Source organism: Sebastes fasciatus, chromosome 13 (assembly GCF_043250625.1).
Source record: "Sebastes fasciatus isolate fSebFas1 chromosome 13, fSebFas1.pri, whole genome shotgun sequence".
In the NCBI taxonomy this organism is placed as follows: Eukaryota; Metazoa; Chordata; class Actinopteri; order Perciformes; family Sebastidae; genus Sebastes; species Sebastes fasciatus.
The window spans coordinates 13,780,867-14,041,436 of record NC_133807.1 but is presented as its reverse complement, the minus strand read 5'-3'; the positions used below and the strand labels follow the sequence as shown (position 1 = coordinate 14,041,436).

The 260,570-nt window shown below is 42.1% G+C and overlaps 11 protein-coding genes and 1 non-coding gene across 27 annotated transcripts in view; 8 read left to right on the top strand and 4 right to left on the bottom strand.

Moving 5' to 3' along the window:
* Positions 1-38,271: 38,271 nt before the first annotated feature.
* Positions 38,272-38,436, top strand: LOC141781652 (U1 spliceosomal RNA). Its single transcript, XR_012596913.1, has one exon. It is a non-coding gene; the product is annotated as a U1 spliceosomal RNA (small nuclear RNA).
* Positions 38,437-39,465: 1,029 nt separating this feature from the next.
* On the bottom strand, positions 39,466-69,123 carry wizb (WIZ zinc finger b). Of its 4 annotated transcripts, none has more exons than XM_074655636.1 (17): positions 68,707-69,123; positions 67,390-67,590; positions 66,389-66,596; positions 66,069-66,144; positions 63,107-63,255; positions 61,404-63,026; positions 58,565-59,005; positions 56,428-56,850; positions 52,273-52,416; positions 50,302-50,859; positions 49,779-50,225; positions 49,173-49,667; positions 48,066-48,638; positions 47,568-47,779; positions 44,430-44,733; positions 42,658-42,814; positions 39,466-42,291 (listed from the first exon to the last, which is right to left on the bottom strand). In XM_074655636.1, exons 2-17 carry the CDS (start codon positions 67,495-67,497, stop codon positions 41,937-41,939), a joined length of 6,273 nt encoding a protein of 2,090 aa, XP_074511737.1. In that variant the 5' UTR covers positions 67,498-67,590; positions 68,707-69,123; the 3' UTR covers positions 39,466-41,936. The 4 variants fall into 4 exon arrangements, with proteins under 4 accessions (XP_074511737.1, XP_074511735.1, XP_074511736.1 ...); XM_074655634.1 differs by having other exon boundaries at positions 67,390-67,570; XM_074655635.1 differs by having other exon boundaries at positions 67,390-67,567.
* A 1,830-nt stretch (positions 69,124-70,953) lies between these two features.
* Positions 70,954-75,485, bottom strand: pglyrp6 (peptidoglycan recognition protein 6). The gene is made up of 5 exons (XM_074655638.1): positions 75,343-75,485; positions 73,336-74,148; positions 72,457-72,667; positions 72,087-72,381; positions 70,954-71,026 (listed from the first exon to the last, which is right to left on the bottom strand). Exons 1-5 carry the CDS (start codon positions 75,407-75,409, stop codon positions 71,012-71,014), a joined length of 1,401 nt encoding a protein of 466 aa, XP_074511739.1. The 5' UTR covers positions 75,410-75,485; the 3' UTR covers positions 70,954-71,011.
* A 1,944-nt stretch (positions 75,486-77,429) lies between these two features.
* Positions 77,430-80,721, top strand: trappc5 (trafficking protein particle complex subunit 5). Of its 3 annotated transcripts, none has more exons than XM_074655631.1 (3): positions 77,430-77,570; positions 79,450-79,722; positions 79,794-80,721. In XM_074655631.1, exons 2-3 carry the CDS (start codon positions 79,453-79,455, stop codon positions 80,088-80,090), a joined length of 567 nt encoding a protein of 188 aa, XP_074511732.1. In that variant the 5' UTR covers positions 77,430-77,570; positions 79,450-79,452; the 3' UTR covers positions 80,091-80,721. The 3 variants fall into 3 exon arrangements, with proteins under 3 accessions (XP_074511732.1, XP_074511733.1, XP_074511734.1); XM_074655632.1 differs by having other exon boundaries at positions 77,444-77,570; positions 79,410-79,722; XM_074655633.1 differs by having other exon boundaries at positions 77,516-77,828.
* A 2,352-nt stretch (positions 80,722-83,073) lies between these two features.
* On the top strand, positions 83,074-95,840 carry mcoln1b (mucolipin TRP cation channel 1b). Of its 3 annotated transcripts, none has more exons than XR_012596649.1 (13): positions 83,074-83,328; positions 84,446-84,687; positions 84,821-84,982; positions 86,792-86,942; positions 87,460-87,541; positions 88,351-88,447; positions 88,675-88,774; positions 88,860-88,966; positions 89,896-90,045; positions 90,157-90,525; positions 91,424-91,630; positions 92,430-92,636; positions 95,188-95,840. XR_012596649.1 is itself a non-coding variant. In XM_074655630.1 (13 exons), the coding sequence occupies exons 1-13, from the start codon at positions 83,286-83,288 to the stop codon at positions 92,562-92,564; spliced, it is 1,701 nt and encodes a 566-aa protein (XP_074511731.1). In that variant the 5' UTR covers positions 83,076-83,285; the 3' UTR covers positions 92,565-95,840. The 3 variants fall into 3 exon arrangements, 2 of the variants coding, with proteins under 2 accessions (XP_074511730.1, XP_074511731.1); XM_074655630.1 differs by having other exon boundaries at positions 83,076-83,328; positions 90,157-90,258; positions 90,403-90,525; positions 92,430-95,840; XM_074655629.1 differs by having other exon boundaries at positions 92,430-95,840.
* Positions 95,841-104,433: 8,593 nt separating this feature from the next.
* Positions 104,434-142,775, top strand: prr36b (proline rich 36b). Its single transcript, XM_074655628.1, has 5 exons — positions 104,434-104,721; positions 124,135-124,853; positions 125,535-125,613; positions 138,268-138,491; positions 138,628-142,775. Exons 2-5 carry the CDS (start codon positions 124,238-124,240, stop codon positions 141,684-141,686), a joined length of 3,978 nt encoding a protein of 1,325 aa, XP_074511729.1. The 5' UTR covers positions 104,434-104,721; positions 124,135-124,237; the 3' UTR covers positions 141,687-142,775.
* A 12,220-nt stretch (positions 142,776-154,995) lies between these two features.
* pkn1b (protein kinase N1b) lies at positions 154,996-194,393 on the top strand. 4 transcript variants are annotated; one of them, XM_074655608.1, is made up of 23 exons: positions 154,996-155,311; positions 155,458-155,629; positions 176,875-177,175; positions 177,598-177,743; positions 177,872-177,992; positions 179,697-179,842; positions 180,356-180,569; positions 180,752-180,946; positions 181,032-181,141; positions 181,257-181,400; positions 182,450-182,525; positions 183,184-183,313; positions 184,991-185,081; positions 187,612-187,703; positions 188,125-188,197; positions 189,516-189,607; positions 189,763-189,939; positions 190,115-190,177; positions 190,253-190,329; positions 190,586-190,728; positions 192,180-192,287; positions 192,507-192,587; positions 193,230-194,393. In XM_074655608.1, the coding sequence occupies exons 2-23, from the start codon at positions 155,603-155,605 to the stop codon at positions 193,431-193,433; spliced, it is 2,811 nt and encodes a 936-aa protein (XP_074511709.1). In that variant the 5' UTR covers positions 154,996-155,311; positions 155,458-155,602; the 3' UTR covers positions 193,434-194,393. The 4 variants fall into 4 exon arrangements, with proteins under 4 accessions (XP_074511709.1, XP_074511708.1, XP_074511707.1 ...); XM_074655607.1 differs by lacking the exons at positions 154,996-155,311; positions 155,458-155,629 and adding an exon at positions 171,451-171,658; XM_074655606.1 differs by lacking the exons at positions 154,996-155,311; positions 155,458-155,629 and adding an exon at positions 172,804-173,128.
* A 3,380-nt stretch (positions 194,394-197,773) lies between these two features.
* Positions 197,774-213,110, top strand: engl (endoglin, like). The gene is made up of 17 exons (XM_074655596.1): positions 197,774-198,585; positions 199,941-200,061; positions 201,386-201,555; positions 202,273-202,410; positions 202,596-202,770; positions 203,854-204,025; positions 204,122-204,266; positions 205,190-205,382; positions 205,659-205,828; positions 206,649-206,804; positions 207,573-207,656; positions 207,761-208,015; positions 208,831-209,355; positions 209,582-209,726; positions 209,818-209,919; positions 211,491-211,605; positions 212,567-213,110. Exons 2-16 carry the CDS (start codon positions 199,992-199,994, stop codon positions 211,601-211,603), a joined length of 2,613 nt encoding a protein of 870 aa, XP_074511697.1. The 5' UTR covers positions 197,774-198,585; positions 199,941-199,991; the 3' UTR covers positions 211,604-211,605; positions 212,567-213,110.
* A 2,884-nt stretch (positions 213,111-215,994) lies between these two features.
* Positions 215,995-220,826, bottom strand: LOC141780387 (uncharacterized). Of its 3 annotated transcripts, XM_074655589.1 has the most exons (7): positions 220,442-220,530; positions 219,746-219,825; positions 219,371-219,658; positions 218,398-218,567; positions 216,649-216,792; positions 216,395-216,560; positions 215,995-216,317 (listed from the first exon to the last, which is right to left on the bottom strand). In XM_074655589.1, the coding sequence occupies exons 3-7, from the start codon at positions 219,636-219,638 to the stop codon at positions 216,121-216,123; spliced, it is 945 nt and encodes a 314-aa protein (XP_074511690.1). In that variant the 5' UTR covers positions 219,639-219,658; positions 219,746-219,825; positions 220,442-220,530; the 3' UTR covers positions 215,995-216,120. The 3 variants fall into 3 exon arrangements, with proteins under 3 accessions (XP_074511690.1, XP_074511689.1, XP_074511688.1); XM_074655588.1 differs by lacking the exon at positions 219,746-219,825 and having other exon boundaries at positions 220,442-220,826; XM_074655587.1 differs by having other exon boundaries at positions 219,746-220,447.
* A 10,783-nt stretch (positions 220,827-231,609) lies between these two features.
* LOC141780388 (volume-regulated anion channel subunit LRRC8D) lies at positions 231,610-240,201 on the top strand. Of its 2 annotated transcripts, XM_074655590.1 has the most exons (6): positions 231,610-231,827; positions 232,403-232,777; positions 233,768-234,352; positions 234,480-234,730; positions 236,362-236,739; positions 237,305-240,201. In XM_074655590.1, exons 2-6 carry the CDS (start codon positions 232,430-232,432, stop codon positions 238,425-238,427), a joined length of 2,685 nt encoding a protein of 894 aa, XP_074511691.1. In that variant the 5' UTR covers positions 231,610-231,827; positions 232,403-232,429; the 3' UTR covers positions 238,428-240,201. The 2 variants fall into 2 exon arrangements, with proteins under 2 accessions (XP_074511691.1, XP_074511692.1); XM_074655591.1 differs by lacking the exon at positions 232,403-232,777 and having other exon boundaries at positions 231,615-231,827.
* A 453-nt stretch (positions 240,202-240,654) lies between these two features.
* On the top strand, positions 240,655-250,373 carry ddx39ab (DEAD (Asp-Glu-Ala-Asp) box polypeptide 39Ab). Of its 2 annotated transcripts, none has more exons than XM_074655592.1 (10): positions 240,655-240,807; positions 241,931-242,147; positions 243,562-243,689; positions 246,735-247,011; positions 247,118-247,236; positions 247,412-247,543; positions 247,919-248,028; positions 248,232-248,376; positions 249,212-249,359; positions 249,742-250,373. In XM_074655592.1, the coding sequence occupies exons 2-10, from the start codon at positions 241,940-241,942 to the stop codon at positions 249,756-249,758; spliced, it is 1,284 nt and encodes a 427-aa protein (XP_074511693.1). In that variant the 5' UTR covers positions 240,655-240,807; positions 241,931-241,939; the 3' UTR covers positions 249,759-250,373. The 2 variants fall into 2 exon arrangements, with proteins under 2 accessions (XP_074511693.1, XP_074511694.1); XM_074655593.1 differs by having other exon boundaries at positions 240,671-240,807; positions 241,935-242,147.
* Positions 250,374-252,973: 2,600 nt separating this feature from the next.
* The window catches only part of LOC141780390 (CCN family member 1), a 9,793-nt gene continuing 2,196 nt past the window's right edge, over positions 252,974-260,570 (bottom strand). For both annotated transcript variants that reach the window (XM_074655595.1, XM_074655594.1), the window contains exons 2-5: positions 259,060-259,273; positions 257,977-258,417; positions 257,320-257,498; positions 252,974-254,199 (exon numbers count right to left, since the gene is read on the bottom strand). In XM_074655595.1, coding sequence (XP_074511696.1) covers positions 253,894-254,199; positions 257,320-257,498; positions 257,977-258,417; positions 259,060-259,273 — 1,140 coding nt within the window. In that variant the 3' untranslated portion in view covers positions 252,974-253,893. The remainder of the gene's footprint in view (positions 254,200-257,319; positions 257,499-257,976; positions 258,418-259,059; positions 259,274-260,570) is intronic.

The following is a 260,570-nucleotide window of genomic DNA, read 5'->3' as shown; positions in this document are numbered from 1 at the left end:
TGGAAGTCACTGAGGTAGTCAAACAACTCCACAGTGGCAAAGCCCCGGGGGTTGATGAGATCCGCCCAGAAATGCTGAAGGCTCTGGGTGGGGAGGGGCTGTCTTGGATGACACGTCTCTTCAACACCGCGTGGAAGTCGGTGACAGTGCCTAAGGAGTGGCAGACCGGGGTGGTGGTTCCCCTTTTCAAAAAGGGGGACCAGAGAGTGTGTGCCAATTACAGGGGTATCACACTGCTCAGCCTCCCTGGTAAAGTCTACTCCAAGGTGCTGGAAAGGAGGGTTCGGCCGATAGTCGAACCTCAGATCGAAGAGGAACAATGCGGATTCCGTCCTGGCCGTGGAACAACGGACCAGCTTTTCACTCTCGCAAGGATCCTGGAGGGGGCCTGGGAGTATGCCCATCCAGTCTACATGTGTTTTGTGGACTTGGAGAAGGCATATGACCGGGTCCCCCGGGAGATACTGTGGGGGGTGCTGCGGGAGTATGGGGTGAGGGGGGCACTTCTCAGGGCCATCCAATCCCTGTACGCCCAAAGCGAGAGCTGTGTTCGGATCCTCGGCAATAAGTCGGACTCGTTTCCGGTGGGGGTTGGCCTCCGCCAGGGCTGCGCTTTGTCACCAATCCTGTTCGTGATATTCATGGACAGGATATCGAGGCGTAGTCGGGTGGAGGAGGGTTTGCAGATCGGTGTGCTGAGGATCTCATCGCTGCTTTTTGCAGATGATGTGGTCCTGTTGGCATCATCGGTCTGCGACCTCCAGCACTCACTGGATCGGTTCGCAGCCGAGTGTGACGCAGTCGGGATGAGAATCAGCACCTCTAAATCTGAGGCCATGGTTCTCAGCAGGAAACCGGTGGTTTGCCTACTCCGGGTAGGGAATGAGTCCTTACCCCAAGTGAAGGAGTTTAAGTATCTCGGGGTCTTGTTCGCGAGTGAGGGGACGATGGAACGTGAGATTGGTCGGAGAATCGGAGCAGCAGGGGCGGTATTGCATTCGCTTTACCGCACCGTTGTGACGAAAAGAGAGCTGAGCCGGAAGGCAAAGCTCTCGATCTACCGTTCAATCTTCGTTCCTACTCTCACCTATGGTCATGAGGGTTGGGTCATGACCGAAAGAACGAGGTCGCGGGTGCAAGCGGCCGAAATGGGTTTCCTCAGGAGGGTGGCTGGCGTCTCCCTTAGAGATAGGGTAAGAAGCTCAGTCATCCGTGAGGGACTCGGAGTAGAGTCCTTGCTCCTTTGCGTCGAAAGGAGCCAGTTGAGGTGGTTCGGGCATCTAGCACGGATGCCTCCTGGGCGCCTCCCTTGGGAGGTGTTCCAGGCACGACCAGCTGGGAGGAGACCACGGGGAAGACCCAGGACTAGATGGAGAGATTATATCTCTACTCTGGCCTGGGAACGCCTCGGGATCCCCCAGTCAGAGCTGGTTAATGTGGCCCGGGAAAGGGAAGTTTGGGGTCCCCTGCTGGAGCTGTTGCCCCCGCGACCCGATCCCGGATAAGCGGTTGAAGATGGATGGAAGATGGATGGATGGATTCCTGCTAATTTCATTGAAACGCATTTGTGCACGTACAAAAATAACATACACAAGAGGGTCCCTGTGAAATACAACCTTTCTGAAGAAGAGACGACACATGGGATATTCAAGACGCCCTCGACAAGGGACTATGAACCGCAGCTGCCTTGCTACTGTTTGTCTGTCACGTACTCTGCGCACGATATGTTGATAATGTTGACAAAAGCTTTTTCGATCTTGTCAGTGTGAAATGATTGTGTGAAGATGATTTTTTTACCTTAAAGCTGCACTAATCAGTGTTTTTATATCAACAACGGATTCAATGACTATGTCTTCTATGAAAGGGGGCTGCTTGTAGTGATGAATCCACAGAGAATTATCTCCAGACTCAGCAGTTCCCTCAGCTCTATACAGAGATTTATAGCATCTTATTGCACATTAGGCATTTTTGGACCGGAGGAACAGTTTCATATAGCTCTAAGAACCCCCCGTTTCATTGTGTGCGCACCACAAGAAGGAACAATCGTTGTTCTTTTCTTTGACGCAAACGTACATCATCATTATCCAATTTAGGACATTAATCTCTGTCCAGTCAGTGATTGGTCAAAAAAGTGCAGCCATTATTTTGGTGAGGCTATGGCATAGATTTGGTTTGCTTGTTTCTTATCTCACCAAAAGATGCAAAGTGCCTCAGCTGACCTCTCTCTAGGCTCATCAGGATGCCACCCCAAGCTTAAACCAAATTAAAAATTAAACCAAACCGCAGTTCTTTGAATGGCCACTTGAGGCTGGCTACAAGTGAGTCAATCCCCATAGACCCCCAACTTTATGCCAGAAATAAACACGTTTCCAAAAAACAGTTTTTGGTCTCTATAGCTAATGGGATTTTTTATATAACTCACCCGTTTAAATCATATTAAGGTTTAAAATGTGTCATAATTGAGGCCGTGGCAGCTTTGAGTGACATGTGGGTGCCGTACCAGGTCGCTAGCTGCTAGCTGTCTGCCCTGATGCGTCACCCGGGCCCGCCTCAGCTCCACCGACGATCCACCTCTTTGCCCATTTTTGGTTTAGCCGGGATTTCGTCACTGCCAAGATGGCGACGGATGGAGCCACTTTGAGCTTCACAACCGCGCTTCAGAAACCTATGGGTGACATCACAGAGATTCCGTCCATATTTTATGCTATCACACATACGGGCATTTGGGGTCGGGCGCCATTGTTGTTGGAGGTGCAAGCACTGGAGGTCAGGGCCTATGGAAAGGAGGCTGGGTCACGCGTCATCAACGCGTCATGTCTTTGAGGGTATAACACATGCACAGTGAAATCTGGCCTGCACTCGCCGAAATTGAGCAAATCGCAACGCACGACCGCAGCTTCAGTTACACTGCGCATGTGTTATACCCTATACCCCAAGACCCATGTCCGCCCGTGACCCAGCCTCCTTTCCATAAGCCTTGCTGGAGGTGCGGAGGAGCATGATATGCATTCTAGCGGGCAGCGGCGTGGGTCTCTGTGTGTAAAACAATACAGTGTATGGGTGCTGCACGTCATCGCTGCCATTGCAGAGTTAAACCTCCATTAATCATTGCATGGTGACGCACTTACAATGTAAATATTGGCATATTTGACTTGTTGTCAAAGCACTCTCAAACATGTCAAACACACTCATGTGACATCTGTTCTGCTTCCCATCCATCATGTATGCCTGGCTATGCCTATATAACCTCCGCTGCTTGAATGAACAGTTCACTGAGCCGCTCACATTATCATTCCTGTCTTTCACCAAGCGTATGTAATTAATGGCCGCTTCCTTGACTCACCGAAGTGTGAAATAGCTGCAGCACAAGAGCAGAGGCCGCTTATCATTCAGTTACTGTATAAATCAAATCAAAACTCCATTACTGGATATGAATGTGAAAAAAAAATGATCGCTCTCTCTCTCCAGTGTGTGAGAGAGACTGCATCTGAAATAGAGAAGTCGCCATTGCAGGAGCATAAGACGGTCTAATTTGAGCCTCAACGTTCTGCAGTCATGACAGTGAGAAATAATGTTGGTTTAGGGAGGCTGGTAATGTGACATGTGTGATTATGTAATGGTTAGCCTGACGGATATGTGCAATATCAAGGGAATAAATGCTCTGACAAACAGAGTTCAAGCTCAATGAGAACCGGTCAGTTTTCTTAAAATAGTTCCTTAATGTGTGTTTTTTTATTTATTTAAGTCATTGTTATTATCATTACATGCTATTACAAAGTTTCAAAATGCATGAACTTCGGTGGAAAGTGAGCCATTATTTAACGGTATTTTCACTCTTACAGACCATTGTTCCTTAGGGAAACGCTGGGTTTTTCTCACAGCTACTTTTCCCATTCTAAAACACACTGACATGTGGTGAGTCTGAGCTATTTTAATCTTCACTGCTGGTCTCAGCTCGAGGCTGTAACATTAATCTTGTTCCTACTTGTCCTTGCCCTTAACTGTCTTCACATTGTGCTGAATGGTAGGCGCTGGATGGTTATTCACTTAGCTCTCTGTCTCCTCTGGTATGAATGGATGTCGACTACAGAAGGAAAGCACATTTTAATAACCAGAGCTTTTTCCTAATAAATGAAGTCATAGGACATTATGACTTAGTAGGTTAATTACCAATGTGTAATACATTTAACTGGCTGTTTTATTAGGGCCCGAGCACCAACAACGTCGGGCAGCGAAGGCCCTATTGAAACTGAAGGAATTATTATTATTATTATTAAAATAAATCGCATTTTTGAGGGTCTTGATGTGAGGTGAGGTTGAACTTTGCACACTCATCACATGTGGTGGAAAATTTGATATTTTTGGGGTCTCGGGCTTGGGTGTGGTAACATGTCTCGCTGGTGACCCCTACAAAGTTGGGAATATTAAGCCCCTCGTTCGGGTTTCACCTACATGTATGAAATTTGGTAGGCAGATGTAACATGTGTAGACGCACAAAAAAGCCTCTTGGAGGTATCCCAAAACCCAACAGGAAGTCAGCCATTTTGAATTGAATGTGCCATTTTTGCCCATTTTCAGCGTTTTACAGGTTTTGTGCTTTAACAAACTCCTCCTAGAAAATTCATTCGATCAATTTCAAATTTGAGGGAGGCATCATTGCACTCAGCAGAGTTCCGGTTTCACTGTTCCTGGCCGCGACGACTGGCGGCCCATCGATGTGCGTGAATGTGCAATGGCCCGTTCACCGCTGCTTGCAGATTTAATTTATTATGTTTTTCTTGTTTTATCATCTCAATAATGCAACTGGATTGAAGTAAAAGATACAGTAAATCAAACTGATTTACCTACAATCCTACAAATCATTAAAGCTGCATTGATTGATTTCTTTTAGCTACTAGGGAGCAGTGCAAAACAAGTTGACATATTATCATCTCATTATCATGAAGTTTATATGACAAACATGTTAGCAAACAGTTTACACATCCAGCAGACACGGAGCAACTTCAACATTAATTTGGATTTGGGTCTTTGTTCACCAAATGAATATAAATCCAATATTCTCTCTACTTGTAGCTCTGGTTTGGTCACCACCAATTCTTGATGGAAATATCTGACTTTATAGCTGCTAAATTTGCTACTATGTTCACCAGTTGGTCGCTAACTGTGTCTGTTCTGCCGTTTGGTGTTGGGCAGGTAGCATGTAATTGGTGTATCAGAGAGTTTCAGCTGGAAACGATTCTGATGATAGCGATGAGAACCAAAACAGGAAAGTTGTAGGTCCGAAAACCAAAACAATGAGCTGAAAGATGCTAAAACACTACGTAGAGCTGAGGGGAACTCCAGAGACAGTTGATAATTGTTGCAACCCCTTTAACATTACACGTAACATTTGATCCATTGAGCAGCTTTAAAGTTTTGACAACTCGTAATCAAGTTAAACTGTTTGAAAGAAACATTTGGATTTTAATAGACAAAGGTCATGTTTAGCCCCAAAGCTGCTTCCAAAACAATTGACTTTTTCCAGTTTGGAAATTTTTTTTTTTGCCCTCATTCCTAATGTTATGTAAAATGGGGGGAAACAGATTACAAAACAACAAGCAATATAAAGTATTAGCCTCCATCCTCTGATTATGCTGGCATTTGTCATCAGGCTTACCATCACAGCTGAAAAGAGACCTTTAGGAAATCATGGCAAGACTTTCACTCAAGTGTGAAATCCAAATTGTCTGTCCTGTGCAATTATAGTTTTTTCTCTGCCATCAGTTTTTCCACAAAGGAATCCAGTCACTTGCTGGACTCCTGTGTGCAGAGCCCCAAACCTTGTCAACACAAGTCAAACATAACAGCAATGCATGCTAGCAGAGGAAAGACTGCTAAGAGCCGCTAAGGGGAAAGTTTAGTCATCAGTTCTTTTTGGACCAGGTGTTACATTATGTAAGACCCAATTATCTTCTGTGGTACCCATACATCAGTGGTGGTTCAAGACCATTTCAAATGGGGAGGCCAGGCTGAGGCCTCATGTGATTTTAGGGGCAGCAAATACATTAAAACAGAATATTTTTGGCGTCATCGGGCGAAAATTCCATAATAACCTTTCAGCATATTGTAATTCAAGTGTTCTGAGAGAAAACTAGACTTCTGCACCTCCTCATGGCTCTGTTTACAGGCTTTAGAAAAACTAGCCCATGACGGGAGACTTTGGCCAATCACAGGTCATTTCAGAGAGAGAGAGAGCGTTCCTATTGGCCGTTCATTCAACAGAGGCAGCTGTCAATCACTCGCGAACTCCGATGAAACGGTCAAACTAGGCAGCGCTGAGAAAGTGTGCTCCGGCTGGTGGGCGGTGTTTGGTATTTCCTCAACTGATCTCAACATGGCTGCCCCGTCACAAACGTTAACATTTTACAGCTAAACAGTACACTACAAGATGTTTCTGAAAACATTTGAGGAGAGAAATAGACATTACAGTAACAGAATATTGATTCATATTTGATCAGCGCTGCCTAGTTTGACTGTTCGATCGGAGTTTGTGAGTGATTGACAGCTGCTCAGAGAAGGCAAGGCTCCAGCTCGGCTCTGAGTGGTTGTTTTTGGATTTAGTGAAATCTTGCAGATGCCATTAGGTCACCTGAGGACACAGAGGCACATGATTTTTTTTCAGATTTCCTGTCTCATGCACTACTGTCAGAATATAGTGACCATTTCATAAAAATAACATATTTGCTACAATCTGCCTACTCCAGCTTTAAGCACAACTTACATACACCACCCCCCTTAGAACCACTACACATAAATCCTGTTTCAGAAAAGTCATTCTGTTTACATTTTTCTCATATTTTGGTATCTTTGACCTTGTGTTACTGTAAACGTGTGTAATAGTGTGAGCCCCTGTTTTGTGCACACCTTACAAACTTGTGCAGTTGCAAAATCTGTACATAACTCCTTCACAAATATTCAGTGACCTGGACAACATGTTCTCAGTGCAGTGAGCTAAATGTCCCATTGTTGGAATCTGGCCTAGACATCAATCTGGTCTTTCATAAGTTGACGGAAACACACTTAGCTTGTCCCGTACAGTAAACCTCGCCCAGTGAGGGGGCACACTGGGGCTCACAGACTTGTTAAATGCTAGAGTTTTTGCACAGAGCTGCTATCAACTCTTAAACTGTTTGTTTTGACTAAACATCAGAACTGCTTGGAAACTGCAAAATGAGAACATGCCTCCTCTTCGCCCCACATCATTACACTTAATGGGCAAATGTACAATTTTACAACAACACATCTGTAATATTTTTTCCAGTGTTCTTGCATGTTTATAGACCACGATCTTTGAAAAGCCTGCTGAAGGTTGGACAGACCGAAACGTTGTAATTAAATAAATATTTCGCAGCGAGCGAGACAGTGTGCGGGATTTCTTCTCATTGTTTTCATGTTTATATGCCACAAATACTTAAATCCTGCCAGCCGTTTTCCAAACTTATCCGTGTTTTGGATTTTTTAAAAATATTCCTGCTGTACCTCCTAGGTCGGCTTTGGTTTCTATTCATTTACAAGTGGATTTTCATACCGCAATTGCTGCTTGGAAGTCAAGAGGAACACAATATATAAATGTGCAGCGTGATTTGGACAACAGGCAGCAGTAACATAATGTATATGTGGTTTGGAAACAGGGAAGCGGCTGCTCATTTCTCCAGAGTAAACCCCTACAGTGCACCATAAATCAGGCTAATGAAGTCAATTCTGTGTAATTATCCAGTTTACAGTTAGTCTATGAAATCCATATTATTAGCTAATGCTGCCCCTTCCATTATATGTGAAATATCCAGTGAATTTCATGCGTACACACACCCCCCAGGCAGCAACGTGATTTCATTTTACACAGGTATTGTGTGGTGCTGGTGTCGTCATTGAAATGATGTATGGTTATATAGAGTTTTCAAATTGTGAGCAATTTACAGTATTCACCCTGAGGGATTTTCCTCACAATATTCTCACAACACAGGAACTCAGACACCACACCTCAAAAAACCCACTAATCAAGAACACACACACACCCAGAGACGTGCATGATTTACTGGAACAATTTTGGTTGCGTTGTTACAGAGCAGAGCTACCGGTAAAATCTCTTCAACAGACAGAGCCTCTAGTGAATCATTTAATCATTTATGAGATCATATGACAGCACCACCTGTATGGAAGGCCATTTCAGCCTGGAACAGAAAATAATAGATAAAATATATGATGAGTCAACATGAGATAGTGTGTCACTAAGTCAAAACGATTGATTGAGTTAGTGAATAAATCATAATGTTGAAATCAGGAAGTACATAATTCTGACCTTGAAAATAATTTTGTAACCTAAAAAGTCCAAATTTTTAATATTATTTCATATTATTACACGGCTGTGTCGAATACTCGATTCTGATTTGTTAATCATGGCGTTCTGTGGTCTGTGATTTCTGTGTAACAGACCGTTGCTATGGGTGCAGCTCTGATGTCGGACTCTGGCGGACCGTTTTTGTGTCAAATTAAGGATTTCTGATAAGTAAGAAGCTGTGTAATAAGCGGAAAATGTACAGCTAGCGGGTCATTGTTGTGAAAGAATGACCGGCTCGCTGTACATTATCCCTTACATAACGACCTAGTATTAAATCATTTCAACCTAATAACTCAAAATTCTGACTTAATTTCTCATAATTATGACCTAAAAAGTCAAAATTTTCAATTATTCTCATATTGACTTAAAAAAAAAAAACATTTGGAATTATTTTCTCACATCATTATCTACCACATAATAATTTTGACCTAAAATTCAAAGGTTTGACCTTATTTCTCATATTTTATGACATCAAAGTCACTTAATTTCTTATAATTATGACCTAAAAAGTAATTTATCATCTTATAATTATAATATAGCATCGTTTATTTTAAAATATCTCACAGTTATGATTAGAAAATAGGACTTTCAATCGACTAAAATATTTAATCGCTATTAATCACACGATTGTCCATAATTAATCATGATTGATCACAAATTAATAACACATTTTTTATTTGCTCAAAATATACCTTAAAGGGAGATTTGTCAAGTATTTAATACTCAACATGGGAGTTGACAAATATGCTGCTTTATATAAATGTATGCTAATATTTATTATTGGAAATCAATTAACAACACAAAACAATGACAAATATTGTCCAGAAACCCTCACAGGTACTGCATTTAGCATAGCAAATATATGGTCAAATCATAACATGGCAAACTGCAGCCCAACAGGCAACAACAGCTGACAGTGTGTCAGTGTGCTGACTTGACTATGACTTGACCCAAACGGCATGTGATTATCATAAAGTGGGCATGTCTGTAAAGGGGAGACTCGTGGGTACCCATAGAACTCATTTTAATTCACATATCTTGAGGTCAGAGGTCAAGGGACCCCTTTGAAAATTGCCATGCAAGTTTTTCCTCACCAAAATTTAGTGTAAGTTTGGAGCGTTAATTAATCTCCTTCGCAACAAGCCAGTATGACATGGTTGGTACCAATAGATTCCTCAGGTTTTTTAGTTTGATGCCTGTATCTTCACTCTAGCTTTTGTAACTTTATTATTTTTATTTCATTTTATATTTATCATTCCTAACTTTTCATAATTTATTTTTCTTTTCCTAGCATACATGTATTTTATCTGTGATATTCTCTTTGACATAACTATTTTCAAAGTCTCAAAAGTGAACATTTAGCCGATAGTCTTTGCTGACGCAGCAACAGGTGTGAAAAGAAAACAGGAAGGCTGGTACTTAAATGCATCACACATATTTCAGGAGGGTTTCAGTGCCAGGCTGATCAAAAAGAATCACATTCTCAGCTAAATTGTAAAGCAAAACAGCAGCATCCTGTGCTGATTTAGCATGTTTACCGATGGGAGGTTCATTTTACAGGGACGACCATCTGAGGCAAGAATGGTAAGTTCTTCACTAAATACACACTGGAATGTTATGTGAGCCACACTCACCCACTTACCAAAAATGTTCGTGTGGCAGCGTGACATGTTCATGGCCAAAAACTAATTTAAATGTCAGCGTGTGGCTTGAACTGGCTGTTTTTGGTTCACAGAGTCGTGTCCAAACCTCTCATAAAGGCCTCATTCACAAAGTGCCAGCCGGAGAGCAATGGTCCTGCCTGTGGCCTCCTAGATTGAGACCAGATGCTGCAGATTCTTCCCTCTGCAGCACATCGGCCCAACGCAGACCTCTATCTCTTCTATCACTTCCTGTTCCTGGACTAATATTTGCATTTCACCTTTCTTGGGTTAAATAATCATTGTAAACCAATCCAGATACTGCATGAAAACAAGATTTATGTGAGCAATTAAAATGTTGCAACTTGTAAAGGTTTAAAGTCCAACAGGCCCTTTTCACAGCAGCCATTCTGATACTGTATGTCATTGCAGGGTAAACACAGGTGTAATAAATAACATTAATTATGGCCCTGTTCCTTTTAGGTGTGCCAGGGACCTGGTATTGTGCATGCTGGCTCACAAAAGGGCCTATAGCTGGAACAAAAGGCTAATACTAGTGCCTTGATGAGTTGCTCCACTCGTGAAACTCACCGTTCGCTAAGCCACGCTCCTCTTTCGCTATACTCCTGTCAAGCTTTCCGTTCTTGCACGTCACGTATAGGCTTCATTTTACAGTAACGAGCAGATGTAAAGCCGTTTCTCACCAGTGCAATGCGAAAATGCAGGAACATTCACATGAGTGTCCAGTGCGAATAATCCGCCTCGGTAATTATTATGCGGAATGACGGCGATCAGTTGGAACAAAGGATTTCATTCCGCTGAAATCGAGGTCCATCCAAATATTTTTTCTCCGCATGAATTAAATATAATATTGAAGGATTTAACTTACCCTCAACACATGTTCGTGAAATTGTCACGAAATGTAATGTATTGATTCGTGTACATAGACATGAATTTCAATTTTTTTTCATGATGGTCAGCATGAAATCAATTCGTAACTAATCCACGTAATTGTGAACCAAGAAGTATAAAGAGCGGCGAACGCCGCGTAAGGAGGAGATCGCGGTGGATGTGTGTGGTCAAAAAACACAGGACTTTCACCCAGGAGACTGATGTTCGTGTCCCGTGTGAAACCACAAGCCAAGGTTGATTTATTCGTCACGTAATTTCCGTACTTAAGTTGCAGCATTTCCGGTATTATTGTAACCCAAACCACGATCTTTTCCTTAAGCTAACTAAGCAGTTTTTGTCACATAACTTCAGTACTTAAGTTACACCACTTCTGGCATTATTTAAAACCAAACCGCGATCTTTTCCTAAACCTAACTAAGTAGTTTTGTTGCCTAAACTTAACCAACTCGATCTGTTCCTAAGCCTAACGCTCGAACAATACGTTGTTGAAAGTAACACAGGCCTGTGGTCATAGATCATCAAGTGTTGCAATGCATATATTTGTGCATGACAGCTGATGTAAGCAGGAAAAGGCCCTTTTCACAGCATCCTTTTTGACATGTCATTGCAGGGTAAAATTACCTGTTTTTTAGGTTGGCAGGGTAATTAATTTGATCAATTACACCTGTTCAACCTGCTATGACATGTCAAAATGGCTGCTGGGAAAAGAGCCTATTTGTCAAATGTATGATGGTATACATTGGGTGAATTATGAAGGCCAGTTTGTGTAGAAACTCACATGACAAATAGCTGCAGTCCCCTGTGACGTGAGGTCATTGTTTGTCCATATCTGGCTCAGAATCCCTGCTGGCACAAAATAATACAATAACACCACTGAGAGATACTATCTCTCCTTGTTTCTATCCCTCTCCTTGAAAAGTCAAAGACTTGATTTACAGTCATTCTCATTTCTATAGCATTCATCCAATCACCTGCTGCCACTTCCTCTTGACCTCCAAATATAATGCGCCCTCCTCAGGGGAGTGCTCTTTTATTTGAGCACCGTGGTCCACACAACAATTCGGGACACTTCCTGAATGTCCTATAGTTTTATTTACAGAACACCAAGAGCTAAACTTCCTTACCAACATGGAGGAGCGTAAAGACAGAAAAGCCTGGCTCTGCTGTCGCTGTTAGCCTCTGTTGAGCAGCTTTTAGTGTAGCTCAGAGCTCACTGACTGATTCACTGACTGAGTACTTGTAGTTCCAGTTTAGGATGCTTTTGCAAACAAGGTTGTCAGCAGCTGCAGGGACTTGTTACTCATGATGTTTTAAGTTTTTGAACCTTGCAGCGCAGATGTGAATAACAAAATGGAGCAGCGTTGTATGCGTGAGGATGAAAATAAACGGTACAGTACATCACCGCCCTTGTATATATAGGATAGATAATTGCATTCCATCCACTGATAATATCTCCTATTTGTTTCCTTTTGGCAGCTAGTGCTGTCTCTGCACTTCACACAGATACCCTTTAAACTCTGGTCCCTTCAGCCCGTTAGCACAGCAACAGTACATAGTGTGTATCAGAATATGTACCCTTGCCTCACTAAAGGCAATTTTTGACCTAGATAAAGATAATTAAAAACCATTTAACAAATGTGCTCTTATAAGTGAATTAGGGCTTCAATCGATTAAAATATCTAATCGCGATTAATCGCATGATTGTCCATAGTTAATGGCGATTAATCGCAAATTAATCACACATTTTTTATCTGTTCAAAATGTACCATAAGGGTAGTATTAAAGTATTTAATACTTCTATCAACATGGGAGTGGTCAAATATGCTGCTTTATGCAAAGTATGTATATATTTATTAGAACACAAAACAATGACAAATACTGTCCAGAAACCCTCACAGGTACTGCATTTAGCATAACAAATATGCTCATATCATAACATGGCAAACTGCAGCCCAACAGGCAACAACAGCTGTCAGTGTGTCAGTGCGCTGACTTGACTATGACTTGCCCCAGATTGCATGATTTGTGTCCTTGCTCTGTTGACATCGCCGGGTCGTCTGTGCGTGTTTTTAGTGCAGGTTCGTGCATGTGAGCGTGCCCCACTGGCTCGCTCACGGCCGCTGCTCTGCACTGCGCTCATACGGCGGTTACAGCTGATAATGCCGTCCCAACCAATGGCGCTGTTGCGGAAGTGTAGCACCCACACTCCGGTTCTACCCCAGGTAAACACTGTTATCTCTGTCAGCACTTTCGCTATTGTTTGCACCGTTAGCTGCAAGCCTCCGGCTCGCTGTCTCTCGTTGCCATTAAGAGGCAATAGAAATGCTCCCTATCCTGTATTTAGCACCTTTAAGTGATAACCAAGGGTGTTACATTCATCCTGAGGGGAACATGAATGTCTGAACCAAATGTTATGAAAATTCATCCAATATTTGTTGAGACATTTCACAAAAAAATGGAAATGTCAACATGCTGGTGGCAATCAGGGGTCACAAAGTCATGAGGATTCATCCTCTGGGGACCATGAATGTACAAAATGTCATGGCAATGCATAGTTTTTTATATTTAGTTGTATAGACTAGTTGAGATATTGCAGTCTGGACCAAAGTGGTGGACCGACGTTGCAATCCATAGAGCCACACCACTAGCTTGGCTAATAACATGATATCCCTTTAAAAATCCAATTTGTATATCCACTAGTGACTCTTTTGAGACAATGGGGTGTAATTTAGCTTTCCGGATGTTGGTCAAATTGGCTCCCCCATTTAAAACACGTTTAGTGTATTTTCAGCAGAAAATGTGGACCTTTAGTGAACCGCGACAAACTCAATCTGAAAAACACGTGCCGTGGTACTAGCTGCTTCCAGTCCCAAAGGAGAATCGGTTGTAGCCTCCAGATGTTTTGGCATCCACTGACAAATAAGCACATCCACTCATAGACACCAACTGGCAAAGAGGCTATCAGGGTGTGAATGAGCTCATTTGCCCGATGAGGTAATGGTTACTGTCACCAGCATGATCGTTTATTGATCAAGGAAATGGCTTTCAGACAGGATTGTCATGATTACGCTACCCAAAAGATGGGAAGAAAAAGAGCTGAGTCAAGTATGAGGAAACAATTTTCAGGTAATGATTTTAAACACCAGGGTGTTTTCCTATCTATGGGCCTTTATCTAGGAACCAGACAGAGAGAAATCTGAAAGACTGTAACGGGAAATAACACAATCAACGAACCATTAAATCACAGTCCGATTGGGAGCATAAACAGAACTTGACTTGAAGAACACACTCCAGACTCAGAGGTTGTGGAAGGGAGATTTCTATCCATCGAGGTCTTCACACAGTGGAATCTAAACAAAGTCAAATGCTGAGCTTTTTCCTGCAGGATTAAGCCCAACCAGAAGCCGGAAATATGGATGTATTTTGCATTCTTCAGTCGTACCAGTCCGGGTTTTTTAGCCAGACATCTCCGTCATGATTCTAAATTGAGAAAGCCAGCGCTCCCTCATGGGCTTTTCATACAGACATAAGAAACAGAACAATAACCATGAAAAAGAGCTGCACATTCTCAAGTGGTATAACCTCGTTGTATGACGCAAGGGGAAGCAGATAACAGAGCAAAAGAGCAGGCTACTCACAATGGTCATTATGTGAGGACGACCACTTCAGGTACACACTGAATAGTCCACACTGCCAGCTCACTCAAGCACAATAACTCAGAGTTAATAACAGGACTTCAAGTGGGAGCCTCGCTCACAGATATGAAGAGATAAACAAGGGAGGGTCTGAGTTGTCACTCAACTCCTCTTTTGTGTACTATGGAGCATGATGAGGGATAGCCTACATGCTCCAGAGCCTCAAGCCAAGGATCATAGCGAGGTTGGACGTGTGTCAAGAAAGAATATTTTTGAGGGGGAAAATGAAGTTCAAATACAATGGTGACTAACCGAACGCTAAATAAGACATTTTCAGGCGACCAGAGTGTTACAATTAACTTTCATGAACTGAAAACACAATGTAAAGTTCTGAAACGAAAACACGGACAACTACCTGTCAATCACAACGTAGCCACGCCTTAAAGCATCCCCTGCTTTATGGTCTATTTGACTCTAAATGGGACCGTAATTTACTAGGTGAACATCATGCTGTATTGAAGAAGACTTGAAACTAGCGATTGAGACCATAAACTCATGTTTACAATGTTTACTGAGGTAATAAATCAAGTGAGAAGTAGAGTCATTTTCTCATAGACTTCTATACAATCAGACTTCTTTTTGCAACCAGAGGAGTCGCCCCCTGCTGGCTGTTAGAAAGAATGCAAGTTGGAGGCACTTCCGCATTGGCTTCACATCTCAGTCCAAGAGGTTGCCCACTGCCCACCTCTTGTATGAAAAATATCTAAAAATCGCGAGTGGTAAATCTGCCACCATTATCATTGTATACTACACATTTGCCTTTTGAACGAACAGAAAGCGTGACAGGCGTACTGTAGGAGAAACTTAAAGAAAAGTAAATTCTCTGTTGGTTTATCAGTACAAGTGACTTCTTTCACATTACATGCAGTCATTTCATTCATTGATCATTTAGAAAAATTCTGATTAGTGCAGCTTTAACTTACAAATGCATGCCATGTCGTTTTTAGTCCTAGAATGATGAAAAATTAAAATGACTCCTACTAAGGTCAGAGGCTTTGCTGTGGTATCAATGGCTAAATGTCTCATTTTTCTGCATTTGAGGGAAGGAAAAGGTCAAATAAATAAGGCATAGATATGCTAACGTTTTTTGATGCACCTGAGCTCAGTGTGAGGTGCTTAAGAACACATGTTGTGTGTAATACATAAACATTGTTAAGAATATGATTACCGAAACCCAACAAGACTAGTTGTACAGCTCACACGTTACAGTGTTGATTACAGAGGTTTAACTTCATTCTGCCGTGATAATCTTCTCTCTCGCTCTCTTGAATTTACTGTGCGACTGCGTGAGTCGCTGCTGTATTTCTCCTTTTGTGGTCAGGCTTCGGACCCCCTGTTAATCCACACAGCTGTGAAGCCTCACTGAAGAAAGCCTCCTCTGCTCCGTGAACACATTAAAACTGTCATGAAGTGAAGGACAAAGGGTTCTGCATCTAATGAAACCAGACTCTTGTAGTGTGGAGGAATGAGGAAAGAAGAATTACTGGATCTTGGCGTCTCGTATTTCCTGTTCTGCCCTTTTTTAGAAGGTATCTTGTCATCGCACTGTAATAGTTTGGGTCAGATCTGGATCAGGAATGACAGGATGATTACAAGTAATTAGGGGCCGCAAACGATCCGTACGTCGTGTGCTTTGTTAAATTACAGAAGTCTAAAACAGTCTAGCATACCTGGAGGCCGAATGACCCCTGACCTTCTCTTTCCACCATGTATGTAAAAAACAGAACGAACACCAGCGCCATGAGTGCAACTTGGGAAATTCTAACAATGCGGAGTTGGTATACAGATAAGCAACCAAAGTGGACTAACCATATAGCCTCACATGGTTGAGTGTCCATAGTTAATCGTGATTAATCACAAATTAATCGCACATTTTTTATCTGTTCAAAATGTACCTTAAAGGGAGATTTTTCAAGTATTTAATACTCTTATCAACATGGGAGTGGGCAAATATGCTGCTTTATGCAAATGTATGTATATATTTATTATTGTAAATCAATTAACAACACAAAACAATGACAAATATTGTCCAGAAACCCTCACAGGTACTGCGTTTAGCATAGAAAATATACTCAAATCATAACATGGCAAACTCAAACCCAACAGGCAACAACAGCTGTCAGTGTGTCAGTGTGCTGACTTGACTATGACTTGCCCCAAACTGCATGTGATTATTATCATAAAGTGGGCATGTCTGTAAAGGGAAGACTCAGAACCCATTTACATTCACATATCTTGAGGTCAGAGGTCAAGGGACCCCTTTGAAAATGGCCATGCCAGTTTTTCCTCGCCAAAATTTAGCACAAGTTTGAAGCGTTATTTAACAAAGCTATGACATGGTTGGTACCAATGGACACATTTTCTAGTATATGATACTAGTACCTTCATTCTAGACTTAAAACTGAGCCCGCTACAATCTAAAAATCGCAAGTTGTGTTAATGCGTTAAAGAAATTAGCGGTGTTAAAATAAATTTACGTTAACGCGTAATCGCCCTACTTTGATGTAGAATAATCAAATAATTGCAATGAGAAATTATGAATATGAGATGTGCTAACTGAGATATGAGGTGTGCTTTAACTGCTAGCTCATGTGGCACCATCACCCAAGTCATTTGGGTGGAGATATGTCCAGTGTAAGACTTAGCAACAGTGGGTACATACAGTTTTCTAACCAATGTTTGCTTATATTGTTGTACTTTTCCATTTGGCTTTTAAATGTATATGCTACTAAAGACTCATATTTATTAGTTCTTTTGAATTAAAATATTGAATCACTGACCACAAGCTCAGTTTCCTATTCATTATGTTGGATTAGTGGGTTTTCGTTTTGGGGACATAATCCTACATGGCAACACACTGTCCTTGAGTTGAGCTGTATTTGAAGTGGGTTTGCTTGTTGATAAGTTTATGAATATTCCTAATGAATGTCCATATAATTGATTGCCTCACACCTATAATTGATGGCAATGTACTCCAGCTCTGTTATATTGTCATACTGAATGGACAATATTTGTTTTAAGATCTTATCAGGATCTGAAGAATTCTCAAGCTTATCTCTCAACCTTGTGACAACAACTGAACAATAATCACAACGGTAGATCTCTATGTGAAGCTTTTCTTCTGCTACAGTATTAAGCCCAAAGTTATGTATATTTATGTATTATATATATATATCTTTAGTCTGATCTTAATAGTTTTTTTCTCTTGTGTTTATGACTTAAGAACAGGTGAAAAAAAGGTTTTGCCAGGATAAATCATTCAAAGTTCGTTAAAATATCTGTGAAACAGGTGAAAAACGTTTTGGCAGGTGAATTTCTTTTTTTGTGAGGATCTCACATTTTTACTTGCTAACACACAATACTATGTTTAGAGTGCATGGAGAAACTAAAATTCACCTACAAAAACAAACACTTCGAAAAATGATCCTGCCAATACAATTGCCAAAACTTCTTTTTCCACCTGTTTTCACAGATCAAAATATATTTTTTCCTCCTGTTCTTAAAGGAACAGTGTGTAACATTTTGGGGGATCTATTAGCAGAAAATGAATATAATATTCTTAACTATGTTTTCATTAGCGTATAATCACCTGAAACTAAGAATTGTTGTGTTTTTGTTAGCTTAGATTGAGCCCTTAATATCTACATAGGGAGAGACTAGAGAAAGACTTTAGAGATTTTACATTACCTGAAGGCCACCATAGTTCTCTGACATGCATGTGCAATCTGCAACCACACCACATAGGTGCCACGAAATCCTACACACTGTACCAAAATCATTTAGATCAGACTTTGATGGAAGATGGATCACAAGAATGTTTTTTCTCACTTGCCTCTCAGGGCTTCCGTACAAATTATGGTTAAGTGTTAGTCATAAATGTTTAATGAGCCACTGCATTTAACTTTGAGCAACTTTCACTGATGCTAAGCAACCGTTATAAGAACAGAGTATGGGTGTGATAGATGTTTGTGTCATTTTACAGCCGCAAAAAAATATAAACAACCCCGAAATATACTCTCAATTGCAACATCACCACTTCGGTTGTTATTTTTACCTCCCTCTATGTTTAAAATTGAACAGTCCTGTTCAAAGTCACATCTATGGCATTCGCTACGTCTCTCATTGCGACGTAGAGAGGATCCATTACGGAGCCATTAGTTTACGTAATTTGTTATTCCCAGCAATCCTCACAATCTCGCCTCTGTTCAGCCCTTCCGCTCTGAGAGGAGAAGGTCAGGCAAGGATAACAGGCGGGCTAAACACAGCACATGCTGAAAATATTGTGTCTAAACTAGTCATTAAATAAAAAAACAAAGAAGCTTATTTTAATTCTGTGTCTACCATATTACTTTGTTTACCATATTACATCCCAGGAACAGTCAAAGTTGCCCCAAATTCCTTTTGTGATTAAAATTAAAGTTGTTTAGGTAAAGCACTGATTATATCCTCCCTTCCAATCTGAAGGTTGGCTGAGGTGTCGGGAGCGGATAACATGTTATTTCCTTAAGAGGGCTAACTGCTCACAGGTCTTTGAAGGGGGCTGGAGGGAGCCGCAGTGCGGGAAGGGGAGTTGAGAAACCCTGGGAGCATTACTCACTACTCTCACTGACAAAACACACAAACATGTGGAAGCTGGAATCACATCTAAATAAAGTTAGATCAAACAACGCTAAATCAGACGTGATGAAAGATGGTGTGGAATTTGGCATTGAAAGAAAACAATTTCAAACTCAAAAGTGTCCAGCGTGATGACTAAACAGTCTAGCGCACTCCAGAATGACTAAACTACACGTTAATTGATCAGGTACATGTGAGTCAAAGAGTGGAAAGCATATGTTGCTCCAACAGATTTACTGTGGTTAGACTGTGTTGCGATCAAAGAATAAAAATTCGGACAGACACTCAACAGTTTCGGGGGTTACGGCATTACATAATACAACACTTACCAATGTCCATGAGTACTGCCAGTATACTTTTCCTTTGGAACTGTTTAACCAGCCTCCATCTTATTTCCAACACCTGGCCTTTCATTTGGCAAAGAAACACTTCAATAATTGCCCCCACGGAGCACATGCTTGACCCCATTTAAAACAAACACCTTTTTCTCTAACCGTGGGCATCGGTGACCTTAAAAATCCAATCCAAAAAGTTTGTGCGTGGAAATAAATATGCAGTAAAAGAAATGAAGCCTGTGAGGCGAGGAAAGGAACGCAGCAGGGAATTTATTTCCTTTTTCTTTCAAACAGAAGAGGACAAACACTTACAGCTAGCACATTCACTAGACATTGTTTTGGGTTGAAATGCACTTTCAATTAACATTATAATAATACCCTTTCAGGGAAGAATATACACAGAATAAACCATTCAGAGAACAGTGACTGGAAATACATTTAAAGTCATTTTTATGTAGACGAATATATATATAGTATATATATATATATATACTATATATATACACATCCACAGAGTTTTTAGAAAGTTGCCAAATATGTCTGTGGAAGATATCTGAGGTTGGTATCACGTGGTATCTCTGGGTCGTCAGTTAGTGTGGAAAAAACAGATAAATGGCTGAGATTGACGGTCAGTGCCTGGCAACAACTTGTTGTGAAGTGAATGCTATGAAACGGGGGAGGCAGAATGTAACATCTGGCTGAATGTTATCAATAACACTTTTAAGATATCATAGTATTTGTGTAGAGATGAGCTCATCAACCCTATTGGTGCTAAAATATATTTTTTTTAGCTCACTGGATTAAAGGCGTTGATGAAATACTGTGAATAAAATCTCAACTAAGTGTGAATGATGTTATGCGGACTGACTCCTAATCACAGAAAAGTGGGTTCTCATAAAGTAGAATAAACAGGAAAGCAGCGGAGGAGGACGCACGACTGGGCAAGTAATGAAACATATCGGGTCTCAGGCTTTCCCAGAATAAGAAATCAGCAGGGCGATTTGTTGTTTTTCAGATATAATCGGACCATGTTTGGTGTCTGGGTACATATTCACTGTACAGAAAGATCTCTGGAGCTGGATCAAATCAGAGGGAATGCGAAGCAGGTGAGTGATTGGGAAGGAAGGACAGGCAGAGCTGAGTATAGGGAAGTGGGAACAGGTGTATAGATGGGTGTGGCAGTCAGGTGACGGGGAAAGCAAATAAAGAGACAGCATTGTTCTTCTATTGCAGTGTAGTTAGTCATGTATTATTATAAGGAACCACGTAAGATCATCACAAGATAGACAGGTGTTAGATTTATGCTTTATTGTTCGTATTTTCAATCAAAATCATGTTTCACTTTTGATGTTACAAGAGAAAAGGCTTTTAGGAAACTTAAAACCAACCAGTGCGTTCAGCGAATGTAACACTACCTCGGATGTACGTGTTCGGCTGGCTGCTTCCAAGATCTTCAACAGAGCATGATGGTATCATCTTTGTCCCCAGAGTCCTATATGTTTCACACTCAATATCCTCTCAATATGACACATTAAGGAGAATGGGTTTCAATGGGTTTTATGTTCTCAGCAATGCTTTTTTTCCCTACATCAAATGTTCAACGTATATTTCCCTGGGTCAGTTATATTAAAATCACCCACCTATAGCTTATAGAGTGGTGCAGGGATGATGTATTTTTGTAGGCCAACCTCAAAATATTTTTTATCTACAAAAAGGGGCCCCTGCAGAACAGTTTTGGGAATCACTACTTTAGTGTGTTATATAGTTTTTATGTATGTAAGGTCTGCAAAGTCTTACAAAGTCCACACCAAAGGGAGTTCCTCTCCCCCACAGAAACACTGCTCCTGAACTGCCTGAAACGCCTTGATTGAAGTGTCGCCTTTTCTTCCGTAACGTGGTGATGTCACTAGGTAACACATTTACAAAGCTAGTTAGAGCGGAGCTGGAGTGGAGTCCAAAGAGTTTGGTCCGGTTGACCAATCATAACAGTGGGCCAGCGAGCTAGAGCTGCTACGTGTGGAGAAATCCAACACAGTGTATGTGCTCGTCGTGAACGTATATATATATTTTTTAACACAACCTATACCCCACAAAATAATGTGGTATGTAATGCCGCTAGCCTTGGTTAAGTTGCTGCTGTCAAGACAGTAGAGAGTAGATTTACTACTAGTCTCAGCTTACATTAGAGTAGATAAAACGCACGGTTTTATCCATTCCTTTCACTTATGCCATTGTTTCTGAAATTTTCTACAAAGCTTGACTCAGCTAACTTTTTGTAAGGAAAGTGAAAGTAGTTGCTTGTTAGTAGTCTCATTTCTAACCATTTGTTGGTTCTATGATGGTAGCCATACAATAACCATTTAAATATTAATCAGAGGCCAACAGGAAAATTCACACCACAAAGTTCATAAGTGAACCAAACTGAGTGTTTCAAGAGAGTATCACTTATATCATTATGCACTCTATTCGTCTGAAATTGATGAGCCGATTATTTTGTTTCCTCCTTATAGCCGGGTGCCTAATTAACATTTCACCATATTTGCTTTTTCATCTGTGAAGTGGTTCTGGGAGCGCTCCTCTTCTTAATGCATCCCCAGACTTCTGAGAGCATTGGCATGGATCAATATTGGCTCGCAGAGCTGAAAGCTTGTTGTTAGATACTGTTCTGTAAACAACACGGAAATGACTTTCATCCCACACATTTCGCCCACGTTGTTGAAACTGGACGGGCTCCAGTTTATCAGTGTAAAATGGCTTTCATAGTGTCTGATAAAGCATTTGCTCCACCGACTGTTTCGCAGAAAATAAAGGCCTGTGTATAACAGACTTCCAGTATGAAGAATAGCAGACGAGATATGTACACTGTAAATAATTGCTGTTCATTTTCAGCAGGATTTCAACAGTATTAACCTGTTATTGCTAAAAACAGTGCTTTACTGTTAATACAAAAGAATACCTGTTAAATTACGCTCATAGGCCGTTTTTTAACTGAACTATAATACATTCCTAAAAAACAGCACTTTACTGCTGATCAACTGTCTAAAGTATCATCAGTAACAGTTTCATGCAGTATTGTTTAATCCTGGGACCTGATCTGCACATGTGAGGCTTGTACATTGTACATGATTGTAAAATCAGTGAATTAGCTCTGTTCTTCACTCACATGTTCTTATGGTTTGCATTCTGTGCTTGTATGTAAAAAATACAACCTAAATAGTGCATTAAAACAAATCAGTAAGATAATGTAAAAGAAAGGTGAAAAGCAGCTATATAATGTATCTTTAAACAGTAAATTAACTGTAAAATACTGTGAAATTAATTAAAGAAAACAGTTCAAACTGTATTTTTCATTAACAGTACAAAGCTGTAAATTTCAGCAACAGTATAATAATGTTAATTTTACAGTAACACATAGACAACCCTGCTGCCAGTTCTTTACTGTTATTTTACTGGGAAATTCTTAACAGTGTTGGAACCTTCCAGAGAATTTCTCTATTTTTAGGAGATGAGGATGGTGGGCCGTCAGTATCTCTTTTTGTGGATAAGTAATAATAAGATTACTTAGAAGTGTGTGTGCTTCTAAATAATTTTGAGGCCTGCCAGTAATATGATCCACTACCTCATTACCTCATCATTATTGAACCAGTGCTACAGCAGTTATGGCGTGACATTTTGACCTTTAATTACAGCGTCCAGTAAGCACAATTTATAAAATGTCACAGCCCAGTGCTAATGATCCCTATGGTTTGTATGATTTGAGTTTAAAATTCTGCCCATTTTTTATAATAGATCTTCTATTAAATATCATATGTTAATCAGCTCAGCAGACACACTGTCACAATAACACAGACGAAACAATGAAACTTAACAACAACGTGAGTGAAACCCAGCTGGGCAAAGAGGCATCCGAGGACATAATGACTGAAAATTTCCAATCCTGAATCCAGAAAGTGGTCTGGTGCTTGAAATAGAGCTGTCATTGACGGGACATCTCCACCTGACAATCCATGGGAGCAAATAGGGCCACATGGTGAGTCAGAGTTACGAGAAAACCGCGCACCTCTTGATGCTCTCTGTGGAACAAGTGACATTAACGGAGCCATTAAAAAGCAGGCAATGAGATGCTAATGTGTTTCCTCGTCATCCTGCTCCGGAGATCACAGACGTTTGGATCTTTATGGGCTGCGGTCAATCAGCATTCACCTCTCCAGATGGTAGTTATTACCTCAGCAACCTGGCAGAGACCCGCTGAGCTTAACTAAAGGGGAACATCATTCCTCGATGTGCCGGCTATAACCTAATCGGTGACCCAGGCAAGATGTGACAGTGCTGCGGTGATGTTGATGATTTACATTCCAGGAGAGCTGCATCGAAAAACATGTTCCCATTATTACTGCCTGTTGACTGCACTTTTGTTTTAAGAAGTTAATTTAAAAGACAAATTTGTAGTGTAGGCCTCAACCAACAAGATATGAAAATTGCTCGCTAGGTGGTCTGAGCAGACGGAAATCCACATTTACATAAACCATTGACAAAATTTAGGGCATGTATGCCTCCATAATTGGCTGTCATGTGCACTTTGCTATACTGACTGTGCAGCCTTGCTGAGTGCTGAAGAAAAATACAGCCCAGTTACACAGCAGTTTGTGAAATAGTAACAAAATTGAATGTCTTGTAATCCACGTAGTGGACAAGTGCTTTTAACACCATTCAACCTGTACGCGTGAGAGACAAACTACGAACAATGCAAGTGGATGCTCCACTGGTTACCTGGGTTACTGATTACCTGACTGGCCAACCACAGTATGTGAGGCTGCAGGGCTGTGTGTCAGACACGGTGGTCAGTAATACAGAGGCCCCCCAGGGGACTGTCCTGGCTCCCTTCTTGTTCACTCTATACACATCCGACTTTAGATACAACTCAGAATCATGCCACCTACAGAAATTTGCGGATGACTCTGCAATCGTCGGATGTGTTATGGGGGTTGCAGGAGGAAGAGTACAGAGGACTAATCCGTGACTTTGTGGTGTGGTGAAACCAAAACCACATGCAGCTAAATGTGGAAAAAACAAAGGAGATGGTGGTGGATTTTAAGAGGACTGAGACACCGATCAGCCCTGTTTCCATGGGGGGGTGGAGGTGTAACAGGTGCAGTCCTAAAAGTACCTAGGAGTGCACCTGGACAGCAAGCTGGACTGGAGTGTGAACACTGAGGCAATATACAAGAAGGGCCAGAGCCGACTCCACTTCCTCAGGAGGCTCAGGTCCTTCGGTGTATTCAGGACAATGCTGAGTGTGTTCCATCAGTCAGTGGTGGGAAGTGTCCTCTTCTCTGCTGTTGTATGCTGGGGCAGCGGCATTAAAGCTACAGATGCTGGCAGAATAGACAAGCTGTTTGGAGCCAACCTGGACCCAAGAGAGTGCTGGCTAAGCTGCTGGCTATTATGGACAACACCACCCACCCACTTCACCACACTTTGGCCAGACAGAGAAGCACATTCAGCAAAAGACTTATCCTACCTAAATTTCCTTTGGGATCAATAAAGTATCTATCTATCTATCTATCTATCTATCTATCTATCTATCTATCTATCTATCTATCTATCTATCTATCTATCTATCTATCTATCTACCTCGGTGTACCACGGAGCGGCACAGAAGGTCCTTCCTTCCTACCCACTGCCATCAGACTGTACAACTCATCTCTGGACTAACTGAACAACACCTCCCTTCACACACACACACACACACACACACACACACACGCACGCACGCACACACACACACACACACACACACACACACACACACACACACACACACGCACGCACACGCACACACACACACACACACACACACACACTGTTACTCATCCATTCACCAGGGCAGTCAGACATGCATCACAATTGGACATTAGTACTGGCACTTTCTAACCAGCTTTTAAGAGTATTTATTGCTAATGCCTATTTACTCTTATTCTATTCTTATTCTTGTTGTGTACTTGATCTATCATTTGCTGAAAGTACCTACCTACCTACCTACCTACCTACCTAACTAAGTGGTTTTATTTTGAAAAGACTGGAGCATTGTTCCTGGACTGAAAAAGCACGAAAAATACGTTGATGAAAGTTGTGCTGAGCGTCACGAAAAAAAGGGAAATTGGTGTCTATGTACACGAATCAAATTGATTAAATTTCGTGACTATTTCACGAATTGCCGTGAGACTGTGTTGAAAAATCAGATGCTCTGCAGTCATTTCTAACATTGAGCAATTTTTTTCAAAATTTGTTAGAACTTACAGTATGTGTCTCATATAGTATATGTCTAGGTTTCATATGTCAGTCCCTTATTTGAGTCATCCAGTGCATTTCCTTCCAGCTATGCTTGTTTATTCTGTTAATCCTCAGAAATAGAATTCAGCGGAAGTTCACTGTCAAATGTTTGGACAATTTCTTATGGTACAAATTAATTTCCGCAAAATACATCTCCCGGGAGCCTACACAACAAAATCAAGGCACCTGCACCCGGAGACTCGTCCCTTACTGCACTCTGTTCTGTTTACATGAGACTCTGGACAAAGCGAGGAAGCTGAGTGCGTAAATTTAGGGCTATTTTCTCGGTCAAGTCTGTTTAATACTCCAAAATATCTACTATAAACACATCTACTCCCAAGGGACGTCAAAGACAAACATTTCACAGTAGCGTGTTTCTCTGTGAGCAAAAGCGGTGTTTTCAGCAGCAGTCACGGATGCGGCATGGTGACAGAATAAACAGCGCCAAACACAGACAGATAGAGAGGAGACAGTGTATGATATAAACTTGTAGATAAGAAATAACAGCTCACAGCCTGGTTATGACTGAGGTGTTCTTTCTTTAGTGGTTTTAGAAGAAGACTTATTCGCTTTGTGTACATATAAACAGGGATATTACAAGAAGTGGTGATGTAAATGGGACTGTGAATGTGGGAGAAAGTGGCCTCAGGGAGCTATCAGTCTTCAGCCGGTCAGGTTGGACGGACAGAGAAGCTGAGGGTTACAGCTCGATGGATGCTGGCCGGCCCACTTACATAGCCCGGGATGATGAATGTTATCCTGGAGGCGCCATGAGGAGGAACGGTGCCAGACTGTTAAGTCTTTTCTGCTCAGTGTCTCACTGTCCTCTGAGTCCGTAAATTTAAAATATGACAGATCAAGTCATAGCATGGGGCTAAAAAGACTAATAATAGCTATCCTGTCTCTTCCCGAATTACGGTTTATCTGAAATAGCTTCACTCAGTGTGAGGCAGGCAGCTGGTGAACTCTTTGACCCCCCCTTGACCTGCTAGCAGTAAGTGCATCTCCATGATGATGATGATGACATTTTGGAAAATACAAAGTAAGTGAAACTCAGGGGATCACACTCAGGGAAAGGTTCATTGGGGACCATGAATGTCTGTACAAAATTTCATGGCAGTCCATCCAATAATTTTGAAGCCTCGTGTTCGGCATTTTTGCCGCCTCCATCTTGGTTTTCTGCAACCAGAAGTGACACGAGAGGGTGGAGCTAAGTACAACCAAATGCTGAATAAAACATTTTCAGGTGACCAAGTAAGGGATAATGTACAGCGAGCCGGTCATTGTTGTGAAAGAAACCCCGACATCGCCCTGAAGGGGTTTCTTTCACAACAATCACCCACAAGCTGTACATTTTCCCGTTTATTACACGGCTACTACAAAAGAAATCAATAATTTGACACAAAACGGTCCGCCGGAGTCCGACACCAGAACTGCGACCATAGCAACGGTCTTTTATACATAGCAACGGTCTGCTATAAAGAAATAGCAGATTGTAAAAATGCAGTGGTTGACCAATCAGAAACAAGTATTCAGCAATGCCATGTAATAAATGGTTATAATTATTTTTTTATGAATTTAAAACACACTTTGAAAGGGTTAAAGTCCTAAGACAAAAACACGGAAAACTCCCAGACCGGACAACGCCATGTTAGCGACCTGTCAATCACAAGGTAGCCACGACCCAAAGTATACCCTGCTTTATGGTCTATGTAATATTTGTTAGATGTTGCTAGACCACCTTGTTAATACAGGTGCCGGTTCTAGTTTTGTGTGCGGCAAGCGGGAGAGCAAATCGTTTTTTTAGCAGAGTGAAAAAAAATTATGTTTTTGAAAGGCTAAACGCCAACAAATATGGATTGAAGCAGAATATTTTGTTAGTTAAAAAATGTTGTGAATTTTTGGAATGATTACATCTAACCTTTTTCAATAAATTTGGACTTTTGGACTTAACACCGCTTTGGGGTTATTGGAAATGTTTGGATAACATGAGTCAAAAATAAACCTACACAGCCACCACTGGAATATAATTCTACAAATTAAAGTATAATGCTAATACTACTTTATCTGCAACTGTGCAAAATACCAGGCTCAAACAGAATACAACCTACTAAGTAGAGAAAAAAAATATAACTACTAAAATAGTGTTATGTACAGACTTTTGTTTAAATTATCCAGTAAGTAACCTCTATATCACATTCAACATTCCCACACAGGCACACAATAACCTGCTGGGCTTCAACGCATTAAACATGGGTGAATGTCTGTTGAACTATATCCCAAAACAGCACACAGAGAGATGGAATAACTGAAGAAAAAAAACTGGAAATGTCTATTTCTTTTCCTCCATCAAGCCCACAATATCTTCCATGTAGACTAAACTACCATGCATATGGTGCCCAAATGTTGAGATATTAATAAAAACAAGTTTTCCTGGCACACAATCAACTCAAGCACTGTTTTTATATGTGGATTAAATAAGTCAAGAAAGGGGCACAGCCACAACATTTTCTCTTCATCATCACTTCATCAAAACTGTGTTAACACACCACCGAAATGAACCGTGCAATACAAATGTTCTGTGTGAAGAAATGCACCATAACATGTATCTGTTTGGAAATGTTCAGCTGCGGTGTGAGGCAGACTTAGCATGAGGGAAAAACTAAAACTACATTATAAGTGTAAGAAAGAAAATCAGACACCAGTGAGCAGACGGTAAATATGATGGAGGTTGACCACATGTAAAAACTCCCTCCAACGCCTTTTGATATTACTTCCAAAATGTGTATGTATTTTACGCTACCTGTTGTGTTTTTGGAAAGCAGTACACATACAGTATGAAACCAATAATGTATGTTCCAATACAGACCATCTCCTTCTAGAGGCTCTGGATGGTGGAGCACGAAGTGTTACAGCATAATTTTAATGATCTAGAGTTTTGGTGCAACATAATAACCCAAAGGGTGTTTTATAGGCTTTTCCACCCAACCGAGAATAAAATGAGTGATGCAATGAATATGTTCAAGTTCTCTGCAATTAAAATGGTAAAACAAAATAAAGGTAGGCTTACTGTACTTCACCAAGACTTTGGCTGTGACCAAAATCATTCACTCATTCACTACTCACCACAGTAGCCTCTATAATATACACTTAGTAGTTACCTTGATAAGAGAAGGAAGGAAAAAAGTATGAATCCGTCACCACTATTACTATAGTACTATAGGTCCATAAAATGCGACGTACAGCATTGTGGGATTGTTAACAGTGAGCACTTTTTTTTGTTTCATTATGGGAATTTATTAGGACACTATATAGGGTACAAACTCTGATATTCAAATAAATCGGTGGATGGTAAATGGCTACAGCCATGCTCAATGATCTGTGGGGCTGTAATTATAGACACGGTGGTGTCAGCATGCTCACAGTGACGATGCTAACATGCTGATATTTAGCAGGTATAATGTTAAGCATGTTCACCATCTTAGTTTGGCTGATGGGAATGTCATTAGTTTTGCATGTATTTGGTCATAAAAGTTATATAGAAGGTAACAATTCATCTTGAGGGGGACATGAATGTTTGTCACATTTTGTACCAAAGCATCCAGTAGTTGTTAAGATATTTCAGTTTGGACCAAAGTGGATGTGTCCTGGTCCTTCCTCCGTGACACCTGCCTGCCTGGTGTGAGTGTGTTTTTATTATTTTTCAGCCTTTTAGTAAATGAGTGACGTGTGTTTGGTGTGTTTTGGTTTTGTCTGTCTGTTTGCTTGTTACCCTCTCCCCCCCTCTTGTCCTCTCTCTCCTCACTACTCACCTGGACATAATCAGCACTCCTCCCAATCTCCTGCAATCAGTACACCTGCCCACCAATCACTTCATAAACCCTGCTCCAACAGCTGAGCTTCCAGCTCCTGCTAGTGGTCTTGCCAGTTTGTTTCTTGTTTGCTTGCTTGCCTGCTGCCTGCCTGTTTGTGTCAACTAGCTGCAGCTCTCCAGGAAAGATTTACCTGCCTCGTAGCTCATCCGGCCCGCCGGTCAGCTCTCTTCCTGTCCATCTGCCAGCTCACATTCCTGGAACCCCCCTTTCCCCTCACCACCATCAACGCCAGCCTGCAATAGGAAAAACTCCTGTACTAAAACGCTTACCTTTTCACCTACCTGTTATCCAGCAATTGGATCCAGCCACAGAAACCCTGACAGAATGAGTGGCAGACCCTCATCTGTTGACCTCTAAACCAGTGGTGCCCAAGCTACTTTCCTTGAATTCCCCCCTGCTTGTATCAAAGAAAATCTATTAATAGTTTTATAAACAGACTTTAGTATAAATTATCCAGTAAATGTGTTATTATTAGGGCTGTCAAAGTTAACGCAAATTAGATTTAACGCAACTCATTTCTTTAACGCATTAATGCAACTTACAATTTTGCCCACATGCCCACTTTATGATAATCACATGCAGTTTGGGGCAAGTCATAGTCAAGTCAGCACACTGATACACTGACAGCTGTTGTTGCCTGTTGGGCTGCAGTTTGCCATGTTATGATTTGAGCATATTTATTTATGCTAAATGCAGTACCTGTGAGGGTTTCTGGATAATATTTATCATTTGTTTTGTGTTAAATGATTTCCAATAATAAATATATACATAATTTGCATAAAGCAGCATATTTGCCCACTCCCATGTTGATAAGAGTATTAAATACTTGACAAATCTCCCTTTAAAGGGACTATTTGTAACTTTCAGAATTGCCTGTCAACAGCGACACCTGTGGCCGTTAAGTCAACGAAAGTCAGCGTCGGGCTTGCGCGCTCCAAATATACATGAACGAGCATCGCTCAAAACAGTGAGGCGACACACGTCAGCTAAAACCACAATATCACTCTATATTTCACCTGCTTGGCAGTAATGTTAGCTAACCAGACGGAGGTCTCTCCATGAATCACTGCTGGCTTTTCCTGCTCAGCCTCCGGTGTCTCCCTCTCCGGAGGCTAAGCAGGAAAAGCGGGTCGGTGACGGAGCTCCGCAGCCGGTGTCTCCCGACTGCACCTGCAGGGAGACACCGGCACCCGGTCGGAGGTGATAACGTGTCTCGTTGCGGAGTTCCGTCACTTCACAAGACACGGAAAACCTCTGTTGGTCTGGAGGAGCTGCAGCAGTTATTTCTGCACAAACGTCCCCTGTGCATTCACTAGATATTCTCAGAGCTAAACTAACTCTCCTGCAGTGTGTAGTGAGCGCGCGTTCACGTCTAGAGGTGGAGCGAGACAGCGAGGACACGTGCGCGCTGTCTGAGTGAAGGCAAGCAGGCAGAGGAGACGAGGCTCCGGCCACACGCGAGCGCGCATATGCGAGCGAGCGTGCATGTGTCCCGACCCAGTACATTTATACGCTTAAAAAGTTACAAACAGTCCCTTTAATGTACATTTTGTGTGCAACAAATGTGTGCTTAATTTGCGACTAATCGCGATTAAATATTTTATTCTATTGACCGCCCTAGTTAATATAATTTTAGTTACACATGTGCAAATCTAATTTTGACTTCAAAGCAGACAAATCCTGGCGCGCCCCCTTTGATCTTTAACCCCAGGTTGGGAACCACTGCTCTTTGAGTTATGTCTCGTAAATCAAGTCAATAATGCATTTTGCAGGCAAAAGTCTTGACCGCCCTGACCTAAGCAGGGAGAGGAGATTCTGGCGTGAATGATGGAACTCAGATTCCAGGGTGTGTTCTAGCATGGCGGTCTGAGCAGCTCTGAGACAGTACTGTTCCTCCACCATCGTCCATCACCTTCATCTGTCAACAGGCCCCTCATAAATTTGTGGAAGAGGTTTCAACGGACATGTCAGACTGATGGATCCCCAACAACTGGGGCAGATCATGTTAAACAAGTGTTCTTTTATGTTTTCTGTATTTTGCAAAGAAAGAGGAAACTGCTCGGAGCGTATAAATCAATTGTATTTGTGATTGTGTGACCAGTAAAGTATTGTTCTGCTATTCCCAGTCTGTTTACTTTGAAACTGTTTAGCAAACTGTCTGAAATCCTGTTGTTTCCTGCCCTTTGCTCAACTTGGTGTGGTTTGTGGGTTGTTCGTGTGAATTTGAAGGCTAACAATGGGTCCCGTTGGACATTCATGTGGCACCTCAGGGGTCCGAGGATGTAATCTCCACAGAGATATCTGAACTTTTCCTGTTTCCTCGTTTCCCAGTGTTCCCCTCTGAATTAGCGTCTGAAGATTCAAAACAAATGTCAAGCAGAAAATACTGAAGTATCCAAATGAAAGAGGCCCAGAGGGGCCAGAGTGTATCCTGATACAGATTAACTTGTTAAAATATTTAGATCCATCAGTCCAGACGCTTAATCCCCTCGACGTGGCTCACTGGATGCGTGCGAAAGGAAAACAGTTTAAAGGTGGGATTATCTCTCACTCGCACCAAAAATGGATGTGAAATGAAAAGAGTTAATCACAGTAGATTGACTTACGAAGGACTGCCCACTACTTTTTTTCCTCAGCATTTGACATTTGATGCAACTTTTATAGCCTTAAATGCAGTTTGACCTGGAAAAATATTCTGCATCCTATCAAAACACTGTATGTTTTACATTATCATTATTATTAATGTGTGATTCAAAGACTTTGAAAATACAGGGATGTGGTTGAAATATGATTATATTCAGTATAACAAGCTCAAAATCACATCACCGAAACTCTCAAAATAGAAACTTCCTCTAGGGCCAGTGGTTCTCAAGGTACTCAAACTTTTTCTGTCATCTCCCCCTTTGGAGGGAGGATTCCCTCCCTGGTTTGGAGCCTGGTTTTGATTAGTGCTTTTTAAAAAGACCAATTTATTGGGGTCCAGGGGGGATCCCAGTCAAATGCACCCAATTACAACCTATGTAGTTCTGTCAGTCATTTTGAAGGAGACAGACACAGATCGGGTCTATTTTCATATGACTGTATAGCCTTTCCTAAAATAAAAATAATCTGTTTTTCTTCAGATGACATTCATATATAACTAATAATGTTTTGTGAAGAAATATGTTAACATTTTCCTATGATGGTTGTAACTTAGTATGTTAAATAGGTTGGTAGGGTGAGGGTTAAACCTTATCAAACATCCGGTTTTATTGACGTGACTGGGATGTGATGTTTCTAAATGTTTTCTTAATTTGTTGGGTCTCATTCTGTCGGCTGCCACAGTTTTCAGACATAAAATACACACTGGTCTCTCCTAACGCCTTCATTACTATTTATATTTATATAAATGTAATTTATTATGCTGTACGATTGCTGCTTGACCGCCCCGTTACAGGTGTGAGAAACAGTTTTGAATGTATAGATAAAGAGATAGATACAGAGTTTGTTTATTGTTGTCCATGTCATGCCTCTGCACCCCACAGTTTGAGAACCACTGCTCTAGGTCTACATAGTGTTAGACTAGTAGGCTCACTTTTTCAGCTTCCTTCTTTCTGTCTGGTTGAATGCAGTCTCACAGCAGTTCGTGAAATAGTCACAAAGTTTAATCTATTTAGTTTGTGTACATAGACACAATTTTTTCCCCCTTTTTTTTGTGACGCTCGGCACAACTTTCAACAACACGTGTCAATTTCCAATCCAGTCTTTTCAAAATAAATCTACTTAGCTAGGTTTAGGAAAATATCAACTTGGTTAGGCTTAGGCAACAAAACTACTTAGTTAGGTTTAGGAAAAGATCGCAGTTTGGTTTAAAGTGCCGTCACTTAAATACGGAAGTTTCGTGTCAATAAGAACTTAGTTAGCTTTACAAGAAGATTGTGGTTTGCGTTAAAATAACTCTGGAAGTGCCGTAATGTAAGTACGGAAGTTACGTGCCAAATAAATCAACTTTGACTAGGTTTCACACGGGACACGAACACCAGTCTCCTGGAAAAAGTCCTGTGTTTTTTGGCTCACCCATCCATCCCGACATCCTTCCTACGCGGCGTTCGCCACTTTATATACCTCCCGGTTCACAGTTACGTGGATTACATATGAATTGATTTTATGCTGATCATCAGGGCAGAGCTCAGCAATTAACTAAGTGGCCAACATATGTTAAATGCTCTTGTGTTGAGCTACTGTTGAACAGAGAGAGAGCTTGTTTGCCTATTTGTCTTCAGCTGAGAACTGTTAAACTACATCTGGATTTTTTTCTTCGTAGACCAACCACAAACAACAAAACAAGAACAAAACTTCTTTGATGAACATTGTTTGGGCTGGCTGCTATTGAGGCTGCTGCTAAGCTAGCCACTGATGCCCCCTCCAGTTAAACCCCAAACAAACAACCCACAATTTCTTTCCTTTAGTCATTACTTTTTCTTTCACAACCGTAGGCTAGACACTAATACCAACGGCCAATTAGTCTCGTAACAATATGGGGGCTCCTCCGGGATGTAATAGCTAATTTTGGTTATCAACTCTGGGGATTTTTGGTTTGTGTTGTTGGTGTAGCTGATTAGCTAGTGACACACAGACAGACAAGGATACTTGAAGTTCACGTGCTGTGAGGCAAGTGACCAGCATCCGGCACCAACACATAAAATATGCTGGTCTATACTGGTTTTTCCAGCAGGGTTGACTATGACCGTCATGCAACAAAGGTCCCATGGCCAAAATACGGGGCTACGGGAGACCAGTATTCGTGTCCTGTGCGTTAAGCCCAACCATGACGTTTTTTTCCTAAACCTAATTAAGTGGGTTTGTTGCCTAAACCTTACTGTTTTTGTTTGAATTCATAACATTAAGCACATGTTTACTGCAACCATAACGTGACGCCAAGGGGTCTGTAGAGACCGTAGTAATTATGACAGGAGCAGAAGTGGAAGTCAGGTGCTGCAGTATAGACAGTGTGAAACTCCATAAGTGGTGGAGATCAGTTGGAGGTCGGGGAAGAAGGATGTGACACAAAACAAAGGATTTTCACACAGGAGAACAGAGTTCACATCCTGTGTGAAACCAACAATGTGTAGTTGTCTTTGTGTTCGTAGTTATTTTAACCCAAAACACAATGTTTTTCCCTAAACTTAACTGTTTTGTTTTTTTTGCCTAAATCTAAAGAAGTTGTTGTTTCATTGCTTACACCTGAAGAAGCCTTATTGTTTGTTCAAACGTGACGTTTCATTCAGTTTTACAACATAGAACATGTTACTTTTAAGCTTCACTTTCACGTTTAATGTAGTAAGCGTAGTAGGCCCCTAATGACCCACATCTATGGTGCTTATAGCAACCAATAACGCCTATTTAATGGCCTGATAACAGTCGAATCGGGTGTGTCTAAACAGAGACCACGTGTTTTCAGTAGCTCGGTACTTTGAGGTAGAGTTGGATCCTCAGCTAAAAAAGTGTGTTGAGATTGTTGGTGTCCTTGTAAAAGCCTTGCGACTGCCACATGTTGAAACATTGTGTAAAAGAAGAAGAAGGAGAAGAAGAAGAAGAAGAAGAGAAAGAAAGATTTGATACCATAGATGAATGATATCAGGAAAAGGGTAGAGTCAAGTGCAGTTTATTTTGGCATCAATGCGCTGTGTGTTATCAATCTTACAAGCGTATTAGACAGCAGATGAGAGCGCTGCAAATCCTCTGCAGGGATTTTTAGAGAGCAGAGCCAAGAAAGTAAACACCGGGGTGGGTTAGGGACCAAAGGAAAACACCTGGGTGGCAGACAGAAAGAGGAAGAGAAGGTGGCAGAAGGAAAAAAAAGGTGATAACACAGCGCAATATATAAATATATAAATGTAGTCGTGTTAGGAAGAAGCAAGAAAGATATTCTCCTAAGACTGTGACGCATTTCACAGGTTCTGCTTCATTTTTAGCCTTTTTACCAGTCAGATCTAATACTGGCTTTGTGTATCCAAACGCTGCCTGCTGGGTACGCGATAAGAGACTGAAGTATCTGGGAAAACAGCTGGAGCGATTTATTCTGTCGCACTTTGATTAACATCATGATAGTCAGGAAGCTGTAGACCATCAAAAGATCCCCAGCAGAACATCTTCTGATAAGACTTCAAGCAGCTTTTTTCTTGTTTTTTACAAGTTCTGCTTTCATCTAAATTCGTGTGTGCAATCTTATTTTTTATCCATTACAAACAAAAATATGGCTGGAGCCGTGAACTGGTGACCATACAGTGATAAAATTCCCCAAAAGAGTTGCTGCTCTGCTTAGGGATTGAGTTGTTTATGCATTATGTTGCTGCTGTTTACAGCATGTGTCATCAGATAAATGTTTCACTAAAATGCGTCCTCACATTCCATTTTTGACGCATTACATAAAACTGTCCTCTTATCGGAATACAAGAGAGTTATTTATTTACTTAACAAATAACTGTTCTCCTATTAATGCCATCTGCGTCTCAGTGGTTAAATATTATATTTAATTGTATTAAACTTTCTTTTATTGCAGCATTGTTTCTCATTTGGACTCAGAGCGCAGCCCCTTGATATTTGTGATCTCAAAGTGTTTGTGTATTGGCAGGCGGTCTGGGGGTGTAACATCTGCAGCTGCACCAGCATGGTGCGATCCTTCTCTTTTTGTTGAAGTCCAAACTAAACATCTAATTACAGTATGAATGACCCCTTTTATAATTTGAATATGAAACATTTCCAAGCTGTGTCAGTAGTTCAGGTCTCTTCGCTCTTCCCCACACTGTTATCTCAGTGAGTTTCCCATCACTGAATGAACTAAAGGGAATAAAAACAATGTGATCCACGCACATGGTTCCAGGACCAAAAGACACCATTGTCCTTTCGGATGTGTGTGGGAAGTAAAACATAGAGGTCCCATCGTCTACACACTGCACACCAGATTCAAGGGTATTTTGACAGAAGATATAAGCCACTTTGTTCATGCACTATATTGTTTGTCCGGTGACATCAGTCAATAAGGACTGAAAGTTTCAAGGTCTTGGAATTTACTGCTAATGCATACAAACTTACAACGCTGTGCAGCCAATTTAGTAGAACTCATTAACTTCATCATTGATTAGAATTATTGCTTTTTCTTGAAGACACAAGTGAGGTTAATAAGAATTGATCTAGGAAGTGGCATCCTGGGTTTCAGGTCGAGAGAATTGCTGTCATAAAACATGAATGTCATTAAAGTCATTCTGTTTATTTGTCTCCTCTCTGAGCTTATGAGGAAACACTCTTACAGGAGGCTTGCTTCGCCACATTAAATCTGTACTTAAAGCAGCTATAATCAATATTCTTATATTGACAATTGATCGCATGACTACTTATACTAATATAATTATTACCCAAGTCTGCAGTTTCCATCAGCCTTGCAGCACTGTTTGGCATCTTTCAGCTCATTTGTTGTGGTTTTCCGTCCCACAGCTTTACTGTTGAGAGACAGACACAATAAGCAACTAGCTGGTGAACATAGTGGAGCATTTAGCAGCTAAAGAGACAGATATTTTATAGTTTAGCTGAGATCAAAAGACAAGTGAATACTGCGTAGCCAACATAGATATTCTTCTGCTCTGCCTGAGATTAAATCAGCAGCTTTCCAGCTTTTTTTCTGAGGCATGTGGGTGGACCCAATTTTGAATGTTATTAGGCCATTAAAGTGTGTGTTATTGGCTGCTATAAGCACCATAGTTGTGGGTCATTAGGGGCCTACTACGCCTACTACGTTGTAAAAGTGACAGGGAAACTTAAAAGCAACACCTTCTAACACAAAAAACTGAATGAAACGTTACATTTTGAACACAAAGAAAACGGCTTCTTTAGGTTTAGGCAACAAAAACACTAAGTTTAGCGAAAAAAATCATGTATTGGCTTAAACGAACCCCAGCCTCCTGGGTGAAAGCCCTATGTTTTGTGTTCATCCATCAACCCCAACCTTCACCCCACATCAAGTTTCACACTGTCTATACATTTTTAGATCGTAGCGGGCTCAGTTTTGAAGCTAGAGTGAAGATACTGGTATCATATGAAACTAGAAAAAACCTAATGAATCCATTTTACCAACCAGGTCATACTAGCTTGTCGTGAAGGAAATTTTGCAGAGGAAAAACTGGCATGGCCATTTTCAAAGGGGTCCCTTGACCTCTGACCTCAAGATATGTGAATGAAAATGGGTTATTTGGGTACCCACGAGTCTCCCCTTCACATTTACATACAATGTAAAAATATTGTTTATTGCAATTTTAAATAATTTTGGAGTTATTAAGCATAGTTAGATGATGATATATAAGAATCTGGTGAAAAATGTTTTAGTGGTCATATGGTGAGTAAACCTGAATGTTAGGAATAAAGAAAAACAGAAGAATGAATAGTACATAGCTGGTAAAAAAATATATAAGCATGACATAGGTGCAACTAAGTGAGAAATATGAATGCTTTTCACATCTTACCTAGCAGGGGAGATACCATGATCATGAAGGTGGTTCACCCATGTCGAGGCTTAGCCGTTGCACTGAGGCTTGAGCTGACCTGTTTAAATTCCTGAAATGTGGAAATCTCGACTGCATGATTTGTGGTAGTGAGGGACTGCATCTGCGCTCTCCCCTGATTTCTTTGCACAATTTGTATTGTCTACACTTGAAGAACTTAACTCATATATAAAGATGTTTTTATTCTATTTTTTAAATTTGATTGTTGGTCATTGTTGCTTTATATATATATATTTATAGAAAGTGTATACACCCATTTTTTTCGCTACTTGTGTACATAACAGTCCTGACTATTCTTTATTTGTCCAGCTTTGTTGTCCTTGTCCCTAGCTGTTCTTTTTCTATTTCTGTGTAAGTACGTTTAGAGGGATGCATAAAAGCCGGAGTCAAATTCCTTGTATTTATGTACTTTGCAAATAAAACTGATCCTGATTGTAAGTGATCCTCGTTTATAAACAAGTTAGAGCTACCAAAAATGTGTCTTATACTAACTCAAATTTGAATTAAGACCTTCTCTGTAATCTATTAACGGTTTCTTATAACTACATTTATAGAAACAATCTCTTCACAATGTCTATTTAGTAGCTGTTCCGGAGCTTTCAGTCATATCACATCATCTTTATCAGCAAATTGAGTTTAGTTGTAATCGTAAAGGTTTAAATTTCCGGGGGTTTTTCTGAGCACTTTACAGTAAGGACATCTCATCCATGTTGGGATAGTGTTAGATTGTTTTGTCAACCTCTGTTTCCAGCGGCAAAAGTGACGTTTAAAACTCTGTATCTATGCCTTTTACAGTTATAATGTGTTGTTTTGTTCTAGATGACGTCACTCAATTAACTGTATTTTTCTGTGTTTATATGTATGCCATGTTGTGAAGCCAAAGCCTATTTCCACATTGTGGACAATTAAGTTCCTGACTAGCTTCTGTTTTCCCCATCCATCTAAGGGTGTATTCAAGTCTGTCTGGAATTAACCATGTAACCATCACTAAGCTGACACTGTACCTCCCCCTAGTGGCCAAAGAACATTACAACTGAAGAGTTTCCACACAACATTGAACATCACATCCAACTCCAACTCCAACAATCGTACCAAAAGATGGGTGATGTGCTGCGATGTTACAACAAAGGCGACGATTCAGAGTCTGAAATTGAAATCACATTTATTGTTTGTTCTGGAGTTGATTCACTTAAAACTTAACCCTTTGTGTACAGTACGGTTCTTTCTTCAACTGCATCTTTTTCTTCTTAATCATCAGTCTTTTTACACACTCGTACGCACAAACACACACACATACGCACAAAAACAGCCGGTTACACCAGCTGAGGCTTGTTCAGGTAATCTTAAAGGGGAACTCTAATGCACCAGCCTGCGTCTCACACAGTAACACCGCCACAACACCTGCAAGAGGCCACGGCATCTATTTACTCTGTGAACGCAGGAGAGGATCAAATCTCGCCGTGCACAGTGGTCCCCTTTAAAGCCTGCCTATTAGAGTCCTTTGATACCAGGACGTGACAATCACATTAAAACGTCTTCAGTCACTCGCCGGCTCCCGACCCGCGACATTCTCACCAGCACCAAAAAGTTTCAGCTTGGAGAGACTAACGGATAAAAATAAAAAATACTCTAAAGATTCACCTTGCAGGACTGCAAATACAGAAATGCACAGAGCAATAAAAAATTACATAGCATCAAAGGTTGAAATCAAATCACGATAGAGGAATTAAGATCACTTATTTTTTTTAACTACCTCGCTAATAGAACTGCTGATAGCTCTACTAGCATCAACAGTTTCTTAAGTACATGTAGTTATATAGTATGTTATCTATACTCCATAAAAGGGTTTGGGTGTCGATTGGATCGAACAGTCATGTTTCAAACATGGGCAACACTGGAACTTTGAAAAGGTCGCCAGCCTACGTGGACCCTTTAGTTATTGCTTCAGTCGTGGGTTGAACGCACTCTGAAGCAACGTAGGAAGAAACAGACCGCAGATGTGTTTCTGTGTTTGGATTGAGGGGGCTGGCAGTTCTCAAGAGCCCTGCTCAAAATCAAGTTTGGTTCGTGTTTAATTGGAATAATCTAACCCTACAGTAACAACACGAGTCCCACGAAGCCGCTCCGAAGTCTTCTTCTTCTCTGCCGTGCATGTAGTGGATGCATATCGCCGCCGGTTCAGTCCATTGTTCAGCGCGGAGGAACTTGAATTGATAGCTGTGCAGAGTTTCCTCCACCAATCAGGTCCAATGTAAACAGCTTTTACAGAGGCAAGACAAGGAAGTAAACAGACTCTTTGGCACATCCCAACACGATGACGGATGCATTTAAGTCCTGATAAGACTGCACGCAGACAGGCTCCCACGTTTAGTCCACTTCCTAACAGCAGGTTCTCTTTAAATTGGGAAACAAATGCACATTTGCTATGTATGTACACAAACATACAAACTAACACTCACACACACACACACATTGTGCACTAGTGTAAAAGTGCACCGCTGACCTATTTTCAAACATTCCAGAGTTCTACTTTAGCTTTAAAATGACCTAGCTTACCACATTCAGATGCATAAGAATAAATAAATAATAACTTGGGTTGAATGGGGAAAAAAAGGCAGGAAGAAAATGGCAACACTGTGAACGGAAAAAACTTGTAACCTTGAACATTTTCTATGGCCCTGCTTCTCCGATGCAGATTAAAAAGGCGATCGTGCCTCCAACACAACAGCAGACTGTGGAGTAATAACATCATGAAAACTATCAATGGCGTAGTAACATGGGGCATATGTTTGATTGTGTGCATATAAAAAGGTATTAATAGGTGCTTTAAGCTACATTCAAGCAAAATGTATATTTTGGGGGAAAAGCATTACATTATAAAGTTAACAAGGGGGATTTTTCCCTTTTTTGGGTGTGCTTCCACTTCTTGCTCCTTTAACCATTTCGAATTAAGTCAAATTTCGCCCATTTAAATGGGCGTTTCAGTTAAGTGCTAAGTGACAATGTCACCGTTAAAAGTGCCTGTTTTAACACCAAGTGTTACCACATGTTTGAAGTCTCAACCACGAGACTATAGCATGATTACAAATGTCATTCAATCTCAGTCAGGACCTTCGGGTGAGAGGCTGAGGCCAGCGCTACCAGCGTGCCGATAGACACGGTCAAAGTCTCACCGGTCTTAGTAACGCACAGTTCATAAAGGGAAAAAGGGGCGGTGGAAAAACGGTGGAATCGAAGTTTGATAAAGGGCTACATTAACCCCTAAATCGCCCGTGAATGGGAGGAGAGGTACAGCAACGGTCCACGTCAACAACCTGGACATTCAATATAAACAAGGCAAACACAAAACATTAGTTCATCTCTCCGACACTTCCCACAATCGCCCGTTCCCGGTGCGCAGATAAGCCAGGAGAGCTTGGTTCCCCTGGTAACGGGACTTAGTAACAGTCTAGAAAGCTGCATCAAAAGGTGCATGGGGCTCAGAGGGCTCTTTGGAGGGGAAACACTCCTCCTCAACAACACTTTGTGAAGGCCAAAGGAAAGAAACGGATGGACGAAAAGATATATAAAAAGGCAGGAGAAAACAAAAGGGGTTAAATGACAGTGATGAATGTGAGTTTACACTGTCTGGGTGGGGAGGGGAAGAGATGTTGGAGATAGGGTGGGCTGCTGCTCCTCCGAGACCTTTACAATCTCTGTGGCAGTGACGGGCTGAGCGCGCTCGGCCACCGGAGGCGTAGGGGAGCGGCTGCTGGGAGCTGTGGCGCAGGTTACGGTGGAGGTGAGGGCAGGCGTGGTGGAGGTGGTACTGGAGGTAGAGGTGGAGGCCGGGGCCGGGTCATCAACTGGGGCAGTTGAGGCTGCTTTGGGTGCAGCGGCCTTGTTGTAGTTCATCTTGAGGATGTGCTGCTGGAGGTGTCTGATCCAGTCCTCCTGCACCGACAGTGGGCCGTGAAACTCCACCTCGCAGAACCTGACGCAGACAGAAAAACATATTAAAGATGGAATTATGCAAAACAACACAACATCAGTAATCTACATATTCCGTGGCTGCGGCACAAAGAAATGAAATACAAACTGACGGTGTTAAATTCAGTGCCTCCCCAGGGAGCAGCCGATTCTGTTCAAACTTTTGTACTGCAGTCACATCAGAACTTAAGCACTCATTCGTGTTGGCTGAAAATCCCAAATGATTCAGTATTCTCAATATAGTGCACCAGCCACTAAAAGTGGAGTAGTGCTCAGCAGGGGGTGGGGGTGGGGATTGCTGCTGAGGGATTATGGGACTATTTAAAACATAGCCAGACAGTTCTATTAATGCTGCCGCCTCAAAACTCACCGGCACTTCAGGGTGTAGAACTTGCCCACCAGTTTGACCAGTGGGTAGGAGGGTGGTTTGGGCACCAGGGCGGGGACGGTGCCTGTGCGGGGGGGTTTCGGAGGGCTCTCTGTTCCATCTGGGCAAGACGGGTGCTTCAAGGGCCGACGCTCGAAACCTTAGCGAGATGAGACAAACGGGGTTGGTGCAAAGTGGAGCTGAGCCACTTGTATATCAGTGCAGTATTGCTCTTTTAGTTAATTTTGGACTTCCAAGGTTAATTTTGTACAAATATTCTTCAATACACCTGATGTAAAAATGTAGCCCTTTTGCTACTCTTCAAAAATAAATACAAAATAAATAATGCAAGTCAATTCACCTGTCAAAAAATAAAGATTAAAGGCACTGTCACTGAAAACAAAGGCTAGCGCAGTTCTGTGGCAAACATTTCATTTATTTCCCCTGATGAAACACCTCGCTTTCAGTGTTTTTCTTGTAGCATAACAGACTCTTTTTTATCTGTCTTACATCTAATGTATCCCACATTTAACCCTGTTATTGTGCAGCCACAGTCAGCCACCTGTTTTCTTTAAAGAAACAGTCATGCTAGCTGCTCTGCGAGGTTGCACTAGCTAAATGATAATGTCAGTATGCTAACAGACTGATGTTTAGCATGCACAATGTTTGCCATGTTTACCGTGGTCACCGTCTTAGTGTAGTGTGTTAGCATGCCAACATTTGCTAATTAGAACTAAACACAAAGTACAGCTGAGGTTGATGGGAGTCATTCGTTTTACTGGTATTAGCGCGGCTAACAACAGCCAACCAAGCTCAGACAATTTACAGTATTTCGATAGTAGAAACGTTTTTAGAGTCGAATGGTTGAAAAGTTTTTCTTAGAAGCTTAGCAAGCTTAGCACTACCAACTCAACAAGATTAAATTCAATAGGGAATGGGACGTCACCGAAGTGGAAGTCGTTTATTTTTGGAGGATAAATGGTAAGACTGCCATCTGCTGGCTGTTTAGTGAGTGTCAAAAACTAACACAAAACACTGCACAGTAGGGGTGTGACGAAATATTGTGTAACGAAATACCGCGATATAAAAACGTGACGTTGGCTCGGCGGCTAACAGCGCGTTATAATATCGTATCGCATCGAGATCGTGAACCCAATATCGTGTATCGTATCGTATCGTGAGCTGAGTGAATCGTCACACCCCTACTGCACAGTGAATAAGATTCAAAAGCTGAATTGTAGTATATTATACAGTCAAAGACAAATGTAAACTATTTTTAAGGGTTTCATTTTGCCAGATACCGGTATATTAAATATGCAGTATTAGCCGAAAGTTTTGTTGGTATTCCGTTAGCATAACACTAGCTTGCTTATCTTAGTCCGGATGATTGTGTAGTTGGCATTTGGCTTGTAGATTTTGATGTCATATACCTACACGTTTGTAAATTGGACAACGGTCTCGAAAGATTTACATATTTTGAGCTGCTGACAGGTGTTTGCTAACGCCAAAACGTATCAGTGAAAGTGATGGTGAAAGGTTGTGAAAGGTTGTCCTAGTTTGTAACGATCGATATAGACTAACTTCGGTTTGTAATATATCGCCACTTTGCCTCTGTCAGCTTCTCTTTATATGGGCATTTGTCTTTCCCATTGCTACATTCCTTGTTCCCTGCAGACAATTTACAAAATGTACAGAAGTGGGTATATGATACATGCAGGCATATGTGCCTGACTGAGCGCATGGGAGCAAAAAACATATGCTGCATCCTGACGTACCTCTGGGCAGGCGGACGTTAAGCTCACTGCGTGCCACCTGTGCTTGAAGCGGGAGGCCGTCGGCGAGTCGCGAGAGGCTGGGACTGCCGCGGCCCGGCCTGAACGGAGCGTGTAGGTTGGTACCGGATTCCCCCTCGGCGGTCTTGGAGGAGCTCTGGCTGACGTCGCGGCTCAGCGGCCGCACCAGGCTTACAGCCAAAGAAGAAGACCACTGGGAGGAGGAGGAGGAAGAGGAGGCCTTCCGCGATGAGATGGGGAGGATATGATCAGAATCCGTCAGCGCAGTGAGAGGTGAGCTGCTCTTCTGGAAGAAGGACAGAGAGAGAGAGTTTTCTAATCAGCATTTCATCAACAGGAGACACGTGGTCTGCCGTGTCCTGGTGTTAATATCATAATACTATATTAAACAGAACTAGTTGTACTGTCATTATAAGGACAAATAATGCGTAAAATAGTAAATCTGTATCAACTATACTCTTCTTCATATAACATTGATAGCATTATTCAACATTTTGGGACATGCTCTTATGAGCAGATTGATACCACTCTCATTTCTGCCATAAATATGAAGCAACTGCCAGCAGCTGGTTAGCTTAGTTTAACATAAAGACTGGAAAGCGTGGAAGTTCCATGTTGTGGTTTCACAGGGATTATGTGCTGGACTATTTCTTGGCTGGCGCGATGACTTACTTGCTAAGCTAAGCTAACCGGCTGAGAGTGGTATCAATCGTCCCGTCTAACGGGGTCGTGTTTACCGTGTTCACGAGAAGAGTCCATATGAACGCCCCCCTCATGTCGTATTCACGACCTCGTAAGTGGAAAGTTTCTGAAAGCTCAGAGTTCACGAGTTGTGACGTGTTTGTTGATGTTGTGAGAAATGGCGGAGGCCTTGGAAGTTAATTTTCGGCGCATAATAAGTTAATATATTGTAATTTTTAGTCGTATATTGTTTTTCTTTGTAATTTTATCATATGTCTGAATATATGTTGATATTCCCAACGGCCTCATTACTTCCTCTGTCATTATTCCTTTGCATTTCCTGCATTATGTTACCCACTTGCTAGCTTGCTAAATTGTTAGCCTCTGTGGCTTCTAGACGCCGACAGTAAATGTAATATTGCCGTTGCTTAGCAGCGGTGTTCTCACGACTTAACCACTTGAACTCCGCGCATATCAAGTACACGACTTCCCATGCTGTAAACACGAGCTCACGAGTTTCATTTGAAGGCACTAACTCTTTCGAAAAGAAAGCAAGTAAATGGCAGTAAATGTCAAAATATTCCTTTAATTTGATGTAGAAAAGATTTTGACTGCCAATATTAGCGAGGGAATTTATAAAAAGGAACTTTTAGAAATATTTAGTAGGGGTGCATACTTGTTTAATTGGTATTTTTTTATTAACTATTTTATTATCTACATTTTGCACATATGAGGTTGAAAGCTCCACAGAAAGCTAACAAGTTGACCTTGAGTTAAGATCATTTTTATTAATGAAAAGGCAGGGAATTGTAATTCTGAGGACTAAAAGATAGTTTTACAGAGAAACCTCTGTAAAGACCCTACACACATACAGTCAAACCACACAGGTGTTTCCTGATTACGTGTCTCCTTTCCTGTTTATTTTATTCATCCTTTCTATTGGTCGTTACAGTTTGGTGACATCACACAGTTCCCACCATGGCTCCACCCAATATCAGCCTGACCTAAGGTCTCATCAGCTGCAATTAAAAACACCTGTGAGGGTGAGTACTGTGACTTATACAATCATTATGCATATAAATTAAATGAACATTTTTCATTGTTCAGTTCACTTATTCATCATTTCTTATTTTTACTTTCCAGTATTTGGGTATTAATACACATGCTAATTGCCTGAGATGTAATTATGAATGCTAAACTATACACAGCTCAAATACCTTTGACTGGCAGTGTTGCTCACTAGAGCCGTAAAATTAACTGTCAACTATTTTAATAATTAATTAATCCTTTATCGGGCAAAAATGCCAAACATTATCTGGCTTCAGCTGTAATATCTTTGGATTGTTGGTCACCAATGAACTCTGGGAAATTATGATGGGCATTTTTCACATTTTTCTGACATTTAATTGCAGCCCTATAACTAACGGTTATATTCTCAATTAATTGTTTGGTCTATTAAATGTCAGAAAATGGTGAAAAAATGCCCATCACGATTTCCTGACGCCCAATATAATGTCTTCAGTTTAATTGTTCTGTTCAAACCCACAAAATATTGAGTTTACTATCACAAAGAAAAGCAGCGTATCCTTTCCACTGAGACGCTGTAACTAGGGGATGTTCAGCTTTTTTTTGCCTGAAAAATGTATTAATGATTAATCAATTAAAATATAAATCAAAATAATTGCTAATTAATTTTCGGTCAATTGACTATCAATTCATGATCTATATGATAAGTCTTTTTCAAATCATGCTATCAACAGTACGTTACAATATGTGCAGCTTAGGTGGGTTCATTTCTCCCTTGATTACAAGGACATTTAAAAGGTGATCCGTTCTGTATGTGTGTCACATCACAGCTCAGGGAAAAGGTGTGACAGTGACGCAAATGCACCAGAAACTAATTCAGGAGGCGAAGAAAGAAAAGAGAAAAAAAAGCGTACGTTTTCTCCTATCAACAGCATGCCATAATTTATCTGAGGATGAAACATAAGCTGCCAGGCACCCTGGTTACTATGGCAACTATCAAGTCAATAGCTGAGTTGTTCTGGCATCTGTCCCCACAGTGATTTTTTTTTTGCTGGGTGTAAAGACACAGGATCTACAGTAAGGCTCAAAGCTGTTAGACAACACGTCTCTGAAGCTTTCCAAGACACAAAATGTCTGTCGAGCCACCAGCTGAGGAATGTTAGATCTCCAGGCATGACGCCTATTCAAAGACGCTGGGAGGAAAGAGAGCGTGTCAGAAACAGTAGCACAGTAGGTTATGATCTTGTATTGTATGGCTGCTGAGCTTTGTGGGAGGCACAAGTTCTTCTGCTGATATATATAAAAAAACAGTGTTCACACTCACAACAAAAGACTTCGCTGAAGTGTAGCAAAGCCAATAAAAACACCTGTATTGACCGGAGTTACCGCGCTAAAATGAACCTTCCTCCTCACCTTCTTGAGGGTGGAGCGGTTACCCTGCATGTAGCTGCGATGCATCTCCAACACCTTCTGCGGCCTGCTGCGTATCCAGGCGCTTAGCGTCTCGATGGGGGATCCATTTACACACCACTCAGTCACGCCGAACTGCCTCAGGTGGGCTCGCGCGTGGCTGGCAAGAGCCTTACGGTTCTCAAAGTAGAAGCCACACAGCTCGCAACTGGGATCTGAAAAACACAGGAAAGTGATGAGAGATCTCCTTTTTTTAAGATTATTTTTTGGGCTTTTTAATGCCTTTATTGATAGTAAGAGAGAATTAGTTATGAAAGGGGGAGAGAGAGGATGACATGCAGCAAAGAGCCACAGGTCAGATTCAAACCCTGGGCCGTTGCAGTAAGGACTCAGCCTTGGTACATGGGGCGCCCGCTCTACCAGGTGAGCTACAGCAACGCCCCAAGAGACCTCCTTTTAAAGAATAAGATTAGTACAAGATGGGGGAAAAAACCTACTCACCCTGGTGTCCGTGCTTGTCTGGGGAGGGTTTTCTTTTGAAGGAGAAATCCTGTGGCAGAGGTGAGAAAGTCTTAAGTTGATGTGACGGCGAGTTGGCGGTCTCCGCTGACTGGGCCTCCGCAGACAGAGGCCTCTTCCCCAGAGGGGACAGCCTGAAAAACTTCCCCGCGGGTGGGGTAGCAGATGTGGCCCCCAGGCCTTGCTTGTGGAGCCTCGACCCCGACTGCAGCAAACTGAGCGGAGATTTGCGGTATTTGGAGGTATGGTAGCCTGAAATGCCCAAACCCTCTGAGGTGCCGGTGCCCCCCGTGTTCTCCCACAGGGGGCTGTTGGCTCCGTGGCTCGACTCCTTCTTCACTCCCTGGTCCGAGCGAGAGGAGGAGGTGCCCACCCCTCTCTTGTGCATAACCTCCCTCAGGGTGTCGATGGGCGAGCCGTTGACGGTCCACTCGGTGATGCCCATCTGGCGCAGGTGGGAGCGGGCGTGGCTGGAGAGGCCTTTGCGGTTCTCAAAATATTCCCCGCAAAACTCGCAGCGGATATCTCGCGTAGGCTCCACTTCATGGGCCATGGCTACGGAAAGACCAGAGGGAGAAAGTCAATGACAGAGAATGTAATTATCATAGGAAGAGTATGATCAAAGGAAGAGTATGAGTGTGCAAGCAAGCATTACTGATTTCATGCAGGAATATACTGTGTCTGATGCATTTGCAAGTATGTTGCAAATTTCCCACAGGAAACTTTCAACATTTGGGAAACGGCCAGCTGCTGTTGGTGGCTTCATATCTTACATACAGACATAGAGTGGTATCAATCTCATCTAAAGGTTTTTACACACCGGGGGCATGGCGAATAAACAACACGAAAATGCGAAATACTCGCCTGTGAGTACTATATATCTAGGGCTTTTATTGTGAAAGGTAAGAACGGAAGGAGTAGATCTGGTCTGTGCTGCCTTTGTCAAAGTTGAAAGGAGTAATAAAAGCCCCCAGTGTGTAAAGGCCTTAACTCTCAACAAGATGGTAGATAAGTGTATTTCCCAAAATGTATAACGATTCCTTTAAATTGCTAAATAAACCCTGGAGCCAAACACAGGATCCAAGTTACCCAGGTTGAGGGGGAACACGCTGTCAGAGCTGCTCCAACTACAGTTGAGAGCTTCACCGGAGAAGCCAGCAGATCTCCCCACGGCTCCAGGCGTGGTGACCTCCAGCTGCACCGGTTCTGGTTTCAGCTTGAGGATCAGCCCACTAGAAGACGAGCTTGATTTAGACGCCGCGGACTGAGGAGGACTGGAGGGGCGGGCGAAGGCGAAGGGCAGACGGCTGAGGAGGGTTGCTGAAGGAGAGGAGGAGGTCGGCAGAGGCGAGCGAGGGGGTCCCGGAGAGGACGGAGGCGGAGTTTTGAGAGGTTTTAGAGGAAGAGCGCAAGGCAGGCCCCGTCGGTTGATGATCTCCCTCAGGGTGTCGATCGGGGAACCGTTGACGGTCCACTCGGTGATGCCCATCTGGCGCAGGTGGGAGCGGGCGTGGCTGGAGAGGCCTTTACGGTTCTCAAAATATTCCCCACAGAACTCGCAGCCTATTTCCTTTGGAGGTTCACCTAAAAGATGTGTTGAAAAAGCGTTATCAGAACAGATGTAATTATGACAGATAAAGCCCACTTCACGTGAAGGCCAGGAATGTACCATCAATCCTGTGAAACAGCACTCACTGTGTGGAAGGGCCATGAGCTCGCCACTACTCAGGCGGAAGACCCTCATGGAAGAGGACTTGTGACGCTTGGCGGGTGGGCCGAGTAAAGACGAGGCAGATGAAGAGGTAGCTTTGGATGTGGACCCGCCCCCTGCCGTGGTCACCTTATAGAGGAGGGATGAAGAGGAAGAGAGGCTCAGCAGGGACTGCTTCGGGGAGGAGAGCGTGGTCCCGAGGCCTCGCGGCTCCGCGTGGCTGTTGAGCTGCAGCGCACTGGCTTTGTGCTTGAAGTCGTCGGAGTCGATGAGCTGGTTCAGGAGGTCGATGGGGGAGCCCTTGGATTCGGAGTACTCCACCCCAAAGTGCCGCAGGTGGGCTCGCGCGTGACTGGATAAGCCTTTCCGAGTCTCGAACCAGGCGCCACACAGCTGGCAAACGATGTCCTTGTTGGGGTCCACCTCCAGCGCTGCACATGAAGAAGAAATTAAACTAAGATTCATAAGAATAATGTAACTTTTTACAGTGTTATCAGAGGCACTTACTGAGGTTGAGAGGAGCGTCATTCTCCTGCGGCGCCCAGAGGGGTTTGGTTGTGACGGTGGCAGAGAGGTTAGAGGTCAAGCCTTTCATTCCCCCGGCCTTGTGCTCCGGGGAGCGCAAGGGGGAAGACACGGGCAGCAGGGAGGAAATGGGGGCTTTCCTCACTACTGAGGAGGGGGAGGCAGAATGAGGCGGAGCCGGAGAGGCACCGGGAGAAGGCGTAGTAGGCGTGGAGGAGGACGAGGGCGGCGCCACTTTCGCTGCTTTGGCCAGGACGGAGAGAGGGATGGGTTTCTCGTCTAAGTCCATGTCTTCTAACTCCTCATCTTTCCGAGGAACAGACGGCGAGGATTTCTTGGCTGGAAGGGGCTGGAGAGGGGATGAGCTTATTTGGCCGTCTATGTCGCGCTCTTTGGCGATTTGGTAGAGGAGGTCGATGGGCGCCCCGCTGCTCTCCGAAACGCTGATGCCCAGCTGGCGCAGGTGAGAGCGGGCGTGACTGGACAGTCCGCGCCTCGTCTCAAACTGAGCTCCGCACACCTCACACTTCAAGTTGTGGACTGCAGAGGCAAAAAAAAAGGCGAGAACAGCTGGTGAGACATTATAAATATGCCTTATCTTATACATTTCATAAAGATTTAAAAGTTACAACATTAACTTAAAGGGCAGGTCCATCTGCGTTCTGTCGCGTTTCTTCAAATGGAAACGCACAAAGCAAAAAGCAGTGACGTAGGTTACCAAAGTAAGCTAATTGAAGTTAGCTGAGCACTAGTTGAGTCAAAGTTAGCTGTGCTAAGTTTGGAAATAATTCAAGGGGTTAGTTTGAATTTTTTGAAGTGGGGTTGTATGTATACTCCCGCGTTCTGTGAGGTAAAATGACTGTTTTTGTGAATGGAGTCTGGTGGCTTTGAAGAGAGTGATATGACAGTTTCAGTTCCCCGACGGAAAGAGCGGTCTGACAGCGAGGCAAAGCGGCTGTGGACGGGAGCAGCAGAAAATATATTTAAAAAAAAAAAATCAGTATCAGTTTAAGTATACATTATGTTTAGAATATTTTCACCGCTTTACCTCGCCATCAGCCAGCCCTTTCTGACGGGGAACTGAAGCTGTTATGTCGCTGTCTTCAAAGCCACCAGACTACATTCATAAAAACAGTCATTTTACCTCGCAGAACAGGGAAGTTACTGGTCTACCGCTGCATCAATCGGTTAGTTTGTTTGTGTTATTTTGTAACTTTGGGATCCGAACTAACGTGGCGTCCTCAGCAGTATATTGCTTTGCTTCCGTGCCGGTACTCCTGTCTGCTTCTCCCAACTGGGAGCGTGCCGACTGTCATCTAAGTTACTGTATGTAACATTAAACTGTAAGGATGTATATATACTGTACATGTAGCAGCGTTATCATGCAGTAACCTATGTACGGTCACGTGGGAAAAAGGTTTTAGAAGGGCTTGGGAAAATAGCATTTTGATGCTAAAATATACATACTTTGACCAACATTTGAATGTTCAGAATTGAATACATAAGAAACTAAGAAACACCACTAGAAAGCTACATACTGGTTTAAAAACCTAAAAATAAATAAAATAATGGATCCCCACTTTAACCAAGTACAGCATTAACACCAAGTTTGCAAAGCAACAGCAGGTGGCTGGGGTCCTTTCAGAGGCCACCGATATCCCAGAGGACACGTCACCTCACTTACCCTCCCTGTCTACATCTTCACCCAGTCTGCACGAACACTAGCCAAGTGTTAAGAGGTGCTCTCATTAGCTCCTAAACACATTTGTCTACCTCTGACGATTCCTCCCGGGGACAACCCTCTCTGATGTACTGTCGCCACTCCTCAACGCCGACCTAAGGTCAGTTTTACAATTTCCCCCACTGACAGCCCTGATAAGGCTCCGCTGTAGCAAATCCAATCCCCTGTCAACACTCTGGGGGTCAGCATTCCCATTTTTCTCCTCCCCTCACCCTTGGAGTCTGCATCCTCCCCGGGAGAGAGACCGTCTGAGTCCACGCTGCACAGCCCTGCTTTCTGTGTCGAGCTCAGACCGTCCGGAGCTGGAAGCTGGAGCTCCTCCTCATCCTCTTCCTCGGCTGCTTCCTCCTCCTCACCTAAAAACATAACAGACGAAACCCATATAAGAGTAGAAACGCCATGTTAATTAGGCCTATTAAAGCTGCACGGGGTAGAAATGGAGCAAATATGATTAAAAAACGTATTTTTATAAAACGGTCACTATATCCTGACAGTACTTCATGAGACAGGTAATCTGAAAAATAATTCATGTGTCTCTGTGTCCTCCGGTGCTCCTAATGGCATCTGCAAGATTTCACAGACCGGAGGAAAACAACCAATCAGAGCCGAGCTGGAGCCTTGCCGTCTCTGAGCATCTGTCAATCACTCGCAAACTCCGATCAAACGGTCAAACTAGGCAACGCTGAAACTAGGCAGCTCTCTATAAAAAAATGTTTTCATGCGTATACAAATTAGTAAAGAACAATATTCAGATTTTCTCTGTCCTTATGCAGTCCACAAACTGATCAGGAGTGGGGCCTGCTACATTCTTTTCCGATGTATTGATTTCCAGAGGCAGACATGTGCAGGACATTCCTGAGGCTGAAGCTGTTCTCTGCAGGTCAGTCAGGGCTGTAATGCCTATTTCTCTCCTCAGATGTTTACAGAAACATCTTGTAGTGCACTGTTTAGCTGTAAAATGAGAAAGTTTGTGACCCGGCAGCCATGTTGAGATCAGTTGAGGAAATACCAAGCTGGAGCACAGCCAATAGGAACGCTCTCTCTTAATGAAATGACCTTTGATTGGCCAAAGTCTCCCGTCACAGATTTTTTAAAGCCTAAAAACAGAGCTATGAGGAGGTGCAGAAGTCTAGTTTTCTCTCAGAACACTTGAATTACAATATGATGAAAGGTTATTATGGATTTTTTGCCCAATGATGCCAAAAATATTCTGCCTACTGCAGGTTTAAGTAACTGTGGTATTAATCAGGCAAGTAGCTCAGTCCGTAGGAACTTGGCTTGGGAAGTGGAGGGTTGTCGGTTCAAGTCCCTGCACGCTGTAGAGGTGCCAATTCACCTCCTGGATACACTGCTGAGGTGCCCTCGAGTAACTACTACTACTACTAGGATGGGTTAAATGCAGAGAATGATTTTCACTTCTGTGTGCTGTGCTGTGCACAATACAATGTGTGACAATAAAAGCTGATTTACATTTAAAAATGTCTAACAAATCAATCTGATTTTAATTTCCATAATTCTAAAATAAGTCAGTCTTTGAAAGCATAAGAATGCATCTCTGAGAATAATAAATAAAAAGCCGCAGGCTGACAAGCAGAATCAGTCTTGTGAGCTCATTGTCTATATAATTTATCACTCCTTATAATAACAGGCGCATTAATATAACGTCTCCAAATAATCCAAGTAATGAATCCCTGTCATAAAAATAAAAAAAGTAATAATTGCACTATACTGTATGTATGAAACAAACATGGCAGTCTTTGGTTTCCCCCGCAGTCAGGCATTTCCTGGGACAAAAGTGCCATTTTCTGCGACAAATCGCGTAAATCAAAAGAGACGTGGAGACAGACAATGCTTTCTGTCTGGTGGGCGGCTCTGCGCTTGTCAGTTCATCTCTTGACTGTAAAAGAGCGATGTGACACCTCGGGAGCGCAGCGTTATAACACCGTCTATTATAAGGAAACACAATGGCAACATCACAATCAGCCGGCTTATTTATTATTATAATAAACGGGACTAAAAGTAGCAAAGCGCTACTTCCATTCCATATTCCATATTCCATTCCATTCCATTCAGTGCGGAGTGACACTAAAAAAAAGCAGCAACCCGACACTTCCAAGTAAAAAGTGATACTTCGATTATACTTCTATAAGTTGTAATAACATCACTGCTGTTCAGTGCACAAAGTTACAATGTTTCCTGAGCATCTTTTTACTTTAATATCGCCTCTAAACATGCACAAATGCGTGCACTTGAAAGCACAGCGTGTCCTCTATCCAAAAAAATCAAAGCAAAAGTAAAATGGCGAGGATTGGGCAACTGTAGGTAATTTTATAGAGAGATCCTGCAGCATTGAAAATACTGGACGTCATCCCATTCGTGCACAATAAAAAAAACACTAATAAAGAAAACTATAATAACAAAAAACGCCTTAAATCAGCACTATTTATCCGTGCGTAAAAACCACCCGAAACAATAACAATGACCCTCTTTGTGAGCTTTTTGACACGCGTGTCACTGCTGGGCTATACCTGCATGCATGGCGACATTGATTTTCTATACATAGTCTCACATGATGAGGAGTTTTTTAATGGCTGAACGTCTTGTCTGGATGTACGATGATGATGATGGTGACCGGAGAGACGCGGCGGTGTGATCCGAGGATGGGACGCGGTGCACGGGGTGAGAATGATTCCAGCGCGCGGTTACTCACCGGTCCGCAACCGCAGTGCATCGGACTCCCCGGCAGCTGAAAGCCCAGACAGTTTTTTCCCTGCTATTGTTTGGGTCTACGGGGAGGTGGAAGCAGCCATTTTGCCCCCATATGCACCGCTAAGCTAAGGCGTGACCAATCGAGTGGAGGCGGAGGAGGTTGGAGGATAAATGCACCGAGTGCCACATCAACCGCGGGCATCGGTGACTCTCTCTCTCTCTCTCTCTCTCTCTCTGTGTGTCTCACTCACTCTCTCTTTCTTTCACACACTCTCTCTTTGCTTTTCTCCACAGTCAGACATCACTGATTCAAACACTTCACACACTGTAGCCTACAGCGGTGTCGCACAGGTCAGACAGTCCCATTTTTTATTCAGAGTAAAAAAAAAGCACTTAAAACAACAGTAACAGCATCTAAACTCATATTTCACACTGCTTGTACACATCTGTAACAATCTTCTCCATTCCTCCATCAGTACTCACTTCTATATAACCTGTGCCAGGTTCAAAGTGCCAGATCACCAGGTAATAACTATCAGCATCAAACACAATAACAACCAATACTACTTTTAAGGATTTTTATTCAGAGTAAAAAAAGCAAAAAGCACTTAAAACAACAGTAGCAGCATCTAAACTCATATTTCACCCTGCTTTATCCATCTGTAACAATCTCCTCCATCCCTCCAGGCATCATTACTCACTTCTTTATAACCTGTGCAAAGTTCAAAGTGCCAGATCACCAGGTAATAACTATCAGCATCAAACACAATAACAACCAATACTACTTTTAAGGATTTTTATTCAGAGTAAAAAAGCAAAAAGCACTTAAAACAACAGTAAACTCATATTTCACACTGCTTTATCCATCTGTAACAATCTTCTCCATCCCTCCAGGCATTCTTTACTCACTTCTATATAACCTGTGCCAATAAGTTCAAAGTGCCAGATCACCAGGTAATAACTATGAGCATCAAACACAATAACAAACCAATACTACTTTTTTTTTATTCAGAGTAAAAAAAAGCAAACAGCACTTAAAACAACAGTGAACTCATACTTCACACTGCTTTTATGCATCTGTAACAATCTTCTCCATCCCTCCATCATTACTCACTTATATATAACCTGTGCCAATAAGTTCCAAGTGCCAGATCACCAGGTAAAAACTATCAAACACAATAACAACCAATACCACTTTTAAGGATTTTTATTCAGAGTAAAAAAGCAAAAAGCACTTCAAACAACAGCAACAGCATCTAAACTCATATTTCACCCTGCTTTATCCATCTGTAACAATCTCCTCCATCCCTCCAGGCATCATTACTCACTTCTATATAACCTGTGCCAAGTTCAAAGTGCCAGATCACCAGGTAATAACTGTCAGCATCAAACACAATAACAACCAATACTACTTTTAAGGATTTTTATTCAGAGTAAAAAAGCAAAAAGCACTTAAAACAACAGTAACAGCATCTACACTCATATTTCACACTGCTTTATGCATCTGTTACAATCTTCTCCATCCCTCCATCATTACTCACTACTATATAACCTGTGCCAAGTTCAAAGTGCCAGATCACCAGGTAATAACTGTCAGCATCAAACACAATAACAACCAATACTACCTTTAAAGGATGGATCAATAATGCAAAACTGACCTTCACACTCTTCCCCACCGTCCTCCTTCTTGCAGCGTTGAGGAGATGCTGAAGGCAGCGCGTCAGAAACAGCAGCGCTCGGCGTCCTTTCACTTGTCTCCCTCTCTAGCTTTACCTCGATGATTCCCTCCCCTTCCTCCTCCCCTTCCTTTTCCTCTTCCTCTTCCTCTTCCTCTTCCTCCTCTCCCTCCTCCGGTGAGGAACCGGGGCTCCGGGGGGGAGCCGTGGGGATCACGAGGTCGGGCCTGCTGGAGAACAGCTCCCTCAGGATGTGGATGGGCGAGATGGTGACGTCCCAGTTGGTGATGCCGAAGTCGCGGAGGTGGGCCCTGGCGTGGCTGGACAGGCCGGCCCGGGTGTCGAAGCCGGCGCTGCAGAACTCGCAGTGCATCACGCTGAATGTGTCGGGGTCAAAGTTGGCAACTGCGGGAGAGGACAGGCAATACAAGTGGAAGTTTAGACATGTGACTGAATGTGATACTGATACTGTTTATACTTTACAGCTGTGAACAACAGCTGTGCTGTGGTCCCAACCTGTTTGGCCTATGACCCCTTGAATCACAGCCATGTCTTTGATCACCACTTTGGTCCACACTGAATTATCTCAACAACTATTGCAGACAATCATGGCCCCCTGAGGGTGAATCCTACTGTCTTTGGTGATCGCCTGACTTTACCTCTAGCTCCACCAGGAGGTTAACATTTTTGATTTTAAGTGAAATGTCTCGACAAATATTGGATGGATTGCCATTAACTTTGGTGCATACATTCATGTTCCCCTCCGGATTAATTGTAATCACTTTGATGACCACTTAAAGAGGACCTATTATGCTCATTTTCAGGTTCATACTTGTATTTTGGCTTTGTACTAGAACATGTTTACATGCTTTAATGTTCAAAAAACGCTTTATTTTTCTCATACCAGCTGTGCTGCAGCACCTCTTTTCACTGTCTGTCTGACACGCTCTGTTTGAGCTTCCCCCTCCCGAAAGGCCCAGTCTGCTCTGATTGGTCAGCTGGCCCACTCTGTTGTGTTGTTTTGTCAACCAAACCAAACTCTGCTCCAGCTCCACTCTAACTAGCTTTGTTTGAGGGCGTACCAAACTAGCTGCTAGGCAGGTATTATGCAAATGTGTTACATGGTGACATCACCATGTTACGGAAGAAAAGGCGGGGCATGAAGTAGGGTGTTTCAGGCAGTTCAGGAGCAGTGTTTCTGTCGGGGAGAGTAACTCCCTTTGGTGTGGACTTTAGGCTATATAAGAACTGTATGACACACTAAAGGAAAGGGGAAAAGCATAAAAAGGTCCCCTTTAACTCTTGATCTAGGCTAGATAACTGTGGTTTATGACCTAATAGCAAAATTAAAGACATTCCCATCACCCGCTGTACTTTGTGTTTAATGCTAATTAGCAAATGTTAGCATGCTCAGCTAAAATGATGAACATGGTAAACATTTTTTTTATTTTCTTATTCTGCTAATCATCTTGCTGTCCCTCAGAGTTATGACCCTTGCTTCCCCAGGGATGGAACCACTGCTTTATGTTATAGTAACCACCTCTAAAAGCAGTTCACATCAAGTGTTCCCAGCTGGTCACCAGAAATTTGAAGAGGACCTATCATGCTTTTGTGCTTTTTCCCTTTCCTTTAGTTTGTTATTTAGTTTTAGTTTAGTTTGTTCGTTTTTTTTGTGCCTGTTAAAGGTCTGCAAAGTTACAAAGTCCACACCAAAGGGAGTTACTCTCCACCACAGAAACACTGCTCCTGTACTGCCTGAAACACCTTGCTTGAAGCCCCGGCTTTTCTTCAGTAACTGGTATGAGAAAAATAAAGTGTTTTTTTTAACATTAAAGCATGTAAACATGTTCTAGTAGAAACCCAAAATACAAGTATGAACCTCAGAGTTAGTCCACAAAGCAAAGACAATCTAAATTTACAGAATGTGTTCTACTGTGGCTGAAACAGGCATTCATTATTAGTATTATGGTATAGCTAATATACCCTCTGGCTCATGTCAGGGTGATTATGTCAAGCATATATTAAAAACAAAGACAACAAAAACAGTCTGTCTGGGCTTTAGAATCTGCTCAGACAAGATCTACACAGCCTAAAGAAATACATGCAACAAGCGGCTGACCTTTTTTCTTCTTCTTCTGATAGGAAAACTTCTTCTCAATCGCATTGACTTCCTCAGGGGATATGAAGTGACGCACATTGTAGCTGACGCCCACTCGGTTCAGGTGGCCTCTCACGTGATTGGCAAGCCCAATGCCATTATGAAATCGATCAGGGCAGTAGGGGCATTTCCTCTCCACACTCTTGAGCGCCTCCGAGTCCTCATCAATCTCATCCGGGTCTTCATCCAAGATGCCCTCTGACAGGAAACGTCGCACGCTTTCCTCGTCAATGTCCTCGTCATCATCATCACTGTCATTTTCTGCGGTAGCAGCAGTAACCCGGTTGCTCCTCCTCAAAAAGAAAACCTTTCCATCTTTCTCCACTTCCAGCTTGTCTTCGTCCTTCAGACACTTCTCAGAGGGGAGCGATAATGTAGCACTACGCTGTGCCGAGCAGTCCTCTATAAAGAAAAAAAAATCAATTCTGAATAAACAGACAAATCCTATTTAAACTGAAACAGTATGCGTACCTGAACTACTACATGTGCATATTGGGTTTGGGGTGAGAGCTCCGGTAGGGCTCCTTTGAGAAGTTCTTATTGTCTTTCTGACCTAAATCAATTCTTAAAATGTGTCAAAAATATTTAGTTTGACCTCAACAATGTCTCAACACTTTAAAGTAAAAATAATAAGTAATAAGTTAAATAATTCTGGTTTATTACAACTTGGGTTTTAATTTCATAGATTTGACCATTAACCACATCATTCCTATTTATAATAATCACATTTCAATCATAAAGTTAATCGCTGACATCTTGGAAAGCAACAACATCACTACAAAGACGTGCAATACGGCAAGAACTAATATAAATTTGTTTACATGCAGTGTAGTAATCTGATTATTGCCCTGTTTTTGCATTAATTTAATTTATCTTTCAGGTAAAGGGATTAAAAATGACAATGCCAACACGGCTAGATTTTTGCTACAGAAATTTGATAACTCATACAAACCCTTATAAAGGTGCTAAATGTGAGCTTGGCAGTGTTTATATTGCCTCCGCACAGCTCTCAACATGGCGACAGCTGAGCCGGCGGGTAGTGTCTGGAAGGGAACCCGCAAGTTTAGGAAACTCTCGTGAGATGGTTTAGGTTAGGCATTGATCTTGAATAGTCAAGGTTACGATAGGTCGTCGGGCAGCGAGTTTTGCAAGAGTTTTTACAAGTTTTTGCAGATCTCAGATCAGTATTCGCAGTTTACGGGTTACCTTCTAGACATGACCGAGTCGGAACAGCGCTAACAGTGAAAACAAGGGGCAACAGTGCTGACAGAGCTAACAGTGTTAACCGTAAGGGGAACTGGAAGGTGGGTGTTATGCTTCCACAACGGCGCCATCGGTCAGGACGCCGTTATCAGCTGTAACCGCCGTATGAGCGCAGTAATCAAATGCTCTTAATATCGTATAGAGCACCTTTAACCAGTTTTCTTAAAGGGTTTAAATACATGAAAACCCTGCCGAATGAAAGTTTTGAACCATTGGACTGTAATGTTGCTGAAGGAATGCATTATACTGGCATACTTTTGCCTTTTAAGTTGTTAATGGCTAAAGTGTTAGCAAACAGTTGCCTGTTTACACATCCAGCTGTCACAGAGCAACATTAGCATTCATATATAGTCGTGTTCAGTCCACCTAGCGAATGTACAGTAAGTCCAATATTCACTCTACTTTTAGCTCTGTTTTTGGTCTCCACCAGACCAAAGATCCTGAAGAAAAATATCTGGCTTTTTAGCTGCTAAATGCTGCGTTATGTTCACCAGCTAGTTGCTAGCTTTTACTGTTAGCTGTTTGTTACTGGGCAGGTAGCGCACAGTAAGTTTTCATAGCTTTTTCGCTGAAAATAGAAACAACACTAAGTGAGCCTAAACAGTAAAGTTCAGGGCCATTAAGTGAAAACAATTCGCTTAAAGATGCTAAAATACTACTTAGAGCTGAGGGGAACTGCGGAGTCAGGTGATAATTCTCTGTGGTTTTGTCATTTCTAGCAAAACCTTTCACATTACTCATAGTCATTTGATCCATTTTTTATAAATAGGGTTTCAAAGTTAAAGTGATAATGCGTTAACGCATATTCGTTTTAACGCCACTAATTTCTTTAACGCATTAATGCAACCTGCGATTTTTAGGTTGTAGCGTCCTCAGTTTTAAAACTAGAGTGAAGAAACTGGCATCATATGAAATTGATACCAACCACGTCATACTAGCTTGCCGCGAAGGAGGCTAAATAACGCTCCAAAAACTAGCATGGCCATTTTCAAAGGGGTCCCTTGACCTCTGACCTCAAGAACACTGACACACTGACAGCTGTTGTTGCCTGTTGGGCCTGAGTTTGCCATGTTATGATTTGAGCATATTTTTTACTCTAAATGCAGTACCTGTGAAGGTCCCTGGACAATATTTTTAATTATTTTGTTAATTGATTTCCAATAACAAATATATACATACATTTGCATAAAGCAGCATATTAGTACATGTATTAAATACTTGACGAATCTCCCTGTAACATACCTTTTGAACAGATAAAAAATGTGTGATTAATTTGCGATTAAATATTTTAATCGATTGACAGCCCTATTTATAATAAAAAATATTGATGAGTGCAGCTTTAATATTTTTTGTATGATCAGGTTTTCAGTACAATTACAAAAAAAAGCTATGAGCAAGCAGAAATCAGACTGATGTCTTATCCAAATGCTCAAACCTGATACTCTCACGATAATCTGGTCTTGGGTGACATAATAACTTGTGTAAAGTGTCTTAGTCTAACTTGAGCACTAGTCCTTAGTCATACATTGGGTCTTACCTGTGTTGGATCGTGCTCTGGTGTGCGGTTTCAGCCCAACAGGAGAGTTGGCGTGTTGTTGGGAACGCTCGGTGTCGAGCTCTGTGCTCTGATCTTTGTCCTGCTCTTCTTCTTCACTCCCGGTCAGCTTGCCATCATCCAGAAACTTGGCCGGATCAGTCCATGTCTTCACTCTTCTGCTGAATCTCCTGTTCCCAACACGCTTGAAGACCGCCTGGCTTGTGGGCCGAGCTGCAGCGCTGTCTGGCGTTGTGCAGTCCTCAGAGGCAGTGACTCCCTGCTGGCTTTCGCCTCGAGTTGCATCCGGCGAGGATCCAGACCCAGAGAGATGGTCAGAATCTAAAGTGGGTTTTGAAATTCGAGCGCCCACTTTAGACCTTGAATGCCGGCCAGTCTCATCAGCCTTCGCCCCGCTGATGGTGGCCTGTCCTGGGTGAACAAGTTTCTGGTGTTCTCTCATTACAGTTTGACTGGAGGTCAGGAAGGCACAGTGACCACAGGCCAGGGAACATGATGGTGAGCCAGGGGACGGGGAGTCAGCCTGGAGGGCGGGTTTCTTTCTATTGTGGGTCTTGGTATGATTAGCCAGTGCCTGGGAGGTTCTTGTGCTGAAGTTACACTTGGTGCAGATGAAGCGGCGGCGGCAGGCGGAAACAGCTCGGGCCTGAGCTGGAGTTCGAACTGAATTCGGAGGAGTTGAGCAGAGAACTGCTGAGTCTGGTGTTGAAACTGGGGCTGGGGAAAGAGGTGGAGATGCGACTATTTCTGGGTCTGACATTTTGCCTGGAATCGAGGTTGGGCTTGCATCTTGCATAATAGCCGAGTCTGAGCTTATCTCCTTCACTGTCTTACTGTCCAGCTTCTGGATCTCTCTAGCATTCCCGTTTTCATTCAGTTTCTCAATCTCCTCCAAGATCTTTAGACGGGACTCCTGGTGCCTCCTGTGGTGGTCTGTCAACGCGAGCCGATTCGACAGGTTCCAGCCACACTCAATGCACCGAAAACGGCTGCCCTTTCCTAAACGCCTGCCCCCACTCTGACAGTGCTCGACTATGTGCTCCTGCAGGTGGACCTGCTTTTTGAAGTAAATGCTACATTCCACGCAGGTGAAGATTTCTTTACCTGGCTCTCCCCCCCTTTCTTCTTCTTCTTCTCCTTTATCTCTTTTCCCTCCTGTCTCTCCGAACTTCATCTGTTCCTCCACTGCTGCCTCTTCGAAGCCGACTTCCTCAAAATCATACACCCGTCCGCCTTGATTCAGCTGTGCCGTCTCAGTGCTTTTGGATTTTTGAGGACTCCCTCTCGCCCGCTTGCCAGTCTCAGGCGATGTGCGCTTCAAGGTGCCAAGTCCGGAGAAGGGCCTGAGCAGCACCCTCTTCTTTCTGCACCGCTGAATGAATGTGCAATGAGCCCAAGGGGCAGGAGGGGGACTCTCGGGGTCTGAGTCTCCAGGGAAGGTGTACACATCCCTCTCAGGCTCCTTGGTTTCTTTTCCCTTGGGCCTCTTCTCTCCCTCGCTGTGGTCCGCCTCCTCCTCCTCCATTTGGCAGCCTTCCTTTGGTTTTACTTTGGACAGAAACAGCTCAGCTCCCTCAGATACATTCCACACGTTGCTGTCTGCCACTGTGAAGAGAAAACAGAGGAATTATGAATGGATAGATAACGAGTGCAGGCAGATTTGGTGTCTTCCTTATGGTACTCACAGTCTGTTGGGCCAAGCTGAGACGTATTTGGCTCTCCTGTCTTTGTGCTCTCATTGTTGTCATCATGCCCCTCCACAGCGGGAGACGAGTCAGTCTTGCTATGCAAGTGCTGCAGTTTTTCAGGTTCTCGGTCATCTTCGCTATCAAGTCTGGAGAGCATCGGAAAGAAAAGGCATCACATGACATTTGTAACAAGTGAAAGCAGCATCTCTGCCTGAAACAAGTCAAAATTACAGACGAAGTGCGAGCTCTTATTTCTTATTCTTACATTGAGGTTGTGTCCATTTTTCTGAAAATGATGTGGGTTTTAGCAAACTGGGGGTGTTCAGTCAAAATCAAACACATAGTGAGGATTTGTCATGCTGATTCCAGTATTTGTAGACTCTGTATATTTAAATTTGATGACTTTTAAAGCTGCAGTTGATAAAAAATAAACTCGGAAAATAAAGTTTGGAAACTTGTGTTTGGTGGATTATTTCTCTGTTGTTACAATGCTAATTGTCATTGTATTTTACATCGTTGGGAAGCCTGTTTATTTACCTTCACAATGATGTCCAACTTGTAAGGATCATGCATTTGTGGGATGAGCAGCACAGCTGATTATGTGGGTAGCGCCCAAGAAAAATTTGTCAAAATGCTCTACCAATGGTAAACAGTGTATTCTCCTGTTGGTATTGACTCTTGTTTTGAGTTGTTTGGTGGATTGGATGGTTGAACTCTCTATCAGTAACAAGGAACAAACAAGACATATTGGCTATTTTACACTTTATTCATTTAATACACCGTCAGGAGCCTCAGTAGCGGTGAAAGATCCATACGCAGCCACAACAGCCTGGCACCTCCTCCTCATGTCACCAACCTGGTCACACGTTGCTGTGAGATGGCGTTCCATTCCTCAACCAGGATTCATTGCAGGTCAGCCAGCATGGTTGTGTGTTCCCTAAATGATGTCACTGGCAAAACAAGGCTTGTCATCATTGAAGGCCATCTCAATGCAGTGCGATATCAGGATGAGATTCTGCAGCTAGTGGCGATCCCATATCTCCACAATCTGGCACCTAACTTCCTCCTCCAAGATGACAACGCTCGCCCCCACAGAGCCAGGGTTATCACAGACTACCTCCACAATGTGGGAGTAGAGAGAATGGAACGGCCTGCCAAGAGTCCAGACCTCAACCCAATTCAACACTTGTGGGATCAGCTTGGGCGTGCTGTACGTGTTAGAGTGACCAACACAACCACGCTGGCTGACCGAATCCTGGTTGAGGAATGGAACGCCATCCCACAGCAATGTGTGACCAGGTTGGTGACCAGCATGAGGAGGAGGTGCCAGGCTGTTGTGGCTGCGTATGGATCTTCCACCGCTACTGAGGCTCCTGACGGTGTATTAAATGAATAAAGTGTAAAATAGCCAATATGTCTTGTTTGTTCCTTGTTACTGATAGAGAGTTCAATCATCCAATCCACCAAACAACTCAAAACAAGAGTCAACACCAACAGGAGAATACACTGTTTACCATTGGCAGAGCATTTTTGCAAATTTTTCTTGGGCGCTACCCACATAATCAGCTGTGCTGCCCATCCCACAAATGCATGATCCTTACATGTTGGACATCATTGTGAAGGTAAATAAAAAGGCTTTCCAACGATGTAAAATACAATGACAATTAGCAACAGAGAAATAAAAAATCCATCAAACACAAATTTCCAAACTTTTTTTCCCGAGTTTATATATATTACTGAAAGTTTACTCCGACTGGTGGGCGGTGCTTGGTTTTGGCTCGACTGTTTTCAATATGGCGGCCGGGTCACAAACTTTCTCATTTTACAGCTAAACAGCACACTAAAATATGTTTCTGGCAAGGAAACGGCAACAAATAGGCATTACAGTAACCGAATCTTGATTCATATTTGATCAGTGCTGCCTAGGTTGACAGTTTGATCAGAGTTCACGAGTTTCGCGAGCAGTGATTGACAGCTGCAATGAAATCTTGCAAATGCCACACACACACAGAGGAACATGATTTTTTTCACAGATTACTTGTCTCATGCACTACTGTCAGGATATAGTGACCATTTTATAAAAATAACTCTTTATCATATTTGCTCAAAGTTACCGACTGCAGCTTTAAGCCAACTAAATAAAAAAACAAACATAGGATGAAGTATTTCTCCCCCCTTATTACAATCACTGCAGTGAGGAAAAGGCCTCAATGCAGCATTTAGACCTTCAAGTTGGGAAGTAAAACAGTAACGATATATTTTATGGGTCTGAATACAAGAGTACATTGGATGTTTCCTGGAAATAACTATATAGTTTGGACTTTAGCAGTACTAATAGTGTTATGTTAGTAAAGCAGTAACTTGACATTTTGGGAATTATGTTTATTCACTTTCTTGCTGAGAGTCAGTAAAGAAGCGTTAAGGAGGACCTATTATGCTCATTTTCAGGTTCATATTGTATTTTCGGTTTCTACTATAACATGTTTACATGCTTTAATGTTCAAAACCCCCAAGAAAAGCCCAGCCTGCTCTGCTCTTTGTTTGAGGGCGTGCCAAACTAGCTGCTAGGCAGGTATTATGCAAATGTGCTAGTTGGTGACATCACCACGTTACGGAGAAAACGTGGGACTTCAAGCAAGGTGTTTCAGGCAGTTCAAGAGCAGTGTTTCTGTGGGGGAGAGTAACTCCCTTGGCGTGTATTTTGTAACTTTGCAGACCTTTTACATGCATAAAAAACGATATAACACACTAAAGGAAAGGGAAAAAGCACAAAAGCATAATAGGTCCTCTTTAATTCTTGCTGGCTGTCTCACAGGTAGCTTAGCTTAGCTTGGCACAGCGGCTGGAAACAAGAGACACTATGACTCATGACCTCAATACTTCTCAAATCCTGATGATCTGCCTTTCTGACATCACCACCAAACAACTCGCTAGCCTTCCTCCTGCACCTCCTCCTCACCTGAGTCCAGAAGAAGGAGATCCTGGGCTGTGAGCAGCCAGACCATGAGGGTTAGAAAAGTGCTGTAGCTCCTCCTCTGACACGCAACAGCACACAAAACACACAGGAACCACAGGAACATCACTTCACAGCTCAATGGTTACAAAGATACAGTGCATACTGAGAGACTTCTGACTACATGCAGACTGAATAACATTGAGAACAATAAGGGGGACAACAATGATAGGTACACTGATGGCATCATGTATTAGCTAGATTCACTACTAGTTCTAACCACTACTGAGCAGCAGGTTTCCAGTGGATATTAAGCCGTGTGTTACCATCTAGAGTTTCTTTCTCAGAGTCAGAGTCCCAGCTTAGGGAGGAAGGAAAGGCTGAGGACCTGAATCTCCTCTGTGCGCTCCTCCCTGGCTCTGCACTGGGTGGCTGAGTGCCTTCAGTCTGCTCTGGGCCCTCCTCATCTCCAGCGTGGCCCCACGAGCGTTTGGCAGACATCAGGTCGTCTCTCACATTTGGAGAGCATGAGGACTAGAGGCGATAATAAAAAAAAAACACACACATCTTATTGTCAGATAGGGAGACCAGATCCAACCAAACCAAATGTGGGACAAAGAGTATGTTTGTGTGGGACACGTTACCAAGGCTGAGAGGCAGTCTACAATTTTGATTTAATGCTTATCTAACTTAAATAATAAACATTTCTACTCTGCCCCTTATCTTGTAACATCTCTATGCTTTCCCGAATGCATCCATAGATCACATCTCTTTTTGAAACGCATGTTTCTTGTGAGACTCACGTGTCGCTTCATGTCCCGGAGTCTCGTGTGAAATTGAAAAATAACTGGCATATTTCCACCGGCTTATAAGTACTTAAAAGTAGTTTCACAGTCTTTGTTGTCTCACAGTCTCTTCCTTTTTCTTTGTGGTAGTTTCAATCATATTCCACCTAAATCTGCATAGATTGTGACTTTACGGTGACTCGCAATTTTCTCCGTTGGGCGTAGCGTAGCAAAGACGGTGAAAGGTCAACCTGCACTTGACCCACATTTGTGAAGTTTGTGAGCAAACAGCGCCGTGACGACAGCCTTCCCTGCTTTCTTCACAGCCATTGGATAAAAGCCAGATTTTTAAAAAAGCGTCTGTCCTCCAGTGGTTTGACTTTTGAAAACTAGAAATGTGGGACATCGTCTCAATTTGTTGGAAGTGGGACAAGGGATAAAAAATGCTGAGCAGTCCCAAGTAAAGTGGGACACCTGGTCGCCTTATTGTCAGATGATGGAAATGACAGCGACGAACGATGACTAGTTTGATGATGTCTTACCTGTAAGGTGCAGTTGAGGGAGGTGGGGGTGACGGGGTTTTGTGCTGAGTTGAAGGGTGAGGGCCCATAGCTGGTCCCTGGGGTTAGGGGTCGCCCTTCTGGCTCCATGGTGCCCCCCCAGAGAGCAGTATGGAGTCCCACTGGTGACCAGCCGTCCTACATTGTGCAGCCTCCTCTTCTTCTGGAAAACATGAACACACACTAACCAAAAATAAAAAGTTTCTCACAGCTTCAAACTTATACTGTTGTAACTTACACATTGCATATTGTAAGGAAGAATCACAAAGCATATTAGACTATATGAAAGTGTCAGATATAACCAAAATAAAAGTTTCTCACAGCTTCAAACTTATACTGTAGTAACTTATATATTACACATTGTAAGGAAGAATCACAAAGCATATTAGACTATATGAAAGTGTCAGATCTGCAGAATCTGTGTGTTTCTGGCTGTATCTTTCTTTTTTTGCCAGCTGCAGGTTTTTGGCCTATTTTCTCAGCATGTAGTGGTGTTAAAGGTCCCATATTGTGTTCATTTTCAAGTTCATACTTATATTTTGTGTTTCTACTAGAACATGTTTAGATGCTGTAATGTTAAAAAAAAAACTTAATTTTTCTCATACTGTCGGCCTGAATACGCCTGTATTCACACTCTGTCTGAAACGCTCCGTTTTAGCGCATTTTGACGGAATTGCAACGGAATTGCAACAGAATTGCGTTGCTAGGCAACAGCTTGGGTCCATGTGTACTTCCTGTCAGCTGATGACATTCACATACACTGCAACCAGGAATAAACTGGGAAACATTTAGAATGTTTACATTAAAATCGGTGTAAAGTGTCTAGTATTGTATATTTGTGACATCACAAATGGGCAGAAATCCTGACAGCTTGTTTCAAATGCATAGTTTCTGAATACGGGCTGTGTGTGTTTCCCTGTGGATTGAGTGTTTCAATACTTTCACAGTATTTATATAGGACTTAAGCCTGCTTTATAATAAAAAAACATGAAAATCTCACTTTTTTAGAATATGGGACCTTTAAAGAATGAAATAGGGAGCCCAAATGGTTCCATAAATAAGTGGCCTTTCCACTCAGGCCCATGTCCTCTCCTGCTGGCCCCTCTAAACAGCAGGAAAATGCCCGGGTACATCAAGGTGTCCCACGGAGCTGGCCTCTCTTTTACCTCAGAGGACGTGTGCTGGTATCGATCCAGTCGCTGTCAGGTGACTAGAACAACAATGCATCCGTGCACGATGCATTTCATCCCCCCCACAAAACGCCCCAGAAAGCTGCAGGTTTAGTGCATAAATACTCACTGAATTCGGCCTGGTTTTGGTGTGCTGGTCGCAGTCAGGGGAAGGCTGAGCTGCTGCTGCTGCTGCTGCTGGTTAAGCACCGCTCATTCTCATAGTTTGAGGCCGGGGGAGCTGAAGCTTTTTACGCATCTCGACGATGCTCTCCGGCGGCTCGGACTGCTCCCATGTTGGAGGAGGAGGTCGCTCCGTGTCGTCGCTGCTCAGGTTCAGGTCCGTTTCATGGATCTCTGGAAGATGCCAGACTAGAGGACTCCATGTTATTTGGCTTGCGGGCACGCCACGGCTGCGTACGTAAGAAACGTCGACGAGGGAGGGCGACGAGAAGAGTTTACCGAGTAGAAAACACACCAGAGTCAAGTTGAATAAGTTCAACTTTTACCTTTGCTTTGCTTTTATTCTCATTTCATCACCTTTACACTAATGCATGCTCTCTTGTGCGTCTGTTCTGACGCGTTTTAATCATGAATACACTTTATTCTAACGAGACTGAACTAACATGTCACACTGGTGACCTTTATTCATGTCAGACATCATTTTTTCTAATAACAGGTAAAATATTAATTATAAATTGTGCCAATTTAGTGTCAGTTAATAGTTAGTTTGGTCCACCACTGTAGTAATACACATGTTTATAAACCTTATTACAGATGTTTCCCTCGCTATGAGGTAATAGCACAGCTGGAATGAGTTTGTCAATTAGTTTGTGTAATAAAATGTCCCTAAATGTTGGAAATCAATAAACGCCTTATTACTGGTTATTACATGGTCATGTGGCGCCCTCTACTGGTCATCAATGACATTTTACAAGTACTCTGATTATTTCTTTAAAAAGTAAAAGCAGTAATATAATAGTGTAGAAATACTATGTTGCAAGTAAATGCCCTGCATTGCAATTTTTACTGAAGTAAAAGTACAAAGTATTAGCGTCAATATATATACATGCTGTATATAAAGTCATTATGATCAATAAAGTTTTTATGATCATTTAACTTGTGTAAAGTGTCTTTGAGTATTATGAAAAGCGTTCTATAAATATATTATTATTATTATTATTATTATTATTATTATAATGCATTGCTATATGTAATTGGATTTGAATTATTGATGCATTAATGTTGATTAACAACAGTGTAGAAATACTATGTTGCAAAGTAAATGCCCTGCATTGCAATTTTTTCTTAAATAAAAGTACAAAGTATTAGTGTCAATATATATATATATATATAAAGTCATTATGCAGACTGGCCCATTTCAGAATAATAATGTTGTGTGTTGTATGTTATTAGTGTGTTGTTTTATATTATCATTTAACTTGTGTAAAGTGTCTTTGAGTATTATGAAAAGTGCTCTATACATATATTATTATTATTATTATTATTATAATGCATTGCTATATGTAATTGGATTTGAATTATTGATGCATTAATGTGTAAACATCACCAATGTTGCAGCTAGTAAAGGTGGAGCTAATTTTAATTACTTTATATACTGCTGGGTAGCTTTTGAATTATCCCACAGGGATCAATAAAGTATCTTAACCTATACGTATATACATATAATAATACATCAGAATTAATTTGTTGATTACATTTTTTTATATATAAATAGCCTGAATCTGCAAAGTAATTAAAGTTATCAAATAAATGTAGCAGAGTAAAAAGTGCAATATTCCCCCCCTGAATTGTAAAGGAGTAAAAGTATAAAGTACCTCAAAATTGTACTTAAGTACAGAGGAGTAAATGTATTTAGTTACTTTCCACCACTGGGAAGGAGTATTCCGATCCTTTACTGAAGTAAAAGTTGATATACCACACTATAAAGGCACTTCATTACAAGTAAAAGTACATTATTATTATCAGCAAAGTGTACTTAAAGTATCAAAAGTGAAACTACTGGAACAGTAGTGCATTACACTGAACATCAATTTCATTATTGCATATGTGCTTTTGCATATATTTGCTATATTGTGACATATACAGTATCATTACTGTAAAAAAACAGTAATATAAATCATAATATTTATTTGAATCATGTCAACTGGTCCTACTGATGCATTAACATTTAAGCAGCATTTTAAAGCTGCTTGAATTGGAGCTATTTTATATATTGCTGTGTTGTTTCTAACAAATCATCATATTTTAGATGCAGATGTGCTTTGTATGTAAAATCATACAAGATTTCATGCAACACAAATCATAGTGTTAACAAGAAAATAGCAACAATCAGAACACAAGAATAAGACAAATATTTATTGTGTTGACTTTTGGTTTATTCAAGGCTCTTCCTCTCGTCATGCAGATCGTTTTCATTTCTCGACCTCCTAAAAGGAAGGGAATATGAAATATGAGATAAGATAAGTGAAACAGTTATGCAGTGGTGGAAGAAGTATTCAGATCTTTTACAAAAGTAAAAGTAACAATACATCAAAGTAATGTAAAAATCCAGTTAAAGTACAGTTTTTATCAGCAAAAGTAACTTAAAGTATCAAACTTCCTTATTCTGCAGCAAGATAGCCCCTTTGATATTATTATACAATGTGTAAACAGCCTTTTATTGTATAGCTGCTCGAGGTGGAGCTAGTTTGAACTACTTTATATACAGTTATTGGTAGTTTAGTCCAGTGGTTCTCAACCTAGGGGTCAGGCCCCTCCAAAAGGGTCTCAAGATAAATCTGGGGGGTCATGAAACGATGGTATTAGAAAGAAGAAAAACAACGTTTGGGTAGGCAAATTTATATTTTCCCTTTTTTTAATCAATAATGGAGAATTTGACCTCTGACCCTCAAACAGTTATATAAATGAATCTATCTGAGAGGTTGCGAGGGGAAATGTCTCTTTGGTGAAACTACTAACAACTCACAGACATCTGAAACGAGACAAGGAGCCCCAACCACACAAAAAAAGGTTGAGAAAATCACTAACTATAGTTGTCAGATAAATATAGTGAAGTAAAAAGTACAATATTTCCATCTGAATTGTGGTGGAGTAGAAGTAGAAAGTAACACCAAAATGAAATGCTCAAATAAGGTACAAGTACCTCAACATCATACGTAAGAACATTACTTAAAAGTAAGGTACTATCCACCTGAACTGTACACCAAAAATACAGTAGGAACTATCAGTTGTGGTAATTTGGAAAACAGAAAAGAGTGCAACTACAAACACTCCAAATACCAAGGTGTCACAATCATCAGACATGCCCTGTCTGTCCTGACATGTCTTAAGGCTTAAGAGACATAATGAGGGACGGCGCGCCCTGATGGAAAAAGGTCGCAGAGATTTGCATCATTGGAGCAGGCTACGCCTGTTCTAGTCTGGATATTCAAGCTTTGTTTACTATCAGAAATCAGCTCACCCATGTCTTCTTCTCTATGTACGTACCCCATAGTGTTCCCAGCCTCGGATCTCATTATAGAGAGCGTCACCAGGACAGGAAGTGTTCACCACCTGTCTGTGCCCCTGCAGGGTGAAGTTGGCTACCAGTCTCCCACCGCCGATGGCGCAGGATGCCAGCTGATCTCTCACCAACCCCATGGAATGCTGGGAAGGCAGGCTGGCGGCGTAGTTTCCGATGAAGGAAACCCCGAAGCCTACGGAGTTGTGTCCGAGGGTGTGGGCCCCTTGCCAGTGCCAGCCTCGGCCCTCGTAGATGTTACCGTCGGAGCCTGCGACGAAGCTTTGGGAACACAGAGTCATTTGTAAGTTGGGTGCCACATATGTGCAGTATATCTGACAAGAGATCTGCCTGTACCTGTATCCTATGTCGTTCCAGCCTCTGTCCTCCTGGTGGAAGCGCTGCATGGAGCGCATGTCTGCAGAGCACTGCTGGAAGGTCAGACAGGGCTTGCCCGGCGAGTGAGTGTGATGGATGAACATGAAGGAGAGAGGGAGAGACAGGTTGGTGGGGGTCCCTCTGTACGGCTCTGCACCCCACATACAGCGAGGTATGAAGGGAGGGCAATCTGAAACAGATTAATAATGGATGATCGGAGCTGGTCTGTGTATGTTATTGGAATTAAAGGGGACCTATTATGCTTTTGTTATTTTCCCCTTTCCTGTAGTGTGTTATATAGTTTTTGTGCATGTAAAAGGTCTGCAAAGTTACAAAGCCCAAAATCATCGCCAAAGAGAGTTACTCCCCTCCACAGAAACACTGCTCCTGAACTGCTTAAAAAGCCTTGCTTGAAGTCCCGCCTTTTCTTCTGTAACATGGTGATGTCACCAAGTAACACATTTGCATAATACCTGCCTAGAAGCTAGTTTGGCACGCCCTCAAACAAATTTAGTTAGAGCGGAGCTGGAGCGGAGTCCGAAGAGTTTGGTTCGGTTGATCAATCACAACAGTGGGCCAGCTGACCAATCAGAGCAGACTGGGCTTTTCGAGAGGGCGGGGCAGGAGCTCAAACAGAGCGTTTCAGACAGAGGGTGAAAAGAGGTGCTGCAGCACGGCCGGTATGAGAAAAAAAATAAGCGTTTTTTAAACATTAAAGCATGTAAACATGTTCTATTAGAAACCCCAAATACAGGTATGCACCTGAAAATAAGCATAATATGTCCTCTTTAAGTCAAGGGATCCTTTATTATTCTAAATTTGAAAGACCACAATTGCTTTTAGAATTCTTTCACTTACCCATGTACTTATGGGTGAACTCTTTCATTCCCTTTTTCACCACCGCCATCAGCTGCTTCCTCTTTTTCACGTCCATCTTTGAGCGTCCCTTCAGTGATCGCCACAGCTCTACTGACTTCACCACCTGTCTGGCCAGCACCGGAGGGGCGACCAGCCCTCTGAAGTTCTCCCTGCGACGTCGGCTGATGAGGCGCGGGGCAGCGTCCAGTCCTTTGCTCTCCAGCTGGTGGCAGTAATACTCCATCAGCAGGTCGCTGAGCTTGACAGGACGTCTGGATTTGGCAGAGACCTCCATACCTAGAACCACGCCGTCCATGACCCCGTTGACCTGAGCGGTGGTGAGCATAGAGGGGCTGTCCAGGAGGGTGAAGACTTGAGGGGAGGTGACGCTGTCCCAGCAGCCGTCCGGTCCCAGATGCTGGGTGAGAGGAGAGCTGTGCAGGTCTTTGGCCAGGGTGAGCTGGTACAGGCCCCGCACACGGCCTGTCGTCTTGGAGAGGAGACCAGCCTCGATGCCCAGGAGGAGGGGCGCCAGGGCAATGGTGGTGCCATCAGGAGTGAGAACCACACCTTCTTCTTTGGCATCTTCAGTCACCCTGTGATGCACAGCCCTGTTAATGTAAACTGAGAGGTTCGAGTTCATTTCAGGACCACTGGAGTCGGCATTACCGAGGAAGTGCTGAATGAATGCATCATTAAGGCCAGCTGCCCGGCGCAGCCTCCTCAACACGGCTACTGGCTCTGACCCAGGATCCCCATCCTCCACCTGCTTCACCGCCTTGATGAAGTCATCCATGTGCCAGGAAGATGAAGCTGGAGACGACAACAGAAAACACATGATAAATGTCTTCATCTTTCAGATAAAAACTCTCCAAAAAAAATCAAAACTCTTCAGCCCTGCACAACCTTACATTTAAACTCAGGGTATAATAAAAACTGTGACAGAAATAATGTGCAGAAGAAGAAGAAAAAGAAGAAAGGCACTTTATTTTTCCCCACGGGGAAATTCAATTTTTTCACTCTGTTATTTTATACACACAGTATTTTTTTTACACAGGCCCGAAATACACACACTTGCACAAACAGGACCTATATACGGATCATATTTGCCGAAGCAACCAGACTCCAATGAAAAAAACAGTAATTTTACCACACAGAACACGGGAATTTCTGGGTTACCGTTGCCTTGATCGGTTAGTTTGTTTGTGTTACTGTGTGACTTTGGTGAATCCGAACTAACCCTTTAAAAACACCAAAGTCACACAAAGAAACTAATCGATCAAGGCAAAGGTAGACCAGCAATTCCCGTGTTCTGTGTGGTAAAATTCCTTTTTTTTTCAATGGAGTCTGGTTGCTTTGGCAACTATGATCCGTTGGAAACATAGACTGAATAGCTGTCTCATGGCAAAGTAAACCAGCGAAAATATTCTAAATATAGTGTACACTTAAACTGATATTGATTTTTTTTAGGTGGGCCTTTCTTTTAGGTGTCTAAAATGTGTTTTGCTGCTGCTCCCATCCACAGCAGCTTAGCTCCCGTGCTGGTGCTCCTGTCTGCTCCTCCAAACTGGGGGCGTGCCGACCGCATTCTACTGTAGGTAATACACTGACTATGGATAAGTACCTCATACAACCCCACTTCAAAACACCTGAACTATCCCTTTAAAAGGGGAAGGGGCTCACAGAGGCTGGTTGTCACTACGCTGATAAGAGGAATGACTAGATGCATACAGGCTGACCTTTCAGCTGTGGACGAAGTATGCGGCTCTATGAGGTCATACATAGACAAAAAGTAAATATTTTAGCTATTGCTCATGCTTGAATAACAATAAGTGAGTAAAATTTGTCAAGTAGGTACACAATCTCAGCTGAATATTTATCTGAAGAAAGAAACAGAAAAAATGTACTATAGTCAATACAGTTTCTGTCACTCCAAATAATCAGAATACATGTACTAACATTACATCCAGTGCATCTCACAAAACTGGTGAAAACAAATGTCATTACCTTCTGCATACGTGCTGACCAGCACCACAACAAGGGCCAGGGTCCCTTTCCAGCAGCCTTTATCCATCCTGAGGCGTGAACAGCTCCAAATGTCTGCTACCTTGTTGTCTCTCTCTCATTTATACAAGTTCACGTGCAGAGTAAGTGGGTGATTATGCAACTGTTGTGGACATACTGTAGATACGCCTGCGTGCGTTCAGTCTGTTGGTCTGGCCCACTAAGCAATGTGGGAAACTGGCACCTGCAGTGTGGTAAGTGTAAAGTCGTTTGTCCTTACCGCTCAAGGTCAAACTATGTACAACACTCACCGTAGATGTGACGGACATGGGCATTTTCAAGGAATTCACAAGTTCCCTAATAAATCATAGTCATCTTGTTAATGTGGCTGGTGCTTGTGAAACAAACCTACTGGGAATAAAATCAGCCAGTAGCAAACTGTTCGCTACTGTGCAAATCCTTGGCAGTCCTCTCTGAGGCAATAAGTACCAGAGAACACAAAGCCATGATGCAAAACTGAGGAACTCCCAGAACCGTGAATCACATGTGTGCTGCTGGGTAACAGTGAAAAAATATATCTGCTCACTGGTTTATTCATCACTGATTTTATGTCAGGTTTATATTGGAAATGCAGCTCTGTAGAGGAGCACAAACTGTTGAGACCAAAAGACACAGATCAGTGCTTTAGGCTGCAGCGGTCATGCGAGGACAGGAACAGGAAGTGGATGTAGTGTGCTGCCGAACTGGAAAACACATTGCAGAAGGTCTGGGATGCAAATAACAAAGGTCAAAGATATCAATCTGTAATAATACAGACCTTTAGAGAGAGGAACAAGAAAGATAAGGTTATGTTGACAACAGGACTAAAATGGCCTGTCAAGCACTGGTGTGACTAATAACATTAATAACTGCTGCGTTGTACTGTTTCCTGGAACTGAGCCATCGTTAATATTGGAAGTTTCATCTGGGATTTTCCTTCCGTGACAAGTCACAATACCTGCTGTGAAAATGGTCTGTTAATCTGATTCTTTTGGAAACAGCATAGACACAAGGATGCTCTGATACTAGCATTACCAAGTCTCGTGTTAGCAAGATTTATTCGAAGTCAAACAGCATGTTAAGTGTAAAAATGAAGACAGATTTTTACTCAGGAACCACAAGTGATGCTCATCAAGCAACACACATCAGTATGATGCGGCCAAAATATGATGAAGCTTTTCAGTGGCAGATTCAGGCCACTTTGGGGTTTTGTATGTGACAACTCTAGCAGTTTTGGTACTGGACTATTTTTGCGACTGTTTCCCCAACATTGCTACCAGTTCATAAAAATGCAATCAGTTTACATGTTGAGGGGGCATGACCTTTTTTTCATCTTCCAAAGGGGGGAAATAAAAGGAAATTTGGAGAACACATACTTTGGCATCATTTAATAGTGAATTTACACTTTTTGTGCATATTTATTATGTTGTTTATATCATTCATTCTATTTTAGGGTGACATTTTGCCAGGTACAAGAGATAAAGGTGACCCAGTAGGCTAACTCTGGCTCATTTGCAGTTCTTTTCCCATGCTAATCAATAGACATCCTCTCAAATACACAACAAAATAAATACAAATAAATAAAATGTAGGTGTATGGGTTAGTAAAAACAGTATATGTACTTATTTATATAAGTACAATACACAACAAAATAAATAATAAATAAATAAAATGTAGGTGTATGGATTAGTTAAAAACTGGATATGTACTTATTTATATAAGTACAATACACAACAAAATAAATAAAAAATAAATAAAATCTAGGTGTATGGGTTAGTTAAAAACAGTATATGTACTTATTTATATAAGTACAATACACAACAAAATAAATAAAAAATAAATAAAATCTAGGTGTATGGGTTAGTAAAAACAGTATATATACTTATTTATATAAGTACAATACACAACAAAATAAATAAGTACAATACACAATAAAATGTAGGTGTATGGGTTAGTAAAAACAGTATATGTACTTATTTATATAGTGTTTCTAGCCTGTATAGACCATACATACTCTATACAGTCTATTGTCTTTGTTTACACGTTGACTATAATTCTGTTGCTATGACAATGACGCTCCGGTACGGTAGGTGGCGGTGGGCAGTTTAAACCAAACGTAAAGCAGGAGGAAGAAGACGTAAAGCAGGAGGAAGAAGATTAGCTGGACAGTCGCTCGTTTATTCTCCAACAAGGTTCGTTTATCTTCAACGAAATACGTATAATATATCACAAGTTATTGACTTTGTAATTGCAGTTTTAAAACGTAAATGTTTCCACTCCTGGGAGCGCTCGAGGGCAGTTTACTTAACAGGAAGTAGCAGCTAGCATGTTTGGCTAGGTAGCTAGCTGCTAGCTGGTATCTGGAGGTGCTCAGCTGTTTGTTGTGTTTGAGAGGCTCAAACTGAGCTTCAGTAGCGGCACAGAGGAGTTCAGCACGCCTCGGTGTATTGGTTAAAGCTCATGTAATATGTGTTTGTTATGAAAACAACCCGTGTATGTGATGGAGAACTGTCGATAAGAAGTTTTTTTTATTGAACAAATTAAAATTTACAAACAACATGGCTCATAGATCATGCATTAGAGTAAAAGGTGCATACAGAACAAGAACAGATACAATATGTAAAATTATACATGAAAATAATAATAAATTAAATTAAGGGCTATAGGGCTGTATACCTGTAATTCATTATTATGCTAAGTTATGCTTAGAAGTTTCAATGCATTTTTGTTTTTCATGTCTTTAAGGGCTTTTATGTAAGAAAGAAACTCAGAATGAAACACCTAGGTTTCTCTTTCATATACTTGGATTTGTGCAAATAAAATTTTCTAAGAATGAGAATGTTATTCACGAGAAAGTCATCTTTGTTATTGTCCATGACAAGTCCATAAACAGTGTCCTTTAGAGAGAAGTTTACCAGATGAGAAACTTTTGGGAAAAGCCAGTCATGTATATCCAGCCATAAAGCTCCAGCTACCAGCCAAATGCTGCTGGATTTTCCTTCACTCACCAGCCAAAAAAAGTAGTGGTAATCTATTAAGTGGCTGGTAAAATGTGGAATCCACCAGCCACAGTGACAGGTAGACAAAAAAGTAAAAAAAATAAAAACTGGTTGCAGCCCTATGTTAGTTTAGATAGCCTACAAAAGACCTCATAATCTTACAACTGCAGATCTGATATTTGTATGAAACAGTTCAATGTGATGCTTGTGGGGTTAAATGTGATGCCTGGAAGCCAGAGGATCACTGACTGCTTCAATTTATATTTTGACTAGTGTGGCAAAGGTAAACCCTTAAATTGTATTTTTTTAACATTACATAGCAGAGATCACCGTGTCCACGGGTAACTTACAGGTTCTTGTAGTTATGGTGGGAGGTCCGTTAGCATCATTATATCAGGACTCCGGGTTGGGAGTCACTGCCAATGGTCATATACATGAATTGTGCAGATATTTGTGCCAATACATGTATTTGTGCAGTTGGTCTGACCCGAATGCTTCAAAGCTTCGACCGTTGCCATGGTATTCAACCTCCAAACTGCCATTCAAATGCTTTGTTTTAATTTTTTTATATATTCGTATATATATATATATATATATATATATATATATAAAAATGTTAAAATCTCAAAATAGCCCATGAAATAAGGAATAATCCCACAACAATATTCATTATTTATATTCAACATTCATTATTATTGGTTATTCTCAGACGGATATCTCTGTTTGTTGTGTACAGAGGTGCGTGTGCTTACAGTAGTGCAGCAGGACTGAAACAGGGGATATGGAGACAGACAGTCAGAAGAACATGTCAGCTGCGCTGCTCCACTAAGCTTCGAATACATTCGAGTTTTTCTCACCGAAGCTTCAAAGGCCAAAAAATGGTATTCTAGACAGCCCTAATGTGCAGAAATATGTGCTAGAGATCATATTTTAAAACTCTCAGCTCGTTTAAAAAAGAACATGTATCTAGTTTTCCCCTGCTAGATAACAACACTAACTAGTTCTGAATGATATGCAAATGTGTGTCAGTAGATATTAACCTGTGCTGTGGACTATCATCACCTTCCAACAGAAAATGGACACGCGGTTCACTCGAGGGAAATCCAACATTCTGGAGCGCCCCCTGACCCGACCCAAGACTGAGGTCAGCGTGAGCGCTTTTGCCCTCCTGTTCTCCGAGATGGTCCAGTACTGTCAGAGCCGCGTGTACTCTGTGTCTGAGCTGCAGACTCGCCTGGCAGACATGGGCCAGAGCGTGGGAGCCAGCCTGCTGGACGTGCTGGTGCTGCGGGAGAAGAACGGGAAGAGGGAGACCAAAGTGCTGAATATGCTGCTCTTCATCAAGGTATGCAAAGGTAAAACACAGCTGATGATTTTAAAGTGGCTTTTGAACTCTAACAGTTTTCTTTCCTTTAGGTTAATGTCTGGAAGTCTTTGTTTGGGAAGGAGGCTGACAAGCTGGAGCAGGCCAACGATGACGACAAGACGTATTACATCATAGAGAAGGAGCCACTTATCAATGCGTACATCTCCGTGCCCAAGGAGAACAGCAGCTTGAACTGCGCCGCCTTCACCGCAGGCATCGTGGAGGCCATCCTCACACACAGCGGCTTCCCCGCCAAGGTCACCGCCCACTGGCACAAAGGCACCACGCTCATGATAAAGTTCAACGAGTCAGTCATAGCCAGGGACAAGGCTTTGGATGGCAGATAAGGAGGACTGGAGGGAGAGGGTGGTTTATGTTAATCAATACAGGATGAAGTTAAATCATCCAGGTCCAGGCTGGTGTTTGTTGCTGACTGAATTTCTTTGTGGTAACTTATGAGACTTTATGGATGGACGGATGAATGGATGACTGCACCACACTGAGCCACGTCTAGAGCAGAAAACATGCAGCTAGTTGGTTCATTCCTCCATGTTTTTGTGGATCATCTCACTCCTGTTATACCTCATGAAGTGCGCACGAAATTGTTTACTGAAGATCACTTTTAATTTGTAGTTTCACGTCACATTTTTACGCCACAGATATTCATAAAAGATTGAACATATTGGACAATACTTTCACCACATCATGTTGGTATTTTCATTAGTAACGCTCTGATTTTTAAATCCAACAGGTCAACATATTGTAATTAAATAATGTCACCTTGGGTTCTGGGAAATCGTGATGGCCCATTTACACTTTTTATAGACTAAACAATGAATCGGAAACATACTCAACAGATTATTTGATAATGAAAGTAATTGGGACGTGCAGCCATAGGATGAAAGTGAAACTGAAGAAAAACAACCCACTAAATGGTGGCCAACTAAATAGATGTTAATAAAAATTAGTTTCACAACACCTCTTTTAATGCTACAAAATGTTTTATTTAACAGACAGAGGACCAGACTCAAGGTTTTCTTTTCCTGTGTCATTCCAGTTCAACTCCAGCTGCATGTTTCATCACTGTAACATAGATTCATAATCAGGGCCGTAGCTACCGTTGAGGACACTGAGGTCATTTTATTTTATTATGTTATTTTTAATTTGTGTGTGTGACTTTGGGGGTATTGGTAACACGGGAGTTTACATTCTAAAATAAAAACAAAACTTATACATGGTCTTTTATTAGATGACTCCAATATCTGTAGACTGTATCTTGACCAATTTGAATACTTTTAAGCCAACAAAATAATAAATGAAGAAAGGTTTCAGCACATCTCCCCCCAGGATTTTATTCCTGACAGCATGATGAAGGCATTGAAACACAGTTTAGACCTGCAGGTTGGGAAATTTAAAGAGAATATCAATGAATAAAATCCAAAAAATCCAATTGGATATTAAAATACACAACTTTTTGGTTTCTGATAAAAAACTATGTGAGGGTGGGGGCATCCTGCTGACCAAGTGGTTAAGATGCATTACCATGTAAATGCAATGTGTCCAGTTTAATTCCAGCTGGGGGATTTTTGTTGCATGACATACCCCTCTCTCTCTCTCCTCATTTCCTGTCTGTCTCTATACTGTCCCCCAAAAAAGAATAGTTTGACATTTTGGGAAATATGCTCATTTGCATTTTCCAAAATGTGGTCAATGTTAGATGAGAAGATTGACACCACTGTCTGTACAGTAAGAAGCTGCAGTCAGTTAGCTTAGCACAAAGACTGGAAACAAGGGGAAACAGCTAGCCCGACTCTGTCCAAAGGTAACAAAATCTGCCTACCAACAGCTCCCAAGCTCACTAATTAAAATGTAATATATAGTGTGTTTATCTGTGTAAAAACAACATGTGCTTTTAGATTCATATTTACCTTACAGACATGAGAGTGGTATCAATATCCTCATCTAAAGGTACAGTGTCAGGACACTACAGGATTTGGTGGCCTCTAGTGGTGTGGCTGCAGTTTGCAACCAACTGAGTTCCCCTCTGCTCACTCCTCCCTTTCCAAGACTGCAGTAACGGGAGGCACAGATTGCAAAACTGGGGTAACACTGTTCTCCTCGCTCAGAGACCATCCTTACCATAATAACACTACTTTAGGGGCAACGGAAGTCAGACGGCAGCTGGCGGTACCACAGTTTTGCACTCTGCGGCTCACTTTAACACAGTTTCACAAGCGTGTTGGAGAACTACCGTGGCCTTCAGGTAACGTAAAAATGTGAAAGGCTCTCTAGAGCCAGGGTTTGGGCTACTGTAGAAACATGGCGGAGCAAAATGATGGACTCCGTGAAGAGGACCCGCTCCCTATGTAGATATGAATGGCTCATTCTAAGCTAACGATTCTTACGCTGCCCTCAAATGAAACTTGTGAGCTTGTGTTCACAACATGAGAAGTCGTGTACACGATATGCTTGGCGTTCAAGTGGTTAAGCCGTGTGAACACCGCTGCTGACAAACGGCAATATTAATGTTACTGTCGGCGTCTAGAAGCCATAAAGGCTAACAATTTAGCAAGCGGGTAACATAATGCAGGAAATGGAAAGGCATAATGACAGAGGAAAAAAATGAGGCCGTTGGGAATATCAACAATAAACAATATAATATAAAACAATATACGACTAAAATTACAATATATTCACTTATGCACCGAAAAATTAACTTCCATGGCCAAAACCTCGTGAAATCAGTCGTGAATACCAGAAGAGGGGGGGCATTCATACGGACTCTTCTCGTAAAAACACGGTAAACACGACCCCATTTGAAGGCACCATTAGTTTCAGGTGATTATACACTAATGAAAACATAGTAAGGAATATTCCATTTCTGCTTATAGATCCCCTGAAATGTTACACACACTGCTCCTTTAACTCTCTTCAAAGCAAATAGGCGTATTTCCCAAAAATGTTGAACTATTCCTTTAGTTTGGGGTTGTGTTGGGATGACTTCATGATGACCTCAGTTGATCTCCAACCCTGGCTGCTACGGCCCTGCTCATAATGCTTTCTTGTGCTTAATGATATCATCGATGGCACTGTTTAGCCTCCATATAAATTGAATGATGAACTGCTGTGGTCTTATCTTGTATGTTTTTTGTTTCTTCTTTTCTTTTCCTTTATTGCTATGGACCCTCCTGTGTGTCTGAAATAAAGTTTGAATTGTTTATTTGTGTTGAATAAAACTGTAATAATAGAAAAAGTGGCACGTGAGTCTGAGTCATTACCACACCTCATATTAAACTTATGATGTCATGGTACCACTCATGTTTTCCAAGGAGCGACCAGAGCAACAGCAACAAACACTAGTCACGTGGTGGTGGAGTCACGTGGCTATCAGGAAGCTGAGATCTGTTTACCTAGAGGTGTCATCCATTCACTGCGACACCGAGCATCCTTTATATATGTGATGAATTCACTAACTACTCGATATCCGTGCTGATAATGTCCTCCTCCATCACCCCCTTGTGACCGTCACCATCACCATCACCATGGCAGCTTCTAGTTACACTTGCATCCACGACAGCGCCACAGGTTCGTCTCTTCTCTTTAATATCTCTCTGGCGTCAATTGATCTGTGTTTCTCTGCTTCATGGTTGCTCCAAATACACCGCAAACTCTCACCTGCTCAGGTCGAATCACGTCTGTTCATGTCTCGATTGATGTGATTGATATCTATCTGTCTTATGAAAGGAAAATACTTAATATCAATGTTAAATTGATGCTCCTGCTGTATCTCTCTGTTTACTCAGTTAAAGCAACAATCCTCAATCTCAGGTAATTTATACAATGAGTGATTTAAAAACACAGGTGCGTCAAAGCTTAAAGGGACACTCCACTGATTTTACACATTTGTGTTGTCATGAGTTTATAGGCTACTTCCCAGCCGGTGAAAATGGTTGTACTGTTTTATGAGGCTCCGAAAGGAGGAAGTAACCCTGATGATGTCATCAGGTGTTATCTCGGATTGGATTTGAAACCTAAAATTTTAAAAGACCTGTTCACACCTGGCATTAACATGCGTCCTCAGTGATCGGAAGGAAAATACTTAAAATCAACGTTAAATTGATGCTCCTGCTGCATCTCTCCGTTTACCCAGTTAAAGCAACAATCCTAAGTCTCATGTCATTTATTCAATGAGTGATTTAAAGACACAGGTGGCGTCAAAGCTTAAAGGGACACTCACACTGATTTTACACATTTGTGTTGTCATGAGTTTATAGGCTACTTCCCAGCCTGTGAAAATGGTTGTACGGTTTTATGAGGCTCTGGAAGGAGGAAGTAACCCTGATGATGTCATCAAATACAATCCGAGATAACCCTGATGATGTCAAAATAGTTACAGATACATTTTCTGTCGATCAACAAACCGATTATTCAACTACCTGTTGCAGCTCTGAATGAAAGATGATATCCAGTTATTAGCATTATAGGAAGTGTTTTTTGAACTTGATTCATACAGGGACAAAAAGTCCTGATATGTCTTCCTCTTCTGCTTCAGTGTTGACTGATTTAGTCTCTTGTGAGTCCCCCAACGTAATAAAAAGTTCTATACTAGATCTCTTGAGTGCCTCTTTAAATATTTGATTAATGCGCATGATGTTTAAGGTTAATTATCTGAAACCGTGGATTTCTTTGTATTTGCCACCAGAGAAGGACCGGCTCCTCTCCCCCGTGACCAGCTATGGGAGACCTCGACCCACTGCTCTGGTGGACTGTGAGCCCCCTGAGAAGCAGGAGGAAGAGAAGGAAGAGGAGGAAGAAGAGGAGGAGGCCCTGAGGAGGCAGCTCAAGTACTTCTTCATGAGCCCTTGTGACAAGTATCACGCCAAGGGACGCAAGCCTTTCAAACTGGGCCTGCAGCTGCTCAAAATCATCATCGTGACCGTGCAGGTGGATGAAGCTTTAAGCTATGAGTTGATTACTTCAGAACACAATGAATGCTGCTGTCTGTCTGTTTGTGTAGATCTGTGCCAGTTTGTTGTTTGAAGCTGATTTGTTTCATCCCCTGCCTCTGCTGTCTTAGCTGGTGCTGTTTGGACTGAGCAACCAGATGGTGGTGACATTTAAAGAGGAGAACACGGCTGCATTCAAACACCTTTTCCTGAAAGGTTATCAGGACAGCGTTCCTCAGGCCGTCCACACGCAGAAGGAACTGTACAGCCGCATCGACTTCGCCATAGAGCAGGTAGCCGAATAATAACTACGAGGAGTCATTTCAGAGTTTTATAGTACTGCCTTAAAGGGCGGATTTACCCAGACTATAAAAAAAACACATTTTCTCTCTTACCTGACACACACTTTTAACCACATACTTCACTCTGGACAGTTTTTATTTATGCAAACTTGACCTACACTGAGCAGTGCCTGAATTGGACCAAAAAAGGTGCCAGTAGCCTATTTCAGCAGTTGCAAGACATGATCATCACATGTGTCTTGGATATATTTATACGTATATCTTGGTAATATATCTCCACTTCAAATGTATTTTTGTATGCATTACATTACATACATTAGACCTATACGACAGACGTTAACACAGTTTGTACATAAATGTATATTTGGTTAATAAACATTTTTTATGTAGCTATTGATACCAATTGTACACATATATAATAATGCATGTATGCTACAATAAAACCATATTAACATTTGCTAACTAGCACTAAACACAAAATACAGCTGAGACTGATGGGAATGTTATTAGTTTTAGTTATAAACCAAAATATTCGGACACATTTAAACATTGACCTGATGATGTAGTGGATGTTTAGATGTTTCATGTCAGACAGAAAACTTTGGATAATCCACAGAAGTGGATCCCAGAGTAACAGGGACACAGTTCTGGAAAGAGTCATTGCTGTTAGTTTAAAGGAGCAGTGTGTAGGATTTCGGGGGATCTATTAGCAGAAATGGAATATAATATTCATAACTATGTTTTCATTAGTGTATAATCACCTGAAACTAAGAATCGTTAGCCTAGAATGAGCCCTTCATATCTACATAGGGAGCGGGTCCTCTTCACGGAGTCCGCCATGTTTCTACAGTAGCCCAGAGCAGACAAACCAAACACTGGCTCTAGACAGAGACTTTTGCGTTTTTACGTTACCTGAAGGCCACCGTAGTTCTCCGATACGCTTGTGAAACTGCGGTAACGTGAGCCGCAGAGTGCAAAACCGTGGTACCGCCAGCTGCCGTCTGACCGTTGCTCCTAAAGTAGTATATTATGGTAAAGTGGGTTACGACGCAGTCTTGGAAAGAGAGGAGTGAGTGGAGGGGGTACTTGGTTGGTTGCAATCTGCAACCACACCACTAGATGCCGCCAAATCCTACACACTGCACCATGAATTCTCAACTTTCTGTAGCAGAAATCTAGCTGTGTTACCATAGTTGTTTTTAATCCCTTTACCTGAAAGTAATCAGAATAATGCAAAAACTGGGCAATACATTACTACACTGCATGTAAACAAATTGATAGTATTTTTGCTATTGCATCTTCTTCTATTGTAGTGATTTGGCTTTCCAAGATGTCAGCGATTAACTTGATGAGTATAATGCGATTATTATTAATAAATACAGGCTCTAGAGAGAGCCTTTCACGTTTTTACATTACCTGAAGGCCACTGTAGGTTCTCCGATACGCTTGGAAAGGGACTGGTGAGCGGTGGCGTATTCGGTTGCAACCTCACCGCCAGATGCCACTAAATCCTACACACTGTACCTTTAAATGAATTTTGAAAGGCTGAGGGCACCATAGAAGAAATTCACCTCCATTATATTGAGGTGGACGCAGAAACATCCCAAAATCTGGAGGATATAAAATCAAAACTACTACTACAAGGTACCTTTTAAAGAGAGAGTTTCAGTGTCACATGTTTTTTTCACCTTGAAAAGAAGATATGATACCCAAGAAGAGCACCATTATTAAGCTTCTGTTCTTTTTTGTTAACATGTCTCAAATTCAGGTTTAATTCTCTGCTTCTCTTGTCCGCTTCAGTACTTGGCTCTACCTCAGATCTCACTGGGGCTGTATGCATACGGGTTGGGTGAAAACGGAAGTGCGCTCTCCCTCTGCCAGAGGTACTACAGGAAGGGCACCATCGACCCCGTCAACGACACCTTTGACATTGATCCCCATGTTCGCACCGGTAGGATGACCTTTATCTTCCAGCTTTTCTCTCTTTAGTGTTCGTTGAATGTGTCCCCGGGTATTTGACATTAAAACCAGGCAGCCTTGTTATTTACTCAGTGCCAGTATTTTCTCGGCCCTTGAGGAAATGACTGTGTGAGTGAGTCATTGTGTTGCTGCTCCACATATGTCAAGAGTTGCCCTGCAACTCTGCCCTACTTTAAAAGGCTTGAAATAGTTCCTATCACCAAAAACGCAACACAAAAGCTTTTTCCATAGACTTTAGTAGCCTTGGGAAAGGAGTTATTTGCATACAGCTGCTGATTTGGCAGAGATGACTTCTGGCATTTCATGATAAATCTTGTGACAAAAATAAAGTAAGACAAATAAAAGATCTCCAAAGAGACGATTCTGCTTTTAAATGCCATGAGGAAGTGCGGTTTGTGTTTCATGTGATGAGGAAAAAGGTGGTTTTAAAAATTCCCCATTTGTTTTATTAGTTCCTCTAATGCTATTTCCTGATATTTGTTTTCCAGAATGCGTTGGAGTGAATCCACTGACTTACATTCCTGCTCCAGGAAACAGTGACTACAAGAATTTCACTCTCAAATTTTACAAGTCAGATGATATTATGTTTGTTTTTTTGTTTACATGGAAATTACAAAAATAGGGCTGTCAATTGATTAAAATATTTAATTGCAGTTAATCGCATGACTGTCCATAGTTAATCGTGATTAATTGCAAATTAATCACACTTTTTTGTATCTGTTCAAAATGTACCTTAAGGGAGATTTGTCAAGTATTTAATACTCTTATCAACATGGGAGTGGAAAAATATGCTGCTTTATGCAAATGTATGTATATATTTATAATTGGAAATCAATTAACAACACAAAACAATGACAAATATTGTCCAGAAACCCTCACAGGTACTGCATTTAGCATAAAGAATATGCTCAAATCATAACATGGCAAACTCAAGCCCAACAGCTGTCAGTGTGTCAGTGTGCTGACTTGACTATGACTTGCCCCAAACTGCATGTGATTATCATAAAGTGGGCATGTCTGTAAAGGGGAGACTCGTGGGTACCCATAGAACCCATTTTAATTCACATATCTTGAGGTCAGAGGTCAAGGAACCCCTTTGAGAATGGCCACGCCATTTAGCCTCCTTTATTGTCAAGCTAGTATGACATGGTTTGTACCAATTGATTCTTTAGGTTTTCTAGTTTCATATGATGCCTCTTCACTCTAGCTTTAAAACTGAGCCCGCTACAACCTAAAAATTGCAAGTTGCGTTAATGCATTAAAGAAATCAGTTGCGTTAAAACATTTTTGCAGCCCTAAAAAAAAAAGGGTGTTATTTTTCTTTACGGTGTTAACTATTCACATTGAATTTTATCTCTCTTTCCCATATTTGTTTCCAGGCTGATCAATGTAACAATTGACTTCCAGCTGAAGGCCATCAACATTCAGACGATTATAAACAATGAAATCCCTGACTGCTACACCTTTGCTATCACGGTGAGCTATCTCTTCTGTTATTTCTATTTAAATAAACACCCTGCTTTACAGTAAAATCTGTATCAGTAAATCTGGCCTAGTTAATCTCAACTGTGTATTTGCAAGTTGTATGTTAAAATGACAAAGAACTTTTGAGATGAGAGTTGAGATAAACTGATGGAGATGTGTGAACATTTCCAAGCCCAGAGGTTGTATATTAACTCTGGTTCTTATCTGGTTGTAATCAGATCGTCATGGATAACAAGGCGCATAGTGGCAAAGTTAAGATCAGTCTGCAGAACCAGGCCTCCATAAAGGAGTGTAAACACCCCAACGTGTCTGGACATGGTGAGTTGCAATGAACACATGATTTGTGCAGATATTCACTCTCTGTCTCTGTGATTTTCTAATTCCACTCCTCTTTTTCTGTCAGCGGAGAGCTACGCTCGGGAGTTCTTCGATGTGCTGGTGGCGTTCGTCTGCCTGCTGTCCCTGCTGCTGTGTGGGCGCTCCATCCTCAGAGGCATCCTCCTGCAACACGTAAGAAAGCAACATTTATGTGTTTATGTTGTGAAAACACTGTTTTACTTGGTCGTTGGTACCCATCTACTGAGCATCAGTGATATCAGTGAGGTGAGGCACCTGCGCAGAGCCCGAAGTATATTAAAAGACAACACCCACCCCTGCTGCCGTCTGGCAAACGATACAGAAGTATCCGCTGTCGTACCACCGCACAGAGCGGCTTCTGTCCTCAGGCTGTGAGACTCATCAACTCATCCTCCTTACTCCACCATAAAAAATAGTTTTTTTTTTGTTTTTTTCTTGTGTATTATAAAGGAACTACAACTCCATTTCTTTGTGCAAACCTGTGTTGTACACTTACAATAAATTAACCTTGACAGGAACATTTAGATCTTGTACGTACCATTTACATGCACTTTTCTAAGTTCAATCAGACTGTGCACAATATATTTTGTTGATTTAAATACACAGAAATTAAAGGTGATCCGTGGAGTTTTCTTTTAGAAAAAAATTAATGAGTTTCCTTCCTCATAAAAGATTTTTGACTCTATGTTTTGGGGTTGTACGTCTGTCCATCCGTACGTTTTTGGTCATACCTCAAGAATTCATATGCTAATTATGACAATTTCACAATTTCACAATTTCAACAATGTCTAATACGAGAAAAAGATGAAGTGCTGACATTTTGGACAGACATCCGGGATATTTTGGCTTCACTTCTGTACAGTGGGAGGAAGTGGAGACGCGTCGTCCGTCTTTATATACAGTCTATGCTCCAGCTCTTAAACCCCTGGTAAAACCACAGCTTCTCCTTTTTACACTGCCATTTTTTATGAACTAAAAAAAACAGGAAATAGCATTAAATTGTTTGTATCCATTACATATTCAGGTAGATTTAAGCAAAACAGCTTCTCATCTTATTGATCATCTTCCATCTCCCTAACCAGGAGTACGTGCAGTTTTTCAAACACAAACTTGGCCGCCGTGTGAGCTGGGGAGAGAGAATGGAGTTCATCAACGGCTGGTACATTCTGCTCATCGTCAGCGACATGTTCACCATCATCGGCAGCTTCATCAAAATCGGGATCGAGTCCAAGGTAAAGTGTGACGCATGCTGTCACAGAAAAATTATTATCTTAATTAATTAAAATGTTCAGCTTTGCAGTACAGTGCTCGGTTTCTGGTAATTAATGACGTCGCTGTTGCAGAATTTGTCATCATATGACATATGCGGGATCCTGCTGGGAACCTCCACTCTGCTGGTGTGGGTGGGAGTCATCCGCTACCTCAGCTTCTTTCAGAAATACAATGTAGGTGAACAACACACACACACAAACAAACATAAAGATAATCTTTTTATCCTCTTTGTCTTGTGTGTCTGCATCACTGCTCTTTGTCTGAATATATTTTGGTCATTCCCTCCCTCCCTCCCTCCCTCTCTCTTTGTCTCACAGATCTTGATCGTGACTCTAAGAGCTGCTTTTCCTAACGTAATCCGCTTCTGCCTCTGTGCAGCTGCCATTTATTTGGGATATTGCTTCTGTGGATGGATCGTGCTGGGGCCCTATCATACCAAGGTACTGTACACACACACACACTGACTCTAACCAGGAATGAGCAAGCATGAGTCATTCAGACAGTCAGTCACAACAGCCTAATTATCTTCAACTGCCCTCCAGCATATCATCTTTTTTGCTGTGTATTATTAATGAGAGAAAGAAAAATTGACATTTATTAAATATGAATCATGACAACATTTTGTGGATAGATTGGTTTTGCTTGGTGTAATGTGTTCTGGCGGAAAGACAGCAATCAAACAACCTTACAAAACTAATGAAACTTCACGTGAGATGATACAAGACTGTGATTGAAAATGTGCAGTTAAACAAATTCACAAAAAAAAGTTAAATTCCATAAAGAATCATGCTAAAATTGGCAGTTTGTGGCGTTTCTACAAATTAAAGGGGTGCTTGAGGTGAACGGCGGACGAGTCGGGGTGATGACGTTTAGTAGTCTCATTTAGCCACTTGTTAGCAACAGCTTTTTTTTAAAAACGTAAAAGCTTCAAAATTCATGAGTGTGATATTTACTGATGTATTTTATATCGTAGAACAAAACATTAAAATCTCTTAAGCTTGCGTTAAACAAAGATCTTATTTCTGGTCTCTAACTAAAAACCCATTGACTTCCAGACGAGGGAACTGGAAGTGCTAAAATGCTAACTCATTTCCGGGTTTTAGGACTCATTCCTGCAGCACTCTATATTTCTATTGTATTTCTATGAAAGTGGTATCGATCTTCTCATCCAACTTTTGGCAAGAATGTGAATAAGCGTATTCCCAAAATGTACAACTGTTCCTATAACATACTGAAAAAGCTTTGTCCTCTCACCTCAGTGTAATATCCTCATTTAAACACTGTATTAATATAACTTGCCTTAATTCCACCAATGTGTGTTGTGTTGCTTGCGTACAGTTCCGCTCCCTGTCCAAGGTGTCAGAGTGCCTGTTTTCTCTGATTAACGGGGACGACATGTTTGTGACGTTCGCTGAGATGGAGAGCAGCGGCACGCTGGTGTGGATCTTCAGCCAGGTTTACCTTTACACCTTCATCTCCCTCTTCATCTACATGGTGCTGTCCCTCTTCATCGCGCTCATCACAGGAGCCTACGACACCATTATGGTACAGTTTCATTTGGTTGCACTCTCGTTTCTGAGCATTTTTTGTGGGGCTGACAATCAATTAAAATATTTAATCGCAAATTAATCACACGTTTTTTTATTTGTTCAAAATGCACCGTAAAGGGAGATTTGTCAAGTATTTAATGCACTTATAAACATGGGAGTGGGCAAATATGCTTGTTATATGCAAATGTATGTATATATTTATTATTAGAAATCAATTTACAACAGAAAACAATGGCATATATTGTCCAGAAACCCTCACAGGTACTGCATTTAGCAAAAAAATATGCTCAAATCATAACATGACAAACTCGCACTCACACACTGTCAGTGTTTTAGTGTGCTGAATTGACTATAACTTGCCCAAAACTGCATGTGATTATCATAAAGTGGGCATGTCTGTAAAGGGGAGACTCGTGGGTACCCATAGAACCCATTTTCATTCACATATCTTGAGGTCAGAGGTCAAGGGACCCCTTTGAAAATGGACATGACTTATTTGTCCTCGCCAAAATTTAGCGAAAGTTATTTAATCGCCTTCCCGACAAGCTAGTATGACATGGTTGGTAGCAATGGATTCCTTAGGTTTTGTAGTTTCATATGACAACCTAAAAATCACAAGTGTTAAAGAAATTAGTGGCGTTAAAACAAATTTGAGTTATTATGGCGTTTACTTTGACGGCCTTAATTTTCAGCCGTTATGCCAGCAGCCGTCATCAGTCCAAATTAAACTCAGCAACATGGTTGTGAATCATTAGTTTGTAGAAAATGTTCATCTTTACGTTATTTTCCTACAGGCTCAAACACAGGAGCAGGTACGAGTCTCCGATCTGCACGCGTTCATTGCGGAGTGCGCGGACACGCCCAGCTCTGGCAAGTTCCGCGGGCCCGAAGGGTCATCGTGCTCCTTCCTCTGCTGCTGTGAGTGGTGAGGAGGAGGAGGAGAAGGAGGACGAGGAGGAGGAGGAAGAAGAAGAAGAAGAAGAAGTGGATGCACAGAGGGAGTAAGCAGTGGGATTTCTGTCTCTCTTTAAAGCACTATATTTCCACTCTAGTGACAGCTGTCTGCAATTGCGCTTCTTTTTCCAAATACCCAGCAGGGACGATAAATGCCTTGAGGGTGAACAGACTGACCTTGGACCAGGTTGTCCTCTGTTTGAATTTTGCATTTAGATTTGTAGTGGAACGGCCGAGCGCACCGCACAGTCTCAAGCCCAATTACCTGCTTCGGCTTTTTGTACTGTATGAATAATTTATCGTCTCTTCCTGAGATGTCAGTTTGTTAGAGCTTTGATGACGAGTAGATGCCAGTAAACGTATTCATTGCTTTAGACTGGACACAAGGTCCACTAAGTAAAATGGATGCGCATTTTCACTAGAATGATCCACTATACACACCGGGTATTTATTATCATTTTAGTGTCCACATGGCTACCTAGGTTACAGGATTTTTGTTGCCTCTTGATTATGTAAATATGTGTACGTCCTCTGAATCTTCATAGCAGAAGTAGAATAGACACGAGATGACTCAAAAAAAAAAAAGAGGGATCATTAACCGCCGTGCGTATGCATTAGCTTCGTTTTCAGACAAGGCTGTTCCTCCACTCCAGTTTTCATTCTTTGCTTTGTTCACATCCTCCTCTGACCTGAGGAAGAGGATGGCTGCACGAGGAAGGACGAGCCCCTCAGCCAACCAGTTAGTCATCAATATGTATGAACTGTTTCAGAGCCAGGTGACTAATGCACATCAAGACAGAGACTCTTTACTGTTTGGTTTTAAGTGCTGCAAAGGCTGCAAAATAATATTCCTATAGAAAATGTAGGATTCAAGCAATGAGCTGAACAATGTGCTAGACTATATCCAGCCTTCTAAAGGCAGAGAGCAGTAACTACAGAAACAGTGAAGCTGAGAAAAGAGGGTGAAAGATATATATATAAATGATAAAACTTTTAATTTTATGCTGATTATTAGTCATCATCACACCCTTTGAGAGGGCGCAGGGAAAACACATCTACAAACAAGATATATTCTTGATTCTTCTTCAGCTGTCTTGTCCATTTGAACCAATGAGCTACTTTAAAGGTGCTCTATATAATATCCAGAGCATTGATATAGCATCAAACAACTATTTGGTACATTAAGATATGGAGAAGTGAAGTCCCTCCTCTTCCGGTGGACCCCAGGGGACCTCATTTCGGAAAGAATATGAACTGTAGTCAACGGCGAGAGACAAATATTTTTTTTGATCCCGTTTGAATTGCGCCATGAATCACACATACGATGTTTGTCAATTTAAAAGATAATTTTGCAAGTCAAGAAAGTCACAGTTTGTCGTAGTACCATTTAGCTTTGTGTGAAACCGCTCAGTGAACTACATCTCTCGTCTCAAACAATATACGTCACCAACACTAGCTAGCTAGCTAACTTAGCGATGTTTCATGCACAGATGAAACGTTATCTTACCTGATGTTTTTTATCCAGCGACTCCTGGTATTTTTATCAGCCGGGAAGAGAAAGAACGAGTAAGACCTGTTGCTGGTGTGAGTACATCCCAGTACGAAACACACAGACATCGTAGCTTCAGAGAGAGAGACGACACTTACACACGACTTTTGGGTGTGTAGTCTTATTCTAATTATGTAATTTCACAGTCTGACACTTAAACAGTTTTACAACAAACTGCGTCTTTCACGACTTGCAAAATAATCTGTTAAATTGACAAACATCGTATGTCTGATTCATGGCACAATTCAGGTTAAAAAATGTACTTGTCTCTCGTTGTTGACTACCGTTCATATTTCTTCCGTATAATAAGGTCCCATGGGGTCCACCGGAAGGGGCGAGACTTTGCCTCTCTATAGAGGAGTAATGTCTACCTGAGAAGAGAATGAAGTCTCTCTCTCTCTGAGTGTGTTATAATCAGAGCTTCTCTGTGCTTTGTTGACATAGCCGGGCCGGCTGTTGCCTTTGTTTTCACTGTTAGCTCTGTTAGCTACGAGCCACTGGCTCAGTCGTCGCCATGTTGAGAGCCGCGCAGAGGCAATACAAATGCTCCCAATCTGGCATTTAGCACCTTTAATAATTAATCTGTAACTAAAATACCTGTAAATACATGATTAAACTGTAGTTTAACCACATGAAATCACACAAATTCCATTAGAGTCAGACGCTGCAGAGGTGCTAGTTACTGCTACTCTGCTAAGCTTAGTTTATCTGGTGTTACGTTTTGGCAGAAAGAGAACAGGAGTTTCCTGGAACAAGAGGGTGAATTACTTGAAGCTAAGGCTCGCTGGAGTGCAGTCACTGCAAATTGTTTTTACCTCTTACATTTTTTTTTGTTCTTGTGAATTTTTCATGCATTTTTATGGTACGGTAAAATGTCAGAAAGTCAGATGCAGTTTTACATACATTTTGACCAAATTATGTAGTTAAAGTGTTTTGGCTTTTTAGGTTAGTGCGTAGGCAGCTTAGAGAGTTGTGTATATTTTATATAATGTGTCAGACTTTGAGGCCATGTGTAAAAGGGTAATAACTCTTTTTTTTATTATCTATAGGGTATCTCTGCAACCCAGCACTTCTTCATTCACCCTTTTAAAAGAAAAATTATATTCAGAATATCTTATTATAGAAACTTATTGAAGCAGTAATGTCATTTCAGCGTGCTGCTGCGTGGAGGCACATGAAGGGCACTGCTCAATGGACAAAATGTGTTTCAGGACTAAAGGGTACTTTTTTATATTGTTCACTTCACTGACATGCTACCTTAAATGAATGGATATTGTTTACAGTCACGACAACATGTGTTTACTTTTAATGAATGTTTATTCACACTTACTTATTTGCACTTAATGGAGACTGATGTACAGCTTCACTTGATTTAAATGTGTCACATGGGAGCAAAGCACTGTATACTGTAAGTAATGTGCATCTGTTGGTGTTTTCCTGACACTTATGGGAAGGTTCTTCAATGGCACTTTGATTTAACGGTGTTTTTCTTTACAGTTGTTTCCTTATATTTTATGCTGTCTTAATTATTTTTACCTCGTTCTGATAAAGAAGCAAGTAATGGCTAACAGGAAGTTTCTACGTTTCTGTATAGGAGGAACCTCATTTGTATTGAATCTTTTCTGTGACGATGCTGCCTTCTGAATGAAGTACTGAAGTTCTGAAGTACACGTCACGCAAATAAACTGGAAAGACTCTGAAATTGTGTCAATATTGTTGAGATAAGTAACCCAAGGCCAGTGTTATGGTATCAACACAGCAGACACATTTTGTGTCCATTTTAACAGTCAGCTGCTCAAATTCTTTTTTTTTTTTCTTTTTTTTTTTACACTTCATTAGATTTAAATGAGACATAACTATATCAATATACACAAGACAAAGAAAAAAATAAAATAAGAATACATTAAATTAAATAAATAGAAATAAATGAATAATATATATTTATATATATATATAAATATTTGATTTTAAATAAACAAACAAGACATAGCTATATCAATATACAAACATACACATGACAAAGAAACAATTAAATAAGAATACATTAAAATTTAATAAATAGAAATAAAACTAAATTAATTAATAAAAATATATATATTATATATAACATTTTGATTTTAAAGACACAAACAATACATAACTATATCAATACAAAAACATACACAAGACAAATGTAAAACAAAACAAAAAATATATTAATTATTAAATAAATAGAAATAAAACAATAAATCATTAAAAATATATACAAAAATAATAAATACATTTAATAATACATTTAAAAAATGTTTCTCCGACATCTAGTAATCACCAATGTCCAACTTCATTCCACCATAGTCAACATAAAGCGAGGTAACAAGGCTTCCATCCTGCTCCTAGTAGAGGAGCATATCAACCATCTCCAAATTCACTTTCCAAGTCTGTGTGTTCAAGATAATTAATAAAAGGACCAGCTGTTTATATGATATTCAATCATCTAAAATATTATCACCACAATGATATGTCATAGTGTTATTGAGATAAGCATCATGTTTGCTTAAAATACTTTTATTATTTACACCGTTGCCACCAAAAATACCCAGAAAAACCTCAGTTTCAGCAATGTAAGCAGTAATGAGAGAATCTGTAGGCCAAAGGTCAAAGGTCAACTTTAAAGGAAGTTAAAACACAGTTGTGTTTTAAACAAAAAACTAATATAGGAACGCAAACATGCTCACAGTGATAATGCTATTGAAATTTAATACATAAGATCTGCCAAAGGTGTGCTCTAAGGTGTACTCTGCACTGTGTGCTGAGATAGGCTGCTATAGAAAATAATAGATATGATACAAAGCTTGGATTGCATGAAGCTGATGAGCCCTTAGTGTGTCGTGGTGGTCTGGCACCACTAGAGGGAGAGAGCAGGCTCTGTCTGCAGTCACCAAGCAACCAGTCACAGGAAATCAATACAATCCAGCAGAGCCAGAGAAGAAATAGGATAGGAAGATAAAAAACACAGATACTTAAGGAGGAGATGAGGGTGAATGAAACATTAAGAAAGGGAGCGGTTTGTTGCCTTCATTAAAGATAAATAATGCTGACTGTAGAAGTAAAGTGCTTAACCTTTAAGTCTACCATTACCACCAACTTCATTTTCTCAACACAAGGTAAATGGGCGTAGAGTCAGGGTCAGGCTGTACCAGCCAGAGAAAAACACACTGGAGATACAAATGGACAGAAATGAGAGAGAATATGGGATGGACAAAGATCAAGGCAGATACGTGCACACTCACTCCTCTTAGTGCAGAAGAGCTGTCCAATATCCTCAGTACCTGCATGCATTATTTACTCAAGGATGCAACCGGGGCTGAGACGAAGCACTTAGAATCAGACTGACAGGAACTGGCCTTCCTTCAGGGTAAAGATGATTAAACAGGCTCATAGAGAAAACATACATAAACTACAGTAGGACAGAGGCTGGCTGCTGATTTCCCATCCTGGTTAACTGCATTCATATGGGAAAGCATTGGGAAGGAATAACTTAATAAATAAATGAGATAAATAATATAATAATAATTATAGCAATAACAACAATTATAACAATAGCAACAATTATAATAATAATAACAGTAATAATAATTTTAAAGTCAAGGGAGGGCGTCGCCCTGTCCACTGGCAGCGAAGCATAACCGGAGCACCGTCAGGGACCTCCAGAATGGGTCAGCAGGGTCATCGTTTCATTTTGTAGTTATGGATATGAAATTGTATTTATGCAATTATTCATTCTCTCTCTCTCGCTCTCTTTCGCTCTCCATATATATATATATATATATATATATATATATATATATATATAATTGCTGTCAATTGATTAAAATATTTAATGCGAGTAATTGCATGATTGTCCATGATTAATCGCAAATTAATCTTTTTTATCTGTTCGAATTCTATTCTTTACCTAAGGAGATTTGTCAAGTATTTAATAATCTTATCAACATGGGAGTGGGCAAATATGCTGCTTTATACAAATGTATGTATATATTTGTTATTGAAAATCAACTAACAACACAAAACAATGACTAATATTGTCCAGAAACCCTCACAGGTACTGCATTTAGCATAAAAAATATGCTTAAATCATAACAATGGAAACCCAAGTCAAACAAGCAACAACAGCTGTCAGTGTGTCAGTGTGCTGACTTGACTATGACTTGCCCCAAACTGCATGTGATTATCATAAAGTGGGCATGTCTGTAAAGGGGAGACTCGTGGGTACCCATAGAACCCATTTTCATTCACATATCTGGAGGTCAGAGGTCAAGGGACCCCTTTGAAAATGGCCATGACAGGTTTTCCTTCCCAAACTTCAGCTGGAGCGATATTTAACCTACTTTGCAACAAGCTAGTATGACATGGTTGGTACCGATGGATTCCTCAGGTTTTCTAGTTTCATATGATATGAGGATCATCACTACCATTAAAACTGAGCCCGCTTTGGCCCAGCTTTGCAGCGCCCTCAGACCCCTTTAGGAGAGATCAGAAACATCCCTGATTGATCCTTGTTTCTTTATCTGCATTTGCATTAAGATCATCATCGTATGTATACAGTGCCTGGCCCACACACTGCAGGAGAACACACATGATGTACTGATAAATGTATTGCTCAGGCTCTTCTATGTTGCCTGTGCATCGTTCCTCTTCTTCATGTGTTGCCTGTCGGTGAGCGCTGTAGCATGCTGCATGTTAATGACATGCTGTGCTGGCACGTTGCGCTCTTTAGGGAGTCCACGCTGTGCACAGAGAGCAGCAGCTGCGCCCGCGTGTGCTAACCTGTGTCTGCCTGGCATTCATTCACACACACACACACACACACACACACACACACACACACACAACATTTATAAATTAATTGATTTATTATACTAATATTTGCGGCATTAGAGTGTGAAGTAGTAATATCTCTCATGCTTTTTGAAGCCAATTGTGCTGAGAGGGGTTCGATTAGTGAATACCTCTTGAAAAAGATGGCGACTGAGTGTCTGATGTGATGGGTGTGTCTCCCAGTGCTTTCTTGTGTGGTTTGGCTGGCTAGCAGGAGACTTCTGTGCAATCTGACTGTACATGAAACACAATGAGAGCATGCCTGTATTTGCTAATGTTTCAATAACTAATGTGTTGTGCAAGAGGTTGTCAGAGGTAGCAGACCCTTGACTGGAGGCCAGGTTTTGGGGGGCTTGACTGAGCGCCAGCCCCTTTTGTGCTGTGGCTGCCCCAGCTGGACTATGGGCCGGGAGGGGAAAAAACAATGAGATAAATAACACGGGAACTGTGCAGCGGGAGTACACAGCCCTGCCTCTTCCTGTCTCCGCTGCCGCTCACCACTGCCTGTGGGGAGAAAAAAACACCTTCCTCTCTTTGTTGCGGCTGGTTGACCATGCCAATACGTCCATCAGCATCGAGCCAGCAGGCATCGAAATCCCCCGGAGTTCCCACCCTCTTCCTGGTCTCCTTCCATGTCTTTCATACACTTGCACACCTGCATGCACACTGTATGGATCACGTGGTCACACAATGAAATGAAATGACACGCGGCTACAGTATGTGGGTTTCATTTGAAACTAAATTCAGTTTAAATGACTTGATTAATCCTGCAGATATGAATGGACCTTCATTTATGGTTCAAAAGCAAGACAGGTGGCATTGTTGAACAGCAGATAACACTGAGCAATAACAGCCCAGTCGCACAGCAGTTTGTGAAATAGGCACAAAATTGAATGTATTGATTCGTGTACATAGACACGAATTTAAAAAAAATTTCGTGATGGTCAGCACGAAATCAATTCGTATGTAATCCACGTGATTGTGAACCACAAAGTTTAGAGAGCGGCCAAAAACACAGGACTTTTTTCCAGAAGGCCGGTGTTCGTTTCCTGTGTGAAACCATAATTCAAAGTTGATTTATTTGGCAAAAAAACTACAACTTCTTTAGGTTTATGCAACAAATCTACAACTTCTTTAGGATTAGGCAACAAATCTACAACTTCTTTAGGTTTAGGCAACAAATCTACAACTTCTTTAGGTTGAGGGACAAAACTACAACTTCTTTAGGATTAGGCAAAAAACTACAACTTCTTTAGGTTTAGGCAACAAAACTACACCCTCTTTAGGAATAGGCAACAAAACTACACCCTCTTTAGGATTAGGCAACACATCTACAACTTCTTTAGGTTTAGGCAACAAAAAACACTTGGTTAAGTTTCGGGGAAAATATTGTGTTTTGGGTTAAAATAGCTACGAACACAAAGACAACTACACATTGTTGGTTTCACATGGGATGCGAATCCTGGTCTCCTGGGTGAAAACCCTGTGTTTTTTGTCCCATCCATTGTCCCTGACCTCCACCCTTTCTGGAGTTTCACACTATCTATACTAAAGCTCCTGACTTCCGCTTCTGTTCCTGTCATAATTAGTTATTTTTCAACCAGAGGGCAAAGCATAGAGATTTCACGAGCTAAGGGGCAGAATAGAAATGTTTATTTTTTAAGTTGAATAGAAATCATATTGAAATTGAAGACTACCAATCAGCATTAGTAACGTGTCCCACATTGTCCAACAAAAACATATTTTTTGCCCCACATTTGGTTTGTTGGGATCTGGTCACCCTAACTTCAGAGGAACAAAAACAAATCTTCCTCTGGAAATCCGACAGATAAAGAGAGATGCAATCAGGTGCATGTTTTTTGCTTTTGTGCCGGACCATTTCCACCCTGTGCTCAAACAAATCTCCCCTCTCCAGCACTTGGAAAGAGAAGAGTGCAACCGCGGGCTCGGCATGAAAAGGAGACCGTCCACAACAGACCAGCACACAAAAGCCTGGCTCATGTAGACAAGGGCAGGCGGCTGCTGGGAGCCGAGCAGCAGCGAGGCAGACAGACAGACAGGCAGACAGGCGGCATGCCCACCCAGACTGTCTCTGATGAAAAGCCCCGTTCTGTTGAGGAGCACGGCACGCGGGAACAAAAGCTTGTAAAACCACGAAACAATGCCCTTCTGTGACTGAGAGAAAACACACAAGTTAACCCGAAAGGAAGGCATACTATATCTGCTACTTGCTGTCTTAATTTCTTGCTGGCGAGCTCACTCTTTACAATTAGTTTCTCCCAATTTCATCTCCGATCACTCAGGCTGTGACTGACTGAACTGGCAGACAGGTGCACATGTTAAACTGCATGGGAATTTCAAATTGCAATTTGACTTTCATGACAAAGAAACATAAAAAGTGCAATCTCTCGTACGCATTAGTAGCAGGATTACATCCTCATTTGGAAACAACTTCAATAACTACAATCAACAGGTCTGAAATGTGTTCAGAGATTTTAAACCCTAGATGCAACAGTCACATTGAAGGCAGACAATGCCTGCAACTTGATGCATGTGGGGCAGCAGTAATGCACCGTTAAAGGGTGTGTGTGTGTGTGTGTGTGTGAGAGAGAGTGTGTGTGTGTGCAGTGGGGCATGGAGAAAGGAAGAAAAGGGTTTGAAGAGGAGAGAAAAAGGGGTGCAGGGGGCCTAAAGAGGGAGGGCAACACACAACCGGGAGGAACTCGGGCAAGGGAGTAGGGTGACTTGCAAGAGGTGACATCATCCTTAATTTGAATAATCCCCCAGCCCGGGAGGCGATTGGCTGCGCTTAGAGAAAGCAGAGTTCTCCTGCTATTCGCTATTCACCCCTTTCAATTTCAGCGTGGCGCGCTGTCGTGTGCGAATGCTGCTTTCAAGGGCTCGTGGCAGCCTCCTACTTCTGAGGTTGGAAGTTGTAGAATATGGTTTTAATGATTCTGACTTCTTTTTCTTAGCTGTAATGTCATTTATAGTGATCAAGTGGAGTTATTCTGTGCCAGAAAGGAGCCTATGGTATGATGTAGTTTTTACAAGAAGGCACCCAGAATTTAATTTATTTTCTTTTTATGTGGTGTGAGAATGTGCTAGGTGTTGCCATGCCTCAAATAATAAGCTAAACAACCATTCCACCCTGCATTTATTTACTTTGCGGTAAACTGACTGGTAAGGCAGAGGAAGATAGTAGGGCCTGCCTTTTTTAACATAATTATAGTGTAGTGTTTGCCCATTTTTACAGGACATTCTGTTTTCTCCATTTGTTTTCTTAATCCTTTGTTGGAATTTATTTTTGATTTATTTTGTATGTATTCACACCCACAACTGACCAGTTTAGGGCGGATCCCGACTCCATACAAAGACATCTCTAAAGGTGGAAATTTAGACTGGGTGTAACTGATTATTAATTAATAACCACTGCAATCCATTTAGGTATGCCAGTACCTGTGGGTATGACTGTAATTCACCTGCGATGGATCCCCAGTGATTAACACCCTGTCCTTTCACTTTGTGCATTATACAGCTTCATTATACTTTTCCTAAAGCTCCAGATACCAGCTAGGCCAATCCTGTCCAGGAAGTGTAATATTCAATATCAGGTGTTTCCTCTGCTGCTTCAATTTTGACCATATTTTAAAATCTGTCTCTCTGAAGTCCCCCAACATTGTCCAAAATCAACAAACTAAAGCTGCAACTATAATAAATATTTTCATTAATGATTAATATATATAATATATAACTTTTCTCAATTATCTGATTGTTGTTTTAAAGGGACTGTCATCGGAGTCAAATCAAATCATTGCAGGTCGGTGTCCCATGCGTGCTCGCGTGTGGCTACGTTGTTCAGACAAGACTCCAACACAAACTACACGGAAGCACCAAAGTTCTATCTAGTGAAGCCCGTCTGTTAAACAGTGTTGCCCGTGGTTGGAGGACGCGGGGGAGACCGTAGCTTTGGTCTCCAGGGCCGGAGTCTCTGCTGTACTCTGCTCCTCTGCCTGCCTTCACTCAGCCCGCTCCTCCAGACCAACAGAGGTTTTCCGTGTCTTGTGAAGTGACGGGGCTCCACAGCGAGAAACGTTATCGTCTCCGACCGGGTGCCGGTTCCACATGTAGCATAACAAACATAAGAAAACATAACACCGGTGCCATGATACAAAAAAATTATATCTTACATTTAACATTTTATATGTACATACATAAATACACACATACACATCGCCTCCCACTCCCACACAGAGACAGGTCCAGCCTTCTTCCCACCCTTAGAGGTAAAGTTACAGAAAAAAATTACATAAAAATATTTTTTTAAATAATTTAATTAGTTAGTTAGAATTAAAAGTAATAAGTACCACAGTACTATAGTTCATGGTGGTAAGATAGAAACCTTAAACAAATTACTTAATTAAATAAATGTAAAGAAAGTGGATCATATCAGTCCAGTTCTGAGGTCTCTCCCTGTCTCTCAGAGAATTGATTTCAAAGTACTCCTGCTGGTTTACAAAGCACTAAATGGTTTAGGGCCAAAATACATTATGAACCATCCAGACCTCTCAGGTCATCTGGATCAGGTCTGCTTAGTGTCCCCAGAGTCAGAACTAAACATGCAGAAGCAGCGTTCACTTTTTATGCACCAAATATCTGTTCTTTTGCACTTTGTCGCAATGTTCTTGAATGTTTATGTAAAGCACTTTGAATTGCCCTGTTACTGAAATGTGCTATACATTATTAAAGTTACAGAAAAAAATGACATAAAAATATTTCTAAAAATAATTTAATAGAATTAGTTAGAATTAAAAGTAATAAGTACTACATTAGTATAGTTCATGGTGGTAAGATAGAAACCTTAAATACATTAATTAATTAATTAAATAAATGTAGAGGGGGGGAAAAAAGAAAACAGCAAGTAGAAAATAATAATTAATACGATACGATACGACTTTATTGTCAGTTTGCACTGAAATTCATTTTGCATCCATAGGCAACTCAGTTTGAGAGAAAGTACACATACAATAGACATACTGTTACCATAGACAGACAGACAAGTAAGACCCATCAGACAAAAAACAAAACACATCACAATTATTCATACATAACCCATTAAAAAATTACCAACTGTCCTCTGGATTTACATGTCTTTAGCAGCACATTCATTATTATTTAGCAACAAGATAGACTGATGGAAGGCGTTCTTTAGCCTGATGCGGTAATAATTAAGTTAATACCCTAGAAAGATTAAGAAGATTCTATATAACTAATCCAAGGTATGTTGTACATTAATATTGCCTTTTTACAACATCTCATAATTCCGACATTTCCTGGAGCACCTGAAGGCAGCAGCAGCCCTCTCCTCCGCCTGTCCATCCATCCGCTCACCGGTCTACTACCGTGTGTGTGTGTACGTGGTTGTCTATGTGTGTGTGTGAGAGAGAGAGAGAGAGAGAGAGAGAGAGTGGACTGAAGCGTCATTCTCCTCCTTTCTTCCTCTCAGTGAACGCGCATCACTTGAAGAGAAACACGGCGCTCGAGACCCAGAAGAAGTTTCTCCCGTTTTGTCGGCTCGTCTCGGTTCTCTCCGTGATTCTCTCCGGTTTACCCTCACCGTCACTTTATCTTCTCACTCTGACCGGAGGATTCAGCCGGTGGTTAGTGCTGAGCTGCTAACACTGGGGCGTATAGCTGGAGAGGATCTTGCTAGCACTGACTGACTGGTAAGTAAGGGCGAGACTGTGTTAGCATTTAGCTAACAATGCTAACGTCAAATAGTAACTGTTGCCAAGGCTAATTAACGGTTATCTTTAAAAACCATAATGTCCGTTACAAACCGTTAGTTGTACTTAACGTGTTATTACACGTGTTTCCACATTATAACACTAAACTAAAATATGGTGTCTCTTTGTTTGAATGAATATTTCTGTTAAATACGCAGTTTAAAATGTGTAAAAAGGTTTTGTTTTGGTGTATCATGGTGTGTTTTTGCCGCCCTGGTTCAGCTTCAGTGTGATCCCGTTGAGAGGGTCTGATGATGGGGCGGTGGCAGGCTGGCTGCGTGGTCAGGCTGGAAGTGCTCAACAGCCCTGTTAGGCTTAACCTAAAACAGATAATACATAACAAAACATATAATAATAATAATAATAAAACACACAGAACGTTTTCCCCTCTTTTTGAAACCATTTTGTCTGCTTTTTCCTTCCCTAAACTTTTCTTATCTCCTCCCTCCTTCTTCTCCATCCTCCATCGTGGATGCCCATTGTTCTGGTGATGGGCCGAGAAATGTGTCCTCCGGGGGGGGAAAGCCGGCAAAATTTAGGAGGCTAATCATTTAGCAGATGCAGTTTTCATGTCAACTAAATACTAATACCTTAGGGGCCATTTGTAGCATGTTAAAGCAACAGTTTTTCTCTCAGACCTCGAAGGGAGTGTGTGTGAAAATATCTCTTGAGATGGCTGTTGCACAGATTCAAGCTGGCATGTAATCAGAGGTGATTAATGTCACCCCCCCAAAAAGTGATCAGCTATTGTGGTGTGAGAGTAAAAGGCTGGAGGCTGGATGGAGGGGCCCATCCATATAGCTGCTCCTCCACTGACTCTTTCTGGTGAGTGAGACAGATTACACTCCCCTCTGTAGAACAATGGAGAGGAGAGAACACTGCCAGTCCACAAAGCCTGGCCAAGAGCATTTAATAAACTGCAAAAACATGCAAGCATTGGAAATCTTTATCCTCAGCCCACAACTCTATTCTCCTCCCCTGATGTGCTGGCAGACAGGGACATAAATTGTCTAAAGCTTTTGTGGCCATGGTGGGCATTGGATCGGGTCAATAGTGTGTGGCGATCAACCGTGAGGTATTGATGTCATCCTTAGTAAATGGCATCCCGGGGCGACTAATATGAGCACTTTTAAGACTCAGCCACGTAGGGGCTCGGAAACACTCCAGGACTCTTAAGTCAGTGGTGGGCTAAGCCATCAGCTAGACCGCCCCCCCCCACCCCATGGTGCACGGATGAGAGAATGGCTGACTCACAGTGTTGGTGGATGAGGCAGGGAAATGGAGGACCGACAGGCGGCCTAATGCAATCATGAAATTAAATTTAGCTGCCATTAAAAACCGCAGCTCTGTTTTCATAAAGTTATTTAAGATGGTCTTAAAGAGATTATTGGAGGATGCAGAAGGAGGATGTGGATTACTGCCTGAGGCATTTTTCTGTGTGGGGAGGATTTGACAGAAACTATACATGAATAAATGAAGCAGATTATTGTAATTCTGGAAAAGAAAATAAAGAAAAAATGGGTACAATAATGTCTTTTCTAGGGATGCACCGATATGACTTTTTCAGTTGCGATACGAATAGCGATACTTGGGCTTTGGGTATCAGCCGATACAGAGTACCGATCAGATACCAGTGTTTAATCAGTAAGCTGTATGTCTCACTAGGGTTGCACCGATATCGGATCGGATATCGGGCCGATACTGACTCAAATAGCTGGATTGGATATCAGTGACAGGGGTCGATCTATTCAATTAAATTCTATGTTTGTATACTCTATATATTATATACTGTAATTTTAATTCCTGTTTAGGTTTTGACCAATTTGTTGCTGCATGAAAAAGGTTACACTTGAATTGTAATTCCTGTTAATTTTGAAGATTTTTGGCCAAGTGGTTTGTGTACGATTTGTTATTTTAATGATAAATAACAATTCACTAAATATTCATCTATGTATTTATTTATTACATTTTGTTTTAAAAAGTTGGGGAAGCAATGTTTAAATCAAGTCAGATGTTTCCTTAAACATCAAAGAATGAAAAGTGGGGCTTTTGTGTGAACCTTTGTGGAAAAACTCAGTTTTACAGATTTGTCGATTAAATCAACTAATCAATTAGTTGACAAAAAAAAAATCTTAGTCTTCTGAGACCAAAATGACCGATTAGTCGACTAATCGACGAAGAGGGGGCAGTCCTAGAAATAATCAGCACCTATTTTTATAATTGATTAATTGTTTCAGTGATTTTCTTTGTCATATATGATAGAAAACTGAATAGCTATCTGGATTTTGGACAGTTGGTCAGATAAAACAAACAATTTGAATATGCCACCTTGGATTCTGGGAAGTTATTCTGGGCATTTTTCATCTTTTCTGACATTTTACGACAATTACGATTAATTAAGTAAATGAGAAAATGGCTGGCAGATTAATAGATAATGAAAATACGTGTTAATTGGCCCCTAAACTCAATTTAGTGATAATGATGATTACATTCCTTAGTTGCAGTTCTAACAGCAGCATGAGAATGAGAGCCATTGTAATAACTCAGATATATAACGTAAACCATCAACGCGCCTCTTCTGTTGAGATTATTGTTCCCAAATCATGCTTAAAAATTGTCGTCACAATATTGTCTTTCATATGCTTGCATTTTAGGGCAATTTAAATTCTAATATCCTCTTTTGCCCCCAGCTGGCCTCTTGACCCATGTCATCGTTCTGAGAGGGGAGACGATTGTCGCATTAATAGACCAGTGTGTCGGCCTGCCCTCAGCCTAAGGACTGGTGTGTGACTCAGATTGAAAGCCCCTCCAGCTCTGAACTTCTCAATTGTGACAACAGAGAGCCTGTGCCTCTGGTCATCAGGCTTTTTTCCAGACCGAACACATGACCCTTGCACTTTTTGGCGTCTTTAAAAAATGACCACCATCACCCTCTAGCCCTGTTTTAATCCTTGGCAACGACGGCACAATAGCTTTCTTGTTTAGAGATTATCAAAACACCAACAGAAACCACATTTGGCTGAATTTCCTCCTCTGTTTTCTGGGTGATTGAGGCTTCAGGAAACTCTGCTGTCGTCTCGTGCTCCCAGTCGTGATATGAGCCTCGGTTTGTCACAGTTGTCAGGGCATGCAGTTGGCAGCTGGCGGTGTGGTTTCGAGGCCGTATTTGCCAGCAGCTGCAGTAATTTGCTGTGTTTGGGACGCTCTGAATTCCTCTGGTGGGAGGATGGATAATAGACGTGGTTCACAGCCTTGTTGCTAGGCTTCAAGACCAAATTTTGCATGGTACAGTGTGTTAGCGGTGCCTGGTTGTTTGGTGTAATGCAGTGTTGGAGATGATAAAAATGGGGCCAAAAACCATGGTTTGCCCTACCACCTGTGGCTCACAGATATTTGTGTCAATGGGTCCCTCTTTACGTTGACTTTACTGTACTTTTGCTGCTCTGGCCCAGTGCCTGATGTGGTCCAGATTATGTCAGAGGCTACCCAGCCTGCCCTCACCATAGCCGCTTGTGGAATGATAGGTATTCTTGCCAGACACTGGTGCTGACAGAATGATAGACTCCCTTTATTATAGGCAGCTGTAGGGGCCGATTTATTTCCCTGTCATATCAATTTCTCCTGGTGACATTTAAATCTGTCTCAATGTATTAGATTGATGCCGTAAAGATACTTTATTGACTCTCTGTGAAGTGCTAATTTAAATGCATGTTTATGGTTGTTCAGGGCTCCAGAGTGCGACCATTTGGTTGAATATGCAAGCAAAAATCTGGTGAGTGCGCCTGACAGGTCTGACTGTGTGTTTACAGTATGAGTGAAACCGCGCCCTGTAGCCTATTTCTCCTTGAGCAACACCACAACCATAAAACATACCGGTAATTCAAAATAAAGAGAACTAGTAATTGTTTTTTGTCAAGAAAAATGCTGTTGTGCCCGTTAAACCTGTTCCTGGACCTGACCGGCTTCACCGGCAGAACACCACTCCACCACCTGTCTCCTCAGTCCCCGGTAAGAGGCCTAATCCTGAACACGGCGGAAGATTCATTTCACAAGTGGGAAGGGCAAAAAAGTGTGTGTGTGTGTGTGTGTGTGTGTGTGACACTGTACATTTAATAACACAAGGCAACTTTACCGCTAATTTCCTTTTCTGCTCCGATGATTGCCAAACGGCTGATCTGCTCTGAGCGCATATCTCTCTGTCGCTTGACCACACACTCGCAACAAACACATTACATTACGCTGCTCTTATACCAACGTAATATGTACACATGTGGATACCTGACGGTACCGTAGGTAGACTGTTACACTCACTATTGACGTCCAGGGGACCCATCGTATTGTTCCCCTGAGTTCCCCTTAGTTAACGGGAGGTGCCATTGATTTATATTATTATGCATTCAGTAAAGATGAGTATTGGGCAAATGTAATCTTGTAAAATGTAGTTTTTGGCGAGAAACTTGAATTAATCCAGTTGTTTGAAGGAGCTGTTTTCACAGTAATATAAACGAGATAATAGAGAGGGAATTGTGACCTGTTTAGCTTACTACAAAAATTAGTATGCAAAGTAAATGGGATTTATTGTTTTACTTTTGTTGTTACTGTGAATTTCACTGGTATTGGTATCGAGTACTACATTTCTGATATCGTCTCATCCCTAGTGTAGGCCTATGGGAAATGACAAAACTCTTAAAAGGTATTATTGGGGTGCCAAAAGGTGTGGTGAAAATTTTTCGGTGCACATAAATTATGTGCTGCTGCACCTAAATGAAAAAGTTAGACGCACCAGTGCAACCACTGTAAAAAGTTAGTTTTTGTGGATGTGGTGAAAGAGGAGCTTCTGACAGTGACTTGGCAGATGTTGATGCCAGTTGTGTGTGGTGTATCGTTTGCTCTTAGAAAAGCTGTAGTTACTGGCTGCTGATCTGGTCAACCTTCCAACCTGTCCGCCGTGCTGCGAGGGATCAGATTCCATCTGGAACGTGCCTTGTTCCACTTCAAACAGGAGGACATAATCCTCTTATGGACGTTCCACTTGTCCTTTGCGTGCGTGCGTGCGTCGGTGTCCCTCGGGCGAAATCTCGAGAGAACGCCAAAGCCTCTCCAGTGCGTTTCCGCCATCCTGTCCAGATGCCTCGGTTCTGTCCTCTCTTCCTCCATCTCTATATCTGCTTCTATCTGGTGTCATTGATCCAAGCCACCAGCTGGTCCCGGGCTGGCCTGATCTCATTTACCCCCAAAGAGGAGCTTGTTTGTGGGCAGACGGCCCATTATGGAGATGATCCAGCAGCTCTTCAAGTTACAAATTAGCCTTAGTTTCTCTGTTGCCTCTCAGTTGGGTCCTCTGCCTCTCTCTTCCTTGCCCACTCTCTCAGTCCCTTTTACCCCCCCCACCCCACCCTCCTTTTTATTATCCTCCCTTAAAACCATGTCACTACTATCTCTCTTATCTCCCAGGGGAGAGAGCTAACAGCATCAGTGGAACCGGCCTCACTAATGCACTTCCTCTGTCTGTCTCTGTCTCTCTCTGTCCCTCCCATCTGTAGAGCTGCTAGCCTGGCTCCCCACTTTCTCCTGTGTGATCAATATCCACACAGTTGAGTTCTGCGCTGCCCTGCTGGTCGTCCCTGCGGGCGGTGGAGCTCAGCCATGCTGTCGTAGGGCCCTCGCCGGGCTCTGTCTCTGCCCTTTTTGTTTTGGGGCTGACGGAGCATTGTCTAGTTTCTGGGACATACTGAGGCCTCTGTTACCGCCGCACATCCCTCCCTTGTTCTTTCTTGTCTTTCTTAGGCATCCCCCTCTCTCTCTTTCCCTGTAGCCGTGTCTGTGCACTGTTTTAGGACCGTCGAAGCCGACTGTACAAGATTAGAATCTCTCTTTGTCCGGGGTTAACAAGCTCTGTCATGTGTTAATCTGCCCGTCCCCAGGGGGTCGAGTTTCTCCGAGCCCGGGCACACCATGGGAAGGACGGGGTTTGAGTGTATGTATGTGCGTTTTGTCTGCATCAACTTATGTGGTGCTTGTTAGAAGGAGGGGGTAGTGTGTGAACGCACACAATGTACAGCCCTAAACTGTGACGCCATTAGCATTCTCTGCCAATTATGGCAGTCTTACCCGCCTTTTTGCTGATTTGTTATTTTGTTTTTATGGTCTTGCAATCCTTTAATTTCAGTTGAGTTATCACTTGGGGACACTTTAAAATCTTAGTGCAATGCTGCAAAGAGTCCTTAGGATTAGTGCCAGCCTCTCTGGTCACATGTTTCTGTGATCCAGGTGTCTGTCGCACAATCTGCTGCTCTTTTTCACTCATGCCAGAAGCAGCCAACTAAACAAGGAGACAGAAAAAGACTTCCTCCCAGCGGGGCCTTTTGTTCTGGCTCAGTTTGTCTTTTTGAGCATCCCAGCAGCTTCATTGACTCACTGGAAATCAAGTGATAGGAATGACTGTACTATACACCTTTAAGGAGTTCACTTGACAGTCAGCGGGGGAGGAGACTGGTGTGTTGTTGTTTTTTCGTGTCGCCTCGCTGTCTGTGTGCAAACGGTAGGTGTGGATAACTAATGGCATCGGCAGCCACATTTTTCTTCATAGTGTTCAGTATGTTTCCATCCACCTGTTTTTATGTGTATTTTGAATTACCACACAAGAAGACCTGATTGGAAATGTGAGAAAAATGCTGTCCGGCCACCGTGGTCTAGATGAGAGAAGATCAGAGTTGATACAAATATTGATCCGAGTTGCCTTCAATTATCACTGCACGCTGACAACAATCAACGAGCAGCAGCGGGTGCTTTTTGCTCCTAGCTTTGCCTCTAAGGCTACATACAGGTTGCCCTGCCTTATTAGTGAAGGTTGATGGGGCTGGATGGAGCCTGAAGGGTAGACTTGCAGACACTACTTACTAGGGTTGAAAAAGTAGCTCACCATTAATGCTTGTTTAGCGGGAGAAAATAACACGCTCTATGATTTGTTACAGTTAATATTCTCATAAAATGTTGGTAAAGCACAGGGCTGAAGATGGAAATACAACATTATATATCATAAATCACTCTATCAAGAAACTAGACACAATTTAAAGTAGAGTTAATACATTAACAATACAGCTGAGGTTTATATAGCATTTCTAGGTTTTGCTATACTACCATTAAAAACACAATAACCAATTTCATCTAGGGATGTAACAATACCAGAAACCTAGTAGTCGATACCAATACCAATGAAATTCCACGATTCTCAATACCAATTCAATACCACGGTAAAAAACAAAAGTAAAACAATAAATCCCATGTACTTCAACATACACTCCTTTATTACCGTTTGCATACTGGTGTTTGTTAGGAAGTTAAACAGGTCATAATGCCCTCTCTATTATCTATTTTATATTGCTGTGAAAACATCTTGAATCGTAATGTAGCATTTTCAGGGAAAAAATAGGGTGCGTCCCCTGGATGCATCGATGGTGAGTTCACTGCATCCCAAACACATTTTTTATTGTCCTCCCCGGGGCGCCGTTAGTCTCGACAGTACCTTCACTACTGTAGAAAAAGGAGTACCGTCACGTTTTCATCGCCCAGGTACCAAAGTATTGGTTCTCATGACATTTCATCATAATTTCTTACTTGCTAGATTGATTTAAATGTAACTGTAACTAAAAATACGTATTAAATGATATATTGTTTTACCCTAAAACATGCAGAGGATGGTAGATAGGGCAGCAATAATGTACCTTGAAGTTACAGAAAAGTTCAAAAGAAACAAAAGTTGCAACAATCACAGTGTGGTAAAAGACACTGGGTTGCATAATTTGCCAGATTTTTCACAACTTTGCACAACATGGTGATGGAAGCCTACCTCCTGTATCTCTCTCCCCTCTCTTGGTTGCTTCCTCTCTCCCTCTCCCCTGCTTGCTCATCCCTCCCACAGTCTGTGGGGAATGTGGGCCATGCAGAGCAGCAGGCTTTGTTTGGAGTTTATTTGTGTGCAGGTCAGAGGCGGTTTCCTGACCTCAGGTCGGGGGTGTTTGAGGGAATGTGTGAGTTGTGATTAGAATCAAGGCAACTAAATGGGAACCCCCCCAGCTGGATTTAACTGGGTGTCATGTACCTTCGGCACCCCCTCATCCGACTCCTACACATAACACCTATCATTTCTATCCCTCCATCCCTATGCACATCCTCATCAGGGATGTGTTTGGTAACACTCAGCCCCAGCAGCAAGCCGTAATGATGCGTGTTGAGGCTGAGGAAGAGGCGGTGACATGCAGAGAAACCATCCCACTAAGTGTCATGAGAGAGAGAGTCAGCGGTTGCAGTGATGGTGGGTAGAAGTGGCTTTGAAAGGTTTTGCTGTGATAATGGACGGCTGTTACATAACTCCTCGACAATGATGAGTCCAGAAGAGAAAGCTGACTTTATAGACAGAATGGGTTTATTTGACAGTTCACAGTCCAATACAAATGGCTTCATTGACTGTGGAGATAATTTCTTGTGCTCTACCTGTTCAAACAGTGTACGCCTGTGACTGATGGTAGCTGTTAGTCTGCTGCTGGTGTTCTGCCAAGATTTGGCTGAGAGTAAATGAAACATTCAGCCGTGGGGCATCTTTGCTGTACATCTATTCCTTTGATTCACTTCTCTAAGAAGTGAAGATGGATCTTCCTCCCTGTCAGTCCCCTGTTGCACTCATGTTCTTGCTTTTAGCATCTTCCTCAACACCGTTTCTTAGTAGTGTTATCCTGATCTTAATCCTACCTTCTAGTTGCTAATTGTTTTGTACTAATAGTGTACTAACAGTTAGTCTCAGTTCTAATTAATTTTGGGTGCTACCCCATCAACTTATAATGTTGAATGTTTCTTTTAGCATTTTGCTACATAGCCATTTCCAGTTCCAAATCTGGTTGCAATTCTAAACTAGAATTGCACTCGGAGAGCACAGACCTCTGCCAAGGTGACCGAGTACCTTGGCAGAGGTCTCCGTTCAGTTTGTGCCATCATCCACGTGTGTTTTTGTTTATGTTGAGATCAGCTGTACGTAGCGGAGCATCGTAAAACACTTCAAACTGGACAGACACAAAATAAAGCTCACCTAAACTGTCACGAAACACAATGAAAATAAGGCTGCAACTAATGATGATTTCCGTTATCGATAGTCTGTTAATCTATCAATCACTTTCTTTAATTAATTAATCAATTAAGTGTTTTGTCTCTGAAATGTTAGAAAATTAAAAAAATCCTAATAATTTTCCAGGTGATGTCTTCAAATGTCTGATTTTGTCTGACCAACTGTCCAAAATAGGGCTGCAGCTAACGATGTTTTTTTCTCAATGAATCAATTAGTTTGGTCTATAAAATGTCAGAAAATGGTGAAACATGTCGATTGGTGTTTCGCAAAGCCCAAGATGACGTCCTCAAATGTCTTGTTTTGTCCACAACTCAAAGATATTCAGTTTACTGTCATAGAGGAGTAAAGAAACCAGAAAATATTCACATTTGAGCTGGAATCAGAGAATTTTTACTTTCTTTTGTCTTAAAAAATACTCAAATTGATTTATTGATTATCAAAATAGTTGGCAATTAATTTAATATTTGACAACTAATCAATACATTTTTGTTTTTTATTAGTTCATAGTAGGGCATAGTATAGAAAGCATGGGTTTAAGTAGGCCTAAATGGGGCGGAGAGTTGACTGAGACTACTGTTGTGATTTGGAGTAGGTTAAATGGACAATCTCAGGCCCCATGCCAGCATGTGGTGTCTTGAATCTGACATTCTCTCCCTTGCAAAGAGGAGGAGTGATACACATACACATTAACACATTACTCACATTCCACCTTATTTTGTCATTTTTGGACTCAGTCACAACAAGTAAAACTGCATCATATCTGAGGCGCCAGCCCACTTGCCCATGTGCAGGCAGTGCCGTAAGCAAGAGAGCAGTAAATTATTGAAGCAGCAGCGCTAGTTAAGTCTTGTGCTCCTCAAAGAGACAAGTTTGGAGCTGTTGACATGATAACAAGACAGGAAGAACTAAAAGGTTAGACTGATGTCCAATACATGGATATGTCTAATATTGATATTGTATATTTTTACATATTTTAAAAGAAACTGAGTATCATGACATGTTTTTGTTAATCATTTTCCAAATAAGGACTTAATACATTTATTACAGAGTATAATGAAAGTAATTTTCATGTGAAGAGCACTAAAGAAATCTTATCTTTGCTGTTTTACGGTTTGATTTAAATAAATTGGATCATAGTCAGCAAAGGAAGAAACATTTAACCCATCACAAGTGTCCAAGCTATGTTATCTTTGCGAAACCAATATATCTTAAATTAAATGAACAGCTATTCAAGCAAAGACAGTCAAGGCAGCGCTTGCACTTTCCTGCGTTGACATTTGTGATTTTACATTATGAGATGTGCTTTGTAAATCGTACCCTGGCTGTGTCGGAGCACAGCTTATTAGCAGTGTCAAAGAGCAAACACCGCAGCTCAGCATCTTCTGTTTGCTGCTTGTAGAGATAAAAGCATGTCAATTACAGGGTCAGAGGCCACTGACTGCTCATTAAAAATGTCTTCAAAAACCAGACCCGAGCCACAAACATCCTCTCCCCTCACCGCAGACGTCTTTGCTCCAACCCTCTATCCTCTCACGGAGTCATTAGTTATGTCTCGAATGATACCATCAAGCTTGCACGAGTTCGTGTCAGAGTCAGCGGTGTGTTACATCGGCCACAAAAGCTCACTTTCTTTTTGCATCCTTTTTCTCTACCGCCTCCGCCACCCCACCCCCACCCCCACCGCCTCCTTCCCCCACAATCCCTCTCTTTGACTTCTATTTAGAGTAGGCCCCGGGGATAGGAGAAGGCTCACAGAATGCATGTGTGAGTACACCGTTGTGTACTGTGAAAGCACAGTCGACTTTCTACCACAGCGATTCATATATTGAATGGTTGGTTGGCTAAAGTGATTGAATGAGCTGGAGTGTTTTGATTTCGACATTTGTGTAGAGAAGGCGAAGAGTCTGTTGCTTCTAACTGACAGTGGATAGACGTGAACACACACCACAGCTAAAGAGCAGATTTGACATTAACTTAACATTTAGCTCAATAACCCTCGCTGCTGCTTTTTAATTTGAATCTGCATAATGAGTCACAGCTACCCTCAGCACTATTGTTTTGTTTTTTTAAAGAGGACCTATTATGCTTATTTTTAGGTTCATACTTGTATTTTGGGTTTCCCGAAAAGTCCAGTCTGCTCTGATTGGTCAGCTGGCCCACTCTGTTGTGATGGGTCAACCAAACTCTTCGGACTCTGCTCCAGCTCCGCTCTAACTAGCTTCGTTTGAGTGCGTGCCAAAGTAGTCATGAGGCAGGTATTATGCAAGTGTGTTACTTGATGACATCACCACAATACGGATGAAAAGGCAGGATTTCAAGCAAGGCGTTTCAGGCAGTTCAGGAGCAGTGTTTCTGTGGGTGAGAGTAACTCTCTATGGCGTGGACTTTGGGCTTTTTGAATTTGTAGACCTTTTACATGCACAAAAAACAATATAACACACTAAAGGAAAGGGAAAAAGCACAACAAAATAGGTCCCCTTTAAGATACAGAAATGTGGTATCTTCCAGTGAGCAGTTCTTTAAATATGACCTCCTGCTGTTTTCTAAACAGGCATTTTTAGTGCATGTGCACCCCCCTGTACACACACACACACAGTAGTAGATTGTACTTGATGCCAAAAGGAGGTCAAAGTAGCAGTTTTCTGTTTTATTATGCTGATGAGCTGATTATTCAAGAACCGCATGTTTATGTCTAGACAGTCAGAAAAGCTTAGATCCCTCAGCAGAGCTGGATGCCTTCCAGTTATTGACAGTATAGACCCGAACACTGGTGTGTGTGTCAGGGATACACACACACATTTTGTCTGTGTCCCAGTGTGGGTATTAAAGGAAGGGATGATGCCTAGGAGGATGAGCACACCTTGCAGAGCTGGCTTGCCCATCATTAGCTTACAGCTTGAGGCCGATTAAGTGTAAGAATCATGACAACAACAACAACAACAGAAATAAAACAGACGGCATTTCCCTGAAAGCAAATTTTTACAAAATGTCTTAAAATACAAAAGCCTTGTAATGATATAAAAACAAGAAGAGTTAAAAGTATGAAATACAATTTTAAAAAGTAAACTACGTGCTGTATGTACTTGCACAATACATACACAAGTAACACACCCACTATTATATACTGTGTGCACATACAGTGTAGCCTATATATGTGTGTGTTTCTGTTAATGTATGTAAGATAGATGCACTTCAGAATATAGTTAAAACATGTTTGAAAAACAAAACAGCATTAAAACTAGCTGAAACAAAGGCTGTTACATTAAAGCTAGTCTTTAAAATCGCATTTAAAGGTACAGTTTGCAACCAACTGAGTACCACTCCGCTCACGCCTCCCTTTCCAATACTGCTGTAACGTGAGCTGCAGAGTGCAAAACCGTGGTAACGCCGTTCGCCTCGCACAGAGGCCATCCTTACCATAATAACACTAGTTTAAGAGTAAATACGTGAAAGACTCTCTCTAGAGCCAGTGTTTGGTTTGTCTGTTCTGGGCTACTGTAGAAACATTGGTGGACTCTGTGAAGAGGACCCGCTCCCTATGTAGATATAAAGGGCTCATTCTCAGCTAAGGAAAACACAACAATTCTTAGTTTCAGGTGATTATACACTAATGAAAACATAGTTATGAATATTATATTCCATTTCCACTATTATATACCCCGAATGTTCCACACTGTTCCTTTAAGAGAATGGAGCAGACCTTGTTGATGATCAGACCAATGTACTGGAGGAAAGGAGTCCCTCGCTGGTCTTTCCTGATCCTGTGCTTCGACCACTGCCTCTGGTGTTTGTGTGGGTTTCCTTTGTTCTCAGTTACTGTGTAGCTCATCATTGAGGCTTGCAGGGAATTTGGAGTGGGACGCTGCTTGGAAGCACCAACCACATAATTTGGACACATTGTGAAGGCCAACAACAAACACATTTTTGCAAAGTCAACTACATTCAGAAATTTACAGCGAAAGACTCCCACTCCACTTCCACGCTACTCTGTTCTATCTCCAGCTATTGTTTTTAGCTGAATTACTGAGGACAACAACTGTTGAAGTAGTTCTTCTCCTACAGATCCTTTGTGTGTGTTGCTCAGGCCACAGGAGGTCAGGACAGCTGACTGGCTGCCTGCTCTGATGTAGCTTGACCGGCAATTCTTTTCAGATTAAGCCATTTAATGTTATTAACATTTCACACAGTGCACACGCTGTTCCTGAATGTTTTGAAATGGACTTAATGTAGCTGACATAGCCATCTGTCTGGAATTAGCTGCTGGAAATATGCACTACCTCACAAGCCAGTATCAGGTCATTGAATACATTCTGTCCCTTATGGGTTGAAAATGCCAGCTTGTGTGTTCCAGCCCAGGTTGTTGCCTTGGTGTTAGAGAGGATGTCTAGGAGCCAGCCTGGGTATTTCCTTTGGTTCTTGGAGGAAAGCCTATACGAATTAAGACATTTGGATGTAGCCACAAATTATTTTGCCTCATAAATTTAGGTTTATTCCAGAGGTCAACCTCCGGTTCTAAAAGTTAAGCCAATGCGGAAGTGCCTTAAACTTGCATTCTTTCTAATAGCCAGCAGGGGGCGACTCCTCTGGTTGCAAAAAGAAGTCTGATTGTGTAGAAGTCTATGAGAAAATGAGCCTACTTCTCACTTGATTGATTACCTCAGTAAACATCGTAAACATGAGTTTATGGTCTCAATGGTCTTTATGGTCTTCAATACAGCATGATGTTCATTTAGTAAATGATGGTCCCATTTAGAGTCAGATAGACCATAAAGCAGGGTATTCTTTAGGGTGTAGCTACCTTGGGATTGACAGGTTGCTTCCAGGGCGTTGTCTGGTCTGGGTGTTGTCGTGTTTTCGACTTACAACTTTAACCCTTTCACAGTGTGTTTTCAGTTCATGAAAGTTAATATTAACATTTTGGTCTCCTAAAATGGTCTTATTCACCGTTTAGTTGTACTTAGCTCCACCCTCTGGTGTTACATCTGGTTCCAAAAAAAAACAAGATGGCGACGGGCAAAATGCCAAACTCGAGGCTTCAAAACGGCAGTCCACAAACCAATGGGTGACGTCACGTTGACTACGTTCACTTCTTAAATACAGTCTATGGTTTATTCACATTAAAATGGTAGATTACAGGTAAAGGCATTGACCTAAGACTGAATCGGTCCCCTCTGGTCCATCTTAAATATTATGATTGGAGGGAGGACTTGTGTAATGTAACGCATGGCAATGTAATCCCATTATAACCCCCTTGAGTAATGCAAATCCACCATCAGCAGCTCTAGTTGAGGTGCCAATGAACCTGCAAAACACTTAATCCCCAGCTGCTGCTTAGTTGTTAATGGTTGTGCCACAAAGCGCTATGGTCCAGATGTGTGTAATTTTGAAGCAGGGTAAAAATGAGGATCGTAAAAATGAGGATTCCTCAGCAAAATCCAAGTAGAATAAATTGATTATGGAGGAATTTAACTTCCAATAGTAGCCATTTGTTAGAAAACATGGTTCAGCTTTACAATTTTGAATAACATTACAATTTCCAGCAAACATTTTACAGCTTCTGAATAGGCTAACTTACCAAATGTGTGCCCTTGTACCAGCTGCTCATTCAGTCCGTTTGCAAGGGAATAACTCTCTTCAATCTAATTAGCCTTAATGAAAACCTGTAATAGCCTTAATGGGTTGGATGTTTCAGTTGGGAGTGCTGCAGTAATTAGGGATGAAATTTAAGATAGTATAAAGCTGTTGCAACACATTGAGGAAACAATTCGTCAGCCCAAAAGCCTTACTAATAGAAACTGTAGCACACACTGTAGCTTATAAATTAAATCAGATTTCTTTATGTCGGACACAATTACTGAAGCACAAATGTTTAATAAGTAATCTCTGATTTGTTAAACCGTAGTGCTTCAGTAATTGTGCTGAGAAAGATGCTTTAAGGAAGGTAAAATCCTGAGAAATGTATGTACAAGGGTCACTGACGTGTTAAGGGGTGAGGGCCAGGGTGGGAAATTCACTTTGGCAGCAAATGAACTGTCTCAACCGTCATTTCTATTTATTTGGCTGCTGAAATAGTGAAAGTGTCTCGATGTGTCTTAATCCCCCCCCCACCACCACCTCCAGTTTCTGTGTAGATAAAAATTATGTTCCTGCCCTGGTTGCTAGCCTGTTTATGCTTACGACTGACTGATGGTCCTAATGACGTAACGCCGGCTGAGTGAGCTATAGAGCCATAGAGAGAAGTGCAATATCACAGCTGTCTGGAGACCTGCAGGAGAAAGAGTAATGTTCCTCTGGCTGTGGCCGTGCAATCAGGATTTATCACTCTCTCTCTCTCTCACACACACACAGACACACAGCAGCAGTGTGGGGTACTATGGAGAGGAGCAGTGAAATGGAACAGCCAGGCCAGATGCTTTAGTCTACTGTGGGAAGAGCAGAACACCAGAGTCTGAAATAGAGGAGGGAATGGTGATTGGACACAGTCTTATTTCCTGGTTCACTGCTTGGTTGAATTAGGTCATAGTGTTGATAGCTGTGCCGGGTCAAACACTAGTCGTGTTTCCATTCACATATTTCTATGCGTATTTTCAAGTATCACATTTAGAAAAGCTGTATGGAAATGGCAAAATTCGCTAAAACTTCCTCAATTTGCGAAAAAAGTTTTTAAACTCGTTTGAGGTGGTTTTTGCCTTTGTTGAAAAAAAGTTGGCGCGCTAAATGGATTAGTAGCGACCATTTAACTCACATGAGTGATCAGCTGTTTCCGCTGTTCCGCTTCTCAGATATTCCCAAAACATCTTCGTCTCCAAACATCATGAAACATGAACAATACTAACTGACATGAAAGAACAATTAAAACTTGCCCAACTGAAACAAATTTAAACAAATTCCTGATGTCATCTTCATTTTTCTTTCATAGATTGTTAGATTGCCAAGCCGACTTGTTTTGTCTCAAGTTCGTAACCTCTACTTCTTCTACTCCGTTTACTGGAGGATTACAGCTATGTAATGGTAATGGTTAACACTGTTAGCTCTGTCAGCACTGTCGCTGTTGTTTTCACTGTTAGCACCGTTAGCTGCGAGCTGCCAGTGTTCTGCCTAGGGATATTAATAATTAACCATTAACCTAAATTAATAATTTTAACTGATTAATGCTATTGGTTAAGCGGTTAAAAGAAATATAAAAACTCTGTTAAAAAGCCAAGCAAAACTCAGAGGAGTAAGGAGTCACTTTAAGGAGAAAAGCTGGTTCACCTTAACAGCCCACCTTAAGAGAGTCTGAGCCAGGGTTGATAGATACAGGAAGTTGGCTAGGGTCTTGAGCTGAGGAGTTGTAGCATTTATTCACCAACAAATAAACTTTACACACACTATCACTGCTACATTCAGTCACCGCTATAACACCACCGACAACCCCACACTCACCGCCGCCACACACACACGGCCTGTCGGGCACTCGCTAACGTTACTCTGCGCTGACAGACCGTATGTGTGTGACGACGGCGAGCACGAAGCAACCAGCAACACTACATCTCCTCTTAACACAAACCAAACAGACACTGTCTGTCGGTCACTCGCTATCGTTACGCCAGGCAGGCACACTGGGAGACTTACTGGGAAAGTGGCTGCATGTGTCCACGACAATACACGCAGCATCGTGGCTGCTACAGTAACTCTTCTGGTCGGGTGAACTGGGGACTCTTGCACTCACAGAGTTGTCTGTTTTCTGCAGCTGGCGCACCGCTGCATGCGATGCACTAATCTTGTCAGTTAATGGTTAATAATCGGTTAACAAGGGTCGGTTCTCGGTTAAAACAATTTTCAAAATTAGCATCCCTATTTCTAAAAAAAATAGAATTACCACTCAGAATGACCAACCAACACGATGTGTGCATGGACACGAGGACACGCCCATAGTTTGACCTACATTTATAGAGGCAGTAGGCCATCCTGATGTATCTTTCCTCCTTGACAGAATGAGCTACTCTACTTGACTACATTTATAGAGGTCCATCAGACTAGTCTGACAGGATGAGCTTCTGGTAGGTCAATCAAAGCGGGTAGCTCTATTTGTCAGAACACCGACTCAGCCGTCACCGTGATGAGAGCCGTGCAGACTGCAGAAGCAATAGAAATGCTCCCAATCTCACATTTAGCACCTTTAAGTGCTATTTGTGCAGAGGTTGAATGAAAGGCAGACAAAACAGTGTGGAACTCAAACAAATCTTTTACTCTCTATCTTACCGTCTCTATCCCCCCTCCCTCACTCACACCAGTGTCCACCCTCTCTCCTAAAAGCTGTGACTGGTTGTGGGTAGTTACATAATTAACCCAACTGTCCACATTTTGTAGCCTCACTGGCATTTAAAAAAAACCTTAAGTTATGACTAAAGGGTGCAGCATGAAATCGCATCTCATTGCTACCCGTCATTTCCCCCTCCGGTTGTTTCGGGTGGCGGCCTGTTGCACTAGCTGTGTGTATCCGTTCTTATGTGTTGTTTGGGATATTTGGATATTTTTTCCTCGCCCTCCGGCCCTGCTCAGCTGCTCCGACCATCTGTGCAAAGGCAAACAGAGAACAGAGGGATGGAAGGAGAGCGGTAGTGGTGGGGGAGGAAAGAAATCGAGGAGGGGAAAATGTTTGGGAGATGGAAGGATCGTCGGAGAATGAAAGAAGGCCTTTTGACATGTGAGATTTAGTTTAGAGGATGAGTATAGGATGACGGAAGAAGGAAAGAAAGACGAGGAAGAGTGTGCAGCGGGAATTGTTTCCAGGAAGCCAGCGGGCATAAAGATGATGTCTGTCCTCTAGAAATAGGAAAGTGAGTGTGTGCACGTTTAGGTCAGTGGAAACTAGGATGACTAGCGTTGTCTGGATTTTAGAGCTGGACCGGCAAAGATCAGCCAATAGTGAGCTCATTTTACATCTTGTTTTTTCCCTGTCTCTTTTCTCTCTCTGTCCCACCTTCTCCCCGTCTGTTCCCATGCTCCACAAGCCAAGCCTCTTCCTCTGGGTTGGCCTCTGCGTTGCCTCAGAGTTTGTCTCACCACTTAGCCTCCTGCACAGTCGGCTCCTCGCTCTGTTTGTAAACTTTGACAAGCCAGTTTCCTGCTACTCCCCCCCCCCCCCCCCCCACTTCCCCCTCTGCCTTCTCCAACTTGTAAAAACCTATCCGTTTCCTCTCTTCCTCCCATTTGCAAGGAGCTGATTAAACAAAATAAGAAACAGTTGTGTAATATTGATGCAGACAATGTATGACAGCTCGTATTCCAGATGGTTGCCCTTCATCAGGCCTCATATGCTTCACGTCCCACTTCTCGTCCTCGGTTGCTCATGTCTCTGGCTGCTCTGTTTGTGGCCCATGAGTCAAACTGTCTGCCTATCTTTGGGTTTATTGTACATGCGTTGACCCACTTAGCAAATACATCCAAGCCTTTTTTCCCACCTCAACCTACTTTTCTTTTTATAGCCTAATAGTATGGAGCAGTATTGCTTAGCTTTTCTCATCCATGTGCAGATTCAAAACTTGCGTGTCATAACATTATTACAGGTGGCATGTACATGTGTGTGTGTGTGCCGTTTGCGTGTCAAAGCTTTTTGCGCTCCCTTAAGAGTACTATCCCGGAAAACTAGTCTTCCACACTAGTGACTCTGATGCCATTTTGAACCAAGAAAAAAAAAAGTCAACCCGTAGCAGCTAGCTACGCTGGCCAAGTGTGTCACTGAGCTTTTTAGTCTCACAGAGGGGACCATTTGCCACTGCACTGCAGTTGGCATTGAAAATAATGAAGGGTATTTGTAGAATGTGTTGTTTCGGCAGTGGACATGTCCCTACTCTGCCCATCCCTCTGTGGTCCCTGAGACATTGAGCATAACATAAAATGTGTTGATCTAATTGTTTCCCTCTGAGTACAACTTATGAAGCTGTGATGTCTTTCTCTATGTATTGTATTGTCCTAGATAAGCTTCTGTCCTCTCCTGGGTTTATGCAGCAGTTCAGTCTCCAACTCCTATACATCAGACCGGCAATATGTCAGTTTGCCTGCTAACACTTGGACGCTTACATAAAAATATTTCTGTGTGTGATGCTGAAGCTGTATGAAGATACAAGTCATCACTTTATCTGATTCCTAGGATTAACAACATTCCTGGTGGAGAAGCTGCAAACGGCTTTTCATGTCTGGTCTTGCTGTTGACTAACCGTACTGTATATTATCCTCCTGTCTCTTTCCAGACCAGACCTCGCTGTCTCCAGAAAGCCTGTAGACCTGTGGCTATCCTGTGAGATTTAAGTCAGCTCCGCTTTGCAGAGACGGACCACTACCACTCGAGGGGAGATGAAGCCGGATGGGGTCGCCACGGCAGCGCTGGAGCCAATGGAAACATTGGAATCCAGTCCAGTAAATGAGGCAGCACCGGCCGTGGGTCAGGAGCCCAACCAGGCGGCCAGTCCGGTGGAGGAGATGCCACAGCAACCTGTAGGAGAGACAGGCCAGGCGGAACCCCAGCCAGAGCAGGCCAAGGAAACCCCAGCTGCCAAGGCCAGCAACAAGACTTCAGGAGACCCCAAAGCCAAGACTACCAACAAGGCCACGGCCAAGACAAAACCTGGCACAGCCAACCCAGCCAAGACCACACCTGGGTCGCGGCCCAACACAACCCAGAGCCGCCTCTCAAATGGCGTGTCCAAGCCCCAGACCAACGGAGCGGCTAAGAAACCCGCACCCGCCGCGGTCAAAAAGAGCTCCCCAATCCTAGCTCCCTACAAAAAACCAACAGCCACGAACCTGGCCCCGGCCCCCAAGAGCAAAGTGGGCGAGAAGAAACCCACAGGGGCTGCCACCAACGGCGCAAAGCCGATGACCGGAACAACAGCCGCCAAGAAGACGGCGCCCGCAACCGCTAATGGTGTCAAAACCAGCACCGCTGCAGCTGCTGCTAAAAAGCCCCCAGGTTGGTGAAAATGTCATCACAAAAACCATAAGTTGTAGTGTATTTCAGAATGTAGGCTGGGCTGTGTGGGAAAAAAAACATCCACAGTAAGCGCAGCATGAAATGTTTTCACAGATCCACTTTAATGAGGAGCGTTCACTATAATGTGATGACATGCAAATAGATGCACACGGGATGGATTCAGCACACATATTACACATGCCAGAGTGGCTGCTGGTAATCCAGAAATGCATTGCCCTATATCCTTATGACATGACCTATATCTGTGATATACATTACCATGTACTATATTATACTATACAGTAGAATACTGGTCTAATATTGTTCTTCACATTTTTCTTTACTTTTTCTCCTCTCCTCTCCTCTCCTCTCCTCTCCTCTCCTCTCCTCTCCTCTCCTCTCCTCTCCTCTCCTCTCCTCTCCTCTCCTCTCCAACTCCTTTCCTTTCCTTTCCTCTTCTCTCCACTTTCTCACCTATCCTCTCCTTCACCTCCTCTCTTTTCCTTTCCTTTTCTATCCACTTTCTCTCCTCTCCTTTCCTTTCCTCTCCATCTCCTCCCTTCTTCTCTCATTTCTTTCCTTTCTTCTTCTCTCCACCTCCTCTTCTCTCCTTTCCGTTCCTCTCCCTCCTTTCCTTTCCTTTCCTCTTCCCTCCACTTCCTCTCCTCTCCTCTCCTCCAGCTCCCAAGACTGCGTCTGCGACTCCCACCAAGCCTAGCTCTGCTGCCTCAACTAAGCCCCCTGTTTCCAAGACAACCAGGTAGGTGTGACACTTGTGTAGAAGTGAAGCCTCGCCCTTCCTGGAGTGTGTGTCTGCGTATATGTATAAGCACACATGTGTCTGAAAGAGATTTTCTGTGTGTCTGTAGATAGCACAGGCAGCTGTCTAAAATAGTTCCTCCTCTCAGAAATCCTTCAGGCTAAAGTGTTATGAGTGGGCTCCTTTTCTTAAAAGCCTTTCCTAGCAAATCAGCAAATTTGCTTCAGAACGGTAGCAAATCCGAATAAATTGCCAAATAGATAGGAATTGCGGCGTGATAAAGCTCCTCAGTGCCAAGTGAGCAGCAGTCGGTTCAAAAGGCTTCACTTGGCTACAGGTTCAAAGACGACCCTGTTTAAGAGAAAACACCCTGGAGGACTGAGGAACAATGATCTCCCACATAGAGGCCTGGAAGGGCCGCGTATAAGTAGGCCAGCGACCAGCCAATGTCAGAACAAGCCTTAGAGGAATGCCTCGCAGGGTTTCACCAGAGCAAGCATTATACAGCAGCATTATTAATAAAACAAGTTTAGGGAAGGAGCGGGGTTTAGAGAGAGGAGGAGGGCCTGTTGAAGATTTAACTGAGAACAAGAGAATGCTCTTAATGTTTTTGTTTCTTCAGAGGGGGCGTTTATGTATACCAGCATGAGCGCCTGTTTTTGTGCAATCAGGTCAACATGTGTTCCTCACCTGAGTCACACTGTGTGCATGGCGTTGGGTCCCGTGGTGGCTCAGCGATAGACCAGGAGAGGAGACTGAAGGAGGCCTTTGTCTGAGGCAGCAGTGGTGATCTTGATCAGAGCCTTTGGAAGTCTGACTGTTCTTTCAACAGGGGCTCATCCCGCTGCCTCCGCTTCTTGTTTGTTTGTTTGTTTGTTTGTCGGAGCAATAGCGTCTTTCTTCCTCGCTGCTATGCCACCATGGTGTGTGGTATGATGTGTTATGTCACCATGTTGCTATGTCTGTGTAGACACATTGTTCAGTCAGAAACACTTGCGTCAAACAGATTGGACCATTTGTAGCAAAGTTGTTATAACAAATAGAAAGCAGGAAAACAGCCACACACTGCAAGCAATCAAAGGAAGATGCTTAAAGGGATTAGTGTTGCACGGTATACCGATACTGGAAAGGTATCGCAAAACCCTGCCGTTAAAAACGGTATGATACCCCATTTTATTAAAGAACAACAGCCGTAGGCTATTTCCTATGAGTTGAGGCGATGTGCGACAGCAGGGTAGTGTTTGCGCAGCGCTTTTCTTTAAAGATTGGCATTTAGAGGAGCGGGCGGTGTTAACTTTGCTGCGGGTGGAAGCAGGCGTCTGTATCAGCAGAACTCCGTTCAAATAAACCAGGAAAATAACAGCGCGGCTCTAATAACAAATGTACCAATTAAATTAGATTCACCATCTTTTCTGAATCTATCCAAGCATCTCCTGTAATTCGGCAAACACATAATCTACTAAAGAGGACGTGTTGAAGTATATTTTGCCGTGTTTCGTGGACGGAAAGGAAAAGTAGTCCGGCGAGAGTGGTTCTCTTCACACCATTTCGACACAACACAGCACTTTCTACAGTTACTGTGGTGTCTTCCTGACTTTAGCTGCTTTTCCCTCATCAACTTCTCACAGAACTTCATCTGAATTTATTATCATTTTGTGGGTTTTTGTTTAGGAAGCCTCTCGCCGTCTCCTGTGCTGCAGTACCACTCTCCGCCTGAACTGTTACTGATGCACCGGCGTTGTTTTACAAAACAAATCCTTATTAAATGCTGTTGGAGAATATGTGATATCCGGTTGCAAATATGAAGTTAACTATCAAAGAAATCGCATATTCATGACTTATATTCTTGACATATTCCATGTTCTGGCATCTATTATTCCATTACTTTTCTTGATGTTTTAGTTTTTTGCCGTGGTATCGTTTCAATATCGCTATCGAGATATTTAGGCATGGTATTGTGTCAAAGTCATAATTTTGGTATCGTGACAACACTAAAAGGGATAGTTTGACGTTTTGGAAATTTATGCTTATTTGCTTCTTTGCTGAAAGTAACATTACATAGTTTGTCCACCAAAGATTTCTGACAAGCCAAACACCAAATTTAAGGGATCTTTGTTTATGTTACGGGTTTATGTGAAACATTTCTGCCGATATGTTGGTACCAGATGATTTTTGAGCTGTCAATTATGAAAATTGTTGTTGGCATCAGAAATCTAACTGAACAGGTGACAGCACTGATTGAGATATGGAATATACTGTACATACATAACAAAAAAGCTAAAAGATGCCATCACAAGTATATCATTTTTTTATTTTCTTCTCTTTTCAGTCATTGCCAATAGACTAACGTTAGACTAAGTTGCCAGCCACTTCCCTCTTCCTGGCAGCAAGGCGTTTCCCATGAAAATCCCTTAGGTCACCACCCAACACACACACACACACACACACACACACACACACACACCCACCCACACTCACTCCACGTGCCAGGGGTAGCAGTTGGATTGTTGAGATTACACTCAGATTACAGCTTTATACAACGGTTGATGTGCAAACATCTAATTAATAGTATTACACAAGGGCATGCTAGTAATCGCCGCTGTAGTACAGAACGCTCATTGTGCGACCTTTATGAACTGTCACGGTGATTTCATTCACAACTACTGACAAACTTTACATGTTCACCCAGTTCTCATTGGAACATGGAACATCACCACTTCTTTGGATATAAAATACCACAAAGCAAAATCACCACTATTGGAGTTCAGATCAACACTTCCAGACCACAGTTAGATTTCCCCTGCTGTAATAATGATTGGCTCAACAGCTTGATATGTGGTATTATTGCAATTTCTTTCTTTTTTTTGCAAATAACTTCATTTATCCTGATTTTAGTGCTATAAAAATAAGCTTTATTGTTAGGCTATTATTACATTTATGTTGCTTTTTAAATGACAAAGACTACAGTTTTAAATCCTTTTTTTTGTCAAATGCAGAACACAGAAGGGCAATGAGGCGCAGCGTTTTTTTTGTCAGCTGGGACGCTTTGGTTGCGTCTGGTTGCTATGATACGGAATATGCGCGGAAGTAAAAATTGCTCTGGATGAAGGAAGGCTGAAGCACATAGGGAGAGAAGACGAACCCGCCGGTCTATATGTATTAATTTCTCCTCCATTATTGTTGTTGTTCTGCACTTTTAGCCTACATGTATGATGTGACTGTTGGTCTTTGTGGTATTTGTCCCGCCCATCCTCCATTGTAATTGGACGACGTGTTAAAAAAGTGACAGAACGCAGCGTTTTACCCAAAGTTGAACATTTTTCAACTCTCGGCGACCAGAAAAAAACCCATACGTGCAGCGCTCAACGCCTCGTCATGCTGTTGACGTTTGTCGCATAGTTCAAATACACAACGCTCCCATTGCAAAGAGTTAAAAAAAAAACACGTGAAAATAGGCATAGCGGTTGTGGCGGTTGCTTGCCATCCCTTGCGGTTGTTTTATGAATAGCGCTGTATGGCAATATTCCGGTTATTGTGACATCCCTAACCACAGTGTTAATTGTAGGACCCTGAACTGTATGACTCCAAGTTAGGGACAAGAAGAGCTTGTATGTGTCCTATCAATAGCCCCTTTTCACCCCTCATCAGTAAGTCAATGCCCTGCTCATGCTCCCACGCTGCCCTCGTTGTACTCATAGAACACTCATTAAGTGACTAGCCGGGCTTTTAAATACAAAGACTAATGAGCAAATTTGTCAAAAACACTGAGCTGAAATACAGCCGAGGCTAATCAGGTTAAGATTGGATTATTACTGTGTGTGTCTAAGTGCACTTTATATGCAGTATTTTGTGGTGCTAGTGTATGAGTCAGTAAAATGTGTTACACATAGAGGATGTGTAGCCTAGAGAAGGATTTATCTGCAGTAGAATCCCCACGAGAGACGTATAACCATTACTGACGATAGGTTCCTCTGACAGTACCACGTACGCTTGTAGGCATACTTTGTAAAGTGTGTGTGTGTGTGTGTGTGTGTGTGTGTGTGTGTGTGTGTGCACACGTCAGCATTTGTATATGTGATGTGCTTTGACAGGGTCATCAATTTCTGCTTTAATTAGATTTTGCCCTTTTCCAACCTCCCTCAATCCTTAATTGAGGCCTGCTATCAGCAGAGTGGTAGAGAGATAGATGAACACATTAATTGCCATATCAGACACACCCTGCTTCTGCTGGTGCTGTCACACACACACATGCACACACACACACACACACACACACACACAGTCTCTCAATTTACTCTGTTATTCAATTGGCTCAATTGATTTAATTCCATCTGCAGCAGGTTCCAGTTATCAGACAAATAAAAGTGCAGAGCAAATGCAGGTTCACTAAGTGACGTCAATCTAATTTAAGGCCGCTCGCAAGTGTTTTGTTCCTCCTGTTCAGCTAGAGGTTTTAGCCTAATTAAATCAGGTTTTTTTAGCTGTTGATGCCAGTGACTCTTTATTATGGCTCATTCTTTGTGTGGCTCTTTTATTGGGACATTATGCACAGCCAACCTTTTTTGAAAACAGACTTTTGACGAGTTTGAAAGCTCATGTATATAAAAAAAAATACAGTTTTAGTTGTAAGATAGGTAGCCTTTTCTGTGTATAGTCTTAAGGTCTATTCAGACGGTAAGCGACAGGCGTACCCGTGCCCGCTTGGATCTTGGTACTGAGCTCCTCAAGTGAATAGACAGGAAGACGAGCAATCCATGTGTAAACACCAGGCGCTTTATGTTTGGTAACCATGGAAACAGATTCTGTGCACTACTGTATATGGTATCATATATATTAGGGCTGTCATTACTTAAAATATTTAATCTCAATTATCACATTATTGTCCATAGTTAATCGTGATTAACAGGCAACAACAGCTGTCAGTGTGTCAGTGTGCTGACTTGACTATGACTTGCCCCAAACTGCTTGTGATTATCATAAAGTGGGCATGTCTGTAAAGGGGAGACTCGTGGGTACCCATTGAACCCATTTTCATTCTCATATCTTGAGGTCAGAGGTCAAGGGACCCCTTTGAAAATGGCCATGCCTGTTTTTCCTCGCCAAAATGTAGCGTAAATTTGGAGCATTCTTTAGCCTCCTTCGTGACAAGCTAGTATAGGTTTATTTATAAAGATAGGTTTTCTAGTTTCATATGATACCAGTATCTTCAGTCTGTCTTTAAAACTGAGCCCGCTGCAACCTCCGATATACTGTATATATAGATCCCTAATCCCAGGTGGATTTGTTGACATATAGTGGTAATCCTAATCTTTGATGCCAACCACAGACTGTTACTGTTGATAGGCTATAATGTTATGACGATGCTAATTTAGCTATCTTAAGTTATTACTATACGTTACCTGATACATCCAGTCTTGCGCTGATGCTCTGCCATGTGAAAGCCCTTTTGTTGATGTCCCGATACGTGTTTAGAAAACAGTTATTTTTCAGGGAACTCACAAACGGCAAGGATCAGTCTCTCGTCCATTGATTTGCATTGCCCGTCACGAGAACAAAAGTTCAAGACAATTGAACTCTGGCAGCGGGCGGGGCGTGTGCATGTGCGTAAAACGAGCATGACCGCGGATTACGCGGGCTGCGGATTACGGCCGCTTGTCGCTCCGCCTGTTAAATTGCCCGCATCCTCCTACCTGCCCGATCTCGTTGAAAATGAGGTGCGTCAATCACTCCCCGTCCTTAAATTGTCACAGCATCTCACTAGCTAAGAAAGCAGCTCCTCTCACACAGTGCACTTTACCTGTCTACAAAGACATCAACGGGTCAGTGAGGGCGTTGAAGCTGAGTCGATGCTGATGTATTGTTTATGCACCATAGGTTAGGACTGTGTAGTGACGCGTGTATAACAACTAAAGTGAAGATGTTGGTGTGGGTAGAACGTGAGAATGCGAATGTGTGTGCACCGGCTGTTTGAAGCCAATTGCCCACAGCACGCCACTTGATTAGTGTGCAAATGGAGACTGGGTCGTTTGAACTTCATGTGTATGTGTGCTGGGATATATAACAGTTCATGTGTCCGCTTGTGTACATGAATATGTACCAATTTTTGTCTTTCTTGGGCAGCTGCAAAGACGGTCCAATTATGCATTGATAATCGGGGACTGGTATGCGGCATGCAGACAACACCACAGCACACTGTGAATTCGCTATATAGGTGCTTCAGTGGATGTACGTACTGTATACTGTATATGGACGCCTGCATAGTAGGAGCGGCATGCAATTAGAATGCTGGGCATGTGTTCATTCGCCGGTATATTACTCAGTGTGATGTGGAGGTAAAGGGGGGGGGTGAGGGGGGAGGCATATACGAACACGTGGTACGTGCGCACGTGCCGCTGAGCTGCCTTCTCCCGCGGTCTGCCGATGCAGCACAGTGAAGTGAAACAAAAATGGTGGCAGTGGAGTATGGAAGCTACATGGCTGAATAAGTCATGCGTCCCCGCTGAGCTGCCATCACTGCTGCCAGAGATACATACGGAGTGTGAGGGCTGTGCATGCAGAGAGCGCGAGTTGTGTGTGAGGGAGAGGCAGAGGTGGGGAAAAAATAAGCGGAGGACCAGAGGGTATCTCTGCGGGAGGCAGAGGGTAATATTGCCTTATAGATTAGAGGACATAGGAAGGGTATTCAGTCCAAACTCAGAGGAGGAAATAGGACGAGCTCGCTGTCAGGCGATCAGGTGGTTTTCCATTTTTGCCATCACTTTTTTTGCCAACCTCTCAGCCAGCCATGTTCCCACATTAGTCATGCTATGTTCCTCACTGATGGTCCCTCAGGGATGATAAAGTTTTATTGCATTGGAGTGAATGCTCCTCATGATCTAACAAATGACTGCTGTGTAATGTAATGATCCAGCACTAGTGTGTGTGTGTGTGTGTGTGTGTGTGTGTGTGTGTGTGTGTGTGTGTGTGTGTGTGTGTGTGTGTGTGTGTGTGTGTGGGGTGAGCAGCATTCAGGGTCCTCGCCCCAGACACTGTACCAGAGTCCGGCGTGAAGTGGACGACGACATGTTGCGCAGGCTGTAAATCCTCCGTCCCACTTTGGGTGTGGCAGATGACTCTGTGATGCAGTCTTCCGCTGCCATGGTTTTATAGAGGTGCAGCCGCAGAGCCAATTACCAAATGGATTTAGTGGGAACGAGTGGGAGAGAGGGATGGAAAGAGGGACAGAAGGAGGCGTGCATGTTTGAGTGGGAGACAAAGGTTTGAGTGTGCATGGGTGTGTTTGTGGGTGTTCACTCATGCTGCAGACATGTGATAGATGTACGATTTGTGAGAAGCAGCATTTTTTTTTCTTTGTGCCAGACCTACATATCAGCTGTTCTATTTTCAAAGCTGAACATATATGAAAAAAATATTGCGACCTCTTTTAAACATTCCCTTTTTTAATTGTCTCTTCCTTCCTTCTCTAATAAATTCACTTCATTGTACATACATATCTACCTACGTGACTGATGTAGATTTAATGAAACATTTTAATAGATGTTGGCTACAACTGCATTATTTAATATTTTGTACAGACTATATAGATGCTCTGCTGCAACAGTTAATCGATTAGTTGTTAACTAATAAATCAATTGCTAACTATTTTGATAATCAATTAATCAGTTTGAGTATTTAAAAAATAGAAAAAGAAGTAAAAATTCTCTGATTCCAGTTTCTTAAATGTGAATATTTTCTGGTTTCTTTACTTCTCTATGACAGTAAACTGAATATCTTTGAGCTGTGGACAAAACAAGACATTTGTCATCTTGAGCTTTGGGAAACACTGATCGACATTTTTGGCTGGACCACAGAGGGCCAGCCCTACAAAGGCAAAAGTCTGTCACTGAGTGATGAAGTTACATGATTGGTCCGCCAAGTGTTGGAGTTTCCTCATTGGCCGTTGCTCTTTCAAAATGTAAACGTGGAAAACAGTCCTTTATGCAAATGAGCCCGTCCAGCGCAAAGCGTCCGGCTCACGAAACTCGGACCAAGCTGTCAAACTAGGCGATCTAGTTCTGAAATTAAACGAGATTCAGCAGTGGCATCACCTATTTGTCACTTAAAATGTTTCACCGTCCACCGGGCGGTGAATCAACTTCCCAGTGCGAACACTTGAATAGCCCTTTAAATTATTAGGTGCTAAAAGATGTAAAATGCACTAATATTTGAATCCAGAGTTATTTCCTTCCTCCGTAAATGTGAATGAGACCCAGACCGAGGCTGGACCGAGGGCTGGGAGGCGGAGTTAAAGGAAACGCCACTGCGCCTTCTCTATGGGCCCAATGGATGCGGAAGATCCCCAGATGATCCGGGTATTTTATCACTCGGCAGTCGAACCATTTTGGCTTTGTGTGCCACTAAGCAAGGAATGAACGGTGCCCCGCCTCCAGCGCTGTATCCAGTTCTCTTTACACATCCATGACGCTGGGGGCTGCACTTTCAGCTTTGCTGCTGCTGTGGAGCAAGCAGACACCCCTGTGCCTCAGGCCTAACACAGTGAGCTCCTATTGTCCCATAAAGAAACATTAGGAAAGGGATGATCACATTTAGAGAGGAGATCTCTTATCAGATTCAACAATTCAACAATAACATTTCCTAAGCATCCTTTGTCACATGACTGTATCCTTCCTGAGAGGCCACTTAAACCAGTGTGAAGACCCTGCCTCCATGTTTCTGGTGCTTAATTATCACAGCATCATCTTTAATTTGCTGCTCATCTTGAGAGGAGGGAGGGCCTTCCACCATCCACCACCGTTTGTCGCCTTTGCTGCAGGGAAGATGTCTGCCTGCATGCTTGCTTACTCATTTGCCCCTTTCATGGTGCATCTCATTATTTAAATCATAGCCTGACTCTTGTTGTATCGCATCAAAGCCGCACCAGCAGGCGACCATGTTTTTTCATTTTTACACACAGCAATCCAGTTGTCGGCACCGATGATTGAGGAAATGTGGAGATTGTTGTTGCTAGATTGTTGTTAATGCTCCTCAGGCGAACTTTAAGTATTTTGCGTTGTGCCTCAGTGCGCCTGTAGCAACTAACAGCCGTGAGATTTTTCAGCTCCAGTGCATATCTGGGCTTTCTGTCCAACATTTGCTTTAACCCCGATTTATAGTGTTATTTCTCTCAGCAAGGCCTGGGGTGAAATATGAACAGTGAACACAGCTGTCTACAAGCTGCCCGTTGAGTTAAAGTAGCATCGTTTAAAGACTACAATGGCTCCTACAGGCTTCTCTGTCATTCAGCTGAGCTCAATTACAGAATGAATGGACGCTTCAAATAATTCATCAATGCATCACTGTATTGAGGCATTGTCACCATAAACTACTACTGATCTCACAACACAAGAGCTTATTTTACTGTGGACTGGTCACTTAAACACTGTAATAGGTTTTCGTCTGTGCGGACTGCCTTCTCTGATGAGGAAGAAGAAGACATTGATATGAGATAATGTGTAATCGGATGAATATTATCTCTTTCTCTCTATCTCCTTCTTCCCTCCTTCTTTCCCAGTGGCCTGGTTAATTTCCAGCGCTCTCTAAAGTAATGCTGTCTTCTTGGATTATCCGTATTCCATTTATCAGACAGATTATTGCGAATGCTCTCTCTGAAGATCCCCTCAGCATACTTCATCTCTAATACCAGGTTCTGAATCTATTAAGTCGCCCCATTCTCCTCTCCCTGTAATCTTATCTTTTACTCTCTAATTCAGGCACCACAGACTCAAACGTTTTTTTTTTTCAAGAGCTTATTCTCATTTCACCTTTTAACATCTTGTTCATCGGCGACCAATTTTAGGCTTAAAAACTTAACATCTCATTCAACGTTTCCCAATTTAAGTTTAGGACTCAGAGCCTTGCTGTCGAGAATGTTATAGAGGAGACATTTTAGATGAAATGTATTTGCTCCGACTTCCAACTGTCCCAGACTTACGAACCAATGTCCCAAATCAAGTTTGTTTGTTTTTATTCTACATAATAAATATAGTTTAGTTTCATTATAATCTATGCATTAGAAAATGTGCGAGTTAATTCGCGTCACTTCATTGACTTACTCTGGCCATTTGTAAAGACTCTTTAAATATGAGCGCTATAAATTAATCACTGATCATCCTTCTGACGTTTAATAATGATGACTGAGATTTCACCGCAAAAAAACAAAACGCTTTATTTTTCTCATTCCGGCTACCTCTTTTCACCCTTTGTCTGAAACGCTGTGTTTGAGCTCCTGCCCCCACCCACCTCCAAAAAACTCTGCTCTGATTGGTCAACTGGTCCACTGTTGTGATTGGTCAACCAAATCAAACTCTTTGGACCCCGCTTCAGCTACGCTATAACTAGCTTTGTTTGAGGGTGTGCCAAGCTAGCCACTAGGCAAAATATGTTATATGGTGACATCACCACGTTACAGAAGAAAAGGCGGGACTTCAAGTGTTCAAGGTGTGTCAAAGCCTGGATGTAATAATTTAATTTGTAATGATATGTTTCTCTACTGTCCCAGAATTGTCCCAGACACTGTATCTTTGTTTCCCAGGTGCTTTTTATTGTTCTCAGGACAACGGGACAGCCTTAACTTCGAGCGCTGCTCAGACTAAACTGTCTAATTGAAGAAAGTGATTTTATTTTTTTTCCCCTAAAAAAGTTTTCCCTTAGCTAGCACTACAGTTCTGCCAAGATTTGGTGCAACTTTGGCCTATTGCATTTCACCACTGTTCCAGATGATAATCGTTTTTATTGTCTCTATTACAAAGTAATGAGAGGGCATTGTTTCGCTTCAAGAACACTAGCGCATTTACTAGCAAATTTCCTCATCATCAGCCCTTCAGACTTTCCAGTAAATGCACAGTAAATCAATGTGTCACCGATGAGTCTGTTAGTGGTTTTCCATAGTCACATTTTTATGGGTTTTAGATTAGTAAAAACTGCATCGACATGATCCAACAACCTCAGTATGAGTAACACACCTTTCACTACCCCAAAGCCAAGTCTAAATGGTGCTGAACAGCCGTAAAAGCTTGTTTGAACTTCTGACATGACCACACCCCGATTGTGTTGCCATCCGTCGCTCCCTGGCTTTAATCTCATTTCATGTTACCAAACCTTATTCCGTTACATTGGCCAGGTTGTGAATAGCACGCACTTCGTCATTTCCCTTACAGCATGAGTGTGCTTTTAACACAGCCCAAGGCTCCAACTGGGGGATTTGGAGAAGTTATTTTTGTTCTCCTTTCAGTATTAAAGATTAACATGGTCCCAGCCATCTTCCCGCTACCTCCCTGTTCTCTTTCTGCCAGTACTAGCTCAATTCTTTATTTAGAAACATGCAGTTAGTGTAGTGTGGGCCAAGGAGATTGCACACCACAGCCTTGTCAGGACTACTAGATGTAGGTTACTTTGCTCAGATGTGACATAGAAGCCAGCTTCTGGGCCAGGCAGGCAGGCCGCCAGAACAGGCAGGCTGATGCATAATGCCCCAGTGTCATTCCCTTGTGGGGAGGGGGTATAGACAGGAGATCAGGGACGGGGTTGACTGGGGTTGGGATGCCTCTCTGGGGTCCGTCATGACTCACCTCCCAGACTGCTTCACTTCTTATTCCCTCAGGGGAGTTTGTCATGGGCCTGGGCCTCAGATGCTGCCAAACTGAAGACAGAATGAATTTATTATTTAGTAAATGCAAGTTCCTCACCACATCCTATTTGCTCATAGTCGTTATAATCAATCAATCTATCAAACTTTATTTTTTAGCACCTTTCATACAGGTTAGTGCAATTCAATATGTTTACAGATGACTGAAGAAGCCATTAATAAGACAACAACAAATAAAGAACCGATTTGGGTTTTATGAACATTAAAGCATGTCAACATTCGTTCTAGTAAAAACCCAAAATACAAGTATAAACCTGGAAATGAGCATAATATGTCCCCTTTAAAATAGCTGTAATGTGTTTTCTCCTTCTGGTCCTAGCAGAGTTTTGAATCAATAATAATGAGGGCTGTCAGTCTACCCTCTTATCTTTGAAAGGGTATACTTCAGTGTTGGGTTCCTTGTGTGAACATGTTTACAAGTACACTAGTACTGGATTTGGGCTGATGCCACATCTGTGAAAGGCTATCTAGGTCGGGGCCTTGGCTGTCATTAAGAACAGCCTATCCTCTCCTTATCGCTGCATGTATTGGTTTTTAGTCTTTAAATCTATGCGAGCAATTTTGCTCATGTCTGTGCTGTTTCTGTGGGTATCCTCTGGCAGTAGAAGTGAATAACGAGTGACACGACAAAGTCTTGCGCCCTGTCAGAACCATTCTGAGACACTTATAGTACAGGGCTGACCACCACATGTTGGCCCCTAGCTGTGGCCTGACAACTCAAACGTCACCTTCAATTAATCTTCATGTCTTTTTTTTATTGAAATAAGGAAATAACCATCTTGTTGAGCTCACTTAAATATGTCTGTCTCATGGGGATATTGAATGAGTGCGCCTAGAGTAGACCAGCGGAGAGATATTCATGATGTGAAAAACGTACGCACACTTAGCTGACATTGTTTCTATGTCCCAGATCTCTATGCTGTTGTACTTCTCAGTATATCTCAACCTTCTTCTTTGTGTTATTTCTCCAGGCCTACACCCGGCACAGCAGCATCACCTCGTCCTGCCACAGGCTCAACCCGGCCACCCACTACCACACCCAAGAGCTCCCCAGCTACAGCCAAAACTGCCACCCCTAAAACCTCCTCCACCACCACCGCCAAGCCTCCTGCCTCCAGACTAACCTCCACTACCCCCTCTGGTGGCAAAGCTCCAGCATCACAAACAGCCAGGAATATAACCCCTGTGAAAAAAGGTAAAAAAAAACAAAAAACGGATATTGTTGTGAGCAGGGATGCACAAGCAAGCATATATAAGGCTTTTTTTCTTTAGTAGTTTAGTTTAATTATATAATTATTTAACCATTCCTTATGCTGTGTTTTTCCCCCCAGATGTTACCAAACCAGCCACTCCAGCACCCAAAAAGCCTGCAGAGTCCCCCCTCACCCGCCCTTCCTCTACAACGAAGTCAGCAAAACCCGACACCCCCAAATCAGCCTCAAAATCAGACGTCACCGCCAAAAAACCCGCTGCTAGTAAGGCTGCCGACACAAAGACACCCACCCGCTCCAAAACAGACAGTAAGCCCACTCCTTCCAAGACCACTGGCTCCAAAACAGCTGCAGCCAAGACCTCCACCCCTAAGAAAGCGGTGGGCAGCAGCACCCCGACTCCAGTGAAACGAGGCCCCAAAGTTGCAACTATTGGAGAATCTGGAAAGGAAGTCGCTGCTGCTGTGGCTGCCGCCGCAGCTATCGCTACTGCGGCAGCTGCCGTTGCAGGGCCAGTGGAACCAGAACCAGCTGCGGAGCCAGCTGCTGCAGTAGCACCAGAACTGATGTCCAGCCAGAATGAAAAAACTTCAGAACCCAAACCCTCTTCACCACCAGTGTTAGAACTAACACCAGAGTCAGTACGGGAACCAACACCAGAGTCAGTACGGGAACCAACACCAGAGCCAGTACGGGATCCAACACCAGAGCCAACACGGGATCCAACACCAGAGCCAGTACGAGAACTGACACCGGAACCTATACAAGTACGAGAACCATCTCCCGAACCCCTCCCAGAACCACTGTCTCAGTCATCAGCAGAGGCAGATCTAGGAGCTGAACCAGTCCACGAAGCAGCCTCCGGTGTTCAGCTGTCAGCTCAGCTGGACCTCTTCAAATTCGAGGAGTCTGCCAACGACTCAGTTCCTTCCCTGGGAACTACTGTCATGTCTCCTCCCTGTTCCCCACCGGGCCCCGTGTCCCCCATCAGAGAGCCACACGATGCCTCTCCTCTGCTGGACATGCATGTCCAGTCTGATCCCTGGGACAGGAACCCGGCCCAAGCTCCGTCTGACTTTGCTCCCCAGAGCCTCGTCAACATGATGAACTTCCACACAGAAGAGGAGAAGGAGAATAAAGATCAGTTTGAGGCACAGAAGACAAGGGAGGAGGAAGAGGAGGAGGAGGAAGAAGAAGAAGAAGAAGAAGAAGAAGAAGAAGAGAAGGAGAACCTGTTTACCTCCACATCTCCATCTGCAGCGGCCTTCAGCATGATGGCACAACCCCACTTGTTGGGCACCTCGCCCATGGATGATTTCGCCCCCAGGGACCTGATCTCCCCTCATGAGAAGGAGGTGGCAGTGGAAAAGGCTGACGAGGAGATCAATGAGGATGATGATGAGGAGGAGGATGACGAAGATGAGGAACAGAGGAGACTAGGCCACCAGCCTTCATCCTTGGTCACCGAAATGAGCACGTCTCAGCCCTCCGAGGAGTTCCAAGTGAGGTCCTCGGCCTTCGGTGGTTCCGCAGGGTGGCACGCCGACGACGGGATGGACTCCGAGGACCTGAGCAGCTGCACCAGCAGTCGGCAGCAGGGCGTGTCTGACCTCAGCAGCGCCCAGCACACCGCGATACTGGAGGGCACCCAGAGCTCCGACGCCCTGGTCGACTCGAGCCTCCGCGGCTCCGAGGGAGACGGCAATCTCATGGGTTCCCCCAACGTGGAAACTCTGGCCAATGAGGAAGAGGAAGATGAGGACGAGGAGGACGAGCGGGTGGACGAAATGGACCTGAGTTCAGAGAGAGTAGAGGAGCATCAGAAAGCGTTCCAGCAGCGGGAGCACGAGGAGGACGAGGAGGACGAGGACGTAGAGATGCACAGTGAAGGTGTGACGGAGAGCTGTGGGAATGTGGACGAAGATGACTTTAATGAGGAGGAGCGTTTGGACAACCTGAATCGCTCTGGTCCTCCGCCTTGCGTCCCCCCTACCTCCTCCTGGGGACAGACCAACCCCTTCTGTGATACCTGGGCTCAACCAGGCTCGCTGCTCGCCGTCTCCTCCCCCAGCCCCATTTCTGACCACGATGCGGCTGAATCCGAAACGCCCATCCTGTCTCCTGCCAAGACGTGTTTGGACCCCAGTGCCCCTTCCTTTACTCCTAAGTCAGAGCAGCATCAGTCGGCCCACGAGGAGATGAAGAGCTCAGCAGATGAGGAGGCTCATGTCCTATTCGCTGCTCCAGCTGCAGGCATGTCCCAGCCCGGCGCAGCTCTGGCCGCCCACAGCAGCAGCGAGACAAGCACGCCAGAGGAACTCCGTGACTACGACAGCAGCTCTGGCGTGGAGTCCCGTTCTGACAAACAGCACACCCCGGTGCCTTCTTCAGTCCAGCCCGACATGGAGCAGGACCTGGGTATCCACTTGGAGAAAGGTGACGGAGAAGAGGAGGAGGCTGAGACGCTCCCTGCCGACGAGGTCCTAGGAACTGGACCTCCGACCGCCCCGGCGTCCGCCCCGTCTTCCCCCTCCACCTCAGGAGACGAGGCCAGCGACACAGAGGGCGAGATGCAAATAAACGATCCTGACGCACCGCCGATGATGGATGAGAGCGCCGGATTCGAAAGCCCTCCTCCCACCTGCAGCCTGCCCGCTCTCGACGAGGACGAGGAGGCGGGGGACGCCCCAGCCGGAGAGGGCGAAGAGGACGGAGGCGGGACCACCCCTCAGTCAGCCAACTCGGTGGCGTCTTACGGCTTCGACTGCACCACGTCCAACTCAAACGCCCACTCCATGGCCGAGAGCTGCGGAAAGAGCCCGGGGATCTTCTCCCTGGAGAACGAGGAACAGCTGCCGGAGGAGGCCAAGGACCCCTCCTTCATCAAGGAGCTGACCCTGCCATCAGCCGCTGCCGCCGCCCAGACGGAGGACCTGTTCGGCAGACCCGTGGACCTGATGCCCTTGGGCCACCACGGAGACAACCAGCCTAGCAGTCTAGATGAGCACCACTACATGCTGGGAGGAAAGATCGCAGCAGACCACCTGGAGGAGGTCGACCCGTTGGAGCCCAGCCGCCACCTCGGGGCCATGGAATCCGAAGACACCGGCGACAGCCAGCCACCCTACTACTCTACCATATGTGATAAGACTGATAGTTTTCTGGCAGGTAATGTATAAGTCCCTCCTATTACCCCTGGAATGCACCTTTTCCCCGCAACCCTCCCCCGTTACCTGTTGTTTGTTTTCTCTCCAGTTGGGTTAGACGGCTTAGAAAAGAAAAAAAAAGGAGAGCCAGATTGTAGGAAAAGATTTTAAAAAAATAAACAAAGGAGATGGAGAAAAAACCGACTGTAGCAATTTTTAAATGAAGCCTCCCTCTTTCATACTGTTATGATCATGGTGGTTATGAGTGTATGGCTTAAACTCCTTTATGTACAATAGCTACTACCATTTTCTAGTAGAATGTTCTTTTTAAGTAACACTGCATATTCTGTAGCCCCTGATGGGGTATTGACTGATTGGTCCACTGTGACTGAGCTTTTAAACTGAAAAAAAGAAGAAAAAAAACAGATGGAATGAAATGGACTCATTGTGTATTTATCCTACTGTTTTTACCGAACAAAATGTCAATGATTTTTTTTTTGTTTTGTACTTGCTTATTTGTTGTTCGTTTTCTGTTGAAACCTGGTCCTCCCTACCCCGTGTACACACGCTTCATGTTCAACAGCACCATAGCGATAGTCACATGCTCCTTTTTAGAAGTTTGTTTCAAGGCTTTTTAGCTATCAAAATAAAGGCTAGATATTAACACAGCAGATATGTCGAGGTAGGTGTGGGAGTATTAGATTGCAGTTGGTGAAGTTTTTAATGTGTGCTTCAAGAGGCTCTACACTCTTTGCATAGGTTGTTAAGGTATATAACGTGCAGTCACGTACAGTATGTGTTTCAGGCATTTGGTTTTAAGTGGCTATAAGCTTCAGGCCTCAGTTAGCTGATCATTTGTGTTCCAGGAGTGACTAACAACTAGCCTATTATTTGTGATGAGACCCTGCATCGCTCTACATCGCTGTCACAGTTGAGATTTACACTCACTGAAACGTTTTCATAGTGAGCGTTTGGTTTACTATTTCAACAGTATATTGCATGTTTAACTAACATAAAAGACTGTGTACTACGTTGAATTTGAAACACACTAGACATGTTCATCGATGAATGGTTCACACTAGGTTATCTTTCAAAATTCCATTAAAACATCATTGCAAGGCATTTTGTTCCTGTTTCTTATTTTCCCTATGGATCCAGCATGCCTGAACTTACTGTCCTCGTGTCCCGAGTCGCTGTGTATTTGTGTGTTTACACGACTAATTTCCCATGGCGTCTCCTACTCTTCACCATGGGAATAACGGGTAAACAGGAAGTGATGCAGCGTTGTACAATGGTGTTGTATCTAAAAATGGAATTTTGGTCGAATCAAAGAGGTAATCCGAATGGTGACCCCGTGCCTCCCTGTTCTCCAGCATGTTTATATGCCTTCATGACATTTACAGATTCTACACAAGGTGACCAACATCACATTCAGACCACATCCTCGGCAGGTGGCGCTCACTTAAAGGTACCATGTGGAGGTTTCACCAAAACGCATTGCGTGTACCCTTGAGCTCCAACAAACATGTTGAATGTATTCCCCTTCTCATAAAACACTTAAAAAGCGGAATATTTTGAATGTCTGCTAGCTTGCAGTCGTATTCTTCTTTGCCTTTATTAGTGCATTGCTACGTTTGTTGTTGCTTTATCCACAGCCACTAACTGTCAACCAGAGGAATCACATAAAACAAGAAAGCCACATACTTCCGCAAACAAACAAGGGACCCACTAGTAAAAACATTTCTCCATAGCACTAATACTGGTCAAAAACTTCACAGGGTACCTTTAAAGGGATAGTTCAGGTGTTTTGAAGTGGGGTTGTATGAGGTACTTATCCATAGTCAGTGTATTACATACAGTAGATAGCGGTCGGCACACACCCAGTTTGGAGAAGCAGACAGGAGTTACCGCACTGAAGCAAAGCGATGTACTGTTGTGGATGGGGCCAGCAGCAAAACGTATTTTAGCCACCTAAAAAAATCTATATAATTTTAAATGTACGCCATTCTATCCATCTATGCTCTCTCCAAAGCAACCAGATTATTAATTTTTTTAGGTGGACTTTTCTTTTAGGTGGCTTAAATATGTTTTGCTGCCGGCCCCATCCACTACAATGCTTTGCTTCGGTGTGGTAACTTCTGTCTGTTTCTCCAAACTGGGAGCGTGCTGACCGTCATCTACTGTAGGGAATACACTGACTATGGATAAGTACCTCATACAAGCCCACTTCAAAACACCCAAACTATCCCTTTAACAACAATGAGGCAGGATATACACCATACACCTACATGCAAGGGTGAAAGCGACTCAGATCCGTCTGCATCCACTCACACATTCAACACATAGACAAACATACAGATGTACTGAAACAGCCACTTGAATGTATCTGAATGTTGAAGCTCATGAAGACAACAATTTCTCCCTTTCGTGCCTTCTTCCTCTGACCTGCTTGCTCCTCCTCATCAAAACCCTGATATGGAAAAAAAAAACTCTCCAGACCCCTGTTTCAAAACCTCACAGAACCCCTTTGATAGATTTCTAAATTGTTAATATATTCATGAGTCCTGTTTGAGGTTTGTGTGTTTTGGGACACCACTGCTTTCCTTTCGAAAATATACAGTTCCATAGGGGCACCTGAGATAAGGTGAATCAGCTGCCTCTAGCATCATTTTCATTACTTGGTGATTATGCACGGCACCAGACAAGTACATTTTATACCATACATTACTTTAGTGTAGTCTATTTCTGTGATGTTTCTGTTGGTCTAGTCCTCCATGTTTTCATTTGTCTCTTCAAATACCTGTTGTCTGTATTGTACTGTGTACATCTGACTGCTGTCTTGCATGATAACCGACGCATTCAACGAGGACAAAGCAGCAGATATGAGTGTGGTACCTTTTATATTATTAAAGCAATCAAAGGAAAACTATGGTTATATTAAAGAAAATGCAACTTTAGAGAGAAAACATCATGCAGTAACTACCTTATGATTTGGTTTCTGTTTCCTGCCTTGTAGATACAGAATATTTATTCCTGTGTCACTTTGTTTTGAGAGACCCGTTCTTTTTTTTCGTTACACCTTCGTCCTCTTGTCAAATCTCTCCTGAACCCTCTACTTCCTGGTCCCTGTTGTTGTACCCATAGACATATATACATAGCAGCCGCATTGACTCCTGGAGCGTACGTCAACGTGGGCGCCATATTGGATAAGGCAAGACTTGCCCGTAAACAAATACAAGTGAACGGGGAAGTTGACGTTTTCTGGATAAAAAGCAAGACGAGTTGTTTTATATTCAAACGTTTATGATCTACGAGGAGTAACGTTAAGATAGCGTTATGTTTTTGTTTTTTTCCCCCAAAAATTTTGGTGAAAAACTGTTAAATACGCCAACGTCACTGCTTCCTCCTGAGCTTCTAGCACCGATTATAGCTTAACTATCAAGATTCTAAGTAAATGGAGACAAAACTTTATTTTTCTACTCCACGTAGATCATAAACCCTTTAATATAATAACGACTCAATGAAATCGCCTGACAAATATAGACATTATAGTGCTTTTTATCCAGAAAAACGTATAGCCCAGCCTTGCCAGGTCCAATATGGCGCCCACGTTGACGTATTGCCGCAAGGGGCTGAAGCGTCCAATGCGGCGTCTATGTATATATGTCTATGGTTGCACCACCCGTTCTGTTTGATGCATGCATCTCTAATGGATGCTCCAAGTGATCTTGACTGTCTCACAGGAGACGTGAAGACGGATGAAGATCACTTGCTGCAAACGCACTCGCAGGAAGACAACCGCAACCAGAACCACACGACCGCTGTTCCTATAGCCAATGGCCACTACTTGGCATTGGTCCCGGGAAACAGGAGGCCCATTGATCCGTCTGTCGCGGCGCATTTCGCCAAGATCGCACCCCCTCCTCCTTTGATAGAGACCAGCGTTGACCCTCGCGCCGGTGGAGAACAGTTAAGGAGGCTGGAGCAGCACCAAGAGAAGCTGAGAGAGATGCAGCACCGTCAAGAACAGGAGAGGCAGAAGAAGCAGTGGCTGGAGGAGGAGCGGCTGAGGCTGGAGCAGCAGAAGCAGCTGGAGAAGCAGCGCAGGGAGCTCCTCCAGCTGCAGTTGCAACAGCAGCAGCAGGAGCACCGACACCGCCGTCAGGTTCTGCAGTGGCAGCTGGAGCTGGAGCAGCAGTACCGCATGCAGCAGAAACAGATCCAGCAACAGCAGCAGCTGAGGAGGAGTCCCACCGGAGTCATGCTGTCCCCGTCCTCGGGGCTGTGCACCATCTACGAAGCCATGGAAACCAGCGACGAGGAGGACGAGGACAGAGGAGGGCAGAACAGGAACAACCAGGTGGTAGGGAAGAGGGTGCCGTCCTCCCAGAGCGTCACGCAGAACTTCCAGAGGCAGCTGCGTCCGGTGCCTCCACAGGAACTGGAATGGAACAAGAAGGTGGACATGGTCCAGCAGCTCATCAACCAGACCTTGATGCTGTCTGGAGACGGAGGCTGCCCTCCTCTCCTCCTCCTCCCTGTGGGGACAGGGGGTACCTTAAGCCCCCTGGAGAGCAGCATGTGGCCCGATCTGCTGCCTCAGCTCAGCCCTCCCGCCGCTACGGTCACATCCGTCAGCAGCTACTCCCCGGACAGCCGGGGCAGCTCCCCACCTGGGGACTGGACTGTGGTGGAGGTGGAGACCCAGCACTGAAGACAACTAATCAACAAGTAGATCAACCAATGAACAAATCAAGAGATTAATTAAAGGAAGAGTTGAATATTTTTGGGAAATGCGCTTAGTTGCTTTCTGGCAGAGTTAGCATGGAGGTATGAAGCTACAGCTAGCAGTCAGATAGCTTAGCTTAGCATAAAGACTGGTAAAATGAAACAGCTAGCCTGGCTCAGTCTGAAGGTAACAGAATCTACCTACCAGCACCTCTAAAGCTCACTAATTAACATGATATATCTTGTTTGTTTGAAGGAACGGTGGGTAACACTTCAGGGCATCAATTAGCAGAAGTTAAATATATCCACAACTATGTTTTCATTAGTGTATAATCACCTGAAACTAGGAATCGTTGTGTTATCGTTGGCTTAGAATGAGCCCTTCATATCTACATAGGGAGCGGGTCCTCTTCACGGAGTCCATCATGTTGATCCGCCATGTTTCTACAGTAGCCCAGAATGGACAAACCAAAGCTTTCACTTTTTTACATTACCTGAAGGCCACCGTTCTCTGACACGCTTGTGAAACTGAGGTAATGTGAGCCGCAGAGTGTAAAATCGTGGTACCGCCAGCCGCCGTCTGACTTCCATTGCTCCTAAAGTAGTATTATCATGGTATGGATGGCCTCTGAGCGAGGAGAACAGCATTACCGCAGTTTTGCACTCTGCGGCTCACGCTACCGCTGTCTTGGAAAGGGAGGAGTTAGCGGAGGGGTACTCGGTTGCAATCTGCAACCACACCACTAGATGCCGCCACATCCTACACAACGTACCTTTAATCCTTTCAAAAACCGAAGTGTAGTAACAACAAATCACAGTTTTACAGGTTATGGAGTTGCCAGGCAACCAGTATGGACTCCAGGAAGTTACTGCTCTCTCAGACCAGAAAAAGTCCAGCCTATAACTCGTAAAAATACTTTTGACGTTTTCACACTTTGGGTGTTAATCAGTGACCTTTAGAGGTACGGGTGTAGTAGATTTTCTTACCATTGGATGGAGCCAGGCTAGCTGTTTCCCCCTGTTTACAGGTTTTATGCTAAGCTAAGCTAACCGCACATGAGAGTGGTATCAATCTTTTCATCTAACTCTCGGCAAGAAAGCTAATAAGCGTATTTCCCAAAATGTCAAACTGTTCCTTTAACCACGCATATGCATTACATCATAAGCCTGAAATTTAGTGACAGATTTGTATTTATATTGTAAAAAGAAATAACATATCATACAGTGCAGTCATATCTAAAGCCATACAGGGATTTCAATGATAGTAGTAGCTGTAGTAGTAGTGAGCACCTCATAATGTTTTTAATCCCACCCAGACCATCATATGACCATATAAAATTGATTTCAGGTCAACTTCCTTATTCTTATAAGAACCAATACACTGTAGATGCACCGTGTCATTGATTCCTGTTACCCAGACATGCATATCACACACTGTAACCTCTCGCTTTAGAGCATGTTTCCTTACCAGAAGCACTTAATATCAGTCCTCAGTTGTCTTACTTACTGAAATGCACTGTAACTGTTTTAGTTGTCATGTTGTTTGTGGAGCAGCAGCGCTCTCCACTGTGTTGTCCCTTTTACATGTGTCACACCCTGAGATACTGAGACCAAATATCGGTCACTTTCTCTCGAACGAGAGACTATGAGCTATGACAAATTGCACTTGTTTTTTCTTCTATTTATTGTGTAGGCCAAAGTATTTATACAGGTAAGTGGCAGTACTGTTAATAAGAGTTACATGTTTGTGGACTTATGAACCCCAAAATCCTCATAGTGAAGTGTGAACAAAATATGTGAAACGACCTGTTGTGTGCGTCAAATAGGAGCGATTGCTGTGATATAACCAACAGTCTCTCTGGTCAGTAAATGTTACCGTGACGTCACTGGACAACCATGGACTTAATAGAGTCATCAGTCATGGAGGAAGAGGGGGCGTGAGAGAGAAGAAGGCCCTCCTTGTTGTGCTGCGTGGGTGAGAGAGGGAAGGTTAGGAGGGTGCTGCACTCGGGGTGGGGGGGGGGAGTGAGGGTGCTGGTGATGGTGGGAGGGAGGGATGAGGGTATGGTTGTTGTCTTCGCTCTCACATTCCGAAGTTGTAACCTCATTTCCTGGGTCCACCAGTATTCAGGGAGTCTCCGAGGTTACCGATGATGTCATGGTGGGAGAGAAAGGAGGATGTCTGGGATGAGACAATGCACCACTCTGGCAAGGCAACCAGTGGGGAGGATGATGGGGGGGGTAGTCGAGTACAAACAGCCCGTGCTCTGTACTCATTATTTGTGTTCACTATATCATAAGTCTGTTTTTTTTCTACACATTCTCTGTATATTTTTGCTCTGTTTTGTGATTTGTGCAATATATCAGAAACATGCTTGGTACTTATGACAGGAAATATCAGGTCTATCAGGATATGTTGTATCAATAACTGTGTTTTTAAATGTCTGGCGTGCAGAGAAAAAGCACCTGTGTCTGTCTCTTTGTGTCTGAACAAGGTAGGTGAGGCCAGTCGGAGACCACAGAAATGAAAAACAACACCGCCACCTGTTGGCTGCACGAGTGAGACACTCAATGTTCAGTGATTTACAGTAAATCTGTGTTTTCTATTCAGATCTATTACCTTAATAACCCTTCACTGTTATGCACTGCTACTATAAGTACTATAAGTAAAATGCACAATTTTATATGAAGCTGAGGAGTTATATGGATCCCAAATTAATATTTATGACATTTGAAAGCAGCATGTACAGAATATAGTTTTCTAAATTATATAACAATTTATACTGCAGTCACACTATGCACGTTTTGTCAAATTAGCCACTGCTGCTGAATGCTGCTTTATATATTATCATATCCAAGAGTTTCTACTAGTTTATCACAACTTATAACATTATAAATATATTATATATATATGAGCAGACATAACTAACAATAACAGTGCATGCATTTATAAGATTCAACCTATATGTGCACCTATATTGTTTTGATAATAGTCTACAGTGCCTCAAATTCCTTTACATTGATATTTTTGTGTTTCTTTGCCATTAAGTTCCATATAATACAATTTAAGTGTTTACATTTTTAATAGTTTATTATATGTTTTGTGAATGTCTTCTTTTGTATTGCAGACATTTTTTGTGTTGTTGTTGTGCCAGTGGCCAAATCAATTTCAGCATGACATGTGAAAGATCACTGCTCCCAATATGAAATAAAGTTATTTGAAATCTGTCGTCCATGCCTGTGTTGTAGTACTTATGTCAGTCCTTTAATGTTCACTTTATATGGAAGAGAAGAACTTAGAGGCAGAGCCCCAGACACAGATTTCAGTCTACATATTAGTGAGTAAATTATATTTGTATAGTGCTTATAAAACACTTTAAAGGAAGAAGAGAGTAGTTCCTCTGCTCTCAGGACTATTGCCATGTATACAGACAATAATATTGAAAAGATTAAGAATAATTTAGTGGCATAACAGGAGGCAACTGCATGTTTATGTATGTGTTTCTTCACAGGACCTGACATAAAGCAAGGTAAGGGTGACTTACAGTTGTCTTTCCAGGCACTTTAGCTGTTCCATAATGACAACAGTGTTCAGTGGTGGAAAGTACTAATTCACATGGTTGATCACCGAAAAAAGGAATAAAAGAAACCTGAAGACGTTGTCATTTTGTTGCCTAAACCTGAAGAAGTTGTAGTTTTGTTGCCTAAACCTAAAGAAGTTGTAGTTGTGTTGCGTAAACCTAAAGAATCTGCCGTTTTGTTGCCTAAACCTAAAGAAGTTGTAGTTTTGTTGCCTAAATCTAAAGAAGTTGTAGTTTTGTTGCGTAAACCTAAAGAAGTCATAGTTTTGTAGTCTAAACCTAAAGAAGTTGCAGTTTTGTTGCATAAACAAAATACACACTGAAGTGTTTTGGCATTAGTGAACACCTGTCAGCAGTTCAAAATATGTAAATCTGTGGAGGCCGATGTTCAATTTACAAACGGTAGGTATATGACATTAAGATCTATAAACCAAATGCCAACTACACAAACATCCGGACAAAGATAAGCTATAAGCTATATGCTAACTGAATACTAAGAAAATATTGGCTAATACTGCGTAATTAATCTACCGGTATCTTGCAAAATGAAACCCATAACGTTAGCCATTTTGTCTTAGCTTTTAACACTTGCAGTAAACAGCCAGCGGATGGCACTCTTACCCTTTATCCTCCAAAAATGGAGGACTTTGACGTCACATTCCCATTCCCTATGACAACCACTATGGCCTCAAGTGACAATTAAGGGATGATAGTAAATGCTCAAACTTAGTGTAACAGTAGCACAATTAGAGAAGAGTCATAAAGTCAGCAAACTAACTCAGTAATGTCAGTTAAACAACAATATCTGTGTCAAGTTTGCAAACATTCTCAACAACAAGCTAGTGGTCATACCAGACCAAATAAGGCCATATAGCTGCAAAACCCCTTAGTGGATGAAGTTGAGTGACGGTGCGTTTTATTGCTCGTGAGTTCATTGTTTTTGTTTGTTAGAGAAATAATGTATTTATTTATTTTTTTAAAGTTACTTAGTATCACTTTAAATAACTGTTTAAGTTAACAAATAGTTCACCAAAAAAGCAAAGATTAGAGAAAAGTCAAAAAAATTGAAAACAGGTTTGTGTATCAGAGGTTTCAAGTTTTTTTTTGGTAACATTTTTCCTTATCTGCTGTGAGGGTCATAAAAGACAGAGGATGTCGGGTTGTACAGATTGTAAATTGTATTTTGTGATATTGGGCTATATAACTAAAACTGACTTGACTTTATTTAAAAGTTCTCTGAATCTGCTCTTTTGATTTAGAATGATTTTCGGGGCAAACATTTCCATAAGAATTAAACGTTCATACGAAGGCTGTGATATGTGTAAATAATAAAATAATAATTTAACTAGTGATAATAATGGGTCCAAAATGATGTAGATGGTTTGATTTGAACAAATTGTCTATAAGTTTAAATAAAACCAACTTTATAATATTTGGATATCAAAAAATCTATAATCCAGTAAAACTCATAATAGATAACGCTGAAATAGAAAGAGTTTAAGAAAATATTAGGGCTGTTAATCGATTAAAATATTTAATCGCGATTAAGCACTGATTATGACTGACGCAGTTTAATTTGCTTAAAGACATAATGAATAAATAGGAAGGAGTCGCAGGAGATTGCTGATAGCGGCCGATACACACGTCATCATGTGAAAAAGAGTACTGGCACTTATTTTTTTCCACTTCAAGCACTGTTGACAGTGTAATGAATACATGAGTGAGTGAGTTAGTAAATTTGTTCTCCCTGCGTATGGTTCGGGGCGTACGTCTGTGAGAGAATCCAGTGATACAGTGGTCATATTGTTGCTGCAGCCGTCTTATGCATGGCAAATTCCTCTGGTGGCCATAAGGCCTTCATTCATCCATCTACTGTAGTAATGTGCAGCGCAGGCTGGTCGGGTTTCCTCTCTGTGCTGAGTTGCTGACAGCAGATGAGCACCATCAGACACTGTGGAAGAGAGAACAAACGCGAGAGTTTGATATATAAATGTTGTGACAGCGGTGTGGGGAAAAGAATGATTTCTCTGCTATTGTTACTTAATAGCAATCTCCTGAGAGAGGAAGTGTTTTGGAATGCAACACCTCACCTTATGAAACCTTTCAGCATGTTGTAATTCAATTGTTCTGAGAGAAAACTAGACTTCTGAACCTCCTCATGGCTCTGTTTTCAGGCTTTAAAAACAGAATATTGATTCATATTTGATCAGCACTGCCTAGTTTGACCGTTTGATCGAGAGTGATTGACAGCTGCTCAGAGACGGCAAGGCTCCAGCTCGGCTCTGATTGGTTGTTTTCCTCCGGTCTGTGAAATCTTACAGATGCCATTAGGAGCACCGGAGGAGACAGAGGCACAGGATTTTTTTCAGATTACCTGTCTCATGTACTACTGTCAGGATATAGTGACCGTTTTATAAAAATAACTTTTTTTTTTAATCATATTTGCTCCAATTCTACCCACTGCAGCTTTAAGGGGCACTCCTCCAGTTTTACACATGAAAGAAGGGCCCACAGCTGATTTTAGCACATTTTTAGTCCCCCAGGCAGGTTTATCTGGCCATGCTCTATCGTATCTGCATATTCTCAAAAAAAAAAAAGAAAGAAAAAACAAATTGTTCCTAGAATACACTTTGAGCTTACATTCTGTGATTCAAAGGCATAATGAATAAACTGTACAATGCAGCAGATGCCTCTATAGAAGATGGGAATACTTAGATTGACCTTACTTCAGTAGCAGTGGAGCTAACACATTTGTTAGCTGCCAGTATAGTGTCATGTTAGATGTGATCAACAGGTCTCAGGTTGAAGTAGGAGGGCGCTCTGCTGCTGCAGACATCTGCACCTAATTTACAGCTGCGTCAAGCCGGATACAGAAAGCCACAATAACAGCACAGGAAGAAATATGTTGATTTCAAAATAAAGAATGTTTTTTTTATCAGTTGTTTCAGTGCAAATGATGATCAAATGTCTGTAAAACGTCCAGAGAGGATGTGTAAGTACAAAAATATTGACTTTTAGTGCTGTTTAAATGTGTAGGGCTGTAGTAGTCTGTAGCATAGAAATTCGGAAAAGACTAATTGAACTTTCAGATACAAAGATAGTGAGAGTGCATCTGTATAGTGCATTTATCCAAAGGGCTTTACAATTTGACTCCCATTCACCTATTCACACACAAGTGATAAATGTAACTTATTGTTAATAACTACTTGTTTAACAGTGTAATGTGTAACAGGTGTTGTTTCCCATTGATATGTGTTTACCCCTACCTAAACCTGAACCTCCCCTGTTTTATATCAATGCAACTTTTATCTCTAACCCTAACAGGGATGCTGCAAGGATGACGTATTTTTGTAGTCCAACCAGGAAGTTAGCATCGCCCTGGTTCCCTCCACTAAAAGCCAATGGGTTTGTTCCATTGGGTTTCAGAATATTGCAGAAAATAAGCTCTGTGGCAAACAAATGTTTATGATACTTACACATTTTATTCAGCAAGATAATCTCCACAAATGAACACCACTTTTATGATTTTTGAAGTGTGAATGCAATCGCCAGAAGTAAAAAGCTAACGTTAGGCTATAAACGAACTACACCATGGTGGCATGAGAGTGAGTATACACAACGAGGCTGTGAAGGCGGACGAGTCGGTGTGATGATATTTAGTCGTCTCATTTAGCCACCTGTTAACAACCGCCTTTTTTTAAGACACATAAAGTCTAATAATTCACTGAGATGAAGATGCAATTTCATCTCAGTGAATTACCCAAAGACTATCCGATATACATCTCTCTATAGCCAGTGTGTTCATCTCTCTGTTAACAGGAAACCAGTTCACCGCTGGCTGTATAGTACACACAGAAATGAACACTTGAGGCAAACAGTTCAGGCAGTTTATGAGTGCAACAATTATCACATTCATTCCACATAAGACAAGGTGTGGTATGTTTTTTTAAAGCAAGCCCGACGCTGACTTCCGTTGACTTAACGGCCACAGGTGTCGCTGTTAACAAGCATTTTTTATTCTTACAAACAGTCCCTTTAAAATACTGAAATAATTAGTTTTTGTTGGTAAAATGTGTTTTATGTATGTTGTACGTTAAAGGGGACTTCCAGGTAACGTTACCACGACAAATGCTTCTGCTGTGACAATGTTAGCTGTGAGTAATGTGTTGTTAATTTGTTAAGCACAAGATAGCTAACATTAGTTAGCTATCTAATGTCAGTTAGCTGGCTAATGTCCGTTAGTTAGCCAACTGACATTAGTTAGCTAATGTCAGTTAGTTAGCTAATGTCAGTTAGTCAGCCAACTGACATTAGTTAGCTAATGTCAGTTAGTTAGCCAATGTCAGTTAGTTAGCTAATGTCAGTTAGTTAGCTAATGTCAGTTAGTTAGCCAACTGACATTAGTTAGCTAATGTCAGTTAGCTAATGTCAGTTAGTTAGCCAACTGACATTAGTTAGCTAATGTCAGTTAGCTAATGTCAGTTAGTTAGCTAATGTCAGTTAGTTAGCCAACTGACATTAGTTAGCTAATGTCAGTTAGTTAGCCAACTGACATTAGTTAGCTAATGTCAGTTAGTTAGCCAACTGACATTAGTTAGCTAATGTCAGTTAGCTAATGTCAGTTAGTTAGCCAACTGACATTAGTTAGCTAATGTCAGTTAGCTAATGTCAGTTAGTTAGCTAATGTCAGTTAGTTAGCCAACTGACATTAGTTAGCTAATGTCAGTTAGTTAACTAATGTCAGTTAGTTAGATAATGGCAGTTAGTTAGCCAATGTCAGTTAGTTTCCGTTAGTGAGGTAGTTTAGTCATAAGGATTCTCTGTGGTGTAACATTAGTTAGCTTTCTAACTAACCCACAGTTTCTTTTTAATTCACACCACAGTTATCATAAAAACGCAACCTTGTTTTATTATTATTATGTTCTATCCAGTATCAGTTGTAAAACATTCATTAGTACATTGAAACATACAATGCAACATTTTATTTTGAAGATTGTAACCGGAAGTCGCATTCTTTATTTCTAGACTGACTTCACATCTGTCCCCTCCCAGCATCACACACACACACACACCGGCTCCCAGCATCAAACACACCGGCTCCAGCTCTCCGCAGAGCCGAGCAGGAGTGCACCGCCGCGGGGGGAGATGGCCTCAGCTTCCTCTGATAACCAGAGCAGAGAGAGGTGGTGAATCCTGGCGGGGTTTCGGGTTTCCTCCCGGTGTTGTCCTCCCTGAGACATGAGAAGACAGCCTGCAGCAGCAGCAGCGGTCTCTCTCACACTACTACAGGACAGACTGCACTGCGTGATGCAGATCAGAGTCCAAGAGTTGACATCCTGCTGCCAGGAGGTGATGATGGTCTCCTCCTCCTCCTCCTCTGCTCACCTGCTCCTCTGTAGCGCCTCCAACACGTCACCATGTTAACAATTGATTCATTTGTGCAATCAAACTGCGCATTCACGGGGACTGTTGCGTGTTTTGTTTTTAATCCACAGGACATCTAACGCTGGACTGTTTGTATTTAATCCCCTGGAGGAGTTTCAACTGTGATATCTACAATGATCTGACGGCTGTAAAGTGAGACAAACATTAGGAGAAGTCACCTGGCGTCGCCATCTAATTGGCTGTCTGCAGCTGCACATGATGGCCAATAACAACGAGCTACAAGTGAGTTTCACAACTTTTGCTTTTTTTCCCCCGTTACTTATCGTGTTAACGCTGCTGTGTTAATATAATATAATAGAATAGAAAGCTTTATTGTCATTGTATTAACTACAGCAAGATTCACAGTTGCCACTTTTGGTCAATGCTTTTAAAACAAATACTTGACAAGACTAAACGAGGCAGATAAAACATATAACAGGTAAAACACACACACAGTTATGAAGCAAATAAAACAGGTAAAGTAGATGCAATAAATAAATATAAACAGAAGTGTTGCACTAAAAGTATAAAATATAAAAATAGATGTAATGTAAACAGGTAATTGCTCTTGTAAAATAGGTAGGGTAGATGTAATAAATAAAATGTAAACAAAGGTAGTTGCACTTGAGGTGTATATTGCATCAAGGATATATTGCACAGACAAATGTATTTCACATTCAGTGTATTAATATTGCACAGATGTATTGTTTGTTCAGTGTCCTGTATTGCCCAGGGAAAGAAACTGCTTGCGAGTCTGAATGTGCATACACTTGTGCGTGTAAAGGTCCAAAATGTGGTGAAGCATCTGGAGAGGAGATGTTTTTAATTGACTCTCTTGTTGATGGTTGTAGTGTTGGGAGGAGGTCTGTGATGGAAATAGTCTGATGAGGGATAGTGTTCTCTAAAAGGCTATTCCTGTGATTTAGTATTGCACTTCCATAAGGTCTGGGGCATTTTGCCAAAGACAGCTTTAAAAAAAGAATGGTCTAAATTGAAGCTGCAGAGGCCAAGACAGCCTGACTCTTGTAATAATTTAATTGAAGGCAGATATGGGAAGAATACTCACATTTACCACTTACAGTACTTAAGAGTTGCAGCCCTAACAGACTCCCCATTTGTGGTCTTTTCTCTAATCTTTACTATTTTTTTTGTGACATTTTGGAGAGGTATCTTTTGAGTAAACAGTCCGAGAAGTTTAGAGGAAAAAACTCTCTTTGGCGGAACTTCATAGACATCACATGTCAAGGAGCCCCAACTAGACACTGCTTTTTGGAGGAGCGGCTGATTGGTGAAGTTGAAATGAGGAGTTATCTGATACGATACCTCCTCATTTCACTACAAACGCCTAAATAAGGTGACAGCTGGCTGGAGACCTAAAAGTTTGCTTAGGCTACTCTTGACTGTATGTCATTTTCAGTAAATATCGCAGTGTAAAACTTGTCATCTATGTTTAGAAAACACAAACGTCAGAGGAGAGCAAGTACTACTCACCCATCTTTTAAGTGGTTACATCTCTAGTCTGATATTGACCGCACAGCTGATAGGGACGTGGTTTGTGTACATGACGTAACAGAAAGTGCATATTTAACGGTGTGTGGACAGAGTGTCCGATATTATTATGCTATAAGTAAATAAAAAGACCACAAATCTATGTTCTTATCTTGTTGTTGTTGTGGTGTTTCTTATTCTGTCAATAAGAAGACACAACAAGGTCTATTATTCATCATCACAATACATTATTAGTTCTGCGTTATTATAAAAAATATAAGATGCATTTCTAGGGGGTTCAGTGAGCCCCCTGAACCAGCGCAAACTGCGCCTGTGTTTGTGACCCAGAGTTGCCCTCAGGTGTAGTCCGGGGTGAGTCATGGAAGGCGTTGTGGTGACAGAGCCTCAGGTCTAATTTAGAGGGGTTGGGTTACAGTTACCCCGGTGTCAGCCTAGTTCAGGACGCAGGGGAGGGAAATGTTAAAAATTAAAGGCTGAGTGCCGGTTCAGCTCAAGCCAGCAGCCAGCACATCACTCTTTAGTTAGTAACCCCTGTCACAAGGTTAAACTGCTGCAGAGAGACCGGTAGTGGTTTACACAGCTGAAATAAATACAATGCATTACAAGAAATATTTTTAATTGATCTGTGACATCATGTAATTAATTACAACCACAACCCACTCATATCTCCTGTATCACACATTAGCTTCTGTGGGTTTGATTTCAGTCATTCCGTCGGCCCGAGAGCAACAAGTGCGAAGATTTAAGAACAAAAGTGAGGCACAGTCAAGTATTTCCCATTTCCTCAGAAATCTGCTTACTCACCACCGTTCTTTATACACTCTATTCGACACTTTGCTGGATCAGTTGTTGTGAAAACAGGCTTCTGTCTTGACATTTAGTAGTTTCCCTGAATGGGGCAGGTGCCTCCAGTGTTTCTTGGAAAGCTGCGCTGCCTATGTGGGCACGGTGATCATCAATAACAGCTAATATGGGCCATAGTGCACCACTATAGCCACTTTTACATCTTTTCCAGAGCAGATTGATCCTTGAAAAGCTTCCTGTAAATAAGGGCAGCAAATTTAAAGCGGTAGTCCGGCGATTTAGCGTTGCAACTCAATGGCAGCTTTTGTTCGACTTTTCCTACCTTGTAAATGCTCATGTGTTTCAAAAACATGCCCCAGTTTGTAATGCAGGTTATTGATTTGTAGTCTCCGAACCCCTAATCCAAGATGGCATCATCAGGGTTATATATTCTCAGATTATAAAATGTTCCCACTAGAATCAGACTCTGTAAGTCTCCTCACCATAAGTAAACCAAACTTCATGTGGTGGAGTGCACCTTTCAATGCCTGATTATATCCCAATGTCTGTAAGCTCACCATTATTTTGCATCACCAGTACATTGAACTATAGTAGATCATGAGTCATGTACAGCACTTATTGAGGACGTGTCCACACATACATGGGTATTTCTGTAGACATAGCTTTTTCTATGTTGTTCATGTTTACACATAAATGTACAGTTACTCTTCCAATATATTGAGGAGGATTACACTAGGGATACACTAGGGATGCACCGATACTGATATCAGATATTGGCCCGACACGACTCATATAGCTGAATTGGGTATCGGTGACAATGGGGCCGATGTATTCATTTCTATGATTATATCTTATATACATTATGTACTGGAATTTCAATTCCTGTTTAAGTTTTGACCAACTTGTTGCTGCATTACAAAGGTTTTCACTTGAATTGTAATTCCTGTTCATTTTGACGATTTTTTTCACCAAGTTGCTGGTCCCAAGTTTGTTATTTTAATAATAACAACTAACAGTTCAGTAAACGTATATCTATGTATCTATTTGTTAAAGTTTGTTTTACAAAGTTAGGAAAGCAATGTTTAAGTCAATGATGTTGATGTTGCTTTACATATAAAAGAATGATCCCAGTCACTTCCACACAGTGAGGCTTACAGCTTATTAATTAAACACTGGTATCGGTGTTTGTTATCGGCCGATACCCAAAGCCCAGTTATCGCTATCAGTACCGGGACTGAAAAAGTTGGATCGGTGCATCCCTAAAAAATTTTTTTTTACAAAAATACCTGTATACGTGTGGACTAGGCCTAACTGTAGATTTCTCCTGCCCTGCTGTGTTGACGACACATCTAAACATCTTTATGGCCTCATGATTGAATATAGAACACCTTGATGATTGCCTGAGCTGCAACTGAGCAGTTTCTGCCCGGTCTGATGAATCCAGCCTCCTTCTGTGACGACGACGAGGGTTCAGTCATCATTACTCCAGTCCGGCAGACAGGCCGTGAGCGACGGCTGATTGAGATCAAGGGGCCACGTTGGTAATGATGATGGGCTGAATCTGTCAGAGTGGACCGAGGCCCAGCGGTGGGGTGATTGAGCTCGCTCGATCGCTCTCTTCCCTTTTATTTCTCCTGAATACCTCATCAAGGCTGTACTGTTGCCGACACCCATCTTACTGGAGGTCAGGACTGCTGGGCTCACAGAGGAAAACAGCTGAAATGACCATTCGCTCTCCTCCTCCCTCCTCTCTCCCTTTTGTTAAAAACACATTATCCGTATAGACGGAGGCCATCAATGTAAAGTGTGGCTTAACTATTAGTGCTTTTCTGCCCTTTCTCTCTTGCGTTGATGTTGGCCCTTCTCCTTTAGATGGCTTTAAGGAATGAAGTCTCCTGCTGAGGATGTGAGCTCTGCTCTGAGCTGATAACATAGCATACACTTTGAGGTAGCTATATACTCTGCGGCCGCCCTCTCATGAATTCTTTATTCCTGTTGGTTTCCTGTAGTTATTATCTATAAGAGTCAGAGGAGCAGCTGCTTCATTCAGCGGTGAGGAGGAGTGAAGGCAACTCTTTCAACTCCCGACCCAATTACTTTTTTATTGATCATCCAAGAGAGCGGAGGCAACTCGGCCCGTTTCTTTAATGGCATCTCAAGACTTCGGAGTATGTGAGGAAGCACTACTGGCCGAGGTCTGATGAAGGTCTCACACGTGTCATAATACACGGTGATATCTTGCATCACACTCACCATAGTGTGTGTCTCCAGCTGCCACTGCTATGGATAATAGGATTAGGAGAGTGGACTTCAGTGTGTGTCTGGTAGCATTAGTGCCCCCAGTCACCCACACAGACTCACACACACATATACCTCCCCCTCCCCTCCAATATCCAGTCCCTCCTGCCTGAATCCAGGATTACACTGTGTCTGCAGAAATCTGTCTCTCTCCCAGACACACCAGTAGACGAGCTTATAACTGCTGCAGTCCAGTGTCGATGCATTGACGGGACATCTTAATGGCATCCATCAATAAACCCGATGGGTGCATCTGACCCGAAGCTCGCTCATTAGGGTGTAGTCAAGCAGTCCCAATTAGCGCCAGAGAGAGAGAGGAATGCTGATTTAAAGGTCCCATATTATAAAAAAGTGAGATTTTCATGTTTTTTTATTATAAAGCAGGCTTAAGTCCTATATAAATACTGTGAAAGTATCGAAACACTCAATGCACAGGGAAATACACACAACCCGTATTCAGAAACTCTGCATTTGAAACAAGCTGTCAGGATTTCTGCCCATTTGTGATGTCACAAATATACAATATTTAGACCCTTGACACAGATTTAAACGTAAACATTCTAAATGGGTCCCAGTTTATTCCTGGTTGCAGTGTATGTGAATGACATCAGCTGACAGGAAGTACACATGGACCCAAGCTGTTGCCCAGCAACGCAATTCTGTTGCAATTCCGTCAAAATGTGCTAAAATGGAGCATTTCAGACAGATTATAAATACAGGCATATTCAGGCAGACAGTATGAGGAAAAAAAGGTTTTTTTGAACATTACAGCATGTAAACATATTCTAGTAGAAATACAAAATATAAGTATGAACCTGAAAATGAGCATAATATGGGACCTTTAAAATGCCAACGTAGAAAACAAATCCAAAACATTCAGAGTATCCCTTCAAGCTAGCATCCACGACTCCCTGTCTTTCCATGCCAGTTTAATGGCTGCCCCTACTGACCCTTCACAAAGCCCATTTCAATTCAGCTGACCAGTCTGAACCAGCTGTTGTTGCTATATGCCAGTCATCCACCAGGCTGTCAGAGGATTAGTTATCAGTCACTACGTTTACATGCACAGTAATATTCCATTTTTATTCCAAATATGACAATATTCTCAATTTGATCATGTGGGTCATGTAAACAGCATATGTGGATGTTCTGAATTAGGCCTTATTCCGAATAGACCATTTTCCGATTAAAACGTGGGATATGCCGATATTATTTGCAACACACAACCTCTTGACTGTTTACAGACAGCTCTGTGCATTGTACACAAACCATCTGGCTAACAGTTTGCAGAGATGCATGCCCAACAGAAAAGCCCACATTTCCGGTCGGAAGGAGAAACACACCTACTTTTAAACATTATGAAATATTTTGATTTCAACAGGTTTTTGGATATGCGCAAATATTGCAACGCCGACCTTTTCAGGAAGGTGGTTGAAGGAATGAAAGAGGGAAGTTATTTTCATGTGGTTGAACAAGTCCACCAGAGGTTACGTTAATCGGAGTATACACGGCTGCGTTTGAACGGGAATATTAGTGGAATAGGTTAGTAGGAATGTTGTCTTTTTCTAGTTATACTTGTTACTTGTGTTCTGCTACATTTTGGCTTGTTCTAAACTGGTTGTGTGAGTGTTGTAGGGCTTTAAGGGATTGTGGTATTACAGGATTGAAGAATGTGTTGCTAAGAAGGACAAGTTGGAGGATTGGTGCTACATTGTGGGAGCAACATATCGTAAATTCAATCTAGAAATGGTGTTTCTCTCCATATGACTCGGGCAATAGGAAGGTCACAAAGGAAAGGAGCCATTTAGGAGCCATGTGTTCGCCTGAGAACCGAGCATTGATTGGCTGCTAAAGCAGTTTTGTAATGCCAGTGGGCACTGAGGCTCAGCGGTGCTTGTGAAATAGCTTGTGGTGTTTGGCCTTGGTCTGTCACTGAAAGAACACTCCGAGGTGAAAAGGACAAACAAGAAGAGGTATATTGAATCAACACAACAGAATAAAAGTAGAACTGATGCTGACAGAATCAAACATTATATATTTATTTAGTGCCTTAAAGATCCCATCCTTTCAAAAAAAATTGGTGTCTCATAAATTGCCTGACCTTAACTATACTGACTTGTGTCTGTGCAAAGTTTGTCACTAGAGAGGTGTTTTCATATTTCTCTGCTAAAGGGGGAGACGTCTGTACACTTAGCTAAAAGGCTAGATCTAGTAGATCAGCTTCTAGCTCCTCTGTTTTTTTACTTTTCATATGGGAAAAGCATGTTAAACAAAATATTAATCATAGCAGAGTATTTCTTTTTACTTTTGAAGAGTCTGGAGGGGAACTTTAAAGTATCAATATAGCATCAAACAACTATTTGCTATGTAACATATAGAGGAGTAATTTCTACCTGAGCAGAGAATGAAGTCACTGTCCCTCTGTGTGTGTTGTAATCTAAGCTTGTCCTTGCTTTGTTGACATCGCCGGGCCGGCCACACATGCTTTTTTAGTGCATGTGACCAGGCCTTAACTCAAGAAGGCAGCTACACTGTGATGGAGGCACTTGGCAGCAGGACACAAAGCTTTTCAATCGGATGTACCAAAACATATAAAAGTTAAAAAACGATGAGGTTGACACATGCTGGTTGAGTAGAAACTGAAGTAGAGACAAAGAGAGGAACCTGGACTGTGTGACCTGATTGTGTTTAAACCTGACCTGATTCATACTGTATGAGACGAGTTATCCCGCCAGCGTGCTTGGGTCATGTGATAGCCTGCGTGTTGTGCTGCAGGAGCGGTGTTGGGTTTAAGGGGAGCACAGACCCGAGGCTTCATGGGTGCAGCGGCGCGCTCGGCCATGATGCCGCCCTCAACAGTGGACTGTCTGTTCTGTCAGCCCAGAGGCCTTAAAAGTGAGACAGACAGGGAAGAAAAACAGCTATTATTACCTGTTTGAGAGTTAGAGACAGAGGGTAGCTCAACGACAAGCCTACCCTTCAAAATGTAACCCAAACTGGAGCCATTGTTGTTATTAAAGTCTCTGAGGCTGGATCGCTGGAACAGTGGGATACTTGGGCACAAACAGCTGGCAGATGCCATTGTGAGTTTGGCTTTTTTTTGTTCGCCGTCAACAATGCGCGGGAGATTAGGAGAGTTGTAACTGGAGGAGTATAAATAGTCTCTAAAGAATAGGGAAGTCCAGAGAAGAGACAAAAAAAGGGAAAGTTATGAAGAGATGTGTGGCTGGCAGTTTAGATACTTAGTGTGTCATCATTGCGGCCATTAGTCATGCACGGTGTTGCTTTCTTAATCAACTCCTTTCTTTTTATTAATGGATAAAAGGCATCTATATTTTTCTTAATGACAACTAATCCCATGAAAAGACCAAAACTAATAGTGAATTCATCCTCTAACAAGTATTGTGAGTGTAGCCAAAGCCTGATATAGCTTCTTTCTCTGTGCCATAGACCTCCACTGACCTCCATAAACCTCCACATAGAGCCCCCGGCTCAGCCGTCGCCATGCTGAGAGCCGTGCTGAGGCAATAGAAATGCTCCCAATCTCATTTAGCATAAACTATGTATTTGGGACCTGTTTAAATATGTCCATCTTCAGTAGGAGCACATCAATGTGTTGCTGCAAGCCAGAGGAAAGTCACAAAGTATTCAGACTGAATACTAGGACGGCCTAACACGTTGTTGATTTTGGTCTTTTTTACTGGATTTGTCGACAATATGAAAAATGTAGAATAATTCCAGCCTTATCCTTTCAAACACTGCTGTGCACGCAAGTCTGTACTATAGCTGCACATACCTAAATGAGAAGCTGGACAAATTAAACTACTGGGTATATGCAGATGAGCCACTACTGTCTACGGTCTTGTTTTCATTAGCCATCATACTTTTATTAAAATGACATACATCTATAAACATTTACGCCGCTTGTGTGTTTCTCCTCTTCTTGTCCTGTGTTTATGAGTGCCATGCTATCGTAATCAACAGCATCAGTAAAGAGGGATAATCATCTGCATTATAGAATGGACCTCTTATCCTCCTCAGCCCTTCTGCCATAATCATTTTTAATCTGCTTTCCATGTCCATTACCATCATGCCTGCTCAACCATTCCATTACACAGCGGGGCTCTTTCCGCTCCCGGTGTCCCCTCCTGACCGCTGTAGGTGACTTGCAGAGTAAAGCATCTGCCATAAAGCATGTCAGTTGACCTGTTAACCGCCAGATACAAGAGAGACAGATAGGCGCAGTGGGAGACAAACTTAATAACCGCAGATTTAAACACGAGTTGGATTTCCCGGTTAAAACCTCCCATGGACATCCGTGCATGATTTAAGCAACATCTGAGGCTGGATTCATCCCAGGGAGTGGGGGATATGTTAACGGATCAAATCCGGTGGCGGTTTTATCTCATTCATGCTTTGGGCTGTTGGATTGCAGTCAGATTTGGGGGCTGTAAGATGCTGAATTATGAACATCCATGAGGGAACCCAACACTGGAAAATCTGTTTTAGGGCATCGTTGTGTGCACTACGCACTGCAGTACGTACTAAAAGTAAAAAGAAAATTTAGTATTAGTAGTTTAATATTTGGAACACAGACTGAATCCAGCACTCATCAGACATCTCGGCCTCGTCACACAGCACTGTGCAACCCTCACGCTTAAGCTGGTGGCAACCAAATATGGAAACACTCTGCATCAAACATTTAACAACTTTTTCAGATTAGTCCTCTCCATTTAGGTTTTTGTCTTCATGCAACTCAGAAGACGTGTTGCTAAGGGTGTAACGGATCACAAAATTCAGAGTTCAGATTGTATGTCGCTTTTGAGTCACGGATCGGTTTGGATCAAATCGGATCAGCAGAAAAAAAAAAAGGATCAAATATACATTTTAGAGATGCACCGATCACTTTTTTTGCCACAGATACAGATTGTCGATCATCGATGAGCGATACGGATCGTTTTTGTCGTTGTTTTTAAATTTAAATGTTGCTTTTTCATTTAAATGTTATCCTTTTACTTTGTTATAGTTATCTAAAGTGCTTATTTTTACACACAATTCAAATGATTAGGAAATAAAATATTGTATTTTTATTGATTTAAAAAAAAGATCTTGGCATTATTGGTTCTGATGATGTATTATAAGCTGCTTAGAGCTAATGTTAGGAAGTTAAACAGGGCATAATTTCCTCTATTATCTATTTTATGTTGCTGTGAAAGCATCTCCTGGATCAACTGGATTTATTAAAGTTTTTTGCCAAAAACTACATTTTACAAGATTACACTTGAACATATCATGATAACGTTATAATTTATCTTCACCCAATACTCATTACTCATTACTCTTTACTGAATACTCAATGGAACCTCCGTTAGCAGCTGTTTGCTCTGGTGCTGCCAACGTTACTATCTCTCCTGCCGATTTCAACACGGATTTGGTGTTCACAATGTAGCATTATCAGGGATGGGCGACTAGAAAGCATCAATGACGATCTTGCGATTGCATGTTTTTAATGAATATCGTCCGATAACGATCAGCAGTCCATTACACCACTACGTGTTGCATTCTGATTAGTTCACTTTCTAGTCACAAGTACTCAAATGGCTACACGATAACGTGTTCCTTTTATCCTTTGTGAGCTTCCCTATTTTCAGGGTTCACCTTACACCTTTTATCTTGCACTTTAAATGTATCTCTCCTCTTCATTGTATGGTCGCTGCTCTCACACAAACGTGTTTTCTCTGCAGCTTCCCCAATCCGGAAAGAGCATGACAGTGGTTAAAGTAGTAAAACCATGAAGTGCCTCATTAGTTCTCCTCTGAGTAGCACCCTTATCCAGGTTGACTGTTGTAGGTCAACAACTTTGTTTGCTGCCTTTTTTATATGCAGGTGGTGCTCACTGGAGCATTCAGAGAAAAGTGGGCTATGTCTGTTGGATTCAAGTTCAATGACCTTTTTACCCCTGAGCCGGTCCGTGCCTGCTCTTAACTGCTGTTTCTATCCAGTACACCGGCTTCATTGCTTGCTTGAGAAGATAACTATTCAGAAATGTTTTGCTTTTGCAAAAACTGTGTTTTTGAATTTTTTCAGTGTCCTCCACCTGTCGTCTCATTTTTCTCAAGCTGCTGTTAAATGCATGACAGAAGCAGATTAAGCATGAGGACTGTAGAGCTTTTCTCATGGGGGGGTTTATGCCGCCTTATTCCTCAGGAGCCTGAACAGAGCGACTGTTTGTTGCTGCCGAGTTCACAATGGACAAAGCCGGGAAAATAAACACATAAGCATTTACCGAAGTCTCTTGAGAAGATCGACCCTTTCACAAAGATCCCATTCATGTCGATCTGCTCCTCCCCAGCTGTGTAGCGGACGCTGCTGCAACACACACACACACACACACACACACACAGACAGATGTGCACTGTCTGAAGACACACTTCCTCAGCTAACCTTCTGCACAGTATTTCTCCTGTTTACCCAGACGGGGAGAATCCTCTCTCCCCTCATGCACGTGATGTCTTCATCAAGCTCTGGTAGTGCAGCAGATATACACACAGCCATGTTGCACTGTAAAACCGCAAAAGGAGATTTGGCAACAGAATTTCCCCTGGAATATGAGGGATTTTAGGGATTAACAGGAAATACACACAGTCCAAGGTACATTCTGTAAGCTGTTAACTCATTCATAGAGGGACAAAGTTTAAATCGTAAGACTAGATATCAGCTGGGGAAAGGTAATAGGAAAATCATAATTTTGTAAATTTTGCTTAATTTATGTTCTCCTGCAGCCTGTTGCACCAGCTGTACTTAAGTTCTCTCTTAAGTTCTCTGTAAAGTCCACACTAAACAATACGTTGAAACTAGTTAGTTTGATCTTAAAGCTATGTCTGTTTGATTGCACCACAGACACACAAGGTTTTTCTTAGTTACTCTGGCGTAAAGTCCACACTAACCCAAATATTGTCGCAGAAAATGACATTTTCACATTCTGTGGCCAATCAGTGAAAAGCATTATTCTTGATGCAGTTTAGCAAAGAGGCCAACGGCTAAAAATAGCTAACGTTTATCACCAAACAACAACAGAAAAAGTACGTAAACTAGGACAAAGCCTTATGACAAGGTGATAATTATACAACCTTAATCTACAGCTAACATGCAAAATAACAACAGAGACAATGAGTGGTGAAACCGTCACCTACAGCATAGGGTTATATAATAAAACAGTAACGTTATTGAGCAGATGGAGTTGTAATGTTATTAAAAACCCGTCATGACAGTATACACTGGCAAACTGTTATAAATTAGTAGTTGTTAATTAGAAAGTTATCAAATCCGATATATTTGCTTGTCAATGTGGCACAGGGGATATTTATATGTAATTGCCCACTTACCATGTGTATTATTTTAAATGTATTGTTACGTTACAGTATGTACTTCATATTGCATGTTTACAGAGCACTGACATAACAATAGTGCGACTAATCTTATTGCTTTACACACACACACTAGATTTATGCACTTGAATTGAATCACCAACCAAGTTTTCCTCTGTTTCCACTCGTGGAAAATGAAAACGGGATGTATAAATAAGTCATCATGAATGGCCAAGGGGTAATACATCCCACCGTTCAAAACAATGCGCCATGCCAACTGCTATTTTACGGAGGACTTTCCACCTACTAGGGGCTTAGGTGTAAGATTTAAGTTGTAACTTCTGCCGACGTTGGAACTATTTCAGCTGGTGCAACCACTAAAGTGTTAGTAGCTTATAAACTTTGATTTAAGTCAGAAATTACGTTCAAACTAGGCTACATTTGAACTTAGGCATAGCTGGTGCAACCCAGTGCTTGCAGAGATTTAGTATTTCACTTCGATAAAGTTGGTTAACTTGCATGAAACTAAGAATATTCAAAGTCAATGCAGCAGGGGCCGAGATATCCTGGCGTCGACTATCCCGACCCCTTGCTCGGCCCAAAATACAAACCACCCACAACACACCACAGTGTTGTTGCTGCTGAGGAGTGTTGCATACTTAACTCTGCTGTTCTACACTCGAATTGGCCCACTTACCCACATTAGAGTCAGTTTGGCTACTGCTCACTGAGTGTAACAGTGTCCTGGAGTTAACTCTACAGCAGCCTGTCGTACGCACACTTCCCTCTGATCTGCTGTGTTGACATTATGAGGAGCAACATTTCCTCCTGTTAGTACTCTCAACATCCAGCTGACATTGCCTTACTGCGCTGTTTTATTCATTACCAAACGGTTACAATACATTAGTCCTGTGTGTGTGTGTCTGTGTACGGTTGGTATGAGTGTTAATGTGTCTTCCTGCTCAAGCTTTTCCTCTGCCAGAGTGTATTATTTATGTCATTTGGTATCCCATCGCTTTATTGTATCTGCTGTGCAGTGGCATGAAGACGTGATTGTATTTTGTGTGTCTTTAGGGAGATTATTTGGGATTCACTGTTCACCCCCACCACACCTCCCCGCTCAACCTCAGCCTCCAAACAAACCCCCCACCCCCTCTTAACCCAAATCCCCTCCACTGTCTGCTGAATGAGGCTGTGTGCAGACATCAGGATGTGAGGAGAATTTAAAGTTGTTTCTCCCAAATTCTGCCTGTCTCACGCTCTCTTTCACATGCAGTGTTTTTAATGTACGGCTTACGGCGCACACACACACACACACACACACACACACACACACACACACACACACAACATTAAAGTGATGAATGGCACTATTAAGATAAATCTGACCTCTTAACTGTACTCTCTCTCTCTTCGTTTGAGTCTATGCGGAGGTAGAAGCAAGTTACCACTTTTAATGTTGTAGTCAGAGTAACGTGACATCATATCCATTCCGTATCGGACGCTACAACTGTAGAGCACCCATATACTGACATTTATGTTAAATGCATTCAAACGGCCCAGATGGAGCTGACCGTGGATGTATAAAGAGAACGGAGCTGACGGGAGAGCTAGACGGACTTGGCGAAGTTAGCAGAAGTACACACATGTGACTACTTCCGGTTTTCAAAATAAGGTGTTAATAAGGGAACTGTATTTAGAAAATACATATATAGAAATAATATTGATTGGATTATATTCACCAGAAGTATAAAACATTACATGTCCCTTATAAATTCAAATAAAATACCACTACTTTGTGAGGGAAATGTCTTTATTCTTTGATTTTTGGGTTGCTGGAAAACAAATTTGATTAATAATGCCTCACAGTGACTGATATATTTGAATTCAGGACATCTCTGACTACATACATGCTGAAAATCAAACATTTTGACTGTATCAATTTAGATATTTTCCAAAAGAAAAAGACCCTAGAAGTGTATGATTCAACTTTTTTCCCATGGTCTAGTGTTAAAAAAGTTAATACAATAAACGGCAATAACAAATCGCATCCCAGTCCTAGTAAGAAGAATTCAGTTTGGACCACACAAGTCATGTCTTCCTTCCCTCTGCCTTTCTCTGTCCCTGTAACTGCCAGCAACATCTGACACTTGCAGCATCTTCAAGGCCACACATTGGGAAAAAAAAGCCCACATCCACACACACTAAAGCTCTCATCATGACCTTGTGTTAAACTGTTTTAATCCACATCCTCCTAATAATAAACAATATTTTCATCACCAATAACTTCCTGGAAATCCCAATCCCCCCCCCTCTCCCCCTACAAAAACATCTCTCCATGCAATATCTAGCTTAGGGTACATTTATTAAATTACTATTATTTTTGGCAACGCTACGTTATAACAATTAGGTTGAAAATCCGGTCCCAATCCCCATCATTATTATTGTTGCGTGTGAAATGCAGGTGATGGGGAGTAAGTGAATGAAAGAGTAATACAATGACAGAGTAATGGCCGTCAACTGGAGAATTGCCGCGCTGCCTCTACCCCAACAAAATGGACTTAATCTCTATTTATAGACCCAGACGAGCCAAGTCGAGCTGACGGGCCATTAAAACTTAATCAAAGAGATGGCTTTTCTGTCACCCACTGGCAGCACCGGGCACAAGCCTGCTAACCAAGATGTGTGACACAGGACAAGGCATGACGGATTGGCAATAAAACTGAGAAAAATAGGAGCGAGGGAGCAAAATGAAACAGAGGAAAGAGAGGAAAATACAGGCAGGGGAAGATGGAAGAGGTTGCAGAGAGAAAGAGACATTAGAATAGCATTCTAGACAATAAGACAGACAGTTTCATTTTGGTCTGAAGACGTGTAAACAGCAGACCACAAACCTGTGTGAAACCAACTGTCACGCAGGATTGAGGTCTGCTGCTTACAGGTCTTCAGACCAAACATACTGTGATGAAGATGAGAATAAGACTGCCACAGCTATTTTTAGCATGACAGGATGTGCCATTAACTGTAAGCTAATAATACACATTGTTCATGTACTTTATAATCACTTTAGGGCTACAACTAACAGTTGTTTTCATTATTGATTAAACTGGCGATCATTATTTTGATTAATCGATTAAATGTTTGGCCTATAAAATGTCAGAGTGCCTGATACAATTCCCTAAAGCCACAGGTGACGCCTTCAAATCTGGTTTTGTCTGACCAACGGTCTAAAACCCAAAGATATTCAGTTTACAATGACATAAAACAGAGGAAGGCTTTATTTATTTCACTCAACTAACCGCTTCAGCTCTAAATCTTGTCTCTCTGGTCTTTGTGAAAAACAAACCGATGGTTTCCAGAGTGGGTGTCGCTGCACCCTGGGCTGCCTTAGGGACAGGCCAAGATTTGTGTGTTCAATTCCTTTTTTTATTTTACATTTCAATATCATTAACCACATAACGTGAGCATAAAACTACAGTAACGCTGTTCGCCTCGCTCAGAGGCCATCCTTACCATAATAACACTACTATAGGAGCAACGGAAGTCAGGCAGCAGCTGGCGGTACCGCGGTTTTGCACTCTGCGTCTCACATTGCCGCAGTTTCACAAGCGTGTCGGAGAACTACAGTGGCCTTCAGGTAATGTAAAAATAGGAAAGGCTCTCTCTAGAGCCAGTGTTTGGTTTGTCCGTTCTGGGCTGCTGTAGAAACATGGCGAAGCAACATGGCGGACTATGAAGGGCTCATTCTAAGCTAAAAAAACACAATGATTCTTAGTTTCAGGTGATTATACACTAATGAATACATAGTTATGAATATTATATTCCGATATAAATTATACAGTATGACACTGTCAGACAGTGTGAAATAAGGTGATTTATCTGATCTTAAAGCTACTTAAGGGGAAATAAAAGGAGAAAACTGGATGTGAAGAGGGTAACTACACAGTGAGTGTGTTCCAGGTCAATCCTAACCAGGTGAACGGGGTGAGACTGTAACTTTAAGAGCTGTACTGTATGTATAAACCGATGTGATCTTAGTTCCTGATACTGTGGTCAGCACAGTATTAGTAGCTGCATCTACACAGACACAATGAGCGAGACGGTTTGGTCCTACAGGCATCACAGCAGCTCGTCTTTAGGTTTGACGTTTGCAGTTTGGTTACAGTGGAGTGAATAAGGACAGCTCAGCCATATTTATATGTAAGGTGAGAGACAGTATGGATGCATGGGGCCTGCTATCTCTGCAGCCACCTGTCCACATCACAGAGGAGGCACTGAGAGTCACAGCTGCTCGGTAAGGATACGGTAATAAATGTAGATATTGGACAGTGGACACATAGCATTTATGTCATTTATTGAAATTGTGCTATGGCAACTGCCTTTGTTTAGCATGTATTGACTTCACGTTATTTCACTTCCTATTCCCTTGCAGCAGTGTGGGAGAATAAGAAGAACTAGACGTGGTGTGTGTGTGTTTGTCCCTCTCCGTCTATGAGCGCGTACTCTTTAGTGTAAGTGTGTGTGTGGTACGACAGATAGAGAGTGCACCAAAAAAAGAGAGCCATCTGCCACACAGCGCGGGCTCGGAGGGTCAGTGACCTCGCACCGCTGAGCGTCTGAGTCAGATAAACCCGTGACCGCGTGTGTTTCCTCGCTGACAGGAAGAGGACAGAAGTCAGACAGCGATGGGACCGTCAGAAACGAGCCCGGGGGATCTGCGATCGGTCAGCGCCGCCGGTGTGCGATCTCTGCTCGTTCACGTCTCGAAGGTGACGACTCGGCTATTCGTCCCGCTCCTCCTGTGAATTTAGATTTGGCTCGAATGTCCGTCCCTTGCCCTATGGCGTGCGGTTTGACTCCATATGGCGTGGGGTTATATCAAGAGGACCTAACAGAAGTCAATGCATTTATACTTCATGTTTTTTGTTGAAAAGCAGAATCCTATCATCCGTTTTTAAAGATTTTAGCTGTTGTTGGCTCTGTGTTCATGTGTTGAAAGTTCGGCTAGCTCATAACACAACTCACTGAGAAGTCCTTTCCTTTTTTATAGCTCATTTAGATGTCAAGTCCCTTTCAGTAGAAGGTCTTTCTAGTGCTTCATAGTGGGAATGTTTTGTCCTTTGACCTCTTCTCCCAATGCAGTTTATTTTCTTAATTCACCTGCATGTAAATAATGTAAATAGTGCTGCACTTGTTTGCAGACATGTACTGCATTGTGCTTCCACGTGCACACGCGCACACACAAAGACATACATGGTCTGATAGTCCATTTATCATGACCACAACTTATCACAACAGCTTTGGAGACCCAGTAGCAGGAAGCAGAGTGGCTGCGAGCTCTCTCACTTGCAAAACCACCCCGAATGTGTGTGTGTGTGTGTGTGTCTGTGTGTGCCCGTGTGTCTGTACAAAGTGCATGACGCCTCGGTCTCTATCTGGCAACGAGCAGAACAGGAAGCAGCGAGGTGGGGCTCGGTCTGTGCTGTTCTCTCTTCCTCTCCTCCGCCTCGTTCACTCGCTCCGGTTTTAGACTGGCTTTTGATTCCTGGCGGGAAGGACATCCTGGATTTTGCGGAGGCAGGAATAGCACTCGGTGTTGCCTGATTGGCGCTGCTTTGAGTGCCGAGTGTGTTCAGGGAGACAGTCTGGGAGCGAAGCCAGAAGGAGGCCAAACATGGCCAGTGAGGACGTACTGGAGGACCTGCCAGGGGATCAACCGGTTGACTCCCCGGTACACACTGAGCAGAGTGACACAGAGTCTTTGGTAGGCAACTGTGGCCGCAGCAGGCCTCAGCATGGCCGCCTTTCTTTCTTTTCACCCATTACTACGACCCTTCTCTTTTTCTGACGGCTTCCTCGTTCACTTCCTGTAAAAACATCTCCTATCTGACAGCGAATCACCTGTGAGTTTTCATTCCTGTCTGTTGTCGTGATTTCGCCGCGCTGTGTGAGCTGTCTTACAGAGGTCCAGAGGGTCTTTGTTGTAAAACACCAGGGATAAAGTTGTATTGTGTTGAACAGGAGTGCGTCATGGCACAAACTCTCCCTTCCTGTCGTTCATGGTGGCCTCTGCTTTCTCTTCTGCCTTGAATGGCCGTGTGGCCCCTGCTGCTGCTCGCATTGAGAACCTCTCAGGCCTGCCACATTAAGAAGGATATATGTGGATGTTCATGTCTGTGTGCTCATCAGTGATGCCAGTGTCTGTATACTGACATATCGGATATATTACAGAGTACGGTCTAGACCTGCTCTATATGATGAGCGTCTCGAGATAACTTCTGTTATGAATTTAATTTAATTGCATCGCTCTACATCTTTAAAAGTTAAGATGTTGTGTCTGAGGATCTTCCAGACCAACCACTTTGACAATAACACATTTTTGCAGTGTTATTCTTCATGATTTGGTTCCACAACCATGTTTGTGGAATATGCTCAATTACATTGCTTCAGAGTTGTGCAATGACATAACATTGCATTAAAGCAGCAGTTCAAATCCTGCAAGCACTCGGCCTGTGCCATGTGGTTTGGCTGGCCTGACTGTTGTACTGTATTGTGTTGCAGATGGATTATGGCTTTAATGCGAGCAGAGCTGTAGCCCCGGCCTGCATGTAGCTGGATGGACACAGAGACCTAAGAAGTTGTAATCAGATCTGCTAAGCTGGATGGCTGGCTGCACGGTGCAGTGAAAGGCCCCGAGCACCCCGTCATTATACTCTGGCAAAGGGGAGGGCACAGTCCTCTGTGTCCCAATGTGTGTGTGTGTGTGTGTGTGTGTGTGTGTGTGTGTGTGTGTGTGATCTGATGAGATCTAATGTCACAACATTAAGTTAATGCATGACATCTCCAGGCTTTCAAGCCCCTTTTTAATAGGTTTATGAAGAATATGCGTGGTTCTCTGAAACATATGCAGGCGATGGACATTAACAACTGTTAGATGCAATGGCTTTGCAACATTCAGTATATTCCTTTTGTAAAACTTATTATATCCAGTTAAGGCTGTGTCAGAGAGGTGTTGACTCACCTGCAGTATTTTTAGACCTTTAGTGCGGTGGTGGTGTTGTTGTTGTGGTGGTTGGTATGGTAAGGTACATTATTTCGTCCCCTGTCTTGGGCTTTTATGTGAATATTAGGTCAGATTTTTTTGGAACTTTTGTTTTTTTTTTTAATTTGTATTGATTTAAAGAGAGGGCTGCACGGTGGTGCAGTGGTTAGCACTGGCGCCTCACAGCTAGAGGGTTGCAGGTTCGAATCCGGCTTGGGACCCATCTGTGTGGAGTTTGCATGTTCTTCCCGTGTTGGCGTGGGTTTTCTCCGGGTACTCCGGTTTCCTCCCACAGTCCAAAGACATGCAGGTTAGGTTAATTGTGGACTCTAAATTGCCCGTAAGTGTGAGTGTGGATGGTTGTCTGTCTCTATGTCAGCCCTGCGATGGACTGGCGACCTGTCCAGGGTGTACCCTGCCTTCGCCCAATGTCGGCTGGGATCGGCTCCAGCCCCCCCGCGACCCCTAACGGGATAAGCGGTTGCAGATGGATGGATGGATGGATGGATGATTTAAAGAGGACCTATTATGCTCATTTGTCAGGTGCATACTTGTATTTCGGGTTTCTACTAGAATATGTTTATATACTTTAATGTTAAAAAAACGCTTTATTTTTCCATTTTCTCCATACCTCTTGCACCACCCCCTCCTCCCCCCGAAAAGCACAGTCTGCTCTGATTGGACAGCTGGCCCGCTGTTGTGATTGGTCAACCAAACCAAACTTTCCAGACTCCGCTTCAGCTCTGCCATAACTAGCTTTGTTTGAGGGTGTGCCAAACTAGCCGCTAGGCAAAGTGTGTTACTTGGTGACATCACCACGTTACAGAAAAAAAGGCAGGACTTCAATCAAGGCGTTTCAAGCAGTTCAGGATCAGTGTTTCTGTGGGGGAGAGTATCTCCCTTTGGCGTGGACTTTGTAACTTTGCAGACTTTTAACATGCACAAAAAAACTAATTTATATAACACACTAAAGGAAAGGGAAAAAGCTCAAAAGTATAATAGGTCCTCTTTAATTTGTTTAATACGGATGAAAATTGAATTTTAAATTCAAAAATAATTTTGAATTATTGTTATTTTTGTGCTATTGCACATATTCGTTTCTATATGTCGAAACAGAATGAAACTGTTTTTGGGGTCATATTTGTGGAAGTGGTGGCTGCAGACCTCGAGTAGACATTGTTCATGGGATTGACTGACATTGAGGGCGTTGCTAGGAGACGAGCTGTGTGCTACCGACTCCACAACATCATAGCCCTGTGTCGCTCATGAACGTTGATACATGTGATGTTTTACCACTTTTTCAACAAGCCCACATAGAGCTGGTTATGTGTTAGTTAGTGACTGAAGGCATCTGTCCCTTTACAACATTCAACAGCTGGGAAAACCCTTCATGCTGTTAAGTTTCTATTTCACCCAGAAAGTGGAAGCTAGTTAGCTTAGCGTCTTAAAGTTAGCACTGTTTTCCACTCAGTGTTACTTTTCATTCCTGTTGTGTCAACACCCTGAGTCAAAGGCAGCTCAGTGCTCTTTTGTTCCACATTATACTAAGCAGGGGATCGAGTTAGCGTGAACCAAAAATTCATGAAATAGAACTGCCCCCTCTTAGTCGATTAGTCAACTAATCGGTCGTTTTGGTCTTAGTCGACTAAGATGTTTTGTCGACTTTTGACTAATTACCAAGAAACCTATGAGCACATCTCTTGTAAACGCAAGATTTAAAGCGGTATTTTTGTGTGATTCTTTGTGGTGAAACTCACAAATCTGTCGATTAAATCAACTAATCAATTAGTCGACAAAATCGTATGAGAGTTAGTCGACTAAGAATTAGTTTGGTCTAGGATAGCCGTATAATAATCTGTGTGTTTTTGGGTGAAAACCGCATACATAAGTTTGTGTGATTGTCTTTACGCATCCATGTTACATTTTTATACATGTGCACTCTGTGTGTATGTGTATTTGTGACCCATCCAGAAGCAGACAAGACGCTGATTGATTTTAGTCTGTATAAATGCTGTTCTAATCTGCTGTAATCTGGTTAGTGTTGATCAGTAGGAGAGCTGATGTGAGCACTCAGCTCTTTAAAGCACTGCCTCTGCTTTGATGCTGCTTCACCATCTCGGCTCGGCAGGTTTCACATGTTGAGCCGAGGATTCACTCGGAGTTGCCGTTTTTCTCTCCTTTCATCCCACACTGCTCCACTCCGTCAGAACTGTGCGGGGTGACTGTTACCCGCTTTGTCTGTCGTAACCTCGGCTCAGCAGCTCTCAGCTGGAGATGTCACCTTTTTGAGTCTGTTTCGCTTTCAACTCAAATTGAATAATCCCCCTCATATGCAGTTTGCTAAATATAGTTTAACTCTCTTTTTCATATTTGTACTATTTTCTGCACACATCACAACACCTCCTCTATCTCATATTCTGCCACTACCTCCTTAACCATCTTACCCTCTTCCTTTCCTCCTTCTTCAGAGTGATCCAGGCGGGCTGTCGGTGCTCCAGCAGCTCGGCCTGGACCAAAACTCTGACTTCTCAGACTCCAGCGTGCAGCAGCGGCTGGACGAGCACCGCGAGAGGATCCGCAGAGAGATCCGGAAGGAGCTGAAGATCAAGGAGGGCGCGGAGAATCTGCGCAGGGCCACCACCGACAAGAGGAATGCCCAACAGGTGGACTCGCAGATCCGCAGCTTCAAGCGCAAGCTGGAGTCCCTCCAAGATCAGCTGCAGGAGCTGGACGCACACATTGTGGTCAAGGGCCCTGATGACAACAAAGGTACAGTATCCAGAAGTGGTTTATAAGCTTCTGTGCCACTGTGGGATGTGCCAGTTGTCTGCTTAATTCTTCACCATTCTGCTTTCTCGCTTCGGCTCATTTCGGCTTTGTTTTTCTTGAAACGGATATGATACAATAAAAGCGGTAACTTCCTTTTACTTACACATAGACTCAAATGAAGCAGATATATCGATTCAGGCATTAAAAAAATCAATTACAAAATCGTAAATAAAAATCTTGATACAAAGGTGAATCAATTTATTTCCCCCTGCCCGTTAGGCAGTAGACATTAGTAGTTGTTTATGGGCTTAAACATCACTGGTCTTTACTACTTTATGTGCTACAGTACCAGAAGACAATGATGATGTTTAACAACCAATCGTAACCTGACCTCTTAACATCCAACCACTTTTCTTGCCCAGATACCCCCAAGTCTCCGGGCTCACTCAATCGGACGTCAGCCAACCAGCACCGCATCGCAGCTTTGGAGCGGCAGCTAAACATTGAGCTGAAGGTCAAACAGGGAGCAGAGAACATGATTCCAATCTATGCCAATGGAGGTACCAAGGTATTCATCTGGCTCAACCGTCAGCCATAACTCTTACTCACTGCTTTCACTTTAATATCCATTAATATTTAGTCTGTGCTCCTTTACTCTGTCCCTGATCTCCTCTTGTGTTTTCTGTCCCTCCACAGGACAAGAAGCTTCTCCAGTCGGCTCAGCAGATGCTGCAGGACAGCAAGACGAAGATCGACATCATCCGCATGCAGGTCCGAAAGGCCATGCAGGCCACGGAGCAGTCGGAGGACAACCAATGTACCTATCATGCTTTTTGTTTTTATCCCTACTCCCATCTTTCAATTCCTCTTTCATCCCACCTGTCACTCTGATAAAGCTTATACACACTGCATATTTTATGATGCGGGTGGTAATGGATCAATTCTTGCTTCAGAACCTCACAGTGTACAGTCTTCCAGGCAAACACACACACACACACACATAGTCCATTACAGCCCTCTCGCTCTCTCGGGTTAGAGCCTTATTGATGTTCCTGCATCCCCCTTGATGTTGCCCAACAACTAAAAGCCATGCCTCATTTAACAGAGGTTAGAGACGAGGCAGGACAGATGCAGGGAGCCAGGAAGGGAGCGAGACTGAAAGGACTGAGTCAGAGATGACGACAGAGTGAAGGAAGGAGTCGGAGATGAAAGAGAGAATAAGCAGGGAAGGAAACAAAGCTCAGAGCAGCAGAAAGAGCAACAGTGTTCCTGACTGATTTTGGGCGCAAGTCTCTAATGGGAGTTTGTTTTCACTCCTTTGTTTTTCTCTATGTGCTCTCTCTTCAGCCCTTTGCTCTTAAAGCTGCTAGGATTAATACTTTTATATTAACAAGGGATCATATTACTGAAAGGTGTCGCTCGTAGTGACAAACCCACAGAGAATTATCACCCAACTTTGCAGATCCCCTTAACTCTATGGAGCTTTACTGCACTTTTAAGCTCATCATTTAGATTTTCTGGCCCATAACTTTAATGTTTTGGTTCCTTCTCACAGCTCTCATCAGTGTTGTTTTCAGCCACAACAGGCAGCTGTTTTAAAGAAAAATCTGTATAAACCCACTATACACTACCTGCTCAGCACCAAACAGAAGACAGACACAGTTAGTAACCAGCTAGTGAACATAGTGGAGCATTTAGGAGCCAGATATTTCCCTCAGGAGTTAGCGCAGACCAAAACGGAGCTAAAAGGAAATTGAGTATTGGACTTACATTTGTTGGGTGGCCAGAAACACAACTGAAAACTGAATGTTTCTCCATAAGAGCTAGATGTGGAAATAGGCAACTGTTTACTAACAAGTTCACCATAGCAACTTAAAGGAACAGTGTGTAGGGTTTAGCAATATCTAGCGGTGAGGTTGCAGATTGAAACTTCTACGTGAGCCAAGTCTGTAGGACAACTATGGTGGCTGATGTAAAAACGCAGAGAGAGAGCAGTGGCGAAGGAGTGTGAGTGAACAAGGGAGCTAGTGGAGCAGAAGACAGTTTAGCTTTGAGAATATCTAGTGAATATACAGTGGATGTTGCAGTTTGTGCAGAAATAAATGCTGCAGCTCCTCAAGACCAACAGAGGTTGAGTGGAGTGACGGAGCAAGTAACGTTATCGACTCCGAGTCCAAGCAGTAAAAGTTAGATTTGTCCGTTCTGGGCTACTGTAGAAACATGGCGGCCGGCTCTGTGAGGAGGACCCGCTCCGTTTGTAGATATAAACGGCTCATTATAAGCTAACAAAAACACAACGATTCTTATCAGGTGACTAAAGAAAACATACTTATTAGTTACATTTTATACAGATATTGCATCATAACCCTGTGTTGACATCTGTTGCCGAACACCTAACGGTTTCCAAATCTGACGTAAAGTTAATTCTCTGACCATGCCAGTGGTCAGCATACATCATCTGTGAATGTTGCTGTACCCTGTTGTTCATACGTTGTTGACCCAACCTGTTACTGTGTCCCAGGTAAGCCGGACATGTTTGGGGTGGAGCTGCGCGTGGAGGAGCTGTGGCATCACTACCGCGTGGAGCACGCCATGTCCGAGGGAGCCAAGAACATGCTGCGACTGCTGGGCGCAGGAAAGGTCCAAGATAAGAAGGCCATGGCTGAGGTCAGAGAGGCGACAGGAGATGACTTAGTTTAAAACATACTTAGTTCAACCTGCTGTCATATCAGTTATGCTCTGATAAATGCTTCATTCACACCAAAGAAGCACCGCACATAGAATGTTCTACATTTACACATTTTCTTCATCAAATTCGCATGTTGTTATATTTACATTTTTGTAATTCCACAATTTCATGCATTTATTCCATTTAACAAATGCATAAACTCATATTTACATATATTATGTGTTACATTTATCCAATTATACCCTCATATACAGCATATTACAGTAAAAGCAACATTTACAGTACATACCACACATTATTCATTTTATTATGAACTATGCTGTCTCGTCCTCTGTTTTTGTTTCATATTAGCACATTTGAATTGTGTGCTTGTATGTTCCTGCTGCTGCAACAACCTAATTTACCCAATAAGATCAATACATTTTTAATTAAAAAGAAGAAGAAAACAAACAAAAAAGCACTCAGGAGAAAACATGTAATGATGTGTGCAGGCTCAGTGTGGTCTGAGCGAGTCGTCACAGCGCCTGGACCTGCTCAGGTGTTCTCTGGAGCAGAGGCTGCAGGAGCTCGCAGAGGATCATCCTAAGGCCTGCCTCATCAAGGAGGAGCTGGTGCTGGCCTCTTCCTCGGCTTTCAGCGCCCGCCACAGCACCCCCTATGTCCATAACCAGTACAGCACCATGAGCAAACCATCGCCACTCACAGGTAGACACACAAACTGTACTGTGGGAATATTGAATTAGATATTTAGTTGTAGTTCATTGTTTCTTTTCAAGGGGAGAGGAGCTGTGTCATGCGTTTCCTTACCTGCAGAGATGGCTGTTTTTCAAGCACTGATCTTTAGAAATTAAGAACATTTTTATTAAAGGGACTTTTTTCCCTTCCAGGTACTTTTGAGGTGCGTCTTCTGGGCTGTGTGGGGCTGCTGGAGGTCGTCCCGGGGCGGAGCAGAGGGACCCCGTTGGTTCTTCCCTCCTACTCTCTGGGAGATGGACGGCCCTCATTCAAACTGAGTGGCCTCTACAGCCGCAGCACCAGCAGCATGAGCCTTAAGATCCCCGGCAAGAACGAGGAGCTCTCCAGTAAGTGTGTCATTTCTTGTTATCATAATGTGGACTTAGCTGCTACATACATGCTGTTAAACAGTTCCTGTGTGTGTGTGTGCAGCGGAGGTGAGCGCAGTGCTGAAGCTGGAGAACACAGTGGTGGGTCAGACAGGCTGGAAGACAGTTGGAGAGCAGGCCTGGGACCAGACCTTCACTGTGGAGCTGGAGAGAGTAAGACGCAGCACACTCTCAGCCCGTTACAGTGTGATTCAACCTAAACTTGTGTATATGGGCCGGCGATCAAACCTTCACGTTGCATACCTGGTGTTTTTTTTTGTGTGATTAGTCCAGGGAGATGGAGATTGCAGTGTACTGGAGAGATTACCGCTCCCTGTGCGCTCTCAAGTACCTGAAGCTGGAAGAGTTCCTGGACAACCAAAGACACCGAGTCCAGCTGGAACTGGAGCCACAGGGGCTGCTGCTGGCTGAGGTACAGGACACACACACACACTCACACACACACTCACACACAGGATATATAACCCAACTATGGATGATAATAATTAACCATTAAAAGACATTAAGAATTTTAACCGATTAATGCTATCCATGAAAAGAAATGAAAACTGAGAGAAGCGGCTTGTCACCTAAGGGGGAAAAGCTGGTCCATCTTAACAGCCCACCTTAAGTGAGTCTGAGCCGGAGTCGCAGGATACAGAAAGTTGGCTCGGGTCCTGAGGAGTTGTAGCATTTATTCACCGACAAATAAACTGTACACACACTGCTACAGCTACATTCACAGCTATAACGCCACCTACAACCCCACACTCACCGCCGCCACACACACACAGTCTGTCGGACACTCACTAAAGTTACGCCGGGCTGGCAGAGTAGCGTTACGCCAGGCAGACACATAGCTGACAACCGTAGCAAACAATGTGCAGTAAAGTGGCTGCATGTGTCCACGACAGTGAACGCAGCACCGTGGCTGCTACAGTAACGCTCCCGGACGGGTGAACTGTGGACTCAGTTGTCTGCTGTGTTCATACACTGCAGCTGACGCACCGCTGCATGCGACGCACTAATCTTGTCGGTTAACGGTTAATAATCGGTTAACACGGGTCGGTTATCGGTAAAAGAAAAATGTAAAATTAGCATCCCTAAACCCAACGTGAACTGCATTCATCAACTGTATAAACATGTGACAGGTCAAATGTCATACATATTAGCCTACACAGCTCCTTATGGCCTGTTTTTGCATGAGACACACTAACATACACAGGTACTACAAAGAGACAGTAGGTCTTTTTTGACCTCAGATATACACTTACTGTAGATGAGGGCTGGAAGTAACAAAAATGAATTGACACGACTGTTTCAATCAAATCAGCTTTCAATTAACCAAATAAATCACTTGATAATGTATTGCTCCATTTTTCAATTCACATGCATTTTCATCAACTCCATTCATTTCTGTTACTTCCACCCCTCATAACTGTCGATGCAGTTTGTTGCTTTAACATATTGTTTTTATTTTAGGTGATTTTCTTCAACCCTGTAATAGAGAGAGGCCGAAGACTCCAGAGGCAGAAGAAAGTCTTCTCTAAACAGCACGGTAGGTTCAAGTGTACATAAACATCCACCGAACTGAAATATAGAGTATCCCTTCACTCATACAAGAAATAAAAACCTCAAAATATAAAGTTTGACTTTACGCTGGTGAATTTGTTTCAAGAGCCATGACGCCAGAAACACACCAGGCAGCGACGAAGTGCAGCTCCCCGCAATAATAATTATATTTAGTTTTTTTATTTATTACATTTTTCTGCAGCCGGTAGACATGTTTATGTGTTTCATGATGATGATATATGTCATCGTTACTTTTTGTTCTTGTTTTTTTGTTTGAGATTGATTTATTTCCATCCTGTTGGGCCTCTGATAATTGAACAATAACCTAAAGAGAGTTGTTTAACCACCACTTACCCAACAAGTAAGTGGTGCCTGCCTTGTTTAAAGAGTTACAAGCCACTTTATCTACTGCTGCAGATAAAGTGATACAGCTTGTGGTATTTTCTGGAACTGGGATTATAAACCTATACAGGAAATGCAAGCTCAGCTGTCTCATCTCATTAAAGCTACAGGAGACATCACTCCATCAGATGCTGAAGTTCGCATGAACGGATACTCTTTACTTCCTCTTCCTAATTAAAGACAGTAATGAGACGTAGTGTTTCATTCATTTATCGAGTTCTGTACCACTCTGTGTGTTTCAGGTAAAGCCTTCCTGCGTGCTCGTCAGATGAATGTGGACATCGCTACCTGGGTCCGCCTGCTGAGGAACGCCATCCCCAGTGGAAGCAACTCTCCCAGTTTCACGAGCAACACACTCACACACAGCACAGGGTATGTAACCAGTATGTCTGCTACTCTGCAAAAAAAGAGCTTAAAAAAGCTTTCAGTTATTTTTTAAAGCCGGATGAACTGATTCGATTTTGGTGGTCAAAGGTCAAGGTCACTGTGACCTCATGTCCATCCTACTCTCCTGAAAGCAATATCTCAGGAACTCCTGGAGAGAATTGTATTACGTCTGGCACAAACGTTCACTTGGACTCAAGGATGAACTGATTCGATTTTGGAGTTCAAAGATCAAGGTCACTGTGACCTCACAAAACATGTTTTTGGCCATAACTCAAGAATTCATATGTTCATTACGACAATTTCACATAAATGTCTAATAGGATAAAATGATGAAGTGATGACATTTTGGACAAACATGGATGTAAACTGCAACTTCACTGGTTGGCAGAGGTAAACAACCGCGAGGCCGTAATTTTAGTTTAGTTTTTAAATATATTTAAGTATTTTAAAATATAGATTCAGGCACAATTTTCTGGTGTGAAATGAGGCATTTAGTTGGTAAATGAGTCTCATCTGAATCACAGAGTGCAGAAATGAACCACAGCAGCACACTCTCAAGTTTGGTGCTCAACGTTGTTATCTTCAAATGCCTCTTTTTTTAGCCATTTAGTGTCTAAAAGATCAATTTTATGATAAAAATATAATTAATCAATATTTTGACCAGTTTTGATCAAATACTGGTGAATAATGTCTGTAATTTGGCTTCAATGAAGTGTAATTTTTTTTATCTGTGCTATTACTTTTTTGCATAATTCACTGAAGATAAATTAAAGGAGCTATTATGCTCATTTTCAGGTGCTTACTTGTATTTAAGGTTTCTACTAGAACATGTTCACACGCTTTAATGTTCAAAAAACACTTTATTTTTCTCACACCGGCTGTGCTACAGCACCTCTTTTCACCCTCTGACTGAAACACTCTGTTTGAGCTTTTGACATCCGCCCTCCTGAAAAGCCCAGTCTGCTCTGATTGGTCAGCTGACCCACTCTGTTGGAATTGGTCAACTGAACCAAACTCTTCGGACTGCGCTCCAGCTCCACTCTAACTAGCTTTGTTTGAGGGCGTGCCAAACTAGCCGCTAGGCAGGTATTATGCAAATGTGTTACTTGGTGACATCACCACGTTACGGAAGAAAAGGCAGGACTTCAATCAAGGCGTTTCAGGCAGTTCAGGAGCAGTGTTTCTGTGGAGGAGAGGAACTCCCTTTGGTGTGGACTTTGGGCATTGTAACTTTGCAGAGTTTTACATGCACAAAACACTATAGGACACACTGAAGGAAAGGGGAAAATGCACAAAAGCATAATAGGTCCTCTTTAAGAGACAAGTTAGTTTCAGGTTTACATGCGTTCATTTTTGTCATTAAATCAATGAAACTCATGAATGAAGCCCACAACCTTAAAGGATGAACCAGTTTAGTAGCAACCTGTTTTTTTGAAAAGTTGATTCAATTGTCTAAATATCTGAAATCAAATCAAGTTGCCTTTAGCTTTTAAAACCTGGGCAAAGTACTCATGCAATAGAGCTTATTGTTCATGAAGAATTCACTTCCTTTTTTCACACATTAGTCTTCCTCCACAGCGTTGAGTCATAGTTTCAGCAACGGGCCTCTGTAACAGAAAATCTGCTTTGTTTTTGTGTGTGTGTGTGTGTGTGTGTGTGCAGAGAAATCTCTGTGGAGAAGCTGAATCTGGGCAGCGACTCTCCTCCCAAAGCTGAAATCAGGAGAGATGTGGTGGACTCACCCGCTCCCTTGGTGAGTGAGAAGGAGGCAGACAGAGGATTTCCAGACGGGGGAAAGATGGACATCTTTACACTATCATGTTACTATTTTGCTCACTTCCTACCTGCAGCCTTTGGCTTGGAAACAGTGCTCTAGTCATAGACCGCTGCACTGCGCGCTGCAGTGAAATCTAAGACCGGCGTAGCGAGGGGAGGATGAATGATTAAAGAAAAGGGAGACAGCTTTAATGAGACATAATTGGATGGAGGGAAGCTTTAATTTGATCGAGGCCAAATCCGCGTTAGTTTCCCAGTGTGAAGAACACAAACTGCAGAGAGCGATCATGTTGGAGAGAGGACTGGAGAGGAGAGGAATTACTGTAGAGAGAGAGAAAGAAGAGGGGAAGTGGAAATCTTAAGAGAGGAAAAAACAAGACAACAAAAAAATAACAGTTACTCCCAACGAAGCAGGATACTAAATACAAAATGTTTATTCTACCAGCCCAAAAGGTATTGGGAGAAGCTACATTTTATAGCCCCTAACCTTTTTACAAAACACAACGTATTTGACGTTAAAAGTAACATCAGACAAACCTTTACACAGTACTGCACCATACTAATAAAAAAGTATTATCAGAATGGCATTTTGGCATATTTGTCTATTAGATTATTTTAGATTATTTATTACATTATGTGCATTTTCAGTTCCTCGCTACAATTATTTTTTTCATTACGTTAGTCCTGACCCTTTGTTTCTTGCACGCGCATATTCCTTTCAAATTATATTAACTTTCTCTCATTTAAAACTACTTTTTGGTTATATATAATTTACCGTATCTCTGAATTTTAGAGCCTTTTTTATTTAATAGAGGGTTCTTGATACTTAGTTTTGTTTACAATTCTTAGGGGCTGTTCACATGCCGCGTTTTTTACGCGCTCAAATCCATTGTTGTCAATGTAGAAGCGCGGCAGGCGCCTATTTTCCAGGGCGCCTCGGCTGCATTCCAAGATAAAAAATAATTCACCTTTTTGAACGCTGCAGGGTGAACGTCATGTCATGACGAGGAATAACAATCATTCTATCAGTCTATTGTAAATATATGGAGGACAAGTTGATAGTTTTAGTGCAGGGCTACCCAGAGCTTTACATCTGTCTCACAGACTATTACTTGCTTCACCGTGTCCGTCCAAGAACGTCACATCATCCGGTTGAAAGGTCAGCCAACTTGACACATCGAGCAGTCAAGCTACTGTGAGGGATTTACGTTGCTAGAAATCCATTAATCTTTGTTTTGACTTTGTTTAGTTTAGTCAGTGAGGCTTTTACTGCTAAATTACTCAAACTTCATCGTCATCGCAGCACGTAGGTTTTGGTTGCTTAGTAACGCTTAGTAGCGCGACAGGAGCGCAACCTCTGACGCACCTTAGATAAAAGGGTGAAAGGGGGACAGCTGGTGTTTTCAGACTCGGCATGTGAACGGCCCCATAAGATCTCTTTAAAGTAAAAAATGGATTTGTATTTCTTTTATATGTGTTTCCCTTTACCCCTATATACTTCCACACAGTAAGTAATGTATGGAATAATAAGTGGGTAACACAAAGTGTATAATGAAGCTTGATTTAAGATGTCCTAAATTTAACACAAAGATGTTGACATTTTTGCTTTGACATGATTTTGATTTATTATCTATAATTACCCCCCAAAATTAGATTTCAGACTCTCTTCCTCTTTCAACCTCACTTATCTTACTTCAACCTCACTTATCTTACCAAAGATGATGCATTTAGTCTTGCTTAAATACTTAAGAAGTTTGAATTACTTTTCCAAAATATCCAAAAGTTGTTTCAAATGTTTATGATGACAAAATAAAGTTTTGGAAACCTTACACATTCAACTTATGTACAAAATAAACAATAATGGGCCCAACACTGAGCCAGGAGGAACTCCAAAAGTAACCTTCAAAAATGTTGAATTAATATTGTATAATTATATTAAAATGACTTAAAGTAAGAGATATTAAATCTAATTTTATCATATATATCATTTATCATCCAATTATTACATCCTGAATTACTACACATTCATTGTAGACCCCTTTGCAACATGCTTTAGCTCTACAGTGCTTATAGTTATGATCACAACAATAAAGCAAATTTTAATTTTAGAGACCAGAGCGGCAGACACACGGACTGAGATGAGCCCAGAGAGAGTCAGAGGAGTAGAGGGCCTGTGGCAGATGGTGTGTTCAACGGGGTTGAAGTATTAAGGGATTAATTACTCTGATGTTTTTTTTTTTTAGAGAACTAATTAGTAGTGAGCAAGGAGTGGAGTGGACAGGAAGAGGGGTGGAGGGAGGCTGTCAGCCAGCAGGGGATCTGGCAACCGGTCATGATGAGCTTCAATGTCTGTCTGTCTGTCTGTTTGTCTGACTGAAGGTCGTTACAGATGTCAGCGGTCATTTTGTCCTCATTTCTCCCTCGTTTTCCATTACTCCCTATTTGTCGTTTTCCCTCTACATACACTCATTTGTTCCCTCCGTCTTCATCTCTGTGGTGTTTCACAGGAACAGACGCCAGTCATTGAGCCCCCGTCCACGCCGGATGTTCCTGCTCACGAGCAGCCAACCAGATCTCAGTCCCAGAACTCTTTACGCAGGTGCAAACACAATACACACACACACACTAACACACACACACACACACACACACAGAAACCACACCTGAGCATATCTTTCTGCATTACAGCCAACACAGCTTGACACCAGAAACACACACCCACACACAATATGGTCCTGTGCTGTAACCTCGTTTTTTTAACACGTGGTAGTAAAGCCAAGTCATCATTCATGTGGATTACAGAATATGAAATACTTGGCTGTGCTGGAAACACAGAATAAACATTTTAAGAGTCACATACTGAACAGTATTAGCTTTTTTCATAGCAAAACACAACATATGGAGGTTTGACATGTAGTGTTGTTGAGCGTATGAGGCACATTTAAATACTGTATGACAGCATGTTACAGCATGTTATGTTGCATGCAGTTTATAATCCTTTTATAATCTCTCTCTCTCAGATCAAGCAAAGGCCCTCTTTGCCTTCAGGACTTCAAACTGATAGCAGTGCTCGGCAGGGGCCACTTTGGGAAGGTAGTCGACCTTTATTTTTCCTCATAGGATGAACAAAACTTACGACTTTTACACACCGGGAGCATGACGTATAAATGACACAGAAATGTGAAATACTCGCCTGCCAATATTATATTTGTAGGGATTTTATGTAAAAGGCAAGAACTGAAGGAGTTGATGTGATCTGCGCTGCCTTTGTCCAGGTTGAAAGGAGTAATACAGTTTGCCCGCTTTGGTTCGAAGTACGGAGCCTCTGTGTTGTTTTTTCGTAACTATAGGCACAACTCAACCCGTTCCGCTCAACTTGATTGGTTGATGCCTTTAGTCGCGTTGTGAAAGCTCAGACAGATTGACCTTGTTCCATTAAAAAAAAGTGTTGCTTTTTTGCCACGTAATATTCACGTTCTGTGTGAAAGTGTTCATGACAAAAACAACAGTTAAAAAAAACATTGACATTGCCGGTGAAACCCAGAGAGCGTCACTTTTATCGATTGAAAATGAAATGTAACGTTAGGTCAAGCTGAACAAGGAATAAATCAACAACAACCATAATGATGGCAGAGAACTCAGCCGCAGAGAGATTGACACAGAGTCCTAACAGGACGCTTTACGTTATGTCATGTAAACAAACCACGTACCTATCAGCTGTGCACTCGAGATAAGACGTATCCTTAACCTCTTGAAAGATGGATGAGTAGTATTTGCTATATTCCAACGTTTGTATTTTTTAAACAGAAAACACGTTTAATAATGTGATATTTACTGGAAATGACGTTATACAATATAGCCAACAGCAAGTAGGAAACGTTCAGGTGATCTCCCTCCAGCCAGCTGCCTCCTTATTTAGGTTTTTGTATGAATCAGCCGTTCCTCGTCCATTGTGGCTCTTTCAAAGCGAGCAGGAATAAATAGAAACAGGGCTTTGACAAAGGTTCAGCTCAAAACAGCATGCTGTGCAGTGCTGCGTCGCTTGCGGCCAGTTAGGACACGGTGTCATGGACATAATGCGCAAAAATAGATATTTGAATATAGTTCAAAACTATGTGTTTTTTAGAACGAACGTCATTTTTGGCCAATTTTGACAGCCCTGGTTTTGATTCACTGCTCTGATAAACCCCCTGTACACCACCTGCTCAGCACCAAACAGCAGACAAAGCTGGTGAACATAGTGGAAACTATGTATTTGTGACCTGTTTTTAAAGATTTACATCTTCAGTAGGAACAAATAGGCCTGGGGTTGAGTGACGCAGACAGGGTAGGGAAGTCCCAAAGTATTGAGAGATGGATTTGGTCTGTTATTGAGATTTGTTGACAATAACACAAGTCTAAATCTCTCCAGGTGTTGCTGTCAGAGTACAAAAAGACCAGCAGCCTGTACGCCATCAAAGCCCTGAAGAAGGGAGACATCGTAGCGAGGGACGAAGTGGAAAGGTAACCGTATTTCTTACGACACAGCAGTCGGTGACCCCAACCAAAGTCTCAGCTACACGACAAAGCTCATTCACCTCATAATTACACCTCGTACAGTAATGACTCATATCTCATGTCTCATACGCCCACCCCCCTCGCCTCCCGTCTGTTTCCAGTCTGATGTGTGAGAAGCGGATCTTTGAGACCGTCAACGGCTCCCACCACCCCTTCCTCGTCAACCTGTTTGCATGTTTCCAGACGCCAGAACATGTGTGTTTTGTCATGGAGTACACGGCAGGAGGAGACCTCATGATGCACATACATGCCGACGTCTTCACTGAGCCACGCGCTGTGTGAGTTCTGCTGTGTGTGTGTGTGTGTTAAAGAGGAGAAACAGGATGAGTGTGCCTTCTGGAAAAGCTCCGTATTCTACGTGTCTACGTCTGTGCAGCCATTAATGCATGAAGCATCAATATGTAGTAGTATATATGTTCATTTCTGTCTTTCTGTCCGTTGTTTATCCGACAGGTTCTACTCAGCTTGTGTGGTCTTGGGTCTGCAGTTCCTTCATGACCATAAGATTGTGTACCGGTGAGTACTTGGATACTGGAGGCATACATACTCCCTTCATATTGGGCATAAATCCACTTTCCTTTTCTTTGTCAGGGATCTTAAATTGGACAACCTGCTGCTCGACACAGAGGGTTTTGTGAAGATAGCAGACTTTGGGCTCTGTAAAGAAGGTGAGTGTCTTTATCGTACCAGGTCTCTACAACACCAGATTTAGAGCCCTTTTTTCCCAAATTCCGTGTTTTCCACAAAATCATAGGGCCCTACTGATGAGGAAAAGTTCCATACATTTAGGGAAATTGACTTTCTTACTTTACATAATTTATTTCACAAGCATCGATGTGTCTCTCATCACTTCCACAGTCAATATTTCTCTGTCTTCACCCGTTAAATCTACTCTACCCTCTCACTTCCTTCTTCCTCTTTAAGGCATGGGTTATGGGGACCGGACCAGTACGTTCTGTGGGACCCCTGAGTTTCTGGCCCCGGAGGTGCTGACAGACACATCGTACACCAGAGCAGTGGACTGGTGGGGGCTCGGGGTGCTCGTCTATGAGATGTTGGTCGGTGAGGTAAGAATACAGAGTTGGAGTAGTTTTTTTAAATTACTATTATTGCATCTATCAAAGATGCTGAAATCATCTTAATCTGCGTCTTCAGACATGATGAGTGTAATTACTGTAAACAAACAAGATCACTGACGAGATGTTTGGATACCTCTGCATGCCTAGATTTTGGACTTCTCCCGGATTAATGTAAAGAAATAGTTTGCCATGTTGGGCAATACGCTTATTCACTTTCTTGCAAAGAATTAGATGTGAAGATCGAGACCACTCATGTCTGTACAGTAAATATAAAACTACAGCCAGCAGGTGGTTAGCTTAGCTTAGCACAAAGACTGGAATCACAGGGAAACTGCTAGCCTGGCTGCTGGTGGTAGCTTTATATTTACCGGACAGATTAGAGAGTGTTATCGATCTTCTCATCTGACTGACTCTCTTCAAAAAGGTGAATTTCCCCAAATATCAAACTGTTCCTTCAAGGCAGAAAGGGAAGTTGCTTTCTGTCTCAAAACAGGATGTGATCTATTGATCTTCAGTGAGAGATTCAGGAACATAGGGCCCAATGTCTTTAGAGTGAAAAGTAGAGTTAACAGCTGCTAGATGGAAAATCTTCTGAACATGTTCATTTATTCTGTTAGAGAAAAAGAAAACAAAGATGTGGGAAAATATCTGGTAAGGGAAGGTGGAGAGCCTCCTCTATGGACCTGGAAGCAGAGGGCTTTATGGGAAATATTGTCTTAATTACAGAAACACTGGCTCTAATAATACAACTAGTGAGAGACGGACTGATAGTCTTACAGTAACTCTACCAGGATATATCCTAGTTAATATTCAAATGATATGTGATACTATAAAATGGCGACAGCTGAGCCGGCGCTCTCAGCTAACAGTGTTTACCTGAGGGGAAACCGTGGGTTGGGCACTGCGCTTCTGCAACGGCGCTGTCGGTCGGGACGGTTTTCGGTTATAATCAGCAGTTATCAGCTGTAACCGCCGTATGAGAGCAGTGCAGAGCGGCAGCCATGAGCTAGCCAGTGGGGCACGCTCACATGCACAAACATGCAATAAAAGGCACGTGCGACCTGATTACAGTTCTGATTACAACACACACAGAGGGAGAGTCTTCATTCTCTGCTCAGGTAGACATTACTCCTCTATATCTTTACAAAGACAATAGTTGTTTGATGCTATATTAATGCTCTAGATATCATATAGAGAACCTTTAAAGAAATGAATCAAGTGAGTTAGTAAGTGCTAGCATGTCTAGTTGTGGTGTACTGCAAAGAGGAGTTCATTCCACCACTTGAGGTCCAGATGGATGGACAGAGTGTCAGATGGGGGGAATAAATATTTGAAAGACTTGTGATATTTGGCATTTTAAGTCCAGTCTGTTAGAGACAGATTTCATGGAGGTATAATTTGTGATGCATTCCAAACTAATGTGCGTTGGTTTCTTTCAGTCTCCGTTCCCAGGTGACGATGAAGAGGAGGTTTTCGACAGCATAGTGAACGATGAAGTGCGCTACCCTCGCTTCCTCTCCACCGAAGCCATCGGCATCATGAGACGGGTGAGACTCCGCTCACTGACACTCCAGATAATTCTCCTGTCCCTTCCTGCTCCTGATTAACTTAAACCCTCTATTTTAGTCGACCTTTTTTCTTGTTCTGCTTGTAATGTTGAAAATATGCAAATTTAAGCACATTGTAAGTCACTTGTCACTTAGGCAACAAAGACTACTGTATAAATGATGGAGTGTTGTTACCGTCTGTTGTTTCTTGGTTGCTAGTTGTTGAGGAGGAATCCCGAAAGACGTCTTGGCTCTGGAGAAAAGGACGCCGAAGATGTCAAAAAACAACCGTTCTTTAGGGTGAGTGTCTGGTTTTTAATCATGGGCTGCGGTCGAAAAGTCTTTTTTGCTGAGGAAGGTTCCTAACGGAAGAAGTACAGTCCTACCCCTTCACCATAACTGGAACAATTAACTCAATATTTATCATATATTCCTTTTTATATATTAATTCCAACCTTGTTAATTAAGTAATATTTTTCACCGGTTGTCCACGTTAGGTTAGATAATTGTTTTTTATATGTTCATGTAAAGTGTTACAGCAGAAGGACATGTGTTATCTCTCTTTCACACACCGCAGCTGAAACAGTCTGTCATTAAAAGAGCTATTTAAGAGCACGCGGGGCGAACATGTGCCTTTTGAAGTCCATCTTCGGAAGATTGTAGTTTCACCACGGCAGACCTGCGTCATAACATCCGCCGCCGTCGCATCATACAGACCCTATAGTGTCAGTGCAGTCGGATTCTCTTAACACCGCGGTTGTCTTTTCCTAAGTCCCTATGAGTTCTCCTTCACATCTTTCCTTGACCTCATGACGTTTTCCACCAAGGTCAAGTAAAAATGGTTAGGAAAAGACATCAGGACGTCATTTTTTTACATTTCGACCGCAGCCATAATGTTACTGATCTCGTCTCGATGAGCAACTAAATGTAAATGTTGTTTAGGGTATGGACTGGGAGGCTCTTCTTCAGAGGAAGGCCCCGCCCCCGTTCGTGCCGACCATCGTAGGAAATGAAGACGTCAGCAACTTTGACGTGGAGTTCACGGCCGAGGCTCCCGCCCTCACGCCGCCCCGCGAGCGCCGCACCCTCTCCCGCAAGGAACAGGACCACTTCAAGGATTTTGACTACGTCTCCGACCTCTGCTAGGGTCAGGGGTCACGCGGTCATTAGCTGCCCACTGCCAGCCACAGACTCTGAGAGGAGACTGAGACGTGAAGGCTGATCTGTCCCGCGACGGGAGAGAGGAACTTGATGGTGATGAGAGGCGAGGATCGCTCTTAGTCTGTCCTCTTTCTCTCTGTCTGTCTGTTTGTGATGGGATGAAGCACTGGCTGGGCCGAGCGTGTGTGAACGGGTACCGGTGGAGTCCGATCGCGCGTCGCACACATTCGCAAGTGTCACGGATCTACTGACCTTAGATGTCTGCAGATCCGTGACACTGCGTGGCTTTTAGAGGAGGAGGATGTGGTGATGAAGATAATCCAGATTATGTAACAAATGGAAGGTCAAACACAGTCGGGCCTAAAAAAAGAATCACTGAAATGCTCAGAGAGCCTATAAATCACAGTCAAAGGTGATTATTCTGACAGGAAGCAGTTTGTCTCTTTCCTTCCTGCACTTGCTCTCGTCTCTCGTCCCTTTATCTCTGCTGTTCGTTGCTGCTAAGTGTGTGTTTCGTTGTGTACGGTGTCCCTGCCTCAGTCATGAATGTATCCACATCAGCTGCAATCATGCACCACCTGTACATGAACACATGGGGGAGCCAGAGGAAGGAGAACATTCAGAGCTGCTGCCTGTTGATTGTGTCACAAAAAAGCAGAGCAAGTGTTGGGTTTTACCAGAGAGGGAGGGGAGCCATGTGCTGTTTTTGTGCGTCCGTGCTCAGTCTTACATAGGACACCTCTTCGTCGTCTTCTCTTCCCACTGTCTTTCGGTACAACACAGATTTTTAACTACAATCATTTTTCAATGACAAAAAGCTTTTACAAATTTTGTTCTTTTTGTGATTTATAGTTTTTTTTTGTCCCCCTACATCTTGTGTATCCTCCTTTGTCATTTGCTGGTGAAATATGTTGGAACTGTGACTCAGTAAAGATGTGAACCCAACACAGGAGCATTGATCCATTTATTTTTCCTTTCAGTTGATCAGTACGTTTTGAGGAAAAGGGTAATTTTGAGCTCACTATAACTCTAAACGCTCATTATATCTCAACAACTACATGATGGATTACCATGAAATCTTGTACAGACCCATCCCTGATCCCCAGAGGATGAAGTGTGCTGACTTTGGTGATCCTCTGTCTTCTCTTCTAGCGCCACCATGAGGTCGACATTTGTGGTATTTAGTGAAATGTCTCAACAACTATTGGATGGATTGCCATCAAATTTGGTGCAGACATTCATGTCATCCTGGTATTTTTGGCATACTGCATCAGACACACTATGTGTTGGGACATACTAACTGTGCCTTCCAATACCCATTACTACCATACTATTTAGTATGCCAGAAAAAGATTTAGTATGTCAAATGCAGTACGCGAAAAATACCAGGATGTCCTGCTACATCCCGGTCGCATTTTGCAGTATGTAAGCCAGCTTTTTAGGCTATTCTGACCCACAATCGTCTGCACAGCGGGTATATGAGCAAGAGGATCAAAGTAGTGTGTCCCAATTGTATGCATACTACATGCAACAGTACATACTTTGTAAAGACAGCTGCAGTACGTACTAAAAATAAAAAGTATGCAATTTGGAACGCACCCTAAATCTGCCAATTTCTGGCATCATAAATAGTATAGTAGTATGGAAACATTGGTGAACATTATACTGTACCTGCTAAATGTCAGCATTGTCACTGAGCATGTTAGCATGCTGATGTTAGCATTTAGCTCAAATCCCAGATCACTGAGAGGCTGTAGATTCTTGAGTCGCGTTAGCTAGTATTCTACACTTAAGCAATTCTTGCTTCTTGCATGTATTCAGCAGTCAGATTTCACTGTTTTAAAAATGATTTAGTCTGTGTACATCTATATAAATCTTGTTTTAGACAATGGGAGTAAAGTAGAAGATTTATATACAACCAAGTCTAAATTGAGATCCCTTCATTTATATAACAGGAGGTGGATTTTCTTTCCTCTCTGACCTCGTACGCTGACGGGGATAACAGTGTGTTACTGTAAGTCATTTTGATGCTCAGACAGAAAGACTCTTTGGTGTTTTACATTATCGGATTATGGTGACAAGTGTTTACAGCAGACAGATATTCAGAGTTAAACACCTGAAAATGTTCCCTTAGATACTATTTTTCTTTGTCACCTGGTCAGACATGACCTGTCGTTCAGAGACGTAATGCAGATTGTAAATACCAACATATAAAAACAATAGTTTTGACTGATGACATTGTAAAAATGTTTCCAAAGTTTCTTTGACTATATTAGCTGACAGCTGTCCGCTGATCTGTGCCAACACTAAGAGTCACACTGACACCAGGACAGTGAACTCAGCTTTTAGCAGAATCGGCTGATGTCCACATCAGTTCTCCGAACTCACAAAAGCTCAGATGGATTTTGTGGATAAAATGTAATACGAGCGCTAATAATATCTGGCCAGCTTTGCAGCAGTTTGGCAAAATATTTTCCATCTCTGAGTGGGTTGATGTTTTGGATGGAGAACATTACTGCTTTTGGATGGAGACTGATGCAGAGCCAGGCCGGGTCCCAGCTGTTATTGTTAATGGTGTCCTGAAATGGACGTCATTAAAACATTCTTGAATCATCAGTGGGAATGAAACTGCACGTAGAAAAAATATAGACATGTAGACAAAGAGTGCAACACACACACACACACACACACACACTATGCAAAACAAGTCTCCAAAAGCAATTAAGAAAGCTGAATTGTACACTAGTTACATGAGTGGTCATTATTTGATATAACGTGTTTTTATAGACCGCAGTGGAAATGTCTCTAAAAACACAGAGAAAACTGAGCTGTAGTTTTGCTGTTGTTCCAATGTCTTTTAAATTCCACACCTGCAGGCTATTTTTAATAGTTTATGTCAAATAATATTTTTAAGGATTATTTTTATCAGTTCCATCGAGAAGAACAAATTTAAGCTGAATCCAAAATGTCCTAAACTTCATGTCTGTTGGTTAAAATGTCAATAGACAAGTTTTTTTGCTTTAACTTATTATTTAAAGGTGCAGTGTGTTGGATTTGGCAACATCTAGTGGTGTGGTTGCAGATTGCAACCGAGTACCCCTCCACTCACTCCTCTCTTTCCAAGACTGCAGTAACGTGAGCCGCCAAGTGCAAAACCGTGGCAACGCCGTTCACCTCGCTCAGAGGCCATCCTTACAATAATAACACTACTTTAGGAGCAACAGAAGTCTGACGGCAGCTGGCGATACCACGGTTTTGCACTCCGTGACTCACGTTACCACAGTTTCACAAGCGCGTCAGAGAACTACAGTGGCCTTCAGGTAACGTAAATACGTGAGAAGCTCTCGCTAGAGCCAGTGTTTGGCTGTGTTATTATAGAAACATGGCGGACTCAGCTTTTAGAAAGCTCCTCCACAGCAACAAAAAAACATTATAGACATATATAAAACATAAACAACATAAAATCAGTGCCCCTTTTAAAAATAGTTTTTGATTGCATTATTTGAAAACGTCCCCCATGCAAACACATAAAAATGGACTCAAATGGGTTTTTTTTGTAGAAAAGGATAAAACAAAAAGTATGCACTGACAGTCTGTGACATGCAATATAAGTGAAAATGGAGGCATGTCTCTATAAATAAACTGGGGGGGAAAAGTTCGGAAACTTGTGTTTGGCGGATTATTTCTCTATTGTTACAATGTTAATTGTCATTGTATTTTACATGGTTGGAAAGCCTGTTTATTTACCTTCACAATGATGTCCAACTTGTAAGGATCATGCATTTGTGGGATGAGCAGCACAGCTGATTATGTGGGGAGCGCCCAAGAAAAATTTGCCAAAATGCTCTGCCAATGGTAAACAGTGTATTCTCCTGTTGGTGTTGACTCTTGTTTTTGAGTTGTTTGGTGGATTGGATGATTGAACTCTCTATCAGTAACAAGGAACAAACAAGACATATTGGCTTGAATCTCATCCCGATATCTCACTGCATTGAGATGGCCTTCAATGATAACAAGCCTTATTTTGCCAGTGACATCATTGAGGGAACACACAGCCAAACTGGCTGACCTGCAATGAATCCTGGTTGAGGAATGGAACGCCATCCCACAGCAACGTGTGACCAGGTTGGTGACCAGCATGAGGAGGACGTGCCAGGCTGTTGTGGCTGCATATGGAGCTTCAACCCACTACTGAGGCTCCTGACTGTGTATGAAATTAATAAAGTGTAAAATTGCCAATATGTCTTGTTTGTTCCTTGTTACTGATAGAGAGTTCAATCATCCAATCCACCAAGCAAATTTTTCTTGGGCGCTACCCACATAATCAGCTGTGCTGCTCATCCCACCAATGCATGATCCTTACAAGTTGGACATCATTGTGAAGGTAAATAAACAGGCTTTCCAACCATGTAAAATACAATGACCATTAGCATTGTAACAACGGAGAAATAATCGACCGAACACAAGTTTCCAAACTTTTTTTCCCCAGTTTATATAAATATGTAAATATACGTGTATTTTGGGTTTTATTTGCCTTATTAATATCTCATAGAAATGTAAGGAGAGAAAAATTCAAAATCTAAACTCAAAGGCAGAAATACAGAAAATATGATCCATGTTACTAACGTCTCAGAGGGACAGAAGACTGTTCATGTGTGTGTTGCTTGCCCCTCTTTACTCTCCTCCCCAAAAACATTTCACCTGCCAGTCAAACTCCTGAGGTCCTCCTCCTCCTCCATCCCTCCCACCATCTACGATTGGAGACGTTTCCAAAGCCTTTTATTCCTTTCCATCTCGCCATCTCGCCATCTCTCTCTCCAGTCTGTCACACCATCCTGCAGTCCCTCCCATTGCCCCTTTAATCGTGTGTTTTACAACCAGGACTTCAGTGCGTCCAACTCGGTGCGTAAAATGAGTTTCCACTGAGAAATAGTTCCCACAAGTCGCACCTCAGCTGGAGAAAGAAGCCTGACGCGACACGCAGCTGAGAGTTTTATGCGAGATGGGCGTGTGTATGTGATGTGTGTTGAGTTGTGAGTACCAGCCCTCTCAGTGAGTCCTGGAGCAACAGCTGGATCAGTGAATCCTACAGCAACAGCTGGAGCAACATCTGGATGATCAGCAGTCCGACCAGCAGGTGAGTTCAGCTCCTCTCCTCATGTTTAGTCTGCTGCTGCTGCACATGTTGGATCATGATGGGAACAAACGTTTTAGCAATCCTGAGGTGAACTTTAGACACAACAAGTAGAAGCTAACACAAGCTGGCTTTTAAGTCCTTCTGGGAATAAATATCACGATAATATAACCAGCACAGAAATCAAAATCAGCATAGAAATTTTATTTTTGTTAGTTTGAAAATGATGTATTCTAACCGTATTTATATTTTGTTGTGAGATTTGTTTTTAGTGGGTTTGATCTACACTTTTAAATATTAATTTCAGTTATATCATTCGGTCCTGCATTGCTTGATTTTCTTGCTGTTTGAATATATATTAATTCTTTGATCTTTAATTTATTGCTTGTTGCTCAAATTTGAGTTTCCTTGGATTCTCAGAAGGCTCAAAACTTTGTGCCTATTATTTTTTTTTCTTTTTGATATTCATACTCTGATATTCATGTATATTTTGAAAAAAAAATGTAAAAACATAAAGTTCATGTACATTCCTTGCCAACTATGGAAGCCCATTTCTGCCAGTTAATTAAAAAAACTGAAAATTTAGTCATGATAAAAATGAAAATGATCGTCGTGAGTCAAAAATATGAGATAGTAAATCAATAGTTGTACTTTCATCACATAATTTTGATTTATTTTGTCTATCATCATTTTTAGTTTTCATTTAATAGTTCTGATTTATGATCTCATTTTTTTTTTTTTTTTTACTTTTTACCTCATAATGTTGACTTACTATTGCAGAATTTTATTTTCACGTTAGTCTCAATGTCTCATAACTTTGACTTAGTGAGTCAAAACATTTTTTTATTATATCATAATTAAATAAATATTTGACTTTCTATCTAATTATTCTGTCTTGCTATGTTATAAATACCACTTTTTTTTTATCATGACAAACTATAAATCTTTTTTTTTTCCTGGTGTAAATGGGCTTCCATAGCAACCAGGATGGTTGGCTAAAGGAAACATGATGAATGAGGCTGTAACTAACAATTATTTTCATTACCAACTAATCTGCCAATTATTTTTCTTAATTAATCGACTAATCAGTTTGTCTGAAATGTCAGAAAAATATTGTAATGCTCATTATAATTTCTGTCGATCAACAAATCGATTAATAGACTAATTGTTGCACCTCTCTAGATAAGTACTTGCTGTAGGTGGAATACTGCAGCTCTCACAGACCTGCATATTGTGATAACTCAATTATATAAGTGACTGAGCCAATTTACAACAGTAGAAAGCACTGAAGACTATAGCTAATGTATTATATAATATGGTATGTACCATATGTCTTATTTCCTGTTTCTGTTCACGAGGATGTTGCGAGAGGAGTCGTCACATTAAGTCAGCGTAGTAGTGAAATATTCATGATGCCTTCACTGTCGAGGATTGGATGGACTGATTTCTGTCTCCTTCTGCTCTGGAAGACAACAGCAGGTAAGAACATCAGTAGGACGTGTCAACTTTACACCCATCTACCTGTGTGGCGAAGACATTAACAAATGCATTATTTCCTCTGCTGCTCAAGGGTCAAAGGTCTTTATTTTACTTGTCAGAATGAAAGTGATAAATTTCATCTGGGAAATGTTCCACCAGTGACCTCCAAGCAGGGATTTAAACTCGGCATGCACACATGATACCGTCTGTCTGACAGATCACAGAGGAAGATACAAGACGTGGCTCAGCAAACAGCAGTCATGCAGGTTTTGGACCAGTGTGCCTGCATGTAGAAGAAGCAGAACTCATGTTATTTGTTTTTGGTCCTAGAGGAATATTAGTGTACACCCCACAGCAGCGGTATATCACACTAAACAAAAATATTAAAACCTACATATAGGCCTATTGTGAGTGTCTTAATCACCTTTTTCTTAGTCAAATTAGAAAGTAGTTTCACATATTGCTCAACATCCTTCAAGAAAAAAACTAAAGATATTTATTGTTAAATTTATATTTATGAATAAAAGATTAGAAGGAAACATACCATATTTATTATAAGAAAATATTGTTTTGGAGTTTTTGAAGAAACCAAACACCACATTTTCTCTGTTGAAGCCTTTTAATCAGAATTTATTAAAGGTCCCATATTGTAAAAAGTGAAATTTGCAGGTCTTTTATATTATAAAGCAGGTTTAAGTGCTTTATAAATACTGTTAAACTATCAAAACGCTCAGTATAGGGAGAAACACACACAGCCCGTATTCAGAAATTGTGTGTTTGAAACAAGCCGTCAGGATTTCTGTCCATTTGTGATGTCACAAATATACAATATATAAACCATTACACGGTTTTAAACATAAACATTCTAAATGTGTCCCAGTATATTTCCTGTTGCAGTGTATGTGAATAACATCAGCTGACAGGAAGTAAACATGGACCCAAACTGTTGCCTAGTAACGCAATTCCGTTGCAATTCCATTGAAATGCGCTAAAAACAGAGCGTTTCAGACAGAGGGTAAATACAGGTATATTCAGGCAGACAGTACGAGGAAAATAAAGGTTTTATTGAACATTACAGTATGTAAACACGTTCTAGTAGAAACACAAAATACAAGTATGAACCTGAAAATGAGCACGATATGGGTCCTTTAAAGAATAGATTTTTTCCAAAGAGAGAAAAATAGATTATAAATGATACTGAGACTTGGTGATGGTTCATTTCAACCAATTACTCTTTAATATTTTGTTCTCCTTCTTGCCTCTCAAAAATAGAGAAGGAGCAACCTCCTCCATTGATAGTTACACATCTGCTGTTCCTCCTCAGCTCAGAGTGTGGAGGTGCGGTGCTCTGTGGGACCGGTGGGGGCGCTGCACCCGGTCCAGGGTCTGCTGGAGAGGTTTGAGGCTGGTCCGGGCTGTGAAGCTAGAGAACGCGGGGACAAGGAAACTCATGTGGTTGCAGTGGGGAGAGTGACACACAGCCCCGAAAACAAGGTGATGAGCTAACTCAAAGTGTGTTCAAGAGTTGGAATCCAAAAAAAAGGAGTATAATGTTATTACATTAACACACATAAATTTCCCCAAGCGTTTAGCTGGCAGGCCAACACTCTAACAAAATTAGCTAGCTTGCTAATGCTAGACCAGGGGTCAGCAAGGTCAGCAACCTGCGGCTCCGGAGCCACATTATGCTCTTTAGCCCTTCTCCAGTGGCTCCCTGTGGAATCTTTTTAAAAATTAGTGGAAATGAATAACTTTTTTTGTTTACATTTCCAATTTTATTTATCATTGTTGTAGGTCTATGGTACGACGGAGTATTAGGGCCACATTGAGAAAAAATTAAAGCTGGGATTTCGAGAATAAAGTCATAATATTACGAGAATAAAGTCATAATATAAAGCAGTAATTTTACGTGTTTTTCCTTTTTTCTCATAATGTTATGACTTTATTCTCGAAATCGCAGATGTTTTTTTCCCTCAATGTGGTCCTAATACTCCGTCATACATTTGCACTTTGGCCCTCACTGCATTAGACTTATATACTATATACTTAGACTATAAACTCTGTTACCTTCATCACAATGCTCAAAGGTTTTGTGGCTCCAGACAAATATTTGTTTTTATTATTTATTATTTAACTCCCTAATGACTGGCGATAACAACTGTACACAATATATATATATGTATGTACACCCCTCTCCTCTTCTGTCTGCAGGTGACGGTGTTGCTGAAGCCTTTGTCTCTGTCCTCTTCACCTCTCAGAGCTCTCCACCTGCTGCTCAGCTCCAGGCTCCCCGTCACCTGGTGGCTGGAGGCTGAGAGGCTGCCTCCCAACCTCCCAGTGCTGGTGCAGGTCAGTCACAGTGTGTCACAACCTGCCCATCACATCTGTGTTATATAACACCCTCAATGTCATTCACTACCAAATCTCATTTGATTGAGTGCACATTTAAATGATATGCTGTATAATCCGTATGTTGTTTTTACTTTCCATCAATGTCTTTCCCTTGAAATGTTCTTCTTTGCCCGTATCTGTAGATATCCTCAAACTCCAGCGTGCAGTCCCACACCCTGTTTTTTAATGTCCAAATGGTGCATTCGCTGCCTTTTCATCCACGTGCGCTGCACCGCTGGGCTCTGAAACACCATGGCAACATGTCCTCTTTGACACACACAGCACACGGCAATCGAGTCTACGTCCCACTGGGAGAGGGTGAGCCAACAAGAAACCAGATATCATTATGATGATTAATTCAACCATCATGCTGCCTGTTACGTCCACAAAGTGGAACAATAACTAAACAACAACCAAATTAAAACAGAGTCAACGTGAAGTTTCAAACTGTAACAGTTTATTTCAGTACAACGGAAGGTTCACAAATGTGGTGGAGGTAGGGACAATATAGTTTTGCCAAATAATCAAAATTAAGAAACCAAAACTAGGCCTAACTAAATCTGTCTTCTTTAACACAACAAACAAAAAGGCTAACTAACTTATCTACTAACAGCAGTTTTACAAAACATACATGGGATGGCAACAACCACTAAACCTAGTGTTTCTAGACATGAAAAGACCTACGTGCAAGTGTACAGGGTACCCCAGACTTACCTATGCCCTCTACCTCCTTACCACAAACCTTATCTTTCCTTTCCCACTGGAAACAAGAGACTTCAACATCCAAAAACCTCATTACAAATGAGTCTGAGAGAGAGAGAGAGAGAGAGAGCCCAGAGTGTGCCTCTTTTATGGGCAGCCCACGACAGCGATTGGCTGGATGGAATTAGTGTGAGCTAATTGCAGCTGGCAAACTCTGCACAGGTGGACTCCAATCACCTCCATTAACTCTTTATCCTGGAAGCACCTGCAAGACAAGGAGGAGGGGCAGAACAACACAGGAGAAAACTCTGCAGGCCTGTCTGGCCCTGCAGGCACGTAACACTGCCCATTTACTAAAGTTTAAATTCTTTTCACAATGTATCATGCTTCAGACGGGTTTACTGCATATTTACTAAAAAATAAAAGTGAAAATGGAGTATACTATTTTTGGTATGGTAAATATGTAGCTACAGCCAGCAGCTCGCAGACAAACACATTTCCCAGAATTTCAAATTATTGCTTCAACCTAAACATCTGTGCAGTGGTTTGATACTCTGTAGGTTAAAAGTCAGGTCATAGCCTCCTGTCTTATCTCTCTTCTCACCAGACAGAACGCGAGGCTCAGGTCGGACAGATTATGAAGAAAGATCTTGTGAAACCTACTTCCCTCTTGCCTCTTGCTTTTACTCCATATAACAGATCTTACCCTGCCAGCTGTGTGCCAGTTGCAGTCCATGTTCCTCTCTCACAACTACATGACCTCTGAGCTGCAGCCACAGGATGTGCAGGGCTGCGTTGACTCGCCAGCAGGTGGGATCAGCCCTGAAGTCCATGTGATCAAGCTCCATTCAGTGGGCTCAGGACTCTGTGGGTGAGAACATGCAGCCTCGGAAAGTCCTGGCGGGAGCATATATTGCTGTTGTACAGCCATGCAATGTTTAATATTGTCTCTCTCCGTCTCTTTCAGCTCTCTTCAGGTGGAGGTGATCGTCTCTCTTGTGCCCCTAGTGGCCAACTCAAAGACCCATGCGGTTGTGCTGATTCTCAGCAGCTCTGTGCCAGTCAACTGGGCCATTGTTGCTCATGGTGTCCGGGGTCATATATCTGTTCATGTAAGGGCCCCGTCTCTTCTTCGTATCTGAATTTGTCCTCTTAAATTAAAGGAACAGTGTGTAACATTTAGGTGTATAATCACGGGAAACTGAGAATCGTTGTGTTTTCATTAGCTTAGAATGAGCCCTTCATATCTACATAGGGAGCGGGTCCTCTTCACGGGGGTCGTGTCTAGAGATAACCTACAATTTGGAAAAACTCCCGCCAGATGATAGAGGTTAGGCATTGACCTGGAATAGTTAGGGTTAGGATAGGTCATCGGGCACCGAGTCTTGCCAGATTTCGTGGGCTACCTTCTAGACACCCACCATGTTGTTCTGCCATGTTTCTACAGTAGCCTAGAACGGACAAACCAAAACACTGGCTCTAGAGAGAGCTTTTCACGTTTTTACGTTACCTGAAGGCCACCGTAGTTCTCTGACACGCTTGTGAAACTGCGATAACGTGAGTCATAGAGTGCAAAACCGTGGTACCGCCAGCCGCCGTCTAACATCCGTTGCCCCTATAGTAGTGTTATTATGGTAAGGATGGTCTCTGAGCAGGGCAAATGGCATTACCACAGTTTTGCACCCGTCTGCTCACGTTACCGTAGTCTTATAAAGGGAGGAGTGAGCGGAGGTGTTCTCAGTTGTTTGCAATTTGCAACCACATCACTAGATGCCGGCAAATCCTACACGCTGTCCCTTTGAGGCTGCAGTATGCTGTAACCGACAAATGATTGAGTTTGAGATTGAGACCAAACTTACCTTTACAACATCTCTACAAGGTTAAGCCATAAACAGATAAAGGATGGATTACCAACTGGGCAACTGGGTTTTCCACATGTTGCATTATCACGGTCTTGTCTTTTACTTGATTGTACTTTGATTACATACTTGTCCTGATTTCTGTGTATCTGTCTTCTCTCTCTCTCTCTCCGTAGTCGTCTAACAGTGTGTCCCCACCTTACCCACCTGAGCCTGACCTGACCCTGTCCAGTTCACTTAACTCTGACCTGTCCACCATACCCGACCTTCTTGTGTGGGCCCGTGAGAGCGGCTACTCCAAGCTGACCTCATACACTGAGGCTGACCTGGCCAATCGCTTTGTGATCCAGCTGGCTGGGGGCGTCACAGGTCAGGACTCCTGTGTGTCTCTTGTTTCCATCGCTGTGTGAGTGACCTGAACATTTCACTTTCATTTTGAAATCCACCCTAGTTGTTTTCTCATTTCCTTCATGTATAGGAGAAGTATTTGCTTGGTCTTCTGTGTCCCTTTTGAAGATGGAGGATGAGAAATGAAAGCAGAATATTTCCATCGTAAATGTCGAATGAAGGGCATTGAAGTGTACGTGCGAGTGTTTAATTTCTCGGCACGGCTGTCTCTGTGTCTCCTCTCTGTCTGTACCACAGACGTGGCTCCGGTGATAAATCCTCTGGTTGTGAGGCCTCCCTGGGCCGAGGAGCGCAGACTGAGGCAGTGGCTGAACGGTGGAGGCAGAGCGGGAATAGGCCGCGAGAGTTTCACGGTGCAGTGTGAGGACGGACGCCTCAGCGTGACCGTCAACCAACACATCCTGCAGGTCTTCATACCTCTGTATTAGATGTAAACAATTCATAGAGAGAAGCTAGCTACCACAACTTAATATGTCCAGGGGTTTCACAAAGACCATAATGCCTAGCGGCCGCTGGTAGTAGCGTCTACATCAAAAAGATGTGTTAAACTTGCAACAAAACTGAATTATTACCATCAATAAAATATACTGACCTTTGCTAGGAATATCTTGTGGACATGTACATGTATCATATTTAAAGCTGCTCTAATCAATATTTAATTTTACTAAATTTGACCACATGCCTACTTGTAATATGAAAGTGATAAAACCCACAGAGAATTAACACTTAACTCCACAGCTCCCCTCAGCTCTATGGAGAGTTTTATGGCACTTTCACAAGCCAACATTTAGTCGGTTTTGATTGAACTCTGGTGCGGTTCATTTGGGCGGTTGGATTTGTATTAATTATGGTGATCTTCAGACTTTTAGCGCCATCATCAGGTCAAAATTGTAATTTTCCAACTTTGTTTTATGAGCAAAATACCTGCAAACCTAATGACATTCCCATTAGCCTCAGATATATTTTGGGTTTAGTGCTACCTAGCAAAAGATGGTGAACATCATCCCTACTAAACATGATAGCATTGTCATTTTGAGGATGTTGCTATGCATTTAGCTCCACCACTGTGTCAGAGTACAGCCTCACAGACAAAGTAGACTCTTAGTCTTGTTAAAATGATCACTTCAGTAGTTATTGTCAAACCAACTATGTGTACATCTTTCCAGTTATAGAGAAAAATGATTCAATTTGAAAGTTGCGTCGTCTCACATCAGTTGTCCCCTGCAGAGCTTATCTGTCCCAGCGGCTGCCCTGACCCTACGAGACTCGACGTGCCAGGCTCAGTCCAATGGGAGTCATTTCCTGTTGGTGTTCCCTGTCATTTCCTGTGGGACTGAGGTGCTGCTCCTGGGACAGCCTAGAAGAGTGCAGTACAAAAACATGGTGAGATAAGACATTTTGGCAGAAAGGGTTTAGGGATATAGAAAATTATTTAATTCTTTGTTGTCTATTAAACCCTATATTATATATTTTACCAAATTCAATTTCTTTATTTTACACAATAAAATATGATCTTTTTTTCACTCAACCTTTATAGAAGTCTTGGAGATTTTAAAGTTGAAGTTATCATTGTTCAAATCATTTTCATAATCCAACAGGGGCAGCGAAAATGGGGTTTGGGAAGGAGAAAACAGTAGAAACAGAATGAGTGACGCTTTAAGAGCACAGAGGGGGAAACATCTGAATTTGTAATCCGATCAAAGTCTATCAGACAGTGGTGAAAACAAAAACACAAGGCACATAATGGACAAATTGTGGTAAGTGGAAGTTGTCCCCTGAGAGACTTGTGACCCAGGTCATCATGACCAGAACATGGTGGCGTTGAAGCCTAAAAATAGGATGTAGCACAGAGGTAAATTAAGTGAGAGAAAATCTTGGTTAAGAGGCCGAAAATTGGAAAGAAAGAAGATACAGAGTGATTTCAGAAAAGTAAAGAGACAAACAACAGAGGCAGAATCTTTTTCTTTTGAATGCCATGAATCTTTGCATGTAAACTATTAATTAAAAATCAATAGTGTTTTTGAGAATTGATGTCACAAAACATATTGCGATACTGAAGTGTGTCAATATTTTCTTACATCCCTAGGACTTACACAGTTGCAATGAATTATCCCATACAGTACGCCATTCTGTTCCCTCTTCTCTGGCCAGGTATTATTATGGAAAGACGATCCTCGGACCATCCTGGCACTCAATGAGACAGAAATGAAGTCCAAAAGTCCACTCGGCATACATGTGAGATATCTGTATACCTATATACACCTTTATTTTGGTACAATACACCTTCTCCCTTACTCATAAAATATTGTAAACCTGTAATCTCCTGTTCGTCCTCTCAGTTCAGCTGTTTGGCTGCAGTCCCCACTCTCCCTGGATCTGACGATGGTGATGATGTTGATGTAAACACTCCTCCGGCAGGCCTGGTCCCCTGGGCCCCCGAGGGTCCGGGGCCTGATCCAGGACTGAGCCACCTACCGACACCCAGACGCAGATCTGGGCCTGTGCTTATTTTGAAGCTCTTTGTCACTGAGAGCTACGAGCAGAGACGGATTGGCCCCTGCGTCATCACTGCAGACCACCGTGTCTATGTTGAGGTCTGTGTGTGTGTGTGTTGTATATTTTCGGTGTTTATTTGATGCACACTGTCAACACTTTAAACTGTATATAAAGATGGGAGATGCGTCTACACTTCCTCCCACTGTACAGAAGTGAAGCCAAAATATCCCAGATACGTGAACTGCCATTTTGAGATTTTTACATCATTTGGAGCCAGAGTCTGCGCAGTAGTGATCGGGCGGTGGAGCCGCGGTATCGAGGTCACCCGCCCGAACCAGTCGAGCACGGCCGCAGCTTCTCAGCAAGAGAGGCTGCCAGCTACCAATCATGACATCTCACCCCCCTTTCTATGGCATCAAATAACTAATTAAAACCAAACTTGTCAGAAAAATGAACACTTGGACATTCATCAGTGTGATAAGAACTACCTAAAATGACAGAAACAATCTTTGGGAAAAGATTATTTGACGTGTACTTTGACTTTTTTAGTTTGTCTCATGAGGTGGGATTCATGACCTATACTGCAGCCAGCCACCAGGGGGCGGTGGAGATGTTTTGGTTTCATTTTTAGGGAGCTGTCATGTCGTCTATCTTTATATACACTCTGTGGTCAACACCAAATCCTTCGAAGTCAAGAACTTCATTGGTGTACATTTTTTATTATTCTAAACTCTAATAAACATCGTGATCACTGCAAATGATGTGTATGAGATACTCTCAGCACTCATTCTGTAACCAGTGAAACAGTAAAATCAATGTGCATCACATCCCTTTGAATGTTCATATCAAACATCTTGTCCAAACATTCAACTGCAATTTGTCCTCTTCCTCTTTGTTATCTGTCCTACTGCAGATTTCAGCCAAAGGGCCCTTCATAGATGTCGTGGAGGTGAAGTCATGTGTGATTTCTCCTCTGTCGGACCCCAAAAAGTCTCGTTTCTGGACTGTCATAAGCGACGGCTGTTCCTCAGACCCCTCGCTGACCCTCGGTGCAAAGACACAAGATGAAGAGGAAGAAGAGGATGAAGGTGATGACGACGAACTGGAAGAGGAAAAGGAAGAGATAGACGGACCGGAAGAAGGCAGAGATGGAGATGTCCCACTCCGACACAAAGTCGAGAGAAGAGGGAGTGAGAGAGCACCAGAAATTATGGAAAAGAATACCACAGATGTGGGAGCAGAGGTGGAGATACAGCCCTTGAGGTTTAGTTTCATCCTGCGACCAGTTTATAATGACTCTATGCAGTTCCTCCACTGCAGCCTTCGCCTGTGTATCTCTGACTTGAAAAGAGGGGAAACCACGAAGGAAACAGTAAAGAATGACTGTCAGGGTGGGCTACGTATCCCTCCACTTGTATCTAGATCAACCAGACATCAGGTACAGAAACAATTAGCACACAAGCCTATTTACTTTATTTTAAATATAAGAACTAAAACAAATGTATAGCAGTACGAGAACGTTGTAGGATTGTAGATACTTATTTATCCTGTTCACTTGGTGTTGAATCATAATTTGTGCTTTGTGACAACACCGGGTATCATAGCACTGCAAGGTGATAACAGCGTAACTAACATACCTGCCTTCTCCTGTGTTCCCATCTCAGTGTGAGATCAGAAACCTCTCCAGGCCCATGGTGGTCACCCAGGCTATTAGTTCACTGGCACCCAAACTGCCGAGGCCTCCTGCTGGCCAAAGAACCAAGAGACTGAGTGTCTCCCCACTGGCCAGTCCAGACCCAGAGCACAGCAGTGAGGATTATTTATTTGGCCATTTTTCAATGATACTGTGAGTCTGTTTAACCTACCGTCACACTCTATCATTAACATTGTGTCTCTATAGGCCCTGTGGTGCAGACAGGACCAGTGATGGGAATCGTTTTCGCTGCCTTTGTGATGGGTGTCGGTCTGATGGGGGGACTGTGGTGCATTTATTATTACACAGGTAATGAGATCAGCTTCCCTCTGTCACCTATAGGTCACACAATCAGAGGCTTTACCCACACATGCTTTTTTGATCAGAAATGTGTCACGATGAGTCCACGAGAGCTGTTTTTACGCCTTTTGTTCGCACTCAGCGTCTTGTGGGCCCTCTCCCCCTAAACGGTGCCGGCAAGCCCGTACGTAATGCAGCCTGCGGAGGCTTCCTCGGGGCCCGAGCCTCACATGGGTTCCGCTCCGACATGAGCAACGACGACGAGGGCTCTTAGCTTGTCTCCAAGACTCGGGAAGGACTCAGCCAGACGTTTCTCGTTTGTCGGCTGAGATGGACAACATAGCGCTGCAACACGTGTCTTTCGGTTAAATCAAAGGCTTTCATTTTTAAGGATTCTGTTATTCTACACTATTGTTATTTGTTATTGAAAAAAAGAAGCATTTTCCAAAAGGTTTGGTGTGTTTTATGCATGTTTGTAATCCCAAGGGATTGAAAAAAACAAATAACCAAATACCAAAATTGAAAATTGATTACCTACCCAATGAACAAATCACAGAATAGTGAGTATTCGGGCTGTCAATCGATTAGAATATTTAATCGTGATTAATCGCATGATTGTCCATAGTTAATCTCAATTAATCGCGTAATCGTACATATTTATCTGTTCAAAATGTACCTCGAAGGGAGATTTGTCAAGTATTTGACACTCTTATCACATGAGAATGGGCAAATAAGCCTGTTTCATGCAAATGTATGTATATATTTATTATTGGAAATTAATTAACAGCACAAAATGACAAATATTGTCCAGAAACCCTCACAGGTACTGCATTTAGCATAACAAATATGCTATACAACATAACATGGCAAATTGAAGCCCAACAGGCAACAACAGCTGTCAGTGTGTCAGTGTGCTGACTTGACTATGACTTGCCCCAAACTGCATGTGATTATCATAAAGTGGGCATGTCTGTAAAGGGGAGACTCGTGGGTAACCATAGAACCCATTTTCATTCACATATCTTGAGGTCAGAGGTCAAGGGACCTCTTTGAAAATGGCCATGACAGTTTTTCCTCGTCAAAATTTAGCGTAAGTTTGGAGTGTTATTTAACCTCCTTCGCGACAAGCTAGTATGACATGGTTGGTACCAATGGATTTCATGTAATACATTTTGTAGTTTCATACGAAGAAATCAGTGGTGTTAAAAAGAATCTGCGCGTTATCGCATTAACTTTGTTATCTTATCCATTTAAATCTGTTTTGATATTGTTGATCACTGATTAATGTAACATAATTGTAATTCAACTTGAAGCCAGTCCGCAAAAGTTTTACATTTGCTATTTTATCAGGATAATTTGGGTTTGAGGGAATTTAGGGATTTTTGACTATCCACAGTCCACAGGCAAAGTATGTGGCAGCTCTGCCTACTCTGCCTACATCATAGCAACTACCAGTTAGTAAAAATAAAATAAAAGACTATCTTGCAGGTTACCATATTAAACATTATTAACTATGTTTTTTTCTACCTGTGGTCGTGTGGAGACATTATAAAGGTATTGTATAATTATATCTTTTGAAGGGGCACGTCCAGCATCACTTGGAGGAGAAAGTCAGTTAACAGACAACACTCAGGAAGGCTACATCATCTGGAATCCACCGCCACTGTCTAAACAGTCCTCCAGCTCGGTGTAGAGGTAAGATCTGATGAGGAAGGTCGTTTAAAGGGCAACTCCACCAATTTTACACTGATAAATTGATAAATTGCCTCAAGTGATGTCACTTCAGTCGGCATCGGTTGAGGCTGAAGACTCTGAAAGTGAAAAAAAAAAAATCTGGGGATGTGGAGTTAGAAAGCAGTGAGGTTACCTCACCTCTGTAGCACGCCCCCGATCTATTCTTGAGGCTACATGAACCGCTACTAACATAACACACCTGAATCTCCAACTTTTGGCAATCGAGATGCATTATGGGTAATGTAGGCGCCAGGTTTTGACATGAAGAAGAATGCGTGGAATAAAAAAGATATTTCCACTGCATCGAATTTGATACTTAAAACAAAAAACATAGAGTATAGAGTAGTGCAGGAATGAGTCCTAGTTCCCTCGTCTGGAAGTCAATAGATTTTTCTGAATGTTTTTAGTTAGATGCCTGAAATGAGGTCTGTGGTTAAAGCTGAAGTAGGCGAGACTGGAGCAAATATGATTAAAAAAGTTATTTTTATAAAGCAGTCGCTATATCGTGACTGTAGTACATGAAAAAAAACATGTGCCTCTGTGTCCTCCGGTGCTCGAAGTTGTATCCTGTGAAGACTAAAGTTTATTTTGAAAAGACTGGAGCAGAAATTGACGCTGGACATTTGTAGGAAAATGCACGAAAAATGAGGAATAACTTTTCGGGAGATATCATACGAACCGTTGTATGAGAATACGTTGACCTACCACAATCCCCTTTGTTCAAATTAAACACATTTTCACAATTTATCGAGTGAAACTGTCCAACTCACTCCAGCTGGGCGGCCCAGAGTGAACAGTTAAAATAAACTGTAGTGGTTAGAAGCGCCATCAGCGCCATCAGCATTAGGCGAGCACCTGCAGATTTCAACTCCGACATGCTAGACAGGTCTGAACAGTTTTATTCTTTTTATCTCTTTCTCAGGATTTCCTGCAAATCTGAGAAAAAAGAACTGGGACAGAGGTTCTAACAGCTTGTGTGTGTGAGCGAGCACAGCTGCTTGTGTGTGTGTGTGTGTAGAGCCATGTTTGTGCACTTCTCCTCCATCGTACTTCATCGCCGTGCAACGGAGAGGACTGAAACCATGTGAATACAGTAGCACTTGCTCATCGCCGCATTGTGAAATGCGAAACATTGTTTGTTTGGTGTTGCGTGCCATTCTGCATCAAGTCATTTCAAAAGTGGCAGCGAGTCGTCACATGGCAAGATGTTTATCTGGATCCGACAGGATCTAAACCTGGTTGGAGTGACTAAAACTGAAACTACGTCATCGACGCCGCCTCTAGAGACGGAACACGAGGTCAAAGATGTATTGAGAGGTTACTGTGTGTGCCTGTTTGACGAGTCAATGTTTTACAGAATCATTTTCACTATATGTGTTGTAACTGTGAATCAGCCGGAAGCTGCATATTATCTGTATGTGAATTATTTTGTGTTTATGAGGCAAAAAAGATGTATTAAATAAATGAGCTGAGATCCATGTTGACTTGCTGTTTCACTCTCAAATTACAAGCAACCCGAATATTACAAAGAAAGTTAAAGTGGCAGTAGGCAGAATATTTTTGGCATCATTGGGCAAAAATTCCATAATAACCTTTCAGCATATTGTAATTCAAGTGTTCTGAGAGAAAACTAGACTTCTGCACCTCCTCATGGCTCTGTTTACAGGCTTTAAAAACTCTAGCCTGTGACGGGAGACTTTGGCCAATCACAGGTCATTTCAGAGGGAGAGCGTTCCTATTGGCTGTTCATTCAATGGAGGCAGCTGTCAATCACTCGCGAACTCCGACCAAACGGTCAAACTAGGCAGCGTTGATCAAATATGAATCATAATTCTGTTACTGTCATGACTATTTCTCTCCTCAAAAGTCTGCGCCGGCCGGTTGGCGGTGCTTGGTATTTCCTCAACTGATCTCAACATGGCTGCCGGGTCACACACTTTCTCATTTTACAGCTAAACAGTACACTACAAGATGTTTCTGAAAACATTTGTGGTGGGAAACAGTCATTACAGTAACAGAATATTGATTCATATTTGATCAGCGCTGCCTAGTTTGACCGTTTCATCGGAGTTCACGAGTGATTGACAGCTGCTCAGTGACAGCAGACTCCAGATCGGCTCTGATTGGGTGTTTTCCTCCGGTCTGTGAAATCTCGCAGATGCCATTAGGAGCACCGGAGGACACAGAGGCACATGATTTTTTTTCAGATTACATGTCTCATGTACTACTGTCAGGATATAGTGACCGTTTTTTTTTATCATATTTGCCCCAATTCTACCCACTGCTGCTTTAATGTGTTGTGAATAAGTAAAAAATACTGTAGAATATATTACACACAACGCTGACATACATGTATTTTCACCTTATGGTATAATGTTGATATGTTTTAACAAACAATTGGATATTTACAGCAGAAACAGCAACAGTGATTTGGAGTCATGTTGCTGTCTGCCTGATGGGAATAAATTCATCATTCACTCTCCTTTTAGCTCTGCGTTGGTCTCTTCTAACTCCTGAGGAAAATACTCTCTAGCTGCTAAATGCTCCACTATGTTCACCAGCTAGTCACTATAGTGTCTGTCTGCCGCTTGATGCTGAGCAGATAGCGTATACAGTGGATTATTTAGAGCTTTTTTTGCAAAAAAAAATATATATCTGCCTGTATTTGCAGGAGAAAAAACCTAATTAGAGCAGCGAGATTGACCCAAAACATTAAAGTTGCATCCATAAAACCACAACAATTAGTTGAAACATGGTAAAATGCTCCATACGGCTCCGTCCCTGGGAACGGAGTTGGGTGCTAATTCTATGTGGGTTCCTCCCTATATGAGCAACCCCTTTCACATTAAGGCCTTTACACACCGGGGGCATGACGAATAAAAACGCATACTCGCCTGTGAATATTATATGTCTAGGGCTTTTATTGTGAAAGGTAAGAACAGAAGGAGTGGATTCAGTCTGAGCTGCCTTTGTCAAAGGAGTAATAAAGTTTGCTGTCCTGCTTCAGACTACGGAGCCTCCTTGTGGTTGCATAAATATAGGTGCAACTCAAACGTTTCTGCATAACATGATTGGTTGATGCCTTTAATTGTGCTGCGAAAACTCAGAAAATCAACCTTGTTCCGGAAAAAAAATTACAAAAATGAGTTATTCCTCATTTTTCTTGCGTTTCCTGCAAATGTCTAGTAACACGTGTCAATTTACGCTTGTTACATGCATACAGTCTTTTCAAAATAAACTTCTGTCTTCACAGGAACCAACTTGGTTAGGTTTAGGCAACAAAACTACTTGGTTAGGTTTAGGAAAATCAAGTTTGCCCCCCTGCTTCGGACTACGGAGCCTCCGTGTTGTTGTTGCATAAATATAGGTGCAACTCAAACGGTTCTGCACATCTTGATGGTTGATGTCTTTAATCGCGCCGCGAAAGCTTAGAAAATCATTCCAGAAAAAAATGACATCGCTTTTTCACAGCGTTATATTTGCGTACTGTGTGGAAGTACTCATGACAAAAACAACAGTTCTAAAAAATATATTGATGAGTTATTCCTAATTTTTTTATGCGTCTTCCTATGAATATCCAGCAACACGTGTCAATTTCCGCTCCTTACATGCATACAGTCTTTTAAAAATAAACTACCATTTTCCCAGAAAACAACTTGGTTAGGTTTAGGAAAAGATTAAGGTATGGGTTAAAATGACTCCGGAAGTTGACTTCCTGGTTCACGATTACGTGGATTACATACAAATTGATTATGTGGGATTTATACGAATTACAGCGCATTACTTTTCGTAGGTATAGCTACAAATGGTGTACGAGAACAACCTGAGTCTTTCAATCCATTGTTAAGAGGAAAATGTTGATTAGTGCAGCTTTAAATCAGATTATGTCAATGTAACATTTACTGGATGTGCTGTAGAAATGGTACAGAGAGTTTTTGAGTTTTTTTTTTTTTTAACTTTCATTTTTAGAAAGTAATTTCAAAATGGACCACCTGTTGATTCAGTAGCCAAAGCACATGCATGCATCATCATCAATCATCTCTGTTGGGAGCCCAGCTGCAGGTTATTAAGGATGCTTCATTCAGTAATGGGAAAATCACACACATGCACACAAACTAGGCTACAATCACATCCAGATAGTTCCTGAAAATTACACAGCGTGATTGGATGATGGTCCTCTAAGAGCACTCTTGCCTGGCAAATCCTGGGGAAAATAGCCCAAACTATCATTTATGAATGACCTTTAGCAACGTGTTTTCCTGAAGGATGCGTCGTCATGTTTTTGTGCTTAACACACAAATCTACAACACAAACAATGGAGTTTTTAAATTAAAAAACACAAACCAATAACGTTCTTAATCAATCAAGTTTTATTGATATTCTCATTCCATTTCTACTCATGCGAGGCATAACGATTCTTCTGACTTTTACAAATATGAATGATTGAAAATTATTTACAAATGCCATTTGATCCAGTCAGTTTGGAGTGTACATGTCTCCATAGCCACACTGTGTCTCTCGGTGGCGCTGCAGGTCGACCCTGCGCTGGAAGCTGTGCTGACAGCGGGGGCAGCTGAACGGCCGGTAGCTGCTGTGCTTTCGGCTGTGGGTGATGAGGTTGGAGCTTTGGCTGAATCCTTTACCGCACACCTTGCACACGTGTGGTTTCTCGCCTGTGGGAGGAAGAACACGATGTTTAAGAGTGGGAGTTTGAGCACAGAATAGTTAATGTACTGTTGTGTTCACACACCTGTGTGTATGAAGGTGTGCTTCTTCATGTCTGACTTCTGGTGGAACCTCTTGCCACAGTACTGGCAGGGGTAGGGCCGCGTGTCGGAGTGGATGAGGAGGTGGGTGGACAGGGTGGACGAGCGCTTGAACACCTTTCCACACACCTTGCAGCCAAAGCTACGCTCCTGGATACACAAACACGTGTTAAACAATCCAAGTTTCCTTCAGAACTCATGATGAGTCAAGCGTTTCTATTCTAACTGTGTGCTTTACCTTGGCTCTACCATAGCTGCCTATCGCTCTGAAGCCAAAGGGCATATGGGGCATGTCGGTGGCAGTGGGTGATCTTGCCAATGGGACAGAGAGGGTGTTGTGAAGATGCAGGCCACCTCCTGATATTAAGACTTCTGAAAGAGACTAAGGGAAACAGAGAGAATGAAAAAAAATTATGAGAAGGATGATACCACTGTCAAGTCTGTCGCCAGCTGCTTAGCTTAGCATAAAGACTGGAAATGGTGAAATAGTGGAGCGGATAACGTCAATTTTTCGGTCAAATCGTGCAAATAGTGATACAAGCATGATGATTGCCGAGGGGTCACTAAGCAAATATAAACGAATCGCCACTTGAAAATCCAAGATGGCCGCCATTTTTAAAGATGGCCGTCAAATTGACCTGCTGATAATGATTTCTCTCATAGAAATGCATCCAGTTGGTCGATTTGAGTGATCTTGGTGTCAAATTATATGTTTTCTAGCATGCTGGATCTAATTTTGATAGTTTTGATCATTTTTAACTGCAATATGGCGGCAAGGGAATCAAGCATCGAGACCCAGCTGTTTAATTTTCCCGCCAAGAAAATGTGTGTGAAGTTGAAATATCTTGCACGGTCATTGCGACACAAGGAGACAAAGCCATCAGCAACAATAGGAAGTCCCTGGATGCTGTGACCCAATGCTCTCAGGAGGAAGCAGACACTAAACAGACACAAAATGGCCGCCATAGTGCAGTTAAAAATTGTTAAAACTATCAAAATTAGATCCAGCGTGCTAGAAAACATATAATTTGACACCAAGATCACTGAAATCGACCAACTTGATGAATTTTTATGAGAGAAACCATTAGCTCAATTTGGCGGCCATTGTGAAAAATGGCCACCATCTTGGATTTTCAAGTGGCCAATCGTTCATATTTGCTCAGTGTCCCCTCTGGAATCATCATGCCAAATTTGGTGCTTGTATTACAATTTGCATGATTTTTCCACTATCTGCTCCACTAAAACAGCTTGCATGGCTCTCTCCAACAGTGACAAAATATGCCTACCAGAACTCCTAAAGCTCACTAATTACTATTTCTAGGCTGGGATCATGGACTGCATTGTATATAAAGATTAACGACATGACAGCTCCCCAAAAGTGAAGCCAAAACATCTCGATTGCCCCCTGGTGGCTGGCTGCAGTATAGGTTATAAATCTCCATGTTAGTGGATGGGACATGGGCCAAATTAAAAAGTCAAAGTACACATCAAATATATTTTCCCCAAAGATGGTTTCTTTCATTTTAGGTAGTTCTTATCACGCTGATGGAAGAGATTTGTTTGAATGATCTGTAAAGACACATTACAAATATATTTTTTATTTGCAAACAACTATCCCTCAACTTCTGTAGATAAGGTTTACAAATAGGTGCAGTGACCTGTAGGCTATTCAATTTATTTTTTGGGCATAAATATAATCATAAATACAAATTCCATATGCATTATTTTTGATCCATAGTTTTAGCTCTGTGCATTCCTCTGGCAATTATATTTTTGAAATGACCACTTTGTTCACAAAATCTTTCCACAACAACAAGAACTGCAATCATACTGTGCAGACTGTCACCCTCTGACATGTTGCCAGGTTCTGTGTCATGACAGTTACTTTTATCGTTATTCACTCTGGTTTCCTCTTTTTCATTATAACAGCAGATGAGGACGGAGATAATAAGGACGTGAAAATTCACACAATGCAGAGGCCTCCTACCTTTTCACAGAGCGGACACTCGCTGACAGGGGATTTGAGGTCAGTGTGCGACGTGTGGTTGAGTAACATGAAGACCAGTCCCTCTAGTTGTCTCTCTCTGTCAGATGCCTGGTGTCTGTCCACCGTCCAAGGCGAGACCGGCAGAGGAGCGTCTCTGTTCTCCACAGGGGCTTTTGATAGAATATGAAAGGATGATGATGATGGGAATGTCTTTAGTTAAAATCATTTACAGCTTTTTTTAGGGTCTTTGCTTTGCATTTTGTGGCTTTGAGTGTACAAAGATGAAACCTGAATATTGAGTTGCACTTTCTTTTATAAAACTAATGTCTTTTTTGTCATTTTTTATAATTGTGACTGAGATCAATAACTTCCACATGCCATCCAAAGAACACGGTATCGGGTATCAGCAAGTACACCAGTCCATGCATCGATCCAATACCATAAATTTATTAACCCAGAAAAAAATCAACTTGTTTAATTGGAAATCAATTCTGCAGGTAGTTTGCCATGTGATGATAGCAAACAACAACTGTGCAGTGCTGGAGAATGCAAACGGTGGTCAGAGCGAGGAAAACGTCAGCCATTTGGCAATATTTCACAGTGGAAAATCCATCGATTTGTACAGTATGTAACGCTTCCGTTTCAAGAAGTGGCACTAGTATTGCCATTTTTTAACACCAGCAATCTTATAAAACATTTAAAGACGCATCGTGCAAAAGAACACAACTTCACCACGGCAAAGGGGGAAAAAAAGGACGAACTGCAGAAGCAAACGTTGGAAACCGAATTCCAACGACCAGATAAATTCCACAAAGATTGCCCAAAAGCAACGAAGATATTATATCTATCACACTGGTATCGGATCGGTACCTGCAAGTTCAGGTATCTGAATCGATATCGGAACATCTCTACTCACTGTAGTCTTATAATAATTTCACAGTCAAATTTCACTGCCAGAGAAAGTGTTGGGTACCTGAAGGCCAAGGATCATCCGTGGGGGCGCTGTGAGACCGGACTGCCATCCCATCCCATGGTGAGCAGGCTTTAGGCAGAAGGTCTTTGACCCCTAACATGGGGGACAAAGGCTGCACAGCATCTTCAGGAGACCTCCTGCTCTGTCCCAGCGCATGCTGCACAGGTTGGTGGGCGTCTGTTTGGGGCTGGGAGTGTTGTCTGTAGGAGTCCTTAGATGGGCCAGGTAGATGAGTCCTTTTACTCCTGACGAGGAACGACCGCGGCATGGCAGACTGAGTGGTGGTGACTGAGGGAGTCGATGGGAGACGAGGTTAAAAATCCTGCAGAATAAACCTGCAAGTGTCTGAAAAATCTGCTCTTTCATGTCACATACTCAGATGTCGCACACCTGCTGGTGCATGTTCAGTTACAATGCCAAGGCTTGAGGTTTCCTTAGCAAATACAGCCCACCACCTGCACAAAGGTTTCAGGTCTTGAGAATAACCTGACTGTGGGTTTGTCTGCCATCTTCTAAACTGAAACTGTGGTACAATTGTTATACTTAAATTTGAGCTGCTTTTAGACATTTAGAACAACAGAATGATTCTAAATTTGGGAATTTTATTACCAAAATTAAACAAATCAATGAAGAATATTTTCCAAGTGCAAAATTGATTAATTTATAATGATAACAAATCAACAAATAAATGGCAAATAAATTCTTAAAACTGCTTTGGTATTAGTTGATTTTAACATGTCATGAGGTCATACGGTAAAAAATGAAAGAGGAACGCCTGAAAGAAAAACTAACTCAAGAGAACCACACTGTAGACTAGCAAACTAATTTTACCAAATTTTTTTGCCAGTTCATGGAGATTTTGTATGAGCCACTGTAATAAAGACAATTTATTTAGTAACCTTATCATATAATTCTATAAAATAATATCATAAATAATCACAACCTTGAAGTTGCCCAGAAGAAATTATAGTGTGCCAGTACATTGAATCTGCCATGTCTAAAAAAAAATTATAAATTGAAAATAATCCTTATACTATAACAGTGAGATTCCAGCTGAATCGCTGATCTTACCTCTGTATTGCGCAGCTGAATGTTGAGAGCGTTTCTTGTGTCTTCGTTGCTGGCAACGTCCTCTTTTCTCTTTCTCACACCCATCAACTGATGACATGACACAAAGAGATTTGATTTGATTTTTTAAAGGCTGCTGAGGATTGTGGGGCTTTAGGCATCGGAGGGGAAAAATGCCCCAAAAAACGTTATTTGAAAACGATTTGCTTTTAAAATATACTCCCCATTTCAATAGCTTTTTGGGTTTTAACCTCTGTTGCTACCCTTATTCTGACAAGCAATGTCAAAACATTTCTGTCTTCTCTAAAGTTTTGGTAGACCGTACCCTTTAGGTATGGGACCCACTGTGAATAAAGGTGTCGTGATAGCGAAGTCAAGATGAAACTTTATTTACTGTGTGACCAATATGCTTGTGTCACTGCTGGATTTAACACTACAATGACTGATCATGTGGGTGGACTCATAAATACACTGAGCATCCTTTGGAAAGTTTGAATATCTCATCGCTCTCATGTGAACATGTGGACCTTTACTACTGAGGTGCCAATTACACATTATACTCTTTTTTTATCTGTCTGTTTGTTTGTGAATGTGTGTGTGTGTGTGTGTGTGGTACCCAGCCATCCCACGCAGTTCCTTATGTGAGCGGAGGGAGATTTTTTTTTTCACCAACTTTGTCTAGAGCCCTGAACTATAGCCTGACTAACCTTTTTGACACTGAACTTAATTGCCTTGCAGAAATCTTATTTAAAGTGACAGCTTGGAAAAAAGTCAGATCTGGAGTTAGATTTCAGGGTAACACTTCACAATAATGAACATTTATAAGTAACTTATAAGCTCTTCATCAATGATAAACTAACCATTATCAAATCATTTATAGACATTAGTAAATGAATGATGAATAATTTACAAATTATGAATCATTAATTAATTATGTGATGAAAACATTTAAAAAGCTGTAATTGCAAATATTAACGTTATATGAACTTACTAATGATTAGTAAAATATTTGTAAATATTTAAAGAATGCATGAAAATGGCTTACTGTGCTATAATCATTTAAAGCTGCAGTGGGTAGAATTGGAGCAAATATGATTAAAAAAGTTATTTTTATAAAACGGTTACTATATCCTGACAGTAGTGCATGAGACAGGTAATTGGAAAAAAATCATGTGCCTCTGTGTCCTCTGGTGCTCCTAATGGCATCTGCAGGATTTCACTGAGCTGGAGCCTTGCCGTCTCTGAGCAGCTGTCAATCACTCGCGAATTCCGACCAAACGGTCAAACTAGGCAGCGCTGATCAAATATTAATCAATATTCTGTTACTGTAATGTTTATTTCTCTCCTCAAATGTTTTCAGAAACATCTTGTAGTGTACTGTTTAGCTGTAAAAGGCGAAAGTTTGTGACCCGGCAGCCATGTTGAGATCAGTTGAGGAAATACCAAGCACCGCCCACCAGCCGGAACAAAGGTTCTCATTTTACAGCTAAACAGTACACTAACACTAAGAGTTCACAAGTGATTGACAGCTGCCTCTGTTGAGCCAATAGGAACGCTCTCTCTCTGAAATGACCTGTGATTGGCCAAAGTCTAGATTTTTGAAAGCCTGAAAACAGAGCCATGAGGAGGTGCAGAAGTCTAGTTTTCTCTCAGAACACTTGAATTACAATATGCTGAAAGGTTATTATGGAATCTTTGCCCAATGATGCCAAAAACTTTCGGTCTACTGCCACTTTAAGAACAATGTGTAAAGTTAAACACTCAAAAGAAAGAAGAGCCAAAAAGACATACTGAGTCATCGTGCTGCGTGTGGCCTGTCAATACAATATGCAAAGTTCCTCCTTTTTCCTCCTAACAAGATATGCGCATCACCCCCTGAGCACATTTACCAGAACAAAGCATTAGCAGCAGCTAACTTCCCGGGACAGCACCTACCCGCCCAACAGAAAACAAGCCAACAAGTTGTGTGATTTTGCCCACAACGATCAGAAACAGACAATACAGCCAGAAAGCAAACATACACTAATACAGTCTACCAATGGGCCCATAAGTAATGACAGACTCAAATAACTGTGTTCAAAGGAAGACCACTCATCACAGTGTGCTTTTAAAACCTTTACAAATAATCTCTAGGTGATTTATTAGATTCTACCAACATTATTTGTAAATTATTTGATAAATATTCATTACAAATACCTTTATCATTTCAAAAACATTTACAAATGTGTGATGTACCATCTTCAAAATTCCTCACCAGTTACAAGTCATCAGGAAATGTATGAATTAATAATTTATTAATTAATCATAACACTTTTTCCAGACCCTAATAATAGTATTATTAACCATAATTAATTATGGTTAATAATGAAATCATTTAGTCTTAAGATGATATTGCATCTAACACTAGAAGAATTCCTCCCAAACAGAAAAAGGAAAATAAAAAATAGAAACATTGGAGAAAGAAATTAAGTTTCGCTGTACCATACTCTCAGAAATCAACCATAAAAAGCTACTCAGTACTTAATATAAATTATATTGTGATTACTCCGACCACTACATAACCATAAAACACAACTCAAATGGGGCTTAATTGGTAGAAAAAACAATGGATAATTACCCAAACCAGAGCAGGGAAATACCATAACCACTCATATTGAAGACACGGACCGAAATACAGACAGATCAGAAATCAACAAACTTCTCAGCTCGCTCTGAGTCATATACACCTGAACACAATGCAAAAAGAAAGAACCAAGAAAATGTCTTCATACAAATTAGATCCCAGGGCCACTTGCAGGACCAATCATCCACAGGCAAGCATGTCTGTTTTAAAGGAAAGAACACAAAATCAATCCTTATGCAGATGACATGCTCTTTTACTTAACAAAGCCTCCGGAGTCAGGGCCATGATCTAATGCAGTATGTAGCTTTGGCTGTATCTCTGGTTGCTCTTGATTGTTCAAAATCTGAAATACTACCCGTTTATAACCATATGTGTCTTATTGGGATGGTAAAATGCAGGCTATTACTTTCAAGTTTACTCACAAAAAGTACCAAGGATTCCACATGGCATAGATGACCTTTCTTTCAATTTCACACTATTTCTGAAAGTCATATAAGACGACCCAACATTTTCCTGATTGGAAGATTTTGCAGCCATAAAAATAAATACAGCCCACTACATAAAAATATAATTTAATATGAAACTGGTCACGTCACTGTTTGAGTGTGTGAGTATTTCAACAAATTATTTGTGTTAGTTACAATATTCTAATAAAAGAATAAACCAAATAAACAACACTGAACAATACAATCCTTTGAGAGAAATTCTACATAAATATTCTAACCAATTACAGACACTGGACTGCAGTAGCATAATATCATCAAATACACAAATCCCTGATTAAACAAATCTGACCAATAAAGATACTATTCCTTGATAAGACAATAACAAAACCGGCCCGGTCACACTAAATGGCGTATGAACGACACGGTAATTTGCAAGTTATTTTGTGTGCAATAAAAACGCTGTTCTTGCTTTTGGCGTGACGTTTGTATGTCATGTTGTCTGTATTGACTGCAATGTAAACACAACCACGTAAATATGCTACACTCAGAGTTAGTGATGTTAAAAAATAAAAAGTGAGAAAGACAGCTTATGGCGGGTGGGACGTGAGATGGATGGGTCCAACAAACACAGGAATTTCAATCAAGAGACCGGTGTTCGAGACTGGCGTTCGTGTCCCAAAGTGTTGGTGAGTTATTTTGAAGTTATACATTAGTGACGTTTGTGACGTGTTTGCCGTATGTATTTTACTTAGTTTACATACTTATTTTAAGCCCAACAATCATGTTTTTCCTAAACTTAAAGCTGAAGTAGGCAAGATTGGAGCAAATATCATTAAAAAAAAGTTATTTTTACAAAACGTTCACTATATCGTGACGGCAGTACATGAAACAGGTAACCTGAAAAATATCATGTGCCTCTGTGTCCTCCGGTGCTCCTAACGGCATCTGCAAGATTTCACAGACCGGAGAAAAGTATATGCTGTCCATCTGCTGTCTATTAGAGCCAGCTGTCAATCACTCGCGAACTCCAGTCAAACGGTCAAACTAGGCCACGCTGATCAAATATGAATCAATATTTTGTTACGTTAATGCCTATTTCTCTCCTCAAATGTTTTCAGAATCATCTTGTAGTGCACTGTTTAGCTGTAAAATGAGAAAGTTGGTGACGCTGCCGGCATTGTGAAATCTGGTGGAGGACACATGACCAGAGCACAGCCAATAGGAATGCTCTCTCAATGAAATGACCTGTGATTGGTCAAAGTCTCTTGTCACGGGCTAGATTTTTTAAAGCCTGAAAACAGGCGGAGGAGGAGCAGAAGTCTAGTTTTCTCTCAGAACACTTGAATTACAATATGCTGAAAATATACTGCCTACTGCCACTTTAAGTGAGTAGTTTTGTTGCCTAAACTTAAGTGAGTGATATTATTGCTTAAACCTATCTGCAAACGTTACCATATTTTTGTTCCGTGGCGTAAAAATTATATGTGAAAAGAGGCGTATGAATGACACATGAAAAGGCTAAAATGCGTTCTTATGGCATGCAGAATGTACTTGTAATGTTATTTATACGCCTTCTCGTGAGATCAGGTTGTACCTTGCTTCAACAACCACTAAAAAAAGCTGTTTTCTTTACTCATGAAAAAAAGTATTTTGCAAATACATATCTGTTGTCAAGCAATGTTAAGTATGAGGTCTGAGTCTGACCTCAGATTGAAATCAAATCATCAAGGACCACATATATGAACTGAAACCAAAACATTTCTTAATGTGACTGTATTCTTGCAAACATCTCATTTGACTCCTGGTGTCAGCAGCGCAAAATGGAGCTGAGTTTGCCTTGATGTGCATGAAGAGAGGCATGTCAGAGCACTGCGGTTGATGTGGTGGGGGGCTGGCAACCTTCTCCCAGGGGCTGTCAGGGAGAGCAGACGAGAGTAGCGCAGGGAGCCGAGACGGGCTGGTGGGTTCGGTGGGTTTCTGCCTCATTTGTTTTAGGGAGTTCGGGGGCTTCTTGTTCCCCTGGTGGTGACAGAAAACTGCCTTTCTAGGAACCTGAAACTTGGGGTGGAGGAGGGGGAGAAGGGAGTGCGACTGTAGTCTAAAGTTCATTTTCCTATTGCTTTGTTTCTGATGTTCACTTACCATGTTAGGAGGTTTTAAAATCTGACTATGTATGGTAATTAGCCTACGTGGGAGGAATGTGATATATGTGTGATATGACTTACCTGATTTGTTGAATATATACATAAATAAATGTTATTTATAATTTACTATATTTCCTTTCTGTAACATTTAAGAAATCCTCCCATAAAATAATTTTCAATTATTTCCAACACTAACTATATTAACTATAGGGTGCAAGGTTTCTTTTTAGTTCCAACACCACATAAACAAATACTGGCATGTTCCGTTTTACTTTTTAAATCAGTAATCCAAACAACATTAAACTGGTGTCTTACAACCCTATCTCTTTAAAGAGGTTAATTTTACACATGAAAGTGAGACTTTGTCACTTTTGAAAGAAGAGAGAAAACATTATTCATCTTAAAAAATAAAAGTTTAATAAAATGGAACCTTGCTCAATTAAATACCCGCTGGGGTTTTGCTGCTACAACCTTGTTTGGTCTGGTATGACCAGTAGCTTAGGGTGGCTAAAGTTAGCTAATGTTAGTGAACTTTAGATAGATAGAATTACTGAGTCAATTGACTCTTCTGTTACTTGTTCTACTGCGTTTTAACAAAATTAAAGCCCAGTCTGCTCTGATTGGTCAGCTGGCCTAGTGTTGTGATTGGTCAACCGAACCTAACTTTTCGGACTCCGCTTCAGCTCCGCTCTAACTAGCTTTGGTTGAGGGCGTGCCCCCCAATGACACAAGATGTTATTACAATATTATAATTGTAAAGTAGAACATGATTTAAAATATAAACATGACTGCAGGACATGCATGCATGATGCATGCTGGGAAGAGTTTTGCTGGACAGGGCGAAGCCTAATAATACTGACCAAAGTAGGTTTAACATGGCAACTACTGAGAAAAACAATATGCACACGTGTATACAGATACCATCACAGCATAGAAGCATAGTAGTTGTTTATTGCATGATAAATTGCTGTATCATATATTTACATTCAGACAGGTTTGCAGTTAACCGATAGTCCAAACAATAACAAATATTAATACATGTAACAAACATCTTGCAGTAATGACACATACACATTGCACTGCAAATGTAATCAGTAGAAATTGAAGGGATAAATGAAAAGATAATGAATTCATTTGAAGTGATTTTTATCAAATATTATTGATGCCAAGTGAGCAACATCTAGGTGACTGATATTTGTGTACCCATTTGTGTATTTTCTCAATATGCCACTCATCAAAACAGTGTAGGTGTTTGGTTGTACATTAAATGACATCATTATAGCAAATGATCACAGAAAGAAAAGCGTCAGATTGTCAGGCCGCAGTCTCTGCTCTTTGGTGTTTATCTGTGTTGCTGCTGTGGCTGGTGGTTTACAGAGGTTTCAGTCTGAGGACGAAAGAAGACAGTGCCACTTTCTCACGGCCAACTGCTTCTCTATCTTGCTGTCACCAGTTTGCCCCCACCCACCCATTTTTACACTCATTTCCTCACAACTTTTCAACTTTCTCTCACTTTGGTCGGCAAAAGAGCAAAGGTTACAGACGGTGCAGGTCTTTCTTTTCCTTGTCACGCGAAGGAAAGGAGTCAGAGCTTAGTGAGATTTTAATGCTGGTCTAGATGTGTTAAATGTGTTAAGTAAGAATTTACTCGGAATAAGACTTCACAAAAGTAAATCATATATAATATAATAGAGATGCAGGGATAACAGAAAAAAAAGAGGAATTGCTTTGCAGTACATGATGTATGAAAAACAAATCTATATCTACTATAGCCATGGGAACTGTGGACTGTACCCACTCTCAATATCACACCATATGACAGGGTCATGTTCAAGAGAAAAGCCACAACACTGTGAACTGTGCCTCCCACTGAACAGGAAACAAGTATTTGCTGAGGTATTTTTTTCTTTCTATGGCTTGTAACATCCTCCTACTCTTTTCAATCAATTGCTATCAGTTCAGATTCAGATTAAAACCAATTGTAGTGTTTTCCATCAAAGAAGTTACTGAGGAAAATCCTTTTGTGGTCACCCAGTGGGGTCTATGAAAATAAATCCGTGGCATTAATATGTTCCATTCTTGCTAAACATCTGTCAACAACATGTAAGGAAAGAATATGGCGGTCATGGAGGTGATAATGAGGATGACAACATCTTCTCAAATTCAGTCAACCGATGGGCATCCCCACTCCCACACACACAGCCAACTCTCTGAGATTTGTATCACAATGCAAGGTTACGGAGAGGTAAGAGGGTGTGAGAACACCAAAGTGTCATGGTACCCAAGGCAGCCACTGCCTACGTTTGCAAAAAAAAGAGAGTCCACAGCCAGGCTAGCAGCTCTGTAAAGCTGCCTTCAAATGAAAGGAAATCTGCTCTTCACTCACCGCAAGGTACTGTAGGGCACAGAGCCTTGCAGAGGCAAAGCACAGCACAGGTATACTATGCCATCAAAAAGTGTAGCTAGGAACTTTCCATCAACAGTTGCAGCTGTTATCTCATTGGTTGCGTTTTGAAAGGTCCCTGGCAACCAAGGTCAAAGTTGAAATAATTTGAAGTTTCGAGCAGTGTGCCACGACAAGGGTAGTGTTTCCACCTAGTTGGGTGGCGCCGCTCTCCCCATAGGAAAACAATGGCAATGGGAGTGTTACAGTGATGATGTATTTTTGTAGGTCAACCAGGAAGTTAGCATCGCCCTGGTTCCCTCGACAAAAAGCCAATAGGATTTTTCCATTGGGTTTTTGATTATTACGGAAAAAAAGCTCTGTGGAAAACAAACATTTATGATACTTTTGTTTTTGTTCAGCAAGATAATCTCCACAAATGAACACCACTTTTATGGTTTTTGAAGTGCGAATGCAATCGGCAGAAGTAAAAAGCTAACGTTAGGCTATAAACAAACTACATCACAGTCGCATGAGCGCGAGTAAACACAACGAGGCTGTAAAGGCGGACGAGATGGCGTGATGACGTTTAATAGTGTCATTTAACCACTTGTTAGCAACCGCCTTTTTTAAGACACATAAAGGCTTCAAAATCCACAAGTGGGATATTTATTGATGTATTTTATGTCGTAGAACAAAATGTAAAAATCTCTTCAGCTTGCTAATATCAGCATGCTAACATGACCACAATGACATTGCTAACATATGTTTGCCAGGTATGCAGGTACAGTATGTTTACCATGATCATCATAATTAGTTTAGCATGCTAACATTTGCTAATTAACACAAAACACAAAGTACAGCTGTATTGTATCAGAATAAATTCAATTTGATATGATGATGGTGCCAAACATTTGCTTCTACTAACACTTTTTAGTCTTTTCAGTCAGGGTCTCAGTCAGCATTTCCTCTAGATGTTTCAGATTGTTTAGCATAAACCAGTTGCAACAACATTATGTGTGTGTAATGTTGCTCATATTTAAATAGCCTTTTCATGTGCAAAGGTCTGTGGCAAGCTTGTGATGTTTCTTCATGATATGGACGTGTGAATCCTGTAACATAACACGACCCCACCCAACACATCCCTGCCCACGGGCCCAGTTATATCAGTGTGTCAGGGCCTGTGTTTGTGTGTGTTTATTGCAAATGAGGAGGTGTGAAGCCACAGGCCTTTTTCACAGCAGAACTCTGAAACCAATGGTGTTGATAGGACATCGCCCGTGTTGAGCTTGCTACACCACAGCCCTGCTGTCTAATTTTAAACCCTTATTTCCCTGAAAGAGATACAAAAAAGCTCCATCAGTTGCAGTGAGTTCGTCGAACCTCCATGCCGTCTTGAAAAAATATCATCTTGTTTACTATGCTTAGACATTTTTGGAAATACATGTGTTCACTTTCTCGCAGAGACTTTGATGAGAATATTGATACTTTTCATGTCTAAGTGTGGAAATATCGTGCAATGTGGCGATTAGCTTAGATTAGCATGTAACTCACAACCCATGACACCACAACATTTTTACCAATTTAAACAAATGAGATATATTACTTAGTTTTCTGGATGTTGGTTGCCATATTTTTTGCCAAGCTAGCAGCATGGCTCTCGGAATGTCAGTGGTCTGTATGCTTCGTATCTGCTGGATGTGTTAATAGTAATAGACTGTGTACTGTAAGAAGAGGACGTAGTCAACGTGACGTCATCCATTGGTTTGTGGACTGCTGTTTTGAAGCCTCGAGTTCAGTATTTTGGCCATCACCATCTTGGGGTTTTTTCTCGTCGCCCTCTTGGTTTTTTGCGAGAGGGTGGAGCTAAGTACAACTGAAGGCTTTTTAAGCAACCCAAATGACACAATTAACTTTCATGAACTAAAACACACTGTGGATTGAAGTTCTAAGAAGAAAACACGGACAACTCCCAGACCGGACAACGCCATGGTAGTGACCTGTCAATCACAAGGTAGCCACATCAACATCATGCTGTGTTGAATACTTCAACACAGCATGATGTTCATTTAGTAAATTATGGTCCCATTTAGAGTCAAATAGACCATAAAGCAGGGTATGCTTTAGGGCGTGGCTACCTTGTGATTGACAGGTCACTACCACGGCGTTGTCTGGTCTGGGAGTTGTCCGTGTTTTTCATCTCAGAACTTTAACCCTTTCACAGTGTGTTTTCAGTTTGTAAAAGTTAATTATAACCTTTTTGGTCGCCTGAAAATGTGTTATTCAGCCTTCGGTTGTACTTAGCTCCACTCTCTCGTGTCACTTCTGGTTGCAAATAACCAAGATGGCGACAGCTAAAATGCCGAACTCAAGGCTTCAAAACGTCAGTCCACAAACTAATGGGTGATGTCACGGTGACTACGTCCACTTCTTATAAACAGTAAATGACTTGGATTAAACAAATAATTTTTTATACACACACACTTACAGATTCAGATACTCACATGTACTATAAAGGCTATCAGATCTGTTCATCACATACTGAAGAATGCGCTTAGTTACAGCAGGTTTCCTATTTTGCTAATTTTAGCTTTAGCAAGTCTCAAAAACACCTAATCATACTAGTCCTGGTAGAGTAAAGAGTGGGCTTGAATTTGTTTGCAGCAGTAGATGGTGATAATACGTTATCAAAGGGATTGTCCCTGTCCCTCAAACTTACGTCTTCACACTTCCTCTTCTCTGTGACAACAGTAAATGCCAATCTCACTCGCACATTACCATTTGCCACCACTGCTGCAACTACCACACCACTTTTCTGCCTTTGCTCTATAAAACCCCTTACTCCAGACTCCACAACACACAGAAAACTCACACACCAGCTGTGTAGAGTAGATCACGTTGTGGTTCATTGTCAGTTTGAGTCTTTGCTCCAGATTCTTCTTGGCCCAAATACAAAGGAAGCTGCACCCTGAGTTACATATGACCCTCTTGTGCGTTTACACACAAACACACACACGCAAGAACTTCAATTTAGTAATGTGTCCCGGTCATCAGACCTCTTTAACCTTTGACCTCTCAGAACACAAACCTGGTTTCTCTAGGCTACAGAAGCACACAATTATCCATAAAGAGGTAAGAGTGGCGCAACACTGAAAGCTGCCACATCAGCTGGATTACAACTGTGGAGTCAAATGCTGCTGTTATGTGTAACTCACAGTACAGTAACTACAGCAGCCCCTGCTGGATAATGCTGGATACAGTGTTGTAAAACATTTTCTGTAAGGAGCCTGACAAGAGGTCAGAGCAGTGGTAATCCACAGTTAGTGAGTTTATAAAATATGTTAGAATGTTAGAAATTAAACTACGCAACAGTATGTAAAAAAGATAAAATTATATTGAAACTCTGAAAGGGGCCATTCTGCATAGAAAGTAATTTTACTTTTGGTATATATATAAAACATTTATCAGATAACAATATAATATTTTCTTGTGACTTTGTTTTTTTTCTAATATTGCTCTGATGTTTTCTTCAGTCAGTTCTGAAGGAGTTAAAGGGTATAGGCATCCCCCCGGCGGGTCTTGAACCGGCTTCTAGTTGCTGAATTAGATTTTTCAGCCACACATCCTCCGCTGCCATGACAACCGTTGAAAAGCTGTGTGTTGGCCAACTGAGGAGGAGTTTGTTGTAAGTTTCAGGAGTTTTTCACGGCAGAACCAGACAGCGCCGGAATGAAGTTTCTGTGAGGCGGCTGTGAGCTGATCAGAGGAGAACAAGAACAAGTTATTTTTCCAGGTTGGTGAAAGTTAATCCTGGGCTGTAAAAATAACATGAATTGTTCAATTGTGATTTGTTTTTTTGCCAACAAGTAGACTTAGAGATGTTGTCCCTACAATGGAAATTGTGATGTTGAACTATTTTATTTACTCTTAATTTGCAACCACTGATGAAAAGGTCCAATTGTGAACATGAAAGCTAAAAGATCTCGTTATTGAAACATGTTCACTTTAAACTCTTGAAAACTTAGTTTAAAATTGGAAGTATTTCAATGTAACATTAAATATTCATCACTTAATATGCAAAAAAACGTTTTTTCTTTGGAAAATAAACTTCCTTACTGTTATTTATTAAGAGTTTAACAGTCAAAACTGTTTTATCAGGGCTGTGTGGGTGTGGTTTGAACAACTGTCATCACATTTTGATTCAAATATTGCTAAATCCTGACTGATGCAAGAAAAAACACGTCACAGAGTCACAGATTTTGGTTAAACCCGCCGACACAGTCAGTGAAAGCCAGACTTATACATCACTACATCAGTTTATGTGCGTAGCCCCGACTTTTCGTCACCAGTTCACAATTATTTTTACAGTCATCCTTGAAGGACCCGGAGGTGACCATGTTTTCCCTGTCTGAGCTGGCGCCTCTGAACCAGCATCAGAGTAGGTGTAAACTGTTGAAGCCCTGGTGGGAGGTCTTCATGGATTACCTGGTGGTCCTGATGCTGATGACTTCTGTCCTGGCTTGTACTGAGCAGTTATCCAGGGACCGAGTGGTGTGCATTCCCTTGGATCCACTTGTCACTTCAAATACCAATCATCACGTACCCTCAACCGGCGGGGATGCATTGACTCCATCTTCAAAGCCCCCAACCCATGTTCAACACAACATCAGCCCAAATCTTCACTCTACACCCCGGGGTCGACGCACACATCTGGTCTACCAGCAGTATGTTTACATAAGCCAGGTACTGTAATACTCACCTGAGTTGTCTTTGTCATTGAAAATGATGCAACAAAACAGGTGAAACCAATTAAAATATTGACTATTAGTCCTTAAAGGTGCAGTGTGTAGAATCTGGCAGCATCTAGTGGTGATGTTGCAGATTGCAACCAACTGAAACTTCTCCCGTGCGCCAAGTGTGTATGAGAACGATGGTGTCGAAAATGCAAATGTCCCTCTCTAGAGCCAGTGTTTGGTTTGTCTGTTTGGGCTACTGTACAAACATGCAGGCGACCGGCTCCGTGAAGAGGAACCGCTCCGTATGTAGATATAAATGGCTCATTCTAAGGTAACGAAAACACAACCATTCTTATTTTCAGGTGATTATACACTAAAGAAAACATACTTATTAATATTATATTACATTTTTGCCAGCAGATCCCCCTAAATGCTACACATTTGTGCATTTAAAACAGCTATAATCAGTATTTTTATATCAACAATGAACCCACGGAGAATTATCACCTGACTATGCAGTTACCCTCATCTCTACAGAGCGACTTTCTGCTCATTGCTTTGGTTTTGCGCGCAACTTTACTGTTTTTGGTTCAGTCTCACGGCTCTCATAGTTTCGTTTACAGCAAAAAAAAAATAACCTACTGAATGCCACTAGCCCTGCACTAAACAGCCAGACAGATAAAGTTAGCATTTGACTAGTTAACTAGAAACTAGCATTTAATTCCTAAAGAGCCAGATATTTCCCTCAGGAGTTGGTAGAGACCAAAAACAGAGATAAAAGAGAGTGACTATTGGACTTATATTTACCAGGTGGTCAGAAACATAACTCCAAATAAATGATGATGTTGTTCCGTGTCTGCTGAATAGGTAAATAACCAACTGTTTGCTAACAAGTTTGTTTAAAGGGTGATGATATATAATATACAAATGTTGTGTTCATAACTTAAAAATCAGTTATTGCAGGTTTAAGTGTCTATCTGTCTATTTGTCTGTCTAGGTGTGCTACCATGAGGCTTTGCCTTTGTGCTCCCGCTTCTTCCCGTACATTGCCATGCTGCAGTCTCTAGTGCTGGTAGCCAGCGGCTCCTTCTGGCTCCACTTCCCCCGCACCTCCGCCCGCATAGAGCACTTCCTGGCCATCTTGGCAAAGTGCTGCGAGTCACCCTGGACATCTCAGGCCCTGTCTCACGCCGCCCAGCAGGAGAGCATCCAAGAGAAGGAGGTGGTGGAGGAGAGGCGACCAACCCAACCTCCTCTCTCTTCATCTTCACCCCCGGTAACACGCACAAGGCGAACAAGCATAGACTCAGGCACAGACAGCCCGCTTTTGAAGAGGTCAGACAGTGCGTCGTTTGCCGCCCCTCCCTCCCCGTGCCCCTCCTCACTCTCCTGTAACTCCACCGTGTCGTCTATATCCCTCGGGTCCCAGGTGCACTTTCCTTCTTCTAAGCCCTCACTCATGATTGACAGTCCCAGGCAGGTAATCAGTCTGGATAAAAGTGATGGGGAACAGGCCAGGGCGCTGTTCGAAAGGGTCAGGAAGTTCCGGTCCCATTGTGAAAGCTCAGATGTCATCTATAAGGTGAGAGATCCTCTAGGCTAGTAATCTAATATCTTAAAAGTCCAGGAGTTTAATCTCAAAACAAGTTAATGTTTGATCACAATGAACAATGTAAATTCATTCATTATACCCCCTTTCATCTATTCAGGTCTACTTGGCGCAGACAATATTCAAATTGCTGATGGTGACGTTGATCTTGAGTTACACCATCCCTCTTCTCAGCTCCCTCTCCTTCACCCACACCTGTCACCCTGAGGAGTGGGCCTTGGTGGGCTACGCCGCCTTTGAGTGCATCCATGTGCTCTCCTCCCTTCTACGCAAACTGCTGGTGGCTTACCTGACCCTGCTGGGGCTGTACGGCCTGCTGAACCTTTACACCCTCAGCTGGATTTTACACAGGTTAGTGCATTTGTGTACAGTATATAGGGAGGTGTTGGTGCTGTAACAATACCTAAAAACTGTATTTTTATTAAAACTTTAAAACTGCACTAACCAATATTCATACAATAACAAATGATAAAATTAATACATGTAATGTGGAAGGGGTTGAGAATCGAAACCTCAGAGAATTATCACTCAACTTTGCAATTTCCCTCAGCTCTACAGAGTGTTTTAGTGTCTTTCAGCTCATTGTTTTGGTTTAACGACCCGCAACTTTACTGTTTTGGTTCACTCTTACCGCTCTCATCAACTTTATTTCAGCTGTTATCAGGAAATAAAGCTCTGATATACCCACAATACCTTCCCAGCACGAAATGTCACACAGACAAAGTTAGCGACTAGCTGGTGGTCATTAGCATTTAGCTGCTAAAGAGACAGATATTTCCCTGATGGAGTTGGAGGAGACCAAAATAGGGCTTAAAGGTGCTCTGCACGATATCCAGAGCATTAATATAGCAGCAAACAACCACAGTATTTTCTATGTAAAGATATAAAGGAGTAATGTCTACCTGAGCAGAGAATGAAGTTGTGTTTGCCTTTTAGTGCATATTTGTGCATGTGAGCATGCCCCACTGGCTAGCTCACGGCCGGTTACAGCTGATAATACCGTCTCGACAGACGGCCTCGTTGCAGAAGTGTAGCACCCGCCCTCCGGTTCCCCCTCAGGCAAAAACTGTTATCTCTGTGAGCACAGTGCTGTTGTTTTCACTGTTAACACCGTTAGCTGCGAGTCGCTGGCTCAGCCATCACCATGTTGAGAGGCGTGCGGAGGCAAGAGAAATGCTCCCAATATCAGATTTAGCACCTATATAGGACTTTAATTTGTCTGAACAAGATAAACATGTAAAATTGTTTATTAATAATTTGTTGAGTAGACTACACAGGTTTGGTGATTGTTCAAAGGGCCTTTAAACAGAATAATGCCCATAAGGTTGAGCATACCAGACGCCTGATAATAGGATTAGCGTCATAGACTGTATACAGTATAAGCGGACATAGTCACCGTGACATCATATTGTTGTTTTTTTAAACAGAAGTGACACGAGAGGTTGGAGCTAAGTACAACCGAACACTGAATAAGACATTTTTAGGTGACCAAAAAGGGTTATAATTATCTTTCATGAACTGCAAACACACTGTGAAAGGGTTTAAAGGTCTAAAACTGAAACACGGACAACTCCCAGACCGGACAACACCGTGGTAACGACCTGTCAATCACAAGGTAGCCACGCCCTAAAGCATCCCCTGCTTTATGGTCTATTTGACTCTAAATGGGACCATAATTTACTAAATGAACATCATGCTGTATTGAAGAAGACTTGAAACTAGCGATTGAGACCATAAACTCAATCAAGTGAGAAGTAGGGTCATTTTCTCATAGACTTCTATACAATCAGACTTCTTCAGAGTCGCCCTCTGCTGGCTATTGGAAAGAATGCAAATTTAAGGCACGTCAGCATTGGCTTCACTTCTCAGACCCGGAGGTTGCCCACTGAATACAGTGTAATTCTGTTTTGAGCGACAGTATAATTTGTGTGATACATTTCCCATCCTGTTTTTGTTTTTTGTTTTGTCTGTGCCCTACTTAGCTCTCTACGGCAGTATTCCTTCCACTCACTGAAGGAGTTGTGCTCCCTGAGAGATGTTCCTGACCTGAGAAATGACCTGGCCTTTCTTTTACACATGTTGGACCAGTATGATCCTCTGCTGGCCCAGCGTCTGTCTGTTTTTTTGTCCCCCGTAAGCGAGAGCAGGCTGCTGGAGGAAAGCTTGGAGAGGCGCTGGGGGGAGGAGAAGCTGCGTGCCATGACTAGCGTGGATGCAGAGGGCTGCTCCAGACTGCAGCTGGTGGCCCTTCCTCGCCTCCCTCCAGCCCTCTTCACCCTCAGCCAGCTTCAGGTCCTCAAACTGGAGCTCATCACAGACGCCAGGTTTACTGCACAGGTGGCCAACATGACCTCACTCAGGTGAGTTTTACAGGGGTGCAGTCATGTTTTACACATTTAAAGAGGACCTATTATGCTCATTTTCAGGTTCATACCCCCCCCTGAAAAGCATAGTCTGCTCGGAGTGGTCAGCTGGCCCACTCTGTTGTTCAGCTCAACCGACCAAACTCTTTGGTCTCCGCTCCAGCTCCGCTCTAACTAGCATTGTTTGAGGGTGTGCCAAACGTGGTGATGTCACCAAGTAACACATTTGCATAATACCTGCCTAGATGCTCTAGGCAAATGTGTTACTTGGTGACATCACCATGTTACAGAAGAAAAGACGGGACTTTGAGGGAAGTGTTTCAGGCAGTTAACTCCCTTTGGTGTGGACTTTGTAACTTTACAGACCTTTGCATGCACAAAAAAACAACATAACACACTAAAGGAAAGGGAAAAAGCACAAAAGCACAATAGGTCCTCTTTAAAAAATGCACCAAAAATATTTTGTTAAAAATAAAGTAGGTTTACTCTGAATGCTGTGATGTACGTACACATTGTTTTTTTACACATTTAATTAAGTTTTTTATTTTTATTCATACAACAGGGAGCTTCACCTCTGTCACTGCACCTCAGCGGTGGATCCCAGTGCACATGGAGTCCTCCAGGAACGTCTGGAGGTCCTCCACCTCACCTTTTCTCACGCGTCAGAGATCCCCAGCTGGGCCCTCTCCCTCCGCAGCCTGCATGAGCTCCACCTATCTGGCCGCCTGAGTAGCGACGGCGGGGTGGGCCGCAGCTGGGCACTGGGGAGCCTCCGCCATTTACGTCACCTCCGTGTGCTGGTGATTCGAGGCATGTTACAGCGGATCCCCGGGGAGCTGTGTGAGGTGGCAGGCAGCTTGGTGAGGCTGGAGGTCTACAATGAGGGCACCAGGCTGCTCGTGCTGACGGGCTTGAAGCGTATGGTCGATCTGACCGAGCTGCTGCTGCAGGACTGCCGGCTAGAGCGTTTGCCCTCTGCCCTGCTGGCTCTCACCAACCTGCGGACACTCGACCTGCAGCATAATAACTTGAGAACTCTGGAGGAGCTGCTTAGCCTGGCTCATCTGCGACGTCTTTCTTGCCTCAGGCTTGCCTATAACCGTGTTCTGGCCCTGCCGGCCAGTGTTGGCGTGCTGCGAGGCCTGGAGCTCCTAGATCTATCCAACAACCAGCTTCAGAGCCTCCCCCCGGCACTCTTCACCCTTCGCCGCCTTCGTCGGCTCCTGCTGGCTGGTAACCTGCTAGAGGTGCTGCCTGCAGAGGTAAAGGCGCTGCAGCTGCTTACGGAGCTGGACCTCAGTGGGAACAGGTTAGAGAGCGTCCCCCCTCAGCTCTTCAGTAGCTGTTTGGAGCTGCACATCCTTAATGTGGCTCACAACTCTCTTAGCTCATTACCCAAGGGGATTGCAGCTCTGAGTCAGTTGTGCAGGTTGGACTTGCGCAGTAACAGTCTGGAGGAACTGCCAGCTGAACTGGGCTGCTGTTCAGGGCTGAATGGAGGTGGTCTCCTGGTGGAGGACTGGTTGTTTCTTTCTTTGCCTCCCCAGGTCAGGGACTTCCTGAGCCGTTCTTGCCCCCCCTCTGGTACACACTCAGAGGGTCATTCCCGGCCGGAGTCCGACAGTTTCCCATACTTCTGTCCTACACAGTGGAGCTTCTCTTCAGCTCTGGAGTCACAGATATAAGTATCCTAACACTGATAGTATTCTGTTAGTTAGGCCTTTTTGTACACTGATATATTTGTATGACCTTTAATGGGATTTGCTTTTGCAATGCTTTTGGCAAGATGTTTATTAGCGGGTCTTTTAGAATTTTTGTTGGTTCTTTTAATGTGAGGCTTTAACAACCATTATTGTTGCATTTACATTTTAGCCCACATAGTAGGCTACACATACTGCTACATATTGATTTTTACCTGCCTACTTTAAATGGAAGTGGCGAAAAAAACATTCAAAAGGTAGTATTTCTTGCAGGGCTCTCTCTGAATATATAACATGGAGCACAGGTTCATGTTGTCTGATAACAAAGCGTCTATTATTAATACAGAAACTATTACAATTAGTATTAACATGATAATGAATACCCTAATTGATACTTCTAAATGATAATAATAATAATCTGTATAAATATCTGTATTATTCCCTCTGAAGAGCGTGCTGTTGTCGTCTCTTACTGTGACCACTAGCGAACAGTTAACATGAATATTTCTTCATAATTTCTGTTGATCTGTTTCTTAAGATAGCTCCTGTTTGGACACTTTATTATGAAAAGTTCTCACCGAATGCTATCAAGTCCGAACTGATGCTGGTGTCCACACCAAAACAAAAAATGCTAAAATAAAACGGCTCATCATTAACAAAACTATTATCAATATTGCTGTTTCTGTTGTTGTTTGCAATCATCACTCTTATAATGAGTTGTGCGTATTACCAATAATTTTACTGATATTAGCACTGTGTGTTTCATTTTGTGTTACAGTTTCTTACTGTGACCACTGGAGGGCACTTTTTTTCAATAACATTTGAATTTAACTTTTTGGCACAACAGAGGGTGGGGGAGAAAATAATGAACCCATAAATAAATTAATTAAAAAGAAGAAATAAATTACATATGTTTAAAACAAAAACTATAACAACACTAAATTTAACAGAAGGGAAGGGGCTTCTTGTTATCTGTACTACTAATAACAGTCACATTCAAGTTGCATATCATCGAAATCCATGCCCAAGTCCAACTACAGGTCCCAGTTTGTCCTTCAGAGCTGAAGGGAAAGCCTCGAATGGAATAATGCTCTTATTTAGACTTAACTGTTACCGAGTTAAAGGTCCCATATTGTAAAAAGTGAGATTTTCATGTTCTTTATATTATAAAGCAGGTTTAAGTGCTATATAAATACTGTTAAACTATCAAAACGCTCAATATACAGAGAAATACACACAGCCCGTATTCAGAAATTGTGCGTTTGAAACAAGCCGTTAGGATTTCTGTCCATTTGTGATGTCACAAATATACAATATTTAGACCATTACACGGTTTTGAACGTAAACATTCTAAATGTGTCCCAGTTTATTCCTGGTTGCAGTGTATGTAAATAACATCAACTGACAGGAAGTAAACATGGACCCAAACTGTTGCCTAGCAACGCAATTCCGTTGCAATTCCATTGGAAGGCACTAAAACGGAGCATTTCAGACAGAGGGTGAATACAGGCATAATCAGGCAGACAGTATGAGGAAAATAAAGGTTTTTTTTAACATTACAGCATGTAAACATGTTCTAGTAGAAACACAAAATACAAGTATGTACCTGAAAATGAGCACAATATGGGACCTTTAAAGTACAGAAGCGTTATCAGCAAAAAGCAAAATTACTCATAATGCAGAATGAGGGTAAATACAAGTATATTCAGGCAGACAGTATGAGGAAAATAAAGTTTTTTTTAACATTAAAATTCAAGATCAGAGTTTTATTTGCCATTTGCACCTAAGTACATTGAAATTCTGGGCAGTTTACACCGAGTCAGCTTTAAGAAAAGAAAAAAGGTAGAAAAGGCACAAGGTAATTACAGTACAAAATAAGTAGCACATTAAGCTATACACAATAAATAAATAAATTATTAAAATATAAAATGCCCTCAGTAAAGTCAATAAATAAACTAAACTACCCTCTGCATAGGAACGATACCCCCAGAATACAAATATACAGTATATATATATTACAGTATGTACCTGAAAATGAGCACAATATGTGACCTTTAATGTTTTTTAGCACAATGCTAATGCATTTATTTTATTGTGCGCATTTATTTATTTACTACTTATTTTACTTCCATGTCCCTCGTGGGCTACCATACACATCGCCGTATCCCGCTTCTTTATACTGCGGTGGACTGCGGCACAACTTCTTGTCCAATCGCTGGCCGCCTTTGCTGACGGTCATCCAAATCCACCAATCACGTCAACGCGCTGTCTCGGAGGCGGGACTTCCGGTCCCTGGTATAAACCAACTGAGGCCTTCCCATGCGGTTCTGATCTGTAGGAGGACGCTCAGCTACACACCGACACGGTAAGAGCACAACATCCACCTCATTGTGAGAACTACAGAGGTTTCACAACTTACACTCACATCCAGGAAGGCTCCAAGTAGTTCATTTAGCTGAAACCACAAAGTAAACATCTCTGGAATGAGTTATCTTCCTTCATTGATTGTGTTCTTGTAACAGAGCTAGCTAGTGTAGCATTAGCCAGTCCACCATTCTTCTTCTGCACATTGATTCATGCTCAGTAAGTGCGCAGCATGTTTATAATCCGCTTCATGTATTCTCTATAATTACCTTTATGTAGTCTCTGTATATAATGTGTAAGTTTAGTCGGTCCTTTAGCAGTATAGTTGTGATGTGTAGCATGTTAGCTCCCCACGTTAGCATCGGTTATGCAACACAATAGCTCTCCAGTGTTGTAGACGGCTAACGAAGCTAACCAGGCTAATGGTAACTCTGATTGACTACATGTATGTTATAAGAGGGTTTGTTTACATACAGCACACTGGTTGTAGTGTAGATGATTTAATATGGTGCTAAACTAGTGGCACAGAGACAATGCTCACATTAGTGTTCAGTGAAGCGTCTACATCAGCACTAGTGCCACTATTTACACAAACCAAACTCCTATTGAGACACAAACACATTTCCACAAACATGCTGTCTAAATGTACTTCAAAACGTGGTGAAATCTGGCACAAAGAATGGCAACAACTGGTGAAAACATCTGGGCTCATTTTGTTTTCACTTTAGTTTTTATTGATGTTTTTCAAGGTTATACACAAATCAACAACATATGGGCATGTACACAGTCAGACCCACAAACAAAGGGAACAATACATACAGGACTCATGTTTGGGAGTTACACTTCCATTATTCCATACATGCTCATGTCATTTCATAGCTATAGACATAGCTAGAGAGTACTATTTACACAAACCAAACTCCTATTGAGACAAACACATATTTCAACAAACATGCTATGGAAATGTACTTGTGGTGAAATCTGGAACAAAGAATGGCAACAACAGCTGGTAAAAGACAGCTGGTCTCATTTAACAGCCTCCCCATGCTACACCCAGTGAGAGAGAGTCATGGCAGATGATGAATGAACATATTTGAAGACCAACCTTTTCCCTCTTTTTTCAGACAGACACAATGGCAGAGAATGATGTTGATAACGAGCTGCTCGATTATGAAGAGGACGAGGAGCCTCAAGGAGCACCTGAGAGCGCAGCCCCTGCCAGCAAGAAGGAGGTGAAGGGTTCCTACGTGTCCATCCACAGCTCTGGCTTCAGAGATTTTCTGCTCAAACCAGAGCTTCTCCGGGCCATCATCGACTGTGGTTTTGAGCATCCGTCTGAAGGTGAGGGACATATGGTTGTTTACCATTTGTTAAATATGGCAAACCAGCTTGTCCAAGTGAGGTATTTTCAGTGGAGTTAATTTATCATCTTAGGATGTTTTTAACAACATGCCCTTACTGTACACAAGTTACATGAACTATATGTATTTACGTGTCCATAAATGCAAAATGTTACAATAATAGCAAGTAGTGCTGAACGATTCAAAAAAATAAATATCTAATTGCGATTATTTTCAGTGATATTGCGATATTAGTTAGAATGATCTTATATTAGTGGGAATGATCTTATATTAGTGGGAATGATCTTTTTGTTCTCATTTTCATTGAAAAACATTAAAATGTTTATGGTGTGATTTTTGCAGTAATCTGTACCAAACGAAGATGTTTTTTTAAAGGTGCTCTTTGTAACGTCTTACGCGTGTAAATCATTGCGGGTCGGTGTCCCATGCGCGCCCGTGTGTGGCTACGCTGTTCAGACTCCAACACAAACGACACAGAAGCACCAAAACCGCAAAGTTATATCTAGTGAAGCCAGTCTTGCAAAACAGTGTCAACTCTTCCTGCTCCAGCCCCCCCACCCCCGACCGTGGCCAGACATAGGGGAGACAGTAGCTTTGGTCTCCAGGGCCGGAGTCGATTCTGTACTCTGCTCCTCTGCCTGCCTGCCTGCTTGCCCTCACTCACACAGCGCGCTCATTCTCACTTGCTCTCTTGCTCCACCTCTCACGTGCATGCGCGCACACTACACACTGCAGAAGAGTAAGTTTAGCAGAAATAAATGCTGCAGCTCCCCCAGACCAACAGAGGATTCCAGTGTTTTGTTTCCTGAAGTGACGGGGCTCCGGAGCGAGTAACGTTATCGTCTCTGACCAAAACTCCGGTGTCTCCCGCGTTCCCTCCAGCCATGGTCGGGAGGCTGAAGCAGGAAAAGCCAACACTAGGATCAGCATTGATTTATGGGGAGACCTTCGTCTGCTCAGCTAACATTGCTGCCAAGCAGGTGAAATATAGTGATATTGTGGTTTTAGCTGACGTGTGTCGCCCCACTAGTTTTGGCCGATGCTCGTTCATGTCTATGTTGAGCGAGTGCGAGCAACACGACGCTGACTTTCGTTGGCTTAACGGCAACATGTGTCGCTGTTAACAAGCAATTTCTGATTCTTACAAACAGTCCCTTTTTGAGTCTGAAGAATATGAGATGTATAGGACAGGACATCTCTGCAGCATCACAATGTTTGCCTTTTAACAAATATTGCACCTCCTGCAATTTGAAATTTGCAGTAGGCCACATTGCTTTTTCAATTAAATGTGCTGCCACATGTTCGCACGCTTTGTACAGTAGCTTGAAATACTTGTTTTTCTAACCATAATGTGAATGCACTGGCTTAAATCTGTCTTGTGTTTTTTTATTTAGTCCAGCATGAGTGCATCCCACAAGCTATCCTGGGTATGGACATCCTGTGCCAAGCGAAATCTGGTATGGGCAAGACGGCCGTGTTTGTGCTGGCCACACTGCAGCAGATTGAACCTGTTGATGGACAGGTTAGTACGCATTTTCCACACTTTAGGTCTATGTATTGGATCAAGTAAAGGAAGCATGGTCGTGGATTGTCTTCAACAAAAATGGAACGTAGAAATTGGCACACGATCAGAAACAGGCTTTTGTTTGCGTTTAAAAAAAACCTGATTTGTTTACATCTCCAATACAAAAGTCTCATCCTGACATTTGATCTAGTACACACAACGGTACACCTCGAATTAATGGATTCCTTCCAGCCTCAGCTGATGAAAGTTGGGGATGGAAAGCAATGGCCCAAAGCTAGTTACGGCAGATAATTAACCACATGTTTAGTAAAAGCACCTAGATCTTATGAATGGTCTGATAATGTACATGGGTTTTACTCAACTTTTCTCCTGTGCTGGCATAGCACAAACATGATGTGCGGATATGTCTCACAATGAAGACTGCCCAAATCATGATCATGACAGAATGGCTGTTAATTATAACTACACATCACTACATTATTTATAGATATAGATAGATAGATAGATATATATATATATATATATATATAAATAGTGTCACAAGAACCTTTTCAAGACTGTTTTTAAGTTTCTGCTCAGATTCTAATAATTAAATTCTCCATGCATACAGTGGATATAAAAAGGTCTACACAGCCTTATGAAAATGCAGATTTTTGAAACGTAAAGAGAGAAACCAAAATAACAACTTCCAACAAACAAAAATCCAGAGAAAAAAACATGTAGTTATTTATTGGGGAAATTTTAGATAAATAAAAAAACTACCATTATTGCATAAGTCTGCACACCCTTTCATAATGGGGGCTCTAGCGGTGTTCAAAGTTAACCAATCGCATTCAAAATCATACATGTAGGTAAATGGCATACACCTGCCACCAGTGATTCTGATTTAAAACTAGATTAATGTTGCTGTGGGATTTGCTTGAATGTTTGGGCTTGCATCCTACTCTGAGAGCTACGGTCCACAAATAGTTACCAAAGAAACTGCAGGATCTAAGAAGTGGGGAAAATGTGGCACCACAGAGACTTTGCAAAGCAGTGCGACCCTCCAAAGGTGATGAGAGGACTTGGAGAAAACTTATCAGGGATGCTCCCAATAGGGATTTGGGAAACAATGCCCAGTCTGCTACAAGCTGTCTCTTCCTTTGGTACGATACAGCACAGTGTGGCTGTATTTCACTTGAAAGGATACAAACACCCGGCACAACAGCAGCCTTTCCTCATGTTAGTAATGTAACGTGGATTGTAAGTCTTCCATTCATAAAGCACGAGGACTTTACCAAACAGTTCGGAGCTTCATTCATAATGTTGACATTCTAATTATTATTATTATTATTATTAATAACTCGCTCTCACACAAGAGCGCGTCGGCACTCCTCGGCTCTGTAATTGCAAATGCTCAGTCCAAGAGTCAGAATATGTTGAGAAAAGATGGATGTAATGATTTCCAAAATTCACAACATGTTTTTATCTAACAAAATATTCTGTTTCAATCCATATTTGTTGCCGTTTGCTTTTTAAAAAAATATTTCACTGCAGTCAAACAGTTTGCTCTCCCACTCGCTGCACACAAAGGGGTTGAGAGCGTTTTCTCCTGTGCAGGACATGCAATTATTCAGGAGAGAGGTCTGATTCTGCTGAGTAAGCAAATATAATATTTCTGCAAAAAGAATTACTGAAGTTTGAAGCTTAAGTTTGTAGAGTTCCAAGAATACCAACTCAAAATTGATTTATCTGTTATTAGTACTCTGCTGTGTAGTGTTAAATTATTGAAATCGGGTTAGGTTTTATTTGTTGTGTAAATTTGTTAAGTATTTTGTAATTATTTACATTTATATATTTAAGTATACTTTACCAAATTTGCCTAGGCAATAACGGAACTCCAAAGTCTAGATGTGCAAAGTTAATAGACTTATTCGCAAAGACTTTGTGTGAGAAAAAATTGTCCCTCGCGATATAACAAAGTTGTCACTTGTGTATTCAGATAATCTGAATGTTGCGAGAGGAGCACAGATTGTACTTTTTACTAAATCTGTAGTTTCGCTTCTTATCTCTCCCTTGCACCGGTACTCTGCTAAAACTTGCTAATCACAAAGTAACTCCCTGGTCCTCCTTTTGCATGTGAGATGAATAGACAATGCTTTCCCACACACAAGTTGTGGGAAAAGTTGTGGGTTAACAGGGGGAGACTGAAGGTATAAAGATTACTGTAGTGAACCAGCTTTTGTCTTTTACACTAAATATGATGTCTGCTGTATTGACCCGAATGCATTTGATGAATAAATTGAGTAGTGCTTCTTAAACTGAATGACCAAAACTATTTATTAGATATTTTCTCCAACAACTTGCTGCTGTAACAAATGCAAAATGTGCTTCCACAAAGTATTAGTTGGGCTGGGTGTGCAGCCTTATGCAATCAGGATGTTGTCATTTTTTTATTATGCATCCACGACGGCTGTGGACGGAGGCATTATGTGTTCGGGTTGTCTGTCCATACCATTCTTGTGAACCTCAGGAACACCGTGAGGGAATTTTTTGAAATTTCCATAAAACCCCCACTTGGACTCCCAAGATGAACGATTTTGGAGGTCAAAGGTCACTGTGACCTCAAAAAAAACGTTTTTTGGCCATAACTTCATATCCCAATTATTACAATTCCACACAAATGTCTAATAGGATAAAATCATGACATTTTAGACAGACATGGATGTAAACGGCAACTTCACTGGTTTGCGGAGGCATACAAATGCGAGGCGGTAATTCTAGTTATTTAAATGTTCCTAATAATAAAGTATGTTTTTTCTCTTTTTGTTTGTTGGAAGATCACATTTAAAGATGGAACAAGTCTTTTCAAAAACCTGCAATTTCATAAGGGTGTTGTTTACATTTCAACGAATTACTTTAAACTTGAGGTTTAAACATAAAGTCCTGTTGCAAGGGTTGGATAAAAATGTTACCCCTACTGCTGCTTAAAAATATATCAGGATGCATTAAATTGTCAACATGCAAAGTGTCTGAATCTGTTTCTGTGTGTCTACTCCTCAGGTGTCTGTATTAGTCATGTGTCACACACGAGAGCTGGCCTTCCAGATCAGTAAAGAGTATGAGCGTTTCTCCAAGTACATGTCCTCGGTAAAGGCAGCGGTATTCTTTGGTGGCATGGCCATCAAGAAGGACGAAGACGTCTTGAAGAAGAACTGCCCTCATATCGTGGTCGGAACGCCGGGCCGCATCCTCGCTCTCATCCGCAACAAGACCCTCACCCTGAAGAACGTCAAGCACTTTGTCCTGGACGAGTGTGATAAAATGTTGGAGCAGCTAGGTGTGTGTTTTGTTGTTGTTGAATATTGGCTGGTGAGGGCACCCTCCCTCCAAACATTTAATTCTATATGTGTTTTGTATGTCTCTGACCTCTCTTTGTGTAACAGACATGAGGCGTGACGTACAGGAGATCTTCAAGATTACACCTCATGAGAAGCAGGTCATGATGTTCAGCGCCACACTGAGTAAGGAGATCCGACCCGTCTGCCGCAAGTTCATGCAGGATGTAAGTGATCGATGAAGCATTGTTACTTCCGAATTATCAGTTTTATCAGTAAGAAAAGTGCTTGTTCATCATAGCCACTGCACATTTTAGATTTACATGTTACACACTTGGTTACTGTAACTATATACTTACCAAGTATACTCAAGTGGGCCCTCTGTCATCTCCTCCTGTACAGCCCATGGAAGTATTTGTGGACGACGAGACCAAACTTACACTCCACGGCCTGCAACAGTACTACTGCAAGCTGAAGGACAGCGAGAAGAACCGCAAGCTCTTTGACCTGCTTGACGTGTTGGAGTTCAACCAGGTAAAGTGATGGCGCTGTTGCACGGTGCACGACTGTCCCAGTAACATTTGGCATATTGTACTAATTAAATGTTTCCTTATTGTTAAGTATAGGAGCAAATATATATTTTTTAAAAATCAGTAATTGTATTACTTAATGTGAACTTAAAATCTATTGCCTGGGTTTCCAAAGGAAATAAACTGTAAAATAAGTTAACAACTTGTCACAGTGCTGAGCTGCATCTCAAATGAATCTTCAGGTTCCCAGCTTTCAGATGATGTTCACCACTTCTATGTGACATACTGTTGACTTTTTGATGGACTTAAAGTCCATCAAGTGCTTTATGTTGCTGCCCCATGCTGCAGCTGTATTTCAATGCCGTTGCTTTGCCTCTAGGTGGTGATCTTCGTCAAGTCAGTGCAGCGCTGCGTCGCTCTGGCCCAGCTCCTGGTGGAACAGAATTTCCCTGCCATTGCCATCCACAGGGGAATGGCTCAGGAGGAGAGGTGAGACTCTTCATCTGACATACCTGCTCTCATAAACATATGCTCTATTGAGCTCCGAATGCCGAGTATGTTTATGGAGCATGAGGCCTCGTCAGTTAACTCAACACATCATTGCCTTCAAAGAGGGATTCAGTCCAGTAATGGCTTCAGCAGCTGTGTTAATTCCCTCTCCGGGCTCTGTCCTGTCCCTTCTTACTCCACAGGCTGTCTCGCTATCAGCAGTTCAAGGACTTCCAAAGGCGGATCCTGGTGGCCACTAACCTGTTTGGCCGAGGGATGGACATCGAGCGGGTCAACATCGTCTTCAACTACGACATGCCAGAAGATTCTGACACCTATTTGCACAGGGTGAGAACTGCAGAGGGGAAATACCTCCACCTGTTTTTCTCTTTTTTTAATGTTTGTTCTTTGTAGAATCGTTGCATTCCGGGAAGTTGGTTTTAAAGAATTTTGTTTTTGAATGCCTAAGTGGCGGGCCATAACCTCTGCATGAGTCACTCGTTGTGTTAAGAATAGAGTTCTGCAGGAATGAGTCCTAAAACCTGGAAATGAGTTAGTATTTTAGCACTTCCGGTTCCCTCGTCTGGAAGTCAATGGGGTTTTTTGAATGGGTTTTTAATTAGATGCCTGAAATAAGGTCTTTCGTTCACACAAGTTGACGAGATTTTAACGTTTTTTTTATAAAACGTACAATATAAAATACATTAATAAATACTTGACTCATACATTTTGAAGCTTTTGTGTCTTGAAAAAAAGCAGTTGCTAACAAGTGGATAAATGAGACTACTAAACGTCATCACGCCGACTCGTCCACCTTTACAGCCTCGTTGTTTATTCTCGTGCTCATGTGACCGAGGTGTAGTTCGTTTATAGCCTAACGTTAGTTTCTTACTTCTGCTGATTGCATTCACACTTCAAAAATCATAAAGTGGTGTTCATTTGTGAAGATTATCTTGCTGAACTAAACGTGTAAGTATCATAAAAGTTTGTTTGCCACAGAGCTTATGTTCTGCAATAATCCAAAACCCAATAGAACGAACCCATTGGCTATTTGTCGAGGGAACCAGGGCGATGCTAACTTCCTGGTTGGCCTACAAAAATACGTCATTCCTGTAGCACTATTATATATTTGGTACATGCGTTTGTGGTTTTAACTCCCTCGGGCCTTCTCTGCATCCGTCAGGTTGCCCGTGCTGGCAGGTTTGGAACCAAAGGCCTGGCTATAACCTTTGTGTCGGACGAAACTGACGCCAAGACCCTGAACGACGTGCAGGACCGCTTCGAGGTCAACGTGGCCGAGCTGCCAGACGAGATCGACATCTCCTCTTACAGTAAGCCTTTCTGTTTCCGAATGCCTGCCATGCTTGATCTCTTTACTAAAGCCGGCCTGCTGGAATGATAGTTATTTGTGGGTAAATGGGTTCAAAGCACTTTACTATCTAAACATCATATCTCTGCTAATTGTTGATCTGTGTTTCGCTGGGCTGTTTAATCCAGTGAGATCTTGTCAGCTAAAGATCAACCAACAGATGATAAACTGGTATGATAAACCTTTAGAGACAGCAGTTGGTGCTGCCATGTAACTGTGGGGCTCTCATCAAATGGAAACTGGCCTTCACATGTTTAACCTGGCGCTGAAAAGTTGGTATGCTCAGCTGTTGCTCATCGTGCCGGTCTTTTTACACGTCTCTCCTCCTCTTGTCCCTTCTTTAGTCGAGCAGTCCAGATGAGTCATCCAGCCAAGCAGAAAGCCTCCTCTTCATGGATCCTGTGTCTTGTATTTGGAAGTAGACGTATTTCACTGTTGATTTGAAAGCTCTGCTCGTTCTCTATATTCACCGAACATTTATTTTTATTGTCAGCTTTTGGGGACGGGGTGACGGGGGGGGGTATGGTCGATTTTTAATTTGTCTTTTACTGTTATTTTTTTCTTTGCTTAATGAAATTAAAACTTTTTATAAAATGCCATTTTTACTGTTGTGGTCTCTTGTGAGGCTATTCTTGTCTCAACCCCCATTTATCATTAATTTCTATCTCAAGCAGAGCTTCAGGGAAACGTATAGAAAAAGTAGTTCTGAGGAACAAGTGATTTTTAGCCCTTTTTTAATGTTAAAAAAACTAGTTTGTATAGGAAGTTTTGTGTTTTTTTTCCCTTCAATTAGTCGGTCTTTAAAATTATGTAGTGATAATTAAGTACATTTTGGCTCACATGGCAGCTCTTTCTTTGAATTTCCAATTGAATGCCTCCAAATAAATGAAGTCACCAAGTGGGAGTCCTAGTGGTGAATTTGCCCCATTCTGATTATGTCATTAGCAAGCCATGTAAATAAATAATTGATCCTTAATGTGTATCTGTTGGTATTTTGAGGGTTTTAAAAATAGTTCAACCACACCTACAATCACAAAATGTTTAGTGTTAATTAGCAAATGTAAGCATGGTAATGTGGTATTAGCATCGTCATAGTGGTGCAGGGATGATGCATTTTGTAGTCCAACCAGGAAGTTAGCATCGCCCTGGGTTCCCTCGACAAAAAACAGACATTTTTCCATTTGGTTTTGGATTATTTCAGAAAATAAGCTCTGTGGCAAACACACATTTATGATACTACTTTTGTTCCATAAAATAATCTCCACAAATGAAAAACACTTATGATTTTTGAAGTGTGAATGCAATCGCCAGAAGTAAAAAGCTAACGTTAGGCTATAAACAAACTACACCATGGTCACATCAGCGTGAATATATATATATATATATATATATATATATATATATATACACAAGGCTGTAAAGGCGGACGAGTCGGCGTGATGACGTTTAGTCTCATTTAGCCACTTGTTAGCAACCGCCCTTTTTAAGACACATAAAGACTTCAAAATTCACGAGTGGGATATTTACTGATGTCTTTAATGTCGTAGAACAAAACATTAAAATCTCTTAAGCTTGTGTTAACCACAGACCTCATTTCAGGCATCTAACTAAAAACCCATTGACTTCCATTCGAGGGAACCGGTAATGCTAAACTGCTAACTCATTTCCGGGTTGTAGGACTCATTCCTGTAGAACTGTGTGGACCGTGCTGTGAGCTAAATGCTGTTGACCATGATCATCATAGTGAGTTTAGCATGCTAACATTTGCTAATTAGTACAAAACACAGTGTAACGAGTATAAACACAACGAGGCTGTAAAGGCGGAAAAGTCCGCGTGATGTCTAGTAATCTCATTTAACTTTTTTTAATACATGCAAAAAAAAAAAGCTTCAAAATTCATGAGTGGGATAATTACTGACGTATTTTATATTGTAGAACAAAATGTTAAAATCTCTTCAGCTTGTGTGAACCACAGACCTCATCTCAGGCCTCTAACTAAAAATCCATTTAAAAAAACTTGACTTCCAGACGAGGGAACCAGAATTACTGAAATACTAACTCCTGTTCGGTTTTAGGACTCATTCCTGTAGCACTCTATCGTGAGCATTTTACAGTAGCATGCAGATATTAGCTCAAAACACTCCAATGTACGAAATCAACATTCAGTCAGTTCATCTACATGATAGAAAAAATGACCACTTTGGTAAATGTTCAACACCAAGTCTAGGGGTGAAAATGTCTTTATTAAAAATGCAAAATGATGAACTCATTCCAACTCTAAAATCCAACGTGTGTTCAGCAACCAGTTTGTCGTGAAGAACAAGTCTTTTTTTTTTTTTTTTATATGTAATCTTAAAAAGCATGACTATTATAACAGATGGTGTTAATGTACACTGGTAGACATACAATCATCATGCTTTCAAATTGGCACGTAATGCTCATAAAGGATCTGAACCCTGCTTTGTTCAGTGCTAAACTATACATGGACTACTTCAGTATAACTCGGTAAAAGGATTGGCCCTTATACAGCAGATAGAACTACAAAGAAGGTAACGATGCATCTGTACATAGCTGCTCTATAGTGTCCTTTAACAAAAACTAGACATACAGTACCAAAACCACAGCATCTACATCGGCAAATAGCAATGGCAACACAATGTTTTTAAATCACCTGTAAAGTTTAAAACTCCCTAATAAGGTTGTCGGGCTCCGAGGCAGCAGAGAAAGCCTACTGTAGCCATAGATGGTAGAAAATGCAAATAATTTCCAGTTTCACAGACAACTGAAAAAAAAGCCACTATCTTATGGCACAAGAAAAAACACATCTTTCAAATAATAAAACGGTGCTTCAAATCACCCATTTAAAATGTGTATTCAGTAACGATAAAAGTCCCTCTGTATTACCTTTGCGTGAGATAAAAGGTCTTGAATCAAGGTTGTCGTAAGGTGCGTGAACTTGAACCCAAGTCCCAGTTTTAAGTGAGATGCTTGTGTTCAGACATAGTAAATGATTTTGGCCACAGAAATGATAGAATAATACAGAATTCCCCTCCTCCAAAATGTCCTCAAGAATAGGTTCTTATTGACGTCTGGCCCCGTCCTCTGCAGGGCCGCAAAGCTCCTCTCCACCCCCGACAGTGACGTCAACTGACAACACAGCCTTCAACAGCATTTTTCAGACGCCACTTAAACACGAAGAGGCATGAGTTATTGTTTTGTGTCAGCGAGCTGGCATGCTGCTCGATTACAGGCCCCGATCGGGCACCAGAGCGGTTCCGCCCACGAGTCCCAAATTACATGTTTAACTCGGTACACGCAAATTTTATTTTTATAGCAAACCAGAGAGTGGCTGATTTTCTCTCGGAGTCAAGATTGTAATTTGCGTGGAATTAGGCGGTTGACGTCTCGGCGCCAGAATCCCAGGCTTGTTCTTGTGGTGCTTGCTAAATGTCTCAGTTTCTTGTGGAGGCGAGGCATGGGGACGAGTCCAGCTGTGTAAACAACCTTCGACATATTCCCCGCTAATGCGTACAAAGCCCCGACCCATCGGGTTGTTTTTTTTCTAGTACATGCCGCCTCTTCTCCTGTAGCCTTCATCATCCATCATTAGATATGGCTTTCTGACCGCCGTGACCTCCAATCGTGACCCCCGGGGGTCAAGCCCCGGATCTGTGCGAGTCCTCCTCTCCCGCACGCGGCTGACAGCTCTCAGCTGTTTTGTCCCTCTCAGATCCCCCCATTCAACGCTCCAAACATAGCAGCTCCGCCTTCCCTGGTGGCCGGCCACTGTGTCATCACGTCTGTCTCAACAATAAATACCAGTGAATAAATACTATCAAAAGACACAAGCCACGCTCCTGTAAGAACATCTGAGATGCCCCTCCATCTTCTGCTGTCACGATCCCAGTTTCTGCCGTCAAGTCTTCTCTACGAGTCTTCATTTGGTTCATCAATACTAAGTTATTGGAGTGCACAAATACTTGATTCCAGCAGAGTGCATATTTGGCTCCAAAGCAACGTCAGACCAGCTTTCTATTGGCTAGTCGGACCTGTTGCTCAGTAACTGTGATGTGAATCTATCAACAAAAGAAACACATGCAGTTAATGCTTGTGTGTGTCAGCTCTTGCTCCATCGTCCCCGAAAAAAAGTCTCAAGAGTTCTGGGGACTTTTGGTGCACGCCAGCAACATGGTGGCTGGTTGCATCCATGTTTACCGTAAAGGTTTTGTCACAGTCTGTGGAAGTCTGGCCAGGCCAGAAACAACTTTTTATCTACACTAAAGCAGGGGCTGGTCACTTTGCTCTTTCCAAGACGGAGATGCTCCCATTCTTCTTCTCCCCAGTCCTCCCCAAATAATCTTTCAGAAAAGACGTGCTCACCTCGCTCGCGTCTACTCATAGATACACTAAGGACAGCTATTCTATAATGGGGATCACTATGGGGGGAGTTAATGTCTTTTTTTGTGCGGGAATGTATGTTGGGGGGGATGACGCCACTAGTCGATGAACTTGTGCGTGTCTCCGTAGAGCCATCGTTGAGGAGGCATGGCGGCCTCGTTGAGGTGGTTGCACTCGTCGCTGCACTTGCAGGACTGGATGAACATCACGGACCTGTTGAAGCGTTCGCCGTCGGGGCAGGCGAAGGACACGCTGGCGGTGCGTGTGCGACGGGGCGAGCAGCAGCGGCCGTCTCTGCACACGCCGCAGTAGTTGGGCCTGTACAGGCGAGTGCTCCTGCAGCCGGCGTAGGACAGGCGGTGGGGTTCAGGGGCCTTGTGGGTACGAGAGCACTTCCTTCCTTTCTGTGGAGGGAGAGAGAAAGAGTGGATTCAGCTTTGTGTGTATTTACAAAGTTTCAAGGCATCTCATAGTTGTTGAGATATTTCAGTCTGTACCAGTGGGCAACTTCCAGTCTGAGAAGTGAAGCCAGTGTTGAAGTGCCTTAAACTTGCATTTTTTCTAATAGCCAGCAGGCGGCAACGCCTCTGTTTGCAAAAAGAAGTCTGATTGTATAGAAGTCTATGAGAAAATGAGCCTACTTCTCACTTGATTTATTACCTCAGTAAACATTGTAAACATGAGTTTATGGTCTCAATCGCTAGTTTCAAGTCTTCTTCAATACAGCATGATGTTCATTCAGTAAATTATGGTCCCATTTAGAGTCAAATAGACCATAAAGCAGGGGATGCTTTAGGGCGTAGCTACCTTGGGATTCACAGCGTTGTGCGGTCTGGTACTTGTCCATGTTTTCGTCTTACAACTTTAACCCTTTCACATGTTTTCAGTTCATATGAAGTTAATTGTAACATTTTTGCTCGCTTAAAAATGTTTTATTCAGTGTTCAGTTGTACCTACAGACGATTAGACTGTTGTCAGGCTATTAAATAGGCGTTATCAGTCGCTATAAGCCCCATAGATGTGGGTCAATAGGGGCCTACTACACCCACTAGTAGGTTTTATCATCTAGTCACATGGTAGATCACCAAAAGAAGGTATAAAAGGACGCGACAGCGACCTCTAGCGACCGCAGTGATTATGACAGGAGCAGACAAAGTCGTCTTGGTGTTCGTTGTTATTTTAACCCAAAACACAATGTTTTCCCTAAACTTTGAGTTTTTTATTTTTTTTGCCTAACCCTAATGAAGTTGTAGTTTTGTTGCCTAAACCTAAAGAAACCTTTTTGTTTGTGTTCAAAATGTGACATTTCATTCAGTTTTACATGTTAGAGCGTGTTGCTTTTAAGTTTCACTTTCACTTTTATAACGTAGTAAGCGTAGTAGGCCCCTAATGTCCTACATATACAGTATAGTGCTTATAGCGACTGATGACGCCAACTTAATGGCCTGATAACAGTCGAATCGGGTGGAACTTAGCTCCACCCTCGCGTGTCACTTCTGGTTGCAAAAAACCAAGATAGCGACGGCCAAAAAGAACCTGAGGCTCCAAAATGGCAGTCCACAAAACAATGGGTGATGTCACAGTGACTACGTCCACCTCCTGTATACAGTCTATGGTCTGGACCAAAGTGGGGGACTAAGTAACCAGTATTGCCGCTCATAATCTTTTCTTTGGTGCAGCTGTGATGCTAAACACTTAGTGAAAGCTTTATAGGATCACATTACCATTTGCTTAGAATCCAAACTGCCATGCCGCACAGCAAATTAAATAACTCATTACTCAAGCCCTCGCAAGACATGAAAAACAAAGTTAATGCAGTTAAGTACAGAGACAGAGAAAAACAAAATAAAGGTCAGAACAACCGATGAGTGCCTCAGAGAGAGGAGCATGCCAGCAATAGTTCAGGATTGACACTGATGCACATTAACACCCACAGCAGTTCTGCAAACATTGGGAGAGCACAGAGAAAACAGGTGCATAACAAACCCATCAGCCCCATGAGTGGCGAGAGGCAGAATGTTTTTGAGGGTGTTCGGTATGAAATGTGAGAGAGCAACAGAGTGGGCGAATCAAGTGCTCTTTAAAATTACACAGCGAAGAGCCACTGAGTGCAGCTGACAGCCACAGTGTCGCGGGTTCAGTGTGGGAGAGCTCCAAACCCCCACAGTTTATCACGTCGCTGAAAAGTTCTGGGATTTATGCAAAACACATTTTTGTTGTGTTATTTATAAAGAAGAGCTGCAGTGATTTTCCGCTGTCTAAAATGAAAACTTGGAAACAAGTTGACAATAACAATTTTGGCAAATTTATTGCGTTTTTAAAGCTACCACAGATTGTAAAAATGTAAAAGTATGGTATGTGCCGAACTAGGGGAGACCGGGAGCAATTGTAACAATTTTTAGTTTTTTTTGTCATTACTCAAAAACCTCTTGAACTATTTAGATAACATTTATATGTAGGTAACTTGTGTTTGTGTTCTACTTGTTAACAGTCATCAAATGTTTTTACAAGCAATGTTAGAGTCACAATATTGATTGAAACACTATAAGTCAAATATGCAGGGGCGATTGTAACAACACATGTAATATCTTCAAATAAATACCAAGGACCACAATAAACCACCAAGAATATATACATAGTTGAAACAATTTGATATCCATTGAACAATAAATTAATTTCATACCTCAAAAAGAGTCTTTGCAGAAAAACTTTGATAAGTATGAGACATCATTTTGTCCTTTGGCAGGCAGAGAGGGATCATCACAGACCATGTGCGTAATGAGTTTCATATTTCTGTCTCGTTTCTGATTGGTGCAGTTTGAGATGTTTCAATTGCCCCTCGTTACAATTGCCCCCAGTCTCCCCTACTAGCTTGTCCTTCTCCGAAGCGGCGGCGCGTGAGGCGGAGGGACCGTTTGACACATCGCTGCTGTTGGCCACCAGCTGATTTACTATGGCTTTCTATGCTTCGTAACATTACAAATCCACTGCTCATTTTAGTCGTTGGTCGCAACGGCAACAGTAGGCTACACATAAAAATGTCCGCCGCTCTGACCATCCTGCTATGCTGATTTGAATGGGAATGGCCGTTGTATTTCTATGGTGGTATCAATCTTCTCGTCTAACTCTGCACCAGAAAGTGAATAACAGTATTTCCCAAAATGTTTAACTAATCGTTTAAGCTTTGAATCACTTTCATTGAAAGTGGGACAACCATGACCTGACAATGAGGCCACACAGAGGAAACGTGGCCTGAATCGGCTCTGTCGTCATCCTGCGAGAGAAGTTTCCCACACAGCAACAGAACCGCGAATAGACCGAATGGACCAGAAACGGCTCCAGCAACTGAGGGATTCAGGGGTGGGGGGTCCGTATACATGCCATGATATTAATACCAATCTGACCCCTTTCCTGAATCTATTTAGCGTGGCGGCTGGACTGCATGGTTGTGGTCCATTAGAGGATGAAGAACTGCAATCTATCCCTTTATGAGAATCTTAAAAAGCGCCGCACACATTTCTCACCTTGACAGGGAGAGACATGGAGCTGCAGGGCCGAATGTTGCACAGACGCGTCTCCTTGATCAGCTTACACCGGGCGTTGTCGTTGGTAACACGAGAGGAGACGCCCATCCCGCAGCTCCGGGAACACTGGGACCAGGAAGTAGTCTGAACCACGCACTGATCTCCCACCTGCCTCCAGGCTAGGAGAGATGAAACAGAGGGCGTGAGAGAGGACAATGGACGATGCAACAAATATGACAGAGAAAGAGGAGCAAGATCAGCAGAAGTAAAGCTGGGGGGGGGAAAGGGCCAACGGGAGAGAGAGGGGAAAGGAGAGGTCCAGAGATGCAAAGCACACTAGTCTCATTCAGTGAACAGGCAACACTGACGCATAGAGAGGGCGATTACAGAGAGGGGAAAGCTGGGTGACAGAGGTATGTGCTGTGTGAGAGCAGTGTGTGAGAGAGAGAGCACCTCTGGTGTGCAAGGAGCCAGTGGAAAACAAGCCTCACATAAATGCTGACACACACACACAGACGTAAATGCAGAGGAAAAGGCTCACAGTGAGGCCGTTTGTGCGTCAGGAGGGCTAAAATGGCTAAAACATAAACATGATGCTTTACTGCGTAGAGGAAACAGACGGCACTCTGAAGGCGACGCGGCGGCACCCTCGCTTACCCGCCAGGTGCTTGTTTCCACGTGGCTTGTCCCACTTGCGCCCCACCTCCACCAGCTCGTTGCCCAGGGTGTCCTTGTCCTTTTTGGGCTTGTAGGGGTACAGCTTCCGGTAGGGTTTCGGATAGGGCTTTGGGAAAGGGTAGGCCGGGTAAGGGATGAATGGGTAAGGTGGGTAAGCCGGAGGCTGGGGTCGGCGGTGCACCGGGGGCACGACGGTGGTTCCCTTGTGGCAGTCGATGGTGAGGCAGCACTGGCCGGGCACTTTGACCAATTGCGGAGCAGGACAGGAAGAGGACGCCAGGGGCACGTGGCTGGGGCAAAGGGGCACGCAGCCCACCGCTCCGTCGATGCAGGTGCACTGGTGCTTGCAACCGGCGCGGAAGTTCTCGCCGTTTTGATAGATCCGCCCGTTGTATTCGCACGAGCGGCCTTCTGCCTTTGCTGGGGGGAAAGGAAGCAGACAGACAGTTTGGTCAAAATACTTCGAAAGCCGACCAAAAACATAGTTTTCAGATGTCAAATGTGACAGGAAGAAACAGGAAGTGGCTCACATGTGGAGTTCAGAGGAGAGAGGGAGAGACACACTATCTCCAGATTTATGAAGCAAGCTCTATTCTTAGATCAGAAAGGAATTCTGACTTGTTTACAATGTCCTTTCCCTCCGCTCCCAGAGTGGGACTCCCAATGCAACACCCCGGATACCCCCCCCCTTTATATAGAAACACCCCAAAATAAACACGCATATAAAAATACCACTGTGGGTGCATGTGTGCGTGTTTGTGAGTTTGACGGGGCTGTTTGTGTACACACTGAACTACTTATATAAATCCCGGAGTTGGCCGGGTTTCAGTCGCAGCTCATGAAGGTGCTCTGTTTTTGAAACGTGGCACGGGCTTCAAACCCGAAGCCGCTATCAAAGAGAAACTCCAGCCGCTCTGGCTCGGAAGCCAGATTCCCCACCCTGAAGTTACACATTCCCCTCACTCAACCCCGAGCTAAACCCCAAACTCAATGCCCAATCTAAACCCAAAAGCTCCCTAACCCCCCCCCCCCTCTCTCTCTTTCAGCCACCCTGGTACCTACCCCTGCAGATGCCGTGGGTACGGCCCACATCGTTGCCGTAGTTGCACTCCAGGCCTTTATGGTGGTCACAGGGCTGTCCTTCGTGGCAGTCCTGGTTGAGCTGGGCGGCACACACCTTGCAGCAACCGCAGCCGTCCGGGACCGAGCTGACCCCTGGGGGGCAGGACGGTGGCCCTGCGGGACACTCGCACACCACTGGGCAGCCAGCGGTCACCTAAAGGAGGGGACATAGTGTGCACTTTAGTTAACCTGAATATTGGCAACTTCATACTGTACATTTTCCACATGAGGTGGAGCCACACTGGAACCAAGCGGGACAATAGTTTGACTCATGTTACACAGATCACAGAAATTCCTCAAAGTGTGTGAGGCTTAAACATTCGCTGAATGCCCAGCACTGTCCCCAAGCCCCACAGGGATATCTGTAACCCTCTGTCGCCTTCCGCTTGGCATTCGCCGGGGCGAGCGGGGATGAAAGCTGCGTTCTCTGACCCAAGATCCCCCCGCAACCCCACCCTACTTTGTTTCCCACCCTCCTCTCTCGCCATACACACTCACAACCAAAAGCCACTCCAACAACTCCCAGGAGGCATGGAGATCACAGAATAGCTGCCAGTCTGACTGTCCACAGTCAGATCAGCTAAAGGGATCCCTTCCTGACTCACTGCCACCGTCTAAACCCGGGCCAGGTCCCAGTGCGCCGCTGTCATCGGTTCAACAGGATATGACATTACACAACGGAGTGACAATAGAGTTCCATTTTTAGCATCGTCGTTGGGTTTAACCTGGTACTTGAAACATCCCCGAACCTAAAGTCACATAATATTTATAGTGTGCAGTGAGTTCATGTATTTTTATCTCCATTCGTTGGATAATATTACAGTACTGTAATTTTGTCCCTAGTGAGAGATGGAAGCATATATACATATACTTTGTAAAGGGGTGAATGGGTGAAACCATTTAAACACTCACAAACACCCTTGATTGACCAGGTTTCATCAGTTTATTTAGATCTAAATGTCTAAACTGTGGATGCGGACATATCCGTACGGATATGGATATGGATTTACTCAAGTACATGCTACTTCACTACATTTCAGAGGGCAATATTGTACTTTTTACTCCACTTGGCAGCTTTGTTTACTGGATACTTTACAGATCTTACATACGAAACATATGATGATCTCATCAGATATGATGTATCATTACAGATTAAACTACCCAACTGTAAATATAGTAGTTAAAATAGGCTCCACATTGACCAACAGTAAACTGCAACTTAGACATTAATGCATCGGTAATAATAATATTATAGTGCCATTTTCAATGAAGGACTTGTATTGGAGTATTTTTTTATATTGCAGAATGTTTTTCTTTTCTTTTTCTTTTTTAAAAGAGTATATTAATTGATTTCCAAAGGGTCAAACAATCAAGGATTAAGGTGCATAATACAAATATGTACCCTCTTTTCCAACTTACCCTCAACACAGAACAGATTCTCCACACTCATG

What these genes read in the sequence shown, in the direction of transcription:
- ddx39ab (XM_074655592.1), top strand. Translation starts at nt 241,940, where the DNA reads ATGGCAGAGAATGATGTTGATAACGAGCTGCTCGATTATGAAGAGGAC. An exon ending in TTGAACCTGTTGATGGACAG is followed by an intron (nt 243,690 to 246,734) that starts GTTAGTACGCAT and finishes TCTACTCCTCAG; the next exon opens with GTGTCTGTATTAGTCATGTG. An exon ending in ACGTGTTGGAGTTCAACCAG is followed by an intron (nt 247,544 to 247,918) that starts GTAAAGTGATGG and finishes CTTTGCCTCTAG; the next exon opens with GTGGTGATCTTCGTCAAGTC.
- pkn1b (XM_074655606.1), top strand. Translation starts at nt 173,039, where the DNA reads ATGGCCAGTGAGGACGTACTGGAGGACCTGCCAGGGGATCAACCGGTT. An exon ending in TCCCAGAACTCTTTACGCAG is followed by an intron (nt 187,704 to 188,124) that starts GTGCAAACACAA and finishes TCTCTCTCTCAG; the next exon opens with ATCAAGCAAAGGCCCTCTTT. An exon ending in GCAGGGGCCACTTTGGGAAG is followed by an intron (nt 188,198 to 189,515) that starts GTAGTCGACCTT and finishes AAATCTCTCCAG; the next exon opens with GTGTTGCTGTCAGAGTACAA.
- engl (XM_074655596.1), top strand. Translation starts at nt 199,992, where the DNA reads ATGATGCCTTCACTGTCGAGGATTGGATGGACTGATTTCTGTCTCCTT. An exon ending in CTAGATCAACCAGACATCAG is followed by an intron (nt 209,356 to 209,581) that starts GTACAGAAACAA and finishes TTCCCATCTCAG; the next exon opens with TGTGAGATCAGAAACCTCTC. An exon ending in GTGCATTTATTATTACACAG is followed by an intron (nt 209,920 to 211,490) that starts GTAATGAGATCA and finishes TATCTTTTGAAG; the next exon opens with GGGCACGTCCAGCATCACTT.
- wizb (XM_074655636.1), bottom strand. Translation starts at nt 67,497, where the DNA reads ATGGAGCCAGAAGGGCGACCCCTAACCCCAGGGACCAGCTATGGGCCC. An exon ending in AGACAAGCACGGACACCAGG is followed by an intron (nt 47,780 to 48,065) that starts GTGAGTAGGTTT and finishes TGTGTTTTTCAG; the next exon opens with ATCCCAGTTGCGAGCTGTGT. An exon ending in TTCTACACCCTGAAGTGCCG is followed by an intron (nt 42,292 to 42,657) that starts GTGAGTTTTGAG and finishes TGTCTGCGTCAG; the next exon opens with GTTCTGCGAGGTGGAGTTTC.
- LOC141780387 (XM_074655587.1), bottom strand. Translation starts at nt 219,938, where the DNA reads ATGTCTAAAAGCAGCTCAAATTTAAGTATAACAATTGTACCACAGTTT. An exon ending in GGATGATCCTTGGCCTTCAG is followed by an intron (nt 218,568 to 219,370) that starts GTACCCAACACT and finishes TTCTATCAAAAG; the next exon opens with CCCCTGTGGAGAACAGAGAC. An exon ending in GCAGCTATGGTAGAGCCAAG is followed by an intron (nt 216,561 to 216,648) that starts GTAAAGCACACA and finishes TTGTGTATCCAG; the next exon opens with GAGCGTAGCTTTGGCTGCAA.
- prr36b (XM_074655628.1), top strand. Translation starts at nt 124,238, where the DNA reads ATGAAGCCGGATGGGGTCGCCACGGCAGCGCTGGAGCCAATGGAAACA. An exon ending in TGCTGCTAAAAAGCCCCCAG is followed by an intron (nt 124,854 to 125,534) that starts GTTGGTGAAAAT and finishes CCTCTCCTCCAG; the next exon opens with CTCCCAAGACTGCGTCTGCG. An exon ending in TATAACCCCTGTGAAAAAAG is followed by an intron (nt 138,492 to 138,627) that starts GTAAAAAAAAAC and finishes TTTTCCCCCCAG; the next exon opens with ATGTTACCAAACCAGCCACT.
- LOC141780388 (XM_074655590.1), top strand. Translation starts at nt 232,430, where the DNA reads ATGTTTTCCCTGTCTGAGCTGGCGCCTCTGAACCAGCATCAGAGTAGG. An exon ending in GCTCAGATGTCATCTATAAG is followed by an intron (nt 234,353 to 234,479) that starts GTGAGAGATCCT and finishes TCATCTATTCAG; the next exon opens with GTCTACTTGGCGCAGACAAT. An exon ending in GCCAACATGACCTCACTCAG is followed by an intron (nt 236,740 to 237,304) that starts GTGAGTTTTACA and finishes TTCATACAACAG; the next exon opens with GGAGCTTCACCTCTGTCACT.
- mcoln1b (XM_074655629.1), top strand. Translation starts at nt 83,286, where the DNA reads ATGGCAGCTTCTAGTTACACTTGCATCCACGACAGCGCCACAG. An exon ending in TGATCCCCATGTTCGCACCG is followed by an intron (nt 86,943 to 87,459) that starts GTAGGATGACCT and finishes TTTGTTTTCCAG; the next exon opens with AATGCGTTGGAGTGAATCCA. An exon ending in GCTACACCTTTGCTATCACG is followed by an intron (nt 88,448 to 88,674) that starts GTGAGCTATCTC and finishes GGTTGTAATCAG; the next exon opens with ATCGTCATGGATAACAAGGC.
- pglyrp6 (XM_074655638.1), bottom strand. Translation starts at nt 75,409, where the DNA reads ATGGATAAAGGCTGCTGGAAAGGGACCCTGGCCCTTGTTGTGGTGCTG. An exon ending in GGTCAGCACGTATGCAGAAG is followed by an intron (nt 74,149 to 75,342) that starts GTAATGACATTT and finishes TGTCGTCTCCAG; the next exon opens with CTTCATCTTCCTGGCACATG. An exon ending in GTTCACCCATAAGTACATGG is followed by an intron (nt 72,668 to 73,335) that starts GTAAGTGAAAGA and finishes AATCTGTTTCAG; the next exon opens with ATTGCCCTCCCTTCATACCT.
- trappc5 (XM_074655631.1), top strand. Translation starts at nt 79,453, where the DNA reads ATGGACACGCGGTTCACTCGAGGGAAATCCAACATTCTGGAGCGCCCC. An exon ending in ATATGCTGCTCTTCATCAAG is followed by an intron (nt 79,723 to 79,793) that starts GTATGCAAAGGT and finishes TCTTTCCTTTAG; the next exon opens with GTTAATGTCTGGAAGTCTTT.